This window comes from Rhinatrema bivittatum, chromosome 14, assembly GCF_901001135.1.
Source record: "Rhinatrema bivittatum chromosome 14, aRhiBiv1.1, whole genome shotgun sequence".
NCBI classification, from domain to species: Eukaryota; Metazoa; Chordata; class Amphibia; order Gymnophiona; family Rhinatrematidae; genus Rhinatrema; species Rhinatrema bivittatum.
The window spans coordinates 27,735,183-28,023,540 of record NC_042628.1 but is presented as its reverse complement, the minus strand read 5'-3'; the positions used below and the strand labels follow the sequence as shown (position 1 = coordinate 28,023,540).

Here is a 288,358-nt window from a genome sequence, read left to right as displayed (position 1 = left end):
CTATTGTATTGTGTTTTCTCGTCCTGATAAGGAGTTAAAATTAAACATTAATTTTTAAGATGGACTATTAGATGCCTTATCAGGGCACTGGAGCTGAAAGTGTGAGGGTCAGAGCTGCTGTTTTCAAAGTTCCAGTTTCTCAGTGTATGTGCAAACAATTTTCAAAATTTGCTGCCAAATTTATGTGCAGTTCAAACTTCAAAAAAATTGATCCAGGCTGATAATCTACAATTATAAAGGTACCAGGAGCATTGAAGGTTTTGGGTGAGTTTTAGGGTTGGGATGGAGAAGGAGGGAGGGGGAGCGCAGGAGGGAACATTTTGCTTCACTTTTGGCAGGTCTGGAGAGCACTTGGGGATACAGGGGAAAAGGGAGCTGACACTGGCATTTTCATAAATTAGCTTTATAAAGATGAGTTGGAGGGGTTTGGGGACAAGACTCTGAATTTCAAGTTTCAGTGAGTAGGAGCTATGATAAGGCCACTAGGCCCATAACCTTTAAAAAAAAAAAAAAAATGCAGCTTCACGTAACCGGCTATATTTTTTTAAATATAGTTGGAAAAACCGGTTCAGCTTTTGGTATCTGGCTACATGAGATCAGATAACTTGAAACCTAACCAGCAATATTCAAAAGATATCTTTAAAATTAGTTATCAGCTAAAAGCAGCCAGATAACTTTAGGTGAGGTTATTCAGTGAGACATTTATCCCACTGAATATTAAACTCTGGAATTTGTGGCCAGAGGATGTGGTTAGTGCAGTTAGGGGCGGATTTTAAAAGGGTTACACGCGTAATATACGCGCGTAACCCTTTTAAACCCCTCCTGCGCGCGTCGCCAAGCCTATTTTGCATAGGCTTGGCGACGCACGCAAGCCCCGGGACACGCGTATGTCCCGGGGCTTGAAAAAAGGGGCGGGGTGGGGGCAATCCAGGGAGGGGGCGAGGCCAGAGGCCTCCGAAGGCCTGCTAGGCCGGGGGATCGCGCACCGGCACTCGGCTGGCACGCGAAACCTACTCCTGCCCAGAGGCAGGTGCAACTTAAATAATAAAGGTGTTGGGGGGGGGGGATTTAGTAGGGCTGGGCGACGGGTTAGATAGGGGAAGGTGGGGGAGACGAAAGGAAAGTTCCCTTCGAGGCTACTCCGATTTCGACGTGTCCTCAGAGGAAGAAAGCCATCGGGGCTCCCCTAGGGCTCGGCACACACAAGGTGCACAAGTGTGCACCCCCTTGCACGCGCCGACCCTGGAATTTATAATGTGCACGCGGCTGCGCGCGCATGTTATAAAATCGGGCGTAGATTTGTGCGCGCTGGGTTGCACGCACAAATCTACGCCCGTGCGTAGGTTTGAAAAGCTGGCCCTTAGTATAACTGTGTTTAAAAAAGGATTGGATAAGTTCTTGGAGGAGAAGTCCATTACCTGCTATTAATTAAGTTGACTTAGAAAATAGCCACTGCTATTACTAGCAACAGTAACATGGGATAGACTTAGTTTTTGGGTACTTGCCAGGTTCTTATAGCCTGGATTGGCCACTGTTGGAAACAGGATGCTGGGCTTGATGGACCCTTGGTCTGACTCAGTATGGCATGTTCTTATGTTCTTATTCCGAACAAGTTATTTGGCTAACTTGTATGCTCACTGGCTTACTGACTATTGAGCCCATAATGCATTTGATTGTTTACTTATCTTTTGCTTTTTCTATTGGTTGGTCATTTGATGGATTAGAAAGGTGGTGTATATAAACTCTAGTTCAGATTAAATAGATGTGGAAATAGAAAATTATTCTTTCCATGCAGTGCTATTGGAGAGTAGCAAAATGTTTAAATAACTTTTTTTTAAACTCTGCTTACTGTTACCGGAAAACTTTCAATAGACACTGTGCAAGGCTCCTCATTAAAAAATGGAAGATGGAAAGCCATTAAAATAAGTGAGACTGACTGGAGAGCTACGACTTCCCACCATTTCTAAACAAGCGACGGTACTATATATAGCCGCCTGTAAACAGGGCCACTTTCACATTGGAAGGGAATAACCTTTCATAGTAGTTATTTTGTTGTAGAACAGGTATTTCTCTCATAAAATTCAAGATGTTATAGCAATCTAAAATAGTTCAGGGTAGCGTTGATCTTCATCATTAGGTGCAGTATTAAGCAGAAAAATCAGTTGCCAAAATGTCTCATACTGCAGAAAGATATAACAAAAATAATGCATTTTAGGGTTATTTACTGCCACAGCTCTGTATATAGAGCTGATTATCGTTTCTTTTTTTGCTATAAATATGTTGTACCTTGGAATACTGGATTATCTTAAATATTCCATTGTAGCCTGAATATTTGGTTCTAGAAGAAATCCCACCATTCATCTGTATCCAGTTTTGACAAGAATAAAAAGAATATACTAAAGGTATAATCCATCTTTCCTTACGCTGGTTGAGAGGAATGTTGCTGTAAAGGCATTTCTGCATTAAAGAATTTGCAATATGTTGCTGCCTTTTCATAATATGCTGTTAACTGAGATGTCTATAAAATTAAGTGCCCCAATCATACATGCATGGTTGGATTGCAATAAGCAAGTTTAGTTCCATGCACATCTATTGCTTTGGCATTTCATTTTGATTGATCCCCTGCTTTGCAGTTATTCTGCTCTCCTTATCTATGCTGTTTGGGCATTTTATGACATTGGTGCTCCTGACCTCTGTTTATTTGGCTGAACAGATTAGGAACCAACTGAACAAAACTGTAGAGAATGTTGTATCAAAGAAATGTCTTAACAGTACAAAAGAAGAATTTTGCTAAATGGAGGATTATTCATGATACTGTGTAAACATGAATGATAAACAATAGAGAATTGATTAGAGCAAATATGATGAAACAAAAAATCCAATTTCTGAGATATATATACAAAGAAGTTCAATACTCAAAAGCCATTTAAACAGATAACTCAAAACGTATCCATCTAAATGGTAAGTTTTAGGTAATTCAGCCACTTATCCAGGTAAATTATAGCCAGAGAAGTAATTTATTTCTGGGAGGGGTTTCATTATCCAGATAACTTTGCTGAATTTCAATTATAACAGGTTAAGGGCCTGATTTACTAAGGCTTTTCTCCCATTCTGTGTCAATGGGAAAAATGTTTCGTAAATGAGGTCCTAAGGCCTGGATTTATCAAAATGCACTAAATATCGCATGCGATAGAAAAAGGGGTGTGTTTTATGGTAATAGGCAGTTTATCACAATTTGTGCTAATACCTATGTGAAGCACTAAGTTACTGAGACCCACCCATTTCCCATCAATTTTTTTTTATTTTCAATATCATTTAAGTGGCTCTCTTGGCTACAAGCAAAAGAGGCCTTGTGTCGCTATAGTGCTAAAAATATTTTTTTTTCCTTTTAATAGGAGAGTTTCAGCCTGCCATATTCCAGGGCACACATCATAAAATTTAAGCTGTTATCTAAAGACGTAACCTTTACAGATATGGGCTAGAAATACCTCATAACAAAGAAGTCTTTGATTCCCTTCTATCCTGCATATACCGCCCTGAGGTGCCTTGCCTTAGCCTTCTATCATTTGCTAACAGCCAGTGTTCACCCCACATACCCTGAACATGAACTTGAAAAGAGTAATGACTTGAAATCCCTCCACCCACAGTTTCCATCCCCTCCCCCTTTCTTTGTTCTACCCTCCCCCCACCTTATTCTCCTTCCCTCCCTCAATTACCACCCCCCCCCCCCGTTAAACTTCCACTTCTCTAACCAGAAAAACATCTCACTTATAATTCGTACATCCTCCGATAACTCAAAGCATCATGTTGAGAGATTACCCTTTCCTCCCCCTTTGCTTTAACATCCAAATGAGACAATCTAGTAACTCAAATGTAAGAACGCATTATAAGCTGTGAGTATGATTGTTGTAATTGGAGCCAAACTTTTTGTTGGTAACTGTCCCGGCACCCAGAACCAGGGAAATTGGTGCTTAGTACTGTATTACTAAAAAAAAAATGTTAATAATCCCTACCCCCCAACCGCCCAGACCTCCTCCCATAACTTCAAAATTTTGCTGGGAAGGAGGTACAGTAGTTTCTTGCTTCTGGCACTTTTGTTGCAGGCTTATGACCTAACCTGCTTCCAGCTCAGCTCCTGTCATAAGCTGTGATGGAAGTGCAAGGAGTGAGTAACTACTGTACTGAAATTTTCCAAAAAAGGGGCGGGGCATGGGTGTTCCTGGATTTCACCTTGAAATTAGCAAGTAAATACTTACAGGTACAGGCGAGCGCCAAAGTCCCCTGCCGCGCAACTTTACTTCTGCTATGGATGACCTGTAAATTATAAAATAAAGATAAATGGGCAGATCAGTGGGGTTTTAAGGCTTGGGACTAACAGGAGAGAAGGGAAGCTATTAAACTAGGGGGATTTGGAAGTCTAGTTCCTTACCTCGGTGTACTGGGAAAATTGGTAATGGTGGGGCACATGCCTTTTAAAATCCCTCCACTTACACAGCAGAAGCGACATTTGCACGCACAGGCGTGCATCCACTTAAAATCGCACTATTTTATAGGGATGTGTATCGTTTTTATAATGAATTAAAATATCATATGATATTTCCTAATTCGTTATATATCGGTTAAATCGAAAAACGATCACATTTTCCCTGATTTTTCGTGAAAAATCATTTTTCGACTTAGTGCATGCTAACGAGAGTGAGTTCACGCTAACTCTCGTTAGCACGCATTAACAAAAAACGTTTATTTTTGCTACTTTTTGTTAGTTTTTGTTAGTGCACGCTAACAGGAGTTAGCGCGCACTAAGCCGAAAAACGACTTTTTACTAAAAAAAAAAAAAAAAAAAAGCCAATCTGCAGGAAAACGAGATTTTCCCATGGCCACACGAACCCAAAAGCATAAACGATCGGGCACCCAAGGCACATCCCTACTATTTTATAACATGGGCACATATATGCGTGTATGTTATAAAATGGCCGTATCCCTGGGCATAGGGCAACGAATGTTCACACTTTCTCTTTTGGATTTGGATTTGACATCTGTCTTCTTGATTAATGACCGCTGTCATTGACTGAGCATACACGTCAGCAATGTTGTTGTGTCCATTTTTGCCAGGCACAGCTTTTGGTGTATCCTGAGCTTTCCTTTTTTGTGGGTCCTCAAGCGCTTGAAGCCTCTCCACTTATGCCTTACTAATGACAAATAATTGTAAGCATTTACTCTTGTACTGTTTGCTTTGCCCTTTGGTTCTTCTAAATACTAACTTATTTTTTCTTTACTTAGCTAAAAATGTGACACCGTGGCACTTTTGAACCCCTGATGCAGAGCTGCCGTGCCTCGAAACATGACGTTGTGTCGGGTTAACTACAGCAGTTGAATTGAGGAATCTAACTTTTCAGGAAAGTGCTGTTTTTATTTGCATACTTACAGTACTTTTGTTTTGATTTCATTTTGGACTGATGATTACCAATGACTCATCAAAAAGGTGTAACCCATTTCATCAGTGTGGGTGTTATGATGGTCCTTAATAACTGTTTTTCATCGCATTGTGTGCCACTGTTATAATTTACCAAGGAATTCTAAATATTTGCTTGATTGTACTGGTCCTACAATAGTGCATTCTGCAGTTCGACTCTACCTTTTTGGGCACATTTTCAAATGACATGTTTTTTATCTTTACTTTTATTACAATAGATAAAAATAAATCTGTATTGATATACTGTATGCTGTCTGCAGATTTATTACCTTGGGATCTGGTCCAGTGAAATCTCATAAACTATAGTGAACATTTTCCTTACTACAGCCAATTTAACAAGGTCTGATCATTGGCAATGGGGACATGTTTTTAGCTTTTTGGTCAGATCTCTAGGAATGATCAGGCTGGATTAGTACTCACATGGGAAATGTGTAAAACATCAGCTGCTGGGGCCTCAAAAAGAAGGTCTAATTCAATCCCTCATATAAATGGCATATATGAGATCTGACATTAAAATTAGCACATGTATAGTGGATTTGGAAAACGTCATTGCATGTTTTTCTGCTCTTGAGTTTATGATCTTCATATTATAGACAGAAGGTTATGTTATCTGGTCATCCCATCTTTTTTTTTTACTGATCAGTACTGAAAAGGTTTGGGTATACCCAGCCAGAACCTGAGATTTGAAAATACACTCTCCAACCATCCCCCCGGTATCAGATAACCCCCAGTCAAATTTTGTCTGGGCAAACTCATTACCTGAACCAAATTTTCCTGGGTACAAAGAGATGGCACTTTGGGAGCATTCCCAGGGCATGATTTCACTTTGTTCGAGCAATGCTGTTTCTTTTGAGTTTAAGCAAGATGTTAACCTTGTTTTTAGTTGATATTTCTGCAACATGAAAGAGCTATTTATGGGACAAAAAGTCTGGATGTTTCCAGATTTTTCAAGGACTACTCAAGAATGTTGGAAACTCTTTTTGCTTTACAACAAGATACTTAAGCTATTGGTGTGAGTTTTTCCTTAGATATCTTTGTAAGTGTCTTGTGATTTATGGAAATGTGAATTATGTACTTTTTGAGCTGGAGCCAATATTATGGGTTAAATAGATCACCCAATGCTACTTAGTTGATGGTGTCCTTATGATTGGTTGATCATTGTTGAGTTGGACTAGTATGTGTCTTCTTACAGTATATACGTAGCAGTACTGAATTCAGTCTCTGAATGTTGTATTAAAATATCCAGAAAGGATATTTTGGATGAAACATAAATATTTCATTCATTTAACTACATATGAAAATCCTGAAATTGTTCAAAAGAACAATTCCATATCATAAAAATGTTGTCTATGTAACATTTCCAAAGATAAATGAAAGATGACAATGTTTTTGGCTAATATCTCCATTGTTCATATTTGGCCATGTAAAGGTTGGCCACATCGAGAGCCACTGTGGCTCCCATAGCTATTTCTTTGGTGTATAGACAGAAAGATCCTTCAAAGGAAAAAAAGTACTAAACAAGACTAACTGAGCAACCTTCCTTATATATTCCCCAGCATAGTTACACAATGTTAGGTTCCATATTAGGTGCTACTACCCAAGAAAGAGATCTAGGTGTCATAGGGGATAACACATTGAAATCATCGGTTCAGTGTGCTGCGGCAGTCAAAAAAGCAAACAGAATGTTGGGAATTATTAGAAAGGGAATGGTGAATAAAGCAGAAAATATCATAATGCCTCTGTATCGCTCCTATGAGGAAAGACTAAAGAGGTTAGGACTTTTCAGCTTGGAGAAGAGACGGCTGAGGGGGGATATGATAAAGCTGTTTAAAATCATGAGAGGTCTAGAACGGGTAGATGTGAATCGGTTATTTACGCTTTCGGATAATAGAAAGACTAGGGGGCACTCCATGAAGTTAGCATGTGGCACATTTAAAACTAATCGGAGAAAGTTCTTTTTCACTCAATGCACAATTAAACTCTGGAATTTGTTGCCAGAGGATGTGATTAGTGCAGTTAGTATAGCCTTGTTTAAAAAAGGATTGGATAAGTTCTTGGAGGAGAAGTCCATTACCTGCTATTAATTAAGTTGACTTAGAAATTAGCCACTGCTATTACTAGCAAATAACTAGACTTAGTTTTTGGGTACTTGCCAGGTTCTTATGGCCTAGATTGGCCACTGTTGGAAACAGGATGCTGGGCTTGATGGACCCTTGGTCTGACCCAGTATGGCATGTTCTTAAGTTCTTAGAGTCTTTTAATGTATTGCAAATAATCTCCAAAACCTCTTGCTGGGAAATATTTTATACAGGATTAAATGGGCAGTTTTCTCAGTGGAAGGGAGTGGACAGTGGAGTGCCTCAGGGATCTGTATTGGGACCCATACTGTTCAATATATTTATAAATGATCTGGAAATAAATACGACTAGTGAGATAATCAAATTTGCAGATGACACAAAATTGTTCAGAGTAGTTAAATCACAAGCAGATTGTGATAAATTGCAGGAAGACCTTGTGAGACTGGAAAATTGGGCATCCAAATGGCAGATGAAATTTAATGTGGATAAGTGCAAGGTGATGCATATAGGGAAAAATAACCCATGCTATAATTACACAATCTTGGGTTCCATATTAGGTGCTACAACGCAAGAAAGAGATCTAGGTGTCATAGTGGATAACACATTGAAATCGTCGGTGCAGTGTGCTGCGGCAGTCAAAAAAGCAAACAGAATGTTGGGAATTATTAAAAAAGGAATGGTGAATAAAACGGAAAATGTCATAATGCCTCTGTATCGCTCCATGGTGAGACCGCACCTTGAATACTGTGTACAATTCTGGTTGTCGCATCTCAAAAAAGATATAATTGCGATGGAGAAGGTACAGAGAAGGGCTACCAAAATGATAAGGGGAATGGAACAACTCCCCTATGAGGAAAGACTAAAGAGGTTAGGACTTTTCAGCTTGGAGAAGAGACGACTGAGGGGATATGATAGAGGTGTTTAAAATCATGAGAGGTCTAGAACGGGTAGATGTGAATCGGTTATTTACTCTTTCGGATAGTAGAAAGACTAGGGGGCACTCCATGAAGTTAGCATGGGGCACATTTAAAACTAATCGGAGAAAGTTCTTTTTTACTCAACGCACAATTAAACTCTGGAATTTGTTGCCAGAGGATGTGGTTAGTGCAGTTAGTATAGCTGTGTTTAAAAAAGGATTGGATAAGTTCTTGGAGGAGAAGTCCATTACCTGCTATTAAGTTCACTTAGAGAATAGCCACTGCCATTAGCAATGGTTACATGGAATAGACAGTTTTTGGGTACTTGCCAGGTTCTTATGGCCTGGATTGGCCACTGTTGGAAACAGGATGCTGGGCTTGATGGACCCTTGGTCTGACCCAGTATGGCATTTTCTTATGTTCTTATGTTCATGACCAGAAAATAATTTTTTCACACAGTACAGTAAAATCATTCAATATAATCAATCATATGTAAAGTGTCATGTACATGTGACTCAATCTGAGAAAGATAAGGTTTCAACAAGATGACCATTTATGAATGTTCATTTAGTAATACATTTTAATAATTAAATAAACATAATTTTCACATAATTCTGGTGATTTTATATAATTACTTTACCTTATTGTTAGTAAAATTGTTTTGAAAGTGCAAGCTAAGAAATGCACTCAATACAGTTCTTGGCACATAGGAAGAAGGTGCAATTTTCAAAACTTTTCCCATAGTTTAATAGTTTATTAAGAATGAGCTTTCATTTGAAGCAACATAGACAATGTCAACAACATTGTGCGATATTTCATATTTTTAAAGAGAAAAGATAGTATGAAATGCAATACTTTGTTTTTATTTTCTATCATTTATAGTACGCACTATTTCTAAATAGCATGCACTGTTTACAAATAGCACATACCATTTGCTGAAATATAAAAAAATGAAGACAAACATTGGAAAAAAATCCTCAATGAAATGAAATTCTTGTGACAACACCTCCAAATGAAAGAAACATCATAAAATGATATACTTGGGTATGCATACCCCTACTGTTTTCCTATAGGAAAAGCCCCATTGAAAATTGCTACTTCCCCCTTCTCTCGGCACTGTTCACAGCCCCTAGAGTTGCTTTTGCCTGACTTCATCAAGATGCGGTGAAAGGGCTGGGCTAGGTCAGAGGAAAAAAAGTCCATGCTGGGCCTTCATTTTGAAAGCCGCACATGGATTTTCCACATGTACCTGTTTCAAGGAATCAATCTCCCAAATATCTGGTTTATATGACAGTTGCTATCTGGGGTTTTTTTTTCTCCCAATATTCACCTTCCAAAATTAGGGGGTATAGAGTGCTAGGTGAACTCAAAATAAGACAAACATCAGAATTCTTAATCAGCTGGAGAAGTCTGACAGGTTCAAGGAAGGGCGACTTGACTGGAGGAGAAGACTATAAAAGATTACTGCAATCCATTTTTCAGGAAGACAAACAATAAATATTTAGCAATGGAAAGTTGCCAGAAAAATGTAGTAATACATAAAACACAAAGTTGAAATATATGAGTTTGTTTTGCAATGTCGTTCAACAGAGGAGATTTTATTCCAGATGGTGACAGAAATGTTAACAACAAAATGCTGACTCTGTCTTAAGAAACATGAAGAATAATCAAAAGTAGAACTTCCAAAAAGTAACTCAACACTTAAACTTATTTTGCAGTATTATCTGTTGAGAACCCTGGTAAAGTAAAACAATCTATTTCCCTTCATGAAATAAAGATCAGAAAATGGGTTTTTTTTCCTTATATGAGAATCTCAAAATTGTAAGCATTGCTATTTTTATTTATTTATTTTTTAGGATTCATTTTATCTCGATGTTAAAACCTGGGCTCTGTAGAAGTCCTATTTTTAAGATACAGCATGACAAATGTTTATACCAACTTTTATTTGGAAGTTAATGCCTTATAATGAGGGACACACCATTAGTGCACTGCTTCTTTTTCGATAACTCGTGGCTTCTTTCTTAGTACAGCAATGCAATATGTACACAGATATTGAGCAAAATTCAGCATCTGAAGCAGTGACTAATGGCTCGCATAGAGGATAACTTTTAAACAGCTGCGTGGGCGCACATGTACGCGCGAATGCCGGCTCGCGCCGAAGGACACGTCCATTTTATAATATACGCGGGTATGGGCGCACATGGTATAAGATAGGCTGTACGCGCGTACATGTGCACGCAATTTTATATGGGTGCGCGCAAATACCGCCTCCCCTGCAGAAGAGGGGGGATTTTAAGAGACACGAGTGCTGTCACAATTACCAGTTTCCCCAGTTTGTTCCCAGTTCACCCAGGTAAAGAAAAGGACTTCCTAACCACCACCCCACCCCCCCTCCCCCGCCCCTGGTGAAATAGCCTCCCTTTTTCCTTGTTAGCCCCAACCCTTAAACCCCTGCTAACTAGCCTAGTTTTTTTTTTTGTTTTATGACTTACATGCATCCTTAGCAGAAGTAAAGTTATGTGGTAGGGGACCCCAGCATGCACTTGTGCATGTAAATACTAACGCGCTGGTTTCATTCATAAATCCAGGAACGCCCACGCCGCACCCTGACCATGCCCACTCCCCACCCCTTTTCGGCAAAACATGTTTGTGTGCAAACCGGGAGATTTGCACGTGCTGTGCACATACACTTGTAAAATTAGGAGCATATGTACATGTGCCAGTGCTAGTTTGTAACACGCATGATGCAGCTCAGAAGGAGGACACTTGCAAAACAGAAAGTTTGAGCAGACATGTCCTCTGTGAGGAGGGTGTACTTGCTAGGAAAATCCAACTTACTTTCCTAGATGAACCACATTTCTCAAACAGAATAATATGGCTCTGTATTAAATTGTAATTAACAAGGAAAGCAGTCCTTGTCCCATCAGCCCTAAAAGCAAACTGCAGCCCAGCCAACTTCCCTGGTAAGAACCAAGGTAGAATTAAAAAATAATAATCGCTTTGAAACTGATTTTGCAGTCTAAAAACAAACCTGGCCAATAGCACACAGTGGAAATACCAGCAGTTTACTGTGGGGTTTCGGACATTGCCAATGACAAGGAAGCAGAAAATAGACTACAGTAGATGATTTGGGGTCGTCTTCTTCAAGGTTGGAATCTTCTCTGCTCTGACCTCTGAAGAGAAGTTTCTCATAGCCATGTTGAGCTACTTTAGACTGGACTGCATTACAGTTGGGGAAACAGCAGTAGTAGGAATTTTTGGGAGCCCCTCAAGTTCTGTGTCTCACAGTGAGGTTCTTTCTAGAAATGTTGCGAGCACTCGAGCCGATTCAGTAAAGTCCGCGGGAGAGCGGGCAAACACCCGCTGTCCCGGTGCGCGCACAGGCCACTCGCCTGTGTGCACGATTCAGTATTTAAATTAGGCCCGGCGGTAGAAACGGGCAAAAGGAGGCGCTAGGGACACTAGTGCGTCCCTAGCGCCTCCTTTTGGCCCGCAGCGGCGGCTGTCAGCGGGTTTGACAGCCGACGCTCAATTTTGCCGGCGTCTGTTCTCTAGCCCGCTGACAGCCATGGGCTTGGAAACCGGACGCCAACAAAATTGAGCATCCAGTTTTTGACCAGACAGCCGCCGGCCCATTTTAATTTTTTTTTCTGTTTTTTTTACTTTTTTTACCCTTCGGGACCTCCGACTTAATATCGCCATGATATTAAGTCGGAGGGTGCACAGAAAAGCAGTTTTTACTGCTTTTCTGTGCACTTTCCCGGTGCCCGCAGAAATTAGCGCTTACCTTTGGGTAGGCGCTAATTTCTTAAAGTAAAATGTGTGGCTTGACTGCACATTTTACTTACTGAATCGCGCGGGAATACCTAATAGGGCCAGCGGTTGGACGCGCGTTTTCCTCCCCTTACTGAATAAGGGGTAAGGGAAAACGCGCGTCCAATGGCAGGTTAACAGTGAGCTCTGTCGGAGCGCACTGTTCTGTATCGGCCCGACTGTCCTCTAATAGCTTTTTTTTTTTGACTTCTGAGTTACTTCCATGGTACTAGATGCATTCAGATGATAAAAGGGTACACAAATTCATATAAATGTCACTGGAGTACCTAGTCTGTGAGGAAGGGTCACAGAAAAGATGCGAATGTGATGAGTTCAATTTAGTGGCACACTGCCAACCTTTTAAACTAACTACTGGGGTAATTATTCCTTATATCAGAAAATTACAGTTAACTTTAAGGGACAAACTGTGATTAGTTTCTCACATTAGAGGGTCTAATAATCTTTTCCTCAAGTGAATTAATCAACTGACTAGGAGACAAGTAGGATTTCCAACCTTCCACAGTTGCACTGGAGTCTTGAGAATTAATATGTTCCCTCCAAGATACAGCAAGAAGCTCTGGAGGCTTAAAAGTGGATTTTAAAAGCCCAGCATATGCCAATATGTTGGGCTGGCGCACATCGAGCGGATTGTAAAAGGTGCCTGCGTATGCATGTACTTGCCGCTAAGCGCACAAATGCAAAGTTCTGAAAAAGGGGCAGGGGATGTGGATGTGGTCCTGGGCTGGACATGGGCGATAATGGATTTCACCTTAAAATTTGCATATAAATACTTACATTTACAGGCGTGCACCAGGGTCTCCTACCGCATAACTTCACTTTTGCTATGGTTGGCATGCAAGTAGCAAAACAAAACGATATAGGCAGATCAGTGAGGTTTCAAAGGTAGGGGCTAACAGGGGAGAAGGGAGGCTATTAAACTAGGGGGCTTTGAAAGAACTATCCCTTACTTGAGTGAACTGAGAAACTGGAAATCGTGTTGGTGCGCATGTCTACTAAAATCCCCCCACTTATATGGTAGAAGCAGCATTGGCATGCATAAGAGCGCATTCACTTAATTGTGTGTGCACTGCATCCAGTCAATTTTATAACATGCGAGCTATTTATTAGCATATATGCTACTTTTACGCGCAATAATTCCTTTGAAAATCACCTCCTAAGTTTACATATCTGTCATTGCTGCGTATAAAACATAGAAATCTCTATGAAAATTACCTTCCCAAAGAGCCAAAGCAAAAGGTTCAATTTAAAAATGTAATATGAAGAATAGATGGCCAGTGCCATAGAATTATTCTGCTGAATGAAGAAACATGTCAGCCTGTTTATAAATTAGGAGGGTTTTTTTCAGTATCACACAAAGAACTGGGCATACACCACTTGGGATAACTTGCTGAATGATGTTAGTTGCCTGAGCCAAAATTATCAGTGATTAACACATATCTTTTCTATTCAGTTTATTTTAATTAGACCAGACTTGCATAAGATGAAAACCTAATGTGTTACGTTAACACATGAGACATTGTGTTAATGTGTGTTAATCAGAAGTGTATTTTCCTGTAGGGATAAATGACATACAGTTAGGAAGAGCACTTCACATCTTGTTAACTAGATCAGTATTCCATGGTGTCTGTTCAGTAAATGCAATTTTTTTTTTACTGTAAATACTCTTTCAAAGATTATTTTCTTCTTAATTTGAGTGCGTCAGTGCATTCAACAAAGGCTTAGTTCTATTTGATTTTAAGAACTGACGAAGATATACAGACTCTTTGAAGTCAAATCTGAACCAAGTTGAAAATTGATAGAAATGTCAGATTTTTCTTGATTATGTGGAAAATCTGAGGCAAATCCTCCTAAAAATAAAGGGGCAGATTTCCAAAGCCCTACGAGCGCCGGGCCTATTTTCTGGCAGGCGTAACTTGTACGTGCCGGCCATCTGCCGGCGCGCAAACCCCAACACAGCCGCTGTGCCAGAGGACTCGGGACTGCCCCCGGACCACCGCCCTGCCCCCGGCCTGCCCCTTTTTCAAAGCCCCAGGACATATGCGCATCCCGGGGCTTGCGCGCACCCAGGGGTAGGTTTTAAAGGGTTACATGCGTAACCATTACCTCTCACTAAATTCTTTGCTCCATTGAGAATTATATCTAAAATTGCCTCCTTTCTTGTTGGTTCCTGAACCAATTGCTCCATAAAACTGTCATTTATTCCATCCAGGAACATTATCTCTCTAGCATGCCCTGATGTTTCACTTACCTAGTCAATATTGGGGCAATTGAAATCTCCCATTATTACTACCAGTTTGGTTATCTTCCCTAATTTCTCTTAGCATTTCACTGTCTCACCAGTTTGGCCAAGTGGATGATAGTATACTCCTATCACTATACTCTTCCCCAACATACAAGGGAGGACTACCTATTTAAAACAAAACACACAAACCCCAATGGTTTACTTCTCCCTAATACTCCCACTCAGGGATGTATTCACTCAGGGCTGGGGATTATGGGTCTAGTTTTCCCCTTTAAAAGATAACAGTCCTGGGATTTAGGCTATTGACCTGTGTTGCCATGGATGGGAACATGCAAGGTTCCTGGCTGAGGAACTTTGGAGTAAACTACCATGGGTTTGCTACCCTGTGGTACTCAGTACTGCTGGTCAGTAAATCCTGTGATATTTTTCCATGTGGTAAAATAGTGCAATTTAGTACATCTGCTGATTAGCTGGCTAGCACTGAAAACTATGAGGTTTATTCATGTATTATTTATTTAAAATCATTTATTTACTGCACATTCCAAAGATCATGGCGGTTTACAAAATAATACATAGCTGCAACAAAAGACACAATAGCTGAATAATGCCGCTCTTATGAGGGTTCTTCCTTGAAGAAGTAAGTCTTTTAATCTCATTAGTTTAAATTTTCAAAAGCTTGCTTGAACAGCCAAGATTTTAGATCTTTTTTTAATGTTTTGATATCTGTTGTGCTTCTTAGCTGTTCAGGCACAGAGTTCCAGATCACAGGACAAACCTCTGAAACTGCACAATCTCTCCCAAATGAGCCTGATGCACTGTAAATATTGTTGGGTAGGGATGTGAATCGTTTTTCAACGATTAAAATTATCGTCCGATAATGTTTATATCGTCTTCAATCGTTATAGAACACGATACAATAGAAATTCTAACGATTTATCGTTAAAAATCGTTAAATCGTGTTAGTGCGCACTAACTCGAGTTAGTGCGCACTAACTCCCCGTTAGTGCGCACTAACTCGATTTAGTGCGCACTAACTGAAAATGATACAAATAAACACTTTCCAGGTCACTGAAGGTCAGTTAGGAATGAATATGTGTTCCTATTGGCTGGCTGCCCTCTTATCTATTGATGTTACCAAGGTTACCACTGAGGTGATGGTTGGGGGGATGGGAAATGGAACTGGAAACTAACGAACACCAACAGAAAATGAAACAAAGTGTTCACACTTCCCAGGTCAGTAAAGGTCACTTAGGAATGAATATGTATGTATGTATTCCTATTGGCTGGCTGTGCTCTTATCTATTGATGTTACCAATATGGTTGGGGGGATGTGAAATGGAAACAGTTGGAAGCTTGACAAAAAAAGTAATGTAATGATCAGCACTCACCTGACTAGAACTTGTTTGTTTATTATTTTTGTTAGAAGGCACCTGAAATGCTAGTGCATGTTGAATTTGCCAATCACTGTGCATTTTAGAAAGGTGGTCCTGGCTGGAACTGTACACAGTTCAAATATATGTAATTGATTGTTGGTAAGTGTATTTTTTAAGTAGCCACACTGGCACCAGTATGTTTACTTTTCCTCCTACTTAACTCACTAGCTCAGCTTTGTAAGAAGGGCTTCTCTGCTTGTGTGTTGTTTTTGTTTGGTGTGAGGAGAGCAGAAACATCAGATCTTTATTCAATCTACTACAGTCATCTCTTACAGTGCCCTATCCCTATTAATACCAGGAGTGTTGTGATCTTCCTGCACACAGTGCCCTAACCCTGATACCAGTCTGAGACAGCTCCCTCCCTGCATTACTAGTGAGAGGCTGGCTTCACAGACAGGGGGGAGCTGCCTGACCCTCACTCCTGACTTCCCCCATGTCCCAGCTAGTGAAAGGTGTGTGGGTGGGGGGGGGGAGGATGGTGAAGTCTGAGACAGCTCCCTCCCTGCATTACTAGTGAGAGGCTGGCTTCACAGACAGGGGGGGAGCTGCCTGACCCTCACTCCTGACTTCCCCCATGTCCCAGCTAGTGAATGGTGTGTGGGTGAGGGGGGGGGGGGGGGGATGGTGAAGTCTGAGACAGCTCCCTCCCTGCATTACTAGTGAGAGGCTGGCTTCACAGACAGGGGGGAGCTGCCTGACCCTCACTCCTGACTTCCCCCATGTCCCAGCTAGTGAATGGTGTGTGGGTGAGGGGGGGGGGGAGGATGGTGAAGTCTGAGACAGCTCCCTCCCTGCATTACTAGTGAGAGGCTGGCTTCACAGACAGGGGGGAGCTGCCTGACCCTCACTCCTGACTTCCCCCATGTCCCAGCTAGTGAATGGTGTGTGGGTGAGGGGGGGGGGTGGATGGTGAAGTCTGAGACAGCTCCCTCCCTGCATTACTAGTGAGAGGCTGGCTTCACAGACAGGGGGGAGCTGCCTGACCCTCACTCCTGACTTCCCCCATGTCCCAGCTAGTGAATGGTGTGTGGGTGAGGGGGGAGGGAGGATGGTGAAGTCTGAGACAGCTCCCTCCCTGCATTACTAGTGAGAGGCTGGCTTCACAGACAGGGGGGAGCTGCCTGACCCTCACTCCTGACTTCCCCCATGTCCCAGCTAGTGAATGGTGTGTGGGTGAGGGGGGGGGGGGAGGATGGTGAAGTCTGAGACAGCTCCCTCCCTGCATTACTAGTGAGAGGCTGGCTTCACAGACAGGGGGGAGCTGCCTGACCCTCACTCCTGACTTCCCCCATGTCCCAGCTAGTGAATGGTGTGTGGGTGAGGGGGGGGGGGGGAGGATGGTGAAGTCTGAGACAGCTCCCTCCCTGCATTACTAGTGAGAGGCTGGCTTCACAGACAGGGGGGAGCTGCCTGACCCTCACTCCTGACTTCCCCCATGTCCCAGCTAGTGAATGGTGTGTGGGTGAGGGGGGGGGGGGAGGATGGTGAAGTCTGAGACAGCTCCCTCCCTGCATTACTAGTGAGAGGCTGGCTTCACAGACAGGGGGGAGCTGCCTGACCCTCACTCCTGACTTCCCCCATGTCCCAGCTAGTGAATGGTGTGTGGGTGAGGGGGGGGGAGGATGGTGAAGTCTGAGACAGCTCCCTCCCTGCATTACTAGTGAGAGGCTGGCTTCACAGACAGGGGGGAGCTGCCTGACCCTCACTCCTGACTTCCTCCATGTCCCAGCTAGTGAATGGTGTGTGGGTGAGGGGGGGGGGGGGGGAGGATGGTGAAGTCTGAGACAGCTCCCTCCCTGCATTACTAGTGAGAGGCTGGCTTCACAGACAGGGGGGAGCTGCCTGACCCTCACTCCTCCGGGGTATTGTGATCTTCCTGCACACAGTGCCCTATCCCTGATACCAGGGGTGTTGTGATCTTCTTGCATGCAGTGCCCTATCCCTATTAATACCAGGAGTGTTGTGATCTTCCTGCATGCAGTGCCCTATCCCTGATACCGGGATGTGTGCAAGAAGATCACAACACCCCCGGTATCAGGAATAGGGCACTGTGTGCAGGAAGATCACAACACCCCTGGTATTAGGGATAGGGCACTGTGTGCAGGAAGATCACAACACTCCTGGTATTAATAGGGATAGGGCACTGTGTGCAGGAAGATCACAATACCCCTGGTATCAGGGTTAGGGCACAAGTTCTAGTCACATTGACTGATCACATTACTTGTTTTGTCAAGCTACCAACTGTTTCCATTTCCCATCCCCCATATACTGTCAGTAGGAAACTTGGTAACATGAATAAATAAGAGGGCAGCCAATAGGAATACATATTCATTCCTAAACTGACCTTAACTGACCTGAAAAGTGTCAAATTGTATCATTTTCAGTTAGTGCGCACTAACTCCCAGTTAGTGCGCACTAACTCGAGTTAGTGCGCACTAATCGGAAAAAACGATTTTTAACGATTTTTTAACTAAAAAATCGTGCCTAAGACGATTTTCTTGCCCTGCCACACGATTTCTATCGTTAAGACGATATGGAAAACGATTCACATCCCTAGTTGGTAGCCTTTCATTTGCCTATCTTAATGTCCATCGTGGTGTGTATGTGTACATGAAGTGCTTCCCCTAAACAAAGTGTATTTGCCTTCATAATTATCTTATGCAGAATTACAAGCACCTTATAATATGTTTTTAAATTGTACAGGTAAACAGAGTAGCATAATATGATCAAAATTTTGAAAGCCCATGTATTCCGGAGTAGTTAAAGTGACCTGAAGGTACTTCCGGGAAGGCCTAATTAAAGCAAACTACAGTAATCTGTACTAAAAAAAATATATATATGAGTGTCTGATATTCATTAGGGGTTTGTCTGGATAACTTTTGAATTACCCAGACAAGTCTCAAGTTCTAAATGTATTGTTCCTCTCAGTAGTAAAATTTTCCCTCAATAAATCATGACCTTGCTAAAATTTAGTAAGATGAAGAGAGAGGGCAGGGGGCATTCTGGTGGAATGGCTTAAATTCATTCTGCTGATGATGCCAGCTGGATAAAACTTACCCAAAAGCTGCCCTAAAGTTAGCCAAGTATATCCAGCGGAAGACTTATTTGGCTAAGTTCTGATGAATATCAGGCTAAATTTATCCAGATAAACTAATCGGGACAACATACATGTTTCCCCAGCTTGCTCAATATCATCTAAGCTGTTTCTCTGATCAAACCCCACTCCATTGAATGTCTACAATTTGAGCATCTAAATCTAGGGGTATCAGAAAAACTGGGAGGCTAGATTTAGCCTTTCAAGTTAGCCCACTAGATCCTTTTGAATTATATTAATGGTCACTCCCAAACTATTGTTTCTCCATTGAGCTGTGAGTGGGATGAAAAGGATCTAGCTCTGGCCTAGAATAGCTTAAAAGAGCACTACTCTCTCTTTCTCTCTCAGAATTCTGCCCTTCTTGGCTGTTATGCTTGGTGATCCACGGGCTATCCCCATGGACTGCCGCTCTCACCTCCATGCCGGTCCAAAGCAACGACCCCCAAATGCAGCAGTATGCTGCCATCATATGTGGCAAGACCTTACTGACACACACGGAAGGGATGCCGTCAACAAACCCCTGTGCAGCGCTTCCCTCTTATGGCGTGTGAGCATGTCTCTCCTCAGCACTTAAAGAGACTGCGGCAGGAAATCCCTCAAGGCCCCTCTTGATGACATCAGCGGCAGAGCCCTATATAAGGGCAATGCTCCAGTCACAACACGCCTTAGCAACAGGTCCCACTACCTAGTGTAGAGCATGTTGCTTCAGAGTCTGTCTTCAGCCTTTATTTTTCGGTTCAGCTTGTCTTCAGTGTCTCTCTTCAGCCAGCCTGTCTCCAGTGTCTTGTCTCCAGTTCTTGCATTGCCTTCAGCGTTTCTTGCCTTCTGGCCTCTCCTCACCTGACCTCCCTGCCTATCCATCCCTTCTTCCCTCCAGATGAATTCTTGGATTGACCTTGACCTGCCCTCAGATCTTGCTTGACCACTGCCTACCTCTGCCTGCCTCTCATCATGCTTGACTGCTGCCTGCCACTGACCGCTGACATGCCTCTCAACCCCCCTGATCGCCATCTGCCTATGACCCTGCTATCCAAGGACCTCTTCCCCTGATCCACCTAAGAACATCTGTTCCCAACATCTAAAGGCTCAGTCCGAGGGTATCGAGGGCACGTATAGGTGAAGTTCCAGCTGGGTCTCTACTTCGTCTGGGTCTGCCTGCTGATGGTGGGAACCTGTAGAGTTCCTCCCCGCAGGTTGCACCAATCCCGCCTCACCCTAAAGGTCCACGAGTGTAACATTGGCCTTGTTTTTCACCAACATGACAAAAGAAAAAAAATGATAGACCTTCAAAATTTTGATAAAAATCCTTTAGTGTTTCCTCAGTGTTTTTCAGATTGCTATAAAATTTCTTTGCTTTGGGATATGGGACCAACAGGGGATGCTAATTCTATTTGCTTTACTAGCTAGAAGCTGGAAATTAAGAACCAGTGTGTTCAGGTCGTCAGGTTTTGTTTTTTTTTTTTGTTTTTTTTAATCATCTTTCTCTTTCTTTCTCACCCATCCCTTTTTTCAGGATCAATGTTTTCTTTTAAAGTTCAGCTTCAGAGAATGCAGTCTCAGGAGTTATTTTCAGACTAAATTGACTCCAGTCCTGATCCCTTAGGTGGCCTCAGAGCTCTACAATAAATCCTTCCACTTTTGTCCTTTTACATGTTTATACAGTTGAAAAGAAAAGTAGCTTTATTTGAACAAAAGGGTACGAGGCACACTATTTCTTTTCACTTTTCTTTAGACTCACTTAAGCTTCAATAAACTCTAAGGTGCACTACCGTAATGGAGTCTATTTCTACTACATCATGTGATTGATCAAGGCCTTTAATTTGGTTTGCAACACTGCAATCAAATGCAACACAAATAGACATGACTTGATATAACATAGTCCAAAAGATAATCAGGGGACAATTTTCAAAGCTATTTATGCACGTGAACTGTGATTTGCCTATGTGAACGGGGCTGCCTAAAAATGAACTTCCCTCAGTCCTCCTAAAAGTGTGTGCAGTATTTCATACCTCGCAGACTTTTATAGACAATAGGGGGGAATCATTCCTTGGGGCCTGTTTTGGGCGGCACTGCAAAACAACATGAATAGATTGGATTTAATTACTCATCTTTTTCAAATCCATGCTCAAGAAACAATTCAGTATTGTGTTGATTTCCCTGCCCACAAGAGCTTACAATCTAAGTTTAACCTAAGGCAATAGAGTGGTTTGCCCAAGGTCACAAGGAGTATCTGTGAGAGAAGCGGGATGCAAACTCTGGCTTCTTTTGGGTTTCGGCCTACAGCGCTAACCTCTAGGCTACTCCTGCACTCAGTCTCAAAATCTATGCATACTCTTTTTACTTATTTATTTTTCAATCTACCGGCACTAAAAATTTAATCTTATAAGTTAATCTCATTATTTCCCCGCTGGCTGTATGTTATAATGCATTCAAGCTTTTCAAGTCTGCTGTCAATCCAAGTTTGTTGATTGTTTATGTTTATTTATATTTTGTATATTTATACTTTATAATAATTTAATTTTATTTTAAGTCATTCGCTGCTTTATCTATAAGTTCATACGAAGTTAGATCTATAAGTTCATACGAAGTTAGCCCTGTTATCTGTACCCTCTTGTTTGATGTAATTTCCAACTTTGGTTCTATGCAAACTGACGTGATATGTACCAGTACAGGAACATCGGTATATAAAAGCCTTAAATAAACAAACAAATAAATAAATAAAGGCAAGTTAGTGCCTAGGTCATTTTTCAAAGGGATAAGGATGTGTGAAATCTGGTGCAAATTCATCAGATAAAAGGTACCCCCAGACTTTGCAGCAACGCAAACAATTTGAAAATTGTATCCTCTATAAATTGCTGATTTTTTTTTTTCTTTACAATGTATTTATTAAATTAGTTTGACAAGGGAATCACAACTTTATGAGCAGCTATAAAACGGGAGCCAAAAACATTTCTGACCCAGGACCAATAGTATATGCTGTAGGCCAGATTCATCAAGAGATCAATATTCAAAAGGATTATCCAGGTAACTATTTGAGCAAACCTAGACAAAACCCAAGTTGTGAAAGTTTCTTCCACTCCTAAGCTACATTTTGTCCAGATAACTTGTTACTCATGAAAAGATTAGCTGGCTAAAAAGATGCGGTGAAGGGGGGAGGGGAGGGGGCATGTGTTCTGGGGGCATGGCTAGACTTCAGCCAATAAGCACTGATATTCAGCACTTCCCAGAAAGCTAACTGGGTGAGTCTTGTCAGAAAAATACCTACAGTATCTTAAAATTACTCTGCTAACTTTAGCTAGGTAACCTTAGCTAAGCATATTCATGGCAACACTTACCACAATACAATCCTCTGAATATCCAGGTAAAGTTACCCAGGTCACCTCCCACTCACCAACCTGCTGCTAAGTTTATTTTCTCATAGACACAAAAATGCATTAGTGAATTGGACCCTATAATGACAACATGAAACTTTGTAAAGTTGGGCCTTTATCTGACCAGTGCTTCAGTGTTGAGTTGCATGAAAAATGCATGATATTGCTTTAAATAGTATAAAACTGTAGGGATGAATAGAAAATGTAAACTGAAAAAGGCCATGTTTGCTTTGTTCCAACTGGAATCAACTGAATAGGCAATGCCCTCAATTTGACGAAATATTTTTGTGTCAATCTGTTTCAGAAAATAGCTCGCATTATTTGCAAATAGTACATGCTATTTTCCAAAATGAATTGAAGCACAGACATAAAAAAAATTCCTTGAAATGAAATGTGGGCAAAAAATCACCACATACAATACTAATGAAGCAAACCAAAAATTTAAACTCTGTTTTATACGATTTGAATCCTTTATACCTATGTGCCTTTGTCTACTGACCTTTTCTGTCCTTTTCTGGCACCACTCTTTCAGTCTTGCATGTAACTATCCTGTGGTGACCCTCACCTCTGCATTCCTTTCTGATTGACTCTTAAAATGATTAAAAAAATAAATTATGACTATCTAAATTTCAATATTAAGCATTTATATATTCTTGTCTTAAAAAATTATTTTTGTTGTGTTTAGTGATTATCTGCTTAAGGTTCAATCTAATTGTTACAACGTATCCATGACCTCCGAATACTTGCATAATGAATTCTGTCTTCTCACAAAACAATTTTTATTTAACTGCATCATGAAAGTAGGTGCAACATTAAGAAATACAGCTCCTAAATGTCATCCTGCTGCTGTTAGACTACTTATGGACCTTGATTTTATTCCAGTTTTTCCACTGAGAGATATAGGAAGGGAGGGAGTGTGGGCTAGCCGAGGTTCATTTGCCAAAGCCTCCAAAAATCCTGAATAATCCATATCAATGGGGGTTGAAACTGTCAGGAAATATAGACAGTTTAGTACTTTTAACTGTTCTGTAGCTCAAAGATGTGGAATCACTGATTTATGGCGAGCAGAAAAATCCTCCGGCAATCCATCCGACAATTTAAAGTCTCTTCTGCTTGCTGTTGTACTTCTGTTCCTATCTGGTCCGGTGTCTACCAGCAGCTCCCAGTAGTGAGTATTTTGTCTAGAATAAAAGTACCAATGTTTGTGGGTGCCTGAACCCAAAATGTAAATTACTTATCTTCTTTCTCTTCCATCAAAAGAGCATCATTTTACTTTTGTAATATTTCTAAAGTCATCAAAAGAGCCCTCTGCTTCCTGAAGTAGCTCGGGGGTAAATTCTGTAGGAAGAGAAATTTGTGTCAAAGAATTATAAATTGTGCAGCTAAACTGTGGAACATTTACATAAATTTGCAAAAAAAAAAAAAAAAATCACATTATTTAATATAGAAACTATTTCACATTAATTATACAGTAGTTTGGTCTTTCTGTTTCTGGATATTTTATTTTATTCTTTCTATGGTCCTCTCTCCCCTTCTCCAGGGATAAGAGGTTCTTCCTTTCCTTCCCTTCTGTGGGGGAGCAAAGTTGTGGGTGTGGCATCCTCTTTTATTTCTCCCATGGGAATGAAGGAACCCATCTTCTCTTTGTGGGAGCACTGAACCCAATCGTCTGTCCTCCAGGAAACATGTGATTTGGCCTTCATCTTCCCTTTCTTCTTCCTTCCCCAAAGGGTGTGGGACCTTCTCTTCCCCCCTCCCCCCACATGCTTACCACTCTCTCCCTAGCATCACTCACGCGTGTGCATGTTATAAAATCGGGCGTACATTTGTGGGCGCCGGGTTGCGCGCAGAAATGTCTGCCCGCATGAAGGTATTAAAATCCGGTCCATTACGTTGTATTGTTTTGGTAGCCCCACCCCCAGTAACATGATATTCTGTCGTCAGTGTTTTAAAATAGACCTGTTCTCTCAATTGGAAATCATGGTTCTTTAGGATAGCAGTAAAGATATTAGAACAATCTCACCACAGTAGCTTTGAGCTCAAGTTCTTTAAGTGGTCACATTATTTTGCTAAGTGATGTATCCATTTAAGGAACTGGTGCTAGGCAGTGATTATTGATTATATAGAGAACTCATTTACTACACATTAGTGTAAAAGGCTTTCATCTTGTTCAGCAGAAAATGTAGTACTAGAACCAGAAAACATACAATTACAGATGTGGCTACATTAATACAAGGATGCATTTATGAATATGGATATATTTGATTATGACTATATACACTGGATCACATCAGTATAATGCTATACTGTGAGTCTAAAATAATCTGGCCATGAAGAGGCACTTGAGTTTTTAATCCAGATTGGAACCCAGGTGTTAGCTGTAAATCAAAGTCAGAAAATCCATTTGCAGTTTTTTTTTTTCCAGAGGCCATTTTAGGTGATTGAGCTAGGGTAGCTGAAATCTCACCAATCGCTACCTGAGGATATTGCACTTATTGCTTGTTTTCATCATCCAATTGCATTTGGCAGCCTTAATTATGGTCTTTTAAGTTTGTGACTATATATATATATATCTATCCATGTTTGCACTTAGCAAAATAAGCCAAAAGAAAGACTTGCCAAGCTCCTCAGGCTGTGTCAGGTCTACAGTTCTATCCTTATGGAACAAACTTGATGACTTGAGATGCCTGCGGGACAGAAACTGATTTAAAAAAAAAAAAAATAAAGTCTCAGTACTTGTTCTTACTTGGATAACACAATTGCCTTGTAGAATGGTGGAGCCCCCTGTTTTTTAGGGGTCAATTTTGGAGACTGCAGAGGGTGGTGAGTGACTCCATTGCAGCCCCAGGAGCCATCTCAGTCCACCAGGGATGGCCTAAGGGGAGACTTACCAAATAATCTCCAAGTCCCCACGTGCACATCTCTTGGCCAGGCACCGAAAAGCCCATACTCCTTCCAGACCACGCCCATATCCTGCCCCTTTTTTGGAAACTTTTCAGATGTGCAGGTTACGGGTTTTTCAAGCATATCTGAGTATTTTTTTAAAATGCAGTTGGAGCATGTGAGTCTTTCATTGTCACGCCTCACTTAATTGAAATGTGCACTGGGCTTATAAAATGTACCTTTTAGAGAACAGGAGCTCTCTCAAGAAAACCTTCCCAGTGACCCTAGCCAGGGTTACAATAGTATCTGGGTTTTTCCTTTTGAAGATGATGCAACTTGCCTGACCATATATTATTGTCATAGCATAGCATCTAATTATTTTACATTTCTTTCTCAAATATATATCAGTGAAGTGCATGGAAATATTATTCTTTTGTTGCTGAAAAAATAAAATTGTGAAAATTAAGGCATATAATTTTAGAAATTTAAGGGCCTGCTTTACTAAGCTTTTCTTTCCTAGACATAGAATGGAAGAAAAGCCTTAGCAAATCAAGCTCTGAATCACTCATGACAGATGTTTAATTATTTGCTCACTATTTCAGAACCGTTGCATTATACATACCAATTTATGGTAGTCTTTTTTTTTTTAAGTTAATGATCAAACATGTGACCCTTCTAAGGCATTCTGAAAGATCTTTTATAGGGTAATTTTGTTATAGTCTACATAAAGGGGCGGATTTTAAGAGCCCTGCGCGCCGGTGTGCCTATGTTCAATAGGCCTACCGGCGCGCGCAGAGCCCCGGGACTAGCATAAGTCCCGGGGTTTTCCGAGGGGGGCGTGTCGGGGGCGTGTCGGGGTGGGGCCGAGCGGCGCTCCATTTTCGGGGCAGGACGCGGCGTTTCGGGGGCGGGCCCGGGGGCGTGGTTTCGGCCCGGGGCGGTCCGGGGACGTGGCCGCGCCCTCTGGAACCGCCCCCGGGTTGCGTCTAGGCGCGCCAGCGGCCCGCTGGCGCGCGGGGATTTACTTCTCCCTCTGGGAGGCGTAAATCCCCCCAACAAAGGTAGGGGGGGGTTTAGACAGGGCCGGGGGGTGGGTTAGGTAGAGGAAGGGAGGGGAAGGTGAGGGGAGGGCATTAGCGAATTCCCTCCGAGGCCGCTCCGATTTCGGAGCGGCCTCGGAGGGAATGGTGGCAGGCTGTGCGGCTCGCCGCGCGCCGGCTACACGGAATAGGCAGCCTTGTGCGCGCTGATCCAGTAGCCGCGCGTATCTACTAAAATCCTGCGTACTTTTCTTTTGCGCCTGGAGCGCCAACAAAAGTACACGAACGCGCCGTTTTTTAAAATCTACCCCAAAGTAATTAGCAAGACACAGCAGTTTTCTAAGCAAACATACAAGCATAAGTTCACTTTGAAAATTACCCCACCAAAACTAGCTACACACAATTATACCTGCTGTTATGCGTACAGAAAATTTTCAGGAAATGTTACGTACACAGTTTTGAAAATGCAAATGTATGCACATAATTGCAAACACCTCCCCAACTCTGCTCCTGAAAACACCTCTGCTTAGGCTGGATAAACTTACATACATATAGGACATACCTATATAAGTTTACTCGCATATTGAGCAAGACATTTTATAACAGGCCATATCTGCTGGTAAAACACCATTTTATCCATTGAAATATCTTTGAAAATTACCCTTTTAATAACCATATTCCTAAATGATACATCAGTAGAAATGGGTCAGTCGAAGTATGTGATCCTTAAAATTGTTTTGCAGAGCACAATCATCCAAAATTGTGGTGCTTGTGATCCATGCATCACCCAACTTTCATGTAAGATTTTATTTTGGGTCCATGTGCAGGACTGCATGCTGGTCTGAGGAATCCCTTCTCTATTTCTGGCACGACATTAGAATATGTGTGGCCAAGAAAAAAATTCTATTTATGAAATGAAAACAAAATGATAATTTTCATTAATATAATTTAAAAAAAAATGTCCATCAGTGTCACCACTGACCAAAAAAAAATCCCAAGCCTCCTCTCCAATCCCCTGCTGCTATCCCCCCGAATCCGATTACCATATTTGTCTGTCTTCATGGGGCAACTGCCTCTCCAGTGATATGCTTAGAAATGGTGCTGGCAGACCAAGAGTGGCCCAAAAAGAGCAGGAATTTACTCTGGATCTTGCTGAAATGTATTATATATATGTATCACATAATGGCATGACCTTCATATTATCATAGACGCTGAGTGCACATTATGTGACTGATGACTGTCTCACACGTCAGGCTGTATAATCATTTGTATGCCAAATAAATGTATTTTGGATATGCAAATAAAATCACACTTATCTGTGGAATATTCTTGAGAAGGCTTCCGCTATCATTGCCTTTAAAATCCAAAGCTGGATACTGCTTGCAGTGTTTCAAAGAGCAGCATCTGCATCAGGGGCATACAAACAATGAAAAGAATAGAAAATAAATGTGGAGACCACCTAGGGTTGACCCCATTTTTATGCTGGGTAGAAGTATCCCAAACTGTCTGGGTGGGGGAGACCTTGCTGTCATCATGTCTTGATTGGTTAACAAATGTGTTAAATAGTTATCATGTAGTACCTGGAAATGACCACTGGATGGCATTTAAGAGGAATGAGTTATGATGTGAATTGTTTAATGTGCTTTTTTGGGGAAAAAATGTCTATGTTCCCTTAATAGTTTGGGATTCTCTGTTTGGCTGCAGAAAGAGGAGCGGGCAGTGTAAAGGGGAAAAGGTTTTGGTGGGCTTTTGCTCTTTTCTTCCCTTCCCTCTTCGGTATAGGGTAGAGTTTAGGTATCTCCATCTATTTAATTACCTGGCGTACCACAACTTGAGGGATGGGAGGCCTAGGCACCCTCCAAGGAGAGTGGGACCCTGCAGGAGCTCTTCCCCTCCAGGGGAGAGGTCCGAGGCTAAGAAGAGGTGAAGTGGAGTCATTCCCTTTCATGGTTGGACCAGAGCTGAGGAATATCGGAGTGGCAAGGAGTGAGTTCTTTCCTCCCAGGGGAACTACCTTATGGCTCAAAAGAAGAGGTGCATGAGTAGGGTAAGTTAACCCAAAGGGGAACCGACCCTGAAGTATTATTGATGTGTGGGGTCCATGAAACCTAGAACAGATAGCAAGGAGAGGTTGCCTCCTCTTCCAAAGGAATGAGAGCAATCTTCCTGGATAAATACTTACAGTATTTTCCTGATTTATAATTATTATTATTTGTATACTGCTATCAGGTATACACTGTGCTTTACAGATTAGATCCCTTTGAAAACTGTCCTCATTCTTTCTCATCTGGCTAATCCGGATACTTTTAGGATTATGAAAGCACATTCATCTTCACATATTTCATACTTTTGAAAAATTAAATATAAATGTGCATCTATTTCCATATATTGTGCACCACTAGGAACTGAATCCTTTCTAACATGCAGGCCACTAAAAACCTGCAGATTCCTGTAGAGAATAAGCAAAGGCCCAGCATGAACTCTGTTATGTCAGAGGAGTGCTGCACCGATTGCCCAGAGCAACCTGAAGTTTGCCCACACAAGTATTCTTCAACTCTTCTGCAATGTGGCTGGCCTGCAGTGCTCAGGAAGATGTCGAGAGTGCAAGCTCAGGAACTTTGAAAAAGTACAGACATCAGTATATTATGATCTTAAACTACTGAAGTGAACCAAGAATTTATTGGTGCCCTGAGAGGAAAGAGTTTTAAAGCTAAAAGGAATAAGGACAGAAAAGAATTTTCATTTTCCATGCTACTCATGTCAATTAAAGCTCACACTAAAGGTGAGAAAACAAAAAATGGAGAGGTCCAGTTGTCACCTTGATGGTGGACATGAAAGCAACAACATTGCACAAAGGTAAAGTGGAAAAAATAAAGAATGCTAAAGGCATCTGTAGTTAGTTTTTTTTTACACTGAATAGTGACGGATGAGTGGAATTAAAACTTAATTCTTTTAAGTTTATGAATTTGTATACTTTAACCATGAGGCTGCGTTGCCATGGATGACATTCAAGATTTGGAGTCAGATTGTTCTTCAAAGGTTTTCGGTTAATCTATTGAGATCATCCTGCCTCAACTGGAATGCTTGCTGAAGGTGTTAGAGCATCCTGTTTTGATGAGCATTGCTTTCTCCAGGATAATGCCCTTTCTTTGGGAAGCTTGCTTTCCAAAATGCCCACGAACCCCTGGTGAAAACTATTGAAGCCACTACAAGAGACGTGACTCCCTGACATACTCTGCAGAGATTTCAGAATGATGAGAAGAAGCATGTAAGAGGGTGATTCTATTTAGTTGAACACACAACACATTTATGTAAAGTTGGTATCACCTGAGGAGCAATCTAACGGTTGGATTTTAAATCCCCCGTGCGCGTAAAATCTGGCCTTTCCGGGCGTGGCCGGGCCTTTTTTGAAAATAGGCTCGGTGCGCGCAAGGCCGGAATGCGCATACGTGCCGGCCTTCCTGCACGGGGTGGGCCTGGGGCGTGTTCTGGGTGGGGCAGGGGGGTGGGCTGGGAAAGTGGACAATGCCATTGTCCCTGCTGCCGGTATGCACAACTTACTTCAGCTCAACAAAGGTAAAAACAACAACAACAACAACAACAAAATAGATTTAAGGGTTGGGGAGGAGAGGGAAAGGGGAAGCGGAAGGAGATTAGGGTAGGGGTATAGGGAAGTTCCCTCCCAGTCCGCTCCTTAATTGGCGCGGACTGGGAGGGACTGGGGAAGGCCGGGATGCATCGCCGTGCGAAATTTGCAAAACTGTACCCCCCCCCCCCCAAGCACGCGCATGTTATAAAATCGGCATGTCCCTTTCAGAATCTACCTGTAACTGTCTATTTATGTCTCTTTCACACCCCAAGTAATTATAAGCAACATGTAGGAAAGACAAAGCCACAGTAATGAGCAGAAGCTGCCTGCGCATTATGCTTCCATATTATTTAAGTAGGACATGCTGTGCAGTTCATGGTACTCATACTGTAAGTGATGAGGTACGACATAACATATGGTATTCATTTACTTCCCCACTCCAGCAGTAATATAGTGAACACTATACATTTTCCTGTTTGTTCTCTGACCCACTGTTCTTGGGTTAAGCAGCATGCTTTGTCTGCATTTGTCAGCTGTTGCAAGCTTCTGGTTGCTGTGAATCGGGATATTGACGGATACTGAAAAATGGAGCCTTTAATAATGTATAAGGCATTAAACATGCAACTATTTCACTGGGGGGGAAAAACAAGGGAAAAAAAAAAAAAAGAATGTTATATGTTTTCTCTATGTAGCTCTTTCATTTACAAAACATATTTGTCAAGTCCTGTACGAAGAATAACGCCAGGATGCAGTTTCCCATCACTCTTGTTAATGGGAATGTCTTAGTATTACAGTAAACAACTATAACTCTTGTGTCTCAGTCACTGTGAGTCATGCTCAGCTTTTCCAGCGTCCGGTTGTGGGTGCCTCAGATTTGCATCTTGGAACCACTGGAGCATTTGGCCCTTTCCCCCAGGCTTTGCTGTGTTTTAAGAAAGGAAACACCCGGAAAAGGAAGAAGACAACTGACACATTAATGCTAATGGAAGAGCTGGCAGACTTCTAATGTGCTGGATGGTCAAGTTTCCATAAGCTTACTTTACACAATTACTTTAATAAAAAGGAGACGTCCAGTTGGTTACTCATTTGGCTTAATTTACCCAAACTCAGGACTCTTAAAAAAAAAAAAAAAACAACCACATTACAGTCAAAAGGTTTTTGCCAAATTTGGTGAATAAAAGAACCACAATGCTCAGGATCTCTACGGACCTTGGAAAACACAGATATGCTCCCTTTATGCATCTCTTTCCCCCCTTGACTTTCTCTAATTTCTTAACTGGTTAGCAGCTTCATTTCAGCGTAAGCATGGGACTCACTCATAGGAATTGGCACTCAAAGCAATGTCCCGTCATTCACACACACACACGGGCCACAGAACCCATTTGTCAGCACTAGGCTAGGAAAACCAAGGCTCTCAAATATATGTAACCTCTCAAATTCAAGGTTAGCGATATCGTACTTGACACGTGTCAAAAAAATATTAAAAGCTGCAAGTAAACAAGTAAAGGAATTGTAGAAAATGATGATCAGGGAAAGATGGGATTTGAAAAGAATCTCAAATGATTTGATGGATGTTTTCTTAACGGACCAGTACCTTCTGTTCATTTATTACTTTTTTTTTTTTTTTTTTTGCTCCCAGGTAGGAAAACAATGGGCAAGCGAGGAGCCCACCCTCCTTTGCTGGTGCTTTGATATAAGACCTGAATCGGCAGCAGTTCACAATCTGTAAATGGTGGGGACGTTGCTGCTAGTCCTAAACCCTATACAGAAGAAGCGGACTAGCAGACCTCAGCAATTTATCAATAAGGCCCTATGTAGAAAGCTGAAATTCACCAGGTCCCATGTGGCAGATCGCTATAGTAAATGGGCCCTGTGTGGCAGGTGAGTGGAGACTGGTCCCTGAGCAGCAGGTTGATGAATGATAATGAATACAATGGCAGCAGACGAGTCAACTACCCCTTGCAGTGGTGAGATTAAAATAAAGATAGATGAATTCAGCTTCAGAGTGTAAGGGAAATTGTATGCTATGGTTTCTGTTTACATTGTTCTGATTATAAAGCTGTGGCCCTTTGTTTTGGTTTTTTTTTTTGCTCATGGTCAGATTTAAAGCTTCCCATCTTAAACACTGTTTTTACCAATTGCAATACTTTGCCTTGTGTTTTGTCTGCTGATAAATTAAGATTAGTGGATTCACAGCTGGAATCCTGCAGAGATTTCATGTGGCCAGACTCAGCACTGTAATTTAATTTTGGAATAAAGCTGCTCACTTTCAGAGTTCATTTTGGAGGTTATCCATAAGTTCCTGCACATGATAATGGTAGTAACATCTTCATGTGTATTTGTGTGTGTGTGTGTGTGTGTGTGTGTGTAGCATTAAATTTCACTCACCAGCTGGTTTCCCACCCCTGCAGCTATCTGGGCAGCTCTTTCAGCTTCATTTTTTTACCAAAGCCAGATACCATCAAATTTAGCAAACAGGTGTGCCTCCGATATGTGATTCCAGCATCAAATGCAGTCATTTTGTTCTCAACACAAACCAGACTCGTTTAAGCCTAGTCAGTAGGTATAGCTGCCCTGATTCATCTTCAGAATAGAATTATGGATCTTCTGAAAAAAACAGGGGGAGATGCATAATGCAGGGCATATTCAAGATTCATTTTCAGGAAGATAGAACACTCAGCACATTATATGCTGAGCAGGGTTCTTTGAGCAGTAACAATGCCATCTGTAGCACATTATTAGCAGCAAGACTAAATGCTTTATGGCAAGCAAGTTGGAAACTGCAATAGCCAGGCCATCAGTAATACCGTACAGTAACTTGCCTTTTTTTTTCCCAGTAGATTAAACTATAATGAGTTTTACAGAGAATATACATGAATTGGGAATGACAGTTCATTTCGCACATCACTTTTAACCGATACCAGGTACATACACAATTAACTCCAGTACAGTCAATATATGATACAACTAAACTTCAAGTTAGTATTCATTAAGGGGACAATTTGGAAAGCCATTTATCCAGGTATATAGCAATATAACTGGGTAAAACGGCTTGTCCAAAAATTGCCTTCCCCTGGCCAGCTGAAATTGTGTGGTCTTCCATATGGGCATATTGCTAGCTGGAATGTATGGCATCGTTCCTAGAGGCATGTTTAGGTGAGAAGAGGAGAATAGCGAGCATACCTGACATTTTCTCATGTGCATGTGCTATTTTCTCCCCTCTCGACTGCCTGCATAAAAGAGCAGGAGCAAAGTACACATCCACCCATGGAAAGGGGTAAGTGGAGATTGGTGAGGTAGCCTGGCTCATCTATCTGGGATGAATGAGGGGGGGGAGGTCAGAGGGGCCCAAGCCCAGGCAGGTACATGTTTCGCTTTTGGAAGGGATCAGAGGGGTCTGGGGAAGCCCTGGGGTGGCAGTGCAAGTAGTAGGAGGTGGTAGGTTATATGGATTTTTTTTCGGGGGGGGGGGGGGGGGGGGGGGGGGGGGGGGGGGGGGGGGGGGGGGGGGGGGAGTGTTCTTGGTAAATAGTGCACATTATTTGCTGAAATGAAAAACAAAAATGTTCATGTTTCTAGTTAGGCTTGTGTATTTGTTTTGGGTAAAACAAACAAAATAAATGGCCCTTCATGGTTCAGATTATGCTTTCATTTAAAATGAATGCACATCCCTAGCAAGTGCTGATGCCATCATGTTGGGAAAGGTCTTGACCAAGAAAGGCCCAGACACTCATCTGAATTCTGTTGTTCCACTCTTGAGCTTCAGATTAAGGCAGAATGTTTTGTGGATGTGCATTGCATAGGGCCATGATTCGGAGTTCTAAATCCTACTGTGAAACCATCTTGTATCAGCTGAGTATTATACCTCACTGGGTATCTTATCTTACCATACTCTGTCTTGACCATTGCCCTCCCCTACCTATTATTGCTGAGTCATTTTACCAGAGATAGGACCTTCCTTTCTTGATACAGTTAGAAGCAGGATGGTTGACCGTACATATGAAACGGGCATGTTTGAATTTACAGTCCTAAAAGGAGCATGTGGAACTATTGTACGGCCAGCACACATCATTCAAGGCTACTAGAGCATGGATTGCAGCCCCTGTGCCTGTCGCTGTGCCAGCAGAATAAAAGGACAGCACTTAAGTGTCATTGCCATGGAATTTTCCCCATTATTTTCTTTAACCATAGTTGTATGTCTTATTTTCCCCAGGACATCTGTCTATTCTCTTCTATTTTTTTTTCATCATGATTTAACCACATGCACGAGATACATTTGCATACAGTGGAGGCAGTGCATGCAAATCTATCTCAAATTCATATCCATTGTGGATGTCCTGAAAATCAGGCCTGTTTGGCTTTCGAGGACCAGAGTTGGCCACTCCTGAGCTATGCACTTGTTCTGTGGCCCCTGCATGAAAGCCTGGGAAAGAGACCAGCCCTGACCTGCTTCTTCCTCAATCCAGGTGGCATGTGGCTTAGCAAATAACCATGAAATCGCTCCATAGCATGGAAAGCCATGCAGGATCCCTGTCTCTCCCTCAATGTGCCCAAAGGGCCTTACAAAATATGAAATCACCTAGGGCAAGGTGGGTCCTGAAGAATATGCTCCTCTCTGTGATGTCTGGCATGTCCCTCCCCCATACCATTAATACCCACTAGTTCTTGTTCCTTCAGATATGAACCTTGTGAGTAGACTGTCATTACCCCAGTCCCTGTTTTCTGTTAATACATTCTTGTTCAACTGGCTTTGCTGAACTGGCTTTGCAGGTATAATATTTTCTGGTTTAAGCAATTAATATGCATGATTACATGTCTGTTTCAGCTGGGCATAATGGCTGCCTGTCTTCCATTTTGTATGCTTATTGTTAGTAACATATTATCTCTCTCTTATCCCAACAGGGGAACCAAATATCCTACCATAATGCAAAGAGCGAGCCTCCCTGCTCCCTCTCAGCTTTTTAGTATTGCCTCTAGCCCTCTCTCCTCCTGATGGATTGTAAGGTGTAAGGGTTCATTCTATCTGCCTCCCACCCAGACCATCTCTCTCTCCCCCCTCCCCCTGCATTTTAACTACAGGGATGCAAGCCTGCTGTACTGCTACCGCCAGAGCCTCTCTTTCATCTGACATGGGACCAATCATTCAGCAGGTCTGCTGCCCTGAACTAAGGCTCTCCCGGGTCTCCAGTGATAGTTGCTACTGCTCATGGCTCTGAAACTCTCCCAAACTTTGCAATTGGGTCCATGGAATTTGGCCAGCCTGAAGGAGAAATGGTGAACTCTGTGACCTTCATTCTTTTTTTTTATTATTTGTTATTTATATATTTTCCTATAAATTCCAAGAATTACAATCTTGTTATGGAAAAGGAGGAAGGAAAAAGAAACTATGTTAGATTCTGACAACAAAGGTAAATTATATATATCCCTTCACACCAATGAGTCCACAATAAGGGATCCAATTTAGAAATATATCCAAATAAGACATTTAAAGGAAAATTATAATAGAGCCATTATTAATATAGTGGGGAATGTAATACATCAAATAAGGTACTAAACTAACTAGTGGAGAGATAGGTGAAGCAGAATCAATACCCCCAGATTGGGGCACAAGTTTATCACAAAGAAAAGAAGATAATTGAGAAGGAACAAAAAAGACATATGCCAGACCTTTATATTTAACTAAACATTTACAAGGACGTTTTAAAGTAAACGTTGCCCCAATCTGCAAAACCCTGGGTCACATCAAAAGAAACTGGCACCACTTCTCCTGTGTCTGCCGAGCAACATCTGGGTATAATCTGACAGCTAACTGAAGAAAAGACTCAAGGAGATGTTTGAAGAAAAGTCGCAAAACCCAATCACCGTCAAACTCAAAAGCAAAGGTGACCCCCATAGTGGCTGCTCGGACAAGAGCAGAACCTGAGGTTACCAACAATGATGAAATATCCAGATTAGGAGTCAAAATGTCCATTCCTTGAGCTTCTTCTTGCAAATCCTTCTTCTTATATGGAGGCAAGAAGAACATTTTTGAAATGGGATGAACCGCAGCAATAGGAACCTTAATGTTTAAATAGATCATGCAATCATGTCAAGTTTTCCATTACACTACCAGGGACATCCCTGCTACTGCCAGTGCTTCTGGCAGACCCAGAAATAACAGGCTGTCAAGTCCTCCCTGCTCTGTAGTCTTGCGACTATGTTTCCAAAAGCACTGCATTTCTTTTCTACTGGTCTGCTTTTGTTGCGATTCCACTCGTGGGAGTGCCCCGCAAGTGGCCTGATTCATCTGCCACCTCTGCTTCCTTGCGGTCTTGAAACACCACTGACTCCTAATGCAGCCCATGGCGTGCTGCTGATTCCCACGGAGGAAGAGTTGCCGCTGGTCCTCTGTGCAGATGGGCGCCGTCATCCTACTGGTGCTGCTGCTTCTTGGTGGGATGACTCCTCCGTCTGCTTGTGGCAGAATGCTACTGCCATGGCTCCTGCTCTTGCCGGTGTGCTTAAGCACACATGCACATCTCTTCAGCATTTAAAAGTCCCGCGGCAGAAAAAGCCTGCGGTGTCTTCAGAAGACGTCATCCCTGGCTGCCCTATAAGAGGGCTCTTCATATTCTGCTCTAGACATTGCAATGGGTCTTCTGATCCTGTGGTCTCCTGATTCCTGCATTATCTCTCATCTTGTTCCTAGGCTCCTATCTCATGTGATCATCGTGGTCTTCCTGGTCCTCAGCTGGTTCCTGTGTCTTCCTGGTTACCTGAGTCCAAGTCTTCAGTCCTGCTTCTAAGCCTATTTCCAAGTCTTCAGTTCCTGTTCCTAGTCTATGTACTGCCTGAGTCTTCCACTGAGTCTTAGGAGTCTATCAAGTTCCTGAGTCCCTGAATCCGAGTCCCTGAGTCTGAGTCCTGAGTCCTGTCTCTGGTCTTTGGAGTTCTTATTCCAGCTTCCGTCTTGTTCCAAGTCTTTGAGTTCAGTGCCTGCGCCACTATTGGCGTGGTCCGCGGCCATCTCCAGGGTTGTGTAGGGCGTGCAGCGGCACCAGACTCTCTCACAGCCTCTCTCATGTTTCCAAGTCTTGAGCCTTCATCTTTTTCCAAGATCTGAGCCTTTGTCTTGTTCCAAGCGTTTAGCATCTTGTCCACATCTCCAGAGTCATCTTCACACACAAATCATTTGCAACAGCAGTCTGAAAGGACTGGAGGGCTACCCCAGAGACTAGCATTGTGTTACTAGGTTTCAGGTCCTGGTGTGTGTTGGACACGTCCGAGTATTCCTATTCCAAGCCAAATATTCCTGTTTCAGTCAGCCCATACCAGCGGCAAAGATCATGGCCAGGCCTGGGGTGATATCAGTTCAGTTGCAGCACAGGGGCTCATGCTCTCAAGCACCCATCCCCATTTGCAATAGCTATCCCCCCTTAGTACACCCTGATACATCATATGTCTAGTCTGTTCTATTACTAGGACAGCACCTAGCACCAGCCAGAAAGATTATTGGTGCTGGCATGAAATTATGATTACCACAAGGCTGATACATATCTGGGGCACACAGACCTTGTCTAATGGCCTAGTCATGGTCTAGGGACTTACTGGGGGAAGAAAGGTAGGTGGCTATATTGAGGCATGTACTGCTATAAATCCTGTGATTCTGGCACACACTGGAAAGAGACAAAAAGATGAACACTTTGCCTCTTATTCCTTAGTGACTTCTTCCCCTAACCTTGCTTTTCAGTCCTACAATCCCTAGTGGGGCCTGCCCACTCAAGGATTGTGTTACCATGGAGGATCAGGAATGGGAAGGGAGCAGAAGTGGGGGAAGACTTGCTCATCACCATATAATGGTATCTAGCTAGGTATTTTGTTCCAGATCTTTTTTTAAATATATTCAAAATACTGTTAGTCATTTCTAATGATTGGCCACCCTTCAGTATCTCCTTTGAAAACAGTACTGATGTGATGACTACATATTGCTAAAGTTGATCTCCACAGATTGCTAGCCACTGAAAGTAACTGATACTGTATAAAGACAGAATAAATACTTAAAGATTAATCTTACTTGGAGAGATCTTTTCAGGCACGCTTTGTATAATGTCAATATAGAGAACCCATAGTTTTAAAGTATTTGAACTACACAGAGACATATTACATTTTTTCTGTTACTTGATTGCTAATCGAGCATATTTTTAATGTGTTTCTTGTAGTCTGTGTTTTTGTTAAGGAGTTCTGTCAGGATGAGTATAATTTCTGTTTCATCTTAGACTAGAATACAGAGAGCAGAAAATGAAAAAAAAAAAAAAAAGGCCGCAGTGAGCATGTGCTTGCTAAAGTGATTGCACCCATAGCTCTGCTGCTGCCAGTTCCTAATATGATGATAAGTAAACCTCCAGCACAAGGCTGATAGTAACGACTGCAACTTCAAACAAATATCACATATACATTGTACTCCAGGCACTGGATCTAGTACTTTTTGCATGTACCATAGAAAATAATATCACAAAGCAATCTTATTTATCTATTTCTAAATAATTTATATTCCGCCTTTTTCTTTAAGGTGGGTAAAGGGTGGATTACATAGGAAAGGCTATGGTGAACTTGCTCATGGATTCACTGCAGGAGGAGACAGATCACAGAAGCGTATGGAAAAATTAAGAGGACTAACTGAAATTAGGTGGATCCCAGAAAATAAAAATGAGATAATCTACTGCTATTTTTATGCTAAAATCCTGTATTTAAATTTTATAGGGTATGCAAAGAGAGACTGCCAAAAATGAAAGAAAAAGCAAAAATATCAAAGGAAATCTTACAAAAGGCAACTGGTAGAAAGTTAAATCTTTAATTGAACAAAATGTGCAGAAAGATATAGAAATAGTCCCAGCTGTATAGACATCATCAGCTTGATTAAAAAGAACTCTCAAGTGCCCCATAATAATGTTGCCTTTTGCATGTTACATCTTATGAACTCCAGTATGAGGCTCTCTTTGGCACAATGCAAGTATTGAGAAGACACTGGCAGTCAATTTAAGAGATTGAGATCATTCCAAAATACCCTGGTTTAGGAATGAGGTGAATTCTTGCCAAGATATGCAGAAGCACATAACAAATCAATTTGGCGACACCGCTCTTGAAATAAAAAATATTGACGACATAAGTAATGAATGCATACAGATATGAGGTAAATTGCAAGTGAGATTCTTTGGGTATGAATAAATCATAAAGTGATATAGATAAGAAGTAATTTAAGCACCAGAAAGTGTGAAACATATTAAGAACCAGTTGTACAGCGACAGCCTGGCAGTGGGCGAACCTTGAGAAACATCATCAGCATTAAAATGGTTGTAGTCTAGGGTTGATCCAGTCCTGGTAGCACTCCCAACATATGTAGGAGCCTGTAGTTCTTGCTCCCCCCATTAATTCCTTAAGAAAAGGAACACGAGTCTGCCCACATTACTCCTATCCTTAAAGACCTACATTGGCTCCCCATTCCATCACGTATCCTCTATAAATCTCTCTCCATCATTCATAAATCCATCTTTTGTCACAATTCCAACTGGCTCGACGAACCCCTCTGCCTCACACTCTCTAACCGACCCACCAGAGCAAACAATAAAGGAACCCTCCAGGTACCCTCTCTAAAAATGGCACACCTCTCCTCCACAAGAGATCGTGCCATCTCCATTGCTGGTCCCTCGCGATGGAACTCACTTCCCACCTTTCTTTGACTTGAGCCCTGTACCGCCAAATTCAAAAAGAAATTAAAGACATGGCTCTTTAAGCAGGCATACCCTGATTGGACCCTCACTTCCATCGCCCTCTTGCTATCCTCCATATGAACTGAGCCTGTAAAAAGTTTTTGCTTTTCAATTTGTTACTTGTAGTACATAATATATTATTTGCACTATATTCCTTTTTGCTCTGTCTCCGGCCCCTCTTGGCCTCTTTCTGTTCATTCTCCCCTCCCCATTACCTATTTTTTGTACTTTCCACCTTTTTAGTTCAGATGTAAACCGGTATGATGTTCCCCACTAATGTCGGTATATAAAAACGTTAAATAAATAAATACAAGTCCTTGCATGCAGTGGGGTAAAATCAGGACTGGATTCTGAAAATCTTGAACCAGTCTATAAGCCTATTGTGGTCAGCACTGTGTAGTGGATTTTCTCCTTTAATAAAATGCAAAATGATTTAGATGAAGTCAGCAAGTTGTTTATGAGTGATAGAAAGGAGGAGAAATCAAACCTCCAAAATCCAGATGTTGGCGATACCCTAAAGGAGAGCCAAGTTCCGTGTGAGGTAATATGCTTGGAAGAATTCATATTGTGGGAAGACAGGTGGAAGTGAGTCAAGTAGCAAATTATCTTTGTGTTTTCTTCATGACAGGTTGCCTGTGAGAAGCCTCAGGAGCCTGAATCCCATATAGTATGGGTAACTAATCATGCTTATCTCACAGACAGTTCCCATTTAAAGAAATAAAAACTGGGGGGGGGGGGGGGGAAATGGCTTGAATTAGGTCCAGAGAGTGAAAGTTTGGCCATCCTGGAGAAGAAATGGTAAACTCTGTAACCTTCATGTTTAAATAGACCACACAATCATGGCAAGTTTTCCTTTATACAAGGTGCTCTGATAAACTGTAAAGCATCTGCACTTTGTCTCTCAGCAGTCCTAAGCTCCATTATAATTACTCTTCTTATAACCACACTTTCAGTAAGTCTCAAATGATTGTCTCTCAACAGGCACCTTACAAGATTTAAAAGATAAATTGTTCATAGACGGTGGCTTTTTCCGATTCCCACCTATCTTCTAGCTGCAAGGTAAATCACTTCATGTGAACCAGGTTGGCACTAATGGGATGAGTTCACAATGTTGGATACAAGAGGCAGGTTTTAAATTGCAATTAAATGGAAGAATCTTGGGTTAGCTAGTCATAGGAAATAGACGAGCAGAAGCATTCATTTTCTGCTATGTGCTATGAAACCTAAGTGGCAAACACAGGCTGGCAGCCTAATTCCATGCAAATACAGTATACACTGTATACTTGTAGCCCCCTGTTTAAATTCATAAAATAGAAGGGGTCTGATGCTGGGTTTTAGTGGTCCTGGCACTAGCCTCTATGGGTTCACAAAACTTACTTGCTTGGGTTGGTGGTAGACTGGACTTCAATCAGAGACTATTGTTATATGTATTAATTTAGTCCAATAAAATGGTATCACCTGATGGAGGATAGTATATATATATATCAACCTAATAAACGAAGGTTGACCGACGTGCCGCAAATGCGCAGTAGAGAGCAGCTCTACCGCGCATGCGAGCACGTCGGTCACAGTGTGCCTCTTAAAAATAAAAATGGCGCTGTAGGAGCGGCGGCCCGAAGACCCGGAGCGGCAGGAGCGGCGGCCCGAAGACCCGGAGCGGCGGGAGCGGCGGCGGTGGCACCGGCCCGAAGACCCGGAGCGGCGGCGGTGGCGGCCCGAAGACCCGGAGCGGCGGCTGCACCGGCCCGAAGACCCGGAGTGGCAGGAGCGGCGGCCCGGAGCGGCGGGAGCGGCAGCGGCGGCCCGAAGAGCGGCACCGGCCCGAAGACCCGGGCAGGAGCGGCGGCAGTGGCGGCCCGGAGCGGCAGGAGCGGCGGCCCGAAGACCCGGAGCGGCGGCGGCATGTGCGCGAGGGAGGGACAGACTTCCTTCCGTCCGTCTGTCCCTCCCTCGCGCTCATGCCGCCGCCGCTCCGGGTCTTCGGGCCGCCGCTCTGGGTCTTCGACGGAGATCGACTGAGGGGAGGGAGGAGTGACTCAAGGGAGGGGGGAGAGAGGAGTGACTCAGGGGAGGGGGGAGTGACTGAGGGGAGGGAGGAGTGACTAAGGGGAGGAGGGAGGGGGGAGTGACTGAGGGGAGGAGGGGGGAGTGACTGAGGGGAGGGGGAGATAGGAGTGACTGAGGGAGGGAGGAGGGGGGAGTGACTGAGGGGAGGAGGGGAGAGAGAGGAGTGACTGAGGGGAGAGAGTGGGGGAGGTGGGAGGGAGAATGAGGGGGAAGGAAATGATCCAAAAAAAATGTTAATGTAGCCCGTTTTAAAGGGCTTAACGGCTTGTCAACCTAATAAACGAAGGTTGACCGACGTGCCGCAAATGCGCAGTAGAGAGCAGCTCTACCGCGCATGTGAGCATGTCGGTCACAGTGTGCCTCTTAAAAATAAAAATGGTGCTGTAGGAGCGGCGGCAGCGGCGGCCCGAAGACCCGGAGCGGCAGGAGCGGCGGCCCGAAGACCGGGAGCGGCGGCGGCACTGGCCCGAAGACCCGGAGCGGCGGCGGCCCGAAGACCCGGAGCAGCAGCCCGAAGACCCGGAGAGGCAGGAGCGGCAGCGGCGGCCCGAAGAGCGGCACCGGCCCGAAGATCCGGGCAGGAGCGGCGGCAGCGGCGGCCCGGAGCGGCGGCCCGAAGACCCGGAGCGGCGGCGGCATGCGCGCGAGGGAGGGACAGACGGACGGACGGAAGTCTGTCCCTCCCTTGCGCGCATGCCGCCGCCGCTCCGGGTCTTCGGGCCGCCGCTCTGGGTCTTCGGCGGAGATCGACTGAGGGGAGGGAGGGAGGAGTGACTGAGGGGAGGAGGGAGGAGTGACTCAGGGGAGGAGGGAGGGGGGAGTGACTGAGGGGAGGGAGGAGGGAGGAGTGACTGAGGGGAGGGAGGAGTGACTCAGGGGAGGAGGGAGGGGGGAGTGACTGAGGGGAGGGAGGAGGGGGGGAGTGACTGAGGGGAGAGAGTGGGGGAGGTGGGAGGGAGAATGAGGGGGAAGGAAATGATCCAAAAAAAATGTTAATGTAGCCCGTTTTAACGGGCTTAACGGCTTGTATATATATAAGAGAAAGAGAGATCTATATATTTGTTAATCTTTATTTCTGTGTTTTCAAATGGACCACCATGGCAACTACACTACTTTTTTCAGAGACTAAGAATTATATTCTCTTCTGCTAGACAGGGAAAAAAAATACCAAAATCCCCATTTTCTTCTCTATGACCATCTGACTGCACCCCTGTAGCTAAAATCTTCAATCGTCTCTTTTTGACTAGGCAGACTCACACATCAAATCCATAAACCTGGGATTAAGCAAATGGAATCTCACTCAGTGGGTTATACTACAATATCATAACCTATATTTTTTTTTTTGAGCTATCAGCAGCCAATTCACAATAAAATCACCAAAAAGGATTTTAAATGTTAATCTCCTTCTTCAAACAATCCTCTTACATTAGTCATTATTTTTCCATAATCCTATCAGTACTGATATCCCGTTTCTGAAGGAAATCTCCAGATAATGCCTACAGGATCTCACATGATAAGATTGTGCTCCATAGCACCATGTCTCTTATTTATTTATTTATTTTATTTTAAAAACATTTCTATACCGACTTTCACAGACAGAGTCTGACCAAAACGGTTCACAAATTCAATTTCTTAGCAATGTCAGGAGCCTATCAGCAGCTACCCATCATCCATGGTGGCACAGCCCTACTGGATTGGCTGAACCAGCAGCCCGCAGGGATTGCTCAGATTCTCTCTAACAACAACTGCAGAATCACTATACTGAATGCACTCACAAATCGCATGCAGACTAACTCTATTTCCACTCAGAAATTTTTTATTTTATTTATTTATTTAACACTTTTTTATACCGACCTTCATAGTAATAACCATATCGGATCGGTTTACATTTAACAAGGGTATACCTGCAGCGTGACTAAATTAAATTAAACAAAAGAGGTGAAATAAGGCAAAGTTACATTCAACAAGGGGTAAGAACTTGGAAGCTTACGTAGCTGGAAGAAAGATAAAGGCGGATAATAAACAAGAAAATACAGTAGAGAATACAGGTTAAAGCTACAGGTGCTTTAACCTAGCAGTGCCATAGTCCATCGTTCATGAAGATCAAAGACAATTGTCCAGATAAGATCAGGGCAACTAGTGATTATCTTGGGGATCCCCGAATGCTTGGTGAAAGAGCCACGTCTTGAGTTTTTTTCTGAATGTTAACAGGCATGGTTCCAATCTGAGGTCTGACGGGATGTTATTCCAGATAGAATTATATTGACACAGGCCGCATCCCCCCCCCCCCCCCCCCAGAAGTCTACCTTAAATCCATTCTTAAAAAGAGATAGGCAAACAACAGGGTCATACTCATTTCTAGTAGCACAATTCAAAAAATAACCAGCAGTTAAGTGACAGCATTGGACTAGGATAAAGGACATATTGTGAATGGAAGAGGACCAGAATGTAGGGCCTGGGCCATATACATAGACAAGCCTTCCCGAACTCCACCTAACATGCACCATTAATAAATTCTCTGCTAAGATGCTGTATATTTGAGACACCATATTTATATTGTACACCTGTATATAATTAACCTTCTCTATCTCTCTCTATTTCTTACAATCCCAGTTCATTAGCCCTTGTTAATTGTAACTGCCTCTCTTCATCACGTTATTTTGTTTTTGGTTGTATTATTCGCACCCCTGTTTTCTGTAAACCGACATGATGTGAACAAGTTCATGAATGCCGGTATAAAAAAACCTTAAATAAATAAATAAATAAAATACTGATGCAAATACAGTAGATACAATACTGTTTGTGTTTAATTTTTTCATTAATAAGTTTGGAAATTGGTTATAAGCAGCTCTAAAACCACCAAAAGAGCTTACCTTGATCATTTTTTTCCTCAAGTCCTGACAGACCAGTCTTCAAGGTGGGTTTCTTCCCCCTACCAGCAGATGGCAGCAGAGTTCCAGACCTCTTCCCTGAGGCCCTTTCCTATATAGGCTGATTCAGCAGGGAAGGTGTCAGTAGGTTCTTGCCTAAGCTGGTGCTATTTTTTTTTTTTTCAAATTTGCCTTCCCATCCTTGCTGTTTCCTGAAAGTTGTCCTTCTCTTCCCCCCAGTAACCTAACCAAGAAGGGACAAGTCATGTGGTAGTGGATGGCGGGACCTCCTGGGAAGGCAAGCCATCTGCTCACTTCTTCCCCACACACTAAAAAACGTATCGCTAATACCTTGGCTTCTATGCCCTGGGGTAGCCCCAACAAAAAAATCAAATAGGAAATTAAAGCATAGCCTGATTCTCAGCTGACAAATGAAAGAGACAAGGACGGCCCTAGCCGGCCCTTGCCCCTCACCCTGAGAGAGCCACCCACTTGCTAGGGGGGGGGGGGGGAGCAGCTTCCCCCTGCCACCATTGGTCACCTTGAGGGGATATTATTCCTTGCCCCCTTCTATACAGGTTCTCCTTTTCTTTATATTGTTGTGTTTTTTTTTAACTTTTAAGGGTGGGAATTTCAACTGGTCTGTCAAGGCTTGAGGAAAGAAAATTAGCAAGGTAAGCTCTAACTGTATCTTTGTCTTCATCCTGCTAGACCAGTCTTTATAGTGGGATGTGCCTAAGCTACCATCATCCCGGGAGAGAAAATCCTAGGGCTGCTTCCAAGATCCCCATTGTGAATCTCTTGTCCTTCCTTTCATTGAGATGCAACCTATAATGCTTCGTAAATGTGCGCACTGAGGTCCATGTGGCTGCCCTGCAAATATCAATGGGATTACTCAGGGCCGGTGCAAGGGTAGTAGGCGCCCTAGGTGACAGCCCCCCTCGGGTCATGTTTCCCCTCCCCCCCCCCCAAGTCACGCTGCCCCCACCTTGTCCCTGACTCCTACCTTGTTCGTGCGCTGCTCGCAGCCAGATGAATCTCTACTCCTCTTTGCCGGAAACAGTATCACATGGCTGCTCTTCGGCATCCCCTAAGGGGCAGCACCATAGGCGACCACCTAGTTCGCCTAATGGACGTGCCAGCCCTGGTGTTACTGACCTGTATTCTACCCAGGAGGAAGCTTGTGCCCTCGTTGAGTGTGCCTTGCGGCACTTCCTTACAATTTTTACTATACAAACTGAGGCGATAGCTTCTCTGATCCATCTCGTGATAGAGGTTTTGGATGCTGCCTCTCCTCGCTAAACCCCTGAGTACAGAACAAACACTGAGCCTTAGATGTTTTGTAAACAGCCAGACTTTGTCACCAGGCTGGAATTCTGGAGCCTTGCAATGGTGAGCATCATAGCCTTTCTTTGCTCTTTCTCCTGCTTTTTGGAGCATCTCTTAAGTTTTAGTCCATAGTTGTTGGATATCTTTGGCAGTAGATTGAGCTGCCAGGGACGACACTAAAAGTGGACGTGGTAAGGGTGGTAATGGTAGTCGCCCGTAAACCACTTCAAATGGTGTTGATCCAGTTGATGTTGCTGGATGAGAGTTCATGGCAAATTCAGCCCAGGGCAAGAGTTCAGCCGAGTCATTTTGACGTGCATCAACGTAGGCATGAATGAACTGCTTGAGTGTCCTATTCATTCTCTCCGTTTGCCCGTTCGACTGAGGATGGTATGCAGAGGTGAAGTCGACAGATATTTCAAACGTCATGCACAAAGCTTTCCAGAACTTAGCTATAAATTGAGCTCCTCTGTCAGAGACGATGTACTTTGGCATGCCATGTAGGTGAAAGATGTGGGTGATGAAAAGCTTTGCAAGCTCCATGGCTGAGGGTAAGACAGGGAGATCCACGAAGTGAGCATTCTTCGAGAAATGATCCACTGTAACCCAGATGGTATTGTTACCTCCTGAGAGTGGTAAGTCTATCACAAAGTCTGTAGCAATGTGAGTCTAGGGCTCATCTGGCACTGACAAGGGTTGAAGTAGGCCCCAAGGATGTCCTGTTGGCGGTTTCTGTCTTGCACAATTGGAACAAGAAGCAACATAGGAGAACGTGTCTTCCTTAATGGTGGGACCCAAAAAGCACGAAGGAAGGCGATCTATAATAGCCGTCAGGATGAAAGAAAAGAAATAGATGCCTGTAGTCTTAAAACAATCCTTTATTGCAGTGGAGACACAAGGGTAGCCCGACTCTGGCCGAGTTTCGCCGTTTCAAAACGGCTGCCTCAGGGGCTAAAAACATAAATAAAAAACTTTAAGAATAAGAATAAAATAAGAAATGGCATCATCAATAATTGTATAGTTATTTGAATCAATCAACCACATTTGAGTGAATCAGTCATTTAAAAGTTAAATAAAAAAGCCAAGGTGACATATAGAGGATAAATACACTAAAAAGATGGGTTTGTAACACACCAAGTGAATTTGTACATAGCCTCACGGTAGAATAAATTGCATAAAAACAAAATCCAGAATATTAATAAAAACATCATCATTACCTTACAATAATCTTCTTGAATTCATTAGTTATATAGGAGAACGTGTCTTCCTTAATGGTGGGCCACCAGTAGTACTTCTGTAGTTTAGCCAGAGTTCTGCATTGACCAGGGTGTCCAGCCAGTTTCGAATCATGAGCCCATGCTAACAGCTTTTTCCTTAGGTTCCTGGGTACAATGGTCTTGCCCGCAGGTACTGGGTGAGTAGCAGACAAGATAACTTTTTTTCGGGTCAATGATATGTTGGGGTTCATCAGGTACGTCCTCAGAGAGAAATGAGTGAGATAGGGCATCTGCTGTGACGTTCTGATCTCCAGGGCGGTATTTCAGCACAAAGTCAAATCTATTGAAGAACAGGGACCATCTCACCTGCCTATGGTTTAGGCGCTGAGCGTGACGGAGGTACTCCAGATTTTTGTGATCCATGAAAACAGTGATCTGATGTTGTGCACCTTCAAGCCAGGGGCGCCACTCTTTGAATGCCATCTTTATTGCCAGTAGTTCTTTATCCCCAATGCCGTAGTTCTTCTCCGCTGGTGAGAAGTGTTGGGAGAAAAAAGACATGGATGTAAGGTCTTAGAGTTACCGGACTGGCTTAGCACGGCCCCTATGCCTACGTCTGAGGCATCAACCTCTACGATGAAAGGGTCTGGTCGGATCCGGATGTCGGAGGCATGGCTTACTCGAGAAAACGTCTTTCAGTTTCTGAAATGCTCCATTGGCAGAGGCAGAAGTAGATGGTTACAGGCACCAAGGCAGGGTTCCCGCCATGACGTGGATAAAGACGCGGGTGGCGTGCGCACGCGCACCCTAGGAGGCCCTTAGAAGAAACATGGCATGAGACTTTGCCATAGCTATTTTGGGGATGCCAGAGAGCACAGCTTGCAGACGCGGTGGTAGCCATCCCAAGGCTAGCGGGGAGAGCAGAGAAAAAGGTGAGGCATAAAGGTCGAAGCCATCTGAGACCGACGGACAAAACACATGCCTAGGCTACCGAAGTTGAAATTTTCCTTGCCGTAAGAAACGTAGTGATTTCCCTTGTGGAATATACTCTCTTCTCGAACCTATCCCTCTCAATAGCCATCCTGAAATGCAGAATCCTCAGCACCCAGTTTATTTCCTTGAGGTGCAGCACTGGGTGATAAGACCCATCCTTTTTGGCACTGTGAAGAAGATGGAGTAGATGACCTTTCGCTTTCTTGACTGAGGACTGGGGTAATGTTTTGAAGGCTAGCAGCACTCTGGCAACTGCTTCTTGAATTGTCTGTTTCTTCTCTCCACTGCATGACAATGGGAGATAAACTGTTCTTTCATACTGCTCTTTAGTTCTGGATAGTACCCCTCTCTTATAATGCCTAGTATCCACTGGTCTGTAGTTACTATGGTCCACTCATGATGAAAGCCTCTCAGTCTACCTCCCACCTGTGGAAGCACAGAGTGGACCCTTACATCATCATTGCAATTCTTTGGAGGGCTGCCTTCGACTGCCATGGACTCTAGAGCCGCACCTGGCCCCTCGAAAGGGCTGACTGTGTGATCTGCCCTCCCCACTGGGCTGGAACCTATCCACCTATGCTGCCTGGTGCTCTGGGGCATTGTCTGCCTGCTCTGATCCTCCGGGAGTCTTAGTGGTTTAGTTTCCAAACTCTTCATGAGAGATTCTAGGTCCTCTTCAAAAAACAATTTTCCTTTAAAAGGGAGTTTACTCAGCTTGGCCTTGGGTGCTGAATCTGCTGCCCAGCACTTTAACCATAGGAGGCACCTATCCATCATGCCTGTTGCAGCCTGCTTGGCTGAGAAACTAATCAAATCATAGAGGTCTTTAGCCATATACACTGCTATGGTATCTGCTTGCACCATCTCCTGGTTGCTGGTGCCTTCCGCCTGCCCTGTGGGTGGCTGTAAAGTTCAGAGCAGAGCCCTTGCCTCATATCCCCTGCAGATTGCTTAGCACAGAGCTAGGTTAGACAGTTCAAAGTCTTTCCTGAGAAGTGTCTCAATCCTTCTATCCTGCATGTCCCTAAGGACCACACCTCCCTCATCCAGGATGGTAGTCTTTCTGGAGACCACTGACACAGCTGCATCCACCTTGGGGAGGGCCAGGAGGCTGTATCGCCCCATCTGATCCATTACATACAATATTTCCTTATTCTTTTTGCTCCATAATCTTAAGTCTGGCTTGACCCACTCTGCTGAAATCATATCCTGCATTGCAGAATGTAATGTATGGGGAATGCTTTTGCTGGCTTTTTAATGCCCGTGAAGATAGGGTTACTTCCTGGTTTACTGACTCTGGGATGCTCCTCAGTAAGCCTGAGGACCTGGGAGACCTTGGAAATGAGGGTGCCTAACTCCTCTACCCTAAATAGTCAGACTGCCGAGTCTTCCTGTTCAGGACCCGGGTCCTCTTCCTCCTTGGTCTCCTCCAGGAAATTCCCCTGGGACAAATCGTCCAGCTCATCCGAAAAGAGCTCTGGTATGGGTCTCGGCCTTTCCCTTTCCTTGTGTACGAGCTTCTTCTTCTCATGAGGGGGATGCACTCGGGGGTTCTACCTTTGGGGATCCTTAAGCCCATTGGTTTACCCTTCATTTCCCTGTAGATCTTGTGCATTAAAAGCATGAAATCGGAAGAGAACTCCTCCCCTCCGAGGCTTCCTCCTCCAATGCCACCGGGGTGGAGGCAGGAGTTTGAGCAGAGGCTGGCAGTTGACTTCATTTGCGGGTGCTTTGGGGTTGGCTGGGGAAAAGGAACTCAACGGCCTCCCTCACTGCCCTCTGCTGGGGCCCCCGATGGTGCCCTGTTGCAATTGCGGCAGAATGAGCCTTCCACCATCAGGACGTGCTGTGTGCCGCACTGAAGGCACTTCCTGACTCTCTCCAGCTTACCTGCCGGTGCGAGGGTTCGGGGGACTTCGGGTGGGTCCTGCAGTCTTTGGCTCGAGGCCTACTTACTGCTGCCACCGTTGAACGTTCCTTTCATTTCCAGGGGATGCAAAGCCAGGGGCCTGATTGCCTGCGTGCGGGGAGGGAAAAGTGACCCTAGGAGGGCTGTCATCCTGAGGAACTGTTCCCCAACCTGGCCCAGGTGCTTCCCCAGGATGTGACCTCAGGGAGGCCATCGCCCCTGCCTATTCCTCCTGCCAAATCAGCTACACCAACCATCTGCTAGAGGCAGAAAATTACTGACACCTTCCCTACTGAACCAGCCTATATAGGAAAGGCCTCAGGGAAGAGGTCTGGAACTCTGCCTCCATCTGCTGATAGGGGGGTCAAAACCCACTGTGAAGACTAGTCTGGCAGGATGAAGAGGAATGATCTCTAATCATCTTAAAATGATACTGGAACTGTATTAAAAACAATTTCAAAAGTATTGCAGAGAATGTTAAATTAGGCCGGCAGTATTTATATTCTGTCTTTTGTGAATGGTCAAGCCATTTCAAAGCAGGTTAAATTCAGCTACTGTAGGTATTCCCCTGTCCCCAGAGGGTTTTAATCTAAGAGGCTCATTCACTAAGCCATGTTAGGCCATTTACAGCATGATAAATGCTGGTTTTTTCATGTCATATGTCCTAAAGCATGAATAAAGCAAGGTATTTCAAATACCTTGCATCAATCTGGCCCTGGCACTGCATATTTAAATGAGCTGATTAGCATGCAAATTTTATTTATATTCTTAATAAAATTTATAGATCACTTTCCAGATCAAAAACTAGATCATCCAAAGTGATGTGCAATTGCATGCTAATCAGGTCATAAATACCCTAAACAATGTAAATCAAATAACAGTTTGCTGGAAAAAAAATCACAAACCTCATTATTTGATTTGAAGTTAGCTGCAACCCAAGAGTTGTAGCTAATGTGAACAGGTCCATAAAAGAAATAATAAAAAAAAAGGTTTACCTGCTTTAACACTGAATGTCAGTGCAAGAGAGGCATCCAGCCTTTCTGTTCAGTAAATTAGCAGACCAGCAGAGAGGGAAGAAAAACTAAGATTCCAGAGCAGAGAGACTGTTATCATTTAAGAACATTTTTTGAGTTGAAAGTTCCCTTTGATCATAACTCCCAAGAATGCATTGGGGCATGCATGGGATTCTGGGATAGTGAGAGACTGTTGGGGGCAGGCATGGAAAACCCACAATGGAGTGGCTCCTGGAAAAGTATTTTAAACTATTTGTTTCAGGCAGGAGTGGTAATGGCATTTTCTAGGCATGCCCCCTAATCTGTACCAGGGTGGTTTTGTAAAGTTTTGGTGTCGAGAAAAGTCTCTGAGATAGCACTCCAGATTCAACTGGGATCCGGTCCTGGTTTTGCCTTATAAAGCACTGTGATCCATTACAGCCTTTCCAAACGGCACAGGCTTTCCTGCTGGTCTGTTGGAGGTGAGAAAAGCCAGTGGAGGGTTACCATTAAGGAAGTAATGAGACCAGCCCCTGGGATTTCTGGGCAGCTCTGTTATTTTGAAAAGCAATGTGAATTTAACACAGGTGGCTGGCATATGTGCCATGCTTTGGGAAAGCTGGACAGTGACAACAATGGAGAGGATGAACAGTTTTAAATCTGGGACTCTTTGCTATGATGTCAGGGGTGTGTTGATCTCACTGGGAAGAAAAAAAAAATCTTTGTGGACAGAGTTCAGATGCAGAGACGTGCTGAGCTTCCAGGAGGAGTCTGCAGCCACAGAGGGATCTTTATGGGACACAGATAGGTGTTTGGTGAGAGCATGAAAAGTATACTTTATTCCACATGTTTAAAACAAAGTACAAACTTAAGGTTAAAGCATTGAAGAGTGACAGTTGTAAAAGAACTGCTGAGAGTGTGGAGTTTTAGAACCAGCACAAGAGGAAACAACATATAAATGTGACTGAGATCTACAAGCTGTAACAGCTGGAAGTGAGAATCAATCTAACAATTTTCTACCTGAAAGGGATTAACCATTTTGCTGATCTGTATTGCCAGTATCAAGTTGAATGAGTGAGGGGGACCAGACTGTTGCCTGAGTCCAGGTAAAGTGAAGACATTTGGGACTCAAATACAGTAACATTTCTCCTCAGTGAAAACTGAGACCTTGCCACCCAGCGCTCTGAATTTAAGACTCTTTTCATTGTGCAAGCAGCCCTGACACCGAGAGACCTGTGGCAGTGTCCATGTCATGGTATTGGAGCCGTATTTGAAGGAATAAGAGACTGTGGTTTGTTTCCTTCCAAGATACTCACTGATCCAGTTTTGCTGATCCCTCTGCATGGGTAGAGCTTGCTGCAGCTATTTTTTATTTCCTCCCTTAGATAAGCAAGTTCAATTAAGACAGTGAAGACCCACACTCTGTAAGGTATTGGCACTTGCGGAAGATTGCGGTGACAGTGTAGCCAATTGCAACTCTCTTATTTTATTTAAAGCAAGGGGAAGAATTTTTTCTTTCTTTGGGAGAGGAACAGCATCTGAGGACAGTGTGCTCCAAGGTCACTGAACGCCGGGAGGAAGCAAGAGGCAGTGGAGACAAAGGTCGCGCCCTCAGGTAGTTCAGCAGCACCAGCTTTAACTGCCAGCCAACAGTATCCAAGTCACCGGGAGAAGACCACGCTTCTGTCTGTAACAAATAAGTGAGTGAACTCACTGGGATAAAAAACACAAAGCATGGAGAAAGAGAGGAAAAGGACAGACATTACAGAGGAAGCAAACATAAGTAAACCACTGAAAGAAAGGATAGAGAACAAATTACTTACTGTTTCATGCTTTGAATACTTTCTTTTCATCAGATGAACCTTGATAATACTGATTTCATCTGAAGGAAAATAAGAAGGAAAATATACAAGTAAGATAGTTTACGTACTCTTGCACATGCTACAGTAAACTGTAAAGGATGGTTATTGAGTGAATAATATAGATATTAGATACTTCTCTGAGAGAGTTTAGTGTACTGCTCTTGTTTGATGAGAAGTGAAGATCTGACATTTCATATAAAACCTGCACCATATCGAGAAACTTGTACAGTCAGTATTGACCGAATTGTTACTGGTAAATTGTTTTTTGGTTTTTTTGTGTTGTTACTATTTAACCTCATTTCTTTTATTTTAAACAATGAATCTTGTTAGTCACCAGCGGGGGCCATCCAACCCCGCTTCCCCTCCCAAACTCTGGATGGGTGGGATTTCCCAAATATTCAAAATTACCTGGTCGGGAAGAGAGCAACATGTAGAACCCCTTTGGATTGCAAACTTGACTCCAATACCATCCGCATACCCCAACACCACTCAGAACACTTTAGGCACCGTAGTGGAGAGAGTTGCCTCCTGGGGGCATTGCATTAACTTCCTGTGGGAGAATCGGGACATTAATGCACATGCCAGTGCTCCCAGGGCCCTGTCCTTTATGACAGGGCCCGGGGTAAGCCTCCCTTCTCCCCACCACCACCCCCAGAGGTAGCACATTGTCAAAATATAAAAAAATAAATGTTATACATTTGTGCCAGGCCTTGCCCCAACCCCCCTTTCCCCCCCTCTCTTTAAAGAAAAAATCCAGGCCTTCGAGGCCAGACCCCCTACACCATTGCTCTCCTTACAAAATAAGCCCTGTGGTCCAGTGGAAATGGATCCACCTGGCTTTTGCCCCATAGACTGGGTGGGTAGTGCTGTTTCTCTTGGGGGGAAAATACAATAGTTTAGTGAATGAGCCCCTAAGTTTTACCTGAAGTAATGGAGGGTAAAGTGACTTGCCCAAGGTGCCGTGGGATTAGAACCCCAGCTTTTCTCGTTTGATGTGGTAACCACTGGGCTAGTCCTCCATGCCTAGTAATGATAAGGGGCTTATAGAAAACACGTGTAATAAACCAGTTGTGTAGAATATATATACCGTTTTGTAAACACTGGGGCCTATTTATCAAGTTGTGCTGATGCACAGTAAATGCTTCTTCCAACAGACATTCTTGCCATAGTACAAGATTATTAGCTGGTCATAAAGGCTTTTATATAAAAGATCCACTATGGAGCAGGGGCGTAGTTATCTTATTGCATTGATGAACGTTTTTTTTAGTCAAGAGGTCCCATCTATCTTAATGAGGCCTATTGGCCAGCATAATATGTTAACATGCAATTGTAATTATGAAATATTCTTTTTCCATAGTCTTTTTTTTCCTAGTAAATTTAGTGCTTGTAAAAGGTGCTAGAGCCAAACTTTTTCATTCAGTCATAGAATAAGTGCAGCATCAGCAAAGATGGTGCAGGCTCCTTCACAATGCCCTCAAAATGCTCCTGAAAAGATCACTTCTGAGGGTAAAAGGGCAATTGTCAGCATTCTTGCTCAATATTACTATTGCTGCTTCCGCTTATCTTTTTTAAAGCACTACTGGACATATGCAGTGCTGTACCGGTACACAAAAAAAAAAAAAAAAGACAGTCCCAGGATCATGGAGCTTACATGACAAATGAGAGTCTGGGGAAAGTGCGTATATTATGGAGAAGTGTTTAGAATTTAAAAGCATCCTCAAAAAGGTTTTACAGTAGACTTCAATATGGCCACCGAGGGAACATGATGCCCCGAATAAGAAAGTCTGTTCCATGCACATGGCACAAGAAGGTGGAAAACAGGGAGTTGGATGTGGGGAAGGGCACAGACATGTCCACTGAATGGTGTTCATGAGGTTGAGGTCAATATTCAGTAAAGTGGTGAGTGGACACTGCTAATGTAAGAACATAAGAACATGCCATACTGGGTCAGACCAAGGGTCCATCAAGCCCAGCATCCTGTTTCCAACAGTGGCTAATCTAGGATACAAATACCTGGCAAGTACCCAAAACCTAAGTCTATTCCATGCTACCTTGAGTGCCAGTTACGGTAAATTGTCACTGAAATCCAGCAGGACAAGTGTCCCACTGAATATCCTCACCCGAAGCTGGCCAGCTAATTTTAACTGGATAACTTTAAACCTTACCCACTATATTCTGAATATAGCCGAGTAGGTTTAAAGGTATCTGGGTACATTTAAGCGGCTAAGTTTAACACTTCCTGGCTATATTCAGAATAGAATCTGGGAACTGGGAAAAACAAAAAAAAACAAACCCTGCTGGGTCTTCAGGCCTGAACCCCCAGCACTCCCCCAAAAAAAATATCTCCAAGTAGTTCCCGATTTCCTAACTTTCCTAACCAATAAAGTGTTTTTAAAAAGCGACCCGAGGCCGCCCCCGCCCTCCAGAGTCTGCTCGGGCAGCAGCATCGGGAGTGTATGTTTCTTCTCGGTCGTCAGAGCAATGCTGCAAGTGGCCAAGAGCCATCAAGACTGCCGTGCTCCCAGGAGGGGTTGGGGATTACAGCTGCAGGGGGGGGGGGGGATGGGGTGTAGGAGGGGGCTTGATGGTTTTAAATTCAATATTGTGGCAGGCCTTGCTTCACTAAAGCCTGCTTTGGGGTTATTTTCTTTTTTAGTTTTTTTTATTTTAGGGGTTGGGGGGGCTGAGGGGAATTGGGCATTAACCTACCTCCCCCCCAACCTCTTTGTAGTATTTTGGAAGTGCAGGAATGGGGCATCATACCTGAAGACCAAGAAAAAAAAAATGTAAACTGTGCTTAATCAGCTGTATTTTGAATATTGTCAATTAAGCATCAAGTTATCCTGGTACACATACCTTTAACTTTAACTTTAGGACTGCTCTGAGGCTGGATAAATATTTAGCCAGATAAATCGGGGCCGGTAAAATCGGCAAGGTTTTCAAAGCTTGCTGTTTGTCCAGCTGAGTCCCAAACTTAGCAAGACAAAAACTTTGAATATGGACCACGTTATATTATTATTAGGGATGGAGGATGAGTTCAGATTGTATCCAGATCCCCAACTATTGGACCTGGATAGATTTAGAATACACATAGACAGTAACTTTTCAAAAGGCGAGCGGGCACACGTGTGCACGTTCGTCGGCCTGTGCCCAGGGATGCGGTCATTTTATAACATACGCACATATATGCACGCATGTTATAAAATGGACTGAGTGCACAATTTTAAGTAGACACTTGCTTATGCATGAAAATACTTCTACCACATAAGTGGGGGGATTTTAGTAGACATGCGTGCCAAGACCATTTCCAATTTTCCCAGTTCTCCCAGGTAAGGGATAGGACTTCCAAAGCCCCCTAGTTTAATAGCCTCCCTTCTCCCCTGTCAGCCCCCACCTTTAAAATCCCACTGATCTGTATATATCTTTTTGTTTTACTATCCATAGCAGAAGTGAAGTTACGTGGCGCATAAGTATTTACACGCAAATTTAAGGTGAATTTTAGGAATGCCCATGCCCTGCCCAGACCATTCCCCGCCTCTTTTGTTGGAACTTTTCATTTGTGTGCGAAGTGGCAATTAAGCACGTATGTGGGCACCTTTTAAAATCTGATTGAGAAAGCTGTGATTCAATCATATAAACCTGAGTCATTTGCTGTCACTTCCGTTTTCACCATACAACATGGCTCTTTTTTATGTACAGATTTGTATTTTGAAGTAAATATTTGCCCTGCCTGAATATTTTGAATAATTTAAAATCTGCAAATATGTGCATGAATCCAAATCAATCCCATTGAATCTGGATATTTCTGGAGTCTGGTCAAAGCCGTCTCAGATTAGCCAAGTAAATTTGATTCATATGTTCGAAGAGCCAAACCTAAATTTGGGTTGTTTAAATGAGGTTCACCCATCTCTAATTTAAATGCAATACTTTTGTAAAACACAATTTTCATATCTAACAAAAGCTGCCTGATGGTCAGAAAGCTGTTCTTTTCATGTGATGATGATGTAATGCCTTTCAAGGGTAAGTATCTGGTAACCACTGGTCAGTTGCAGTCATACTCATGGTAGATTTTTTTTTTTCACCAGCTTTACTTTTGTGATCATTAAGGGAGGTGTTTTCAGACTGGGCACATTAGGACCCAGCCCACACATAATTTCTACAACAAGTTTCAAAGAGAAAACACACCTGCGCTTTCACTTTAAAACCTGCTGTGGGTGCAAATTAGCCGTGGATTCTTGCACGTACTTTTTCTGTGGTCACTTTTTTTTTTTTCATTGGGAAATAACGTGGCATGGTTTTAAAAATGTAACCTACACGTGCTATTTTCCTCCTGTAACCATAGAACACCTACAGGAATGCCCTCCTCTAAACATGGCCAAATGGATGTAGGCTGTGGGAAAAAAACCATGCATACTGTTAGCCATATTGAGGGAAGAAAGTTTTTTTTAGACAGCCCAATTACATGCGTGAATCACTGTTTACCCATATCAGTGACTTTGAAAAAATGCCGTCCAAGAAACCTCCCTCTAAAGATAAGCATCTTCCAAAGTTCTACTTTTCTTCAGCTTTCTGCTTGTAAAGATTAAAATCTGAAAACCCCAGGCAAAACTTTATTTTTGAGGAGCCGACCTGCCCCAACCGGCGAGGTGCTCCACCTCTAGAGCCAAGGGAGGGGGCAGGGGCTGGGTCAGCAAACAATTCAAAGGTGAGCTGACCCGTCCGCCAGCCTCTTCTTTTGGCATTTTTTTGTGGGTAAGGAGGTGCTCTTGGCTTCCTTCCCCCCACCTCCCAGGCCCGTGGGTGGCCTACCTTGGCTCCTGGCCTTCGCCATGTTCCAGCATGGTTTTCTGCGGACGGTCTCGCCTCCAGCTCAGGTCTTTCAATTAGCAGTGGGTAGGTGATGGATCAGAGGAGGGTTATGGGATTTTTGTGACCTGCTGCTTGTGCTTGGCATGCCCTGTTTTTGGGGAGCGGGATGCGGTGGGACTTGCATGGCTGGATTCTTCACATCTCTTGGTGCAAGGAAGGCCCCTGACCCCTCGCGTCCCACTCTTTGTGCATGCGGCTCTTTCCTACCTCCTTATTTGGGGTCTGCCCGCTGAGGTGTTAATTTTGCGGTTAAGGATTTAGGGCCTTCTCTTCCCTCCAACTTTACTGCTGTCCCCTTCTGCTGAGCGAGGCCTTGGTTTCCGGGCCGTGGCATCTCATCGGCAGCCTCACGTAGCATGGGCCGTGGCTTCCCTTCAGTGCAGGCTGTAAACAGAGTAAGGCAGGATGTGATCTCCAATCTCCCTCGTTAGCTGTGAAGAGATCCCCGCTGCGGGGATCTCTTCACAGAGACTCTCTGTGACTCCCTATGAGTCAAGGAGGGAATGGTGCTGCGGTGCGTCTGCTCTATAGGCGGTGGCGTCTGGTGGGGGGGTCATGTGGCTTGGTCATGGCAGCTGGCTACACAGAAAGAATAAGAACTGATTACAGCAGTCAGGGTCAAACCACTCGCGCATTGAGGGCTGCATTTGGAGGCGGCAGCAGAGCACCGACCGGTACATGCAGCTGGGAGTGAGGCCACATGTTTTTTTGGGGAGCGGCGCCCCCTCCATGTTTACAGTTGTGGGCCCCCCTCTTCCCCATGGTTTCTACGTGTGCGTTTATTTTCAGCAAACATAGGTTTGTTTAAGTGCCATTGTGGAGCATGGCGGTCAGCTGCCTGGTGTCAGCATGGCGGATGCAGGCCGCTTTGGCTCGACCTAGCCATAGCTCCCACCCCCCCTGCACATAACTGATGTGGGCTGGTGGCCTCCTTGCCTTTTTTTTTTTGAAAGGGAAAAGATAGGCGTTTTTTTCCCCAAGTTGGTGGAAAGGGGGCAGCGAGCCATATACGCGATGCACTGTGGAGGTTTGGCGCAGGAAGATGGGTGTGTCTCTGCCAGCAGACCAGATGTCCACACTGGTGCCTGCCTGACTCAGGCTGTGGAGTGGCTTGTGGTTGGGGTCTCCCAGGAAGGGCAGAGCTGCAATTCAGCTGTGGTAGGTGCTCCTTTGACCTTATGGGGTCTCTGGGCTTGTTTCTGGCTACAGGAGAGGAAGACTTCGGTATCTTTTGTGGCATTTTGTCAGGGCTCAGATGACAGCATGCGTTCAGGAGTTTCAGTCCTCTTAAAAACCGCTGTCACCTCCCATCCAAGTGCAGGTATGTTTTGGCATGGCAGATGCAAGCCCTCATTGGGGGCTGAGAATGAGGCAGGCAGGAGTGAAGGCCAGGACACCCCAGAGGGCAAGTGTCTGAAGCAAGCGTGAGGCCTGCAGACCCTCTTCGCTTGGGCCCTATCGTTAGAGCAGATGGCTGCAATGATAAATGCTTTTGGGCTGCGGGGAATTCAGATATCAAAATGCCTTTGGGCTCCTTTGCGATGGGGTCGTGCTGGATGGGAGTACAGTCAAGGATCCATTAGATCCATCCTTGACTCAGCGTACAACCAAGTGACCACTGCCGCACCTCCTTAAGTTGGCTTTTGGGGTGTTTTCAAGCCCCCATGGATGCAGGAGCACATTGTACCATATGAGGGCATACGAAGGGCTCTGGTAAGGTGACATTTTCCAACACCAGCAAACCTCGATTAGCGTGGCCTGCAAAGGGGCAGGGGTATGACTAGCATGGTGCAGCTTTAGGATTGGTAGCATACTCCTTCATGACCTGGGACCATCTCGTTAGGGATGAATATTCTGTAAAGGAAATGCCTCTGGCTATATGAACCAAGGCCCCCCTGGTCACAAAGCGGACAAAGATGTAGATATCTCTATCCCATTTTATGTAATTTCCTTCATAGGGCTCCTCTGCAAGTGAAGCTGCTCACATTGCTGTGCATCTCAAAGGTGCTGGTCTATCTGGCTAGCAGCATACATGAGGCTTCTCTATTATACATTTATTTTGCATCCAGGCACCTGTTCCCTACAGACATACATTCATAGTAGCATGGGAGTGATGAAAAATGGTGCATTTAAATCTGCCCAGCAAGCTTCTAATGGTAGTAACTGCTGCTCAGTGCAGGTACCCCCAAGCCTTATGTTAAGGGTAGTAATATTCGCATTCAAAACCAAACAACTGTCAAATCCATGACAAATTACTGTTAGTAACAATTTTACTGGGTGAGAAGCCTTCTTGATAATTCAGTAACTGCCACTCCATGCGGATTACCCCCATGGTCTCTGTTAAGGGTAGTAACTGCTCTTCATGTGGGTATCTCTGCTTGGGGATCTATATAGTTGGATTTGCAGTCATTGATTCTATTCACTGGAAGGTTTGTCCTAGCTAAGAGACAAGGGAGGGTGGCTTGCCTCTGTACTTCTGCACTATGCATTTCGAATCTCATACCATTGCAACCCCTGAGAGCATTGTCCAAGCGGTAGCACTGATAAATTGCAGCTTGCGTTTTAGGTTCCAAGGAATGCCAAAGAAGAAATAGACTACAAATTATTTTGCTTGGCCAGGTAATGCTCTCAGTAAAAGGTTCAAGTTAATTAACATTACCAGTGCTGTTGACTCACATTGCAGGATATATTCGGACATCAGATTTGCCCTCCTGAGTCTAAAAGGGTGGAGAGAGGGAATCATTTCTGTACCTTTCTGTCACATTTGCCTGGTCCGCACTGCTGCATACAATTTGAAGCTAGTAGTATATAAAGTATTTTGTGTTTTAACTGTGCTACTTGCCTCCTTCAGGGAGTGTGCCCTAGTCCTTGTGTTTAAGAATATAGATGGCCAATTAACATTTGCCCTTTCTGGTATTTTCATGGTCTTCTAGACTTGTGTCATATCCCCTATCAGCTTATCTGAGCTGGGCCCAGACCTCTTTGGCATTTATTCATGGGGGAGCTGTCCCATGCCCTTTATCATTTTGGTCTTCCTTCTCTGTACCTTTTCCAGTACAACTATATATCTTTTGAGAGGCAGCGATCAAAATGGCATGCAGTGCTCAGAGTGCTGTCTTGTCATGGAGCAAGGCAGATGCGTTGTGGCATTCTTTGTTTTGTTCATTTTTGACCGCTATAGTGCAGAGGGCCAATGGTTGTAGTGCATTGTCCTCTATGTTGCCTAGATCTTTTTCTAGGTGATAATTCTTAGTGTGAAACTGGGTGTCGTGTGACTACAGCATGGGTTGTTTTCCCTGTGTGCATCACCTTCCATTTGTACACATTGGATTTCATCTTCCGTTTGGATGCCCAGCCATCCATACTATTCTTGTTTCCAGTTCTAGGTGCATTAACCAACTACAGTGTATATCCTGATCATCATCCTTTTTTCTTCCTTTAGTGGGTCATTTATGGCACCCAGGCACTCATTACCTTCAGCGATTTCCCCCTTAGCAGGTGGCACATGTGTTCTTGGCCTTAGACAGAACGCATATGGCAGGGTCCCAACTCACCAATGATGTTATGAAATTACGAGCAGCGTTTGGTCCAAAAGTTAATTATTATTCTAGGGCATTGTTTCTTCAGGTGCCCATAAGATTCTTGTTTATAGTGCCATGGTGTTGACCATCTTCGTTGATGATCACATCTGCAAATAAAATTGGTGCTCTCTGTCGAGTCGTAGTTTTGTGCAGATATTTCTATGGATGACAACAGGAGGTACTAGCCTGTCAGGTGTCTCTGCCGATAGCATTCTACTTTTCAAGAACAATACATACAGCATATTGTTGTAGGCATTTTTCTGAGATTGCCCTCCATTGCTTTTCCAGGACCTGCCATCTCAGCTAATGGCTGATAATTTCAAGGCAGAACAGTTCTTCGATGGCTTCATAAGATTTCCAGTTATTGGTTATCTATTCATGCTAGTCAATCTCCTTGTTAATATTCCTTTGGAGTCCTTATGATATGATTGACTTCAGTTATTATTTTATTTTCTCAGTTCCATGGAGAGACCATGGCATGTATTCCAGAACGCAATACACAAAGGGCTACCATTGGCTTCCAGTGATTCATTTATCAGGATTCTTCAATGAATCTTGTAGGATGGATCAGAAGAATGGCCATCCAGCAAAGGTGCTAGTTCCTCGTCATCAGCGTGTGCCCCCCCCCCACCCCCCACACACCTTTAAGAATTTAGGGCCATGGCTGGAGTATGGCAGGAGGAATTGCCTCTGCGAAAGACTGGTTGTTGTCCAAGTAGGATATTTCTAGTGTTCAAGAGGTGACATCATAACTTGCACAGCATTGGGGCTAACTCAAAGTAAATTTCCTCATTGCTGCATGTGAATGGAAGGGTGATTTGTACATGCCTATAATCTAGTCTCTAGCATATACATGATAGCATTGGAAAGACACTGAAAAAGTAATGCTGATATATTATGGGCTAGTAATCGCCCAGTGTTCACTAATACATTAGCTAAGTTTATTTGTTATAAGTTGTTTTGTTTGATTTTCTGGCTCTCGCAACCTTGCACTATAAAATAGTTATTACATTTCTTATGGCAAGGTCTCCAAGTCCACACCAAAAACTAAGCAATTTAGCGCTATTCATCTATGCTCTAGAAATGAGCTTAGTGGACCCCTTGCAGTTGGGGTGATTCAGGACTTACCATATTCCTATTTGATTATTACTGCATACAGTGAATCCCATGTAATAAACCTCATAGTTTTCGGGATGGAGGGCTCAACAGGCACATGGTGATATTCAGTACAGTCCAGAATGGTGGCAATACATAGGTGGGTAATATGCAGTATTCTCCTGTAGACTTTGGAGGGATGGTGCTACCTCCAGAGCAGTAAAAAGGAGTAGAACTATGATTCAAGTTTGTAATACCAAAGAATTTTGATGCCTGTTCATTTGTATATTTGAAATACTGGTTAGATAAAAATGTAGCCATAATCCCTTTTTATAACTATTACTCAGGTAATATGGGTAATATTACTCAGGTAATATGGGTAATATGCAGTATTCTCCTGTAGACTTTGGAGGGATGGTGCTACCTCCAGAGCAATAAAAAGGAGTAGAACTATGATTCAAGTTTGTAATACCAAAGAATTTTGATGCCTGTTCATTTGTATATTTGAAATACTGGTTAGATAAAAATGTAGCCATAATCCCTTTTTATAACTATTACTCAGGTTAGCAAGTGTGCCTTATCTCGGGGAGATCACTATTGCCAAAACCATCTCAGGGGTGACCGCCTCTTCTCGCCTTTCTATAATTAACCCCACCCTTGTCCCATCTTGTCATATTTGTAAGAAACCACTGTCGGTCCATTCTTCGAAAAGAAGATCTTTATTGGATGGATATGGCCACAGCATAGGTCAATGCATACAACAATTAAATTATAAAACAATTACTAACATTCATTCAATTTACAAAACATCAATTACTAAAATGTTCTCAATCCCCAGGGGTGACCATGCCCTCACCTGTTGAATTTCAATTCACTAAACGCTCCAGAGGATCCTGCTACAGCAATGTAGCACCACTGGGGGACACAAGACCACTGAAGTCTTGTCCCTCACGTTATCCTGCATTTGATCCTGATTACAGATGAAGTTCTCAGCAATGCGCTGAAGTCCAGCTCCATAAAAGAGCAGGTGTCACTCATTATGCATACCATCACAATTCTGGGTGATGCACAGGCCAATCCCAGCCGTCAAAGCCGAATACTTGACAGTCAGCTCATATTGAACAAGAGCATTAAGTGTTGTTAAGCTCTAGGCAAAATCAGTGGTTGTAAGATATGGCCACAGCTGGGTTGGTGGGGTACTCACGACAAGTGAGGTGTCACTACTGTGGGCTTGTGGCGGGGGGGGGGGTTTGATCACAACCTGAAGTGCATGGCATGTGCAATTCTTGAAAGCTGGCTGGGTAGAGAATACCAATTAGCATGGTATTCCTGCTCCTACATTGCATTGGTGGATGACAACGAGATGAGCTGACTGTCAAGTATTCGGCTTTGACGGCTGGGATTGGCCTGTGCATCACCCAGAATTGTGATGGTATGCATAATGAGTGACACCTGCTCTTTTATGGAGCTGGACTTCAGCGCATTGCTGAGAACTTCATCTGTAATCAGGATCAAATGCAGGATAACGTGAGGGACAAGACTTCAGTGGTCTTGTGTCCCCCAGTGGTGCTACATTGCTGTAGCAGGATCCTCTGGAGCGTTTAGTGAATTGAAATTCAACAGGTGAGGGTATGGTCACCCCTGGGGATTGAGAACATTTTAGTAATTGATGTTTTGTAAATTGAATGAATGTTAGTAATTGTTTTATAATTTAATTGTTGTATGCATTGACCTATGCTGTGGCCATATCCATCCAATAAAGATCTTCTTTTCGAAGAATGGACCGACAGTGGTTTCTTACAAATATGACAAGATGGGACAAGGGTGGGGTTAATTATAGAAAGGCGAGAAGAGGCGGTCACCCCTGAGATGGTTTTGGCAATAGTGATCTCCCCGAGATAAGGCACACTTGCTAACCTGAGTAATAGTTATAAAAAGGGATTATGGCTACATTTTTATCTAACCAGTATTTCAAATATACAAATGAACAGGCATCAAAATTCTTTGGTATTACAAACTTGAATCCTAGTTCTACTCCTTTTTATTTTCTGTGACAAATATTGCCACTGTAATGTGATAATTTTTGAAACAGAAACAAATGTGCATTATTTCTGCTTGGCGGTATTAATAAGCTAGGATATCCTCCAACTTTGTCATGAAAGTTGAGTGAAAGACTGAAAATAAAAGCAGAGGTCAAAATAGCTGCTGTATATAGCATACTGCAGATCCCTTGTGCGCTGCTAAGGTACATTTTTCATACTCTGCTTCTAGTTGTATTAATAAGGGGTCTGCTGCGCATTATGCATCTCCTGATCCATGCTATGTTATAGGAGTCGTACGCCATGGTAACTTGCTGCCGCTCCTACTGATGAGCATCTACTGCCTCTCTCCATGACCTGCCTTGTCCAGTAGCCAATCAAGCTTGAACAGCTTCAGAGGTGTTAAACTTCACAACGCATTCTGGGACTCAAGGTCTGCCCCCATTGATTTTTTTTTTAAAAGTCAGCTTCCCAGGAATTCATGTCAGATGTCAGCAAGGCTTCAGAGTCCCCCACCGATAACGTGCTGCCTCAGCACATTGTAGCAGAAGAGAGCGTTCATGTTGTTCTGTTCCTGATTGTCTAGTGAATTGGGAAAACATCGTGCAAAGTGTAGCAGCTTCACCGGTGGTAAAAACTGCTGAACAGCACCTGCATAGTAAAACAAGGCCATCTGTTTGCTTTCTCTTTTTCCTTGGTGTTGATCTCCGAGAGATTTTTTTTTTTTTTGTAATTATTGTTTGTTCTTGACAAAATCATACAGTACTTTGCTACAGTTTAAAAAAAAAAATGACATAAAAAAATTGAACAAGTTCTACATTTTTTTTCCCTATTGTTTATAGTTCATTTTAAGAGCATCATCAAGATCCAAGCACATCATTAGTGCATAATATTTATATATACCAATCTGTATTGTAAAACCTTTTGGGGCAGAGATCTACCTACTGTTCCTGAATTGTAACGGTTTTGAAAAGGCAAGTAATTAAATCTAAATATCAAGTAATCTCAAATTATATATATATGCACGCTTCCTAGATAGGTACATAGAGAGTGTGTTTGTGTTTAAGGTTACCTTAATAAGGAAACAATGTCCATAATTCTTGACTTCTAGTTGACTGCCATTCATTCCTGGCAGGAAGATTTTAACCAGGAGCAAAAAAAAAAAAACAAAACAGAGCGCACAGGGGAAAGTCAAGCACAGTTCCCAGCTCCATAAATTATACAGTCAAGTTTCTCACATGTGGTGAAATTGCAGGCGTCAGCTCTGCCAAAGTGTAAGGAAAGAGCTTCACTCTGGGAGGTACCACCTGCAGGTTCCTGGATAATCTTCCCTGCCAGTTAAGTATGAGAGAAGTTCCAACCAGGCCAGGTGGCTCAGGTGATAAGTGCTACGCTGCTTCCATTCGTAGGTGGGCTGGCAGCAGGGCCAGGCTATGGCATAGTAAGAGCCTGCAGCAATCTAGATCATGTTTAAAAAGCCCCTACCCTTATGAAAACAAAAGTGGTTAAATGTGAAGTTTAGTAGGTGCATGCACAGACTTAATTTTCATTTCCTTGAAATGAAAATGAAACAAACACAATTTTAAAAAAGCAAAAGTAAAAAAAAAAAAAAAAAGTAATAATAATAAGTTAGGTCTGCAGCCCCGAACAGCAACTACTCCAGGATCCTTCCTCCTGTTGAAAATCTCTTCAGGAGCTGTCCCCCCAGTCACTCCTGCACAACGGCTGCCGCTGACTCTTGCAATAGCTTCAGCAGATTGAGGGGCAAAGGAGGGCACATCCTGTTGGCCTTGGAGCAGGGGTCCAGGTGAGTTATTTGGAGGGCTGTATATCTCTGCTTGTCGGACACATTCTGGGATCAGGCCTGGTATACTGTCATCAGTCTGCTTTATAAAGTTCGGTACCAGAAGGAGAAATCTGCTTATACACAGAAGCAAAAAAAAAAAGAATCAGGTGAAAGAGAAAAATGCAGTCCCCTACTATCAAAAATTATGAGGTCGCAAGAGGGAAAATCACAGGAATCAGTCTGGCTGCGAGACTGGCCTCGCAGCTGCAGGAGATGCCGTCGGGATAAATGCAGCTCCTGCTGCCTGGGGTTAGGGACGTGTGTTGCCATCGAGTGGATCAGGCAGGGGTTCGGTTTATCCCTGCCCGATCCTATGTTTGACTCTGGAGGCAGGGTGAGGCGGCGGCTGCGGTAGAGGTGTTTTGGAGGGGCACTTTTTGCCGCTCCAAAATTCTGCCGCCTGAGGCCGCTGCCTTGCCCTGCCTCACAATAGAACCACCCCTTGATAGCATGGCCAGGCTCCACATATCTCTGCTTGGCAGCAGCATTTTGGGATCAGGGCTGGAGTCCAGGCACAAGCCTGCATTATAAATCCCACTGCTAGGAAAGCAAAAGAATCAAATAGGAGAAAGCCGAAATACAGTCCCTCCCACAACCTTAGATAGTTTGTATCTAATCTATCACTGCTTTGCTCAAAGGAGTAAAAAGGGGGTGTGCAATATAAGTTTTAAAGTTAATTTAATCCCCATTTCTTTTCTACAACAAAGCCATGGCTGATATTTTCATGAACAGTTTTCATGACTATTATGGGCTTTTACAGGGCAAATAGTCAAATTATAGCCATCTATCTTCAGAAATACCAGTAAGGTTACATAGACACTGAAAGACATGCCAGCAAATGTTGGAACTGGGGTAGAATCAGGAATAAAGCAGGTTCAAACTATGATCATTACAAGAACTATGGTAGAATATACTGCACCAGGATCAGAAGTAGTATTAATTCCACATCTTCATAAGTCCTAAAATATACGTCTAAGATATATTATTTATTTAAAATCATCTACATTCTAGGTGGTATGCAATAGACATTCATAGTAAGTTAAATTATAATTAATCATAATGAAACAGTACATAAAATGTAGATTTTAATTTTATAACATGCGTGCATTTATGCTCAGATGTTATAAAATTGGCTAGCCACACATATATGCATGCATAATTTTATTTCGATGCACAAGTGTGCTCGAATGCTGTCTCAAACACGTAAGGGAGGGGTATTTTAGTAGGTTCATGTGGCGACGCAATAGAGCTAATTACCAGTTCCCTCCCAGTTCACCCCAGTATCCCTGACCTCTAAAACCCCACGGACTACCTTTTTTTTTTCACTACTTACACGCTGTCCATAGCAGAAGCAAGTTACGCGATTGAGGGATCCCAGCATGCGCTACAGCAGGTAAGTGACTTCATGGGTCGCAGTTGCAGCCCACCCATGCCCTGCCCAGACCACGCCCATGCCCCGCCTCGACTCTTTCTTTTTGTCAAATCTTCTTTATCTGCATACCAGGAAATACGCACATGGCCAGGGGCCTGTTAAAATCTGCACTGCCGAGTCACGCGCGTTATCTCCTGGTTTTGCCACGTGTAGGGCTTTTAACATTCGCCCTAAAATCAGAAATAAAAATAAAAATCAATCAATGGAAACCAAAACACAGACTATAATGTAAAAGAGAATAATATCAGTTATAAGAGCACAGCTTTTTATATCCTTTCATCTAGTATTTGTCACCAAAAATACCAGATAAATGTTCCCAGGAACAATATTAAAATAACCCCCTCCCCCCCAAAAAAAAATCTGTCAGGATTAATATTAAGGTACATTGTAAGTTTTTTTTTTTTTTTTTTTTTTTTTTAATAGAATGGTTTTAACTAGCTTCCTAAACTTCATCAAGGAAGTCTTTCTTAGTCTCAATGGGTAGGGTATTCCAAAGCAAGGGACCCTATACCATAGCCATTCCTGTGATTCATCAAGTCTAATATGTTTAAAAGAGGGGCATATAAAAGCAATTGTGAGGATGATCGTAGTGTTCATGTAGGTTGATAAAGCTGTAAGGCTGAGTTAAAAGCAGGGAAATCAAGCCCACGTAAACCTTTAAAGACCAACAGGATTCAAAGCTAAATTCTCCTTTCTATGGGCAAGCAATGGTATCGTACCAATATTAGGGAAATGTGCTCACGTTGAGGGGTCCCTGAGATTATTCTGGCTGCTGAATTTTGAACAAATTGAATAGCTTGTAGGGGACTCTTCGGAAGCCCAATGAACAGCACATTACAATAGTCCAACAGGGTCATTATTAAAGAATGGACTATGGTTTTTTGGTCATGTTCCTTACTATAGAGCCGAACTCTCTGTATCATGTGAAGTTTATAGTATGCATTTCGAACAAGCTAGTTCAAGTGAGGATGCAGTGAGAGAGTAGATCCCTAGATGTTGGACTTGGTGAACTATAGGAATCAATGATCTGTTAATTTGTTAATTATATATGTCTGATTACGCTACATGTACAGAATTTTAAATCCATGAATGAGCAAAAAAAAAAAAAATCAATTTATTGGATACTTACTGAAGACAGTCTCTGGAAAAAACTATCTGCAGTGAAGGGGATAAAAGAGGATGGTGCAATGCTAGCCCCTCCCCTTCCCTTTTCCAAAGAGTCAAAATATCTACAGATTAAGTTTGAATCAATGGAGAAGGTATAGTTGTGAAGCAGGGACAGGGGCTAGAAGATTATGAAGGTGATGCTTCATTGTAGTGAAATCTAGCAACATCTTGTGTAATGAGCATTTTTCTCAGTCTAGCTTACTAGATGATTCATAAATCTATCCAGTGTACAGTAACATTCTGCTTAAACTGAAGACAGCTGCATTGATTTTATTTCATGTTTCACATACTCATGCATGTGGCGCACACACAGACATATCTAAATATTTTTTTCTCCTCAGTCAGGTTGATAGAAAGGGAAGGTTGCAAGGTCATTACAAAGAAAGATTTATTTTTTGTGACTGCTATCATCTTGTCTATTTCTTTGGCCTTAATAAGAGCATCTTTCTTGATGCCAATTATATTCATGTTTTCCATTTAGGCTGATATTTGCTCCCAAAGTCAAGCACCAGCGCTATTCAGGTATTGTGCTGATGCATGCTGTTGACCTCTGGGGAAACAGATGCTGGCCCTCTATGAATTCATTTGCTCCTCACTTCTCTCGTAACTGCTGTTGATTCTTACTGATCTTTTTGGTAGGACTGCAAGCAGAGTACAGCCAGGGAAGAGTTGTTGATTTCTAATATGAGACTAAACTGGCAAAATAAAATACAGTAACAGTTAACCTCTGAGCCCTGGGCTATAAACGTTAGAGAGAGTCTGCTTTAAAGGGTTCTGTTTTCAAAATGGGGGTTCTCCTCTCTCATTTTTCTTTTTGTTAGAAGCAATGCCTAAGCTCAGCAACATATCTTTACATTTATACTGAGGAGTATCATTTGAAAACCAAATTCACAGATGCTAAAATCTGAAACGTACCTACCAATGAGAACAAAAATAAATAGGAAGGGTAGCAATTGGAAAATCTCATGCCCAAGTTATTTTTATGGTAGAATATTTTTGAGGGGCAAGTCCTAGAGGCAACAAAAAGGTCAATATAGAGCAAATAGGGGTCAACACAACATTTTATGTAACAATTCTGAGAAAATATATGTGATAAAAGTAACCCTCTCTTTTCCAGATTCACACTTGAGTTAGGGATCATTTTGGGCACAGTCCTTTCGGCTTCAAGCACTAACCTCCTTACGCCTGTTTCCACACAATTTTTAGAACACTTTTCTGCATTAGTACGGATTTTTCAGTTTAAATCCCATTTTAAAGGCGAATTTTAAAAGTCCATGAGGATATGTCACAATTTTCAAACTGACGGTATTGGACCAAAGACAGCAGATACTTTTACCCATGGCATTTGTACCAATTCTCAAAGCAAAAGTAATATGTACTTTCTCTTTGAAATATGCTATGAGGCACACACATGCCCGTATGTATGTGTATAGGGGCGTGCATGCTCATGTATATATTATGCATCAAATGCACATGTAAAATTTGTGTAAATCTACCTTACAACATTAACATGCATTTAAGAGATATGTTTAATGTATTTTCAATATAGTCAAATAAGTTTTAATTTATCTACCTAGGTGTTGGTTTTGCCTCCAATTAGCTGGATAAGTAAAAAACAAAAAGCACTACTTATCCAACTAAAAAACATTTATTAAGACTTATCCGGCAAAGTAAGATAACTGGATAAATAAAAAAAATTTAAAAAAAGTGATACTTAGCCAATATAAAACAGCTGGATAAGTAGTGTTACATGTGCAACTTTTTGAAAATTCAGCTTTGTATTATCAGGGAAATTAGATATCCATTTATTGCAAAATTCACCAGAGATTTTTAAATACAGAGATTGTTTAAAAGGTGCTACCATCCTCTAAAGTGTTTTAAGGTTTCTAGCAATGTGCCCTATTTACTAAAGCATTTTTCCCATAAGCACAAAATGGGAGAAAACCTTTAGTAAATAGGTCCCAATATTTGTAGAATGCACTTACTGGGAGTTGCTTAAGGGAAAGAAAAACTATATGAAAAGGGTTTAATGTCTTATGTGGAACCTGTGCAGTGGTCTATTTTTCCGAAGTCATCTTCCAACTCCCTAACTTAGATATTGTACTTTATTGCTCACAGGGTGACTCAGACTCTGATCAAAAGAAAAAAATCTAAAACTCTATTAATAATGATAGTTTTGCAAACCAGAGATAGGGACCGTCTCATATGTTATATTTATAAAGGCAAATTTTAAAAGTCCTGCGTGCCAAAGCTGGGAGATATGCAAGTATCTCGAGACGGTGCATGCCGCACAGATTTTAAGAAACACCCGAGTGTGTTCATATCTCCCAGTACATGCACAAATGGAAAGGTGAAAAAAAAGGCTGAACATGGATGGTCCGAGTATGTTACATGAAATGTCCGTAAGTATTTCCACGCTCAAACACGTGCCTGGGTCCCCTGCCAAGTAACATTACTTCTTCTATGGATGCAATGTAAGTAATGAAACAAAAAGAATGAAGCTTAGTAGTGGGCTTTTAAGGGTTGGGGCTAAAAGGGTAAAAGGGAGGTATATTAACTAGGAGGGTTAGGAAGTAGAGATGTGATTTGGCCGAACCTTTCAGTTCAGCCTTCGTTATCAGCCCACCATGGGAAATTTCATTTTTCCCGCGGGTCGGACTGATTTTTTTCGCCGCCCCGAATTTCGGGGTTAGCGCGCACTAACCCCGAAAAACGAATTTTCCCGAAATTTTGGGAAAACCCCTTTTGTTTTTCGGGGTGGCCGAACCAGGATGAATGCACATCCCTATATAGGAAGTCCTATCCTTTACCTGGGTGAACTTGAAATGGACTGGGGAAACTGGTAATTGCATCGGCACGCATATCTAATAAAACCTCCCCATTTACACAGTACAGCCAGAATTTGTGCGCACGTGTGCATCTATGTAAAATTGCACGCACATGTACGTGCATACAGCCGATTTCATATCATATGTGCTTCTCTGGCGTGAGCCAGCATATGCATGTACATGTATTAGGGATGTGAATCGTTTTCCATATCGTCTTAACGATAGAAATCGTGTGGCAGGGCAAGAAAATCGTCTTAGGCACGATTTTTTAGTTAAAAAATCGTTAAAAATCGTTTTTTCCGATTAGTGCGCACTAACTCGAGTTAGTGCACACTAACTCGAGTTAGTGCGCACTAACTGGGAGTTAGTGCGCACTAACTGAAAATGATACAATTTGACACTTTTCAGGTCAGTTAAGGTCAGTTTAGGAATGAATATGTATTCCTATTGGCTGCCCTCTTATTTATTCATGTTACCAAGTTTCCTACTGACAGTATATGGGGGATGGGAAATGGAAACAGTTGGTAGCTTGACAAAAAAAGAAATGTGATCAGTCAATGTGACTAGAACTTGTGCCCTAACCCTGATACCAGGGGTATTGTGATCTTCCTGCACACAGTGCCCTATCCCTATTAATACCAGGAGTGTTGTGATCTTCCTGCACACAGTGCCCTATCCCTAATACCAGGGGTGTTGTGATCTTCCTGCACACAGTGCCCTATTCCTGATACTGGGGGTGTTGTGATCTTCCTGCACACAGTGCCCTATTCCTGATACCGGGGGTGTTGTGATCTTCTTGCACACATCCCGATATCAGGGATAGGGCACTGCGTGCAGGAAGATCACAACACTCCTGGTATTAATAGGGATAGGGCACTGCATGCAGGAAGATCACAACACCCCTGGTATCAGGGATAGGGCACTGTGTGCAGGAAGATCACAATACCCCGGAGGAGTGAGGGTCAGGCAGCTCCCCCCTGTCTGTGAAGCCAGCCTCTCACTAGTAATGCAGGGAGGGAGCTGTCTCAGACTTCACCATCCTCCCCCCCCCCCTTACCCACACACCATTCACTAGCTGGGACATGGGGGAAGTCAGGAGTGAGGGTCAGGCAGCTCCCCCCTGTCTGTGAAGCCAGCCTCTCACTAGTAATGCAGGGAGGGAGCTGTCTCAGACTTCACCATCCACCCCCCCCCCCCCTCACCCACACACCATTCACTAGCTGGGACATGGGGGAAGTCAGGAGTGAGGGACAGGCAGCTCCCCCCTGTCTGTGAAGCCAGCCTCTCACTAGTAATGCAGGGAGGGAGCTGTCTCAGACTTCACCATCCTCCCCCCCCCCCCTCACCCACACACCATTCACTAGCTGGGACATGGGGGAAGTCAGGAGTGAGGGTCAGGCAGCTCCCCCCTGTCTGTGAAGCCAGCCTCTCACTAGTAATGCAGGGAGGGAGCTGTCTCAGACTTCACCATCCTCCCCCCCCCCCCCCTTACCCACACACCATTCACTAGCTGGGACATGGGGGAAGTCAGGAGTGAGGGTCAGGCAGCTCCCCCCTGTCTGTGAAGCCAGCCTCTCACTAGTAATGCAGGGAGGGAGCTGTCTCAGACTTCACCATCCACCCCCCCCCCTCACCCACACACCATTCACTAGCTGGGACATGGGGGAAGTCAGGAGTGAGGGACAGGCAGCTCCCCCCTGTCTGTGAAGCCAGCCTCTCACTAGTAATGCAGGGAGGGAGCTGTCTCAGACTTCACCATCCTCCCCCCCCCCCTCACCCACACACCATTCACTAGCTGGGACATGGGGGAAGTCAGGAGTGAGGGTCAGGCAGCTCCCCCCTGTCTGTGAAGCCAGCCTCTCACTAGTAATGCAGGGAGGGAGCTGTCTCAGACTTCACCATCCTCCCCCCCCCCCTCACCCACACACCATTCACTAGCTGGGACATGGGGGAAGTCAGGAGTGAGGGTCAGGCAGCTCCCCCCTGTCTGTGAAGCCAGCCTCTCACTAGTAATGCAGGGAGGGAGCTGTCTCAGACTTCACCATCCTCCCCCCCCCCCTCACCCACACACCATTCACTAGCTGGGACATGGGGGAAGTCAGGAGTGAGGGTCAGGCAGCTCCCCCCTGTCTGTGAAGCCAGCCTCTCACTAGTAATGCAGGGAGGGAGCTGTCTCAGACTTCACCATCCTCCCCCCCCCCCCCCCTCACCCACACACCATTCACTAGCTGGGACATGGGGGAAGTCAGGAGTGAGGGTCAGGCAGCTCCCCCTGTCTGTGAAGCCAGCCTCTCACTAGTAATGCAGGGAGGGAGCTGTCTCAGACTTCACCATCCTCCCCCCCCCCCCCCTCACCCACACACCATTCACTAGCTGGGACATGGGGGAAGTCAGGAGTGAGGGTCAGGCAGCTCCCCCCTGTCTGTGAAGCCAGCCTCTCACTAGTAATGCAGGGAGGGAGCTGTCTCAGACTTCACCATCCTCCCCCCCCCCCCTCACCCACACACCATTCACTAGCTGGGACATGGGGGAAGTCAGGAGTGAGGGTCAGGCAGCTCCCCCCTGTCTGTGAAGCCAGCCTCTCACTAGTAATGCAGGGAGGGAGCTGTCTCAGACTTCACCATCCTCCCCCCCCCCCCCCTCACCCACACACCATTCACTAGCTGGGACATGGGGGAAGTCAGGAGTGAGGGTCAGGCAGCTCCCCCTGTCTGTGAAGCCAGCCTCTCACTAGTAATGCAGGGAGGGAGCTGTCTCAGACTTCACCATCCTCCCCCCCCCCCCCTCACCCACACACCATTCACTAGCTGGGACATGGGGGAAGTCAGGAGTGAGGGTCAGGCAGCTCCCCCCTGTCTGTGAAGCCAGCCTCTCACTAGTAATGCAGGGAGGGAGCTGTCTCAGACTGGTATCAGGGTTAGGGCACTGTGTGCAGGAAGATCACAACACTCCTGGTATTAATAGGGATAGGGCACTGTAAGAGATGACTGTAGTAGATTGAATAAAGATCTGATGTTTCTGCTCTCCTCACACCAAACAAAAACAACACACAAGCAGAGAAGCCCTTCTTACAAAGCTGAGCTAGTGAGTTAAGTAGGAGGAAAAGTAAACATACTGGTGCCAGTGTGGCTACTTAAAAAATACACTTACCAACAATCAATTACATATATTTGAACTGTGTACAGTTCCAGCCAGGACCACCTTTCTAAAATGCACAGTGATTGGCAAATTCAACATGCACTAGCATTTCAGGTGCCTGCTAACAAAAATAATAAACAAACAAGTTCTAGTCACGTGAGTGCTGATCATTACATTACTTTTTTTGTCAAGCTTCCAACTGTTTCCATTTCACATCCCCCCAACCATATTGGTAACATCAATAGATAAGAGCACAGCCAGCCAATAGGAATACATACATACATATTCATTCCTAAGTGACCTTTACTGACCTGGGAAGTGTGAACACTTTGTTTCATTTTCTGTTGGTGTTCGTTAGTTTCCAGTTCCATTTCCCATCCCCCCAACCATCACCTCAGTGGTAACCTTGATAACATCAATAGATAAGAGGGCAGCCAGCCAATAGGAACACATATTCATTCCTAACTGACCTTCAGTGACCTGGAAAGTGTTTATTTGTATCATTTTCAGTTAGTGCGCACTAAATCGAGTTAGTGCGCACTAAATCGAGTTAGTGCGCACTAACGGGGAGTTAGTGCGCACTAACGGGGAGTTAGTGCGCACTAACTCGAGTTAGTGCGCACTAACACGATTTAACGATTTTTAACGATAAATCGTTAGAATTTCTATTGTATCGTGTTCTATAACGATTTAAGACGATATAAACATTATCGGACGATAATTTTAATCGTTGAAAAACGATTCACATCCCTAACATGTATGCCTGCATGGCTGTTTGAAAGTTACCGTCATAATATGTGTAATGATATAATGAAATTTGTGGTGGTATATGGGAAAGGATTAAGGATATACTGATGTGAGCTTTCCTTTCAAATTATTTTTGGAAATCACACATTTCCTACTTAGTTTGTGAATATAGTTCTTGCTTCCCTCAATCTCTTTTAACTTTTTATGCGACATCTTATTTGCCCAGCCAGCTTACAGGCTATAATCTACTTAGTAATTTTTCCAGAGGGAACTAGATTGATATCACCAGCTCAAATTACATATATTGAAGAACTCTTATGGAAATAAAGTTTGGTAACTGAAAGACTTTACTGTCATCTCTGTGTTGATCCAGTGAACTATTGATTATACATCCCATAAAACATTTAAAAACTAATTTTATCACAAAGATCTACCAACACCCATCCTGCATTAAGCATTCATCAGCATGTGGACATCAATTTGATTAGGGTGAGTAAGTCCACATCAATCTCCTACCACAACTGAAAATCTTAGTTTCAGTCATCTGCAAAGTTAACAGTCCTGAACCTGTTTTTCTGAGCTCTGCATATTTTAATCTGCCTACTCTCACTTTAAAATAGATATTTTATGTCAAAAAGGATTTATCCTAACATTCAATTTTATATTAGCCGATTCTCCTGAGAAAGTACCCCAAGGAGTTTATACCACTTTGCTTATTTTGACATGGCCCATATTTACATATGATAATATCAGACATGTCAACATATGACAGTACTAAGCTGAATGAGAAATGAACTGTTGATGGATATCATACAGAAAAATGTTGCATCAGATAGTGTTTTCTATGCTCTGTGTGGAAAAAAAAAAACTTGAAAATGTTTTAATTGCATACGGATGTCTTTGCCTCTAGCAGTAGCTCTCCTGCTTCTATCATAAATTTTTTATGTTGCCTTATGTGAGCAAAATCTGGAAACTTTACCCTCAAAGTGAAAGTTGATGAGCTTTAAAATCCCAATAGCTCTGCATCCAGGAATATTAATTTAATTAAGATTACTTTAATAAATTCTGTTGAAGAATTCTCTAAGTGCTAAAATTAGCACAGGAAAAGCAATATTAGGTCTATCTGAGGTAAGAAACATTGCATTATTATATCATTTGAAGTGCTATTCTTGTATTAGGATGTGCATTTGTTTAATATTTTTTTGTTTTTTAGTGTGCACTAAAATATTAGTGTGTTAATTTCATTTAGTGTGCACTAAATTGAAATAATGTGCACTAAATCGAAATAGTGCACAGTAATAAAAACAAAAAATGAAACAAAATAAAAAAGTGACCTGAATAAAAAAATGTGAAACAAACTGAAAATCAAAATGAATGTTTTATGCCTGCACATCCCTAATATGTGATGTATATTAAGGTAGCAGTCAAGATGAGATCTTATATTGTACATAGAAGAAAGGCAGTGATAAAAATTGTATCTATCCATAGCTGGCAATGGTGGTTCCATTTAAAGTAATAAAGAATTTGCTGCAGGTTTCCATGATATCTTTTTTTATAAATTTGGAAGTCATAAATATTTTGTTTTAAAGTTGCTATAAAATAAAGCAAAATAAAAAAGCTTTAGAACCTTTAGGCTCAATCACCGAATTCCCCACCTCAGAAAGCATAGCTCTCAACCCACCCAATTAAAATTCAATTGCAGTGGGTGACCTGGAGGTTCAGCCTTATCCTTTCCTATTTTATACAGGAAATCATGGATCCTTTCTTGTCCTCTCACCACTTTCTCCATTCACTTGCAGGAGTCTGGTAATGTCATACCTGTTCTTGACCACATCCAACATTGCTCTGATAGTAATACTGGATGCATACAATAATAATGTTGATGTGAACATTTTTCTTTCCAATATGGCTCAGCTCCACCCAGCTCCTTTTCCCAGTACTAGGCAGAGAAGAATTTATGAAAAGGGCTTTCTTTATAGGTAAATACCTAGTTACCCATGCTAATTTCCCCCTGAAATGGAACAGTGATTTCATGTCACTATTTGTTCTCTCTGTGTTTTGTTTGAAATTCTAGTAAAAGGGGTTTAAAGGTTAGGTTTTTCTTGGGATAAGTCATTGGTTTGGCCTTTTGAAGGCTTGTCAGTACTGCCTGTATTTGAATTAAGTGGGTTCTCCAGTCTATACTGTAGCTCATATTGTTGAGCTACACCACAGCATTGCCATTGTGTGGGTTTAGAAGGTGGTTAACCAGTTGTTGGCATGTTGCTGGAACTCCATGGAATCCAAAGGGCAGGGCCATAATTGGAAGTATCCTCTGGGGTAGAGAATGCTGTTTGATCTTTTGCTGCTGCAGTAAGAGTCACTTCCCAGTATCCCTTTGATAGGTCCAGCATGGATATAAACTGGGCTGTCCCCAGCCCCTTAATAGGCTCACCTACTCAGACAAGATATGCATCCTACTTTGAGACTTTGTTGACTTTTTAGAAATCTATGCAGAATTGATACTCCTATTTGTCTTGGGAATGAGCATGATGGGTAAGTATTAGTCACTACTACATTCTGTTACACCATCTCCTTCATGTCATCCTCTAATGCATGATACATGGCTTCCATAGTAACATAGTTTTGTCAGCAGAAAAAGACCAAATGGTCCATTCAACCTGCCCAATAAGCTTCCTATGGCCGCAACAGTCGCTCCGTGCAGGTTACCCTCAAGTGTTTGCCATGGGCAGGTTATCCCCATGCCTTATGTTAAGGATAGTAATAGTTACAAGCAAAACCAAGCAACCTTCAAACCCATAACAAAATTACTACATTTTTATGTGGTGAGCAGCCTTCCTGATAATTCAGACAATGCTGCTTGAAAGTTCTTTGCTTTTGGACTTGGCCATAGATGTTTATCACTAATGTCAGTGTATCCGTACCCTAGACTGTAAAAGGTGGGGCTCAGTGTTGGCTATCTTTAGAATCCAATACCTTTTTTTTTTAGCTCAGCTCACTGTCAAAGCGGAAAGCGATGTTGCGGTTGTGTCAAAATTATCAAGGGAACTAACTGCCCCTCTGTGCAAGTTATCTCCATGCACCCTTTTCTTCATTATCATCCTCAAGACTAAGAATTCACAGTGTTTGTTCCATGCCATTTTAAATTTGTTTACTGTTTTCATCCTCACCACCTCTTTCAGAAGGGCAATCCAGGCATCCACAACCCTTTCCATGAAAAAAATATTTCTTTTTGTTGGTAGCAGAATCTTCCCTCCTTGATTTTTATTTTGTGACCCCTAATCCTATTGTTTCCTTTCCAATGGAAAAGGTTCAAAATTTTGTACATCATTAAAGCCTATCAGGTACCCGAAGGTCTGTATCATCCTCTAGGATGTACATTTTCAGATCCTTAAGTCTTTTCTCATAAGTATTCTAATACTGACCCCAAACCATTTTGGTCACCCATCTTTAGATCCCCTCCATCCAGTCTCTATCCTTGTTGAGATATGGGCTTCAGTACTGAACGCAGTACTCCTGGTGAGGCATCACCAAGGACCTTTATGCTTCCTGATTCTACTAGTTCTTGCATAGGAGTGCCATTCAGTTCTACTGGAACTAGGAATGTGGTGAATTTCACACATGGAATCACCACAAAGTTGAAAAAAAGTGGGATCATCAGACTGACCTCCTTTCAGTTCATCCCCTGTCCAGTGACAATTGTGGGTGAAGTTGCCCCTCTCTCTCCACAGCTGAAGCAGGGCCTTGGACCTGGGTCCCCTACTCTGGCCTGGTTTCTGCAACATCTTGAGTCCAGTGGTTGTGGACTCTCTGGCAGTCTGGAGTGGTCTGGTATCGACTGAACTTGGTGGAAGGTGTCTGCCATTTCCAGCACAGCTCCAGGGTGAGCTCTCAATATTGACATACCTACTGTTGCATACACCAGTCCAAGTAATCCTAAAACTGCTCCAGTTTGGCCACTTCAGAACCAGTATTTCCTTCAGGCTGTCACCACTTACTGCCCATATTATCTGGTAGAAATGGCTCCATCATCTAATGGTCCAACTGACTCCCTTGTAGGCTTTTTGATTTGAATGTACCTGAAAAATATTTTATTATGAGCGTTTGCTTCCTCAGCAATATTCTTTTCAAATGCTGTCTTTGCCTTCCTTATCAGTGTTTTGCATCTAACTTGCCAGTGCTTATGCTGATTCCTGTTTTCTTCAATCAGATCCCTTTTCCATTTTTTGAAAGATGTTCTTTTGGCTAGAATAGCTTCTTTCACCTCATCTTTTAACCATACTGGCTGTTGTTTATCCTTCCTTCCAGATTTTATAATGCTTGGCCTCCATAGGTTCTGGGCTTCCAAGTTGGTATTTTAATTTCAAGTCAATATCAAACTAATTTTAAGTGTATTCTAAGACATAATATCAGAAAAAATAAACCTTCAAACAGGAGTGCCACAGGGATCAGCCCTATCCGCCATACTATTCAACATATGCATGCTGCCATTATGTCACCTGCTAGCTGGGCTGGGTATCTCACATTACATATTTATTTATTTATTTATTTAGGGTTTTTATATACCGGCATTCGAGAACGCAGTCCCATCATGCTGGTTCACATAGAACAGGGGTGCATCGTAAACATAAACTAAAAACAATGGTGCGGAAAATGCAGTTACATATAACAGGGAGGTTGGAACTTGGCAGAGAAAGAAGAGAAAGGACAGGTTATTAATTCAAACATGTAAACAATAATGGAGATGGTTAATCATGGTATAGTTGGAGATAAGGATTGGCGAGGATGAGATATATCAGTTTGAGTCCGGGAATGCTTGTATGAATATCCATGTCTTTAGTCTTTTTTTGAAGGTTGAGATGCATGTTTCCAGTCTGATGTTAGAGGGGATAGAGTTCCATAACGGTGGAATGGCTGTAGAGAATGCCCGATCTCTTAGCATGATGTGTCTGGTAGATTTGGGCGGTGGTACCTGTAGCGATCCTTTGTATGCATCTCTTGTCGGTCTTGACGAGTTATGTAGTATACATACTACATACTACATAGTTATATAGTATACATACAGTGTACATATACACTGATGATATCCAATTAATACTTCCCATCAATGACACAATTGAAAAAACATTAAACATAGCCAACATGTATCTAGATATCATCAAACAAATACTAAACTAAATGGAATTAGTAATTAATATAGAGAAAACAGATTTCCTACATTTAGAATGTAAAAACATAGAGATCATTCAAAACCCAATCACACTAAAAATAACCAAAAAATAGAATTAGCTGAAAAAGTACGAAATCTTGGAGTGATAATTGATACAGAACTAAGTATGAAACAACACATATCTCTAAAAGTAAGGGAAGGATACACCAAACCTATGACACTTAGAAGACTAAAACCACTGCTAACACCAACAAACATCCGATCAGTGTTACAAGCTTTAATTTTTTCAAGCACTAACCTACTGTAATGCCCTTCTACTGGTTTTACCTTACACCACGATATGACCACTCCAGATACTACAAAACATGGCTGCTAGAATTCTGACTGGTAAAAGTAAAAGACCATATCACCGAAACCCTAACTGAGTTACATTGGCTACCCACTGAGCAAAGAATACAATACAAAACACTATGTACCATACATAAATTAATACATAACAAAAAAGCAGAATGGCTGAACACAGCCCTTTGCATACATGTCCCTCACAGGAACCTGAGATCGGCAAACAAAGCACTGCTAACTATTCCTTCAGTCAAAACAGCAAAACTAACGCAAGTAAGGGAAAGGGCTCTATCCTTAGCAGGACCTACAATATGGAACACCATGCCATTAGAAATCAGACTGCAAAGAGACATCAAAACATTCAGGAAAAGTTTAAAAACATGGCTATCTAAGCAAGCATATCACAAAGAACATGGAGAGTAGAATCCAGGAAAGTGTAGAATGCGGTCAGTAAGACACCCACACATCACCTTAATCAATATGTGTGTATTTTATTTTATTTTATATTCTCGTATCAACACCAAAAGATATGATTTAACCATTAATTCATTTTATAGCTGATAAAGATAGAAATGGACATATTTTATCACACCCAACAATTAGTATTTATTATGAAACTGTGTTACCATACCTTGATGGCACCTGTTTAAGTTGATATAATTTAATACATTTAGTAACATTAGTTTATGTGCCTTATTGTGAACCATTGTGATGGCACCTAGCTTAACGCCGGTATAGAAAAGACTTTAAATCAAATAAATAAATAAATAAAGATGCTGGAGAACCATATGCTTTTAATTTTACACTAGTTTCAAACTCATTTATTAAAAAAAAAAAAAAAGAGAACTCCAGTACATTATTGTACAATGCTAGAACACCTTGTGGTTAAGGACGTGAACTTCAGTTGAGATGTATTTCAACGTGTTTCAGTTCTCAAAGAATACATGGATTTTCTGCATGGCCATGGATCTCAGCAAACTTTACAGTGTATCCATGCAAATTCACCAGAGGTGAACTTTGCTGCAATCTAAAAAGTATTTGGTGTGAATCCATGGTAGCTATTAATCACAACAGCACAAATCATTTTTCTTTTTATGTCTCTTAACTGATTCAAGAAAAGCATGGATTTTGCAATAGCTTCCAACAATATTATAAGAAGCGCACAGGATCTCACTATGTCAGCATACAATGCAATAATAATTGTGAGACTTAAATAATGCCAGAAATACAAATTTATAATGGTGTCATAAAAATAGGTGCTGTATAGTCAATGAACTGAAGTTTCAATGAGCAGTTTTGATACTGACGTGCACTAGCCTAATCATATATAATCAGATTTACTCAAACAGCACTGAGATATAAAAAATGTTTTGTGGATTTCCTTTTGCAAATACGTTTTATGAAAACACTTCTTAATATCAGTCACTAATGTCCATGGCTATTGTGGCTGCCCCTAAATATGTAAAAACCAGTTATCTTCATTGCATTCAAGATGTTTCTGAAAGAGGTTAGATGTATAAGCCTTATATCCCACACACAGGAATAAAGCACAACATTGGTGTTTCGGTGTATGCCTTATTCAGGGTCCAGCTTCTGCAGTTAGAATACAAAAATCATTATCAAATATCCTTAATGTTATTGTAAAGAACCCTCTATTAAAAACCAGCATAAACCATATCAATACTTTTTTTGCATCTCACAAACTACTAAACTAGAGAGCATTTGGACTGCTTCAGATTTTAAACACAACACCCCTTCTAAGCTAGACCATTCATAGCTCTTTCCTTCTGATTGACTACATAGAAAGTCCAATTTTCACTGAATAAAGAAAGGGCTAATCAGAGGATGAGTTCAAATGGCATAGTCTTATGAAACTGCTGCTAAAGTCTACTGCAGCCTTACTATATCACAAATATACTGACCAATCAATTGTCTTCTAATATAGGCCTAGATTTATCAAAATGCGGTAAGTACCGCATGCGATAGCAAAAGGGGCATGGTTTATGCTAATGTAGTGTTTATCGCATTTTGCGAAACTTACCTGTGCGAAGAGCTAAGTTAGTGCACATTGCGATACCAGTTCATATTCTGCGATAAGTGCCAAACCTGTTCAATGCTCCAGGGGGAGGGAGGGGAGGGAGGGGGGGAGAGAGAGAGAGAGAGAGAGAGAGAGAGAGAGAGAGAGAGAGAGAGAGAGAGAGAGAGAGAGAGAGAGAGAGAGAGAGAGAGAGAGAGAGAGAGAGAGAGAGACTGGCCATAATAGCATGTCCTGTAGATAGGTATTTGTATCCCTAGGATAGGCCCACCTAGTAACTCGAGGTGGGGATGAGGTAAGAGTGTAGGGGGTTAGGGGCCGCTTTCACATTGTACATGAGACGTACGAACAGAACAGTGGTCTCTTGTGAAGATTAGCTGGCCTTCGGAGTGAGGAAACTCACTCCAAGATGAGATTTGGGCAAGGGTCTCTCAACCTAGCTTGATGGACTCTCTACCTGGGTAACATCAAGCTAGGTTGAGAGACCCTTGCCCAAATCTCATCTTGGAGTGAGTTTCCTCACTCCGAAGGCCAGCTAATCTTCACAAGAGACCACTGTTCTGTTCGTACGTCTCATGTACAATGTGAAAGCGGCCCCTAACCCCCTACACTCTTACCTCATCCCCACCTCGAGTTACTAGGTGGGCCTATCCTAGGGATACAAATACCTATCTACAGGACATGCTATTATGGCCAGTCTCTCTCTCTCTCTCTCTCTCTCTCTCTCTGTCTCTCTCTCTCTCTCTCTCTCTCTCGACAAAGGTGTAGCTAAATATCTGCGTTATGGCTGTGCAATACTCTTCACAAGGAGCCTAGCCCACTCTCCTCCCATTTTTGGAATTTGCATCGTACCATACGATATGGTGCGATCGCATGCGGTAAACCCGTTTTTGCATGCGTTAAAGGCCTATCGCATGCGAAAACGGGGCTTTTCGCATGCGATAAGCCCTTAACGCATGCGAAAACGCCTTACCGCATTTTGAAAAATGACCCCCATAGTTTGGCTGGGATTCATAATTGGTAACAAGATAATTTGTTAATTCTTTATCAGATTGTAGGACTTCTCTATCAAATCAAATGAACAAAATGACTAATATTCAAAGTAACAGTTGTATATCCTTTATCTTGAGGCAAACTATCTGGAAGTTTAGATCTTACCCCATATGTCCAAAACTCTCTCTTCCATGAAAAAGGAGTTGTCTCAACTTAAAATTGAATTAGCTACAATTTTAAAAAGGATTAGAAACCACCAAGGAATCCTTATCCACTTTACAACATTCAGGAATCTTTTCCCTACCACCATAGAAAATTCAGAAACCCAGAAACAAGTGGGCTCAGGTAAGACCAGACCTGTGACCCAAAGACCCATTCTTCATAAAAGTGCAGCTCCCACTTGCACAGAGCATCCAGAAATCCAAGAATAAAAGGATTACAGTGGGCTCTGGTAGAATAAGACTTGTGATGCAGAGACACCCACTCTTTTAAGTGACACAAGTACAAAATGCCTTCTCTGAATTAAAAAATCAATAAACCCTAGCAATGGAGATTGATGTGGTACCTGAAAGAAAAGAAGAAAAACCCAGTGTGCACAGAAATTCCATAACTCAACCAAGAACCATAAGAAAAAAACTCATTGTGCTGGGTGACTCAGTCATCAGAGGCACTAATTTGGAAATTCTTTTCAAGGGGAGCACTATAGTTATATGCCTTCCAGGATCATCATCTGTTAGAAATGCTAATCAGATAGTCAATGCAATCAATGAAGAAAGTAAGGATTCTGAAGTAGACATTTTTCATCCGTCTGGGAACCAACAACTTTGCTAGGAACAACATCCACGTGTACAGAGAGATTTCCAGACTCTGGGGAAACAGATTAGTCACATTGCAAAGACTATTGTCTTTTTAGAAGGATTACCTGTTCATGGAAAAATGAAGGAGAAGCTAAGCCATATAGATAACTTCAATGCATGGCTCAAAATCTGATGTAAGGAAGAAATTTTTGGATATATTCGGGACTGGATCCATATATGGAACAGTAAAAGCTCTATGTCAAAGATGGCTTACATCTATCTGTATATTTAAAACAAAACCACCTCATGCAATCAATCACAAAACTCACATCCACATCATCATGAGGAAATATATACTTAAAAAATGGGAATCTGTATCAGAATAAATGTGCTCTTATTAATACAATCTCCAGGCTTTTGCTCACAATGGGCTACAACCAGCATCATAGATGAGCACCTCACATTAGTGAAATTAAAGCTAAAAGTTAAGTAACTTAAATAATTCAAACTGTTATAAATAATACAGTTTAGGATTGGGAAGAAGTAAATGACGTGAATTTAGTGCTCATTTATGATGCTGGCTGTAGCCCATTGCGGACAAGAGCCTGGAGATTGTATTTTTACAATACAGACTTCAACAAAATGGGTATGTACTTGGAGAAAAAACTAGAAGACTGAGAGAAAATGGGTGAAGTGGAGCAACTGTCAGCCAAATTAAAAGGAGCTATTAGTAAGACAACACATCTATATGTTAGAAAAGTAAACAAACGTACAAGGAGATGGCTGCAAAAATAAAGGCAAAAAGATCAGCATTCAGGAAGTATAAAAGATCCCAAAAAGAGAAACACAGGGAACAATACCTGGTGCAACTGAGGTAGACAAAGAAAGAAATCAGAAAAGCAAAAGATCAAGCAGAAGAAAAGATTGCCAAAAAGATAAAGAGAGGCGAAAAGACATTTTTCAGATATATAAGAGAAAGAAGGAAAGCCCATAGTAGAATAGTGAAATTGAATGGTGACAAGGAGCAATATGTCGAGACAGAAAAGGAAATGGCGGAAATATTAAACAAATACTTCAGTTCGGTGTTCACTAAAAAAGACCCTGGAGAAAGACCATTGATGATTGACAAAACCATAGAAGGGAATGGGTTAGATACAACTTCTTTTATAGAAGAGAACGTATGGGAAGAGCTAGGAAAACTGAAAGTGGACAAGTCCATGGGGCCACATGAAGTACATCCCAGGATACTACAGGAGCTCAGAGATCTCCTGGCTGGTCAGCTGAATGACCTGTTCAATAGATCCCTGAAAACGAAAGTGGTGCCATGAGATTGGAAAACAGTGGCTGTGATCCCGCTTCATAAGAGTGGTAGCAGAGAGGAGGCTGGAAACTACAGACCGGTTAGCCTCATTTTGGTGGTAGGAAAATGAATGGAGATAATACTGAAAAAAAGGATACTGAACTTTGTACAATCCAGTAAATTGCTGGACCCAAGGCAGCATGGATTCACCAGGGGAATGTCCTATCAGACATTTCTGATTGATCTTTTTGATTGGGTGATTAGAGAATTGGATCGAGGAAGAGAGCTTGATGTGATCTACTTGGATTTCAACAAAGCTTTTGATACGGACCCACATAGGAGGCTTGTGAATAAACTAAGAAGCTTGGGAGTGAGATCCAAGGTGGTGGCATGGATTACAAACTGGTTGACTGATAGCAGACAGCACGTAATGGTAAATGGAACCTATTCTGAAGAAATGGACGATTCTGTTCAATATGTTTGTGAGCGACATTGCGAAAGGGATAGAAGGTAAAGTTGCTATATTTGTGGATGATACTAAGATATGCAACAGAGTGGACATACCTGGAGAGATTGGAAAGTGATTTACGAAAGCTTGAAGAGAGTTCGAAGATTTGGGATTCAGTGCCAAGAAATTCAAAGTAATGTATCTGGAATGCAGTAATCCAAAAGAACTGTATGTGATGGGGTGTGAAAGACTGTGCATGGACCAAGAGAGAGGGATCTTGAGGTGATAGTGTCTAGAGATCTGAAGATGGCAAAGCAATGTAACAAGGCAATAGCTAAAGCCATAAAAATTCTGGGTTACATGGAGAGAGGAATAACCAGTAAGAAAAACAAGGTGATGCTGCCCTTGTACAGAGCCTTGGTGAGGCCTCACCCCAAGTTCAATTCTGGATCCCTTATCCCAAAAGGGATGGAGACAGGGTGGATGCAGTCCAGAGAAGGGCAACCAAACTGGTGTGAGGTCAGTATCGGAAGACCTATGAAGAGAGGCTGAAGTATCTGAATATGTATACCTTGGAAGAAACAAGATGCAGGGGAGATATGATACAGACCTTCAGATACCTGAAAGGTTTTAATGATGTACAAACGCCAAACCATTTGCATTGAAAAGAAATCAGTAGAACTAAGGGTCACGAAATGAAACTTCAGAGGATGACTCAAAACCAATGTCAGGAAATATGTCTTCATGGAAATATTCCAGGGTGGTGGATGCCTGTAATGCCCTTTCAGAGGGGTTTGTGAAGACAAAAACATTCAAAGAATTCAAAGAGGCATGGGCTAAGCACTGTGGATCCCTAAAGGCTAGAAGACAGAAATGAAGAAAAGAATGCATGAGGGTAACCTGCTCAGTGCGATAGTTTATACCTTTATCAGAAGCATGGAGATTGTTACCCTCAACCAATAAGCTGTTATACTTTTGATGCAACTGCAACATTACTCTCCACTTTGATGGCGGGAGAAAAAGGGGGAATTGGATTCAGACGTCAAGCAACTTGGGTCATGACTTTTACACTCTGGAGGTACTGATATGCAGACATAAGGGGGAAAAAAACCACAAGACCCAAGTCCAAAAGGAAAGCAAATCAGCATTGCCAGAATTTTCTGGAAGGTTCCTCAACTAGTAAAAATGTTGCTTGCAGTAATTTTTTATGGGTTTGACAGTTGCTTGATTTTTTATTGTAAATATTTCTACCCTTATCATAAGGATTTGGGGGTAACTGCATGTACTCCCCTTAAGAGAAACCATGGCAATATCTACCACGGCGTGGTAGATATTGCCATGACAAGTTTGCTGAGCAGATGGGATGAACCATTTGGTCCTTTTCTGCTGTCATTGCTAAGTTACTATATATTATTATAATCATTTATGGATATTGTAATCAAAGGACCAACTACAAAACTTATTCTGATACAATTTTTTAACTAAAGTAGGGAGAAATCATATCTTGTTTACAGGTTCACTCCTCATATGAGATTGTCTTTCATAAAAAAATATTTTACACTGAGGTCAGTTCAAACCTTTTCTTTTAATATGTTACGCTTAACTACATAGAGAGGCTTTTCATGCTGGAAAAGAATTATCAAGCAATCTAGTATTATTCTCTGAAAAAGTTTCAAGTTGCTCCTTATAATTTATTTTGTTGTATTTCTGCACTACTTTTATTTTCTCTAGCCCAACAAACCTGTGAAATGCTGAAATAACCAAGAGACATGCACTCTGCAAAACTTGCCTTTTAACAAGACACAATACAATTTATAGAAATTGTAGGAGCGTCCCCAAGGTCTAGAACTCATATTGGCTAATAGATTGATTTTGGTTAGAGGGACAATTCTTATTATTCTCGCTCAATTGTGCCAGTGCTCCAGGACTATTGGCTGTTTGCTGAATCAGCACTGTGGAACACAAATACTGTAAGCATCACCAACTATCTGGGCATTTGCCATTGGGAATAGTTGAGCCTTAGGTCAGGATGAATGACAATTTTCATAAACCGAGCTAAGATGCTGTAATAACTAAAATGAAAAATAGACATACCTTAACTGCACAAGGTAATGAAAAGGTGATCATATTTTGTGGGCCTGATAAAATGAGTAGCCATCACCAACCCAATCCCTACTCTTTCCCATGTCAGAATGCAAAAGCAAATGGACACATTACTGGATAATAATATGCCACAGTTTTATTGATACATATAAACATAATGTTGCAGGTTCATGCCACCAATCAATCTCCCTATCCCAATTTGGCTGGAATTCTCTGGTTACGTAAGAAACTGAACCACTAGTTAAGCCTCTGGGTGGTGCTTTTCCACAGTCCCAGGCGCAGCTTCCATGGTTCTAGCCTTGGAGGCTCCCCAGGCCATGTATTTAAGTCTCTATTGCCTATAATTTACTTCATTCCTTCCAGGCTGTCACGGTTACGGGATCAAATCCCCTCTACCGAGGTGGTGAGCTGGGCTTAAGCCCACATAGTCCCAGGTTATCTCGGTAGTTTAAAGTCTCCATAGCTTTACTTTATCAAAATACATCAATCTCAAACTCATGCGATAAGAAAGCCTGTCACCTTAATCCTCCTGCATGCTGCTCACAGGAGGTTAAAATGTCCTAGAGGTGGAGGAAGGGGAAATGCTGCTGGGAGCATGGCACCATGTTTGGTTTGGCTCCCATGCATCTTGGTCCAGATCCTTCCAAGTAATCAAATGTGGCAAAAAGAGCACATGGATTCCATAGTAAATTGACATTGTGGGTATAAATAGGTGGGGGGGGGGAAGCAACATGTGAACATTGATTTTACAAATGCATGCATACCATTTACGGCCTCTCCCTTTTTCCAATTTCCTAAATAGCAGGTGCAAAATACATGGATGCTTTTAGTGTGTGCACTTTTGCACTTGCTAATTTTCAGTGCAGGTCATTTCTCTTTAGAAATCTGCATAAAGAATGTTCAATAAAACTGTCCACATATTTTGAAACTACATGAAATGTTTCAAAATTGCCCCCCCTCTAAGGTTTTACTGAATATGTACTGTATATAATTCAAAACAGTAGGGATGAACATTCATTTTGAAGCGACTTGAACATTGCAACCAAAAAGGTTGTTTTGTTTTGTGTCATTTCAAAATGAAACAAAAGATAAAATTCAGCAAAATGTATTTTTATTTTATTTCATTTAATTTTACATTTTGTTTCATGGAATTTGCAAGTTGTATGTATAAATTCCAACTAGTGCATGCAGTTTTGTACGTTAGTTGCAAATTGCCTCCACATAAATGGAAAATGAAATGAAAGAAAACAAAACAGCATGAAAATATTATTTTTGTATTATGTTACTTTTGTATGCCACCAAGAGTTGGTTGTGAATAGACAATTTATAAATTTAACAATAAATAGACACAAAATAAAACAGAACCCCAGCCAAAGCAAAATGCAACAAATTAGTTTGTACACCTCTAGCAAACAGTAGGTAGAGCCGTATATTCTAGAGTTCCATAAATTTAGAAGGCATGCTTTTGGGGACAATTGTTGCAATAACCCTACTCATTGTTAGTATTTCCTATTAGTGCAAGCAGTAGTGATGTTACTTGAAAATGTATAATGAAATATTCTAATGGGTTGCCACACTGTACATTGATTTAATGTGATGAGGTCATTGTCCCTTATGAAAACTAAATCTTCAGTTAATACAATTTTACATGATATGCCACAAAACATCTTAGAGAATATTGCATTAAACCATCAATTTATGTATATTGCTCTTGTGCTTGCCAGAATTTGTTGTAGAGATTTTAGTGTCATGCACAGGAAATAATTTGCATGATGGTGCTAGTAAACTCAGAATAATAAATTATCATATGAACCACGTTATGGTTATATCTTTCTCTAAAAATAGGAAAGATTCCTCCATGAGACAATTTCAATTATGTTGGAATCAACATAATTAATGATGTAGAGGTCCATATTCAGTAGACCGGTTAGTAGACAAGTTATCCAGCTAAAGGTAGCCAGATAGCTTGTCCCATATATTCAGCAGGAGAAATGTCCCACTGAATATAACCGTCCTAAAGTTATCCAGATACATTTAGCCAAATAACAAAAAAAAAACCCTAACTGGCTACGTTGAATATAGAAATGACAGCAGAAAAGGGCCAATACTCCATTAACTTTGCCCAGCAAGCTTCCCGAAGTAGTATCTGCCTTGCTGTGCAGGTTACCCCCATGTATTACTCAGTTTTGCTTGATGTGCTTTGCTTATGGACGGCCATAGAAACAGTCCTGTTTTTTTCCTTAATGTCTGAGCATCAGTACCCCACACTATAAAAAAGTCATGGCTCGGGTTGGTTGTCTCTGAATCCAAATTTCTCTTTCCTTTCAGACCCCACCCCCCTCCTTTGAAGCAGAGAGTGATGTTGCAGTTGTATCAAAAACATTACGGGTTATTGGCTAAGGGTATCAATTCCATGCTTTCTGTTAAGAGTAGTAACTACTGCTCTGTGTTGATACCACTATAGGGATGTGAATCGTTTTTCAACGATTAAAATTATCGTCCGATAATGTTTATATCGTCTTAAATCGTTATAGAACACGATACAATAGAAATTCTAACGATTTATCGTTAAAAATCGTTAAATCGTGTTAGTGCGCACTAACTCGAGTTAGTGCGCACTAACTGAAAATGATACAAATAAACACTTTCCAGGTCACTGAAGGTCAGTTAGGAATGAATATGTGTTCCTATTGGCTGGCTGCCCTCTTATCTATTGATATTACCAAGATTACCACTGAGGTGATGGTTGGGGGGATGGGAAATGGAACTGGAAACTAACGAACACCAACAGAAAATGAAACAAAGTGTTCACACTTCCCAGGTCAGTAAAGGTCACTTAGGAATGAATATGTATGTATGTATTCCTATTGGCTGGCTGTGCTCTTATCTATTGATGTTACCAATATGGTTGGGGGGATGTGAAATGGAAACAGTTGGAAGCTTGACAAAAAAAGTAATGTAATGATCAGCACTCACGTGACTAGAACTTGTTTGTTTATTATTTTTGTTAGCAGGCACCTGAAATGCTAGTGCATGTTGAATTTGCCAATCACTGTGCATTTTAGAAAGGTGGTCCTGGCTGGAACTGTACACAGTTCAAATATATGTAATTGATTGTTGGTAAGTGTATTTTTTAAGTAGCCACACTGGCACCAGTATGTTTACTTTTCCTCCTACTTAACTCACTAGCTCAGCTTTGTAAGAAGGGCTTCTCTGCTTGTGTGTTGTTTTTGTTTGGTGTGAGGAGAGCAGAAACATCAGATCTTTATTCAATCTACTACAGTCATCTCTTACAGTGCCCTATCCCTATTAATACCAGGAGTGTTGTGATCTTCCTGCACACAGTGCCCTAACCCTGATACCAGTCTGAGACAGCTCCCTCCCTGCATTACTAGTGAGAGGCTGGCTTCACAGACAGGGGGGAGCTGCCTGACCCTCACTCCTGACTTCCCCCATGTCCCAGCTAGTGAATGGTGTGTGGGTGAGGGGGGGGGGGAGGATGGTGAAGTCTGAGACAGCTCCCTCCCTGCATTACTAGTGAGAGGCTGGCTTCACAGACAGGGGGGAGCTGCCTGACCCTCACTCCTGACTTCCCCCATGTCCCAGCTAGTGAATGGTGTGTGGGTGGGGGGGGGGGGGGGAGGATGGTGAAGTCTGAGACAGCTCCCTCCCTGCATTACTAGTGAGAGGCTGGCTTCACAGACAGGGGGGAGCTGCCTGACCCTCACTCCTGACTTCCCCCATGTCCCAGCTAGTGAATGGTGTGTGGGTGAGGGGGGGGGGGGAGGATGGTGAAGTCTGAGACAGCTCCCTCCCTGCATTACTAGTGAGAGGCTGGCTTCACAGACAGGGGGGAGCTGCCTGACCCTCACTCCTGACTTCCCCCATGTCCCAGCTAGTGAATGGTGTGTGGGTGAGGGGGGGGGGGGAGGATGGTGAAGTCTGAGACAGCTCCCTCCCTGCATTACTAGTGAGAGGCTGGCTTCACAGACAGGGGGGAGCTGCCTGACCCTCACTCCTGACTTCCCCCATGTCCCAGCTAGTGAATGGTGTGTGGGTGAGGGGGGGGGGGAGGATGGTGAAGTCTGAGACAGCTCCCTCCCTGCATTACTAGTGAGAGGCTGGCTTCACAGACAGGGGGGAGCTGCCTGACCCTCACTCCTGACTTCCCCCATGTCCCAGCTAGTGAATGGTGTGTGGGTGAGGGGGGGGGGAAGGATGGTGAAGTCTGAGACAGCTCCCTCCCTGCATTACTAGTGAGAGGCTGGCTTCGCAGACAGGGGGGAGCTGCCTGACCCTCACTCCTGACTTCCCCCATGTCCCAGCTAGTGAATGGTGTGTGGGTGAGGGGGGGGGGGAGGATGGTGAAGTCTGAGACAGCTCCCTCCCTGCATTACTAGTGAGAGGCTGGCTTCACAGACAGGGGGGAGCTGCCTGTCCCTCACTCCTGACTTCCCCCATGTCCCAGCTAGTGAATGGTGTGTGGGTGAGGGGGGGGGGGTGGATGGTGAAGTCTGAGACAGCTCCCTCCCTGCATTACTAGTGAGAGGCTGGCTTCACAGACAGGGGGGAGCTGCCTGACCCTCACTCCTGACTTCCCCCATGTCCCAGCTAGTGAATGGTGTTTGGGTAAGGGGGGGGGGAGGATGGTGAAGTCTGAGACAGCTCCCTCCCTGCATTACTAGTGAGAGGCTGGCTTCACAGACAGGGGGGAGCTGCCTGACCCTCACTCCTCCGGGGTATTGTGATCTTCCTGCACACAGTGCCCTATCCCTGATACCAGGGGTGTTGTGATCTTCCTGCATGCAGTGCCCTATCCCTATTAATACCAGGAGTGTTGTGATCTTCCTGCATGCAGTGCCCTATCCCTGATATCGGGATGTGTGCAAGAAGATCACAACACCCCCGGTATCAGGAATAGGGCACTGTGTGCAGGAAGATCACAACACCCCCAGTATCAGGAATAGGGCACTGTGTGCAGGAAGATCACAACACCCCTGGTATTAGGGATAGGGCACTGTGTGCAGGAAGATCACAACACTCCTGGTATTAATAGGGATAGGGCACTGTGTGCAGGAAGATCACAATACCCCTGGTATCAGGGTTAGGGCACAAGTTCTAGTCACATTGACTGATCACATTACTTGTTTTGTCAAGCTACCAACTGTTTCCATTTCCCATCCCCCATATACTGTCAGTAGGAAACTTGGTAACATGAATAAATAAGAGGGCAGCCAATAGGAATACATATTCATTCCTAAACTGACCTTAACTGACCTGAAAAGTGTCAAATTGTATCATTTTCAGTTAGTGCGCACTAACTCCCAGTTAGTGCGCACTAACTTCGAGTTAGTGCGCACTAATCGGAAAAAACGATTTTTAACGATTTTTTAACTAAAAAATCGTGCCTAAGACGATTTTCTTGCCCTGCCACACGATTTCTATCGTTAAGACGATATGGAAAACGATTCACATCCCTATACCACTATGCTCATCTGTTCCGCAGACCGTAAAAATCTGGGCCCTTGTTGGTTGCTGTCTAAATCCAATTCCACTTTTCCCCTGCCATTGAAACAGAGAGCAATGTTGGAGTTGCATTAAAAGTATCAAGGCTTATTGGTTAAGGGTATTATTATTATTATTTATTATTTAATAACTTTTATATACCGACGAACGTTGGGAACATCTCGCCGGTTTACATATAACAGAACTTAGCAACAGGCTTTACAATTATTGCATAATTAAATAAGGAACATTAAGAACATACAAATAACAGATTAGATTATACAAGTAGAAATTAGCAAAGTGGGATACGAGCAAGAGGTTATCTAAAAAGGGGGGGGGGGGGCGGGGGAGATTCTGGTATATAGGGGGGTATCCACACTTAGAGGAGGTATATATACACATAGTTGGGAACAAATTTTTTATATACAATATGTTTTCCTGATAAAATTCACTTTAAGGGAGGTTTAAGTAGAGGGAGGGGGTAGAAAGGAGGTGGAAAGTAGGTGGGGGGAGAGGGAAGGGGAGAGGAAGGGAGTTGGGGGGGGGGGGTGAGGGTGAATGTGTGAATATTAGGTGTAGGCATGTTTGAAGTAACTGCTGCCTCAGCAAATTACCCCCATGCATGCTTTCTTCGTTTACTTTAGGACTTGGACATAGAAGCAGTCCTGTGCTTTTTTCCCTTATGTCCACCTAACAATATCCCAGACCATGGAAGTCAGGACTGTCAGTTGTTGTCTGAATCCAATTCCTCTTATCCCCCTGCTGTCTAAACAGGGAGCAATGTTGCAGTTGCATTAAAAGCAACAAAGCATATTGGTTAAGAGTAGTACAACAAATTACCCCCCTGCATGCTTATCTCATTTCCATCTTTTAGCTTTTAGAGATCTACAGTGTTTATCCCATGCCCCTTTGAATTCTTTGACTGTTTTCTTCTTCATCACTTCCTCCGGAAGGGCATTCCAGGCCTCCACCATCTTCTCCGTGAAGAAATATTTCCTGACGTAGGTTCTGAGTCATCCCACCTGGAGTTTCATTTACAGACCCATAGTTCTATTGTTTTCTTTTCAATGGAAAAGGTTCAAAGTCCAAACATCATAGAAACCTTATAGGTAACTGAAGGTCTGTATCATATCTTCTGTAAATTAAATTTTATTTTTAATCTTTGTTTTACATTTTCAAGCAAGGAGCTTGAGAATCTCTATCTGACACTCTCTCTCTCTCTTTCTCCAGCCCAAAACATGTAAAAGCCTGCCTGGTCACTGCCTGTGTGTTGTGCATTGTGGCATTGATAGCAAAATAATAAATCTTGGGCTAAGTTTGGGACTTAGCCATACAAATTATACAGGATTTTTTTCAAATGAAAATGTAACAAACTATCATAGCAATTTTCAAAAGACCATTTACCCAAGTTAAGGAGACAACACAGGTGAAAGCTATTGACAATTCAATAGTATACATCATAGCAATTTTCAAAAGCTTTTTTAGTAAACTGCTTTAGAAAATTTTCAGGGCAGTTTATAAAACTGCGGTACAAAATACCACAGTTTAGTAAACCTGTGCGGTATTTTCCACTCTGGGGAAAATGCTGTGGCTTAGTAAATAATGTTTTTATTGGATGTTTTTGTGCTTTGAGCTTTTGAGATAAGTGATATAGGCATTTATTTTTTAAAAATACATAAAAGCAGTGGATAAAACCAGAAGAACTGTCTGGTACAATTTAAAATGTTAAATATAATGTACTTGACTCCAGGAAAAATGAAATCAGTCTAATACCTTTCAAAAATCAAACCATTAGCACATTTGTTAAAATAAAACCAAGGTAAGCAGAAATCTTAATTAAGCTAAAAATATTTTACGATGCAAGCTTTCAGGCGACCTATACTATTTTTAAAAACTTCATGAATGTGTTAAGAAATTGCTTTGCTTTTTTTTTTTCACATGGCGTTAAAGTTCTAAAATTACCACAGCCAGGAAAAAGAAATGTTTATCAAGTCAATTTTCCCCAGGGGAGAAGTAACCAACTGCTTTTGCTATAATTAAGACTTTGCTGTTTAATTAAAGTGTTCGTCTATTTGTGTGCTTGAATTTGGAACTGACCCTGCGTTTATGAAATAATCAGTACAATAGTGCAAACTGGCCATTTCCAAAAAGAGTAATTTCCTCCATTTGCAGCCTTTCAGCAGGAACCCTCATTAATCAAATAAGCCCATGCACATCAAAGTGCTCCATGCTTGCTACAGCAGCATCCATCATTGCACTATTAAATGCACTGTGGCACGGCTTGATAAATATAATGCTTTTGATATGCTGATGATTTTGTATATCGGCATGTCGCCATCTAGAAATCCTGAGTATAGGGCAAGCTTAAAGAAACCCCTACATTTAAAAATATGTATACATATATTGACTCCTTTGCAAGGCCAGTTGTTGCTGACAAATGCAGAGATCAAATGAATTTTCTTTTTCATTCATGGAGTATTCTAAACTAGGACTAAAAAAAAAAAAGATGTAGCACATGAGGTTTTGAGACCTCACAAGCCTCATCTTCACATTTACTCATGTTTTTCTTTCACATGCAGGCAAATTTATAAAATTATCTTTCTTAGATGTCAGTTCAATAAAAGAAAACCACCTAATCTGTTGTATTATTGTCATGTGCATGCTGGCTGCATCTACTACAACTGGCGTTTATTTGATAAACCTCTGTTGGGAGGATTAAAGGTACTGTGTTTAATGGTTTTTGTGCATTCATAAGCAATAATAAACGAAAACTATGCTTGTTAGAGCATGGGGTCCTAATGGCAAACAATACAAATTGTATAAATTAAATATAATTTAAGCATTCTGGATTGCAATCACAAGGGGGAACCTTGCTACACTGAGGTCAATATTTAAAAGCCATTTCGATGGATTACTGAAAAGTTATCCATCTAAAAAGCAAAACAGTGATATTCATTGTCATATGTGTCTATTTTCTAGCCGAATAATGAGTTATGTGGCTAGAATGTAGCTGCATAAATCTGAAGTGGGTGGGAGGCTTTTCTGGGAGGAGCAGAGATAGCAACAAGATATTCGGAATTAACACTCAGGCCTTTTAAAATCCGGCCTTTTTAGTCTATCAGAAAAATGCTTGCTTCAACAAACAATATCACACTAAGGAGAATAATTGGGTGCCAAAAGCTGTTTTATACTGGGGCAGCTGAGTTGCTCAGTCAGATTAAATTTGAGTTTGTTATATTGTTGAAAAAAAAGAAAGCCCATCCTCACTTTGATTACTGCATTTATAGCTAGCAGAAATACTCTTTCTTCACTCACTCATGGCCCGATTTTAAAAGGGCCACGCGTGTAAATATCGGCCACGCACATTTTCGGAAGGGCCCAGCCACGTGCGTAACCCCCCGTTACGCGCCGAAGTGCTGGGCCTCTCCAAAGGGGCGAGACGGGGTCTGGGTGGGGCGGGACAGCGCCATTCGACTCTGTCCCAGGGAAGTGCATGCCGGCAGCAGGCAGGCGCATGCAACTTACTTCTGCTCATCAGAGCAGGTAAGTTGCAGAACAAAACAATAATAGGGTAGGTAGGTAGGGGTTAGGGGTTGGGCTGGAGAGGGGGAAAGGGGAGGAAGGTTAGGTAGGGGTATGGGGAACTGGAAAAAAGGCCGATTGTGTTGTCGCACGTAATTTGAACATTCTCCCTTGCTTGAGCGAGTCACGGGCTGCCGGCACATGCATGCGCGTATATTAAAATCCAGCACACATGTGCGCGCGCAGACATCTGATTTTATAACATGCACGCGTGTCATAAAATCGGCACGTCCATGAGCGTGTGCTGGAAAACGTGCGCACGGTTTTTAAAACCAACCCCATGTGAATGGTTAAAATCCTTCAATATGTAAGTAATATGAATAAAGAGTGCTAGCTTACAATTAGCCTTTTTATTCTATTCAGGAACATAACATTTTTGTGTCATTAAAACCTCTTGGAATACAAAATTAGTGGCCACTAAAGGTCTACCTCCCTCCCCATCCAGCCCAACCAGTCATGAATGAACCATCTCCCTCTTTGTCCCGTCTTGCAGAGTCATGGTTGGTCTGCCTACCTCGCCACCCTGCCCCCAAGGAACTATGGAAAATCTACCTACCTCCGTGTTTGCCTCCAAGGAGCCACACAAAGCCTGCTCCTTTCCCACCTGGCATTGAAAAGCCATGAATGGCCTGCCTGCCTCCCTCCCTGTCCAGCCCATGGGAGTCACCTTCAATCTCTTCATTTTATTCTCTGTTCTAGATGGTTTGAGTTTATCCAGCAGAATGCAACTTTTTCAGATTTGCTTTGCAAAAGAATATTTAAATATTTAAATTTACTACTTATGAGGCCAAAAATTAACTTTGTGCATAAAAAGGGAAAGTTATATACCTAAACCCAACTTTATAAGCACAAAATACCATTTTTATACACATGGACAGAAGCTTTTAAACAGACATGTGGGCGCACATGTATGCATATTCACTGGCTCTCGCAAATGGATGTGGCCATTTTGTTACATGCATAAATAAATATGCATGAATGATATAAAATAGGCTGTATTCACGTAAAGTTGAATACGGATTACGATATGTCTCTGAGTTTGGTACATTGAACTGACGGAACTTTTATGTTTATAGTTATTTATATATATATATATATATATATATATTTTATAGTCTGTAAATCTATCATATTTCTTCCCCTCCCGTGTATTGTTTTCCCTGGTTTTGTTAAGGGCTACGCCCCAAAGTTAATTGTATATATCTGTTCTTTGAAAGGGCTCCGCCCAAAAGTTCTTGTTATCTGTGAGCCGATGCGATGTGCGAACGGACATCGGTATAGAAGAGACGTTAAATAAATAAATAAATAAATGTGTGCACACTTTTATATGGCCATGTGCGCGCAATGCCACCTCCAACTCATAAGTGGGGAGGAGTTTAATAGGCGTGCCAGTTTCCCCAGTTCAGCTATAGTACATCCAGTTAAAGGATAGGACTTCCTAACCCCTCAATAAGCCTTCCTTTTAACTCAGTTAGCCCCAATCCTTAAAACGTCTCTAACCTTTTTAGATTTTATTTTGTTTCAGGACTTAAATGCCATCCATAGCAGAAGTAAGTTACGCGGTAGGGGACCTCAATACATGCTCTTGTATGTAAATACTTACCCGCAGATTTCACTGAGACATCTAGGCATGCCCTTGCCCCAGCCGGACCACACCTATCCCCACCCCTTTTCTGCAAAAAAAAAAATGTTGTGCATGTACCAGGAGAGACCCGTATACTCAAGTGCTTTTTAAAGTTGAACAGCTCATGCTAGCTCAACTTCTGCATGTATCTCACAGCTTTGGCACGTGTAGTGCTTTTTTAAAAATTCCCCTTAAAGTGACCTTGGCTAAATTCACCCCACTTGGGTACAATATCCCCTAGGTTTCCAGAAAAATGGTGGTAGAGGTGCAGCTCGTACAGTGTCTGGTATCTCAATTCGGCAGCATGTTTCTCCAGTCTTGCCAAAGCTTCACTGGCTACCAATCTGTTGGCATGCCAAATTTTAGGTTCTCATGCTGGTTTTTAAGGGTTTTAATGGGCTTGTCCCACCCTGTTTTAATGCTGTACTTGTTTTACTGTCCATCAAGGTCCTTGAGAAGTGCCTCACAGAATCTTCTTGATGTTCTTTCTTTTCATAGTTTTTTTTATGTGCAAGGCCCTGAATTATGGAACCTACTACCACAAGATATAAAGGAAGTGAGCTCACTACAAAAAATCAGGGAATTAGTAAAGTGTTTCTTTCTTTTTTTTTTTTTTTATTATTCATTATATGTATTCAGTTTTCAGAGAATACAATCACAGAAGAAAAGCATGAGCAATTGCCAACTGTCAGTCATAGCAGTTAATGTTAATCAAAGTCCAAAAACAACCAAGACACAAAGAGTATTGACAGTACAGCCAAGGAGACTAGCATTCTCAAATTCCTACCCTAAAACCTACCTACTACATCTCTGTAAAATACACAGGGAAATAGAATCCACACAGTAAATCAGAATAGAAAACAATATTATAAAATAAGAAATGAAGAGACACCATGAGCAAGAATTATCATTAGTACAATCCATACATGCCAAATTTGAAATGAGGAAGTAAAGCAATGATAAGGAGGTACAAAAATCTGATGGCAATTGGTCTAAAAATGGTTGCCATATTAACACTAGCAATTCTTGGTTTGGGTTTGGGTTTTTTTTACGACATTGTTTTCTTAGAAAGGTACTCAAATGTTAGCAATTGTGTCGTTCTAGTTTCCCATTGTATTAGGGCAGGACTGTGTTGCCCAATCCAATTGGAAAGGATAGTTTTCTTAGCAATAAGTCCTGCTTTATCTAGAAACAATTTTTGATGTGTAGCTAGATTAAGGGGAGCACGATCAAAAAGCCCAAACAACCAGAATGTTATTTCATCTGGTAAAAGAAAGCCTAATATCCGGGAACAAAAAGTCTGTAGATCTTTCCAAAACATTTCAATCCTCGCACGCACACGTCCAAAAACAGTGTAGATAATCACAATCATCAGCACCACACTTGCAACAAAGGGAAGAACAACAGAAGATTGCTATGAGGGACATGTTAGGTGCTAAATAAAATTGCCAAATAAACTTGCATTGTATTTCCCTTAATAAGACATTTTCTGAAATCTCCAGAATATGCTTAAAAAATGTAAAGGATGTAAGTATTTCTTTTTTAAACAAGCTTTTAACTAGAAAGAGGCAGGTCACATTTGCATTGGTTATATTCATATTATTTATTCATTTATTATTATTATTAATTTTTTTTGCTCCCTTAAAGTCAGCCAGGTGTATCAAAGTTTGGAAAATTGAATATTATATGGCAGAAACGAAGGTCCTGTCATGCATTTGTGTTAATCTAGCTTTAATTAGGGGCCAGATAGGTGTATCAAAGTCTAGTTATTTGATTATATTATACTAGCTGTTAAGCCCATAACAACGGGCTACATTTAAAAAAAAATTTCGGTCCATTTCCTTCCCACTCATTCTCCTTCCCACTCCCTCCCCCTCATTCTCCTTCCCCATCATTCTCCTTTCCCCTCATTCTCCCTTCCACCTCCCCTCCCACCTCTATTCTCCCTCCCACTCCCTCTCACCTCCCTCCTCTAGTCTCCCTCCCTCTCACCTTCCCCCTCCCTTCCCTCTCTCCTCCCTCCCCCTCCCCCTCAGTCACGCCTCTCACTCTCTCCTCCCTCCCCCTCCCCTCAGTCACTCCCCTCACCTCACTCTCTCCTCCTTCCCCCCTCCCCTCAGTCACTCCCCCTCTCTCAATCCCCTCCCCTTTCAGCTCATCCACAACCCCTTCTCTCGGATGGCGCAGACGGAAGATCTCTGGGGGGGGGTCCCTCCCTCGCACTCGCCGCCACCGCTACTGCTCCTCGCCGCCGTCGCTACTGCTCCTCCCAGCGCCATTTTTTTTTCAGGCACGCTCCGCACTGACTGACGTGCTCGCCCGCACATGCGCGGTAGAGCTGCTCTCTATTGCGCATTTGCGGCACGTCGGACAGGGCTCCTTTATCTAGTAGATGGCAGAGTCTAAAGTCTCATTTTATGTATTTGTTTTTATGAGGCAATGTCTCATATATTTTTGCTACTTTTATGAATCTATGTAGTATTTTCTGTTCTCAGTTATGTATGTTTTTCTGTAAACCGCTTAGGAAGTATGATAAGCGGTCTGTACATTTTCAATAAATTAAAAAAAAAACTAGTGGTTAGAGCCATGAACTATGAACCGCAAGTATTCCTTAGACTCATTAGCTCAATCTCTACCCTCTATGTGAATTTTGATGAATTATTTTATCTCTTTGTATGCTAGTTTTACCCAACTATAATTGGGTAATAATAATGTTTATTTATATTTCCCCTTTATTGTCTGGCATCAAAATTGGTAGCCAGTTTCTCCATCCAGAGATGGGTTTATCTCTTTGAAGCATTAAATAGTACTGTTCAGGGGGAAACCGTTTAGATAAGACATTTTGTAAATCTCAGTTATTAAAAATGTGACTGTCTTCCTCATATTTTGGGTTTCCATTCTTAAGAAACAAAAGAAAAATACTTACTATTGTAATGTTCATGGCTTGGTCCGGACATTTATAAAAGCCTATGAAAAACAATAAAATCAGCACCTTTAAAAGGACACTGGTAAAACAGAAAACTGATGATTGTTAACATGTATGTACAACCATGTTGCAGCAGCAGCAGATCTATGCAAATTGTCATGACATGCTGTACCCATCCTTCAAAGTCGATTCCCATCCAGCTAATGCCGAGTTTCTCTTGCTTCAGGCCGCAATACCACTTCCGTTGCAGTGCAGTTCCAAACAAACCTGCTAGCTTTACCCAGGAACTTTTCCACATTTTTAACAAAAAAGGGAAAACAAATAAAGGAAATCTAAAGGTTCGCAAGACATTCAGAGTGTACCTATAACTAAAAAGGTGGCAGCAAATAATACTGAGATGATAAGATTTACTTTGTAGAGCAGTAGAGCTCTGTCGTTTGCAAAGATACCTCTTGTCTGTTCATTGTGGATATCCGTTTTTGGGATATCAAGTAGGGAAACCCTGTTTTAGAAGTGCTGTTCAAACTTTTGTTCTACCAGTCTGACAGCATTGATTTAACATAAGTTACTGGTCGTTTCCCAGCACTACAAAACATTATATAATAATATAAAATGCACATTCCTTATGTTTATTAGATAAGCCACTAACATAGATGGTAATATATAATACACATCAGAAATAGCTGGTAAACCTTTCAGTGCTATTTGACATCCTGCCTCATGTAGCACATAGTGTAGCTGTGAGTTTTAAAGCATCAATGCACAGTAAAACCATTGAGAATAAGATGGTGGTGAAATGCTCTTCCAATTCATAGGAGTTTTCCCAGTTGTAAGCAAAGCAATTTAGAAAAAGTCTGAGCAGTGGAGAGGTTTTGCTTGTGTAATCTCATCTCGGCTTCTCCCTAGCTTTTTTGTTTATGACCTTCTGCCAAAATAACTGCAGAAACAGATAAGACTGCAATACTGTATATGCCCAATAGTATTAGCTTCTTTTACTTGACACCACAGATAAGTTGAATAATTTTTGTTTCTTAATTTAAACCTAGAAAATAGCAAGCGCTGTGCACATTTTTGGAATAAATATTACATGATTCTGAATGCCATTGCAAAGCCTTCACACGTAGTGTTTTTTAACCTTCATTTTAATGTTTCTTCATCCTTTGGAATCTCAAGTGTTGAGATCATTGCATTTGAACTTAGCAGGTGACTTAAAGAATGTGCAGCTGAAACATAGCCACCGCACTGTGCTATTGTGTCTTTGAAAAACACCCCTAAAAAGTCCACCACCTATACCAAAGTCCAGAGGCAGGGAAGATTATTGATTGGTATTCTGGAATTAAGAGAACCAACAGCTACTTGCATGCTTTGCTACTATGGATTGTTTAGCCTTGAGTTCAAAGAAGCTTGGAAGCAAAAGGGAAGAGGGAGATATGTCGAGGGTGACTGGACCTGGTCACCCAGTGTTGTACAGAAGGAAGAGCCAAGACTTTCAAAATACAACTAAACACAAAGTCGAGCCCCCTAAAGTGATATACAGTGCCATGCAGGCATTACCCAAAATTATAAAGGTACTATATACAAACACACAAACCAAGCACTCATGCAATCACCCAATTGCCCCAGGCCTAACCATACATTCACTGGGCATCCTCCATACTAGAACTAATCCGAGAACTCTCCAAATCCTGAGGGTCACAGCAATGTGCCCAGGCTCACTCAATCAAATACTTGCCCTGCAGCTAGCAGAGAATTCTGCCCGTCGCTGCTAGAGAAACTGTAGCTGGCCATTAACCAGTGCAGTGGAGCTGCCAATGCTCTAGATTATCAAGGAAAACCTAAACAAACGTAAAGTACCAAACAATATCAAATAAAACAGAATTTTCTCTCTGCGGCCAGTATGCTGCAAAATACCCAAACCTCTTGGGGTTCTTTATGTGAAGGAAGGGGGTGTACCGAGATTTCTCAGAAAAATGGGAAACAAATGGTCCTTTTACTCACCAATTGGGGACCCACACTGTGCCCCCCTCCCCCACCTCTTCATGTCCTATATGGGGCGCCAGAAAGTTTGTAGGCTGAAAGAAATGCTTAATACCGAGAAGCTAAAAGAGAAAAACCTTCATTCAGTACAAGATATCCCAGGAGAGTGCAGGATACCATAGCATTAAAAGGCACATGCAGACTCAGAGGTGGGTTATATAGGTCACAGTTTCTAATTTATACATCAGTGAGTTAGGTACTTCATTAACATAACATTTTTTTCTACTGGTTTGTGCTAGTTTCTTATCTGTAATATGCTAAATACGATCTTCTTATAAAAATGACCTGAGAACTGGTTGTATGCAAGCACTGACCTTTGATACAATTCTGTATTCCTTACTACCGACAGTATCAATATTCCTCAGAGAAATGTAGCTCCGGTTAGGTCCAGGAAATTCTGTAATACTGTCTCAGTGCAGTGCTTTATCACTGCACTCAGGTATATTTTCACAGGTATATTATTCCATGCACCCTCACTCTATTTACCCTGATAAATGGCTTTTTCAAATTGCCTTCTCAAAGTTTTGCCTCACATGGAAGAATCAATTGCAGTATCAGTGATTACCAGTGTTGTAGTATGGACATGTCCACTACTAGGGAACTAAGACCACCTACCCTTTTAAAACTAGGTCATCAAACGCAAGCTCGCTTTAGCTGTATGACCAGCTATCCACCTGAAACGGTTATTAGATGTTTTGATTTAAAAAAAAAAAAATGCACAGTGGCACACATTTTCCTCAAGTAACCTTTTCCCCTTCTCCTCTTATTAGAAAGTCTGCGGGATGGGATAGCAGTGGTGTCTGTGGCGGAGTCACCGACAGCTGCCGCTCTTCTTTTCCTGCTCTCCCACTGAATCTGTCATGGGGGTTGGAGGCACGGAGCAGCGGTGGGGGCCACATGGAGTCCTGCTGCTCTGCCTGCTCTTCTGACCACCTTCTGCTTACTGAGATGCAGTGTACACACAGCAACTTCATCAAGGGTCCACGGCCGTGAATGTGCACACACTAATGTGAATAGCAGGACTGAGGGACAAAGCCTCCACAGTCGGTGATCTTGTTACAGTAAAATCTGCTTAAGAAAGCAACAATTGCTGCTTTAAGGATAATTAAGATGTTTCTGAATCGTACTCAAAATATATTGAAATACTGTATTTTGGCTGGCAAATTGTCAATAAGGCGATTAGGTAAAATTAGGCTTTATCTTACACATGTGCTATATCTACAGCTGTAGCCTAGGTCCTTTTGACCTTCCAAGTAGACCTAGTGAACCATTTATCAACTCTCCTAAAGACAGTAATGGGTATATTAAAAGGTATCATTTGTAAAACGCATAACAGTTCAGACAAGATATTCATTTTAACAGAATTAATCCTTCCAGACCAGGATAAGGGGAAGATGTTCTATCAGACCAGCTCATTTTCAACAGATTTTAAAAGCACTAAAATATTTAATCTGCGCACTGTCGATCACTCAGTATAGACAAATCCCAGTGTCCGAGGTACATGAAACCCTGAGGTACCACTTAAAATCCAACCATGCAAAAATTACTTCTTAAATTCAATTAGAAAATGGCAATATGACTGCATTATCCAAATTAACCCGATAACCTAAGAGTTCAGCTGATGTTAGATTCTTTATAAAATGGCAAGCAATAGGGAGATTTGGATGAATAGAATAAAGTGTGTATATGCAGAGGAAAATATCATTTTACCATAATATCATTATTTCTTATGTATTTATTTATTTATTTAATGGCTTTTATATACCGACGAACGTTGGGAACATCTCATCGGTTTACAGATAACAGAAATTTAGCAACAGGTTTTACAATTATTGCATGATTATATGAGGAACAGTTAAACCATTAGTTTTTACATATAACAAATTAGTCTTTACAAGTAACAAATATCTAAGGAGGTTACGTAATTAAGGTTAGCTAAACTTGGAGGAGCAGAGAGTTCTGAAAATTGGTAGGGAAATCTACATTTAGAGGAGGTAAAAATACACGTGTGTGAGATTATAATGTCCTTATGTACACTTATAATGTCCTTATATACACTTATAAAGTCCTTAAATACACTTAGAGGAGTGTAAGGCTCTTGTAAGGCCAAAGAGTTTATAACCAAAGAGAAGAGAGAGGGCACTTGCTCTTACTAAACAGGCTATGATCTTTTTTTTGCACCTGCCCAGACTGTATATACCTTTAAGCTCAGTAACTCTGCTGCAATAGCTTCAATGCAGACTTCAAAAAAGTGAATTGTGGTATATTCTTATAAGATGCCTATCTGAGAAATGTGATGTTGGAAAAACTGTTCAACAAATGTTCACTGTTTTCAGAAAATCAGCATTTGTATGATCCTGCTATTAACATTGCACGGAGGAAAAATAACAAATCAGCAAGTAAATAAGGTAGTCCCACTAACTTATTTAGAGGAATTAGCTCCTTTCACTTCATGGCGAGTATTTGATTTGGGGGTCTGAGAACTGCAAATTCATCTCCTGAGATCCCTAGTTAAGTTAAAGTTAGAGCTGTGGCACCTTGGAATATGAAACTCACACATACGTGTATACTGTGTTATGTAGTGTTAGAACAGAGTGCTGAACCTAACCATGACTAAAGGGTAAGATGAATAAGGTCAGAAAAGTTGTTTTTCTAATTAGAGAAGGACATGTAACAGGTAAAGTAATAAAGAAAGTAACATGAACGATCATGTAAGTCGGGCTCTGTCCTTCTGTGCAATTCTAGTGCACTTAATTTTAGAGTCAGAAAGGTATCAGCTTTCCTGTTAGAAAGCAGATCTCAGTGCTGTAGCAGTTGAGAGGTGTTTATGTATGGTGGCAGTGTAGGATCCTGAAACTGACCTTAGGCAGAAGTAGGTTGAATAAAGTATTAATACTTATGTATTTAAATTTATCTCACAAGTTACATTCAGGAACATTAGGCAATTCCCTGTACCCAGAGGATTTACAATCTAAGGAGTGAATTTTGAAAAGGGCTCCACCCATAAATATATATGTCTAAGTAGCATATACACGTGTATATGCTATTTTATAGAGTATGCAAGTATTTTTGGATTTGTGAATGCATTTTACCAGGAAAATTAGGGTTGTCCAAGGGGCATTTCAGGGCAGGGTTCAGAAGTATATGTGATAGTTGCTATTATGCAAAAGATATACACCTGTATATTACCAAACATATCCGTACACTCTGAAAACTACTATTTCACTTACACAAGTGAATTTGGACTTGCCTGCAGTTTTGGGGTGAGAGGTCTGGGAGAATTGGTGGGAATTCAGGGTGACATGCTAAAGGGCCGGATTTTAAAAGCCCTACGCGCGCTGGGCCTATTTTATAAAGGCCCGGCGATGTGCAAAAAAGCCCCGGGACGCGTCTGTCCGCTCGGCGTGCACAATTGTGCACCCCCTTGCACGCGCCGACCCCCGATTTTATAACTTGTGCATGAGATAGGAATGGTGAGTGGATTCCCCTCCCCAGATCCCCTCTTTCTCTCTCTCTTTCTTTCTCCTTTTTTCCTCCTCCATTCCTTGATCCCTCTTCTCTCACCTCTTCTCCTCTCATTCCCTTTCCCTCTCCAACCTCTGTGTCTCTAACCTCCCTTATCCCTTATATCGCTAACTCTCCTGTCTGAGATTCCTTCTTCATTTCCCTCTAGTTTCTAGTTTATTAGTTTTTTATATACCGTAGTATCAGTAAAAACCTTCACTACGGTTTACAATACAATAAAAGTAAGGAAAATACAATAACTCATTAATAAAATCAAAATAGTAGCAAATATATAGCTATAAGATAATTAAGAACTAGTACAATACTAAAATCATAAAAGCATAAAAACCAACTAAAATATAAATTTCAAACATTAAAAGAAAGGTAAGCAGTAAAGTTAAAAGTTTCTTAATCTAAATAGTAAAAATAAGAGTCATTTTAGTTAGTGTCAGCATATACACAGCCGAAGAGCCATGTCTTAAGCTCAGTCAAATTTCTTAGTGTCTGCTTGTAGTCTTTTCTGGGCTGGTAATGTATTCCAGAATTTAAGGCCGGCTATTGAAACTGCTCGATCTCTCACCTGACTAAGGTGTGCTGACCTTATTTGCTGACCTAAGGTTTCTTTGAGGACTGTGTAAGTGGATGGCCATGTTTAGCCATTCGTTCACCATAAATAATGTTATGTAAAATGCAGGCAGTTCTATATTGGGTATGATATTTAATTGGTAACCAATGCAAAGAGATTAAAACTGGTGTGATGTGGTCACATTTTTACTCCCAGTTAAAACTCTAGCGGCAGCATTCTGTAAAACTTGAAGGGGGTGGGTAGTAGGTTGAGGGAGTCCTAGAAACAATGAATTACAATAGTCGATATTAGAAAAGATCAAAGATTGAAGTACTGTCCTAAAATCATTTTTTTTTCAAGTAATGGTTTAACCTTCGCAAGGTCAGAAGTTTATAATAGCCGTCTCTCGATTTGGGGGATATATATTTTTTAAAACTAAGTTCTGAATCTATAATTATTCCAAGGTCTTTCGCAAAGATGGTCAGTTTTATCTTAGTGTTATTTCAAGTATTAATGGGGGATCTTTCAGGATTCCCTCCTTTCTCCCCATTTCCAGATCCCTTCCTCTTCCCCTCCAGCACTAATAACTATGATCTCTTTTCCTCTAATAAAATACATAAATATACTAGATACAGAACTGTCAGAAAAAATTCTTTAGTTTTAGAAAGTAAAATGAAAATCTACATTACTATGGAAACATATGTTAAATTATGCACATTTGCCACATAATTGCTGCAGAATCTTGAAATGTTTACTGCAGGAAATCAGGGGCACTGAGTATAGCAATTGTCTTCTAAGGGCTTGGGGAAAAACTGTATATTTTCATGCATGTATATTATTGGGTCCAGTTATTGGTACAAATATTTACCTTTGCAAGTAATAATGAGCTCACTAATAATGTAAAATTTATACAAGGCCTTGGTATCAGTAGATTTAAGGTTACATATTATGCATATTTTATAGCCCTGGGATGGAATAGCATTGAAAACTGATTTAACTGTGTATCTATCATTTTATCTTTGTATGGTTAACCCTTTTTGTGTATCTGTAGCCCTAGCTCTTGAAATAATAAAAGCTGAACTGTTGTGCCATGTTGTGTGTCATTGGCTCACAGGAAAAGAAAGTTGGGTGCACTTCTAGACTACTTATTGCAGGGACAACTCTCCTCAGAAGTCTATTCACTGAGGGCGAATCCATCTTTTACCTTTACTTGGGCTATAGATACATAATACAATAATACATCACTATTTCCACCAAGAGGCACAAAATGTATGTACCCAATATCTATGGAGCTCCACCTTCAAGTCATTTAAAGCAAGGTGTACTAATCATTTTTCCATAGATACAAAATGGGGAAAACCCTCTAGTATATTTGGTCCCTTAAGGCTAGATTCATCAATCTATCGCATGCGATAAGAAGAGGGGCGTGTTTTATGGTAATGGTGCACATTGCAATAAATAGGTTATCATAGCGCTTCGCATAGGTATTACAGCAGATTGCGATAACTTTTGCACTTTGCGGTAATGCCAAAATTGTTGCAATTCCTACCTACAACTACTGGATGGAGGGGAGGGGAGAGAGAGAGAGAGAGCGCCTAGCTATAAGGCTCTTCTAGCAGTTAGGTATTTATACCTCTATAAGAGGCCCAACTAGTAACTCAAGGTGAGGTTTAGGTAGTAGTGTAGGGGTTAGGGGCCACTTTGACATGCAGAGTGCGATGTACAAACAGAACAGGACACTCTTGTGAAGACCTGATGTCCTTTGGAGTGAGGAAACTCACATAAAGATGAGATTTGTACAATGTTCTCTCAACCTAGCTTGATGTTACCCAGGTTGAGAGTGCGAAAAGGCCATAATGCGAGTTGGAAAATAACCCCCTTAGTCAGCAAAGTATTCTTATTTATTTATTTGAAATAATTTGTGATAAAAATATTTCTAAGCGATGTTTTTCTGTAACCAGCATCCAGTCATGCAGATGTCACCTTGCTGGGTTTTGAAGATGATATTAATATAATGAATGTTTGCCTTTAATATATATAGTATCATTTAGGCACATAGTATAATGTAATATTTAGAATAATGTCATACTAAGACAAACCTAATGAATGTTTAGTACAAAAATTGCCCAATCCATAGAGCAGAGATAATGCTACAGAAAGTGTTTGCTATTCTACAGTACGTTCCTTTCCATGTTTATCATGAAAATTGGCCTCCCATTCATTTCATTAGTGGCCCCCAGTGGAATTGTTTACATGAGGATGTAGACAACTTGACAACTCTGTCATTGCATCGGGATCAATCCTTAATCTTTCATTTTAAGCTTTGAGCTGCTCATTGCCCGCCAACAGATAAGTGATAAATCATTTCATGTACCATAGTTGCTGGTTCTGCTTTTCTATTTTCACAGTTAACAATATGGTATGTGGCTCTCAGTTTACCTTCCATCCCATTTAAGGATTTCTGCAAGAAAAGCAATCTGTAAAGCTAATGCTGTGTAGCATTTTGGTTCCAGTAGACAAAATCAGCATGCACGACTATTTATTTGAAGTTCTACTCATTAGCGGTTGCTAAATACTATTTTTATTATTGATCCTTCCTGTATATACTGATAGATGTAAAAAAAAAAAAAAGGAAGCATTTCATAAAAGCAGGCTCATGAATGCATGCTTAGACAAGTCAGGCAATTTGAATGCTGGACGGACACGTAAGTGACCCCATGTGCGGTATATAAAAAACTTTTAAATAAATAAATAAATAAAATACTTGTGTAATGACTTTTCATTAGAATAGTCTAAGTGCCCTACTTCTAATCCTTTTTGCACCAGGATAGGAAGAGAATAGTAGAGGGGAATGGTGATCCATTGTGGAACAGTTCCCCCACTGAGGTTGCTGGAATGGGCGTCCCCTTGCTATTTACAATTGCAGCCTGTAGTTTAGCTAAGCATGGCAGTCTTAATTAGAGGCTGAAAGTGAAGGAGTAATTTGTTCCCCTACTTAGGTACTAGGCCTCACAGCCAGGATTAACGTCTTGATTGGGAAGGGGACCCGTCCTTTCTGAGGATGGTCCCAGCAGTTTGGATTTTGGACTTATTTTTGAGATCTCCATCCTGGGGAGAGGAGGTGAAGTGGGATGTTTGTGGAAAGACTCTGGTCCTTTTTACCATCAGTATTTTTGGGAGGCTTTTTCTGCCCAGCTAAGGATATCCTGTCCAATTGGAACCAAGCCCTGGAGGTTGAAAGTTTCCCTGCCCAGTACTGAAAGTCACTTGCACAGATAAAATTAGAAAAATAGTGAATTTCACCTTTTCGTGCCAAGATCTGCTGTGAAAGTGACTCTGGTGTATTTTATTGGGGCACTCATCCCCTCGACCTGAAAGAAGATACCACCCCAGAGCAAGAGTCACCTCTGCCATCTTGGAGGATTTATTCCTCCACGCCATTGAAAGAGAGCCCTGGCCTGGGACTGAGATGTTGTGGGAGAGAGTAGAAGGACTGACTCTGTGACTTGTGTGCCCCTACCCTTCTGGCCCTTAAACCAGAGAGGGAGTTACATTCATATCACCTTGTGATGCTTAATCTACCAGCATTTTCCTTTGGCTTTAAGTAAAACACGCATAATGCTGTTATAATGAACTAGCAGTTTACTGTTTGAGCTAGTTCTTCTATTGAACCAACCAGAAAGCAGATTTCAAGAATGAAATAATAAGAAACTTTGAATAGCTACCTGCTTGTTCTTTCACAATAGAAAACCACCCTGCTTAGTCAATCATCTGCTTGTAAGCTGACTTCAGCAGTTTTGGTGTAAAATGGGATTAATACGACTTCCTACAGGCAAGTTGGGAGCTCACAGTACAGTACCTGAGTTTTGCTTCCTAGTGGAAAGCAGCACACTGTAAGCACCAACACCAGGATAAAATATATAAAATACCAACTGAGCCTGTTTCACAAATCTCCCGTTTCACAAATTGAACCACATCATTTTACTTGTAAACACATTTTAGAGTACAGCAGCAATACACCTCTTTTGCAACTGCCAGTCAATGGCAATTACAAATGGGGATTATTACTCACTGATGGCTTCAAATACTGTAATTGTAATTGCTCAGAAATTATCTTTTTATTGTCCATAGGCATATCAGGTTAAGTAACAGATACAATGGTATATTAGCATGATAAAGATTTTATTAGCAAGTTTGTAAAGTTATTTTTCTCATTAAATTCTTAATTATTTCTGAAGGTTGAGTTCCAGTAGCAGTACTGGTCGTAGAGAAAATTGGAAATCTTGTAGATTGTGAAACCTTTTATTGTATCGACAAAATAAATCAAGATGTTGCAATGCCTCAGCTTTTGAGATCACAGAGGACTTACCTTCAAATTGGAGTATATCGCCATTTAACAAACTGATAGGGTCATTTATCAAAATGCGATGTGGCCTTATCGTACGCAATAACGGCCGCATCGTGGCAGTATTATTGAAATGAGGGGAAGGGGAGGAGTGTAGGTGGGGTCTGGGTGTGTCAGGACCCAGCAGTGTTGCGGGCGAAAATGTTTTCCACATTATCGCTGGCAGCACCGCGGGAAATAACTATACTTTTTCCCGTGGCACTATGGGTGCGAAAGTGTGCTACCCACCCGCAACCGCGGCAGGCAAAAACGCACTGCTGCAACGCGGTCGGCTGCACACATTTTTTAGCATGGCTCATCATTCTGCTATAAATATAGCAGAATAATGAATCTAGCCAAAAGACCACTGAATCAAGACTTTTGGACTCTGGAGTTCACCATGGGGTTCAAATTTATCGAGTCTTTTAACCAATAGTAATCAGCATTACTATCATGGCTACCTATTCTAAAATCATAACAGGCATGCCAGTGAAGGCTAATAAGGTGATTAGACATTTTCCACACATGTACTACAATGCAATAAATGGTGACGTATTTATTGCAGGTTATTTGTCAGGAAAAGACTTGCTACCTAGAGGATGGCAGGAAGTGCAGATGGCAGCATTTATTGATAGGGAATCTCTATTGATGCTCTGGCTCCATGATGTTGTCGGCCTTTGCTTCTTCCTTGCAAGACTATGGCTCCTTCACAGAGTCCTCTCTTCCCTGAAACTGTGCAATAGGAGTATAAGAAGCTATCGTAACTTCAATATGCAGTTGAAAAGATTGTGTCAGTTATTAGCCATATCTAGTTACGACTGGCTTGCAAGTTCCTGTGTGTTTGTTAGTGATGGGAGTTCTGGATTACTGTAATGCCCTCTTAGTGGTGCTGCCAGCTCATTTCATTCGGAAATTGCAGCTAATTCAGAATAGAGCCGGCTGGTTGGAGTCTGGGAAGCCCAGATGGACCTGGGTTTTTCCGTTGTTTACTTCTTTCCATTGGCTGCTTATAGCTGAGAGAGCAAGGTTTAAAATGTTGGCCTTGGCCTTTCCTATATCAGGGCTAATGGGCTGCAATATCTGTCTGACAAGTTGGTTTGGGTATAGATCTGAGCGTCAGCTCAGGTCTTCCCAAGGTTTTTCTTTTGGGCTTCTCTCAGGGGTTTGGGTTTAAAACAAGTCATTGATCAAAATTGGCTTTTGCATCTATTAGCACTGCACCTTTGGAACCTGTTCCTAATTGTCATTAGAGGGGGACATTGATTATTTGAGATTTGGAAATTGATAGAGATACATTTATTTCCCTTTTAAGGATTATAAGTAAGTTGATGGAAGCTTGGCATGTATTAATTTGCAAGGAAACGCTTCTGTCATAGCAGTAAACAGTGTAACACAGGGAAATTTTGCAGAAGACAAAACATCTAGCCTAGACTCTTGTGGCTTCATCTACAGTGGAGTCTGATGATGCTGCTTCACCAGTGCGAGCCACAAAGCTAAGCATTGGGCCTTGAAGAGAGAGACTGCCCTGGAGAATGCTAATCTTATCCCTGTACTCTACCATAATGTTAAGTAAATACAAGATATGAAGGACTATATATTAAACTATGGGTTTTATCATGCAGTATCATGAATGTCATGAGAAATTTTTTGAAGTATGGAAATATTACATTAATTTTCAATGTGATGGTATAAGTGTACTTTTGCTTTAAAAAAATATCCTGAGAAAAATACCTGCACATATTTATAGCTGCTAATGTGTGCGGGTACTTTCCCTGGTAGCATTTCTATGCATGCTTTTTAGAATCTTTTCCTGAAATGCCTATCTGATGTGTGGGTAAAAATATATACATACAAGGTGTACATGCATATTTCTCCCTATTAGGTGAGCAATTTTATAAGGCAGCATTTATGCGTATAAAGCACCAATTTACATTCATTGGTGCCATTTTTAAATTACCCTCCATGTGCACGTAACTTAAAGAAACAGTTTTCATTCCACAGTAGACTGAAGTGGAGGAATAAAGCCAATCTTACGGATCAGTAGTTAGAATTCTGCCAAGTGGGGGAGGCTGGGGATTGGTTTATTGACTCCATCCCTAGCTCCTTGGCCTTGCAAAAGTTAGACGTGTTTCAAATGTAGCGATTTTAATCATAAAAACCAAAGATATCTCACATGGCAATTTATAGTCCTCTAAAAGGCTCCATTAACAGCCAGGTAGGAAAATGCAAACTGCAAGTTGCATGATTCCACTTTTTTTTTTTTTACTTTTTGGCATTGCAGGGATCCCTGTAGAGATGTGCACTTCATACTTTTAGGTATCTGAATTGCTTAATTTATGCATCACAGGGGAGCAACCCTAGCAACCTAAGGAAATGCTGCAGGAGCAACCCGAGGAAATGCTGCAGGCCTGCCCAGTAACAGATGAGTGGGAAGACATACAAACTTGCAGAGGAGAGCAAGAATTGAAAGCGTGAAAACTCATTTAGAACAAGCAAAGCAGCAGGGCATGCCAGAAACGAGCAAAATCAGCCACTAAAGCTGAAACATCTTTTTAGATCTGACTGTTTGGGTTACTTTCGTGTTATTTCATTTTTAAGCTAGGCTTCCTCAACAAACTTCAAGTTTATGCTTTAAAAACTGGATTAGGGAAGCAGAAAAATAAAATTACAACAAAGGTTTAAAAACATATTTGTGAAACCATAGTGATGGATGACTTTCATTTCAACTGAAAAGTATTTGAAGGCAAGAATACCAAGAGCAATATCTACTCCCATTTTCTAATGCAACTTCACTCTTTTTCTCTCTAGATTTATTTTCTACTGTGAAAGATTTGCTAGCAGTAGTTTTCAGAAATTATAGCAAAACACAGAAACTAAGGGGTATATGTACTAATGGGTGTTACTGTTAACATGAGCCATGGAGGTAATTTTCAAAGACTTAAGAGAAAGTTGCACAGGTAAGATTGGCATCTGTGCACACAAGTGGCATGTATGCACGTATATCATATTTTATAAATTTTGAGAGTACACAAAATAATTGTAGCATCAGATGTAAATCTCAATGGGGGGAGGAAGGGGCAGTTTATGGGATCTCCAGGGCAGAGCTCTGATGTACATCCTCAAGTTGCTGTTTTGTTAGTGATAAATGCACATACATTTCCAAACTTGGCAGTACAGTTTTTACCCCCTGCTAATTGACTGGTGCAATTGAAATCACACTTGCCTTTTGTCTATAGTTTTTGGATTGGAGGTCTAATTAAACTGATGGGGGTTCAAGGTGAAGTGCCAGAAGGTCTGGGTAAAGTGATGGGAGGTATCAGTGAACTGGCAATACCAAGCTTGGAGATAATTTTCAAGCGTAAATGTGACATACTATCATAGCAATTTTCAAAAGCCATTTACTGGAGTAAAGTGCACTTACGTGAGTAAATCCTATGGGAAATTCAATGGCATATATTGTAGCAATTTTCAAAAGCCCATTTACTCAAGCAAAGTGCATTTACACGTGTAAAACTCAATTTTAATCATGTAAATGGCTTTTAAAATCAGGCCCTATGTATGCAAGTATTTTTAGAAGCAGAGTATGCAAATATTTTAAAACATATCTGCCTCCACATTTAATTCTGGGTTATTACATGCAAATTGATACTACTTTTAAGCATGTAAATTATACACATGTATTTTTATAAATGTTCCTTACAAATATACATGTTTACTGAAACATATGTGTGTATTTTTAGGGCAGAAATACATAGTATTTTATAAACTGTGTGGCGGGAGGCACTCAACCTCATTTGAATATCAGTGTGCAGATATACAAAATAATGTGCTAAGCAGGTTAAAGCAGACCACTTAAAGCAGGAAAGTTAACTACATCTCAGCAGGTGTATTAATTTTCCTGTGACGGACCCCATTCCTCAAATACAAATATTGGCCCCCAGAATGGCAACTGACCTCTGCACTACCACTGCCCATCCTCTTCTCTCAGAGTCTCCCATAACATCTTCCTCCAAACATAAGGTCAGCCATTCAGAATCCTTCAATCCCTCCACTCCCCCCCAACTACAATGACCCTAGGGGATCACCTAAAGTCTTACCTCTCCATCACCAATCACATCGGCCTTCAAGGTCTCCCTGCCCCTCCAAAATATCAAAGGATTTTCCCAGCATCTTATCCCTCCTCCCAAAAATCTCCGAAGGTGCCTTAGAACTCCTCATCCCTAGAGTCCCACAAATCTCCTGACAGAAAGCAGTTTCCCTCCAGCTGGTTCCCTGTACCACTGACACTCTGACCCCCATATGCTTGCTGAACACTGAAAGGTAAAAAGAGGATTGTGGGGGATGGACCAGGAAAATGCGGGAACACTGAACAAATACTTCTGTTCATTGTTCACTGAAGAAGAAATCGGTGAAAGACTAAATTTCAGGACTACAAACGGTAAAGAATTGGAATTCACACCATTTATAGATCAGACGTTATGAAGAGGCCCGTAAAAGAGGACAAAGAAATGGGGTCAGATGAGGTAGAACCTATTATGTTAAGAGCATTTAAAGAGGTTCGTGTTCATTCATTCCTTAGAGATAAGATATTCCTCTTCAAAAAACTAGTATTACTACTGCCTGTTTGAAATGTGATGGCAGCATTTAGCTGGATAACTTTCCAAATATGGACTCCTTAATGAGCCCAGACACAAATAACCCTCTCCCCCTACCAAAACATTACAAAATAAAACATGTAAAAAAATATTTTTGGGGGGTGGGGGGAGGGATATTATTTGGATTTTGGTTCATTGAGGAGTCCATATTTGGCAACATTTTGCTAACTTGTGAGTTATCTAGCTAGGTGCCAACTTTTAAATAGTTCCACTACTTATCTAGCCAAAGCTTAGCTGGATAACTCATTATCCAGCTAAAATTTAGTCAGCTAATATGGGGCATTCTAAGGACATTTCAGGGTGGAGTCATCTAGATAAGTTATCCGGTTAACTTCTATTTTCAGAGTTAGTTGGATAACTTGTTTGGCTAACTCTGCTTGTGCTGCAGAATAATCCTAAAGTTAGCCAGATAAATGTATATTCATCTTACTTTGCCAGGATATTCAGCATCACAGCCTCCCTATTGAATATACTCGACTATTTTAAAAATTGACTAAATTTATCTGGCTAACTTTGCATGCCAGCCAATGGATGACTATTACTCCCTTAAGCCCTAATTTTCAAAGGGCCACATGTGCAAATACCAGCAGTTACGCACATGGCCGGGCCTTGTCCATGCCGCGCACATTTTTCTAAATGGCCCAGCCACACACGTAACTGCCAATACGTGCACAAGTGTTGGTCCCTGAAAAAGGGGGGGCTGGGGGGGGGGCGGGCTCTGGGTGAAGGGAGTGGGGTGCGATGGAGGCTGGTCGGGATAGAGGTCATTAGCTGCTGACCCGGGGAAGCGTGCACTGGCAGCTAGCAAATGCACAGAAACTGTGTATGCTCCGGAGGAGCAATAAGCAATGAAATTAAAAAATGTGGGGTAGATAGGTAGGGGTTAGGGGTCAGGATGGAGAGGGGAAAGGGAAGGAAGGCTTAATTGGAATGGACTGGGAGGGAACTGGGAGAAGCCCGATTGTTTTGCCACATGTATTTTCCCAAAATTCGCTCCCCTGTGCTCACCGCTTGCACATGCGTGCAGGGATTTTAAAATCCCTGCACGCATGTGTGTGTGACCATCAGATTTTATAACATGTGCGCACATTATAAAATCGGTGCGTCCATGTGGGTGCTGGGAACCGCTCACGTATGAACATGCGTGCGCTCCTTTAAAAATCTACCCCTTTATGTTTATTTTATTTTGTTTCATTTGCTGAACTGAAATAAACATTAAAACCACTTCCCACGGTGGAATTAGAATAGAAAAGACCTTCTGGGGGTCTTAGGATCTTCATTACTAGGCCAGTTCTGCAAAGAGTAATGCTATGGAATAGAAGGAGAACTAATCAATTTGAAGAATTAAGTCATAACTGTCTGAAATCAAGAATTATTTTAAACCCCCACCTGGAGAATTAGATCATAAATGAAACTACAATAGCTCCCCATTTTGTAGGAGATAAACATGTTTTCCAGTTGAAAGAGAGAAAACATCACTTGATACTCCATCTAAGATAGAGAACAAAAGGACATCTTGTCCTTGGATCTAAAATGGTGGATAAGATCTAAAATGGAGGAAAGGTGCATATTATAGCTTACATCATGCTAATTTGGATGAAGGAAGAAACCCTATCTATGATTGTCTCTATGAGGTGATGATATCATGAGAATATGATGCAAGGAAATGGCTAACCAAATAATAATTTATTGATTGGTGTGTATGTGTGTAATGAAAAATGTATAATGAGCTGCCTGTGTAGGATGTGGTGGAGCTAATTGAATTTTAGATTTTACTGTTAGAGTTATTCTTTTTGCAATACACCACATAACAGGAAGTTTTGGTTTCATGTCAGATTTTCTAGGAAAAGGCACTCTGCCACTTTAAGAATTTGCTCTCAGAGACAAAAAGGGACCTGTGATCAGTTTTATTATGATATCAGGATTTTTGGAAAATAAATATGGGACATTTTTTCTGATTTCTCCACCACACCGAACAACAAAAAAATGGTCTTCCTAGCCCCCTGAACAACTCTTATCCCCTCCATTGTAGGCCTTTGATGTAGAAAGGGGCAGGAATGATCCATAGTCACTGGTGCCCCACCAGCTTCTGATATGAAAATGAGGCCAGCACTATTTTGTTTTATAGGCATACAGTCATATGGTGGGGCAGGAATGACTGGATATCGCTCCAGCTCCATGGAAGGAGAAAGCATAGTCTGGAGTGCGAGGGGATTCTTAGGGAAAGTCATGGAGGGGGGAGTGAAATTTCACAACTGTTAGGATTTTCTCATTGAATTTTTTTCAAATGAAAGTCAACAACAACAAAGATAGAATTTGGGGAGGGGGAGGGATTCATTTTGGTTTTAAATGGAACAAAATAAACCACAAGTGTTTTGCCACATTTTCATTAAATTTAAAAATGAATGCACATCCCTATTACTTATCATTTCTATAGTTTGACTCGACTTACACAGGGGAATAGAGCAGAAACTGCAGTGGTTACTTCAGACCAATTAGTTTCACCATAGTGATAGTAAGTTAATAAAGTCACTACTAATGGAGAAACTAGGAGAGTATCTTGAATCCAGCAATTTACAGGATCCAAGGCACCACAGTTTAACAGAGGGAAATTATGTCAAATACATCTAATCAATGTATTTAATTGGGTGACCAATTATTAAGATTGGGGCAGTGCTAGATGTAGTATACTGAAATTTAAACAATGTATTTTACATTGTTTCATATAGGAAACTCATAAATAAGCTGAGCAACCTAGAAGCAAGCTCAAATGTCGCATATTGGATTAAAAATTGGCTCAGTGATGGACAACAGAGGATCATTGCTTATGGAGTTATTTCTAAGGACAGGGGGGCTATCAGTGAAGTGCTTCAGGGATCTTCCTTGATCCTGTTGTGTTCAGTGGGGCTAACAGGAAGTTAATCTTTTTTGCATATGATGCTTTAGAATGGCATGGAAAACATGACTGGTGATCTTAAAAGCTTGAGGAGTGGTCAAAGGTTTGGTAACCGGACTTAAGACCAAAAAGAATAGATTCATGTACTTTGGTCACAAATATCAGTGATAGAGGTGAATGTGCATGAGGGGGATGAGTTTCTGATGTCCTCTAAACAGGTGAAAGATCTTGGGGTGATCATATCCGATGACCTCAAAGTGCCAAAACAGTGCAATGAGGAAGAAGTTATTCATGCTGTTTCTACCGCATTTTATTGCCTGTTAGTTTTGTGTGTTTTATGGTTTGCTTTACGGAATTTATAATAGTAGTGTTGCTTAGATGCAGCTTTGCATTATAATTTATTACAGTGTATTGCTGAATTACAATTTGTACTGTATTGTAAGGTTGCAGTGTATTTAGCACAGTGCGTGAACACAGGGAAATGTGGTTTACAAATAATAAAGTGAAATTGAAAGAGCCAGAGGAATGCTAGGGTGCACAGAGAGAAGTATGGCAGCAGAAAACAAGGAAACGGTAATTCCTTTGTACAAACTATTGGCGAGACCTTATCTGGATTACGACATCCGGCTCTGCAGGGAACACTTCCAAAAGGATGTTGATAAAGTTGAGGCAATCCACAAAAAGGTTACCAAAATAGTGAAGATTTTGCACTATAAATCATTTGAAATGATAGTTAAAGTCCTATGGGGTAGATTTTAAAAGGTGCGCGCAGGAGTAGATTTGTTCGCACAACCCGGCGTGAACAAATCTACCCCCGATTTATAACATTTTATAACATGCGGGACCCGGGGCTTGTCCGCACTGCCGAGCCTATGCAAGATAGGCTCGGTGCGTGCATGGGGTGGAAGAGGCAGCTTTGTGGGGGTTACGCGCGTAACCCTTTGAAAATCTGCCCCTATATGGGGTAAATTTTAAAAGGTGCGTGCGGGAGTAGATTTGTTCTACTGCCGTGTGCATGTTATAAAATACAGGGTTGGCGCACACAAGGCTGGGCAAAATTGGCAGCCTGCGCGTGCCGAGCCGTGCAGCCATTTTCCGTTCCCTCCGAGGCCGCTCCGAAATCGGAGCGGCCTCGGAGGGAACTTTCCTTCCGGCCCCCCCCCCCCACCTTCCCCTATCTAACCCACCCCCCAGCCCTAACTAATTCCCCCCCAACCTTTATTTTACAAGTTACGCCTGCCCGAGGCAGGCATAAGTTGCACGCGCCGGCCGGCTGTCGGTGCGCCATGTTCTGGTCCGGGGGCTGGTATGAAGGCCACGGCCATGCCCCCGGAATGCCCCTGGGCCAGAACCTCACCCCCGGAATGCCCCCGATGACGAGCCGGCCGCGACACGCCCCCGACATGCCCCCCAGGAAAGCCCCGGGACTTACACACGCCGCCGAGCCTATGCAAGATAGGCTTGGCACGTGCAGGGGGTGGAAGGGGCAGTTTTTCGGGGGTTACGCACATAACCCTTTGAAAATCTGCCCCAATGTGTGTATATCCAGGAGGAGTGGAGGGAATGATACAGACATTCAAATACCATGAAGGTGGAAATACTGTGCAAGAGTCAGGCTTCTTAAGAGGACAAAGAAGCCCTGGAACAAGAGATCACAATGTGAGGCTGAAAGAGAAATGGATGCAGGAGTGGCGCAAGGAACTATTTCTTCACAAAAGAAAAAAAAAGGGGGGGGGGGGATGCGTGGATAAGTCTCACAACAGAGGTGGTACAGGCAGCGTCGGTTTCAGAAAGAAAGAGAGCCTGGGACAGGCACAGAGGGGAAAAAGCCATGAGAATGTGAAGGTAAAACAGAAATTCAAGGCGAGCCTGTGGCATTGCAACAGGAAAGGGAACAGCTGGGCCCAACGGTCTTTAACTGCCATCATGTTCTGTGCTGTGAGTTATATGGCAGGCCCATGCAAATGCATACAACTGAGATAAAAGAACTAGCAGAATGCACCTCTATCTTTTCTCATTATATACCCCCCTGTTTACTGTTTCCTTGATTTAATGTACTCTATGCCTTCTCAAGTAATACATACAGCTAATGAGCTTTTCTAAGCTAAACCAAAATGAATTGTCAGCTTTGAAAACCCAGTAACAGGTACAAACTTAATTTCATTATAGGAATAAAATATTTTTAAATAGGCCACTCAGAAAGTTATCTCTGTGTTAGGCCAGTTAAAAATGAAGAATGAGCACTCCAGTGTGATAAATATGAAATGTTTAAACAATAACGGAATTGTTTGTAGCCAACTAAATGAGAAAATGTTAAAATGCCCAATCTCATAAAAAGTGATGTTGGTTTCTTTTTAATCATTGCTTCAGCTAAAATTATGAATGGGCCAGGCTTATGGTTTAAATAGTAAGTACAAAATGCTTTGCGCATAAGCAAAACAACATATTAAAATGTTAAAATGTTTATATTAATAGTTTTGCTGAACATAATTTCTACTAATCTGCTGAGCATAAATGTTTTGTGGTTTGCAATGCATAAATTAATAAAAAGAATATTTTGTTTTACTGCATTTACATTTTTGCTGCCTCTGTTAATGGGAAATATTTCAGGTTCACCTATTCTTTTCATTTTATTTTTTCATTTAGTTTTTATCAGATAATGCAAGGGTAGGGCAAGAAAGGGAAATCTCCCCAGGTGCTTCTTTGAGGGAGGTGCCAAAGGGGGTGGGGATACTTTTTTTTGAAGTCATTGTATAATTATAAAAGTGCCAAATTACCATCTTAAATCATGCAACAAAATGTTTTGCCCTGTCCCTGTACCAAATTCAGTTCCTGAGCAAATACGCTCTTCCTTACATTTGATATTTGTTATATCCAGAACCGCTCACCCTAGCTTGATGGTACCCTGTTATAGATTCCATGAAGCTAGGGTGAGAGAAAATAGTAGAAATTTCATCTTTGTGAGAATTTCCTCAATCCAAATGACGTCAAATCTTCATCAAGGTGTTCTGTGCTGTTTGTATGTCTCACTCTGCATGCGAAACTGGCCCCTAAACTCTAAACCACCACCAACACCTCACCTTGACCTATTAGATTGCCCTCCTATAGAGATACAAATACTTAACTACTATGAGGCCCATGTCGATAGTCTCAGTCTCTCTCTCTCCTAAATTTACTCTACCCATAAACACACCCCTTTTTTCTTAACGTGGGCGTTATCAATGTATTAACACTTTTTGATGAATCTAGAGGATAGTTTGCCTCCAGGCAGGTAACATATATTTGGCAGGTGGTTCTCAAAAGAGCCAGATTGCCAACAACAGGGTGAAACTGCAGCAAGGAAAGAAGTAGGAGCAGGCAAACTTCAAAAATCACTTAAAAACAGACAGTTTGTTTAACCCAAACAGTAATGAGAAAGTTGTACAGCTAAAAATTGGACAGATAAAAACAGACAAATAGCCAAAGCTCTTACGAACCCAACAAGGCCATGCTTTGACAAATTACAGGCACCATGGGATAATTCAAAAAAAGCTTCTTAAAAGCAAACAAGAAAGCACAATAGAAAAGACGGGCAAGATGAAGGTACCAAAAGTCTATAAGAATATTCAGTGCATGAGACCATTCCTTGATTAGCTATAGTCCTCCTAAACAGAAGGCATGGGGGTAACCTGCATGGGGCAGCAGTTTCAACCCTAATCAACTTACAGCCCGATACTGTAAAACCGCGGGAGAGCGGACGAACGCCTGCTCTCCCGGCGCATGCACCGGCCCTTGGCCGGTGCGAGCAATCCAGTATGCAAATTAGGCGACGCGGTGCAAACGAGGGAAAGGAGGCGCTAGGGACACTAGTGCGTCCCTAGCGCCTCCTTTTGGCCTGGAGCGGCGGCTGTCAGCGGGTTTGACAGCCGACGCTCAATTTTGCCGGCGTCGGTTCTCGAGCCCGCTGACAGCCACGGGCTCGGAAACCGGACGCCGGCAAAATTGAGCGTCCGGTTTTCGGCCCGACAGCCGCGGGCCGAATTCAAATTTTATTTTATTTTATTTTTTTACTTTTTTTTACTTTTGGGGACCTCCGACTTAATATCGCTATGATATTAAGTCGGAGGGTGCACAGAAAAGCAGTTTTTACTGCTTTTCTGTGTACTTTCCTGGCGCCAGAAGAAATTAGCGCCGACCTTTGGGTCGGCGCTAATTTCTTAGAGTAAAATGTGCGGCTTGGCTGCACATTTTACTTACTGGATCCCGCGCGCATACCTAATAGGGCCATCAGCATGCATTTGCATGTTGAGGGCGCTATTAGGTGCCGCGGGTGGGCCGCATGTTTTCCTCCCCTTACTGAATAAGGGGTAAGGGAAAACACGCGTCCAGAGCAGGCTGACAGTGCGCTCCGACGGAGCACACTTTACTGTATCAACCTGTGACTGGGCAGACTGGATGGACCATCATTTGCTACATTATTATGTCTTATATCCTTTGGATACCAGGGAGCTGGAAGGTTCATGGGCCTGAAGTTTGAGACAGATCAAAAACAAACGTTCCAGTCTAGGAGCCATAGGAAGGGATTTGGGCTGATTTTGTAATGTTTACTGACTTATTATTATGTTTTATGCTATTTTAAATAGCAAATATCTTCATAAGATAACAGAATATTAATCATGAAGTTGTTATTAGTGTTCGCTGTTTTACAGTTATGTTAAAGAGAGAAATTATATAAAATTGTGTGGGTGGTCTTCAGGATTGAGAGCCCTCTCTGCCCTGGTATCTAATAGGTATAAGCCTGTAAGGAGTCAATTGCAAAAAAAAAAAAAAAAAATCACTTCTTCACTTTCCAAAGTTATAGGGACTTAAATGTAGGTGGATGTTTAGCCACCTAAATTTTGCTTAGGCACCTACATCTAGGGAAATGGGGGTCAACTTTCAAAAAGTGCTTAGCGGTCAATCTTAAAAGGGTTTGGCTTGGTACAGTAACTTTTCCAGTTACTAGGACAAATACCTGAGATTTGAATATGCTTCTCCTTAATCCACCTAAATTTTGTCTGGTTAATGCATTACCGATACAAAAGTTAGCCAGATAAAAAGAAATATTGATGGAGGCACAGTAAAACTGAAATGCTAGCACAATAACCCAGATGACACTTTGTGATATCAGTACAATACTACTTGTTTAGTATCTATTTAAATTTTTGAAATATCCAGGCTTTCAAAATATATTTCCATATGGCAGATATCATAACACAGTGATATTTTTCCTGGGGAAAACTGGATTCTTTGCAAGTGACGGGGCTTTTCATTCATCTAACACAAGAATTATTCAAAAATTAATGTTCTACGTAAACATCTGGGAGCAAAACTTTACATTGTGTGATCTTGAACATTCATGGACAATAACTTCCATGAATACATCTTCTGTTCATTCAAGAAAAGGTTCTGACAGTTTTAAAAAAAATCCTTTATTTTTGAAATAGCATTTAAATAAAGTTCTCTTTGCTTTTTTTTTTCTGTTTTAATGTGATTATAATTGGAAGACTGCTGCAGTTTTCTTTGCCATAATGGAAGATTTCTGTGTGATTTGTTCCCTATTCCCTGGCCATATTCTGAGCATTAGTTATCTGATTATAGAGCAATTAACATTTGCACATATTGGTCTTTCAGCAATTTATTCAGCATATTATGCACGAAGCCCTTGCACCCAAGGAAAACAGATCAATTTCTAAGTTTTCTTGAAAGTCAGAACCTGTATTTCTTTTTGCTAGTTGAAAGCACTTTGTGATAAATTGACTTATTTTAAACTTTAAAGCTTTTAGATCTCTTACATTTTAATTGGGCATTTAAATATTCAATTTAGACACTGAGAAAAATTCCTTTTTTTATTCTTCCTTTCTGAGCAGTTAAATATTAGTGAATTACTGGATGGTTGAATTTGTTTTCCCCTGCTTCTCTGGGCATTAGGTGACATACCATATGGCCTTTAAATCATGTGAAAGTTGATGTAATAAGCCATAGTTTTCTGCAGAAAACTGTTATGAGCTATTGGGCCATTTTAAGAATATGCAAATGACTTAGAGGGCTTTATTTTGGTAATAAATTTCATGCAGCATTGAAGACTTTATTGCAAAAAAAAAAAAAGTTTAATGACCCATCTCTGAAGAATGGTTGAGTTGCAAAAAGTTTCACTTTTGCAAAATATTTGATACAGAATTTTGTTCATGCTGAATTACTAATAAGCTAATTAGCATGATTTTTTAGCTCATTGGTATTTTGCATACATTTTGTGAATTACACAACACAATTATGCAAGATAAAATGGCAAATAGCATGTGTAAAATTTCCCAGACATGATTACGCTTATTATTTGCCCTTTTAATGTAATCCCATTTGCAAAGCAATTCACAGCATCAGCCTCATTGTTTGAAGTACTAGCTTTATATTTAATGAGCTTTTCTTATACCCAACTATTTCTTCCTGTGCTAGAGTAATTTTAATGTATTGTTATATTTTCTGGAGATATGTACTATTCCTATAGCACTATTTTTCCAAGTCTTGTTGCAATACTATATTGTATTTAGCTTTTAAAAGTTGTTTATCACATATTTTTATTCTTTATTAAAGTTCTATTTATAGTAAAAGTTTAACCATGTTTATAATTTTATACACTTTAAAACTCTTTACCGCTTAATGGTTGTGCAGAGAATAATTTCCATTGTATGTGTATGGAAATAAGGTATTAGATGAAAAAGTAGAATGGCTGCATGTTGTTTATATGTAGCACTTCTCATTGAGATGAGAATGGAAGCATAAATAATTCTGAATGTCATACATAATGTTGATATTGATTATTTAGAATTTTACTGATAGTTCTCAGTACAAGAGCTACAACTGATAGACGAGCCATCTATCTGGGGTTGGCTGCATGTTTAGTACAGTCTCTGGTGCTTGGATTTTAATCATGCATATGACTGTCAATAGGTAGATCAGATGGAGAATATATAGTTGTCCATTAGATAATTGATTTTTTTTTCCCAGTAATCAAGAGTGGCGAGAGATGTTTCTATAACTCTCAAGTGGCAAGAATGAATGCATAAATTATATATCTAATGGACAGCCACAATAAATATATATCTTTCTGTCATACAACAAATGCCATTTTGTATAAAATTATATTAAATTAACTACTACCATACTTGTTTCAGGCATTTTTGGTCTAACCATAATTGCTAAAATGTGATGTCATCATCTGCTATGAAAGCACCTGACAGTTATACATGCTAATGATCTAAATAGAACCATATGCTTGTAGATGGCTTAGATCTAATTTAACTTTTTAACCATGGCAACTGTGACACATCCAGGTACTGCATATATTGGATCACACATTCAATGAACACCCAGAGATGATTATTCAAGTGCAATAAAAGCCAACCAAGAACCCTGATAAGGGAGTCTAAGCTGTGTGCTCAAGCACACGTTTTTGGGAATAATTATATCAAGGTAGGCTAAATAAGGAAAAGAAGGGGGGGGGGGTAATAGCCCCTCAGTCCACCCCAGGCAGGCAGAACTGGAGTCTTCCAGTAAGGGAAATAGCTCTGGGCCTTCTGAACAGCCCACTCCATGCAAGCAGGACTGCCAGGCCTCCTTTCCTGTGAAACTGCTGAATCAGGAGTCACTGGCCTGGCACCACACTAAAACCTAGTGTGCATGTGCCAAATGATCCCAGTCATTCTGGTAGGATCCTAGTTGCAGATGACAGAGCTCAACCATATTACCCCCCCCCCCCCCCCCCTTAAGGCTCAGGTAGCTGGGTACTCTTCTAAGGGACCTTGGCAGATCCCGGCACTTTCATGAGCCCTCCCCCTACCCAAAAAAAAACAAACTCTAAGCTACTGTCTTACTGGAGTTTCTTGGCAGTCAAGGTACAATTAGGTGAGTTTTGGTCATCACTTCAACTAGCTTGGCCACAGATAGAGCTGGCAGCTCTGATATTAATGGGCTGTACTGCTATGGTAAGGCCCAAGTATTGACTGCATCTTAATCATGATAGGTCAACCAGGCTGCCACTTTTCTGGGGCCAAACTAATCCATGCGACGGCCAAAATGCACCTAGTTATATCATGACTCCCAAGACACTAAGGCTGGGCTCCAGGCTTCTCCTCTGTCCTTGAGCAGCAAGCTTACTGAGGGTCCTGAGCTCTGCTTTTGTGTGGGGCAGGAGATGGAATAAGGATAAGGAAGCTTCTGAGGGGGCGAATGGGAAAATCTGCTTAATATTATTATATTGTCCTCGCTTCTGTCTGCCAAAATAAACTTTGATATTTACCCAGAAAAATGAATCACATTTTTCCCCCAATTTTCTCCTGTTTTTATTCTTGTCATAATAACCCATGATAAATTCCCAGGCAAAATTAAAAGAATAAAAACAAAAATGAAGATCCCTAGTTATTGTTCAACAATGCAAATCTTTCATGGTTATTAACTGCATGGATGAACATGACTAGATAAGACAACACCCAAGTGGCCATGGTTACCAGGCTGGCAAATGGCCACTCCAAAATGCATCTATTCTGCAGCATCTTCGTGATCCTGCTGGGTGTGTAGTTTCTCCTTGTGTCTTTTTGTCTGATTCCGCACCTCGATTGTTCCTGAGGCAGGGGGGAAGGTATGCGTGTAGTGGTAGCACCTAACACGCAAGCAGGTCTGACTCACTGTCACCTGCACTAATGTACCTGCAGCCAAGGCAGCCACAAAGCCCTCCCTCACCAGAAGTACAATACAGTGCCCAGGGAGGAAAATGACAGAGCCACTGGATCAGTGTTGTTTCCTTAAGGATCACAGAGAACTCAAGCTGGCAAGCAGTCACCCAATCAAACAGGCAAAGTAGCTGAAATGAACAGAGCTCCAATGCACTAGCCTCCTCCCCATACTCTTTTCTCCTTTTTTTATATTACAAGTAATATCAGCTCACTGGGAGTTCTTCCTTTTTTTTTTTTTTAAGTAGGAAGGTAGAGCTTCCATATTCCATTTTAAAAATCCCTTGAAAGGCATAATTCAAGCAACATCTTGCTGAACCCAGGGATGCTTAGGCTGCAAAATCTGTTTCAGTGCTCCCCCCCCGCCAGGCCACGGATGGCCAGATGCAGTTTCCCAGAGCCCAGGGGCTACGCCACTCGTGTGGTTCATGGTGTCACACTACAGAACCCACACACACACACACACTCACCTTGGTGCTCTCTGTTAAATCTTTTTGGATGGGTGTGATTCCAGCAGAACTGATGAGACCCCACCACAGGGATACCGCCACATGATCTGGAGCAGACCCCACTGGGGCTTGGGCAATAGTGTCTGTACCATTCAGCCCCCATCAGTCACAGCCACAATCGGAAGGAAGATGCTAGACTAGCTGCTGTCTGCTGTTCTTATCCCCCACTCCCTCTGGTTCTCTGCCCTTCAGATCCCCAGGCCCAGTGATAGGAGCCAGCTCAGCAGTCACATGATACATGTCACATGGTTGGGTGCCAGACCCAATGGCCCAAACCGGATGAAATCCCACGTGGCCACAATATGTGATCAGTGGCCTATCACCATGTAAGCTGTATAGGCTGATGAAGTAAATATACCCCCCTCCCCCCCAATCCCACGCAGGTATGGCATGGGTACAACGGTTGCATGCGGCACCCGTGCATGTTGATCGGTACTACTCTTAACCGCCTGATCTACATCCGCAGGCAGAAAAGCAGTGTTCTTACAACCATATGATGAGTAGGATAATTTCTGGAATACATAAAAGTTCAGTTTGAAAAATCATTTTTCCTAAAAGAGTGTAGAAGGTTTCAAAAAGGATCTAAACTATTTTTGACATTTAATCAGCATGGGGATACTTTGAGTCTTCCTAGGCCTGATTCATGAAAGAACGTGTTGTGAAGAGGAGACGGAGTTGATCCAGATATTGTGTGCATTATTCATGCTGTAAATTGGGCACACAAGTCAGCTGTATATCAGGATGTTGGCAGATTTATGGCGAACATACACATTTCCCCAGCAGAACAAATCTGCGAATGAGAAAATACTCATCTGTTATATTTTTAAAATTGTATGCAGTCTGTGAGTTTATACTGTAAGAGCTACAACAGTCACAACAATGAATTTGTGCGTATGCTGAAATAAAAGAAAAGTGGGAAAACCCCCAAATGTACTGCTCTATATGCTTTTGATCACACCGCTATGTTATTCCTTGCTAAAAAGTGTCAAGCTGATAACAATCTACATTCTGTAGTTTTCTGCAGACTGGCGAAGTGCGGTCTACAGCTGGCTCCATTAATGTCAGTGGAACCACTGCAACTACCAGCAAAAATCAGCAGGGTAGTCACAAAGGTTTGTAACTTCCAACACTGACAGGGCAATGGTGAACAGGGTTGAGGGACTGGATAAAAGACATGGAGTGGTGGTGGGGGGGAGGGAGGCAGGAAATTGGTGCAAGTTTAAATATAGGAATTTTATTTATATATTGATCTATCCAATAATGTTAGAGAACCAGAGAAGAAGGTTACTGGACAAACTGGTTGGACCAGTTGGTCCTTATCTTCCATCACCTACTATATTGTTGTGCATTATACCATATTTTTGCATGCATAATTTCTTATAGTTTTTAGCCACAATCAATATCTTTTCTTTATTTCTGGAACGTTAGGCAGTGGGCCATTAGCTAATGTAATATATCAGAGTCTTATTAAATCACCACTGTGACAAAGCAGGTTATATTTTCAGAAGCATATTTGGGACGTAGACATATAAAATAAAGACTTATGTTCATAAGATAGCCATGTGTGCACAATGTACATTTTTTAATGCCTTAACTTATGCATATAATTTTAGGAGGAAGATCAGGTTTTAACAAGAATGTTCAAAATGGATTTATGAACATAAATAGATTTGAAAATTTTCAGGTGCAGTTTTGTGCGTGTAATAGTTTTGCATGCTCTTTCAAAAATTGAAAGCATGCTCAAATCATGTCTGGGCCCCAGCTCCCCTCCCAGGCATGCCCTTTATAGTTCATGTACAAGTACATCCAGAATTGCTTTTGCTTGTACTTTTATGCACTCAACCATCAGAGCCATTTTTAAAAGGCCATTTATACTAGGGATGTGAATCGTTTTCCATATCGTCTTAACGATAGAAATCGTGTGGCAGGGCAAGAAAATCGTCTTAGGCACGATTTTTTAGTTAAAAAATCGTTAAAAATCGTTTTTTCCGATTAGTGCGCACTAACGGGAGTTAGTGCGCACTAACTGGGAGTTAGTGCGCACTAACTGAAAATGATACAATTTGACACTTTTCAGGTCAGTTAAGGTCAGTTTAGGAATGAATATGTATTCCTATTGGCTGCCCTCTTATTTATTCATGTTACCAAGTTTCCTACTGACAGTATATGGGGGATGGGAAATGGAAACAGTTGGTAGCTTGACAAAACAAGTAATGTGATCAGTCAATGTGACTAGAACTTGTGCCCTAACCCTGATACCAGGGGTATTGTGATCTTCCTGCACACAGTGCCCTATCCCTATTAATACCAGGAGTGTTGTGATCTTCCTGCACACAGTGCCCTATCCCTAATACCAGGGGTGTTGTGATCTTCCTGCACACAGTGCCCTATTCCTGATACTGGGGGTGTTGTGATCTTCCTGCACACAGTGCCCTATTCCTGATACCGGGGGTGTTGTGATCTTCTTGCACACATCCCGATATCAGGGATAGGGCACTGCATGCAGGAAGATCACAACACTCCTGGTATTAATAGGGATAGGGCACTGCATGCAGGAAGATCACAACACTCCTGGTATTAATAGGGATAGGGCACTGCATGCAGGAAGATCACAACACCCCTGGTATCAGGGATAGGGCACTGTGTGCAGGAAGATCACAATACCCCGGAGGAGTGAGGGTCAGGCAGCTCCCCCCTGTCTGTGAAGCCAGCCTCTCACTAGTAATGCAGGGAGGGAGCTGTCTCAGACTTCACCATCCTCCCCCGCCCCCCTTACCCACACACCATTCACTAGCTGGGACATGGGGGAAGTCAGGAGTGAGGGTCAGGCAGCTCCCCCCTGTCTGTGAAGCCAGCCTCTCACTAGTAATGCAGGGAGGGAGCTGTCTCAGACTTCACCATCCACCCCCCCCCCCCCTCACCCACACACCATTCACTAGCTGGGACATGGGGGAAGTCAGGAGTGAGGGACAGGCAGCTCCCCCCTGTCTGTGAAGCCAGCCTCTCACTAGTAATGCAGGGAGGGAGCTGTCTCAGACTTCACCATCCTCCCCCCCCCCCCTCACCCACACACCATTCACTAGCTGGGACATGGGGGAAGTCAGGAGTGAGGGTCAGGCAGCTCCCCCCTGTCTGCGAAGCCAGCCTCTCACTAGTAATGCAGGGAGGGAGCTGTCTCAGACTTCACCATCCTCCCCCCCCCCCCCTCACCCACATACCATTCACTAGCTGGGACATGGGGGAAGTCAGGAGTGAGGGTCAGGCAGCTCCCCCCTGTCTGTGAAGCCAGCCTCTCACTAGTAATGCAGGGAGGGAGCTGTCTCAGACTGGTATCAGGGTTAGGGCACTGTGTGCAGGAAGATCACAACACTCCTGGTATTAATAGGGATAGGGCACTGTAAGAGATGACTGTAGTAGATTGAATAAAGATCTGATGTTTCTGCTCTCCTCACACCAAACAAAAACAACACACAAGCAGAGAAGCCCTTCTTACAAAGCTGAGCTAGTGAGTTAAGTAGGAGGAAAAGTAAACATAACATACTGGTGCCAGTGTGGCTACTTAAAAAATACACTTACCAACAATCAATTACATATATTTGAACTGTGTACAGTTCCAGCCAGGACCACCTTTCTAAAATGCACAGTGATTGGCAAATTCAACATGCACTAGCATTTCAGGTGCCTGCTAACAAAAATAATAAACAAACAAGTTCTAGTCACGTGAGTGCTGATCTTTACATTACTTTTTTTGTCAAGCTTCCAACTGTTTCCATTTCACATCCCCCCAACCATATTGGTAACATCAATAGATAAGAGCACAGCCAGCCAATAGGAATACATACATACATATTCATTCCTAAGTGACCTTTACTGACCTGGGAAGTGTGAACACTTTGTTTCATTTTCTGTTGGTGTTCGTTAGTTTCCAGTTCCATTTCCCATCCCCCCAACCATCACCTCAGTGGTAACCTTGGTAATATCAATAGATAAGAGGGCAGCCAGCCAATAGGAACACATATTCATTCCTAACTGACCTTCAGTGACCTGGAAAGTGTTTATTTGTATCATTTTCAGTTAGTGCGCACTAAATCGAGTTAGTGCGCACTAACGGGGAGTTAGTGCGCACTAACTCGAGTTAGTGCGCACTAACACGATTTAACGATTTTTAACGATAAATCGTTAGAATTTCTATTGTATCGTGTTCTATAACGATTTAAGACGATATAAACATTATCGGACGATAATTTTAATCGTTGAAAAACGATTCACATCCCTAATTTATACCAGTTTTTGTGCACGACTTGGAAAGCTACTCTACATGTGTAACTTTGCATGAACAGAAAAGGGCTTTTCGGGGAAATGCTTGTGCCTTACATGACAGAAATATTTTAAATGTAATACACATAAGCGGCATGCCAGTTCCTTGTGTACCTTTGTGCTACATATTGAAACGGGTAATTTTGTATGCATTTAGAGTATGTTAGACGCTTAGGGGTCGAATTTAAGACCCGCGCGCATGCACATGGACTCACTGATTTTATAACATGCATGCACCAGCGTGCGCATGTTACAAAATCCGATGGCTGCACACACATGCACGCCAGATTTTAAAATCCACGCACGCAGGCGGTGGAATGTTCAAATTACGTGCACGCAACGCAATCGGCCTGTTTTCCAGTTCCCTATCCTCCTACCTAACCTTTCTCCCCTTTCCACCCCAACCCCTAACCCCTACTTATCTACCCTATTTTTTTTGTTCTGTAACTTACCTGCTCTGATGAGCAGAAGTAAGTTATGTGCGCCGGATTCCTCGAGACAGCATTGAATGGCGCTGTCTTGGCCCAACCCACCACCTCACCCCTTCCCACCTTGACCTCGCCCCTCAGCCCACCCCTTTGGAGAAGCCCCGCACTTTGGCAAGTAACGGGGGTTACATGCGTGGCCAGGCCCTTCCAAAAATGCACATGGCGGGCAAGGCCCAGCCACGTGCGTAACCCTTTTAAAATCAAGCCGTTAGGAGATAATATATAGTTACATAGTAATGATGGCAGAAAAAAACCAAAATGGTCCATCTAGTCTGCCCTGCAAGTCTGCCCTGAACCGGTAGATGTAGTGTACTTGGATTTAAGAAGGTGTTTGATAAAATTCCTCATGAGAGGCTTCTAGGAAAAGTAAGAAGTCATGGTATAGGTGGCGATGTCCTTTCGTGGATTACAAACTGGCTAAAAGACAGGAAACAGAGTAGGATTAAATGGACAATTTTCTCAGTGGAAGGGAGTGGGCAGTGGAGTAGTGGCTGTGCATTCGTTTTCACCGTATTGGCGATCCGCAATGTATACTGCACTATTCGTAGTATTTGTGGGGAATCGAAATGTATAGCAATTCCCCACGAATACACGAATTCGCCGAATTATACGGCCACCTAAATAAAAATTTAAACAAACCCCCCACCCTCCTGAACCCCCCCAAGACTTACCAAAACTCCCTGGTGGTCCAGCGGGGGGTCCAGGAGCCATCCCCTACACTCACACCCTTGGTGCCGGTTTCATCATGGGCCGATAGCCTTTGTCACAGGGGCTACCGGTGCCATTGGTCAGCCCCTGTCACATGGTCATCAGCGCCATCTTGTGCTCCTACCATGTGACAGGGGCTGACCAATGGCACCAGTAGCCCCTGTGACATAGTATGGGCAAAGGTTATCGGCGCCATTTTGAGTTCTGGCATTGGACGGCTGGAGTGCAGGAGGTCGCTCCAGGACCCCCGTTGGACCCCCAGGGACTTTTGGCCAGCTTGGGGGGGGGCCTCCTGACCCCCACAAGACTTGCCAAGGATTCCCTATCCTGTCTACTAGCCTATTTTTCCACTTGGCTCCTTCTAGAGTTCTGCCTCACACAGGCATTGCTTGGTAGCTATAGCAACCAGTCTCGCTGCTGGACTTTTCAATAGGCCATAGAATTGAATCATAAACATATGCAAATGAAACAAAAAGTTTTGTTTATATTTGTGAGCACCCTCCATGAATGGTATGAAAATGGTCTCATTTGTTTCATTTTACCCATTTATTTGAAACGAATGCACATCCCTACTAACAAGATATTTCTTGACTAGCTTTTGGGAGCTATTACTCCCTTTCTAAGGCCAGAAGAGAATGAGCAAAAGATGACATTACCAGAAAATATAACCATACTACTGGATTCATATTGTCATATTCCAGGCATGATATGTGATGTTTTAGCCCCCAAAGGATCCTTTTTCATGGCTTTATTCATCTCTGTCAGAAAGATATCTGCAAGGCATCTTTGTGCAACTGTTTAAAGATTAAAAAGAGAAAGAGATCATGATAAAAGATAAAATTTGAATCCAGAAAAGGGAAAATGAGAGAATTGTTCTTGAAACTAGCTATGTAAGAAAGATGATTAAGCTGCATAAAAGACTAAGAGATGTTTGTATGGTTGATGTCTGAAGAGTGACTGTTTTCAGCAGCACTGGAAAACCTGGATAATAATTGCTGATATTTTATGTACAGGCACATATATATATATTCCATGCATCATATCCAACACTTGACATGGATTCAAAATGATATGTAGATGCCAAAAATCTATTAACAATTGAATTGTGTTGCATTTGGATCCGAAATAGTAATTTCAAAAAGAAGGAAAATGCACTTTTGTTAGTGTTTTTTAAATTTTAAAAAAATCTAACAAGCCACGCTTCTACATTAAATCAAATATACAGTTGTGGTTAGCTATGAAATATATACTGAGACCCCCAGGTTTTATAATATTGAAAGGCCTTATTGGCAACATAGTTGTCAAGAGTAACAAAAAGGAAAGACTATGTTAAATTTTATTGCATTGATGATCACAGAAAGAATCACTGCTATTGCTAGGACAGCGAAGTAAGAGTTGCATTAGTCTTCCTCCTCAACTTTAACTGGAAACATTTGAATTCCTCGTTGCCCTCTGCATAGGGATGCTTTATCACTGTGGGCACCACCTGCCCCATTGTATGTATGTGTAATGAATGGTAGTACTGAGTCAGTGATTGACTAGCTGCCGCCCACGCAATTCCAGCATAAGTACCCTACTTAAATGTAAGTTCAAAGAAAACGAAATGGTTGTCACTTTGGGCAAATAGTCTAATAAGTCACTTTCAGGACTGGGAGTCTTCTTAATGCAGGGGTACAAGTAGACCAGCACACAATAATTGTGTGTAAGTCTCTCTTCCACCACAGTCCTTCTGCTCTCCCCACCCACTTCTCCTTTTTCCCTGATTTAATTTCAAAATGTTTAGAACTGTTCTTTATTTGTTTTGGGTTTTTTTTACCCTTCTCTGTCCCTAATTTCCTCTCGGGACATCCAGAGTAAAAGGCCAATCCAGATCCAGTGACACTGGAACTTAGGAACACGTTCCAGCTGAAACATGTTCATTGAGTCGGTAAAAGAAAATAGTCACATCCTATGTTTAAAAGAACCTAAGGGGTCGATTTTAAAAGGTGCACGCGGACATCCATGTGCACTCTTTTCCTGGCACACACACATGGATGTGGCTGTTTTATAACATGTGTGCGCCAGCGCAATCTGGCACGCATGTGCGGGCAGATCGGGACTCATGCGTGCAGGGGAGGGGGCAATTTCATAAACTATGTGCGGCGATGTGATTGGGCCTCCAATTAAGGAGCAGACTGGGAAGCAACTTTCCTTTATCCCTTTCTACTCTGCCTCCCTTTTCTCTTCTCCCCAACCCCTAAACCTACCGTAACTCATCTCAATTTTTTGTTTTTATACTTACATGCTTTAAGGAGCAGACGTAAGTAGTGTGTGCTGGCAGGTGGCCTAATGGCTGCTGTCCCGTCAGGCCTCCAATCTCACCCCACCCAGACCACGGCCCCTGGTTTGCCCCTTTTTTTTGGCCTGGCACTTCTGCGCGTATCAGGGGTTACGCGTTTGGCTGGGTCCTTTCGAAAATGCTCGCAGGGCCTGGCCACGTGCAAAACCACTGGATTTTATACTAGCAAGGCTTTTAAAAAGGAAAATGAGTTCTTACCTTTTAATTTTCGTTCCTGTAGTACAACAGATCAGTCCAGACCGTGGGTTGAGCCTCCTGTCCAGCAGATGGAGACAGACTAAAACTGAAAAGGGTATCCTATATCAGGACAGAGCCTACCCTGCAGCCCCTTGTCAAAGCAGATAAGAATCCTAGGCCTCCCCTCCACCTCTCTAAAACCACTCCAACTACTGCAGAATGCAATAGCACGAACTATATCCAATGCCCGCAAATATGACCATATCACTCCCATCCTCAAAGACTTGCACTGGCTCCCTATCCCTTCCTGTATCATCTATAAAACCCTCACCATAATCCACAAAGCCATACACATTCACAATTCCAGTTGGCTTGAAGAACCATTCCAACCCAAATGCTCGAAGCGAGTCACTAGAGCCTCCAAGAATGGGACTCTACATGTGCCCACCCTAAAACACGCTCACCTCACATCCACAAGGGAAAGAGCTATTTCCATAGCTGGACCTATTCATTGGAACTCCCTACCCACTAACCTATGGCTCGAAACATGTCCCTCCAAATTCCGAGCTAACCTCAAGACCTAGCAATTCAAACAAGCGAACCCCAATAACCTCAGCTCCGCCTCCCTCTCTTCCTGACATGCCAGCTCTTTGATGTACTTTGTACATTTCTCTATTACAACTTTTTTGTTAGAAACTGGTCTGTGACTGTAGTTGTGATTACAATTACAATTATACTTATTGTTGTGATTGTTATTACAATTATAATTATAGTTGAGTATTTATTTGCCTTATTATTTAGTTGTTGATGTTGTTGACTGGTTCTCATATCTTTCCCTCACTAAGCTTACTGTTCCTATATATCCTATGTAGCCCCCCTTCCTGTTAAATGTAATTTCCTCCTTGCTGTTACAATGTAAACCAATATGATGTCACCACGAATATCGGTATAGAAAAGTTTATAAATAAATAAATAACCAAAAGAACCCAGAAAAGAGATCGAGCAAGTAACCAAGATTCAAATGAGTAACAAACTAAACAAGTATCACCAAGGAATGGACTCTGAAAAATAGCGCTCTTGCATATCCTTGGTCATCAATACAGATGCTTCCGGTGTCCATAAGTCAATGATAGGGGACATTCATCCAGAGACCTATAAGAAAAGCTTTGAGCGTGTGACAGCAAACAAAGAACAAGGGAAGGGTGTCTGGACTGATCTGTGGTACTACAGGAATGAAAATTAACAGGTAAGAACTAATTTTCCTTTCCCTGTTTGTACCCGGATCAGTCCAGACCGTGGGATGTACCAAAGCTTCCCTAAACCAGGTGGGACCAAGATAGTCCCGCTCGAAGCACCTGTCGCCCAAAAGAACCAAAAACTGGGGTGTGCACATCTAAACGGTAGTGTCGAGCAAAGGTATCAGGGATGACCATGTAGCGGCCCTGCAGATCTCTTGCGGAGAGACTGTGAGACTCTCCGCCCACGAAGTAGCCTGAGAACACAAATACTGAGGGGCTGCAGGGTAGGCTCTGTCCTGATATAGGATACTCTTTTCAGTTTTAGTCTGTCTCCATCTGCTGGACAGGAGGCTCAACCCACGGTCTGGGCTGATCCGGGTATGTACAGGGAATTTGGGCTTAAGTCAGGAGAGCTATGTATTTCAGAAAACATGCTTTAACTCTCTTTCCTCTGAATTTTAAATAGGTCCTGTTCAGAATTACATAATACTTTGTTCCTCAAGGTTACAACCAAGTCTGATTTTCATGATTTCTGCACTAAATAGGAAGATTTGCATACAGTGGAGGCAGTGCATTTACATAAATCTCATACATATTCATTGCTGAAATCCTGAAAACCCGTCCATTGGTTGTGGACATCGAGGACTGAGTTTGGGAACATAAAACATTGCTTCACTATAATATGCATGACCTTCATTTTTCCTTTCCTGGTATGCAGTAGAGATGCACACAGGCATTTTTTTTTTAGTTTTGTTTTGCTTTTCATTTCATTTCATTTTTCCCTTCAGTTTGTTTGGCTTTTCATTTCATTTGTTGTTCATTTCATTTCATTTATTTAAAATGAAAGAAAATGAAACAAATCAAATTTTAAAAAATGAAGAAAACAATGTAAAGAAAATCAAAAGAAATACAAGTCAGGCTTCACTGAGAAATAAAAAAAAAAACTCCCTACCAAGTCTCCTCTCCAATATCCCAAAGCTTGCTCTTGCATTAGGCATATTATTATTTTTATTTTTTATTTTTATTTATTTAGATTTATATTCCACTTTTCACACTTTTTTCAGCACTTCAAAGTGGATTACATTCAGGTGCTGTAGGTATTTCCCTATCCCCAGAGGCCTTACAATCTAAGGGGGTCATTTATCAAAGTGCTATATGGCGTTTTCGCATGTGTTAAGGCATTTTCGCATGCATTAAGCACCTTTAACGCTTGTGAAAGCACCATAGCGCATGGTGCAATGCAAATCAGAAAAAGGGGAGGAGTTTGGGGCAGGATTTATAGCCAAGTGGGCTGGCTTCACAATGATGTTACCTAGGTAGAGAGTCCATCAAGCTAGGTTGAGAGAACACTGCACATTTCTGATCTTTGGGTGAGTTTCTTCACTCCGAAGGTTATCAAATCTTCACAAGAGAGCACTGTTCTGTTCATATGTCTCACTCTGAAAATCAAAGTGGCCCCTAACCCCTACACTCCTACCTAAACCTCATCTCGAGTAACTAGGTGGGTCTTATATAGAAGTATAAATACCTACCTAGTATGAGGGTATTATGACTACTCTCTCTCTCTCTCTCTCTCTCTCTCTCTCTCTCTCTCTCTCTCTCTCTCTCTCTCTCTCTCTCTCTCTCTCTCTCCCCCTCCCCCTCCCCCCAGTGGATGTAGGTAGGAATTACAACAATTTTGGCACTTATCACAATTTGCGGTAATACCTATGCGAATCGCACTTTGCGATAAACCGCCTATTACCATAAAACACACCCCTTTTCCTCTTGCATGTGATATTTAGTGTATTTTGATAAATCCAGGCCTAAGTTTGTACCTGAGGCATATTAGATCAGAAGTGACCAACTCCAGTTTTCAGGAGCCACAAATAGGTCTGGTTTTCAGGATATCCATAATGAATATGCATGAGATAGATTTGCCTGTACTGTCTCCATTGATTACAAATATTGGGCTGGATTTTCAAAAGGTTACGCACGTAAATCATCATACACGCACCGGGCCTATTTTCAAAAGGCCCGGCAACGTGCGTAAATCCCCGGGACGTGTGTAAGTCCCGGGGCTTGCAAAAAGGGGCAGTCCAGGGGCAGAGAGGTAGCAGAAGGAATGGTGGGAGGTAGGGAAGTGGGGAAGGCAGTGCGGCTTGGCATGCGCAAGGTGCACAATTCTGCACCCCCTTGCGCGTGCCAATCCCCAATTTTATAACTTGCGTGCACCTGCATACACAAGTTATAAAATCAGGCTTACATGTATGCATGCTGGGTAGCGCGCGCACATGTACGCCTGCGGGCTGTTTTGAAAATCTACCCCATTGTATATTCCCTGCTTATTCATTGCAGATATCCTGAAAATCAGGCCTGTTTGTGGCTCTTCAGGACTGGAATTGGACAACCCTGTACTAGGTGATTGCGTAGTGCACAGCAATTTTAGGGTTAACACCAGGGTCTTATATATGTGAGCCCACAGGGCACTGTTCAAGAAGTCTATTGATCAATGCCCAAATCTCAGGCCACATGAAAGAAGCTGCAGGGAACAGGAAGAGAGAAGGAGAGCTTGGAGCAGAAAGAGCAGATCAAGGAAAAGCCATTTTCTGATCCCTAATCCAGATCTCCCCTTCCTAACATGTAAGAACAGAAGGGAAGGGGGACGAGTTTGGAGTTGACAAGAGTTTATATTTTGTTTTTCAACGTATTTCTGATTAGAATTTGTGGTTGCTTGCTCTGGTGAGAGGGGTTTTGTATGTCTGATCAACATGTGATATTCTGTTAACATGAAGTTTCTGTGTACTCACCATGTACTGCTTTCCCAACAGAAGGTGCATTATAATAAATTTAAAATTTTAGCCCATCTTTCCAAATAATGCTCAAACTGACTTGCAGCATTTTTAGAATTTAGCAACAATAAATCCCTGCCACCAGAAATCTTATAATGAGAGATAAAGCAACTTACTCAAGGTTGCAGGCAGGCATGTCAACAGTAAGTGTTTTCTCTGGTTCTCAGCCACATACTCTAATTAATTGGCCGGTATGGCCACTACTTCTCCTTGCTGTAAAGAATATTAATGTTGCTCTAGGGCCTGGTATAATATTTGCATTGCTGTGTTTTTCATAGGTAGGTTTGTTGCTGTTTGAGTTCTGGGTATTAGTGCTGTTTCAGTATGGAAGGTTTGCTATCTAAGAACATAAGAAATTGCCATGTTGGGTCAGACCAAGGGTCCATCAAGCCCAGCATCCTATTTCCAACAGAGGCCAAACCAGGTCACAACAACCTGGCAATTACCCAAACATCAAGAAGATCCCATGCTACTGATGCAATTAATAGCAGTGGCTATTCCCTAAGTAAACTTGATTAATAGCCGTTAATGGACTTCTCCTCCAAGAACTTATCCAAACCCTTTTTGAACCCAGCTACACTAACTGCACTAACCACATCCTCTGGCAACAAATTCCAGAGCTTTATTGTGTGTTGAGTGAAAAATAATTTTCTCTGATTAGTCTTAAATGTGCTACATGCTAACTTCATGGAATGCCCCCTAGTCCTTCTATTATTCAAAAGTGTAAATAACCGATTCACATCTACTCTTTCAAGACCTCTCATGATCTTAAAGATCTCTATCATATCCCCCCTCAGCCGTCTCTTCTCCAAGCTGAACAGCCCTAACCTCTTCAGCCTTTCCTCATAAGGGAGCTGTTCCATCCCCTTTGTCATCTTGGTTGCCCTTCTCTGTACTTTCTCCATCGCAACTATATCTTTTTGGAGATGCGGCGACCAGAATTGTACACAGTATTCAGGTGCGGTCTCACCATGGAGCGATATAGAGGCATTATGACATTTTCCGTTTTATTAACCATTCCCTTCCTAATAATTCCTAACATTCTGTTTGCTTTTTTGACTGCTGCAGCACTCTGAGCTGACTATTTTAAAGTATTATCCACTATGATGCCTAGATCTTTTTCCTGAGTGGTAGCTCCTAATATGGAACCTAACATCGTGTAACTACAGCAAGGGTTATTTTTTCCTATATGCAACACCTTGCACTTGTCCACATTAAATTTCATCTGCCATTTGAATGCCCAATCTTCCAGTCTTGCAAGGTCCTCCTGTAATGTATCACAATCCATTTGTGATTTAACTACTCTGAATAATTTTGTATCATCTGCAAATTTGATAACCTCACTCATCGTATTCCTTTCCAGATCATTTATATATATTGAAAAGCACCGGTCCAAGTACAGATCCCTGAGGCACTCCACTGTTTACCCTTTTCCACTGAGAAAATTGACCATTTAATCCTACTCTCTGTTTCCTGTCTTTTAACCAGTTTGTAATCAACAAAAGGACATCGCCTCCTATCCCATGACTTTTTAGTTTTCGTATAGGCCTCTCATGAGGGACTTTGTCAAACGCCTTCTGAAAATCCAAATACACTACATCTACCGGTTCGCCTTTATCCACATGTTTATTAACCCCTTCAAAAAAATGAAGCAGATTTGTTAGGCAAGACTTCCCTTGGGTAAATCCATGTTGACTGTGTTCCATTAAACCATGTCTTTCCATATGCTCGACGATTTTGATCTTGAGAATAGTTTCCACTATTTTTCCCGGCACTGAAGTCAGGCTCACTGGTCTATAGTTACCTGGATTGCCCCTGGAGCCTTTTTTAAATATTGGGGTTACATTGGCCACCCTCCAGTCTTCAGCTGGAATGGATGATTTTAACGATAGGTTACAAATTTTAACTAATAGATCAGAAATTTCATTTTTTAGTTCCTTCAGTACCCTAGGATGCATACCATCTGGTCCAGGTGATTTGCTACTCTTTAGTTTGTCAATCTGGCCTACTACATTTTCCAGGTTCACAGTGATTTTGTTCAGTTCATTTGACTCATCACCCCTGAAAACCATCTCTGGAACTGGTATCTCCCCAACATCCTCATTAGTAAACACAGAAGCAAATAATGCATTTAGTCTTTCTGCAATGGCCTTATCTTTCCTAAGAGCCCCTTTAACCCCTCTGTCATTTAATGGTCCAACCGACTCCCTCACAGGTTTCTTGCTTCAGAAATATTTTAAAATCTTTTTATTATGAGTTTTTGCCTCTATGGCCAACTTCAATTCAAATTCTCTCTTTGCCTGTCTTATCAATGTTTTATTTTTTATTTATTTATTTATTTAAGGATTTTTATATACCGCGGTTCGTTAGCAAACATCACCTCGGTTTACAGAGAACATTAAATTAGCAACAGGCTTTACAATCAAAATTAAATTATAGCGAAACAAGTTTATAAACAATAATAATGTAACTAATACATTAGGTTAATATACAATAAAACTCAACAATACTTCCAAGGAGGTGTAGTGTACTGGAGGATCAAGGATATCAGTTTTACACTTAACCTGACAATGCTTATGTTCTATCCTATTTTCTTCAGATGGATCCTTCTTCCAATTTTTGAAGGATTTTTTTTGGCTAAAATAGCCTCTTTCACCTCACCTTTTAACCATGACGGTAATCGTTTTGCCTTCCTTCCACATTTTTTAATGTGTGGAATACATATGGACTGCGCCTCTAGGATTGTATTTTTAAACAATGTCCATGCCTGTTGAACACTTTTAAACTTTGCAGCTGCACCTTTCAGTTTTTTCCTATTTTCCTCATTTTATCAAAGTTTCCCTTTTGAAAGTTTAGTGTTAGAGCTGCAGATTTACTTATTGTCCCCATTCCAGTTATTAGTTTAAATTTCATCATGTTATGATCAGTGTTGCCAAGTGGCCCCACCACCGTTAACTCTCTCACCAAATCCTGACTTCCACTAAGAATTAAATCTAAATTAGCTCCCTCTCTTGTTGGTTTCTGAACCAATTGCTCCATGAAGCAGTAATTTATTACATCCAGGAACTTTATGTCTCTAGCAAGTCCTGATGTTACATTTACCCAGTCAATATTGGGGTAATTGAAATCTGGAACACAATACACAAACTGGGAGTCAATAGATAACCACACTAGGTAATTGAAATCTCCCATTATTATTGCACTGCCAAATTGGTTACCTTCCCTGATTTCTCTAAGTATTTCATCATCTGTCTGACCATTTTGTCCAGGTGGATGATATATACTCCTGTCACTATACTCTTACCCAACACACATGGGATTTCTACCCATATAGATTCTACTGAGCATTTAGTCTCTTGTATGATCTTTATTCTGTTGGACTCTATATCCTCCCGGACATAAAGTGCCACACCCCCACCAAGTTGATCCTCCCTATCATTGCGATATAATTTGTACCCTGATATAGCACTGTCCCATTGGTTATCCTCCTTCCACCAAGACTCTGCGATGCCAATAATGACAATCTCATCAGTTGCTGCTATACACTCTAACTCTCCCATCTTACTTCTTAGACTTCTGGCATTGGCATACAGACATTTCAGACATCTAAGTTCTGAGTAACTTTTTTTTAAATATATTTTGTGTGACATCATCTGTCCGGTAATAGAAAGAGTTTGTGTTGCTGTTACTAAGATTTTTTTTGTATGGTGGGTAGCCAAGGGAAGCATCTTACTTCAGTTCAGCCAGCCAATTATTTCTGAGACTAGAAACATAGAAATATGACAGCATATGGTCCATCTAGTTTACCTATCCATCTCATTTATCTTGCCCTTGCAATTCTCATCATTCCCTAAGAGATCCCCTGTATTTATCCCAAGCTTTCTCAAATTCAGTTACTGTTTTTGCCTCCACTATCTCCACTGGGAGACCATTCTATATATCCACTCCCCTCTCTGTAAAGAAATATTTGCAAAGATTTCTCCTGCCCCTTCACCCTTTTCTATTTCTCCTTTTTCTAGAGCCTCCTTTCCAATGAAAGATGCTCGCCTCCTGTGCATGGAAACCTTTAATTACCTTTATCTAATGTGGAATGACTTTCTTTTAATTGATACATTTTACCTATTTCTTGATTTTTTTTTTATTTTTTTTTTGCAGTCTAGCCCCAGCTATCACAGATGACACATTAATCAGATACTATGATCTGATTTTTCATGCATATTTGTATTATGTATATTTGTACAAAACAAATTTTAATATTTACAGGTATGGGGGCAATTATCAAAATTGCATGCTTTGCTCCAAGTTGCCGAAACTTTTACTCAAGGGCTTTTAGTGGGCAATTTTCAAAAAGCTCTTTTACCCAGGTAAATTGATATTTTCCCATGCCAATGGCTTTTGAAAATGTTCATCTTATGTCCAATTATGTGTTTTTTTATAAAATTGTTCTGGGATGGGGTGGTAGTGGGGTCGTCATGATTGTTCAGTTAAATTATCAAAGTCTCAAAGGAGGGAGTGGCCTATGGATCTGAAAATTAATTTGAGAGGGGACATAATGCTGAAGATTAGCCTAAGGTATCTAAAACCATTGTAACAGTCCTGCAATCCCCATCTAGCCCCATACCTTTTCACCATCTTTTTCCTTCTTTATGGGACAGGAGCAATCCTCGGTCCCTCTTGCTGCACTGAAGGTAGGCTTAGAAATGGCTCTGGTAGGCCGAGGCAAGCAGGATTGTGAATTTTTGTATTAGCCTCCCAGTGGAGTGGGTAGAGGCAAAAGTAGTATCAGAAATCAATAAACATGAGATGAGTACACTAGATCTTTAGTTGTGGGGAAGTGAAGGCAACATTGAAATCAAGTTGTATGAGCAACATTGCAACAGGAAAGGAGGGAATTGGCAGACTGTGTTCTTCAGGGATGTGCACTTGAAAATATATTGCTTCAATTTGATTTTTCATTTAGTTTATTTTTCATCTTGTTTCTTGTTTATTCCACTTTGTTTCATATATACAAAAGGATATAAACAAAAACAAACAAAAAAGAAAAAAAAGCCCAAAGTGAAACATAAAACAAAAGTCTTCCTCCCACCCCAAACCACTTAAGGATAGGCCCCTTCATGCCAGCTTTTACTCCATCATGGGTCTACTGATTTTCCAGATGGAAGAGAGAGCCCCCAGTCTCTCCAGCCCTTCAGATCTGGATTTTCAAAATGGCCACCAGGCAATCTGAGACAGATGCCATTTTGTTGTATGGCAAGGGCAGGATTAATTGGGGATCGCTCCTGCTCTTTTTACATGTGACCACAACTACAGAAGAGGGCAAGAGAAGTGGCAGAGTCAAGGGTGAGAAGGGGAGCCATTTCCTTTTGTTTTATTTTGAGTTTTGTTTTTTTAATGAATTGTTTATTTTGGTCAATTAAATGAACTGAACTGAAATAAACATTCAAAGAACTGAATCTTGAAGGGAAAAATAAAATGAAAATTAATGAACTGAAATGAAATTTTGGCAGTTGCACATCCCTAGATCACTTAGACCTCAAAAAGGGGTAAGATACCTCTTGGGGTGGGGAAGCTTATGGGAAGATACAGGACGAAAGGTTAATTTTCATCTTTTGGCATCATGCAAGGGTTTTGTGGTTTTGTTTTTTTTTACTTTCCATAATGACAGTCAACAAAAATGTTCTCAAATTTCAGGGGAGGGGAGAAGTTTTGTTTTGTTTTAAATGAAAAGAAATCATATTTTTCATTTCATTTAAAAATGAATGCACATCTCTATTGTTAATATGAGATCACAGCAAGGTTTCTTATCAGGTAGACTTGGAAAGTTATAAAAAAAAAAACTAGGAAGGGGAATTAACTTTCAATGTGCTTTCCTTTAGTTACAATGAAGTCTGCCACTTTGGAATCTAGACTGCCTAGGGATAAACTAAAGCATTTGACATCATTACTGGAGGAGGCTTTTTAAGCCAAGAACGCAACATGGAGGCAGATGCTGTCTTTGCTAGACCAGCTGAATTTTGCATGTCATGTTATTTCCCTAGAGCCAAATTTTGTCAAAGATCTGCAGGAGCTCTGCCCACTGCCAAAAGCATGCTGTTTCATTCAGTTGTCTAACAAGGTAAGAGAAGAACGTGTAGAATAGAACATGGTGCTCTTAATATTTTATGTGGGTATTATATTAAGCAGGATATATGGTTCTCTGTTTAATGAAGTCAGAGTGCTTTTTCAGAATCAACATACTGAACCTGACATCGAGAAGTAAAGTCAACATCAGGCAAGGATATCAGGGGTTTTTTTTCTTTATTGAAAGAGAAGAAACCCTGAAGTCTAATTTTTTAGAAAGTTAAAATGTTAAGAAGATAATAGTTTAAAATAGAAGAATGTAGTTTTTCATAGTTAAGACATTTCTAGTTTCTCTTTTGAAGAAGGATTACAGTATATCATTTTTCAAAACAAGAAACAAACTTTATAAGCTCTGTGTATATAATACTGCAAACACAGAATGACCCAAGATTGATCATAGTATAATGCAATATAAGTAAGGATAAACTGACGTAAATTGACCTGGATGCTGGATTGGCTTAGTTTAGTCTGAGCCTGTTTGATTTTTTTTTCTCTGGCTTTATTCTGGCTTTCTCTGGCATATTTTGGTTAAAAAAAATATACTCAAATTTCTTTGCTGTCTTGCAAAGCAATTCATCTAATCTGTTGCATATCCCTAAATGCAGTATATAAATGTTGATTATCTTGCTTAACAGGATCTTGCCTTACAATCTGAAGTACCTGATCTAGCTTGGCTGTCTCTAAAACATTTAAAATTGTTATGTGGACTGACATGGATATTAAGAAAATAATTTTCAAACCCATTTACATGGCTAAATAGTGATTTACAGATCAATTGGGTTGTCTAAAAATTGCCATGCCTCAACACAGCTAAACATAATCACATTATTCTACAATATATATGCTTTTAGCTGTATTTAGTGGAGATATTCCCCGTGATGTGTTTAAGCAAAGCCAGAAAACTACGCAAATACCATTTTCAAGTTTACGTGCATTGTTTTTGGTAGAAAATCTATACACAAAAAAAAAAATGGGTCCAAATGTTTGTGAGATCTATGTAAATTATGTGTACTTTCTCTTTGAAACTTGGTGCAAATTCCAAAGGTAAAAAGCACCCATGGGCTTTGTAAACCTAAAGCAGACAGTCTGAAAATTCCCTCCCCCACCCCCTTTAACATATACCAGTTCTAAATTTTGGGTCAAGTTGATATTCAATAGCTTTTCCAGCTGAGTTAGACGGGAAGGTTCCTCCAAATCTAAGCAGTTCTTCCTTACACACTGTGCAAACGATTAGGCACCCCTGGTCAAATTGTATATTTCAATGAATCTCTAAGTGATCGGAAGGTGACACAACCTCTACATGGAACAAAATTCAACAATTTTTAATGCAAAATTACTATTTCTTTTCTGATTTTAACTGAAAATAATGAAACAATGATTACAGCATGTGCAAAATTTGGTCATCCTTTCTGTTCATTCATTTCTACTTTTTCTAAAAATGTGTTAAGACCCAAAAAGTTGATTGACTCAAACTGGTACACATTTGTACACACATGTTGGCCTGCACCCAGGTATGTGGTCAATTTATAACGTATGTGCACATATGCGCGCATATTATAAAATAGCACATGTGCCAAATTTTAAGTGGGCACATGCATGTGCATTCAAATCATGCTTCGACAACATAGGGGAATTTTAAAAGGGGGCACTTCAATGCCATTTCCAGTCTTATCAGTTCGGCCCCAGTTCACCCTATTGCTAGGTCATCTAACCGCCCCCCCTCCCCCCCCCCTGGTTTGATAGCCTTCATTCCCCCCAGTTATCCCTGACCCTTAAAACCCCACAGATATGCCTAGTTTTTCTTTAAATATTAACTTATACGGCATCCATAGCAGAAGTAAAATTATGCGGCAGAAGAACTTGGTGCACATCATGTCGCGTCAGTATTTACATACACATCTTGGGTTCATGCCCTGAAATGCCTATGTCCTGCCCAGACCATGCCCACACCTTACCCCTTTGTGAAAACTTTCGAGATGTGCATATTCAAACATAGCCAGTTAGGTTTTGTTATCCGGCTGTATGTAGCCAGATAAACTAACCGCTGATTAAATGGGATAAGTTATCTGGCTAACTTTAGCCAGATGACTTGTCCACTAAGTGGTTTACTGAATATGGACCCCGATTTGCTCCTGAAATAGCAAAACTGATTTGTAGCATAGTACATTTTTAAATTTAAGAGGAAATGCATGTGAAACAAGTCAACGCTGGGAGTTGTATGCTACCTCTCAATTTGCAGAAAGGAACTACTTGTGATTTCTCCCAAGAAATCTCAGCCCTGAGGACAAAAGTCTAGCAAGTCAAGGATTTTCAGTGGTGGATGCTATCTTTAAAATAAACAAATATGGAAATAAAAATATCCCAAATGGAGCGTAGCTATTTTATTAGAAAGTTCAGAATGATTATAGGAATTGAAGCCAAGCCGAGTTCTATATTTCTACCTACAGTTTCCACTGACTGGATCCCAACCTGGTCTTTGTCCAAGTATTGTCAGACTGTTCTTTGGAGTCCCCTAGGACTGAGATTTTCTTGCTTGATTACAGGTCTATGAGCTGGTTATGGTCCAAGTCATTTCAGGACTGATAAGTAAAATGCACGTAAAAGTATGTACCTCTTATATGAGACTTAATGTTACCATCATCTAAAATGTGTCTTTGTTTTCTAACTGATAAACGTTAAAGATCAGCCCTGGAGTATAACAATAATTGTTTTGTTGAGAGTAAAACTAAGATAAATGACTTGTAAGATCAGCAACATGCCTTATGGCCTCGATATTAGATTTTAAAACCATTTATCTCCTTGTAAACTCCCCAATAAAGCATTCATCATTTAATAATGCACCACTACACCATTTATAACCAGTCAGAATGCAGAACAGTCATATTATTCCCATAGTTAGTCTTCTGCAAATTGTAGTTTATTGAGCTCCAGTCATGAATCGATAAATGACTTAGCCTGTGGCCTTAGCATTTAATAGTTTCTGAGCAATTTACTATGTTTCTCTGTAAACACTTGGGTACAAAAGTTGTTGTTTAGTTGGAATAATATGTAAAATACCATCAAAAGCACAGTAATTTGAAAAGAAAGCCCTACAATATCTAATATGACGCTATGTTATTAAACATTGTGTTAGAGTATATTATTATTCTGGTAAGGTGCCTGGAACTGAGATGTTTAGCCACAGTTTTACTGCAGTTCTTTTGTTACTAGCATTTGCTTGCTGATAATCAGATGTTGTGTCTAGAAACAAATATGTAAAATGCAATAAGTGGATCGTCCGAAAAATGTTCCTCATCTGTAGGGTAGCAGCCTAATTCACACTCTTCATCAGCTGGCTGAGCCACTCCTGCTTTTCCAAATCCCATGTCAAAGCATTCTTGTAGTCCTGCTCATCCCTTTGAGAATCTGGAATTATATGAATCTGAAACACTTTGGGGAGGAAATAAAAAAAAACAAAACAAAAAAAAACCAGAATATCTCCAAACCAGCCTGCAAATAACCACCATAGCCATTAATCAAGCAGTATGCATTCCACATTATTTTATTTTAATATTAAGCTCTGGAATTTGTTGCCAGACGATGTGGTTAGTGCAGTTAGTGTAGCTGGTTTTAAAAAAAAAAAGGTTTGGATAAGTTCTAGGAGAAGTCCATTAACTGCTATTGATCAAGTTAACTTGGGGCCAGATTTTAAAAGGGTTACGCGTGCCAGGCCTATTTTAAAAAGGCCCGACAACGCGCATAAAGCCCCGGGACACGTGTAAGTCCCAGGGCTTTACAAAAGGGGTGGGGCGGTGTGGGGGCGGGGCCGGAGGCCTCCAACAGAGCAGCCATTGCTGCTGTGTTGGAGGATTGTGTGCTGGCAGCCTGCTGGCAGGCGCAAAAGGTAAGACAAAGGACAGGGTGGGGGTTAGAGTATGGCTAGGGGGGGTAAGGTTAGGGGAAGGGGTGGGAAGGTCAGATTAGGGGGGAGGGAACGGGGGAAGGCAGTGCAGCTCGGCGGCACTGCCTATCAGGTGCGCGCGCCAACCCCCAATTTTATAACACGCGCGCACCTGATATGATGATATGAAATTCCAGGAGGGGATGACTGAGTCAACATCAGGAAATATTTCTTCACAGACAGAGTGTTGGAATCCTATAATGCCCTCCTGGAAGAGTAGTGAAGACTGGATCAGTAATGGAATTCTAAAGGGCATGGGATAAACACTGCGGATCCCTAGAGGCTAGAGGATGGAAATAAAGAAATGGAGTAAACTATGTTAACTTTAGGTGTGACATTTCCACATGGGGGTAACTTGCATGGAGTGGCATGGGGGATAACCTGAGAGTGGCAGTTACTACCATAAGCAACTTACTGGGCTGACCAGATGGAGAACTGAGTCTTTAACTGCAATCATTACATTACTATGTAATTCTCTAGGTACAAGCATTCCTATATTTATGTGCTCTGGCCACATTTTCAAAGGGAATCTTTGCATATAATGTCCCCTTGAAAATGAACTTGCAGTCCTATGTAATACAAAATGAATTGCTTTCATTTTGTATTACATCAGCTTGCTAGACAACATGGGTCTCTTCAAATGTGACTTCAGGGTTGAAGAAGAGAAGCATATATATATATATATATAGATATATATAGATAGATAGAGATATATATCAGGGAAAATTGTGAGGTGTATATTCCAGGAATAGAAGTCATTAGAAGGTGTCAGCTGGAGATTGGATTAGCATCAATTAGTAACAATTAACAGATGCTTAGCCACTAGAGGCGTTAGAAATATTTTGAACAGCAGAAAGTATTAATGGCTTCCACAAGGAGGCATGAATCCAATGTTTTGATTCAGTCTATTTTTTTTAATCTAATAGATTCATACAATTCAGTTTTCATATCCTTTCCTACATATTTAAATAAAAGATGATATTTCAGGTTTTCGAAAGAGAATATAGCTCTAGTTTGCTAAAAGTAAAATAGTAAAATCCATTCAAAGAAAACATATTTGGCATGGATGATAACTTTGTAAGGCCAACAAGAGGACAATTTTCATATTGCCCTCCTTCTTTCAAATGCCACTGCTATTTTCAGGGCTGGTGTTAGGGTTTGCTGGCACTCTAGGCAATGATGTCACTGCATCACGTGGTTGTTTATATTTAAATCTCTCTCTCTCTCTCTCTCTATGCACCACAAACTCACAACAGACACAAATCGAAAATAAAAGCCACATTTTTTATATAGAGAGAGCATCCTGAAAACCTACCATGCATGCTGCAAACCTCTGCGCCGTGTCTCTGTATTTAAAAACTCCGCCCTTTCCTGTGCCCCTCCTGCTTTTGGCACCCTAGGTGATTGCCTAATACATCTAGTCCATCCACCGGCCCTGGTTATTTTTGTACCCACATATTTTGCACTAAATTTCAAAAGGAAAGTATGCATGTAGATTCCCTTCGAAAATTGCCATGGGTACAAAGTACCTGCAGATTTCCGCATAATACGTGGGCAGAATTTTGCTGGAAAACATTAAGGGCTGGATCTTCAAAAGGTTATGTGCGCTGGGCCTATTTTTAAAAGGCCTGGCGATGCGCGTAAAGCCCCGGGATGCGTGTAAGTCCCTGGGCTTTACAAAAGGGGCGGTCCGGGGACGGGGCAGGGGGCGTGGCCAGAGGCCTCCGCATGGCTGCTGGGCTGGGGATCGCGCGCCAGCCAACCCCAGAGCTGAAGTAAGTTTTAAAACAAAAAAAAGAAGTTATCAAAGGTAGGGGGGAAAGGGCGGGGGAGGTAGGGGAAGGTGGGGTAGGGGGTAGGAAAGTTCCCTCTGAGGCCGCTCCAATTTCAGAGCGGCCAGGGAGGGGACAGGGGAAGGCAGCGCGGCTCGGAACAGGCTCGGTGCGCACAAGGTGTACAATTGTGCGCCTCCTTGCTCGCGCCGACCCCAGATTTTATAACTTGCGAGCGCATGTTATAAAATTGGGCGTACAATTGTTCGCGCCGGGTTGCGTGTGCACATGTAAGCCCGCGTGCTCCTTTTAATAATCTACCCCTAAGCATAGCTTTGAAACTTCCATCTAATTGCCAATCTATAATCTCATCGGTAGTACATTGTAGTTATCTTTTTTTATGAAACCGCACCACAAAGATATCTTTGCATGCTGGTTTTTGCTGAATTCAGAGTTAATGAGTTGCTTTGCATGATCTTGCACAGAAGCAGCTCATTAACTCAGAATTTTATATTGAACTTTCACAAGTAACATGCACAAAGTTTTACTACGTACAAGGTGGCCATTTTATCACATTGTTTAGAAAACAAGTCCTAAGCATGATACAAAAAGCAAAACCAAGCAAAACACAAAAGCACCTGTGTTTCCCTGTATGTTGAGCTGTTTCACACATTTTGAATACCTCTGTCTGAGCAACAAATCATAGCTTAGTACATTAGCTGCTACAAATCAACCCAAATCACACTCCTCACCCCCTGTGAAGATATTCCCCTCAATCCAGCTAAAGTAGCACTTGTACAACCCCACATGCACATTTGGCCAGAATGGGGGAGGGCCATGTTCAGATTGCCGATTTACATGGATAACTGGCTTGAAAATTGCCCTCCAAATGTTTTAAAATGCAAGCTTCTGAGACAAATGGCCCTGTTCAGATTTTCTTTTTATTTAAAGCACACAAAATCCTCTATGGGTGAACGCTGCTCCATCAAAACAAATTATTAATTTGTTTGAACTGTTCCTGCTTGACTTATCTAAACTTCCATCACAACCACAGTGACACATTTTTCTAACACTAACAATGTTCTGATGGATGTTTTAGAAAGAAGGCATAGAGTATTCGGGAAATATTTACCACACTGCAATACACTTGGAGACTCCCCCCCACAGCATTTTATCACTGTAAACATCTTGTACCATGGGGATTGGGGAGGGGAAATACAAGGACCTAACGAATAATATAAATATAGCTGAGACATTGATACAGGACATCACTGGCGAGTCTATAAATAAAAAAAAAAAAAAAAATATGGAATGATTTGCTTTTACCTTGCTTGCTATTAGCTTGCTTGTATCTACCAGAGGCATAGAGGTGTGCAGAGCCTCCCATTATTCACCAGGTTTTTAATCTTGATCCCTGGTTCCAGCGATAAGTTATTGCTGGGGATTGGAATTGCTTGGGGAGTGATGCAGGTGCCTAAGGGCTAGCAAGTGGCTCCATTATGAGAAATAGCTCTAATGATTAACGGCCGGATACAGTGCACTGCTGCTGACTTCATTGGTAAATACAAGATGGTTAATTTTATCATTATGAACTCTCAACACGTCAAAAACATGTCTGCTTCAAGGGTGCAGGATTTGATCAGAGAATAGTGATAGTTCCTAAGTTTTCCAAAACCAAAATGTGCCATTTAATCAGTGGTTATTTAACCCGTTGGTCTACATGATGATAGATTAATAATACGTAAAAATAATTGACATTATGGGGCCTTTCTTATAAAACTTGCAGTGTTTATATATTATGTACAGTGTTGTGCATGTGTTGTAGTGCTTTAGGAATTATAGATACTTAAATAGTAGAAATAGTGGTAAATAGGTAAAAATGATTGACCATGTGAGTGAATAAAAATGTAACATGCACCTTAAAACCCCCACATATCCTGGCATGCAATAAGCTTTACTGTGTGCACATTAAATTTTGCCGCACCAGCATGGTCATATACTAGCATGCACAGAAATATTTTGAAAACCTGTTATTTGCAAGCTAACCAACCCAAGATGAAAGGGACAATTAAGCGTGGGGGATTCTCCCTGTCCCCCATCCACCCAGCAGCAAGAACAAAGTGTCTCCAAGCTCTGATCCTTCAGATGCTGAACACAGCCAACGCAAACAGCTTACAGAGAATTTGGGGAGGGGAAGAGGAGGAGAGAGAGAGAGACAGATATCTAGGCTGTATTTCCACCATGATGTGTAGCTACTTCTGCTAGCTGTGTGGAGAAAGCAGGAGGATAAGCAGTGCATTGTTCCTCTACTGTTATGTGCATCACTGAATGACTAATATAAGATGCCACCCTCACAAAATAGCCACCCCATGCTAAAGCACAGTATGCACACCCAATCACACTGGCCTTGCTGATAGACATGCTTGTGCCCCTCTTAACTGCATGATTCTCATTTCTATTAAGCATAAATAGTAATAAGCCTTCAAACCCAACATCCATTATTGTCTCATCCAGTGTATTAGATTCTCCTGTTTGGCAGACCAACCTATGTTTCCTCAGAGACAAGATTATTCCAAATAAATGACTGTCCAATTGGATTTTATAGATGGGCTTAAAGGTTTGCTATTTATCTGTAGTGATGAGTTTTAGTAGCTATATTGGTCCTGGAAAAAAAAATGGAATCTTTGTAGGCTGTGATATCTGACCAACAAAAATGTCAAAGGGGTTGATTTTTGACAACACGTGCGGGCATTCATGTACGTTCGGTTCCCATATGGACGTGGCTATTTTATAATGGCAGCTGTCTCTGTCAGCCCCCGCCCCACTTCTCCCCGCCCAGACCCTGCCTTGTGGCCCCGCCCCTTTTTGATGACCCAGCATGTCTGTGCACACCAGGAGATACACGCATAGCTGGGCTGTTTCTAAAATGCGTTCTATGCGTGTACGGCCCAGCCACACGGGTATCCCCCGGATTTTACACTCACGGGCTATAGTGCATGAATTTTTTGGAGAGTAGGAATCTATTCTTCAGATGTGTCTCTTCTTCACCTGGAAAAGAGGCTTGTGTGGTCTTGAAAGCTGATTTCCTTTTGTTTTACTGTTTCTCTGCATATTATTTCACTTTTAGGCAAACTTGCCGGGCTTCCCAGGTGGATCAACATAAAGTGAACAGAAAATGAAGAATCATTGTCAATTCACAAAGTAAAACTATTCCTACTAGTTTTGAAAAACCGTATCCTAATAAGACTGAAAGAGAAAGTACATATTAAACAAAATACTTGTTATTTTACAATCAGAATTGACATCATAGATGAGTGAAGATACCACATAATAGGTTATCATATTGAAGCAATATCAGCTATTTTTAACCTAAAAAAGTTTCTCCTATTATTAATGCTTGTTTCTAAATTAAAAAAATACTTGTTTTCTGTTATTCTGAATTACTAAGTAGGTGTAATTTTCTTTACAAAAATCAAAATATGAAAAATATAGTAACATACAATGTAGCTAATTGATTGTATCCAAATCCTTGGGGAAAACATCTATTTCTATACAGAGAGATGCAAAAATGTGTTTAATATATTTATTGTATCTTACTATGTAGAAAACATTCAGATGGAAACAAGAACCTCTTTAGACCTTCCAGGTGTGCCCCTGTCACCTCAAGATCCAATAGTCTTGCTCTGCCATTTAAGACTTGCTTGTAATTCTGGGTAGCATATTTGTTTGAGAGTTGTAATGATTTCCAATGGATGAGAGAAATGTCAGGGCACTAACCTGATGGTCAATGACTGTGGAGGTCTCATTTCTTCTTGTGCCTGCCAGCTGCTGCTGCTGTCTGGGTTCCTATCTCTGAAGACAAATAAATGAAATTACATGTTGTAAACAGTACTGTACTGCAACCCAGCATGCAGCTGTTTAATCAGAATTACATCTCAAATACTTATTTTTCATTGGCCCAAACTGCATATAAGTAGAAAATGGCACCATTCTACAGCCATTTTACTTTGCCTCCACAGGGCCAAAGAAGGAAGAGAAAATCAATCAGTTAGAACCAGGATTCATTAAAAAGAGCACACTTAATTTATGACATTCAGAATAAACCAAATTATAATTCATTTCCAGCTCTTGTCTAGTAAAGACAACATATTGAGACAACCATAGTATGGAACAAAATGAAATTGCAAAAGATGGTAACATTTATTTATTTATTATGTGGATTTATTAGCTGCCTTTTTGAATAAGAGATTCAGCCAAGGCAGAGCATAACATAAAAGGCTGGTAGCATATGATCAAAGATCAGTGATAGCAGTTTACAATAGAGGAAGGTGCACTGCACAGTAAGGACTTAACCAACATAGTAAAGATGAAGTAGAGGTAAATTGCTATTAACTGATTGCTTTTCCATTGCAAATATTAAGCATTTTTTTTAACACTGCTTATCTTCTGATTGCTTTTCATCTCAAGTCAGATTGAATCGTTGTGGTAACACAATAAGGCAAACAAAAGTTCAAAAAGGCTGCAAGTTAAGTTGTTTGTATAATTTTGAAATATCAAATCATTTTTCCAACAGTTTGGGAAGGGAACAAATGATGCAAGCAGAAGTGTCTTATGACGGACTATTGACCATTTAACCAATTCTTAAATTTAGTACTTTTTTTTTTTTGGGGGGGGGGGAAATCCCCTGTTGCATTATGTGGAGGTTTCTGCTTGCATGTCATTCAACCAGCCTGCAACTTTGACAAGAACCTTGTAATCAATTACAGTTTGAAAAGCATTTGAAAAGTCAAGGGCAATGGGGCCAAGGGGGGGGGGGGGGGTTCTAAGAGAGAAGTTCTGGCAGCTCCATTGGCTGACTGGTTTTAATGTTTCTTTAGACTTCTTAGTAGTTCTGGAGGACTGGAGACAGGTGAATGTGGTTCCTATTCATAAAAGTGGAAGTAAAGAGGAGGCTGTGCATTTCAGGCCAGTTAGTCTGACCTCTATGCTAAGCAAATTAGTCGATTTTCTGCCAAAAGAGGATCGTGCAATTTCTAGAATACAATGGATTGCAAGATCCATTGAGAGAGTCTTTATGGAAGTGGCGTATGCATAGGTCCATAACCAGGCTAGGGCCAGTGGCAGGCAGCAAGCAAGAGCGGTCAATGTCCAGGCAAGTGTCAGTGATAGGCAGCAAGCGAGGATGGACAAAATTCAGGAAATGGTCAGATCCAGAGGTCAGTCCGAGGGCAAGCTTTGGAAATGAAGAAAAAGACTGATGCAGCAGTTCAAGCAGGAAAGGAAAGGGCTGGATAAGACGAGTCTGGACAAGCTGGAGAGGCAAGACAAAAGAGTATCAGGAACCAGGATGCAGCAGTATACACAACACACAAGGATGCAGGAGAGGCACTGGAGTGCAGTCTGAGGAGCCCTTAAATAGCGAGGGCGGCATGACATCATCAAGGGGCACCATGGAGGCTTTTCTGTCACAGGCCCTTTAAGAGGAGGAGTTGTCTGCGAGCATACGCCTTAGGATGTCCAGGGCAGGAGCAGGCTGGCAGTGAGTCTTCCCACGAGCCGCATACCTAGCAAAATGTTTATCCGTTTCCTGATGATACCAAAATCTGCAACAGGGTAGGCAGCTAGGAAAATGGGAAAAACATGAGGAGTGATCTAGTGAAGCTCAAGGAATGGTCTAGGATCTGGCAGCTGACATTTAATTCTTAAAACTTCACAATAATTCAAATAGGATGTAAAAACCTAAAGTAGAGGTACAGTATTGGGAATGAAATTCTTCTAGGCATGAAGGAAGGGTGGATCTGGGGGTGATTGTATCTGATGATCTTAAGGTGGCCAGGTGTATAGTGTTGGAAAAGCGAGAAAAATGTTTGGCTGCCTAGGGAGAGGAATGGTCAGCAGAAAAAGGGAGGTGATATTGCCCCCTCTAGGTCCCTTGTGAGACCTCATTTGCAATACTGTGTACAATTCTGGAGACTACACCTTTGAAAAGATATAAACCAGTTGGAGACGATCCAGATTATGGCTACTAAAATACTCAGTAGTATTTGTTCTAAAACATATGGGAATAAACTTAATGACCTCAACATGTAAACTCTAGAGGACAAACGAGATAGGGGAGATATGATAGAAACATTTAAATATCTCAAAGATTTACATGCACATGAGGTGTGCCTCTTTCAATGGAAAGCAGGATCTAGAATGAGGGATCATACGATAAGGTGAAAGGGGGCAGACTCAGGAGTGATCTTAAGAAATCTGTATATACAAAGAGGATAGTGGATGCATGGAACAGCTTCCCAGTGGAAGTGATGGAGACAAAAACAGTATCTGAATTCAAGAAAGGATGGGAAAGACACAGGGGATCTCTGAGAGAGTGATGGGAATTGAAAGATAAATTAATTGAGTGAATAGGCAGACTAGATAAGCCATATGAAGGTCCGTATTCAAAAGCATTTAGCTGATTAACTCAGATATTATCAGGCCGAATGAAGATTTGGGAATTTATCCGGATAAATTCTTCCAAGAAGTGGAATATAAAATAAATAAATATACAGCCTTTAGTAAATGATACCCTTGAAGGTCAATTTTAAAAGCTCGGCGTGTGCAAAAACTGGGAGATGCATGAATATGTCGGGCCAGCATGTGCCGAGCAGATTTTAAGAGGCGTCCGCGTGTATCTCCTGCTACGCGCGCAAATGGAAATTTTGAGAAAAGGGTGGGGCATGGCCATTCCTTGATTACAACTTCAGATTTGCATGTAAATACTCATGCACACACGCGTGTGCCATGTACATTTACTTCTTTTTTTTGGTTTAACAGTTTTATTGATGCATAAAATTGCAAAGTACAATATTGGCAAATACAGAAAACAAAAATATAATGCATCACTGTTGTGTTTTTTTTCCCCCTTCAAAGTACGCTTCCCCCCTCCCCCCCCCCCAAAAACAGCAAACAAAGATGTATACATATAATCATATATGGAAAGCAATACCTTCATAGCACCACCGGCAGGACTCCCTCCTGCTGCGCAAAAGAGAACCGTTTGCTGTGGTCGCTTGGCCTTCCCATTTCCTGTCCATTTCCCCCCCCTCCCACCATGCCGCCCCTCCCACATATGTGATCTACAGTCACCACTCCGTAGATCTATTCTCTGGTTACTCCTGGAGGAAGCTTATAACGAACTGGGCTCCCCCCTTCCCATTTATCATGTAAAAATAGTGACAAACCCATTAATAACAACTTTAAACAGGTGTAAAACGAGGAAACCGTAAAGAACACTGAACTTCTTGCGCTTATTGACTCCTCAACTTAGAAACATTAAGCCAATATCAGGAACTGCAATACTATTTCCAGCATATAATAGCTCATAGAGTTCGCCTCAGGTGTTCCCTGTAGCCGGCTTGGTAGCGTCAGAATTCCTCTTCAATCTGCTATTCCTGGCGGTAGCTCGTTGCCATCTTGGATGTTGTCCTTGAGGGTTAACCCGTCTAGTGGATGCATCCGCCTGGATTGTGGGCTGGAATCCTTTGTCCTTCAGAAGTAGCATCGCCTCCGCCACAGTATGCAGCTGTGATGTCTTCCCTTCACACGTAAAAATGAGGCCAAAAGGATGCAGCCAGCGATATTTAATATTCTCCCTTCTGAGGAATTGTGTGATCTCCTTAAACTCAAAGCGGCTCTGTAAAGTTGCTTGGGAAAGATCAGCAAAGACAGATATTTCCTGTTCCTCCCACAGCCATTTCAACTGCTTTCGGGCTGCGCTGGCTATTTTTTCCTTTTGAGAGTAGTTGTGGAAGCATACAATTATGTCTCTGGGAGTATTAGCTCTCTGCGGGCGCAATGCCCTATGCGCTCTGTCAATCTTAATCTCTGTCACCTCCTGTGAATTAGTGAGATCTCCATTTTGGAGCAAATGAGAGCAAAAACGCGCAATCAAAAGCTCACAGTCAGCATTATTGGGAGTCTCCTTAAAACCCCTGAAGCGCAGGTTTCCCCGCCGAGTTCTGTTCTCTAAGTCGGCCATTTTGGCCCTCATGGCAGCATTTTCTCCCTGCAGCTCGGTGCAAATATCTTGGAGTTACCTCGTGTTGGTCCTCCAGTCTCCCCCTCCTGCTCATCGACCCGGCGACCCACAGCATTAAGCTCTTCACGAAAATCCTCCATCATTTCCCGGATCTCTTTTTTTATAACTTTTCAAATCCGCTCTAATGCTACAGAACCATTCACGGAGCTCCGACCGGGTAGGAGCCACATCAGAGGCAGTATTAAATTCATCCTCTCCTTCTGCGGAGTCTGAGAGTGGGTCGGAAGCCGCGCTCCGAGTCTGGGCCTCCGCTCCCCCCCCCCCCCCCCCCGACTTTTGATAGGAAAAGCATTGAAAATCCACAGATTTTCGTTTCGCTGCCATCTCCGGGGCTCACCGAGAGGAAGCGCTGCTATTTTATTATTATTTGCGCTGGGTTTGTCGTGCTAAAAAATAGCTTTTGCAAGGGAAGTACACGGGAGCTCGTGAGTCAGGCAGCCAGCTCGTTCGCTGACCTCACTTCCTCCCCATGTACATTTACTTCTACTATGGATGGAATGTAAGTAATAAAAGAAAAAAAAATTCTAGGCATGTCAGCAGGGTTTTAAGGGTCAAGGCTAACGGGGGGAAAAAAGAAGGCTATTAAATTAGTGGGGTTTGGAAGGTCCTATTCCTTACCTGGGTGAACTGGAAAACCTGGTAATTGCATCAGCGCACGTCTATTAAAATCCCCCCACTTACGTGCTAGCAGCGGTATTTGCGCGCACTTACTCCGGTCCACTTAAAAGTGTGGGCACGGTCAGCCTATTTTATAACATGCACTCGTATATGTGCACGTGTTATAAAATATCAGCATCTCTGGGCGCGAGCCAGCAAACGTGCCCACGTGTACGCCTGCGCTCCCGTTTAAAAGCTACCGTCCCTGATTGTGAGTTCTCTGGGAAGAAGGAAATGCTCTAGTACCTGAATGTAAATCCACTTTGAAGTGCCTGAAAAGCAGAATGTAAATTTAATAAATAGTGATTCTAAAAGATTTATATCACTTTTTCCCTTTTACAGTTTAGTTCCATATTAAATTATGACTCACTGCAAATGCATACCATTGATGTCATTGACACATTCCTCTATTGCTATTAAAGTTTTTGATTTTGCCGATAGCAATGGCCTCCTTGAAAATAGATATATTTGTGTTTGCTTAGGCAGAAAACGAATCAGTATAACAAAAAAAATCATGGTATACTGCCTATCCAATTATGACCTGTAAAAAAAAAAAAAGGATGACGTTTTGTCTTAAATTTGCAGTATGCAAGGTTAGTCTTTGTAAATGATGAAACATCATGAACAACAGAGCGAATCAGACCATCTCTTTTCATTCTTCCTGTTTCTTTTCTGATACTTTCAATGCTTACCACTGAACAATGATTATTTTGCTGAACACTGTATAAGTTTTGACAATACAAATCCCCAAGGAATCCAACTAATTTCTATTCAGTAGAAATCATTTTCACATTAGCCTGCATGAAATGTTATATAGCCCAATTATCACAATATGTAGACAAGTATAATAAATAAGGTATAAAAGATCTAACATAAGAAAAGTATGCCAACAGGGTACATGAAGCATTTTACAGTCAAAAGTTTTAATATAGCAATTAGTACAAATTGAAACAAGGTGTTAAAGTTGCAAAATTCATTCAAGATGAATTTTTAAGTAATTCTGTTGACATATCCAAGCACCATGCAAAAAGATGATCATGCACGTTATTTTACAGATACTTTTTTTAGAAGCTAATCTGCTGATTTGAGTGTTAGCAATCTATTGTACAATTGGAACCCTGGTTAAGGATAGCAATTTAGTTGTGACCTGAAAGGCAGATTTTAAAAGCCTTGCACGTGCAAAAACGACACAACGTTTGGTTTGAAGGCCAGTGCTGTAATCAAAAATTATGGCTAATTTTCTTACCTGAGTGGCAAACATGAATCTTTGGCCTATGATTTCAACTCTTTCAGGAATATCATTTCTAGGACATCTAGCTAACATCAGAATTTCAGTCTTGCTGATGATTATCACAAGCTTGTTGGCTAGTAACCACTTCTCAATATTTCTAATCACTGTACCCTAGAGATGGCACACTCTGTTAAGTCATCGACAGAAATTGTATGGATCCCGACCCGACCCGTCGTCATATGTTTGAGACGTGTATTTTGCGACCCTCTTCCTGTTCTCATTCTGCCCACTAAAAAAGACGTTTCAAATATGTTTTCAGAAAAGTCGGGTTGAGCATTGGGCGTGCGGCATGCCGGGTTGAGTGTCCATTAAGTGATAGTAGGCAGTAAAGTTGGAGGAGTTCAGGTATGTAGTGAAAATATTTAGGAAATCTGTGATCTTTTAGGTAGTGACGGTTAGATAATATTTAATCTGTTTATGTTCATAGATGTTACTGAAAAGTGGTGGTATTTCGGGTCCGGATATGTGGTGATTGTATGGTATATCAAGTAAGTTATAGCATACCCGTTTGCTGGTGTAATGGAGAAAAATGAATAAATGATAGAATTATTGTTATATACGTGTTTCAGATACCCATTTATTATAGAAAGGTGCATGGTCGGAATTAAGAAATTATATAAGGGCCCCCTGAGGAAGCCCAATTAGGGGTGAAACAAGGAGCCTTGTTGGGTGACTTTTAAAAGAATTTCCGGTGAATAATTAGAAGCATCATTGGAACAAAGACATTGAAGAATATATGGGGTGATTTTGTTTAAAGAAATCCCTGTGGAAAATACAGAAGTTTGCGGGAACAAGGAAAGTGGAGCACATATACAGGGTGGAAGTGTTTTGTTAATCAAATTGAGATAAACCATCGGATGATATCTACAGACCATTGAAACAGGTGTGATATTTTATGGGGAGTGTGATTTTTAGAGGAGTGAATGATGAGTGAATGTGATTATATGTTATTAGTGGGTTAGGGTTGTGGGTATGGGTTATTAGTATTGAGGACATGTCCAGATAATGTGCATAGTAAAATCATTATAAAATATATATGTTTTGAAGATATATGTATATGAGGATATGTATTGGTTGACATGTACTGTTTTATATGTACTTTTTGATAATATGCTGCTATAAGATTGTGTATTTAAAATAATTTATGTGTTTGATGTCAAAGGCAATATAATAAAATGTTTACAGTTTTGGAAATTGAGCAATAAATATGATGAAATTTATTAATGATACCATGATATAGTATTATAGCAATAATTAGTGTGATGAGTTATAGGATCCCCTATTGTGTTGGGTATTGTGGTTATTGGGGGGATCTGTGAGTTCTCTCTGAGTCATTGTGCCAGACTAGGTTAACATGCATTTAACCATGCAAAATCTTTTGGATATTGTTTCCCCCCTCCTGAACTACCTATTCATTCATAGATCTATTTCTTTAAGAAGCTTCAATGTAATTTAAATGAAAATCTATCTAATACATATCATAGTAGCTTAATAGCATAGCAGATGATGAAATAAAAAGACCAATTGACCCATCTGGTCTGTCCATTTCATCCTTTCTATATTGCTATTAAGGATACATCCCAGTTGCCAGTCATACAGCATAATCACTTGTAAGATATAAATTCTTATTCAAGGCAGTTTTTCTTGCCTTCATCCTCCATACCCCTCCATCTGGGGCAGATAAGTAGATATGATACTCAATTTAGTCCACACCCAGCAATTTTCCCTCCCCATATCTAACTGTAAAGCTTTGTACACTAAATAGCCATTAGCATCTGCATGCCCAGATATCTGGCTTCCTAGGTCTCTGTGGACTTTCTGGACAGTTCCCTGCCGCTACCAACCTGCTGCACTGACCCAGCTAGTCTCTGGGGACTTGTAGCTTTATACACATAAATGCAAATTTAATAATTGTCAATTGTATTCATGATCATATTTATATATCTAAAAGTCAGGAACCCATTCATTATGGCTGCATGTTCTTGATTCTAAGTCTAGTTGATCGCACTAGTTCTACACTGACCTGACAGTCCTGGCTTACTCCCAGGTTTGGCAGATCTGTCTGTAGTCTGCTAGACCAACCTGGCTACCACCCCTTTTTTTTCATACTTACTCTCAAATTGTAACCTGCTGGTACCATCCTGGCCACGCCTATGGCCTGCAGTGTTGCTAGATCATGCTTCCTCTGTGGCATTCACTTTTTTGCAGCTAACAATCTTCTGGGCTTATCCCATTTCTTCTTGAAGTCTGTTGCTGTTTTAACTTTCACCACTTGCTCTGGGGAGGGCTTTCTATGAATTCACCATGCTCCGTGCTCCATTTCACGATCGCTTATTCTAGAACTTACCTTCCACCGAAAAATTTACTTTTGCAATATTAATACCTTTAGACTCCATAAATCGATCATGACTCCCTCATCTCATCTTTTCTCTAGGATTTCTTTATATTTAGGTCCTTTAGTCTCATCTCATAGGGCTTTAGTAACATTAGGCTTTGGTAGCTTAACAGCTTCTGTAGCTTTAATTATTCCTCAGGACTGCAAATCTAATTTACTTTTGAAAAGAACTTTTAACATTTTTCGTCATATTTCTGTCAGGTCTTTCTTCATAAGCACAAACCTTTTTCTTTACTAGATTCCATTTAAATTAAAAATTCTCAGTACATTGAAAAAAATAGCAAAAACCAAGTCAATGATAGCCTTAGAATTTAGTCCAATTACCTCTGTAGTTGAATTTCTAGTATAACATTTATAGAGGAAAAAGTGATTGATACCAGGAATTGCAGATCAAAAGGAAATTGTAAATCTCATCTGCATTACATAATTTGTGCTTACTGTTTGTCAACATTTCATAAAACCATGATTATAGCCAAAACGTGTATAATGATCAAATGAGTGGTGGATATGCCAATAAATGGCAAACTATGGAAATGCCAATTACCTAATATGCTAGTAATGAAATGGATTTCAGCAAAGGAAGATGGATCTGAAAAGCTGGCAAATTTCCAAAGCATGATGTCCTTACCTTTAAGACTTAAGCATTTATTTCAGGGGCAAAATATCTCCGTGCAAAATATGGATACCATGTTAGTGCACTTGAATGTGTATAAATAAAAGTCAATATTGTAATTATATGCTGTTTTAAACTGAACATTTGCCTATATTCTTTTAGTCATTATGTCATTTGTTTTGTCTATTATTTACGTTGAATTTTCAGGTGTGTACAATTGTAATCCACTGAGATTTTGGGCTCTGCAGAATATACATTTTGTAAATAAATAAGTAATTCTACTACTCACTTTCGTTTGCTTTGAAAAGTGAAATCTGTCCCACTGCATCTTACCTTAAAATCCTCCATCCTCATCCTATTGACCAGGTTTTCAAAGGCTTGGAATGCAGGCTAGAAGGAAACCTCTCTCTCACCTTTGCCTAGATTCCATGACACCTATACATCAAGGCAGGGGGAATAGAGGGATAGTGAGAGAAACCCATAAGGGAGCGTGCCAAGCAAATCACAGGCAATCAGGCATGTTATGCTACACTAGGGAATTCATACATTTTCAAATGCTATTAAAAACAGAAGGAAACAGACTTATTTAAAAAGAAAATTTAAAAAAAATTTCTATTATTTTGTTTTGTTTTTGTGTATACAATTTTCAAATCATGTGCACAAAATGCAAATAGCATGTACAGAGTAGTTTTGTGTGTGCTATTTTTAAACTACATGCACAAATGCCCCTCCCCCAGAAAATATAACAAAATAAAATGTTTTTAAAAAAATGAACGAAAAATAGAAGCCCACAAAATAAAAGAAAATGGGGAAAAATAATCGCTGTGCATTCCCCTATGCCGTACCACTGCTAAAATGTAGGGTATAGCAACTTTACAGAAAATAAAAAATTGAAGGCAGGGATGTCTTTAAGGTGAATGCAACCTTATATAAAACATATTTAGATCTTATGATACCAATCTAGTAAGTATTCATTAATCTGAACCATCTGTCTTATTCAAGAGTTTCCCCTTAAATTTGCAATTTTATTTCAGCCACAATTTCTGAAGAGTTCGACACAGCATTGAGGATTGCTGCCTCATTTGTGTATAAATGGAAAGGATATGTCTGATTTATTACTGCATATATTTCTCAGTTTGAGAATGCAAGCTCATACTATTACTTGTAGATATGTAGAATTGTCATTAATTCTTTAGTAGCCTTGTTTTAATCATAATCTTATCATCCTTAATGCAAGAATAAATGTATCATACCTCAGCTGCTTCGATCAATGGGTCAACACATTTCTCAGGTCCTGTCCCCTTTCTAGATGTGCTCATGAACAGGCACCACTAATTTCAGCCTAGTAGAAAAGCTCTTAAAATGCAAAATATACAATACTGCCATCTCATTTGGGTTTTTCAAGAAATATTCCATGATATTTGCTGTTATGATTGATTTTTTTTCTTCTGCCATATTTAACCAGAAAATTACTAATCTTGGGGATACATATTCAACATGTTTTATTGACAAACTGAAACATTGCTGTCAATAATTAAAACTCTTATAAAACTGCTTGTCTTTCATGTGGGTAAAATTCAGTGTATTGTTCTACAAAGCATGAAGGTTTACCTACATTGTTTACAGTTGTTCTTCTGGGCAGGGTTAAGTCAGATGAGGCAACAACACATGTAGTTTTGGAATTTCAAACTATGCAAGTTGTTTAAGCCAAAAAAATCACCCACAGAGTAAGAAGGAACAAATCTCTGCAAGTACTATTTTGACAGACCATATTCAAAGCGAAACTACCTGTGTAGTTTTTCTTTGATCATTGGTGCAAACCTTGAGGGTGAACACTACCTGTCGGGTGCACACCAGTGAGAGAAATTTCATTATTTTTTTTCCTATAGTCTCCACTGCTGTTGAAACCTGAAGTTGCATACGAAGCTTCTGACCTACATCTAAAATATCTTCTAGGAAATTATAGAATTAAAATTATTTTCTTTCAATGAAAACTTTCCATCACATTATTTATTAACTGGTCTTAATATTATGGGATGGATTCTATCTTTATGTGAAGATAGATTTAGGATTTAATTGATTGAATTGGAAACAATTTATATGTACCTATTTTCTGTTTGTTTGGGGTTTTTTTTTTTATTTATGTGATTTATATTACGCTTTTTGGCACTTAAAAGTCTATTATCCATGGCTGATCCATTATCACACTTTATTGTTTATCATCAGATATCTAGAGCTACAACACGGTCTATATTGGAGGAGAGGGGAAATTGAGGCACTGAGAGTCACAGCAGAGAAGACGACAGCTCATTTAGGCCTGGATTTATCAAAATGCTGTAAGTACCGCATGCGATGGCAAAAGGGGTGTATTTTATGCTAATATAGCATTTATTGCAATTTGCGCTAATTACCTGTGCAAAGGGCTAAGTTAGTGCAAATTGTAATACCATTTCAGAATCTGTGATAAGTGCCAGACCTGTTGTATTTCCTGCATTCAACCACTGGGGGACCATTTTTAATGATCCCAGGAGAGAGAGAGAGAGAGCGAGAGAGAGAGAGCCTGGCCATAATATCATGGCCCATAGGTAGATATTTGTATCCCTATGGTAGGGCCACCTAGTAACTCGAGGTGGGGATTAGGTAAGAGTGTAGGGGGTTAGGGGCCACTTTGACATTCTACGTGATACCTACGAACAGAACAGTGGTCTCTTGTGAAGATTTGCTGGCCTTCGGAGTGAGGAAACTCACTCCAAGATGAGATTTGGGCAAGGTTCTCTCAACCTAGCTTGATGGACTCTCTAACCTGAACCTGAGCCTTTGCCCATGTTCCAAGTCTTTGTCCAAGTTCCTAGCTTTGTGTCTTCATCCACATTCATCGTCATGCCATGTTTTGTCCTCAGTCTTCGTCTTTCCTGATGCACTTGCCATTCCTAGCAGTAGGTCCTAAAGGGCTATCAAGTGGCCGGAGGGCTAACCCAGAGACCATAATTGAGTTGTTGGGTCTCACACTGTGCTTGCAGGTTCAGCAGAGGTCTGAGAACTACATTCCAAGTTCAGGCTATGTTCCAAGACCAGCGAGTGCCTGGATACACTCACCACCCACGGTGCCTAACTTGGAGCCCCTGCCCTGAGGTTGTCCTGTGATTCAAGTGTTCACTCTCTCTCTCGAACAAGCAACCACACTCTCCTGTGCTCGCAACATTCAATATAGAAAAGAAAAGAAAAGAAATCCAATATTTAAATGAGGATTCAAAATCCAAAATGTAAGAGTGGTATCAAACACTTGTGCCAGGATTCAAATCTACAGCCTAGTGTCACGTAAAGGGGTAAATCATAAAAGAAAATGCTTAGTAGAGATGGCAATCTAAGGAGATTTTTTTCCCTGATGAAGACAGACTTCTGTTGCAACATCATCATATTGAGTTTGATGGTTGATTTTCAGTCACATAGCTGCTGCATTGACTTTTGTGATGACGTTTTGAAAGTGATTTTTTAGATTTACTCTAAACTGAGGGTTTGAATTTGAGGTTTAAATAAAGTAGAGTATTTAATGCAGTATGGAAGATTATTTGTCTTATGTCATTTTGAAAACACCTGGATAGCAACCTCGCCATATAAGAAGATGCTCTTGTGGCAATGCTTCATTGATAATTAAACCACAAAACTGCTATAAACTCTTCTTAGAAATACAAATGTGAACTCATATCACAGAACAGTATAAACAATATCACAAATATGCCATGCTTTATTTATATAGCTTTGTTCTTCTAATTTAAATATCTTGCAATATACCGAACTATATCTCTAATTCATCACACATTTATAAAAATACACTTCACTAGGACACATATCATCCTACAAAAATAATCCCTCAATGTCATAAAAGTAAGCATCCATAGAAAGATTGAAATGAGAAAACCAGTCTCTCCATGCCCGAGGAAATCTTCAAAGCATATAATCAAAATGATCTTGCAAAAAAAACTTTAGTAATTTTCTGTTCTCCTGACACTCTTGTTGGGTAGTCCAAGTTGAACTGTCAAATGTATACAGACTTTAATAATGTTTGTTATATCCAATGCTCTCCTTCGATCTTGAGATCAATTCCAAAGAGACTATAACATCCAGAGAAACCATTAAACTCATCTTCACCCAACAAAGGCATTATTGTATCATCACTGGACAAGGATCTGTTTTAGTGTTTTTGAATCACTCCAAATCGCAATGCAGTTGTTACCGCCACACAGGAATCATTCCCAATGATGCAGCATTTTGGCAGGTATTATTTCCCTGATGCAGGCAGTATAACATCAATCTAAAAAAACTCGGGGGCAATATCAAAATATCATTTCTGTTTATTAAACATCTCTACTAGCAAAACCTAAAGCTAGAAACGCCTCATTACCCAGCAACTTCTCCATTTGAACATGGCGGTATCAACCATATCTGTGAATATCCTACTAATATTTGAACATCTACCAATCACAATACACATTTTTCAAATGCAACAACATACCCAGTATAGACCAAATTACAGGTCAATAAAACTTCATTCAAGTTATGTATAAAGTATTAATTTCAATATTGATTCTAAAGTCGAGTATCTTTAAAAACTAAAAAAAATGGTTCCCCACTTCACTTCCATGTTCAGGCTCCTAGGGGGTCACTGTATTCCATTGAAAAATATATCTTTGTTCTCTCTGTAACAAGAATTTGCCAAAGTCCCCACCTTGATGGCACAGCTCTGGTTTCTCCATTACAACAGACATTAGATCCTCAATCAAATAACCCTTATTCTTCCAATGAGAGTTTTGTTTCTTAATCAAGATTTACTTCTCCAAGCACAAGTACGTAGGCCTTTAGACTCATTCATTTGTGTCTTATCTTTTTTAGTAGGTGCAACCTATCAGGGTCATTTATCATTTCACATTAGGCCGTAATGCACGCAACTATACGAATGTGACATTTGCTATGCAAATGGGAGGAGTTTGGAAGGAGTTTGGGTGGAGTTAATGGCAATGAGCTGCTCTTAACGTTGGATGCGATAGAGTAACACTCAGAAATGCGGGTTTTAATTCCAGAAATAACTACACCTTTTTTCTGTGCATATTGCCCGTGTTAGCTGTGCGTTACCAGGGAAAAGTTTTTGTTGCACATGAAGTTAGGTAGAGAGTGCATTGTACAAAGCAACTCCTTTTGTATCTGTCATCGATTCAAACAGCAGAAAATCTTCAGTGATGTCAACTTTGCTGTTCGTACCTCCTACTGTGTTTGTGACCCCCCCCCAAACCTACCCCACCCCGAGTTAAAAGTACACCCTTTTACTGTAGTATAAAAGTAGAGACAGATTGTTCTCTACAAAGTCTTTCTCTCTCTCTCTGTCTCTGTCTCAGGTGTGATAACTATCACACCATGTGGAAATTGCGGGAGCAGGGTAATTACCCTTTCTTAGCATGGATGCTATTTCTGCTATAATTATAGCATTTTGATAAATCTAGGGGTATGTATGAAAAATTATCAATGATCTGTCATATGCTATTTTTCATAAACCACCTATTTTTCCTATCCACAAGCTCCTCCTTTATGCAATCTGCTTGTCCATTTGGACCTTCTGATGAGTAGATCTAGCTCTCCTGTCTGGATAGGGCATTATTCTTGTGGCCGGTGCTTGGTATTTGCTCAGTCATTTTCTGAGTCTAGTTTCCCTGTATAAGAGACTCAGTCTATATCCTTTTTAGTGATTGTTCTTTGTCAGAAGTGATTTATATTATCAAATGTCCCTGCAACCTTTGCTATGTTAGGAAGACTGAAAGCCCCCTTCGAATTTGCTTGATCGAATGCTGGAGTTGCTTCCATAAGGCATCTATACAGGTTCCTTTGATAATCCACTGCACCATAAAGGGAAATAGATTCATTGATCTTATTTTTTCAGTCATTAATGTGATCCCCATGCCTCTACAAAGTGACGATTACCATTGTTCACTTTTGCAGAGTGAATTAAAATGGGTATATAATTTACAGACTGTAGCCCTATGGTGATTGAACAATGGTATGGACTTTACTGTGTGTCTTTGATCTTTTCGCATTGGTGGATTTTATAACCATTGAAAATGTGATATGTATTTACCGCCAATTTCAAGTACTTAAAATGGCATCTTTTCTGTTCCCAGGTAAATTTCTTGGTGGAGAGGTGTTTCCATCCTAACAGGATCATTCTTTATTGTGTGATGGGCCATTATCACATGCGTTAGGGCATTATTGCATATGATAACTCCCTACCGCATGCAATCCCAGCTGCATCACGGTGTTAAAATGCTAATTAGGGGAAGGGGAGGGGTGGTGTTAGGACCTGGTAGCACTGCAGGCGATAATGTTTTACACATTACACACCACAGCGGGCGAAATCACACATCCATGATGCGGCCGGCTGCACACTATCACCCCCTGCCCCTTTTCTGGCTGCAGCTCATCATTCTGCTATATTTATTTATATTTATAGCAGAATGATGAATCTAGGCCTAAGTGAAAGCCATCTGAATTGTTATGAAATCGTGTTGAACTTTCCCCGAAGCAGGCTGAATATGCTGAAACACCAGTATTTGGGACTAGCTGAGTAAGCATTGTTTGGAGAAATGCTTGATCAAGTGACTGTGTTTTTTATCACAGTTTTTTTAGATTATTGGAGCATATAGACTTTTGCCTTACATATTGGTTCAACACAGGATAAGTACTGCATTTTGAATTTATGATTTGTTGATCATTGAAGGACGCTCTAAAGTGTATGATTATAACAAGTGGTGCCTAGTCACTTGAAGTTTAATTTGACAGTGAAAGTTGTTGCACCCAAATATATAACACATTAAAAAAATAAATTTCCATGAATATGGTATACAATCACCAGCTCTATATTTTTTGAAGACTAAAAATTTCCATGCTACTATAGCAGTCTTCCATCTTTAGAGTTTATTTTTTATAATTATTTTTTCTTTAAGGAAAAATATGATTTATGTGAAACTTAATAAAATTGCAAAAATCCAGTTTTTTTCTTGAACTACTGTTTGTTTCACATCAGCTAAAGTTTGCAAATTTATTTTTGTGATTTGTATTGAAGAATAATATTTTTGTAGCGGTGTTGACTCTAAGGAATCAAATGATATTTTGACCCTCTTGGATTAATAAGAACTTAAATGGTCTCAACAGTTCTTGCAAAATATCTTATGTTTCCCAATAAAATATAATCACAGCATATATGGAATCCCGATTTCTTTGGGACCAATACAGCTACTAGAACATATTCCTAATTTACAGCTTTACACAAGATAATTCAGAACAGATGCATGATACAAATTGAAATACTAGGCTTTATTTGTTTGTTTTAAACCCAGACACCTCAAAGCTTGAAATATTTTATGAAAATGGTGATATTCCTTGTATGTTGTTAATAGAAAACAAGGCACATCAGAGACCAATACATTTTTAAGATATAGATAAGAACCTACAACATCAGGGCATGAACCTCTTTCAGCTGAACATGAGTTTTATGACGCCAATAACAAGAAAAGGCCGGCCAGAATATAAAAAAAATTAAGGAGACTATCTGTTGAGCCTTTTTCTTTCTTGAGAGGAAAATAATATCTGTATTAAAACCACTTCTGTTTTTACCTAATTAAGGCCTTGAATCACATAACTGGACTTTTGACAACATTAGAACATCAATGACGATTACCTTTGGGACTTTAACAAATGAAACTTGGGAAAATGCATTTCTTATATTTATCCCTTTAATATGCTCCTTTGCTTTCTTCTGCTTATGAATGTTTCTGCCCTTTGCTGCCTTTGCCTCTTTTCCAAATGTGTGCATATAAAAAAAAAAAATATATATATATATATATATATATATATAATTTTTTTTTTTAATTAAGACTAAATTAAGACAAAGCAAAAAGCCTGGTTTTGCCTGGGAAATGGATTCATACAACTTTACTAAAGTCATGCACATTACACAGTTCATTTCAGGTCCTTAGAAAGAAACTCTCAAGAAACATGCCCACTAGGAAACCACAATGCCATTTAAGATAGAAAAAGGTGGCAATCAAAAAGGAAAAGCAGTGAATAATCAAGGACAGCAGCACCGTGGGGCAGACTGATAATGAGAGAAAAAAGTTAGCTCGGTGAAAAGATCTTAGAGGGATGATAACATTGTAGACGTCAACATACAAATGGCTTGATAACGGATTAAGTTCTTTTCCATTATTTAAAAAAAAAAAAAAAAAAAAAAAGGGTCCTTCTCAGTGTTAGCATCAGTTTGGCCTCAAAATGATTTTTCTCCCTATTATTGCTTATAAAAACTAAAAAAAAAACAAAACCTTTTTGCAAAGATAAATTGCCTGCTGAATTAAGACACTGTTTTTCAACCATATATTGCTTCTGTCAGAGCCGGTCCGCTGTTTGTGCAGATAATAACGCCAAATGCGAAAACAACAATCAGCCGGTATAAATGAACTTAACTGTGTGAAATAAAGCCTCCTCTATCAGATTAGCTTGCCGAATGACTTTCTACTTAAATTAAAGCTTGCTCGGGCATAATAGTAAATCATGTAAATGGTTCTGGGTTTTTCAGGTAATGTCTTCATATATTAATGTAATTTCAATTCGCCAAGGCACGCAGATGGTTTTACTCTCTAGCTGCTTGTCTCCAAAGCTTTTCCTGTGCTGCCATTTTGTAATTACAGCGCAGGCAGGTTGTCTGCATGCTGCTGCTAGATTTCCCATGGTGCACTCGCAGCCCAGGCAATGCATTTTGAAATTATTATTCTTGTGTGGCCCTCATAACATAAATGTAAATCTTTTATGCTAACGCTGTCAGGGGTTTAGCAGAAGGGCTCAGAGGTGCTCTGATGCAGAAATCACCAGCAATCCATCAACTGAATACCATTTGAGATGTGGTAAATGACTCACAATTTGGAACCACTGTAAGCAACACTTTACAGTAAGGTTATATCATAGATACAGCACTGTAGCAATTTTGTTTAATGCTAAACATCTACGGTATCTGTATATTCCAAATCTTATAATAGCTAGTCAATGGCCGTTTGCTATAAAAAGACATAATCAGGCCTTTATTATTATGTCAGGATTAAAAATCCTAAAACTCCATAAAATTCAGTATCCTAGCTGTTACAAGACCCACGACCAGCATGGTATTTAGCCTTTAAACTCAAATGTTAACATTTCAAAATAACTTGGTATTCAAGATAACCATTTTGGGTTTGTTTGGGGAGGGGGCAGATTGCACATGGTTGTGCCGTTATAATTTGCTGTGTAGCCAAGAAAGGAGAAAAGCAAGAGCCTTGGAGTAATCAGTGATGTGCAGTATATCTGTGTTCTGTGCCTAGCAGCAGTGGGGATTTATGGTGCAAGCACCTCGATGGACTGTGCTTGCAATGAGCAACGTTGTGTCTGAGAGTACTGTAGGAAAAACACTATATTGTCTGTCTTGACTGTCTAACAGAGAGGGGAGATGCTTACTGTGGTTCTCCCCGGAAGCAGCAGTATACTGAATTACGTTGACTGCCAATAGCTTATACACTCCTACAGCTGGCTTTTATAGGCATTCTGTGCCATTGGTTTCTGAGAAGAATAATCATTGTAATTTGGCTTTATAATAACATCGGTCACCCAAACAGGATCTTGCCCCTAGAGTCTTAACACAGCAGGTATGCACAGAACAAGCAAGTACCTCTTTAATTTATTTTCATTTTCAGACCTTTCAGTTTCCTCTACTCTTTTGTTGTTAACAAAAAAAAAACACATTATTGGGAAGGTATTTTCTTTTAAGATTCCTGATACATGGAAAACAGAACGCTTAAATAAAGATGCAGCAAGTGATGTAATTTCTCACCTTCAGTCTTACTATTTACAATCTTGAAGGTTATCTATAATGATGATTTGTCATATATCCTTTAATAAACACGATGCTGTCATCGTATGGATATACTGGGTTTAGTATGGTGCACTAATTTCCTTATTCACAGCTAATCTATTTGCATTCATGCTACTGTGTATGCTATGCTAACTGTTAGAATTTTTTTTAAGAATGTAATGTTATTGGGCAGCGTGGGATCAGAATGGGTTTGGCCTAGAACTGGGATGGGCAATCTTTGGCCTGTGAGCCAAAACCAACTCATCCACTCCTTTTTTTTTTTTTTTTTTTTGTGGATCGCCAGCCTCCAAGGTGATCTCTGTTGTCTCTGGGCTGCCGACGCTCTGACCATTATCAGCAGTGGTCCAACATCAGCAGTCAGACACAACTCCATGCCCCACCCCTACCAGTTGTCAATGATACTCACCATGCCTAAAATGTGGATACAGGGCATTTCTAATTGATGTGGGGTAGAAGAAAAGAGCTAATCAAAGGATATGGATCAAGATATAGTTAAAGGACCTGGAGGGATGGAAAGGGAGTGGCAGTCAGTAGAAAGGGATGGATCTGTGAAAGGGACGAGAGAAGGTAGAAATGGGGCTGGAAAAGAGGTGGCTGTGTAGAAGGTAAGAGACAAAAGAAAGGGGTGGGAGACAGGGATGATATGGCAGAAGGAACTGAGCTAGTGAGAGGGCTGAGAGGCAGAGGAAAGTAGTTGAGGACTGGGGATGGGGTAAATTCAGAGGGTAGGAGTGGGGTTCTAGGGAGTAGATGAAAGACAGGAATAGGAAGGCTGGGAAGAGGAGAGAAGGTGGGGATATGGAATAAGGGGATGAGAATGAGATGAAAAGCTAGTAGGTTGGTGAGATAGGAAAAGAGGGGGGGATTGGGTGAAAGATAGGTATGACTAGATAGAGAGGCAGAAAATAGAAATGTAGAAGAGAGATTGAAAGGGGAAGGTCAATGTCCAGTATGTTTTGTTTTTTTAGAATGAGGTATATTGCTGTTCTAGGCCTTATATTAGAATTGCAGTGTTCCCTTTTCATGGGTAGAGTCATTACTGTTTAGGTCCAACAGTTACGGCCAAATTTTTAATCGGCCACACGTGTAAAAAATGGGGGTTATGCGAGTGGCTGGGCCTTGTGCACACCGTGCACATTTTCAAAGGGGCCCAGCCACACGCTTAATGGGAGTTACGCACAGAAATGCTGGGCTGAAGGAAAGGTATGGGGAGAGGCAGGGCAGGGCTGGAGGTGGCCAGTACAGCAGCCATTTGCTGCTGTGCCGGGGCAGGGACTACTGGTGCGAGCAAGTTGCTACTGCTCCAATGGAGCAGTAAGCGACAAAAGTAAAAAAAAAAAAAAAAAGAAGAAGGAGAAAGGGTTTAGGGAAGGGAGGTTAGGTAGGGGGGTAGGGAAGACTGGGAGGGAACTGGCCACGCATATGTTTCTAAGATTATGCCCCCTGCACATGTGGATTATAAAATCCGGCACACAGGTGCGAACGGCCCATGGATTTTATAGCATGCGCGCGCATGTTATAAAATTGGCGTGTCCATCTGTGAGCCAATGCGCTTCTTTTAAAATATACTCCTTAGTGTGTTAAGGTATGGTAGATTTGCTCTATTGTTATTTTGAAGGATTGTTCTCTGAGGGGAGGGAGAAAGGAGCTGCTGATTGTGATTGTTGAGTTGTTGATTAAAAAATCTCAGCGGGAGGGTAAGGGCAAGGTCTTAGAGGTCCGTGCTCTGAATCTTTTAAATACCTGGCAAAACCTCTACCCTGTAGTATCCCGGATGTGCTCTATCGACTGTCCTTCATCCGGGATGTATAAATGGTTACTTTCAGTTCATAGCTACACTATATATACAAACTAAATGATGTTTAGGCCGGAGATTGTTAGTAATTTTATTAGAAGCATTTGTACTGTTCTTAATCCCTTTAATGTTATTAATGGTCTCCTTATCCATGCCTCTCCTCCTTGAAGTTATTCTTTCCCCTGCACAGGTATCCATGTCCAACAATCCTTCCCCTCAAAGGTAGGATATCCCCATTGCATATCCAGCATACAAACTGCTGAGAAAGGTAGAAATTCCCTTATTCTAAGAAACTACTTCTCAGTATCAAAACACATCTAGCAACTCCTACTGGAATGTTCAAAAATCTCTAAACTCTCTTCACCCCTTGCTTCAATCACTTAGCAAAAGCAAAAGGAATCACAGCCAGCCCTTTCAGATGCCAGGCAATATCTCTTCTGTCAGCAACTGGTTCCACTCAAAATTCAAAAGCAAAAAAAGTCCTCAAAACTCCAAGATCTACCCCCTGGGCCTTCTCCACTGCAAAGCAAGTCTTCCCCTCTCCTGGTCAGTCTACCTGAGAAATGGTAAAGACCACATTCTTGATCTATCCTCTTGGGGAGAGGGAATGACCCAAATCACATGTTCTAGAGGATTTTTATGGTCCCCCTAAAGCCTCCCACAAAAAGGTGGGGATAAAACAAGGGGAGGATTAAAAAAAAAATCCTCTCTACTGCCTAGGCTAGAAAAACCTGGGAGAAAACTTAGTGACAGGCAAAGCTGGGTCATACTGCATTCCAGAATTTATAAAAAGCTCTACTTGCTTTCCTGGATAAATATCCTACCTACATTGAATACACTGATCAAAACATGGATTCCCCTTCACGTTAAAGTGCTTCCAAATCAGGGATGATGTTCACAATCTCTTGTCTACATTCTTGAAAGTAGATGCTGGCACTAAAGTTGAGGTTGAGGATGGACCCAGAGGAAAAATGCCAGGAGTATTGTTTATACTTTCTACCTGCACTATCTGTTCTTCCAGGAAGTTTTTCTCAACATTGTCAATATCATCTCTCACCCCATCACCTCACTGGAGACTAAATTGCTACTGACTAAACTTTCCAAATTCTTTTTGGATTACTAGCGCTTCAACATTTTCTGATTCAAAGAATCCAATACAAGATTCTTCCTTTCAATCAGTCGGTAAAAATAGTGCCTTCACTGCCTCAGAAGCAAGAACCATAAAGGAGTGTGCTGCTGGTTTTGGATGTTGCACTTTTTTTTGCCTCTGTCCATGCCTTTGCCCTCCTACTGGAGGTCTTGAAAGACCCACCCATCTGTTCCCTCAGGTTCAAAATAAGAAAGAGAGGAACAGGTGGCATGGAACATGTTCTTCAAATTTCTTTTTCTTCTGCCTTGAGCTACATTCCATTCCTGCTACTCTACAGCTAAAAAAAAAAAAAGTATCTCTTTAATTTTGGAGCAGAACTGCCTATTTTTCACAGCTTCTATGCTGAGCTGCCTCTCTACCAATTCCTCTACCCCTGCCAACACTTCCTACATTCCCTCCTCACACTTTACTTAACACAATAGAATGTGTTCACGTGCCCTGTCTACTGGGGGTTTAGATATTAAAAATGAATGTATTTATTGATCAATAACTGTACTGTACTCACAGTACCACTCACTATATGGAAAACTGTCATTTACACATAGACATATTTACAGTGTATATGGGCTAAGCTCCTCTGAATGATTTTGCACCCAAAAAATTGTTAAACACTAACAGAACCAAAACGAATGGCAGCTTGGAAAGACTCTTTAGTATATGTCTCCACTGCTGCTCACCTCACTGGTCTCCAAACAAATGAGACAAAAAAAATAATTAGCACTGCTATAACTGCAGTCTCTAGACTTTCTCTCACTCTGACCCTCCCGCAGTGATGAGAAAAATCAAAATCAAAGCTATGTACTGCCTTACTCTCTGGCACAGTAGGTGAGACCACTGCTGCTCAGTAAAGATCAGAAACAGCCCTTTACCTGCAACAAATCTAAAACTTTCTAATTTTTGTTTTTAATATGAGAGCTTCTACTAGCATAGGAGTTCTCAATCCAGTCCTTGGTACACCTAGCCAGTCAGGTTTTCAGGATATCCACAATGAACATGCATGAGATACATTTGGATGCACTGTCTCTATTGTATGGAAGTCTATCTCATGCATATTCATTGTGGATATCCTGAAAACCTGACTGTTAGGTATGTTCCGAGAACTGGTTTGAGAACACCTGTACTAGAATATCCTTCTCTGCCAAGAACTAGAGAGGAAATACAGAATACTTCTTACATATGCTCAAACTTTATTGTGGGAGGACATCAGTACCACTTGATCCATAAAGTAGCTATAGGCTTGGTTAGAAAGATGCTTCACTGCAATTTGTCTTCTGTATGGTTTCCTTACAACTTGTCTTGCCTCTTTTCTGACAAGACTGGCAAGGCTGTGAGATTACACAAGTAAGAGTTTGTTGCTACCTGCACTTGTTTATTTACTTAGAGCAGAGCCATAGACTTCAGTAGGCCATAGACTTAAATGGGAAACAAACAAATGAGATGCAGATTTTATGTTTCATATGTGGGACCCCTCCATTCATTTTAGGGGACTAAAAATGAAATAAATATGGGCTCAATCATTGTGTGTTATCCATTTGTTTCATACAAATGTGCATCTCTATGGGCTATCTCTGGTCTGAAGCTGCAAAGTTCCACTGAATCATGATATCATTCTCTCCTAATAATTCCAACAATTACATTACATTCTCATATCTCTTAGTTCTCTGTTGTTCTATTGCTTGACCTTGAAACAACTAAAGGTTATTCCTTAAGGGGTTGTTACTTTACATGTATAAAGTCAAAGCTGTACACTAGTATTGATGTAGAATTTTTGTTGTTCTTGAACTCTAAATTCATTGCCCTCTGTACTTAATTCTGAAGGGAATAATTGCATTTCAAAGTGTTCTTATGCAAAGTTTCTGCAGAATTAAGTGGTGTTCATGTTTTTTATCTTTTTTGACAGTAGATTACAAGCTAGTTTAATTTTTTTTTTTTTTAATCAAATCTGTTTATAGGAGATATTACCTCAAACTGTTGATCTATTCATCTGTTCCAGGTATAGCTAGTATAAAAACATTATGGGGTGAATTTTAAAAGCATTGCTGGCATTAAAAGGTCCACATACACGAATATCTGGGCTGCACATGACCAATTCGTATTTTAAAAGCCACAAATTATGCACATATATCCACGTGCATGAGTAAGAAGTAAGAAAAAAAAAAGGGGGTGAAGATAGGATGTGCCAGAGGTGTTCCAAGGTGGGACCCAAATTTAAACACATAAATCTGATGGCCGCAGTGCACAGCAGGCTGTTAGCTGCTCAAATTTACTTCTGCTCTTGATGAGATATAAGTCTGCATAAATATCTGTTTAGGCTTAAAACAACTGGGTGAGGGTTCTGGGTCAACTGAGGAGAGTGCAGTCTGAAGAACCATAGGGGGGTTTGGATTATCTTGAGATGGGCTGGGCATACTGGTGGACTAATTGGTAAAACTGGGAATGTCCTTCATGCGAGCATGTTTTAAAATCCACTTACCTGCAGAGGTCCGGGGCTGGAGAGAAGCTGAAGAGTAGTCAGGCATGGCAGAGGTCCAAGGCTGGAGAGAAGCTGAAGAGTAGTCAGGCAGAGGTCCGGGACTGGAGAGAAGCTGAAGTCAGGCATAGCGGTGGTCAAATCCAGAGAGTCAATCCAAACACATAGATGAACAGGAACTAGGAGAACAGGAACCGGGAACCAGGAAGACAGGAACACAATGATGAGACGATTCAGGAATAGCAACGAGTACTCGGAGAACTAGGAGACCTGTTGCAAAGGCAACACTAAGGAGCAAGGCCTGACCTTATATACGCTGAAGAGTCTGACATCAGCATCCGGGTCTGCGGCCAGGTTCCCGCCGCTGGCTTTTTAAAAGAAGCAGTGATGCGTGCGCGAGCCAAGGAAGGGGTGTGGCGCTGATGGCAGCGTCTCTCCGCGGGCCACACAGAGAGGCCCTACGAGCAGGGACATCTTGGCTAGCAACACTGGGTAGCGTAGCAGGGCTGGAGGCTCCGAAGGGAACCCTAAGTCGGAGCTGGCAGCCCACTGCCACCAGCGAGGAGGAGCCAGCAGCTGGAGTCTGTCTGGAAAGGTGAGAGGGCTGCACTGCGAGCTTGCCTCAGGTGGCACGCATAACATACACTCTTGCTTTCTTCTTCCTTCCTCTTTCCTACCCCTCTCCTCCAACACCTCTCCCCTTACACTTCTGTTCACTCCTCACATCGCTCTCCATTCCTCTCATGCACATTCCCTCCCTCACCCCTTCTTTACTTCTCTCACACATATACATGCTATCACACACACACAGGCTCACACAGGCTTACTCACACACCCACACTCACCTCCACCGGCCTCTTCTTCATCCACAAGTGGAATGGGATCTGCTAGTGGCTGCCAAGTCCTCCATCTCTCTCTAGCTGCTGTGGTATGGGCCTGTGGTAGCCTACCTAGTCTTTCTTGGTCTATGGATGCTAGCAGAATGGGGTCCACTAGCAGCCGCCTCTCTTTGGCCACCACAGGATGGACTCTGTGGTGTTCTGCTAGGTCATGGCATGAGCAGCATCAGAAGTTGTGTTGAAGAGAACATCATCTCCTGCTGCTGTGGGGCTGGTCTCACAGTAAGCGCTATGAGACCAGCCCCATGGGAGCAGGAGATAACGTTCACTTCAATGATTGCTGCTGGTTGAGGAGAGAAAGGGAGGTTGATTGCCACTGATTAGATCAGGCAGAGGTTTGATTTAGCTCTACTGAAGCAATATAGAAAATTGGGATGGTAAGCCCTTGTCAATCCATAATGACACCTATGCCCTCACTGCCATGAACTTATTTCTTTTGCTTCATGGCTGTGCGAGACCTCTTGTCTTGCTGGTCGAATTTGGGGACCCTACCAGCACTTCCTGCTTCCAGCACCATGCGGGACTTCCTGTCTTACTAGTGGGGGTTTGGGACCCCAACAGCACTTCCTGCTTCCGTCCCCATTTGAGACTTCCTGTCTGTCTAGCAAGGGTTGGACACCCTGTTAGCACTTCCTGCTTCTATTATAGCATGACATTTGCTGTCTTGCTGGTGGGGGTTGAGTACCCTGCCAGAATGTCCACTGCTGAACTTGGTTAAAAACAAAAGAAAAAAATGTAAACCTTGCTCTATGGGCTGATTTGGTCACAGTCAGGGAAGTCTTTGATGGGCCAGGTAAAATTGCCCATCAGGCCAGATGCAGGTCAAAGTTTGGTGACCCCTGTTCTAAAATATATTTTTTTTTTGTTTTAAAGTATGGTTTATCATGTCAGAAACCTAGAATGTTCAAGGTGTGTTTTATGCCTCTGTGAGAAATATGCAAAGCTCACATTCATGGTCTGCTAATAGCTTTGAAATGTATAGTGTAAGGGAAGAGATGAAGTATGTTTTAGTTTCATCGATTTGATAAGCCAGCCTTTTGCTTATGGCAGTTTAAAAAAATTAATTTTGAAATGCTGGAGAAAGATTAACGAAAAATAATTTAGTGTTAAGTTTGTATACATTTCAAATGAATAATACTACTAATGTCCTCAGACTGAGATAGTTTTGCATACCAGTCTATGTTGAGTTCACTTCATGGTCCCCTTGAGTTTAGTAAAAGGTTGATGTTCAAACTGCTGCTGAGCAGCAAAATAAAGCCATTAATTTTAATTGGTTAACCTTACGGATAATTAGTCGCTGCTAACCAGCTAAAATTGCAGTTGAATATCTGGTTAAATCTAACTGCAAAATGGCTGTTAGTCATTTTGTGCGGCCATACTTAGGAGGACAAATTTAGCTAGTTACATAACAACATAAGAACATGCCATACTGGGTCAGACCAAGGGTCCATCAAGCCCAGCATCCTGTTTCCAACAGAGGCCAATCCAGGCCATAAGAACCTGGCAAGCACTGAATATTGCACTAATGATTGATTTGAAAATGCTACTCCATGCACACCCAACCCATTTTGTGTCCAGCTAAATCTGTATGCATAGTGATTTGTGTAGGTAGAAATTAGCAGGCCAAGAGTTGGAGGATGGAGGATTTTTAATGTTTATGTGGTTAAAAGACCATTTTTAACTCCATAAATCATGTGAGTAATTGACCCCTTAAGTTAACACATGGTTTTTCAGTATTCAAAACGATGGAAGAAGGAATATAGCATGTCTTGTGACATTTGCTTACATGTTGAATTGGAACCAGAGTTCCTGAAAATGAAAACAAAGGAATCTTATAGAACCACACCACTCCTTAAGATGATTCATCTTTACTTCTTTAATGATGTGATCTAATCACGATTGGATTCAAGACCCCTATTAATCAAGGTTGATCTCTTGCTTTGGTTTCAGATATTATCTAGTACTGAAAGTAAAGTGCCCTTATCTACATGAAATAAACAAGCAGTCTAAATTTCCAAAACAAGGGGGTATGTTAAATCTCATAGTTCAACCTCTGAGTTTTCATTACCTCTAAAATCTTTACAAAGAGTTCATGAGGTGTACATTTCCCTTCTTTAACCAGACACAAAGAGATTATATTTTTTATTACCATATAGACCTGTTAGTTTTTAATCTAGCTTTTTTTCTATAATTTTTCTCTTATTTTAAATATTTCTCTATGTTGTAGTAATTGGGAAAACTCAGATTTTTATGAGATTTCCCTACCTGCTTAAGAAAGAAAAAAAAATGACATGGTCTAAAAGTTTGAAAATACTGCCATGAGTCAATGAATCTCTTGGGTTTATTATGTTCTATTTCTACCACTGACTTTCCATATGACTTTGAGCAAGCTAGTCTTCCTCACGATTACTTTTCCAAGATGTAATTTTTCTTTAACATCTCTACTTTGGAATCTGTCATGCATTAATGGTGCCAAAATTGGTTCCAAGGATCGTGAAATCTTTTCACAAAAAAATTGCATTGTTGTACAAAGCTTACCAATGTGGCAAAATCTGAAGTGGATTTTACCACAACTCTTTCATTTTCATTTTATAACAGCTAACCTAATTTACTTCTACTTCAGATACGTTTGCACATTTTTCGTAGTAAGGACCTGGCACAAAGACCCAGCAACAGAACTCTTTGTAGCCAGCTGGGAAACCTGCCTTGGATTCACAGATGCATTTTCTGCTCTTTTTTTCTCTGTAGCCTGTTCAGCTCCTGCCAAGCCCATTGTTCAAATTCCCAGTAGGGAGGGAGCACTAATCACTAAACATTGATACATATTAACTGTTTCAAAAGCACATTTGTATCTTTTCAGAAAGTCGACCAAAAAGACACAGAGAGCCTTCAAATCAACATTATTAATCCTCGGGTCTTCCCCATAAGTTCCCTATCAAAAGGTCCCTTATCCCCTTCCTGGGGTCTGCAAAGTTGAAACAGGCAAAAGCAATATGCAGTCACGGCTGTACAGCCATACAATTTTGTTTTATGGCTGTAAGGCCGAACAACATTATGTCCATAAAAAAAAAATAAAAATGGTGCCAGCCAGTGCCATTTTTGTACTGGGATCTGATGGAGCAGGAGTGGCTAGGGATCTTCTCTGCCCCTTTATATATTCCAGACCCCAGGAAGGGAGGTAAGAGATCTCTGGGAAGATCTCAGTGAAAAACAGGGAAACCTCTACACCTTCAAACACAGCTTCCCCAGGCAGATGGGGGTATCCTCCTTGGATCAGGGTTCCTAATCTTCCCAGCCAGCCCCTTAGCCCTTCCCAAAGCGAGCTTCCTTTGCTCACACCAACAAATCGGGAAAACCTGATTCACTCTACTAAGCTAGCCGTCTGAAAATGTCCTGGCTGAAAGTGTGTGAGGAGATCGATAATGCACAAAGTTTTCGCAAGGCTCGGAGGCATGCTCATTTCAGGGAGTTTACCACTTGCAAATTGCATTTTCAAATCTCTTCACATTTTGTAGGGAAAAAAGGGTACAAGCAGGAAAAGGAGGAGTAAATCTCTGTGGATATTTTCTCCCGAGGCAATTTTCAAAGGAAAAGTATGCTCGTATTTGCTCTTTGAAAACCGCTGCAAAACCCCACGGACTTTGCACCTATGCGGGCAGATTTGAAAACTGATTCTTAAAAAAAAATAAATCCCACTTCTATCGCAATTCAATACTAACTTCCATTCTTTGTGTCACAGGAATACTCAAACTCGTCTTGACTGATTGCGTCACCATGAAAAACCTGACCTTTTTTTTAGCCATTTATTAAGGGATAAGTTTAAACCCTGATGGTAGTTTGTAGGTCTATAGATAATTTTGTATCCATGGACCTGCAGGCTAAATTTGGGGTTCTGGGGACTGCGGATAATTTTGCACCCACAAACCGCACCTATAAGTGCAAAGTACATGCAGGCATTTTCCTTCCCTACCCTAACATTGCTGCCGGGATCTGCCCCTTTCATTTGCAGCTAAACGTACGCATCCTGTGAAATAGCATGCATGCTTTTAACTGCGGGGGGGGGGGGGGGAGGGCAGAAACATTTTCAACCCAGGGTATTTACCAATGTAACTACTTAGTTAACATGGACAGATTTGGGCAGATGTCACTTTTAGACACTGATTCAGTGCCAGTGTCATGCTGAACCCAAGGCTGCTGCCCCCTCCCCCCCCCCCCCCCCCCCGATAAACCTTTCACCTCTCCATTTCCCAGGACCTTGGCTCCATTGACACGATGCTCTGGAGCAGTGAGCATGGGGACTAAGCCTGTGCTCACAGGCCCCACCAGTCCCTGCACAGAAACCTAGGTACAGCCTTAACAACATTCAGGCCTATCCTGTAAAGTGCGGCCGCGTTTACCCTGCTCCTAAGTCGCTTTTTACTCACGTTCCGGCCGCGTTAGCCCTTCCTGCGATCCCGAATCCCCTTTAACCTACTCCTACCGCGTCCTAAATTCCCCGGGCAACCCCTTCCGCCCGCGGCATGTATATTGCATGCAAATGAGTGAATTAGCTATTCCCTAGCATCCCGTAACCCGCGCCCCGACTATCGCTAGTTTTCCCTGCCGTTTTGTCGCGCGTTTAACCTGCAAACTTACCGCCTACCCTGACCCCTGCGGTAGAGGCAGGGGTAAGGGTAGGTGGCAAGCTTTCCCCCAGCCCCCTCTCACCTGCCCCGGCCGCGATCGTGGGTGCCGGTCTCCGTGGCAGCCCCAGTCCTCTCCCCTGCTCCCGAAGCCAAAAAAAAAAAGCGAAAGCGAATCTAGGACTGCTTAGTTACATGGGTAAATTTCTTTGAAAATTGTCCTCTCCAAGTCTAGAAATAGCTTGTGTATGTTGAACTGAATAATCAGCATTTATTATAGGTAGAGGAATTTTTTTTTTTTACTAGTCATCTTTTTATCACAATGCATATACGTACTTTATTTTCAATGACATGTATGTCGATAGAAGCTATAGAGAAAGAAATTTGTGTTTAAAATACATCTTTTTTTCTCTTACAAAGCAATCATCAGGTAACAGTATTTTCAAGTAGCAAACTCTGTTATTTTAAATTCCTTTCCCTGCACATTGTTAAAAATATCTTTCAAGCCTAGAAATAATAGCAAAGTAAAAGATTTAGAACTGAAAGTTGTTTATAAGGACTTTTTCGAATATATTTTGAGATTTCTATAATGCCATCCTCTATTATGTGGGAGATGTTACATAGAAGTGCATGATTTTATTGTTAGTGGCTATTCTGGGACCTAGCCTGCTTACAGTCTGACTACCAATAAATATTATTACTAAAGTTAACACAATTTATTAGCCTGCAATGCCTAAGTTATTCTTATTGTAGTCTTGCCATCTGAGATTTGAGACAGTGCAAACATTTTTATATGGTAAAATGAAAGAAAAATATGAAAACTGTAGTAGTGTTAATTCTATATATCTTTTAACGTGTTATTGTGACCCCCTTATTATATTTGCCATTCGATCTGTTGCTTGTGAGTTTATGAAATCAATATTAATGTAGTTTGTCCAGGAGAAAATGGCTGGTAATATTTGTTTGGTGATGTCTGTTTTGACCTTCTAGTTGTTTCATTGCTCTGCCTTGTTTTCTCATGATCACATGTTTATAAACTAAAAATAATCACCTTCAGTGCATAAGGACAAGAGACATGTAAGGAAACAGCCATGTCTTTTAAGTGCAATGAGTTTAATGAACGAATGTCCCATGTGCCTCCGATTAACAAGCTATCCTACTGTTATGATAAGACTCCCTAGGTCTTCTTTCAAACACTAATTCTGCAGGGAAGGAGGTGGGAGGGCTTTGATCTTCTGTATAAGGCAGTTTTCAATATTATAAGTTTCTTTTATTTTTATGCAATATTTACTGAGAATAATTAACAAGCTTGATACACAAACAGCACAGGAGCATTTTCTGTTTTCTTCCTTCCACCAGCTTCCCCCTCCCCTCTCTGGTAATAATAATGTCCAAAGCTTTAGGAAATGTAGCCCCACCTTATGTCATGAGGATCCGTAACCAGTGAGTCAGCTCTCCAAAATCTTTTGCCTGACATTGGCAAAAAAGAGGAAACCCACACCTCAGCAGGCACCCATTTGCTCAGCAAATTTCACATCCTCCACAGTGGTCTTAGAAGCATTGACAATCGAATCTCAGAAGCCAAATCCTTCTCCTGCATATGTAAAATTGTTTTAAAAGTCCAAGGGATTGCCACTGCTCTGTCAATTCTCAAATCAGTAAAGTTGTGCTAATTAAGGCCTGGATTCAGTTCACCATTCTATCGCAGAATGGTGAATCCAGTGAAAAGGGGGGGCGGGCCTGCGAAAGCCGGCATCCATCGCACCACTGCAGTGTTATCACTGCCGGCTTTCGCACCCAATAGCGCCACCTTTCATGGTGGCGCTATTGGGCGCACTACTGGTGACGATAACGTTGCTTACCTTATCGCCGCCAGCGAAGACATCGCGGAGTCCACCCCCCACCCCATCTCTGCCCCAGCTCCGCCCCTAGCAAGCTATTGTACGTGATAAGCCTTTCAAAATGACCCCCTAAGTAACCAATCTCCCATTATCCTCATGGGTGCACTAATGAATGCAGTTGTAAATTTGGGGCTCCCAAACCTCCCTCTTCTCTGGGGGCAGTTATTGTTTTAAAGGAAATTCTGGCCTGTCTACCGTTCCAGAACAAACTCCCAAATAAACAATTCAGCCGCTTATTATCTGTAACCAATAGTGGCATAGGCAACCTTTGAATGAGCTATATCACCTGTGGGGCCAGCATCATTTTGTACAAATAAAGGGCTCTAGGGAAAGAATAGATAAAATTCAGGAAAGTGGAGGTTCCTGACGGGTTCCTCTTTACCAACAAATCTAATCTGTGAGCATTCCATTAACGTTAATCCTGGCACACAAATTTGCATACAAAGACTGTGAATATATTGTAAACTTTCCTCTGTGAAACCAAATGCCCGTAAGCTTTCAAATAAATAAGACCAGGAGATCCTTTCAAAGGCCTTTTCTGCATCTCAACTAACCAGCATTAGATCAAAGACTTTCCCAATGTGATAGCATGCTAAGGCCACATATACTTTACAAATGTTAATAGACAATCTTCTGCCTTATACAAACCCCCCTACTTGATCAATATTAATCAATTTTGGAAAAATAAACTTTTATCTATTCGCCAAAATATCACAAATATTTTAATATCCAGGTTTAATAGAGAGATTGGGTAGTATACTTTTGGAAGCACAACAATGGTCACCTCCTTTAGTGTCGCAGGCATGTGACCGTTAAGACTTAAATAGTGCCCGCATTGGTTCTAAAATCACTTCACTCAGTGATTTATAAAAACAGGCATCTAGACCATCAGGTCCCATAAATTTATGAGAAGGTAAAGAGTTTATGGCCCCAATAACCTCTGAAGCCTAAATAGGTGCATTTAAAAATCCCACATCTCCTTCAGATATTTGCAGCAAAATTGTACCCTTGAAAAATTGTTTACTGAAATCTGTAAGGCCCGATGAATAAAGATTTTGGTAATATGTCACAAAAGCCTGACAAATCTTTGTAGATGTATTACACATAGTCCTGTTATGATCTTTCACAGCACTGATAAACCTTGAAGTGTGGTGTTGTCTAAATAAATTAGCCATCATTTTACCTGCTCTATTGCCATAGCAATGCAATTTATAATTATAATATTGTAGGGATTTACATGCTCTTTAATAGATCATATCATTTAGTTCAGAGCAATTAAGTCAAGTGTATTGTGATAAATTGCAGGAGAAACTTGCAAAAATGGAAATTTAAGTATCCAAATGGCAGATGAAATACAATGTGGACAAGTGCAAGATGTTGCATATAGGGAAAAATAACCCATGCTGAATTTACATGATGTCAGATTCCTTATAAGGAGTTATCACCCAGGAAAAAGATCTGGACGTCATAGTTGATAATGTTACCGTCAGAAAATAGGCCCCAGAAACTGTTCCGTAAAGAAAGACTTTTATTGCATGCAAGACACAGCTGAGAACAATGGCTCAGAAACTGCGTGCCCCTCCCCTTCAGGAGCAGGCTTTTATACATTCTACATTTCTTATCTTACAATATTACATTGAAATCATCAACTCAGTATGCTTTGGCAGTCAAAAAAGCAAACATAATGTTAAGAATCATTAGGAAGGGAATGGCAAATAAAACAGATGATGTCATAATGCCTCTATATTGCTCCATGTTAGATCACACCTTGAATACTGTGTGCAATTCTGGTTGCAGCATTTCAAAAAAATATATAGTTGCACTGGCAAAAGTACAGAGAAGGGTGCCCAAAATGATAAAGGTCATGGAATGGTTCCCCTATGAGGAAAGGCTAAAGAGGTTAGGACTGTTCAGCTTGGAGAAGAGATGGCTGAAGGGAGATATGATAGAGGTCTACAAAATTATGAAAGGACTTGAACGGGTAAATGTGAAATGATTATTTACCATCTTGGATAATAAAAACTAGAGGGCACTCCACAAAGTTAGCAAGTAACACATTTAAAATGAATCAAAGAAAATTATTTTTCACTCAACACACAATTAAGCTCTGGAATTCATTGCCAGAAGATGTAGCTAAGGCAGTTAGTAGAGCCAGGTTTAAAAAGGTTTGAATGAGTTCCTGAAGGAGAAGTCCATACATTTCTACTAAACAGGGAATAGCCATTGCTTGTTTCTGGCATTAGTAGCATGAGATCTACTTAAAGTTTGGGTACTTGCCAATTGTGCTGTTGGAGACTGGATACTGGGCTTGATGGATCCTTGTTCTGACCCAGTATGGCATATTTTATGTTTTTATGCAGTATTTTTTGCAAACATTTATATTCCTTCAGGCTCCATGAAGAAAGATTGTGTAATGTGTATCATATTAGTTTTGCATTGTTTTAGGTGAGAGTCAAGTTGTAATATATTTATTTATTTATTTAACACTTTTTTTTTTATACCGGCATTCGTAGGACACATCATGTCGGTTTACAAGTAACTGAGAAAGGAAATTACAATGAACAAGGGAAGGGCCAACTGGGTAATATGCGAAATACAAAGGAGGAGAGTCAACGAGCAGAATTACAACTTTTTGCATTCAAGTTAGGGTTAAATATGCAAAAGAACTTATAAACAAAGTAAACGAGGCATGTACTCTTGAGGAATTAGCATATGAGGGCTTATTTACAGTATGAGGAGGCAAGTGTACATATGTATAGTTAAATGCTAGTGAGGGGGAGTAAGGAGGGAAAGAGGGGCGAGTGGGGTAGAGTGAAAAAGGGGTACATTAAAGCACGGGTACTTTCAGGGAGGGGTTGCTAGGGGGTGAGAGGGTGGGGTAAGGGGGGCTGAGGATTGCAAGGGAAGTGGGCAGGAGGGGTGGTGGGAAGGGGTGGGGGAGGACAGGGAGGAGCGATAAAGGCTTATACTTATACTAACATTTAACTTTTTGCGTTTCATCTTGAAATAGCTAATAATTTCACCTCTGAGTACAGCCTTCACTGTTTCCTAGTAAAGCATATAATTATTTTCATGCTGTTTATTGGTTTGTGCAAAATACTGCCAATTCACCCTTAAATAATCAGGAAATAGCTTATCCTGGGTCAAATAGGGTAGCTTTCACCATAGTTTCAGCCTATTATCCCTCTGTACCCAATTTATGGAACATGTTCCAGGATAATGATCAAATATTACTAAATTTTCAATTTTAGTATCAGTGATTAAAGGGGAAGATCACCTCTGACACAAGGAAATAATCTATTTGAGTGGAGGTCAAATGTGCCCTAGTATGATGATTATTGGCCTTCTCTAGAGGATGGAGTAGCCTCCAAACAACCAGCAGTCAAAGATGTTTGCACAGAAAAGAGATTCCCTTCTTATCACTCAATTAGGTCCCACAACTTGCTGGGTGTCTTTCACAATTAGAATCCTCAATGCAGTTCAGATCCCCTCCCAGAACAAATGGAAAATTTCCAATATCTAGTTTCTTATATAATAAGTTAGAAAAAAAACATGATCGTAAGTATTTGGTGCATGTAGAGACCAAAATAGTTTTCACTCAGTAAAGTTTCCAGCATGATTGCATATCATCCTTCTATGCACAAGGATCGCTATCCCACAGCTCTTTGATATACCCGATGGATACAATTCTAGTCCTACCCATTTTTTTTTGCATAACTTTGTGTTTCGCATGCCCTAAATAGGTTTCCTGAAGACAGGTAACTTCCCATCTCTGCAAATGCCTCAAAACCTTTTCCCTCTTGATTGGTCCACATTCCACATGATCAACTTAATCTGAAATAGATATACACTGATTTAGTCAAAAAAGATACAGAAATATTTAACATAGAAACATCTGCTTGTCCCATTCCAAGCAGCAGGTCTCCCTGACCTGCATGTCTCAGTTTGAAATTTTAGTTTTCCCAATACCATTATGATCTTCAAAAACCATATTCAAAAACACATCTCAAATGTTATGCGCCAAACACGCTTACGGCACTTCTCCATGGATACAAGACAAGGATACTTAGATTTTGTACAAAGTATAATTTTGTATTGAGCAATATAAGTATTCTTGGGGGATGCTGGATGTCATTCCTATGACAATCTGACCAACCAGCATCTTATCGAAAATATGAACTGATCCTTCTTTTATAGGTAAAATGTAATATAGTACTAAGGCTAAGATAGCAGAGGATTCTGGGTCAGTTGCCGTCTCCATGTTGATCTCAAGCTCAGGCACTCATATCCTCTACTCCTACCCCCCAAAACTCTCCTGCCATCTCACTCCCTTCCTTCTTTTCTTTTCCAGCATTACTCCACCAATATAATTATGGCTCTATCTTGAGGCTAGAGGTCATTGGCAGTTTCTGGTGCTCTCTCCCTCCCCCCCCCCCCCCCCCCCCCCCCCCCACCTTGTATCCACAACAGATTAACTACAGATAAGAAACTGGTTATGAAAAAGTCCAAAAAAGAAAGTATAACCCAGCTAACAATAGGAACCCATATATATCAGTGTACTGAATAATTGTTCCATAGCACTCTCGATCAGAGAAAAAACTCTATTCTTTCAACAATTCAGGGGAGAAATGTTTCAGACACTTGGTCACCCATTCAAAGAGGAAGACTCTGGTAGCTCAGCCAGCACATCCAAATTATGTGCATTGTCCTCTACCCGCACTCTCAAGTGCGTTGGAAATAGCAGAGAAAAATGGATGTTTCTGCGTACTAGATCTGAACAGGCACTCGAGAAAGCTCTATCGTGTGCTACCATTTTAGAAGAGAAATCCTGAAACAATAGGAATTTCCCATTTTTGATATGTAAAGCCCTTCTTCTTATAAGCCTGAAGCAGCCGGCTCCTTTGTGCATAGTTTAAAAATCGCATGAAAACAATTCTTGGCCTATCCTGAGGTGATAATCTCGGACCTATGCGGTATACCTGTTCCACCACAATCTTGCCCACCAAATCTCCGACCCCCAAGGGCCTGCAAGAGCCATGTTTCTAAAATAGAGGCCAAATCCATGTTTGGAATGGACTCAGGCAGTCCAACAAACCTTAAGCTGTTCCGCCTTGTGTGGTTTTTGAAGTCATCAGTCTTTTCTGCCTGAGTCGCTAACATCTTATGGGTCTCTTGTAACTGCGTCATCATCTCAGATTTACTGTCTTCCAAGGTAGACATTCTAGTTTCAGTATTGAATACTCTCTTTCCAATGTCTATGCAAAATTCTCATTAATCTTCTCAAATTGCCTATCTAATGCCAGTACCACCGCTATTGTTAATTCTGTAATCAAGGCATCAGATGTCTCCTTAGAGGCCTCCTTGCTCAAACTGGCCATCTTTTCTTTCATTGGTTTAGCTTTCTCCTTTTCTTTTCTTTTCTTTTGCTTAAATGAGTAGCCATTGCAGGGTTTTGAGATATTACAAATTTGTCCAGGTGTTCCTCCAATTCAGCACTTGATTTTAGTAGCTATTCACTGGGTTAAACTTGTAAAACTATTACAGAGGGAGGGGATGGCACCTGGAGCTCCTGCTTCCCGTGTCCTAAGTGCACCGCATCATGTAGCCTCCATTTTATGTTCTTTAGAAATGTACCAGATATGACTGGTACTCAGTAACCAAACAGGATGATAATTATATTTAACACTAAGTACAACTGGTAAGTTGAAAAATGATCCTTCCTGGCATATTTGATATTAATACTACAAGAAAAAAATGTAAGCAACACTTTGAATATGTCAAAATATCCTCAAAAAAGAGGTGTCAATATACATATGTTACTTAACTTATTTTTAGAATCTCTATGAGAAATATTATCATGCTGAATAGGAGTATTCCACTGCTCAAGCCCATAAGGGACAATTTATTTACCTCCACCAGTTGTGTTCTGCTTTAGAAGAATATAAACCAGGTCAGTGGATATGAGGATGCTCTGTGTCAACTATCATAAAGGCACATAATAAGTGAGCTTGATGAGCCGACTGAACTTAATTGTTATGTCCACAAAAGTCTATGGCACAGATGTGACCCATCTGTATTTTGCACTTTTCTCCTCAGATTGGTCTATATTGCAACTTCATCAAGTATTTAATTAATTGCCTCTATTTGCTTTTTACAGGGAATTTAATATCAGAAACTCCATAGTTCATTCAGAAAATAGAGAATTTTAACGTTCCCATAATATTTCCAATGAAAATGTAGCTGTTACCCATGTGGTAACTGCAGCATATGTGCTCAGCCTTTTAATGGAAATATTTTTACTTTTGACAGTTTATGTAATGAACATCTTATGCTATAGTAGGGATTATACGTCTGATATGGTGCTCTTGCCATTTTTATACATTGGGAAAATGAAGAGAACCCTCAGAACTCGTGTCATTGAACATTGTAGTATTATTTTACATCAGAAGCATGACACACACAATTGGTGGAACATGCCATAGCTGCACAACACACTTCCCAGCATTTTAAGTTTGTGGTTCTAGAGAAACCGCAACCTAGATCTCGAGACAGTAATTATAACCGCCTACTACTACATGAGCAAAGGTGAATCTACAAACTTGGCACTATTCATTCCATGGACTCAATAAAGAAGTGGAATGGGAAGTATTTTTATAAACAACACCCTAAGAATTTGATATTGATAATTTGTGCACATATTTATTCATTTTTATAGCATGTTTTCTGTTTATTTTTTTTACTCAAAAGATACTGAGCGCTCCTTGAGTAGTATGAATAAGGGGTAGTATAAACACCTTCAAGGATTTCAACAATGTTGTTTTTTTGTATATATTTCATAATTTGAATTTCTAGTACCTCTTTTGGCTTCATGTGACTGAAAGGAGTGTCTACAAATATCATAGGTCTTTTGCTGTCTTTTAAGTTTGCCACTATTTTGAAAACTTGAATACATTCTTGTTTGCCAATGAGCAGATGAGACTAGATAGAAAGAGATAGATATGGATATATATACAATATTGTGTTTTGATTTACTCATTTTATATATTCTTTTTACAGTATGAATGCATTTCACCCCTGAAGAAGGCACCAAGGAAAGCTGCTGAAACACTGGTCATGTCAGGTAGGGAGAGCAGGAGCACCTGAGTACTCTCGCTTCATTAAGAAACGAATCGCAAGTCACAAAGATTATTGTTACTAGAGACTCACTTTGTCATTTACATGATTTTATTTTTATAAAAGTAGTGGATCAGTAAATGATTTGAAAAGCGGTGCTGCCGTCAGACATCTGCTTGGAGCACATTGTGGGCAAGAGGCAGTGAATCACTCCAATTCAGCACGATAATATTTCTAATACTGATTCTAAAAGCAAGTTAAGCATCTCATATGTATATTCATACCTCATTTTTGTGGTTATTTTGACATGTTTGATATTAACAAACAGACAGTAATCTTGAGGTTTTTGGAAAGCAGCCTACTTGTTCTTTTGGAAACTTGTTATAATTGACCAGGGAGTTGAGGGTGTGGCACATGCAAACTACTGTGACGCATCTTCTGTTACTTCATACTTAGGGTGACAAAGCAGCACTAGTACTAGTAGTTGTGCGAACTGAGGACCTGATTTATTAAGCATTTTTTTCCCCATTGAGTCACAACCACAAAGACTCTTGACCGTAAGAAATTCAGGACACTTAAGATCAAAAGGAATGAGAGAGCCACATGGCAGCTTATGTAGGAGAACAGAGAGGTCAGTGCTGACTCAGGCAAAAGTCATCTTCTGACAGAATGCAAATTATTCAGAAACCTGCTCAGGAGCAATATAACTGCTCAGTGCCACACAGGAGAAAATACAGTCGGACTTTTCCCCATGGTGATTGCTGCATTTAGTTATAAGAGCGCTTAATTATAACATCTACAGATCAAACAGTGACAGGTAAGATTTATGGCTTGCCATCTTTTACAGTGGCTTTTTCACAAAATGCAAATATAAAATATGTCAAGCCCAATTTTAACTTGGGCACTTAGGTCTCAGTTTATATATCTATATCTATATATATCAATATCTGTGTGTGTATATACACACACACTATCTATCTAGATAATGTTTGCATATAATGGCTGTACATCTGGCCTCATGGTTGGATTTCTAATCAAATTTGACACTTATTGGGAGAGATGAAATCTTGAGGCAGGGAGATGAAGCACAGAGAGTTTTTTTGGGAAGGAGGGTTTATTGCAGGCTTGGGGGGGGGGGGGGTTATTTCTAGTATAGAGGATTTTGAAAGACCAAGTTTCATGCCCCTTTAAGCATTTTCTGGTGGAGGGAGATGACCCAAATAGTTGACTACTGCAGTTTAACATGGCTTGCAAAGTTTATCATGACCCGTATTAATCCATTAAGGATGTGCAGAGGGACCGCATATGTTACATTCAGTATTCATATTCGTGGGGGGCAGATACGTTGCATTCGGCAAGGGGGGTCCTGATCCGTTCATGCGTTCCATTCTTATTCATTTCCCAGCTAAAATTTAATTAACTACAACCCCCCACCCTCCTGACCCCCCCAAGACTTACCAAAACTCCCTGGTGGTCCAGTGGGGGTCCAGGAGCTATCTACTGCACTCACACTGTCGGCTGCCGGTATTCAAAATGGCGCCGATAGCCTTTGACCTTACTATGTCACAGGGGCTACCGGTGCCATTGGTCGGCCCCTGTCACATGGTAGGAGCAGAAAATGGAGCCAGCTGTCCATTGCTCCTACCATGTGACAGGGGCCGACCAATGGCACCAGTAGCCCCTGTGACATAGTAAGGGCAAAGGCTATCGGCGCCATTTTGAATACTGGCAGCCGACGGCCCGAGTGCAGGAGATTGCTTCTGGACCCCCGCTGGACCACCAGGGAGTTTTGGCAAGTCTTGGGGGGTCAGGAGGGTGTGGTTTTGTTTAAATTCACTTCTGTAGATGGCCGAATAATTCGGTGAAGATTCATTGTATTTGTGGGAATTGAGATACGTTTCACTTCCCCACGAATACAATGAATATGGCCCCATACATTGTGGATTGCCGATACGTTACAAACAAATGCACACCCCTATAATCCATTTTTATAATAATGAACTGCTTTGCATGCATTTGCACATATATGGACGTGTGCTCGCTTCTTTAAAAATCTGTTTTCTAAGGAGATTTTGGTTATATTTACAAGTGTGTTTTGATGTTCATTGATTAAAAACTATTGATTTCCCCACATATACCTTGCTGTTAAAGAAAGTGTGATGGATGGTTGTAGGAAGGCAACTTTTTCACTTGTTTTTACCGGTTTTCATTTATTTGAAGTTATTTTTTATACATATATGTAGCCAGCATTTATTTATGGTAATTTTGCAGTTTTGTGAAATTTTGAACCAGGGGACTTCTTTTTTTAATATTATTTTTGTCCTAATCTGGGTTATTACATCCTATATTTTTTTGTGTACGTGATCATACTATGTAAGTACCATTTTGCAGAAAACTTATCAGGATGATATATGCCTAACATTATACTGCGTTCTGTTGCACTGTTTGAATAAAGTTATTCATTTACAACTCTTGCAACTAGGTGCTCAATCCAGCCTTGTTCTGTATTCCATAAAGTCACTTCTCCATTCCGTCCATTTCTGTGTGAGACACATGCACCTCAAAGCCACTGTACTGAAGGTCAGGAAATCCCCATTTTTTCCTTGCAGAAACCTTGTCTGAGAAAACTGTTGATTGAATCAATTCTGCAGGAGGTGACAGAAGAGCTTTGGATTCCACTGGAGCCCTTAGCTTTCAACCCCTACCTAGGCTGGCCTTGAACATGCCTTTAGGAGGATTTTAGAGTATGAATCCCATGATTTCATTATGTTCCCAGAGTTAACAGCAAGCTGAATTAGCTGTGAGGAAAAGCGATGGAGAAATCTTCTGGTTTCGGGTGTTTCAAAACTATGGTATCAGAGACAGCCTGTTAGCTCATGGGGGCATGGAATCAGCCAACATATCACTAGCCAAATGCACTATGTGATGCACTATGTGATGTGTTGACACCTTTCTGGGTCTGGTAGCATCTGACCTCGCTCTAGGTTGGCATCCCCATTATAGTCATTGCATCCTTGATTTGGGGGAAAAATATAGCTTAACAGTGAGAAATTGTGGTGAGAAGGAACTTCCCTGGCACTGATTTCTCCTATAAACATATATAGCTATAGCAAACCAGAGTTTGTTAAGATAAGGGACAATGTAATGGGAAGTGGTTGTGGCTTAGCCTTTTCACTATAAGAGCCTGTAATGAGTCATTGAACAGCTGGAATTTTGGAGGAATGGTATAATTAAGGGATGCATGTTGGTAAGATGAATACAGGTGTCCCTTAGAGAAATACCTATCTATTTTTTGTTACATCCAACTGTATCTCTCATGGGTTCCCACAGACATAAGCTGCATTGACAGCTAAAGTGCATAAGCACTTGACTACGGATGTTCTCAGGTAGTGAGACTCCACCTCCATCTAGCCACGATGTAGATGAGCTTTAAAGGAGGTCACTCAGACAACAAAAGGGGATGAAGAATAGAGAGAGCAATGGTAATATTAGCACTCAGTTGATGAAAGTTTTTTTGCTTAGGGGTGGGGGTTGTTTTTGCAGCAGGAGAGGATGAGATGACCCACACAAAGCAACTTTAAATTCCCCAGGATATTCTTCCTCATAAACCCTCCTCCACCATAGCAGTTATTGCATGCTGAGAACGGTCTAATCTCAGTTGACCCATGCCAGGGAGCCTGATCGGGGTAAGGCAGTAGGCAGTCATTATGAACTAGAAGGGTGGGTTCCGGGCCACATGACAACAGACGCGTTGTATCCTTGACTATGCTAGTGCATAGCAGCTTTGGAGTCTTTATAGTAGGAACAAAGTCAGCATTATAAAGTAAGCACAAGGATTTCAAAATGAATTCACTATCCATTGCTTTTAGGCTTCACCCTACCTCTGCCCCTAGTCCTACTGCTTTGCAGTATGGATAAAAGTACACATACTTTGAAACAGCACTCATACTTTTAATTGCAGAGTGAAAATAATTTTCAACCAACAATTTTACATGGGTAAAATAATTTGAAAATTGTCCTTCTTATGAATCAGAATGAGGGGCCTGTCTAGAAACCTGAATATTCAATATTAATGCAATTTTTTTTTTTACAAGACGCTCAGGGTGTTTGAGATATGCGGATTTTAAATGTAAAATAGAGCATTATATATTTTTTTTGCCAAACTCTTTGAATATCTTTTGACGTTACATTTTTTCCAAGTATTGAATTTGAATCATGCTCTCAAAGCAGAATAGACTTGCCGCCTCCTGAAAAAAATAGACTACATTTGCTCTCGAGTTAAGATCTTTGGACATGTTAAATAACATTCTTGTCAAAACAGAGAGTAATTAAATCGGAACATCTTAGTGAGGATTTCCAGAAAATAAAAGAGCTGAGCTTTTAATGTCTGAATCAAGAAACCAATTTTGTATGCAGCAGTAATGCTGAATGGTGAATCATTAGATCATCCTCCTACGCATTCGGTGTCACTGGAGAATGAAAACACTGTCAGACTACCTGGCATTCTTTGGCAGGTTGGATTTTTTTCTGGACTCAAGTGGAGGCATCTAATCAGAATAGGAAGTTAAAATTAATTATTATGCCAAATACTAAAACTCTTAAAGAAAGGACAGGAAATTATTTTATGTAAGAGCAGGTCAGCGTTTCACCTTGCTATATCTTAAGCAATGGTACCAGCATTTCTTTCTAATTCTGTTTGGCAATTAACATAAAATAGCCAAGATCCTCCTTTTTATTCTGATTTTCTATCCACTTTTTCTCCAAACAGATATTCCTATTTAAAGACATTGAACATTTCTGCACCTTATGGTCTCTCACTCTTCAGAATCTAAGGATATCAGAGTGCCACTGTGTTTATTATTTATAAGAATCCCTTGCAGCTATTGCAATGATATGCATAAAGCATAAAAGTCTTATGAAGAACTATAAGGAGAACTTGAAGAATGAGATTATTAAAAATGGGGGAAACAGAAACATCGAGCATGCTCATAGATAAACATCACAAGATTCATCCAGCCTGCGCATCTCCATCTCCTTTCCCACTCACTGCAGACCCTAAAGGATCATTGGCATTACCATCCTAGAGACCCCACATGCATGTCCCACGCTTTTTGGAAACCTGACCCTTTCCTTGTCTCCACCACCACAAACGGGAGAATGCTTTGTGGATCTATCACTCTTTCCACAAAAACATATTTGCTCAGATTGCTTCTGAGTCTTCTCCCTTTCCACTCTTATTCCATGAACCCCTTGCTCTCTTACTGCAGCAGTCAAAAAAGCAAACAGAATGTTAGGAATTATTAGGAAGGGAATGGTTAATAAAACGGAAAATGTCATAATGCCTCTATATCGCTCCATGGTGAGACCACACCTTGAAAACTGTGTACAATTCTGGTCGCCAAATCTCAAAAAAGATATAGTTATGATGGAGAAGGTACAGAGAAGGGCAACCAAAATGATAAAGGAGATGGAACATCTCCCCGATGAGGAAAGGCTGAAGAGGTTAGGGCTGTTCAGCTTGGAGAAGAGATGGCTGAGGGGGGATATGATAGAGGTCTTTAAGGTCATGAGAGGTCTTGAACGAGTAGATGTGACTCGGTTATTTACACTTTCGAATAATAGAAGAACTAGGGGACATTCCATGAAGTTAGTAAGTAGCACATTTAAGACCAATTGGAGAAAATTCTTTTTCACTCAATGCACAATTAAGCTCTGGAATTTGTTGCCAGAGGATGTGGTTAGTGCAGTTAGTGTAGCTGGGTTCAAAAAGGGTTTGGATAAGTTTTTGGAGGAGAAGTCCATTAACGGCTATTAATAAAGTTTACTTAGGGAATAGCCACTGCTATTAATTGCATCAGTAACATGGGATCTTCTTGGTGTTTGGGTAATTGCCAGGTTCTTGTGGCCTGAATTGGTCACTGTTGGAAACAGGATGCTGGGCTTGATGGACCCTTGGTCTGACCCAGCATGGCAATTTCTTATGTTCTTACATTTAAAAAAGGCCTGCAATAATATACTCTTATATCCCCAGTCATTCCTAAAATAAATTAGGAAAATTAAAAAATTGGCAGCAACATAGGAATAACATCTGAAGTAGAAACAACAGGAGCAGTCAGGGTGATATTATGAAGAATATGACCTGTACTACAGCCTTATACAAATAAAAAAAAATTGAATTTATTGTATATATATATAGTATATCTGTACTGCTTTATTACTCTAAATATGAGCTGGATAAGTACATTGATGAATAGAAACTCTATGATAATGAAACAGTGAGACAGTAAAAATGAAAGACTAATAAGGTTAACTAACTAGCTAACCATCTCGGACAAGTCAGAGGAAAAGATAAATGCATATTACACAGACAGCTGGAGAGAGATGTTATGCAGTATAAAACTACTACTCTGTTAATATATATTTCATTAGCTTGGTATTTGCTGCATTAGAACACAAAGAAAAATTAGAGAAGCAAACCACAGAAATTAGATTCTAATACTAATTCTGAGTAATTTGGGTTTCATTTTTGAAAGGCTGAAATTATGCAGTTTGTATGGGGTGGGGTGGGGGAAGGATTTGCTTCAAAATTGCCTAGGGCATGGCTGAAACCCAAAGCTGGGGCTGTTGCCTATGCCAGAGCATGCTGCTGTACATCTACATGACACTGTCTACTGGGGTGAAAGCACTGGAGTTAATAAACTCTGGTGCAACCCCAGCGAACGGCGTCAGTTGAACAAGAAAAGAAGAAAGCTAATGTCTTAGGATCTGCTCCAAGGCCTGGGCATAACCCTAGGATAAGGCCCATGTTTTGGGACCCAACCTCCGGGCTGAGCTCAAGCATTGGACTTGGGTCTGGGTCTGGGTCAAGGCCCTCAATGATGGTATCGATTGATAAGATTAGTAAGTTTTCAGTACTGAAGTTTTTTTGAAAATCAAATTGAAATTGGTTGATCAGAAAATGGTTGTCTAGAATCTCTTGTCAGTTGCTAAAGGACAATTGATTAAATTAATTTTGCAATAAATGAAAGTGATGAAAATGGTTGATAGTTAAAATTGTCGGGCCAGTATTTGCCTTTAAAGCTGGGTGTACAGATGCCTTTTTTAAAGGCACTGGCAAGGATCCATTTGATAAGGACAAATTGGCTATGTTTGTGATTAAGGTTGAAATCTCCTAAGAGAATTAGGCTAATTTACTGATGTTTCTGAAATGAGATTTAAGGTTTTACAAAATTAAAGCATATCTGCACCAAGAGGTCTATAAATAAGACTAGAGTAACACGTTGTTTTATTAAACTTTGCTAGAAGGGCATCAGTCAGTAATAAACTGGTCTTAAGTTTCTTTTTTTAATTTAAAAAATTCATAATAAATATTTGTGACTTCTTCTTTTCTGACTGACCTGCAATGATTTAAATTTAAATATCCCGGAGGGCAAATATGATTCAGCAATAAGATATCCCCTTCCTGTAACCAGGTTCCAGTAATAAAAAGCATCTGGAGGTTATATTGTAGAATAAGGTTGTGTAAACGCAAAGCTTTAGTTTTCGCAGAACAAACATTCATCAATTCCATATGCAAATTTGTTTCTTGAGATGCCAAATTTATAAATACAAACTCCTGTGGCACAGAAATCAACTGACTCATAACATTTGAAGATAAAATATAAACTTAAGACAACCAGCCAAAGCATTTAATAAATCTCACAAAGGCTTGCCTACGCCCTGACATAATAGAAATAAAACAAAAAGGAGTAGAGTCAGGACACGGAGACATGTTAAACGACTTACTCAAAAGCAATAAATTAACAGCAAGATGTTCCCTTAGATGACCTAGCTCACACTCCGGCTTGCACTGAGGGGGGGGGGGGGGCACAAGGGGGGCATGCCATTTGGCATACCCTTAGGCATGGCCCGCCTGCAGATAGTCTGTTTAATGGAATGACATTGCTGGATTCATGCTTCCTGGGTTAGGGAAGCATCCCTTGAAAGCTCCCTCAATGAAGGTCTCGGCCCCGTGGAGGGGAACAGGGACTGGAATCGGTGTACAGTACAGTTTGTCTCTTTAGGCAAGGCAGTCTCTCTTTAATAGGTTGACATTGCTGGACTCACACATTTATTAGCTGGGGCATGGCTTCCACTGACATCCCTTAGAAACTTCCTCTTATCTGCCAACCTTATCCTTCTTAAATAGATTACCGCCTGGTTTGGCCCAATCCCATTCACTGAGCCATGTCTCTGTGATCACAACTATAACCAGGTCTGTCTCCACCATTAGGGCTTTGTGGATCTGGAATTGTACTGCCTAGATCAGAAGCAGGCAACATATGTCATGGGTGTCAGAGGAAGCATGCAAGATTATTTTGATTAGCTTTCACACTGCTGGTCCAATTTGGCAGCGAGTCAAATGCCCCCCCCCCCCCCCCCCCCCCCCCCCCCCAATGCTGCCTTCAGCAAGTCATAGCATGACCTGACAGGGAGCCATAGTTTGAGCCTGCACTGAACCTGACTCCTCCCAGTGCTGCCATCATTTGTGCCTGGGGGTTGTGACAGCGCCTCTCCCTCTCAGCCCCACTCTGTTGTTATGTGAAGAGTTTCCCCCCCCAAAAAACAGCTCTCAGTTCCTTCTTCCAGTCCTTAAGGTGATATGAACGGCAAGTGCATCATGCTTCTTGGTACTCTGACAACCCCCTCCTCACCCCCCTTTTCCGCTCCTGGAGGTCTGAAGAGCAGGCAATGACTGCTGCTTTTATCAAGAATTCTGCAATACACAGTGAGAATAAAAATAGCCTGGGGAGGCTGACATGCCCATCTAACAGTTTGTTTTCCAAATGCCTGTTGTGATATAAGGAGCAGGCACTTCATTATTTAGTACTAATTACTGCTGGGATATTTTAAGTCCCAATTTCCTGCTTACATCAGCAGAGCACTGTTTAACCATTTTTTTTTTAGTACTAAGTTGACATTTGACAAATGTCAGCTGCTAAAACTGAAAGTTAGATGTCCATTCATTTCAGCCTTCTTGGATAGACAAATTTGGATTTATTCAAAAGGAGGGCCATGCTGTTTGTGCTTTCTCTTGTGAAAGTGTTGTTTGTTGCACATCAAGTATTCAGTGCCATTTTGAAATGAAACATTAGAAAACCTTTCTTGACAAAATGGACAAGACTGAATCGATAGAAAGGGAAGTAGTAGGATACAAGAAGGAAAGCAGTACTTTTCAATGCTTAATTGTAAGTAAAAGAAAAAATGAGCCACAGAAGGAAGTTTCAAAAAATCACAGTGCACTACAAAACATTTACAGAAGGGGATATATAAAAGAAGCTTTCCTCAGCTATTTGAAGGTGTTGTTCAATGATCTACTAAACACAATAACATGATTGTATCCTGAATAAAAGAACTGCCTGTCTCCACCAGAAGAGTTGAAAGATGTGTGAACGAAATGGCAAAAACATTAATGCCTGCATTAAAAGACACATCAACGTATAGTGTGGCTCTTGGATATAAATGGTGATGCACGTTTGGCAATTTTTACAAGGTATTTTTCTGATGAAATCTGAGAAGAAAGTTGTTGCCTAAAACCCCTGCATGGTACAAAAAAGAATAAAGATATTTCAGAAATGTTTGAAACTCACTTTGAAGAATGTGGAGTCAACATCAGAAAAATATTTTGTGGGATGACAGAAAGTGCTTCTGTCATAGTTGGGAAAATCGATCCAGCATAGCTAGGCTTAAAAAAGGTTTCCACAATTCCTGGAGGAAAAGTCCATAAACAGTTATTAGCTAGGTAGACCTGAGGAAAGTCACCTCCTTCCTGTCTTTTCCCCTGCTTCTTCTTGCTTCAGCTCCAGTCAAACAATGACCTCTTTGGTTGTTAATTTATCTTGAAAAAAACGAGGTCAAATCCCAGATTTAGAGGCAGTCAATGAAGAAGCTGATTTAGATATAGCGGCTATGATGGCAACAGAAAACCTTGATTGTGATATAGTTATCTAATACCTATGGACAGAAATACTCTTCTTCATTTTTCCATTTTTCACTCCTATACTTTGAAAACCAATCTACCGATTGGTCAATTTTTACGGCTCCGCCGCTTGTGTTCGAACAAATCTGAATTTTTGTCCCAAGCTCAACTTCTGGCATCCAGACTACTTCATCATGGATATCCATCATATACTATAATAAAAGACATCAAGCATGCATCCAATGCCCAACGTGAATGGCTTCTACTTGATAGTTCTAACAACTCAGAAGAATTCCCTTTGGTATGCACATTAAGATATTCTACCAAATCGTCTGCAATAACGTCTATCATTCGCAAGAACTGGCACATTTTAAAAACCCACACAGTTTTTGCTGAACCTCCTATGATTGCATACAGCCGGGGCAAGAATTTGAGGGATCTACTTACGCATTCATTCCTACGCTCAGATGACTGTTCTCAAACAGAATTCCCCTTAGGACATTGGCCATGCAATTAGTGTTCATTATATGCTAACACTCTCTCTGGTCCGACTTGGACAGATAATACAGGAAAAACCCAATGTGGCAAGAAACCATTCAGACTGTTCTACATCTAATGTCATTTATATCATTGTCTGTCCCTGCAACAAAATCTATGTCAGCAGGACAAAACAGCCAATATGCACCCGGCTCACGGAACATCGGAGTTGCTTATCTACAGAAAAAATTCAAGCACCCACAGTGCAGCATTGTGTACAATACAAACATAAATTTGTGGATCAAAAATGGCAGGTGATTGACAGAATATATATGTCATCTAGGGGGGGAGATCCACAAAATATACTTAATTTTTACGAACAGCTATGGATTTTTCATTTGAACAGCATGCAGCCCAACAGTTTAAATATGTCTATTGAGAGGTATTCTATCATTTAAGAGCTTCTGTTCCATAGCAACCATTGACGCCATCACTGTGTATCTACGTGCTACCCGTCCATTGGTTTATTGTCCCTTTAAAAATGGCGCATGTGCAGAGCCTCTGGTAGAGGAAACTGGAAAAAACGCCACTGAAGCCTCAGAATGTTAGTACCGCCTTGTCAAGTATTGGTTGAAGCTGTTAAAAACTTTTTTGTATCATTATTATTGCTTTAATATTCGCAGATATATTCGGCTCCTTGAAGAAGGCAGATGCCGAAACACGGTCCGTGTCGGGCTCATACAGTTCAAGCCTCTCGATCCTGGACTTAAGGGCGTTTCTTTGTACATATTAAGCTAAGTTACTACTTATTATAACATATTACAAATGCAATGAGAAGTTATGAAATACTTGGAATTTCATATCACAAATGGATGGTGTTTTCGCTGAGCATAAAAAATTCATTCTGGACCTATGATTATATTATCAGCACAAAAGGTCTTTGCTAAATAGCATTGATACCTATGCCCACGTATGAGGTCTACCAAATGAGACAAAAAAAACGTGACTCACGGTGATTTATTTTGATTATATCATTTTGGGACTTTTAGCCTTTCTGCTTATCTGACTGTGATATAGTCATACCAGGCTATAATCTATTCAGGAAGGGTGAAGTAGGAAGGAAGGGAGGAGGTGTGGCATTATATATAAAAAATAATTTTAAAGCAGGCTTATGAGGTAAGGAGGAAGCATTGTGGATTAATTTGGAAAGAGGGAATGGAACATCTATACTGGTGTAATTATACGACACCTCCATCACATACAGCGTAGATAGAGATTTAGTGAAGGATATTCAAAAAATTGCTATGAAAGGGGAGGTAATATTGTTAGGGGATTTCAATCTGCCAGATGTTGATTGGGACATCCCAGATACAGAATCTTCTAGAAGCAGGGAGAATGTAGATTCTCTGCAAGGAAAATTGTTCTGTCAACTGGTAATGGGATCCACATGGGAGGGGGCGATACTGGATTTAGTGATTACCATCAGGGACAGTATCTCTGATTTAGTAGTTAATGATCATCTGGGATCCAGTAATCACCAGATGATGTGGTTCAATATTAGAGCACAAGAGATGACAGTTCATTCCCAGGAAAGTGTTCTAGACTTCAGGAAAACTTTGTTAAAATAGGGGAGTACCTCAAGGAGGTGTTAGCTGGTTGGGAAAATCTAGGGGACGTAGAAGAGTAGTGGGCAAAGCTAAAATGAGATATTATAGGTGAAACTAATCTTTATGTTAGAAAAGTAAATAAAGGAAAGAGGCTGCTATGGTTTTCTAAGGAAGTAACTAAAAAGGTAAAGGAGAAAAGGTTAGTGTTCATACATTAAAAGAGATCACAGCAATATTTGGAATAGCTAAGAGAAGCTGGGAAAACAGGAATGCAAAAATTCAAATGGAAGAAAAATAGCAAATAAAGGGGACAAGACAATTTTAGATATGTTAGTAATAGAAGGAAGTACCAAAGTGTCACTGTGAGACTCAGAGGTAAAGGGAAGGAATATGTAAAGGCTGATGGGGAAAAGGTGAAATAGTTTAACAAATATTTTTGTTTGGTGTTCACTATGCAAGGGCCTGGAGTAGGACCACATAAAACAAACACAAATAAAATTCGAAGTGAGGTAAACCTCAATTGAGTTTTAGAACAGTGTGTTCGTGAGGAGCTAACTAAACTTAAAATAGATAAGGTGATGGGGCCAGATGTGGGGGTATTGAGGGAACGTAGAGATGTCCTGGTAGCTCCACTGGCTGACCTATTCAATGCTTCTTTAGAGTCTGGAGTAGCCCCAGAGGACTGGAGAGGGTTGGATGTGGTTCCTATTAAAAAACAAATGGAAGCAAGGAGGAGGCTGGGAACTACGGGCCAGTTTGTCTGAACTCTGTGGTAAGCAACTGAATGGAATTGCTGCTAAAATTGAGGATAGCACAGTTTCTGGATTCAATGGATTGCATGATTGAGGTAGCATGATTTTACTAGACGTAAATCTTGTCAGGTAAATCTGATTGGGTGACGAGAGAGTTGGATCAAGGGAGAGTTCTAGACGCAGTGAACTTGAATTTCAGGGAGGCCTTTGACATGGTTCCATGCAGGAGATTTATAAATAAATTGTGCACCTTTGGTATGGGATCCTTGAGTGACTGACTGGGTTAGAAAATGGTTGAGTGAGAGGCGACAAAGAGTAGTAATAGATGGAGTTTACTCTGAGAAAGGGGGCATTACTAGTGGTGTGCCTCAAGGTTCAGTCCTGGGACTGGTTCTTTTCAACATTTTTCTGAGCAACATAGCAGTAAGATTGTAAGGAAAGATTTGTCTTTTTGCTGTTGATACTGAAATCTGTAATAGAGTAGACAGCCCGGAATATATGGAAAGCATGAGGATGGATCTAGCAAAGCTCTAGAGACTGGTGTCTAAACTTTAATGCTAACAAATGCAGAGTAATGCATTTAGGATGCAAAAATCCAAAAGAGAGGTACAGTATTGGAGGTGAAATTCCACAAAAGAAGAGTAGTATCTGGGGGTGATTGTATCTAATAATCTTAAGGTGGCTAAACAGGTGGATAAAGTGACAGCAAAAGCCAGAAAGATGCTTGGCTGCATAGGGGAGAGGAATGGTCAGCAGGAAAAGGGAGGTGATATACCCTCTTTATATAGGTCCCTGGCGAGACCTCACTTAGAATACTGTGTACAATTCTGAAGACCGCACCTTCAAAAGGATATAAACAGGATGGAGTTGGTTCCAAGGGTAGCTACTAAAATGATGAGAGGTCTTCATTCTAAAATCATATGGGAATAGACTTAAGGGTCTAAACATTTATACCCTGGAAGAAAGCTGAGATAGGGGAGATATGTTAGAGACATTTCATTATCTCAAAGTTTCCATGCACAGGAGGTGAGCCTGTTTCAACGGAAAGGAAACTCTAGAATGAGGGATCATGGAATGAGGATGAAAGCAGGTAGATTCAGGAGTAATCTTAGGAAATATTTCTTTGCAGAGAGGGTAGTGAATGCATGGAATGGCCTCCCATTCCAGACAAAAACGGTATTTCAATTTAAATACAGGGGATCTCTGAGGCCGTGATGGGAATTGTAAAGCTAGATAAAGTGGACGGATGGGAGACTACACAGTCTTTTTCTGCCATCATGTCTCTGTTTTTCTGTTTCTTAATCTAGGTGTCACTGTTTTACTTTACTTCCCCTAGACTTGAATGGGAAACAAACAAATGAAAGTAATTTTTTGTTTACTTTCATGGGTGGCCTCCATTCATTTGGCGGGACTATGAATGAAATAAAAATGGCCTCATTCATCACATTTTAAACTTTTGGTTTAAATGAATGCACATCCCTAAATGTTCATCATGTATTCTTCTACTCAGTAATTTATATTTGTATCCATCCTCTCCTTTTCAACTGGAAATGCCATTCTGCTGCATTTTAAAGTTTTCTTATGTTTCATTGCTTTAAATAAAAAATAAATCTAATTCTAAAAGAGAGAAGCAAATGCATAAACACTGCTGCAAATCATGTGCATCTTTAGCCAAAAAAGAAGAGTGAAGGGCAGAGGATTGAAAGGGAAATTTATATGCTCAATGATGCTTAATTTTCAATATGTTGTGATAATTTCCTTTTCTGCAGGGTTACAGGGATATTTATCTGTGGTTATAGTCTTTGCACATAAATGGTTCAGACTCAGATGATGTATGGAAATCATTTGCACAGATCAGTACAATTGGGCTCTAAACATAGATCTCTGAAGAATACCATATGTGTGAAAATGGTTTTTGCTCTAGACTGCTTCAGAGAAGCTGACAGATAAGATGCCATTCTGCTGAATTCCCATAAAACCTGCTACTACCAATGCAGATAATATTCAGGGTAATACTAAATTTATTAGACTTCTTCCTGGATAGTTATAAAATGCCAGCTGTTCATTCCTCTGTAGTATTTTATATGTAGGAAGTTAGTGTGCGATGTCAGTTGCTAACTGAGATAAATGTGCCGGGACACAGGTTGGTAGATCAGAGTGCCTATGCATAAGAGAGCATATAATTTATTAATGAGTATAGACCATCACACTTCATTAGATAAAAGGACTGTGATAAGTTTACAAACTTACCTAGAAAATGGAAATAAATCTGTTTGTATCTAAAGAGAGAGGATACAAATGTCTTCACCCACAAACTCAGCCTAATGGGGATCTAAGGCTAGAGTTCTGCAAGCATGTATGTAGTGTTTTGTTTCAACAGTGGTGATGATTCAGAAGTTGAATGAAATTGTAGAACATCTCCATCAATACTCTGTGTGGATAGGTAGGTGGGTTAATGGAGAAGTAGATACCCATATATTGTACATGATTAGAAAGAAGTAACTGAGTTACCAGTCACCCAACAAGTGAAAGTTGCCATGTTCCATCTGTCTCAATTCAGGGGAAAACTAGGCTTCATTTTCAATTTTTCATGATTATTCTAAATTTTACTGATTATATTTATCTATGGGCCACTGAGTGAGTTTGTTTGATAAGTTGGGTGGGCTTCACCAGCATTTATTAACTTTCTGCGAGCCTCGGTTTAGTGCTTTGCAGCATTTTAAAGGCACTCGTAAAACAGCATTTCTCAGGTATGTTAGAGTGGGAGGCATTTTTCACTATCTATATTTTTTTTATAAATAGCATTTGTAGTTTTCTAACATGATGTTAATGTTTGTTTTAGCCTTTGAAGATCTCATTGAAAACAATCTTTCCTATTGAAAATAATCGGCAAATGAACGCTTTAATGCTCCACCATGAATAATCAACTCTTCTTGTTAAACACCATTGATATACCAGAGATTTAATGCTACAATTCAACATATAATGAACATTTTGGAGGATTTCACAAGATTAGTTTGATTTTCCATTTAGCCATAGTCTTGATGAAAGTTTAATCCTTTTTGAAAAACCCACCAATGGTGAAACAGAGGCCATTGCTGGGCTTTCTGGAATTTAGTAATCCAGCATAGTTATTATCTGGGATTAAGCTATTGAACACATTTATTGGGAATTTGCATGTGGTTTTGCCACATGTTTATTTTTCATTTTCACTTTTATGGGGTTTTCTTTAAGCCAGTACTGATTTGAACTTGGCAATTGCACAATTTGCTATGAGCTGGCTTTTTTACCCATTCAAAAAGATTTGAGGTATTTGTATACAGCCAAATATTGTTCAAAGAATTGAAAAATATTGTGTGTTCTCCCTTTTTTGTGTGTGTGTGTTTATATTTTCACTTGGGAACACTTGGTTTGAAACTTTTAGCTACCATTATTAGTTTTAGATCGATCGATAGAGGTGCAGGGCCTCACACAAATATTCTGTCTCTGAGGAGCTGAGGAGCTTTAAAAACGATTCCTTAAGTCTGGTCCCTCAAAACCAAAGTTGCTCCTTCGATGTATTTGCTGTAACTTCTCTGCCACTGTGAACATCAAATGTGCTGCTTTGCTCGCCTCTACTGAACAAAGGAGTTGTCTCCAATAAACATTTGGTGAAAGGGTGGAGAAAGTCTAGCATGGCAATTCTATTCGGAAGAGCAGAATGCTAATGTTCAAGCCACATTCCTGAGGAAAAAATCCAGTCAGAGGTTTTTTATTGCTCTCTTAGGGCTATGGATCATTAAGCTGGTTTGTTACACCTTGTGGCTTATGCTTGCATTTTTTTAATCCATTAATTCTTTACTGTCTCCTCTGTCTACAGTGCGTGTTGGAGACTTATTACAGCAGGCAGATTCATTAACCAAGTTTTCTGCTTTTTTATTCTGAAACTTCACTTTCTGCACATGAAATATATGGTTCTTTGGGTTGTTGTGATGGGTTTCCTCCTTCCACATAAATATTGAAGGGGAGGAGATTTAATTAAGAGGATAAAGAGTTGCATGCTCCAGTGACAATAAACTACACTAAAATACTATTAAACACATCAGTTTGGATATTGTAAAAGTTACTACTTTAATATTTGTTTTAGCAAAAGTTGACTAAGATGGTTTACTGGTATAACATATTAGTTTTAACTGGAATCTCAGATAATGTTAGTTAATACAATATCCTTTAAAAATTTGACTTTTAATCTTCTTTACCAGTTAGTGCATCTTGATCTAATCTGTTTAGTAGCATTATCTTTCAGTAGGATTTCATGTTGTTCTTGGGCATTTCTATTTGGTTTTGCCAAATGATACATGCACCTCTTTTAGTTCTTTATGTAACCCATTTAACCATTTATACCAGGGGACATTTTCAAAGGGGTTAGGTGGGAACTAGTTATCTAATTTGGCCTCTTTGAACATTGACTAGACCTGAGCAGTTAAATTTAGTGGTCTTTTCACTAGGCACCTAAATGTAAGGTACTTAAAAAGTGGGCAACTATGTGGGTGGATTTAATGCAGGGAAAATAGGTACTTACCACTCGTTAGCACTAGACATCGCATTTAGGGGATCATTTTCGTAGTGTATCACATGCGAAAAGGGACTTTTGGCACGCGAAAAGTCCCTTTTCGAGTGCGATAGCTAGATTGGGGCAGAGTTGGCCCCGGAAGAGGAGGAGTCGGGGTATAGTCGGGGCGGACGCAGCAGAAACTTTGCTGGCAGCAGAAACTTTGCTGGCGGCAAAAAGGTAAGAACCCTTTTCGCTGCCAGTAGCACGCCCAATAGCACCACCTTTTATGATGGCGCTATTGGGTGCGAAAGCTGGCAGCGATCGCACCGCGGAGGTGCGATCACTGCCGGCTTTCGCAGGCCCCCCCCTCCGCTTCACCCCCTCCCCCCCCTTCACCCCCTCCCCCCCATTACCACCGGATACTCTAAGGTCTGCGACCTTAGAAAATCCAGGCCTTAGCTCTTTAAATCTAGGCAAATGAATTGCAGACTTAAATTTTGTCACCTAGGGAGCCAATATTCAGCTGCAGATCAGCCAGTTAAGGACATGATCCACTAAGGGCTTTTCCTATAGTCACAGAACATTTAACTGTGATCAGCATATGAGTGTTTGAAACAGTGAACAGATATATTGCACTGTGCACACATCCACTCTTTGGGGTGAATTTTTAAAAGCCCGGCGTGCACCAAAGCCAGGAGATACACAGAAAAGTCAAGCTGATGTGCGCTGCACAAATTTTAAAAGGCACCCGCATCTACGCATATATCCCGATAGGTACACCAAACCTTTTCCCGAAAAGGGGTAGGGCATCAGCTTGGTCTGGGCAGCATATGGGTGCTCTAGGTTTTATGAATGAAACCAGCATGTAAATACTTGCACGCACAAGTACGCACCGAGTTCCAAAACCGTGTAACTTTACTTCTGCTATGCATGACGTGTAAGTCCTAAAACAAAAAACAACTAGGCTAGTCTGTGGGGTTTGAAGGATAGTGGGCTAACAGAGTGAAAGAGAGGTTAATTAACTAGGTGGGTTAGGAAGTCCTATCCTTTACCTAGGTGAACTGGGAACAAACTGGGGAAACTGGTAATCACGTCAGATCACGCGTCTGCTAAACTCCCCCATATAAAATTGTGCGCACATGTATGCACATGCAGCCTATTTTATACCATGGCGCATATCACATGTATGTTATAAAATGGCCATATCCTTTGGCGCAAGCCAGCATACGCACGAACATGTGCACCCACGTGCTGGTATCAAAGTTACTATCCCTATGTACACCTCTGAAGATTTGATGTCATTTGGAGTGAGGAAAGTCTCACAAAGATGAGATTCTAAAATGTTTTCTTGCCCTAGCTTCATGGACTGTATAACAGGGTACTATCAAGCTAGGGCGAGAGAACACGTTAAAATACTTTGTGAGACTTTCCTCACTCCAAATGACATCAAATCTTCACAGAGGTGTCCTGTGCTGTTCATATGCCTCATTCTGCATGTCAAACTGTCCCCAAAACCCTAAACCACCACCAAAACCTCACTTCAAGTTATTAGCTGGCCCTCTTAAAGAGATATAAATAGTTGACTACTATGAAGGTCTTATAAAGAGGCACGCTCACTCTCTCTCTCTCTCCAGGAGTAACTAAACTTACGTCTGTCAGAGAAAGAGCTGTTTCATTAGCTGGACCAAAATTGTGGAACACCTTACCTGTTGAGCTCAGACTCCAGAAGGTTTTGAAAATTTTTAAAAACGTATTGAAAACATGTCATTTTGAACAAGCAACAAGATGTCAGTCTGTTTTACTTTCTTACTCTATTTTATTTCAATGCTATTTAATCTAATTTAATCTACTAATGAATTGATTATTAATTATTTTATCTATTTCATTATTCTTGCTTTTTCTTAATTTAAATGTATTACTTTTATTCCTTTTATCTGTTTAACTATTTTATAATTAATATTATTTTATGATTGTATTTTCTTTCTATTTATTGATTATATACAGAAATTGTGAACCAATGTGAAGGTAAATACCAAGCATCAGTATATAAAACTGAATACATAAATAAACATAAGAAAATGCCTGTCTGAGCACTTCAAAGGCTGCAAAGTGAAAATCTCAGAAGTGCAATAAATCTAACATGCATTGCAATAAAATACCTGTGCACAGTGCAGTAACTCTAAAATTATCATAGCCATGCCCCTTTTCCTTATCGTGGGCATTAAATATTCATGTGAAATTTATAGCATTTTGATGAATCTAGGCCTATGTTAGACCTGCTCAATATCAGGCCTAAACTTAGACAGATAAGATGTATCTGTCTATGCAGCGCTTTCTATAGCTGTACTACTGAATATCTAATCTAACAGGTGACTTGTTCAAGGAGTTACTTATGTAAATGTAACATATTATTGTAGCAGTTTTCAAAAGCCATTTACGTGCATAAAATTACACGAGTACATCCTTTGGACAATTCAATGGCATATATTGTAGCAATTTTCAATAGCCTACTTACATGGATAAAAAGTATTTACACATGTAAAACCCATTTTTAAATCCATGAATGCTTTTGAATATCAGGCCCTAAGTTAGTTGGATATGTCTATCAGGCTAACTTAGGGGGTCATTTACTAAAGGGTTTCTCCCATTCTGTGTCTATGAGTTTATTGATAAATACTCAATTATTGACCAATATCAGTTTGGATTTTGTAAGCTGCATAGCACTGAAATATTAATCAAGTTTTGACACTATTACAGGGGTTTTGATTGTGGCATGGATTATGTTCTGGTTCTTCTTGACAACTCACTGCTTTTGATACCCTTGACCATGAAATTCTGCTGTCATGGCTTGATATCCCTAGGATGGTTTACAATAGGTTTTCTTCATATTTGTCCCACTGCTTTCAGATTAGGTTTGATAGTGTTGTATCTGACTGGTATGCTGTCACCACAGGTGTTCCACAGGGTTCAGCCTCGTCAGCCACCATATTTAATCTTTATCTCTCTCCATTATGTAAGGTTCTGTTTTGTCTCAGCATAAATTATAAAGTTTATGCAGATGACATTCAATTTTTCATTCCATACACGATTCCTCCTGTTCTCATATATTTGTTTGTTTCACTATGCTTAAGTTCTGTTCAACATTGGTTAACACATAATAATTTATTGCTAAATATCTCGGAAACTGAATTAAATATTCTCAGTACATGGGTATCTTTTAATTTTTCCACGTCCTTCCACTTTGTTGATCACAGCCTCCCAGTCAATCAACAAGTATGGAATCTAGGCGTGATAAACTGACCCTGGCTTAACAATGCTCCCATATATCAAAGTCATATATTAAATCTTCTTTTTATAAGTTGCGTTTGCTGAGAAGACTGAGACCATTTCTCAAGTTACAAGATTTATGCACTACTATGCACCTCGTTTTGGTGGGCCTTGACTAATGTAATGGCTTTCCATCAACTGGTGCAGAATGCCACATTGCATATTTTGACAGGCACGTGCATGCAGGATAACATTTGTCCTGTCATAGTATCCCTACAATGGTTTCTGATCAATTATAAAATTTTATTTAAGCTAGCTTCTATAATACATAGGCTGCTGCATGAGGACTCTGATCACTGGATGAATTCTGTTATATGGTTGTATAAATTCTCTAGTTCATTGAAGTCTGCAAACAAGAATTTGCTGGAGGTTCCCTCCGTGAAACTTGCTATTTTTGGGCAGCACAAGAGACAGAGCTTTTTCTGTGGATGGATTGTTTTTTGTAACTCCTTACCTGAGCAAGTTCAGACAATAGAATGTTCATTTTAAAAACACATCTATTTAAGATGGCATTTAATATTGATATGACATCTTAGGTTGGAAAAGAGATTCAGGTTATCAAAATTCAATGGGTTTTAGTTTTGTCTTTTGTTTTAATGTGGTTTTATGAATGTACTGCTCTGTACTCTGCCTCGAACGATTTTGTGATGTGTGTGGATTATATATCATTTAAATAAATAAATATTCCTTCCACCCCACTTGACAACTTAAAATTGACTCTCAATGACACCCCTTGCAAAAAAACCCACAAGAGCTGCAGCCTGAACATCCTTCTAGATGCCAAACATGGAATCCTAAATCACTACAGTCTTGAGGGGTGCCTTCTAACATATCCAGTGACTAAAGCAGGTACCATATTTGAAAAGATAACCTAGACACTCTAAATTATGCCTTTGTTTTATCCTGACCAGACTACTACAATGCACTGTATGTGGATGTACCACAAAACCTTCTACAGCTAGTGCAGTATTCTGCTAAATAGATGTTATCTCACTGCAGCCTCACAGACCACATTACCCAGATCCTTTACTAGCTACCAATTCCTTAAGGGGCCAATTTTAAAGCCCTCTACATTGGAGGAGAAGTCCATTACCTGCTATTAAGTTCACTTAGAGAATAGCCACTGCCATTAGCAATGGTTACATGGAATAGACTTAGTTTTTGGGTACTTGCCAGGTTCTTATGGCCTGGATTGGCCACTGTTGGAAACAGGATGCTGGGCTTGATGGACCCTTGGTCTGACCCAGTATGGCATTTTCTTATGTTCTTATGTTCTTACATTGTCTTTAAATTACAAAGAGGTCAAAATTCATTCTGGGAGATACACGCATAACTCGGCCTGGCATGCACTGCGCAGATTTTAAAACCCACATGGGATGCGCTTATATCTCCCATTATGCGCATAAACATTTTTCTCACCAAAAGGGTCAGGGTATGAGCGTGGTCAGGGTGGGGCAGGACTGCACCATGAAGTTAGCACGTAAGTAGTTATGCGCACAAGCGTGTGCCAAGGTCCCCTACCATGTATCTTTACTTCTGCTTAGGACGGCGTGAAAGTCATGTAACAAAAAACCCGAGGCTAGTCAGTGGGGTTTTAAGGCTCGGAACTAATAGGGTAAAAGGGAGGCAAGTTAGCAAGAGGGTTTAGGAAGTCCTCTCTTTTACTAGGGCAACTGGGAGCAAACTGGGAAAAAGGCCTTTTGCTTCGCCATGCGTATCTACTAAAATTGCCCCCACTTACACAAGCAAGATGGCATTCACGCACACGTGCACATCAATATAAAATCATATGTGCATGTATGGACGAATAGCCAATTTTATAATGCGTGCATATACACGTGTATGTTATAAATTGGCGCATCCATGTGCGCATGCTGGCAAATGCATGCGCATGTGCGCATACGCATGGGTCTTAAATTTTACTTCATTGTATCTGACGTTTTGCCTTTCCTTCTACAAACCCTACTGCGGTCTAAGATCTGAAATAAAGGCTCTCTTACAGCTCCCTGCTCCTAAAGATTCCAGGATGGTCCAAACCTATAAGCGTGCCATTTTCCTTGTTCAGCCCCAGGCTCTGGAACGCTCTCCAAACAGTGGCTAGATCAGCCACCGACATATTAACATTCTGCCACAAAGTAAAAACCTGTGCCAAGTCTAGCCTCCCTAGATAGCGACATCTCCATGGGCACCTGCTGTAAACCATAACACTGCAAGCTGCCTCTAACATCCCTCACCCAAGGCTCTATTGATATCAGTATTGGCTATGTGATGTGATCTGTAAATATAAAGAGAGAAAGAGAGAGCCTAACTTTCAAAGCTATCTGCGGCAAAGCATTTACCTGCATAAATGGACACGCAGACATGTGTGCTATATATCAAAGGTTATATATCAAAGGTTTATGTCAGTCGGTTATGCTGTCATGTAAGTCTATGGCCAGGTAGCTCCCTGGACAGTGGAAGATATTATGCTCTGTCTACAAAGCCCTGGCTCTCAGGTATCTGCACATACAGAAAAGCACACAGGCTTTCACATTCACACAGACAGGCTCTTCTCTTAGAGGCAGATTTTCAAAGGGATACGCGCATACCCCCAAAAACCTGCCCCAAGCACCCCCTGCGCGCACCAAGCCTATGTTGCATAGACTCAATGGCACGCGCAAGCCCCGGGATGCGTGTCGGGGGCGTGTTGCGATGGCGCGTCATCCGGGGCGTTCCGGGGGCGGGGCCGCGGACGTGGTTCTGGCCCGGGGGCGTGACCACGGCCTCTGGACCAACCCCCGGACCGGAACATGGCGTGCCAGCAGCCGGCCCGGCACTCACAAGTTACGCCTGCCTCAGGCAGGCGTAACTTTTGGAATAAAGGTAGGGGGGGGGGGGAAATTAGTTAGGGCCGGGGGGTGGCTTAGGTAGGGGAAGGTGGGGGGAGGCGGAAGGGAGAGAGGCAGGCTGCGCGGCCGATTTTGACCAGCCTTGCGCGTGCCAACCCCGGATTTTAAAGGATATGTGCGGCTACGCACGTATCTATTAAAATCCGGCGTACTCTTGTTTGGGCCTGGTGCGAAAACAAAAGTACGCGCGGACGTACTTTTTTAAAATCTACCCCACAATTTGTTAATACATTACAAGAATTTTTATCTTTTCCACTTTTGTTGGTTTTGAAAATTTATATCAATTGTGAACCAGACAACCCGAGCTACACTAGGTACTTTCCTGCAAAGCCCTGTCTCTCTCAGGCACAGGCAGACACACACACACAGACAGTCACACAGGCTCCCCCAAAAACACATGTACACACACAGGTTCTCACACACATATACATACACAGGTTCCCACTCATGGATACACACAGGCTCCCATTCACACACACATATACATTCTTCAGGCATCATTATATCCCTTCTTCAGCTGCCACAGAACGGGGTCCACAGCATGTCTCTCCTTCTTTGACCGCCACAGGATGGGATCCCGTGGTGGCCCTCTCCTTCTTTGGGATGGGAACCGTGGCAGCCAACCTGCAGGCCTCTTCCTCTGGTGCTGAGCAACCCTGATTGCATGAGCTTGAGACCTAAGTGGAAGTTCAGAGCCCACTCAGTTCCACCCATGGCTATGCCACGTTATAGATTGTAAACTGGTTAAAAGACAGAAAAGAGAGTAAGACTAACTGGTCAGTTCTCTCAGTGGAGGATGCTAAATAATGCAGAGCCCTAGGGATCTATACTCGAACCAGTGCTTTTTAATCTTCCTCTGTAGCAATCGCTATTTAGCACTCTCTACAGTTGAGCAACGAGAGGTGTCTAATATCTTGTCACTAGAGTTTACAGAGAGGTTCCCTAAGGGTCTATATGTTTTCTGTTAATTACTTAGCAAAATAAAGCAATATTTATCATTTTCAGTTTTGTTCACTTTTAAAATTTATAGCTGCTATGTACCAGACAACCTGTGCAACACCGGGCAGTTTTCACTAGTACTTTATAAACTATGTGGTGGTAACTGCACATTTTATAAAATACTACTTAGTTCTTCTCCTAAAGTATGTGCATATATTTCAGTACACACAAATATTTCCAGTGCAAGAAAACACATATTTCTCTACCTATTTTCTAAACTTATGTGTATGATTCTAGGTGCATAAAAAATATATTACATGCAATAATCCCAATTTCTATGTGGAGGCAGGTAATTTATAAATAAATTGATGCGTGTTCACTTGAAATCACTTGAAATCGATACCTCCACCAGGTTATTTATTTAGAAACAATTCTATCCCATTCTATCAATAATTCCAGGTGGGTTACATAAAAACAATAATAAAATCATTTACATACAAACATATAAAAACAGGCTTCAACCACTTGCAATTTTCAGTCCCTAGAAAATAACACTGAGATCTTCCAATCTGCTAGCATATGACTCTGAGAGCAGTCAAAACCACTTCTGACCGATCTCCAAATCACTGTCTGGCTCCTCTAAAGCTATCAACTTTAAATGACACAAGTCAAGATTGTCCTCAGTTCACCTAGACCCTCTAACCTTTTATCCTGAACCCCCACCAGTTCACCCAGACTTTCAACCCAAAATCTCCAGCCAACAGACAAGTCTGATTTGGGATCCTGCCAGGTACTTATGACCTGGCTTGGCCACTGTTGGAAACAGGATACTGGACTTGATGGACTTTTGGGCTGACCCCGTATGACAAATGTTACATTCTTACGATTTGTGCCAGTCAATGTGCAGGTGTAAAAGTGTACAAAGAAGTTTGGTAATGTATACACGTGTATCTCTTACAAAATAGCATGCACTTCTGAACCATGCCCTGGAACACCCCAGGGCACCCTTTTTTCTACCAGTAAAATGTACACATGAAATGGAACATACATATATATTCTTGACATTTATAAAATAGCATATCTGCATTTACATACTACTTATGAGTGGATATGCTATTTTTACACATGAAACCCCTTTGAAAACATATATAGATAGACATATATAAAGTATTCAGTATATATATGCATGCTTATGGATGCTCTGACCATGTACTTCTCAATATATACCTATACTTTGTGTGTAACCCCCAGACTGGGTTCTGGATAGGAGTCCACAGGGCACACACTGAAATTCTTGGGGCTGTGTCCTCCTATCAGTAGTCACTGTCTTCAGCCCCAATCCTATAGGATTCTCCTTACTGAGTGTGTGCATGGGGAGAGAACACTGGATGGGTGCCACCAACTCTACTCTCTCTTCCCTCAGCCACATTCAATGGAGAGTGGATAAATATCCTTACCTCCTTTTACTGATTCATAATCTTGCCACACTATATCACCACAGTTCAGTTAAATCTAAACATCACCCATTTCTAGACTCTTCAGCCCATTTAAACACAGCTGCTTCAAAAAGGTCTACTAAAGAAAAATCCATGTTATGCTAATCTTGATCAGAATCTAAAGCAGGTATCAAATGTGTACATATTTTTAATTAGATTTTTCATTTTCTTGTTTTTTGTTTGTTGTTCTTGTATTTTAAATGTATTGAATATTTTTTATCTTTTTATATTTAATTCATTATGCTATTTTTATTTGTATTTGCATCTGTACTTTGATCTGGTTGTACCTTGCCAGAGGGCCTATTAGTTTATGATGCAAGTAAAAAAAAAAAACCAAAACTAAATAAATAAATATATCAGTATAATACCTATAATTAAAGAGGGAAGGGGAAAAAGAGCTGTTCTAATAAAGCATAAATATATAAGAAACAAATATTTTAGAGCAATAGGGAAGGGTAAGCTAGAAATAAAATAAAAAGAGGATGTAATAGTGCCAAAGAAAATGCAAATTCTTTTGAAGAACCTACTTAGATGTCCACTCTGAAATGGAGAAATATCTAACCTTTATGTTTTGCCTTTAGTGATATGCATTCTTAACAATATTGAATATGAATTTCCATAGTTTGGGCCATTTACCCTGAAGCTATCTGTTCCTCTGTAAGTAGCATGAATAGTGAATCAATTAAACAGCTTGCTATTCCATTAAAATGCACTGAAGAATGTGGGTCTAGGAAATGCATCACCCATAAGATGCATCTTTCGTACTATAATAACTAGCTTCTATTGCAATCTTCTGAACACTTTGCACAATCCTTCAACTTTATAAAATTCTTCAACTTTTCATACAGTATGGCAAGAGTTCCTTGGGGACATGAATAAAATTATGTTAATAATGAAAAAGAAGAACAAGCAATCAATCATTCCTTTTTATATTTTGGCTGATATGATTAGTTATATAACTTTGCAATTTAACTCATATTAAACTAAGGGCACTTACATATATCAAGCATGCATTTAATTGTTGAAACTCATCACAGTCAAAAATGTAAAATCAAAACAAGGAAACACATTTGACACTGGGATTTAAGTTTTGCGAGGTTCAGGTTGATGAGGGATTATAGTGTGTGCTTTTCTCAGCCCTTGGAACACAAAGGTCCAGAAATTAATGGCATCACATATCTTAATTGAAAAAGTACATTTATGCTGCATTGCAGTTTTTCAAAAGTATGTTGAAAAACTTTCCTGCATCTGACTTTTCATAGGATCATGGAGAATACCATATTTGCTTACATTTTGTAGTTTAAAGGGACCTGGTCATTCTAACTTGGACATATTTAGAAAATGCATTTGTTCTTGATGGTCAGTGCCATTGCATTTTTGTCCTATTATGTAATACATCTGTAAAATGACAGTAACTTTGATGCCGGAGCATGGTGCACATGTACACATGTATGCTGGCTCAAGCCAAAGATGGCGGCCATTTTATAACATATTCACATATAGCCGTGCATGCTATAAAATAGGCTGTACATGCGTTCATGTGTGCACAATTTTATATGGACACATGTATGTGCGTGCAAATGCCACTTCTACAGTGGGGGTATTTTAGTAGACACAATTACCAGTTTCCCCAGTTCGCTCCCAGTATGCCCAGGTAAGGGATAGGACTTCCCTACACCCCCATAGTTAAATAGCCTCCCTTTTACCCTGTCAGCACCAAGCTTTAAAACCCCGCGGACTAGTCTAGATATATATTTTTTTATTACTTACACGCCAACCATGTCAGTAGTAAAGTTACATGGCAGGGGACCCCAGCGAGCACTTGTGCAAGTAAATAATTACATGCACATTTCATGTTAAAGCCCTTGAACGCCCATGTCCTGCCCTTGGTCCATCCAGACCATACCCATGCCCCGCCCCTTTTTGGGGCTCCACTTGTACGCATTACTGGGAGGTGACTTGTGTATACGGGCACCTTTTAAAATCCACGTGCACCGGCTGGACGTACTCGCGTATCTTCTGGTTTTGGCACCCACCAGGATTTTAAAATTCACTTAAATATGTGTCAATTTTTCAGCTTCTCTCTTTTGATCCACTCAAAAAAATGCATTCCAAGAATACATTTAGGAAAATATAGTCACACATACTAATTGGCGATAAATTTAGCTGTCAATTTCAAGACTTGACGGCTTGGTGCTGCATACAGTATATGCTGCTTCACTCTCAGCATCAAGGAAAGTTCTTTCCCCTTTATCATGTGTATTAGCTTCCTCTGTACCTTTTTTGGTTTTACTATGTCCTCCTTTAGGTAGAGTGACCAGTACTCAAGGTACAGTCACACCATGGCTCAATACACAGCCAATATAATACTTTCTGTTTAATTTTCCATTCCTTTTTGGATCATTCCTAATATTCTATTTATATTTTTGACTGCTACCATGCACTGAGCTGAGGATGTCCATATATTGTCAACAAGGACTCCAAGGTCCTTTTCCTGGGAAGTGACTCCCAATATAGAACCCATCTTTGTTTACCTATAGTTGGGATTATTTTTCCCTATGTGCAACACTTTGCACTTTTCTACATTAAATTTCATTTGCCATTCACTTACCCAGTTCTTCTGCAGTTCCTCATAATCCAAAGCTGTTTTAACAAATTTGAATAATTTTGTGTCATCTGCATATTTGACCACCTCACTCATCGTTTCCTTTTCCAGATCTTTTAGGAATATATTAAGCAGCAACTCTTAAATCGAGGTATATCTACTCCTTAATCAACCTTTAAGACTTTATCAACTCAACAAATTAAGATGCAGACTGAAGCCCAGAAACAAGATAGTAGCTAGCCAGTCTTTTGCACCAAGCCCTCTGTTTCACAATAGAATACAGTCTGTTATCCCATGACTTTGTAATTTCCTGCAGTCTCTCATAGGGGACTTTGTCAAATACCTTCTGAAAATCCAAATATACTATATCAACAGGCTCACCTTTATCTATATGTTTATTTACACCTTCCAAAAATTCTAAAAGATTGATAAGACAAGACTTCCTCTTGCTTAAAACCATGTTTACTTTTCCCCCATTAAATCACATCTATCTATATGGATGCTGATTTTGTTTTTAAGAATGACTTTTACCCTTTTGTCTGGCACTGATGTCAGGCTCACACATCTATAGTTTCCCAGATCATCCCTGGATCCCTTTTAAAAATCAGTGTGACATTGGCTACCTTCCAGTCTTCAGGATTCATGTCTGTTTTAAATAAAGGTTACAGATTATTAGTAACAATTTCATGTTTTAGTTCTTTTAGAATTTTGGGGTAAATGCCAACTGGCCCCAGTTATTTGTTGGCAAATGACAAAATCAATCAGCACAAAAAAGCAGAAAACGTGCATACAAAGTACAACAAATCAAGGGAAAAAATTGGAAAGCTATGACTACAAATGCTCATAGTTTGGTCAATAAAATCCCAGACCTGCAGGCCCTAATGGTGGAGGCAGACTTGGACATTTTTGCTGTCATGGATTCTCATGATCGGGATATGGCCTTACCAGGCTATAACTTGTTAAGGAAGGACAGAAAAGGGGGAGGAGTAGTTTTTTATGTCAAGAACAATATCCAAGCAACTGAATTGCAAGGAATGTGGGGTAGAGAGAAGCATTTTGGGCCATCCTAAAAAAAGATGATGGTTCATCCATTTTTACTGGCGTGGTTTACAGGCCTCTGACTCAAACGGAAGATCTGGTCAAAGACATCCAAAAGGTGGAAAAGAAAGGAGAAGTGTTTATTGTTAGAAACTTTAATATGCCAGACATAGACTGGAGAATCCCTTCTGTGGAATCTACTAGAAGTAGATAGTGGGTGAACTGCAAGAGGCTCTCTTCAAACAAATGGTAATGGAACCCACCAGGGAGGGTGTTAAACTCGACCTAGTGCTCATTAAAGGGGGGATTATCTCTAATGTCAGGGTGGGTGCCCACCTCAGCACCAGTGATCATCAAACGATATGGTTTGATATCACAAATAAGACAGAGTAGTCACTCAAAGACCCGAATTTTGCATTTCAAAAATACGAACTTTGTCGAAATGGGGACATACCTGGAGGTAGAACTAGAAGACTGGGAGAAAATGAGAGAGGTAAAACAACAGTGGGCCAAACTAAAAGGAGCAATTACAAAAGCAACAAATCTATATGTTAGAAAAGAAGTAAACAATAGTAAGAGAAATAAGAAACCAATCTGGTTCTCAAAGGAGGTGGCTGACATAATAAAAGCAAAAAAAGCAGCATTCAAGAATTATAAAAGATCCCAAAAAGAATAACACAGGGAAGAATATCTGGCAAAACTTAGGAAGATGAAAAAAGTAATCAAGAAAGCAAAAATTCTGACAGAAGAAAGGATTGCCAGAGGTAAAGCGAGGTGACAAAACATTATTCAGATACATCAAAGAAAGGAGAAAGGTCCAAAGAGTTATAGTGAAATTGAAAGGTGAACAGAATGTTAGGAATTATTAGGAATGAAATGGTGAATAAAACAGAAAATGTCATAATGCCTCTGTATTGCTCCATGGTGAGACCACACCTTGAGTACCGTGTACAATTCTGGTCGCCATATCTCAAAACAGATAAAGTTGCACTGGAGACAGAGAAGGGTGACCAAAATGATAAAGGGGATGGAACAGCTCCCCTATGAGGAAAGGCTGAAGAGGTTAGGGCTGTTCAGCTTGGAGAAGAGACGGCTGAGGGGGGATATGATAGAGGTCTTTAAAATCATGAGAGGTCTAGAACAGGTAAATGTGAATCAGTTATTTATTCTTTCAGATAATAGACGGACTAGGGGGCAGTCCATAAAGTTAGCAAGTAGCACATTTAAAACTAATCAGAGAAAATTATTTTTCACTCAACGTATAATTAAGCTCTGGAATTTGCTGCCAGAGGATGTGGTTAGTACAGTTATGGGTACATTTTAAAAAAGAGCACACACGCGTACTTTTGTTTGCGCACCAGGTGCGAACAAAAGTACGCCTGATTTTATAAGATACGCGCGTAGCCGTGCGTATCTTATAAAATCCAGGGTCGGCGCGCGCAAGGGGGTGCACATTTGTGCAACTTGCGCACGCCGAGCCCTGCGCGCGCTGCCTGTTCCCTCCACCCCCCCAACCTTCCACTCCCTTCCCCTACCTAACCCACCCCCCCGGCCCTATCTAGATCCCCCCCTACCTTCATTCAAAAAGTTACTACTGCCTCCAGGCAATAGTAACTTACGCGCGCTGGCGCGGCAGGCCCCAACACTGGCCGCTGTGTCAGGGCACTCGGCCACACCCCTGGACCACCCACATGCCCCCGAGCTGACACCACGCCCCGACTGCCCCTTTTTGCAAGCCCCGGGACTTGCGCACGTCCCGGGGCTTGCACGCACTGCCAAGCCTATGCAAAATAGGCTCGGCGTGCGCAGGGCCATTTTAGAAGGGTTACACGCGTACCTTATGCATGTAACCCTTTTAAAATCTGGTCCTCAGTGTAGCTGGGTTTAAAAAAGGTTTGGATAAGTTCTTGGATGAGAAGTCCATTAACTGCTATTAATCAAGTTGACTTAGGGAATAGTAACTGCTCTTACTAGCATCAACAGCATGGGATCTACTTAGTGTTTGGGTACTTGCCAGGTACTTGAAGCCTGGATTTGCCACTGTTCAAAACAGGATGCTGGGCTTGCTGGACCCTTGGTCTGACCCAGTATGGCACTTTCTTATGTTTTTATGTTCTTATGATGATCCCTCCAACCGCCAATCCATTCCACATATAAAATTTAAAAAAAAGTTCATGTCTTCTTGGCAGCTTCCCCCACCCATTCCCTGGTTAAGCCTGAAGGCCCCCACCTCCTCCATTGATTAGCGAAAAGGCCATTATTTTATTGACAAGTTTATAAAATTAGATGACATGCACTAGTAAGAGAAATTAATAAACGTCAAATATCTGCAAACAGAGGTATGATCTAATGGTTAGAATCTGGGAGAATGATTCTAGATCTCTAGTGTATGAATCCTTTCATTGCCTACCTAAGAACATAAGAAATGCCATACTGGGTTAGACGGTCCATCAAACCCAGTATCAGGTCTCCAACAGAGGCCAATCCAAGTCACAAGTACCTGGCAAGTACCCAAATATTAAATAAATCCCATTCTACTAATGCAGGCAATAAGCAATGACTATTGATTAATAGCAATTTATGGACTTTTCCTCCAGAAACTTATCCAAAACTTTTTTTAAACCCAGCCACATTAACTGCCTTAACACACATTCTCTGGAAACGAATTCCAGAGCTTAATTGTGCATTGAGCAAAAAAGAATTTGATTCATTTTAAATGCGCTACTTGCTAACTTCATGGCGTGCCCCCTAATCCTTGTATTATCCGAAAGAGTAAATAACCATTTCACGCTTACCCATTCCAGTCCTTTCATGATTTTGTAGACGTCTATCATATCCCCCTTAAGTTTTCTCTTCTCCAAGCTGAACAGTTCTAACCTCTTTAGCTTTTCCTCATAGGAGAACCATTCCATGCCCTTTATCATTTTGGCCGCCCTTCTCTTTACTTCCTCCAGTTTTTTGAGATGTAGTGACTAGAATTGCACACAGTATTTAAGGTGCAGAATTGCACCTTAGGAATCCTTTTATCTCCATATATCTCAGTTTATCTAGCAGTGGCAGGCAATGTTTGTGTTCCTGTAATATGTGTTGTTACTTTAACCTCAATGACATGATGCTGTTATATATCAGTCATCTACTGATATTATCTTAACTGCCCTAATAATTTAACAGATAGAACCAAAAATTGTTTCCTATTTCCTTAATGGGATTGGAGAGCCCTTTATTTTCTTTTCAAAGATATTGCTAGCCAGCATTTACACGAGCCGAAAAGACAGGTAGTGACATGTTTGCTTATGTTTTCATGAGATAAGTCATTCTCACATTAGCGTGGCAGTTATCGGTACACTTCAAGTTGTGATTGTGTTCTGTGAAAACCGCTTCTCATTGTCATGGGCTGGAGAGACGAGATATGAACAATCTCAAGTCATCCTGTGCCAGGAACTTATGACGTGTTGCAATAGAGAATATAATGATCTGTCAAAGGACTTGTAGCACGCTGTCATGACACTTGACATGCAGAAGCAGTATAGTCTGATGGATAAGACCACAATTCCAATGTACTATACACTCATCTAAAAATAGCCAGTTTAAATTAATGTTCCTTCTTTTAATGCTCTTGTGCCAGTGCTCTTGTTTTCGTGAAATTCTGTCTAACAGCAGAATTATGACTTATTTATCCATCATTAGTAAACACAATATTCTATGAAATTTAAGACACCATGCACCCTTCATCTGAAAAGCATAAGTTCCAAGGGATATAATTAAATGTATTCTTTTTAGAATGGTAAATGCATTATTTTTTTCTAACAGCAAGATTTAATTTACAGAAGATGTGCTTTTATGCATGTGGATAAACATAAAACTTATTTGGAAACTACATACATATCTTTCAGCTACTAAATATTGCATGTAGTTTTATGAAACTTTGCAAAGGTATGTATACCCTCGAGATTCCTCTAATTACATATTAACTTCTGCAGTCATTCTACTGCTGGATTTTGGTCTATTGCTTCTCTCAATTTTATGAGCAAGTACTATTCATTGTCTCCTGAAAGCAAAAATACTGAGATTTGATGTATATTATAAAAACATTGGCACCACTAATGCAAGAACAAAAACAGAATCTAACTTTAGCAGGTCAGATCTGAAAACAGAATGCAAAGTGAAACTGCTCCCTGGCAATCCAGCTAAACCTATGATATAAAAAAGCCAAATGGCCCTTTGGTTGATGGAAGGATATGAAGATGGGTATAATTTGAAAAGAATAGGTAAGAATGATAAATCTTAAAGACAACTGCCATTAAAAACAGACAGAGATCAGCGCAGTAGGTAAGACAGTCATTACACAGGAAATGGTTCTTTTTCCAGAGTTGCTCCCATGCTTCTAGAATGGAGTTTTGAATTGAGTGCAAAGCAGTTTAAGCGAAGCAGTAAAAAAAAACAAAAAACAACGTAAGTAGCATTGCAAAGAAAACTATTATGGAATTTCAGCCAAATGAACACAGCTGCCAGAAAAGTAGAGTAGTTTTTATTTGAGTGATATGCATAAATGTAGTAGATGAGATTGGAGATATGCAAACTTAAAAGAAAAAAAATCTTGTGAACTAGTTCAACAAACCCATATGAAGCTTGCAGTTTAATTGAATTTATTCAGTGAACCTTTAAAAAAAAAAAAAAGAAGTGAATTCAATAAAAAGCCCTCGAAATGGTGAATCTGTGTCAGAGTTCATAGCAGTCACATTCAATATAGATTCCTGCAAATCTACATCAGATTGGTACATCCTCCAGAGTATAGGATTACAGTACGGTCTTCATTTAACTTTCCCACAAATGAGGTTGAAATTAATTTCCTCAAAGGTTTTAAAGGCATTTAAAGTGGTGCACAATGAGGCAGAAATACATTTCTGCCTTATTTAATTAATCTCAAATTCATGTGAAATTCAACTAGATATGCCTTTCAACCTCATTTGAGGAAAAGAGCTGTTATTTGCGGGGGTCTAACTTTCTCTTTTCTTCGTACCTGAACTTCCAGTTGCAGCCTGCTCAACTCTGCTCACTGTGATGGGGAATCGAGGCTGAGGTGTCATGGAGTTCCATTCATGGACAATATGGTTTTCTGGTTGGCCTCCAGGTTTTAATGTGTATGCTGTACTTCAAAATTCCCAATGTTAACCAGCCAAAGAGAAAGGGCTACTTAGCACAGGAGATTTCATCCTCTAACATTGCCCCCATAGAGATCTGAACCATCTAAGATAGTGCTCCAACTCCCCTCCCCCTAGGAAAGCAGGGAAATGTTGGCATTGAGACATGCAAGTGAGGGAATTTTATAACATGCGCGCGTCCAGAAAATGACCAGTTTAACCAGTTCGCTCACCAGTTTGCCCAGCCTATATCTGGGAGTCTTTTTAGACTCTGACTTATCACTGAAACCCCAGATATGTCATGTAATGAAAACTGCTTTTTATAAACTAAAGCTTGTTCGACCATTGCAAATGTTATTGCCATCTAATTATTTTAGAATTATAGTACAATCATAGGTGCTTAGTCATTTAGACTATTGCAGTACATTGTTTATTGGTCTGCCGAAATCACTGCTGCGAGTGTTACAGTTGGTTCAGAATGCAGTTGTGCGGGTAATAGGTGGAATACAAAAAAGGGATCATGTCTGTCAGGTACTTAAGGAACTACATTGGTTGCCAGTCGAATGGAGAAACAGATTTCGACTTATGACATTTGTTTTTAAATTATTAAATTGCTCATCTTCTTGTGTTCTGAAAGATAATATTGTTCTCTATAATCCAAGTCGATCTTTAAGGTCGGAAGGAACCCAATTATTAGTAGTTCCCCCGATAAAACAGTATAAGAAGGTTTTAACTAGAGGGCGTGTATTTCTTTACTTAGCTCCTAATGAATGGAACAAACTCCCGGTTGATCTGAGTTTGCAGCAAGATTATAAGGTATTTAGGAAACATTTAAAGGCAATTTATTTTTTTGAAAGCTTTTCGGGGTAATGATCAGGTTCAATGATATTAATTAAGGGAATGCAGAATGAGATGATAAAAAAAAAATAAATTATTTTTTATTTTATAAATGTGTGTTGTATGCCATAGAATCTAAATGTCTAGATTGTACTATTTTGTGAATGTATTTATTGTAATCCATGCCGAACTGATCTCTGGAGGCAGCGGAATGTAAGGAATTTTAAATAAAAATAAATACAATTTCAAAACTCCCCTAGTTCTTTAACCTGCACTCCCCCCAGTTGAGCCCTACCCCTCAGGCAGTTCATATATATGGCTAGAAATAGTTTTATTCAGACTTACACCTCATCAGTGGCAGACGTAACTTTGCACTGAAATGGACCTGGACGTGCACCCATGCGGATAGCTACATAACCTGCATATCTCTTGGCTCCACCCTGGAATGCCCGTGCCCCACTCACATTCCACTCCCTTTTTTTACCCTACGTGAGATATTCACGCATTGGTACTTGCGCGTGCATGTGGCAGCTTTATAAAATCGACTAGACGAGCTTAAGCAATACGTGCTCCTGCTGCTCCTGGTTTTGCTGCGTGTATCACTTTTTAAAATTCACCTTAAATGGCGTACACCATTTGCCTAAAGCAAAAAAAATCCAAAAGTTTTCTGAAATGTTCAGAGGAGTTTGGCTGCAGTGACGTGAACCAAAAAGCAACTCATTCTTCACATTTTACCTCTTCCTGTAAAACGAATGCATCTGAAGCATTACGAGATTGTTTCTTTAGAGTGCATATGGATCTGTTTCAAAGAGATCCAAGCATTTAAGAGGGAGTCTAGGGATTTATGGAGGTGGTCCATGTTGGCAACTCAGGTATTAATGGGACGATTGGGGGTTTCATGATGGGGGGGTCCTAACCTTGAGGGGGGGGTGAGGGTGATGAAATCCCACATGCCATCCTGCCTTTTTTTGGGCTGGTTAGTACCACATGACGCTACGATTTTTGCTTTAGCATGCATGCTGTTTTTGTACTTCCACTATAAAGGTTGCTTTAAGGGGGTAATTTTCAAAAGGAGTTACATGCGTAAATGTAGCTACTACTGTAGCAATTTTCAAAAGCCATTTACTCAAGTAAAGTGCACTTATGTGAGTAAATCCTATAGACAAGTCAATGGCATATATTGTAGAAATTTTCAAAAACCCACTTACTCAAGTAAAGTGAATTTACTCCAGTAAACCTGGTTTTTACTCGAGTAAATGCTTTTTAAAATCAGGCCCTTAGTGAATACATGTGTAGAAAAGAATGGCAATTTTCAGCTTTTGATTTTACCTGGGCACCTCCGTATTTCCGCAGGTACATTTGTTTGAAACTTCTCCTGTAGATCAGTGGTTCTCAACATGTTTTCTGTTGTGACTCACCTGAGAGACGAAATTCATGTGCTTGACACAGTACACACTCCACTCCACAGCTGAACTAAAAAAAAAAAAAAAATCCTACTTATAAAACATTCTGTTATTGACATTAAAGTTATTATATTTCATTTTTTCAAAATAAAGTGGGACTGTACTGCACACAGTTTCTCAATATAGAATTGTAGGGTAGCAAAACTCTTCTGCATCTCACTGTCAGTATCAAAATATTTTAACTTATGATGGAATGTATACAGAGCAAAATTTGAATGTTTCCTTTTTCAATCTCACTATACAAAAAAATATATATTCAAATTCTGGTATCACCTTCGTAACAGTAACTCAAATTCCCTCAACTGGCAGACACTTTCAGGCTGATGCAATACAGATGTGCTAAAAACATGCATCCAAACTGGACACACTTTTTTTTTTAACGCACGCACAATCACCTCTCCTGGGAGCTCAATGCAATTGGCAAATGTGCTGCCAGGCTAAATAGGATGCGCTAGGGATAAATTGTGTGTCCCTTGCGTGTCCGCGGCATCGGGCACCCAGGATTAGTGACTGTGCACGGGTTAGGGAAACGGATGATCAATTTTAAAAAGTGTCCATTTTCCTAATCAGTGCACAGCTACCGGTTAGGAAAATGGACGCTCATTAATTCAGCATCCGTTTTCCTAACCTGACCACCAGCAAGACACTGTCATTTATTTATTTATTTATTGTATTGTGGGTTACTCTATTTTTCGATTTCTCTGATTTAATATTGCCACGATATTAAGTCGGAGAACTACAGAAAAGCAGTATTTTCTGCTTTTCTGTTACTTTTGGGGCTCCTCGAGACTTAACGCTGGCGCTGGCTCTGGAATTAATTTTTGAGGGTAAAAATGTGCACATCGGGCACACGTTTATTTTTTTACGTAAGGAGCTAATAGCCTCATCAACATGGCATTTACATGTGATGAGCACTATTATCTAGTACGCGCTAGTTTGGACATGTGTTTTGGATGCACTAATCCCTTTATTGCATAAGGGGTTATGGGCGCGATTCCAAAACGCGCGTCCAATTGCGCGTTAACCTGCGCGCTAGCCTGAGCGCACAGTATTGCATCACCCGATTGTGAAATAACGCCAACACCTGCAAAAAAGACACTCAGAAGCCCCGCTTTCACCTTGTCTCACGCCCTCCCCAGTCCCTGCAGGTCCTTCACAGTTTCACACCCTCTCTTCATCCCATCCCACCTTTACATAACCCTCTCACATACACCTCAGCCCAACTAACGCAGCCTTAAACATAATGCCCAACCAATCACGTGGTGTACCCACTGTCCCCTTAATCCCCTCAATCATTCCCCTGCCCCTATCCAATAACTGATTCCTTCCCATCCCCATATCCCCACCTAATCTCAATCCTATAAGCCATTATTTTTGGGGAAGGGAGACTCCCCTCTCCCTCAATAGCAACACCACGGCATCAGGTTCATCCTCTTGCTTCTCTGTTTCATTTCCCTTTCAATACCCCTCCCCCACCAGTCCCTTTTAAAATTTGCCCTCTCCATGCTATGATCAGAGCCAGCAGGAGGAGGAAAATGGAGGGGGGGGGGCGGGTCCTTAAGTCATCTCCTCCTCCCTTGCAGCTAGCAATGGCGGTGACTGCAGCCACAGGGCAGGGGGCCGGACCCTACACTTCTGAGCCATGCTGTCAGCAGTGGTGATGGCGGCCGGGGAGGGAGAGCAGGATGCAGCATTTCCAGCCTGGGCCGGTGGCGGCAGTGATCTTAGTGGGCGGCACAGGATGTGCCGATGGTAAGCATTGTGGGGGGGGGGGGTGAGACAGCATGAATGACTGCCACATTTCCAGCTTGGGCTATAGTGACCTTGACTACCAGGATGAGATGAAAAACATCAACAGGGAGCAGCGTTTGGCATTTTAAGTACCCGGTTCCCTGCCCTCAGCCAGCTGGCACATGCGGCTGTTGCAGAAAACCTAAGCTTTCTATTTCACATTTTGGTGACACACCAGTGTGTCCTGACACACTGGTTAAAAGCCACTGCCATATATGTATACTGCATTGTAGAGTTGTACAATGTGTATAGATTGGATTCAAATGTTTCAATGTTCATGCCTAGTTATTTCCAAATCTTTGAACAGCTGTGTATGGCAAGCAGTAGAGCTGATATATGGTCTGAGTAATTTATATTTTGCAGCCTCGATTATTTGCCATGTGAGAAGAGAAAAACATGCAAGTTATACTCAAGGCCAGGTTTAGGGTAACTGGTACCCTAGGAGAAATGCGCCCTCCCCTCCCCCAATTCTCTTTTAGGCAGCAGTGGGATGGGATCTGTTGTGGCCATGTGATTGCTCCCTTCGGCCATGGTGGGATGGGATCCGCCGCAACCACGCTGGGCCTTTCCTCTTGCATCACTGCAGCCAGGGGGACAGGTGTGTTTTCGGCAGAGGGACGGCACCTGCCACAGCCCATGCTGGGCCTCTTCTCCTCTGTTCCCGTGATCCTCGAGGCACCACTTAGCTGACAGTGCCCCGGGTGACCCACCCGGCTCGCCCACCCCAAAACCTGGCCCTGGTTATACTAACACTGAAAGATTTGCCATAGATTCTAATAATGAAAACTGAACCCTATTGAGGAGCTTAAAAAGCTGTTCAGCATGCCAAATGCTTTCTCTTATTCTTCTCATCTTTTGCGATATTAAATCATGGGCCAGCTGAAATTCATGAATAAGTCTGGTGGGACAAAGAGCTGTATGAGACACTGAAAGTTTGATAGGGAGGGGATAGGTGGGTCTTTTTAAGAGAGAGAGATGAGAAGAGAGACAGGGCAAATCATTTATTTTGCAGTTTTCATCCTAGCCTGGCTTGGCATCTGCAGGGGTGAATACGATGCAGGTTAAGGGCGAGATCCGTGTTTTGTTTTGCTTTTTTTTTTTTTTTAAACTGCCAAGAACACACAATTGAAATTACTGATTCCTAATTGGGACAAGCGATGTAAACCGAGAGATAATATTAAGTTCAGAGATTAATGAAGTTCTTGCAGTTTCCTAGTAACCTTGTAAAAGAAGCTTTCATAGAAAAGGGACAGTGCAAGGAGTAATGTTGTCTATGCAGCAACATGTGACCTCAGTACCATTTGTGCAGGACTGCTAAAATAGCACGCTGGACAGTAGGTAATTGGGAGGCAGTCTAATTAATGTCAATAATTAATTGGCAATTATAGTACAGGCTCAACATTTCAGGGAAAAAAATGCTGGTTGGGGAGACCTGAGAAATTGACATTAAAGTAGTGGATTTCAAGGTTAACTATCATGGAGCTGCAGGGAGTAATATATGGGAGAGGTTGTACTACCAAAGTGCAAAAAGTAGCTAATCGTGGTTATACTTACCCATGAGGAGTAGGGGAGACGAGGCCATTAAAGGCTTTTCCCACTATGGAGCAGCAAGGTTCTGGCGGTGGATCTTGTAATGTGAAATGCAATATTAATGAGCAAGCTGCCATCGTACCAATGAAAGATGTTATTCCAATACTTTGTTATGCCACATGAAAATATAACTGTTGCCCTCAAATCCAAAGTCATGTCTAGCTCAGTTGGTGGCAGAAGAGGACATGCATTGGAGGGTCACCAATCAATTTGTTTTTTCTTTGTTGAGAGAAAGAATAAGGTTAATTGTTGTATACTATAGATATGTCAACATTAGACAGTTTCATAATGTTTCAGCACATATGCAGTTAAGGAGAAATGTATGCTTTTCAACAAATTAAGCCATTCTCTAATTTAAACAAAAAACCAGTCTATTTTTAAAATACTCGTTCTGAGTGCATAGCAGCCTGCTAATCTGTGATAGAAAGTAAATCTCCATCTTTTTCTGTATTAATAAAACTTGCAATCCATCAACAGGAGATGTTCTGTGTACTTTTTGCCCTAGTGCATCAAGGTAGCCTGATAAACCATCTTTCTAACCAAACTTGTTGGGTGATCATTATGTTGCTTGGAAAAATAAATTATTCAATGCAGTTTTCTGTTACTTGCTTAAGTAGTTCAAGGATGTTTTCCAGTCATCTTTACTTATTCCTTTAATTTATTTGAGGTGTTCTGCAAGCTAGCCAGGAGGGTGGAGGCTTTGGTTTGTCCAAGGTCAACGTTAAACCCATCATCGTTCATCAATCATTGTAGATCAGAGGACAGCAGTCTTAGTTATTAACACTGTGCTAACATAAAACTGATAATACCGGAATTTACTTGGACTGTAACCTTTGCTAGAAGGTGACCAGAAAGGTTCAGTTTTAAGGGTAAAAGCTGAATTGAAATTATTGCGTATCATCTAAGCTGTTTTAGTTAGTCCTGTTTTATTAAACGTTTTAATCACTCAGGGCTAAGTTCATCCAGAATCTTTCTGGCCTCTGGAGAGTAAAGATTGCCAAAATCTTTAAGAGAAACTGTCATATAAACTGATATTTCCAGACAGAGTTGACAAAAAGAAAAAGAATAATTGAAAAAAAAGATATTAGGAGAATGTAAGAAAACAAGCCACCATAGCCACTTCATTAATCCCCTCCATTCCACTATTCATTCTCAGGCATATATGCATACGTTTTATTTATTTCCGGGACCTAAATATAGTTACTCCTGCCAGAAGCTGATATTTCTGACCAACATGATGCAATAGACGAGGGGGTCTCAAGCTCAACTCCTCAAGGGCCGCCAACTGGTCAGGTTGGCGGCCCTTGAGGAATAAATATGCCTATGATTGATTTTCATGCAAATGTATTTCATGCATATTCGTTAGGTGTATCCTGAAATGCAAATGGTTTGAGCCCACAAGGACTGCAGCTTGAAATTCCTGCCATAGACATTCAGCTCCCATTAATTGCTATGGGGATGTTTTTGACACAATACTTTCTTATGCTTGGAGAAAATATCAAACTTTGGCCTGGATTCATCATTCTTTGCAGAATGATGAATCCTGTGAAAACGGGGGGGGGGGAGTGGGCCTGCAAAAGCCTGTAGCCTTCGCACCATGGCGATGTGCCGGCTGATAGCGCCACCGTGAAAGGTGGTGCTATTCGGCGCGCTACTGCCATCGATAATGGTAGTAACATTATCCCCGGCAGCGAAACCACCGCCGACTCTGCCTCCTCCCTGCCCCAACGCCTCCCCTCCCCTCCCCCTAATACGCATTATATCGCATGCGAAAAGGCCCTTTTTGCATGTGATATGGCCTTATCGCGTACGTTAGGGCCTTAAAACACACGATACAGCTTCAGAAAATAACCCCCTTTAACTTTTATCAATTAGCACCCCTGGAAGATTTTCATAATATTACCCTGTATTTGAATAATTCTTAAAAATTCCTATGCCAAAGTCATTTGTAGAGGGCCAGTGCATGTTTTACTGTCTGAGATCATGGTATTTGACTTTTATAAAACATCTTTGGCATACCGCCATGCTTACATTAGCAGATACAACAATCATACCATCTCTTATCATAATCTAAATGTATTTTACCATCTTTTACAACTTTACATTCATATTCATTATCTTGCCTCACACACATGCAAACATTTTTTTTTTATCTATAAACTTATCTTCTCTACCACAAAGAGCATATCTATGGTATTATGTATTTACAGAACCGTAGCCTGCTCTAAAGATGCAGACACTGTTGCCATGGAAAATATAACAATGCTATGTTTTATATTTAGGGCCCATATGGAACCACATACATTTGATCTGTAAACAATAATACACTAATTTAGAAAGAAAATATAGCAAATAAAAAAAAAGAAATCAACCAAAATTAGACCCCCAGACACTTCATTGCTGACCTGGGGATAGTGATGAGCTATGACTAGGTTCCTTTTCTCCCTTTAACCTGCTAGAGTTCGTAGGCTAGGGATCCTTTCGTCCTTCTCGTGTTGTTGTTTCTACAGCTGCAGGAGCAGCAAGTCATTGGATGACTGTAAAAAAAAAAAAAAAAATGTAAATAGCAAAGTAATTACCTAAACTCCTTAAAGTCCTACCTAATCATCCAGAGGTGTCTCAAGGCAATCTGCTGCCTGAGGCAAGAAGTGGGGTGGAGCTCCCCCCCCCCCCCCCCCCCAGCCCCCAGGCATAGTACAGGTCAAATCACGGAGAGGAGGTCCCCCTAGGAGGTCCCTTGGATTCTGGGCCTTTTGATGATTGGACAAGCTAGAGAAGGGGGAGGGGGTGGTCAAGGTTCCCAGTGGAGAGGAGACACTGATAATATTTCTAGAAAACTGCAACCCTACCACACTCCCAGGAACAGCTGCCACCTGCCTCCCACCCTTCCCCAGTATCTGCCCCCTGCCACTCACACCCCCAATACATTCATACTCCCACTCTACTTCCCTCCTTTTTCCCCTCATTCCACTCTTCCACCTCACTCACACTCCCTTCCTTTTTCCTTCCTTCCTCACTCACATACCCCCTCTCCCTTCTTCCAGTTTCATCCACACCTCCCTTCCACTTTTCTTCGCTCTATACTACCCTCTTTCCCTTCCTCCCTTTTCATGTATCCCTTCCCTTTCCCTTCTTCCAGTTTTATCCACACCTGCCTTCCACTTTCCTTCGCGCTATACTACCCTCTTTCCCTTCCTCCCTTTTCATGTATCCCTTCCCTTTCCCTTCTTCCAGTTTTATCCACACCTCCCTTCCACTTTCCTTCGCTCTATACTACCCTCTTTCCCTTCCTCCCTTTTCATGTATCCCTTCCCGTTCCCTTCTTCCAGTTTCATCCACACCTCCCACTTTTTTTCACTCTATACTACCCTCTTTTCCTTCCTCCCCTCCCTTTCCCTTCTTCCAGTTTCATCCACACCTCCCTTCCACTTTCCTTCGCTCTATACTACCCTCTTTCCCTTCCCTTCCTTTTTACCCCACTCCCTTCTCCTTTATTTTTCTCTCACCTACTTACCCCTTTCCCCTTCCTTCTCTCCCATACACTCACCCCCAAAGATCTTTTCTTCCCCTTTCACTCATACCTCACATTGCCTTCCCATTCTCTTCCTCCCTTCTCCCTCATACCCCATTCTGGACCGGTACCAGCATTTTGGCTGCCCTGTGTGAACAATTACTGTGCTGCACCTTCCTCGTTCTGTTGATTTTTATTGACTTTTTTTTTTCTCAATCAGAGCAAAAGCAAGGGTATTAGGTGCCTTAAGCATGTATATTATATTTACATGTACTGCTGAAACCTTGCAAACAAAGCCACTTAGAACCTATATTGTATTAGGCTATTGTAATGCATGTTAGGTGTAAGCTTGGCCTTCAGAAAGCCATGAGTAAACTGAATTACATTTACAATATAGTAAATCTCCCATACCAGCTTGATGGGGTTTAGGGCGAGAGAACATAGTAGAAATCTCATCTTTGTGAGACTTTCCTCACTCCAAATGACATCAAATCTTCACTGAGGTATACTGTGCTTTTAGTACGTCTCACTCTACACGCGAAACTGGCCCCTAAACCACCACCACCTCACCTCGAGGAGTTAGCTGGCCCTCCTATAGTGATATAAATAGTTGACTACAATAAAGAGGATCGATCTCTCTCTCTTTAATGCACCCTGCAATGCACTACCTATGTGAAGCACTAACATGGTGTGGTAATTTTAAAATGATCATAAACACATCCCTTTTTCTTATCACGGGTGCTATCCATGGGATATTATAGCATTTTGATGAATCTAGGGGTACCAAAGCTGGATAGCTTTAAATATTGGTCTCCACGATGGATACATAGAAATGTGCATAGAAAAGCAGAAGTGAAAACCACAAGCTAGACCCTGTCTGCAGTGCAACAATGAAAAAACTTAAATATCATTCCTCATAAAACATTTTTAAAAAATCAAGAAATATAAAACATCAATCGAAATAGTAAAACTATAACAATTAAAAGAAAAAATATTCAAAACAGGTGACAAATTTAATATCCAATAAATATAAAACCATATACACATTTTATAAATTTCACAAACACAAAATATTTCAAAACAGCAGATATATCAAATAGCATCCAATGATTAAAACTAATAAGGATTTAAAAAATCCACTGATTTCCATACCTGAGAACGTTTGGTTTCAAGTCACCCTGAGATTGGTTGTGGACCTGTACGGGAGGAAGGGGGATATATAAACTTTCTTTTCTCTCTCATGTATACATACACACATACACACTCACATAATTACACACACATGCTCCCTCTGTCTCCCTCTCTCTTTCACATACACAAACACATGTACCCTCTTAAAGCTTTATTACCATATGTATAGATAAAGAGATAAAGAAATTACAAACATTGTAACTACTAATATCTGACTTTCTTATTAAGAGGAAAAGAAAATCTAGTAATATTACAGACAACATGAGAGTGAGCATGATAGTAGATGGCTAATTTGCAAATGCTACTGCTTCCCAGGGTTTATTTATGCATTTAATTGTTTGATTAATATTCTGCTTTTTCAGGCACTTCAAAGCTGTAGGTATTTCCTTAACCCCAGAGGGTTTACAGTCTAAATGTACCAAATGTGATGCATACACTAATGGGCAATTAGTGGCAGAATCCAAGTCAGATTGAGTCACGTCAACAAATGGACACAGCAGCCATGCTAAAAGCACACAGCTTATGCATTCACACATGCAACCATGCAAAATATCAAAATGACTAGAAAATAATCGCTCACCTTCTGGCTGAAGGGCATACGCCAGAGTGAAGGCCTGACATGAAGCAACCACCTGGCCCTCCTGAAGTGATAAAAGCACACTTTCATTTACATTCTGTCAGGCTGATGCAATATCGGTATGAGGAAAACAGGCGCTCATGATGGAGTGTCTGCTCTCCCAACGCGCGCCAATCGACCTCTCCGGGGCCCCCGGTTTAATATTTAAATTGGCTGCCGTGGTAAAAAGGAGGCGCCAGGGGAAATTGTGCGCCCCCCCCCCCCCCCCCCTGGAGTCTCTTCGGCAGCAAGCATCCAGGAGAGGTGGCTGTCAGCCGGTTAGGAAAACGGACACTCAGTTTTACGAGCATCCCTTCTCCTAACCTGCCTGCCAGCACACTTTTTAAAAATTATTTATTTTTTTTGTTTTTTTAAATGTTCTCCTTTTTGTTCCTCCGACTTAATATCGCCACGATATTAAGTCAGAGGCGGTAGAGAAAAGCATAGTATTTTCTGCTTTTCTGTACACTTTTTGGGCTGCTCAAAAATTAATGCCTTCTCCAGGGCAGGTGTTAATGTCTGCTTGTGATGAGGCTATGAGCTTTGCGGGGGGTTGGATGCGCTAATCCCCTTATAGCATAAGGGGTTGTGACACGCGTCCAAAACACACGTCCAACTCTGGGTTAAACAGTGCGTTCAGCATATATGCTAGTGACAGGAGTTCCCAGCTAATCTCTGAACCAGGAGGAAAGTTCTGCGAAACAGAAGCAAAGGATAACATGTTGGTAAATAAATCTATATGTAAAAGAAATTTAGAGCACACACTACACACACAATCTTAAACTGTTAAATATGATTACTAGTATTACTAGTATGATTACAGGTAGGGCCCTTTTTTAAATTTTTTTTTAAAGAAAGATGTGATTATTTTTTATTTGTCAAAGTTTGTGGACAACTTTCAGCATTATATATTTTCTAGGACCTGAATTTGGGTAATGACCACCTAAAGGATTTACATATTTAGCTGGACTGATCCATTAGGTCATTTCTACTGCAAAAAAAAAAAACCTTTCATCTTGAGATATTAGACATTTGCACTGTTCAGCAAGTTCACTAAAAACGATTATGAAATTGTCTTATTAAAGAGATGCAACTAAATTTAGCAAATGCTGAATGCTGTTTTCTGCTGGAATTTATATTCATCCTAGGTGTCCCAATGCAATGTGCTTCCAACCTTCTGTTACGTTTTTGGTTGGTAACACCTGAGCATTCCATTTTGGAAGCTCCTTGACCTTAATATCTTGCTTCCTTTCTATTAGCCTTTTTTTTTTTTTTTTTTTTTTTTTTACCATTTTCGTATTTCTCTCACATCTGTCCAGTAACTGTTCCCATTGTCCCTGGCATAAACACATGTATTAAACTATATATTCCTATTACTTTCATCCTCTGTCATTCCTGTCTGAAATTAAATTGAATTTATTCTTACTTTTGTTTGTGGGAATCACACTGTTAAAAAAAAAAAAAAAAAGAATCTCCATGAGTGCAATCACTTTTAATCAGTCGCCTTGCCAACATTTATAAAGATATAGCAACATAATCAACATTTTCTCCCTTGTTTTAAAGGAAAAATATTTACCTTTAAATGAAGATTTAATTTATGAATGAAGTAAACTTCTCCAGTTCCTTTGATGGTTTAAAACCATCAATATATACCTCGGGGAAATCGGAGAAAGTTCTTTTCTACTCAACGCACAATTAAACTCTGGAATTTGTTGCCAGAGGATGTGGTTAGTGCAGTTAGTATAGCTGTGTTTAAAAAAGGATTGGATAAGTTCTTGGAGGAGAAGTCCATTACCTGCTATTAAGTTCACTTAAGGGTAGATTTTCAAACACGGCGCGTTCGTGTACTTTTGCTGGCGCATCAGGCGCAAGCAAAAGTATGCAGGATTTTAGTAGATACGCGCGTAGTCGCGCGTATCCGCTAAAATCCTGGATCGGCGCGCACAAGGCTATCGATTACGTATAGCCGGCGCGCGCCGAGCCATGCAGCCTACCCCCGTTCCCTCCAAGGCCGCTCCGAAATCAGAGCGGCCTTGGAGGGAATCCTCTAACACCCTCCCCTCACCTTCCCCTCCCTTCCCCTACCTAACCCACCCGCCCGGCCCTGTCTAACCCCCCCCCCTTACCTTTGTCGGGGGATTTACGCCTCCCGGAGGGAGACGTAAATCCCCGCGCGCCAGCGGGCCCCTAGCATGCCGGGACGCGACCTGGGGGCGGGTACGGAGGGTGCAGCCACGCCCCCGGACCACCCCGGGCCATAACCATGCCCCCGGACCCGCCCCCAAAACGCTGCCGACACGCCCCGAAAACAGGTTGGCGCTCGGCCCCGCCCCCCGACACGTCCCCCTCCGAAAACCCCGGGACTTACGCAAGTCCCGGGGCTCTGCGCGCGCCGGTAGGCCTATGTAAAATAGGCTCACCGTGCGTGCAGGGCCCTGCTCGCCTAAATCAGCCCGGTTTTGGCCGGATTTAGGCGAGCAGGGCTCTTAAAATCCGCCCCTTAGAGAATAGCCACTGCCATTAGCAATGGTAACATGGAATAGACTTAGTTTTTGGGTACTTGCCAGGTTCTTATGGCCTGGATTGGCCACTGTTGGAAACAGGATGTTGGGCTTAATGGACCCTTGGTCTGACCCAGTATGGCATGTTCTTATGTTCTTAATGTATTTACTAAAGATCTTTTAAAAATATAGTAGTGGTTCTGTCAAATATATTAAACCATCAGTACAATTATGCTACAGTACATTTTTGCTCCACCTAAAATTTAAATAGTGATTCTATAAAGATTGCTGTAGAGTTCCATGATATGTGTTAACTCTTACCATCTAGAAAATGGAATATAGCTCTATTTAAAAATATATATATTTCTATAAGTATTTTATTTTCCTCTAGCACTGATGGTAAATGCAGGCTGGTGTTACATTTCTATCTCTTATCTAATTACTTCTAATCTCCCACATAAGAACAATTTGAATTAATTTGCATAAATTTTAACGTACCATGAAACCTTTTTCGTTATGAACACCGTTTACTGGAGTGGACTGGGAGGGAACTGGGAAAAGGCCCTATCGCATCGCCGCGCATTTCTTAGAAAATTTATTCTCCCCACTTACGCGCGCGGTATAAAATCAGCATGCATGTGCGTGTGGGAAGCAGATTTTAATAACATGCGCATGTCGATGTGTGCATGCTATAAAATCGGCGCATCCATGTGCACGTGCCAGGAACCGCACACACATGGAGACCCGCAGGGGGCTTTAAAAATGTATTTTAATGTGAAGGGGTCGCCTCCATTTTATATCCAATTTCCTTTTCCAAACTTTTTGTCTTAACTTCATTTGAGGACTTTTCTCTTCTGGCCAGTAGTCTCTACGTATGTAATATGGGGCTGCCATATGTGACAAATTTACAACTTGTCTGGCTTATTTCATTAATCTTGCTCACATTAATGAAAATCTGTGGATTTTCCAGTTTCCTACAAAACATCTGATGCAACTATCTTTTACATTGGGATTTGATGGACTTGGACACACCACAGAGGTGGGACACTCAGGCCTGTGGAAGGAGAACAGAAGAGGTTCAGCAAAAACGATAAATGAGATAGAATGGCTCCCTTATGAAGAGAGGTTCTTCAGCATGGAAAACAGATGACTGAGAGAGGACATGATAAAAGGTCATAAAATCATGAGTAAGGTGGAAGCAGTAAATAAAAGACGGTTATTTATAACCTTCAAATAAAATTAAAACAATGGGGATTCTCCATGAAACTATCTGCTTTAAAACAAAGCTTTTTCACTCAATGCACAATCAAGCTGTGGAATCTGTTGCCAGAAGACGTGGTCAAGGCGACTAGCACGGCAGAGTTTAAAAGAGACTTGGATTCGTTCCTGGAGGAAAAGTCCATAACCCTTTAAAAGGCAGGTAGAATAGAGAAAGCCATTGCTATCCCTGGGATGCGGTAACAAGAAATAGATCTGCTTTTTGGAATCTGCCAGGTACTTGTGACCTAGACAGGATGCTGGGCTTGATGGACCTTGATCTGACACAATCTGACATTTCTTATGTTTTATGGGGCCATGGAGGGCCATTTCTACTGCCAGTATCATACACATATTATTGACCATGGTAGGGCTGTGTTTAACTATTTATTTACTGAAAGTTTAACACCCTTAGTGCACTTAGGCTCCTTAAAGAGCAATAGAATTATGCAACATTGGAGTTGGCCATGGCTACAGCACTAGGTCACTCTGAACAAAAAAGAGATCATGCCCTTGTAGAGAAAAAAATTGGGGTTTCATGGTATAATTAGTGGCTAGGAAAGGTTATGAATTAGGGGATATTTTTTTTTTCCACTGAGCACCTTATATTAACGCTACTAAGAAAATCATATGCCATTTGGTCTCAGAAAGACTGCCAAAAATACTTTGCCAAAATTCTGAAAACAATGTAACAGAAGGCTGTTTCATTGGAAGAATAGTTACAGCCTCCGATGCCAGGAGCAATTGGTATCCCACCAACTGAAATCTATAAAATAACCCCAGACCAGCATCACTTGTGCCAGCTGCTGACTTTGCTGCAGCTATGATCTCAACAGGGCCAGCAAAAGAAGGTATTGACAAACGGCTCCGAGAATGATAAACTGCCCCTGTATCTGAATGTTGGGATCCAAATTGGAAGACAGATGCACAAAATTTGTAAGTCTTTGCTACACAGTCAGGGAATCCATTATTTCTCCTGCTGAGCTCATGCCAGCGTTAAGAGAATAGCTCTGACTTTCCTTGAGAGTTTAAACATTCATCATTAATTACAGGATACAATGAAAACATGACAACCATCTGACAAAATCAATGCTGAAAACACTACAACTATTTCTGGTCATTTCTGACTGCCAGCACAGTATTGCATGGCAGGTGCTATATAATTTTCCTTCGCAACAAGGAAATAATGTGGAGAAGAACTGTCTGGATGCTTACACTATCAGGCGAATTTTCAAAAGGTTACGCACTGAAAAATTAGCAGATGCGTGCCTAAATAGCATGTACTCACGTGCATATTATTTGGGAAACATAGGCAGGTAAATAAGTGTTCGCACGCAAACATACGCATGTAAAAAAAAAAAAAAAGGGAACGTCTAGTGGATATTCCAGGGTGAGGTCAACATATATGCATGTACATTGTTATTTTAAGAGAGACATGTATATGTACATTTGGCAACTTACGTGTGTAAATTTACACTTGATAATTATCTTGTGTGATTATACTGTATTATTGCCTGGGTGGGAGATCTAGGTGAACTGGGGTTATTCAGGCGGGTCTTGATGACCTCGTGGAGGAATAAGAAAACTGATTAATTTCCTATACATGTGCATGTTAGAAAATTTGCCAACTTACAATCATAAGTAGGGGCTTATGCAAGCAAGTCCTGCTTAATTTTCACATGTAAATTATCTTTGTGTATAATTTTGAAATAGATTTGAAACATACACACCTTTTTTTTGCCTCGTGTACACATTCAGCATTTCAGCGGCACTTGGCTAGATAAATTCCGACTTAGCCAGCTAAGTGACGGCTGCTAGACACTGCTACTTAGCCAGGTAGGTGTAAAAAACACTAGTTACCCAGCTAAGGCCTGGATTTATCAAAATGCACTAAATATTGCATGTGATAGGAAAAGGGGTGTGTTTTATGGTAATAGGCTGTTTATTGCAATTTGAGAGAGAGAGAGAGTAGCTATAAAACCCTCATACTAGGTAGGTATTTATACCTCTATATGAGGCCCACCTAGTTACTCGAGGTGAGGTTTAGATATTAGTGTAGGGGTTAGGGGCCACTTTGCATTCAAAGTGAGATGTACGAACAGAACAGTGCTCTCTTGTGAAGATTTGATGACCTTAGGAGTAAGGAAACTCAACCAAATATGAGATTTGTGCAATGTTCTCTCAACCTAGCTTGATGTTACCCTGATAGAGAGTCCATCAAGCTAGGATGAGAGAACACTGCACAAATCTCATCTTTGTGTGAGTTTCCTCACTCAGAAGGTCATCAAATCTTCACAAGAGAGCACTGTTCTGTTCATATGTCTCATTTTGAATGTCAAAGTGGCCTCTACACTCCTACCTAAACCTCACTTCGAGTAACTAGGTGGGCCTCATATAGAGGTATAAATACCTACCTAGAATGAGGCTCTTACTGCTAAGTTCTCTCTGTCTCTCTCTCTCTGTCTCTCTCTCTCTCTCTCCTTAAAATACTGAAAACACTATTTGCAAAAACATCATAAAGTGCAATAAAGCCATATCGCAAGGCTTAATGAAAAAGATGTAGTTAAATCTGCATTAAAGCTGTGCAATATGGCTTTGCAATTTGCAAAGCCAGCCCACTTGGCCCCAAACCCCTCCCCTTTTCCTAATTTGCATCACACCATACATTATGGCATGTTTGCATGTGTTAAAGGTGTTTTCGAATGCGAAAACACCATATAGCACTTTGATAAATGACACCCTTAGTGAGATAGATGGATAAGTAGCACTTTTTGAGACTTATCTATCATACTTAGCTGGATAGCAGTAGCATTTTTTTAAAAACATAGCTGGTCAAATTAATGCTATATTTGCTACATACAAACAAACAATAATTTGGCTAGGAAAAGAACTGTATTTATGTTCTCTAGCAACCGTCATACATGGCCACAGTCAGCTGAGTGGCTTATATGTGCAAGCTCGTATAGCTACTGGGCTTGAATAATCATAGGTTGCAGAGAAATTTTCGGAAGCGCTGACACTGTGTGCGAACCAACTACTGTGTAAGCACTTATCTGTTTCCACGTGTGGCAACTTAATGCGTATAATCCTGAAGGACTGCTCCAACACTGCGGTGTTTCGGAGTATTGGACTCCTTCCTCAGGGATCCTCCAGGTGGAATTATACTTAAAATTCTGTGCGGAAACAAGAACAGTTCTTAATTATGCCATCGGGGCTAAGAATAACAATGATACATTATCAGGCTGGTGAGAGAAACTTACGGAGCCTTTTGGTTGCAGTCATTATATGCGCTCGTGCAAAGTCACTGAAAAATGAGAAAAGTAATAGGTATCCAAAAATCCTTCTAATTTTGTGCAATATAATGAACAAGGCACTGTGACTACAAGAAACATCACTCCGAAGGAAGTACTTACGTGCACTATGGTAGTGCAGCCTCACGGCGACTATGCTGCAAACTGACAGGCGAAGCGCTAAGAAAAAACGCCGGTTTTAAAGGAAAATCCTCCGAGTCGAAGTGACAGTGAAAGGAAGTGACGCGAGTGAGCCAATTCCAGGGGCGGGCCTGGAACTCCATATAAGGGCAATGACGTCAAAAAGGAGGCCATTTTGAAAACGGATGGTAATGGGGGAATACTGTGTATTGGTAGACTCACCATATAAGGACAATGACGTAAAAAATACGGCCATTTTGAAAGAGGGGGGGAAATTATTATATGTGGATGAATTCCCTGTATATGGGCAATGGCATGTAGATAAGAGACTCAAAAAGGTGACAGATACGAATTTGAACATAGTTATCTGGGCTAAACCAATCCCACACTGACAGTATGTAAAGTTAGTCTACAGAAGAGGCGTAAAGGTAACTAAGAAGCGGAACCGTATGAGTGAAATCAGATCAGGGAGAACCATTCTACTTTTTCATTAAGACCTCGCGGTTCCGTGGAACGGAGACGGAAGATCCAGCGGTTTTCTTTGTAATTCAATTGTGAAACTCTGTCCCCACCTCTCCAATGTGCGGGAACGTGTTCCAAGATGAGCCACTTTAGATCTTCAAACGTGTGGGTATGTGATAGGCAGTGAGAGACGACCGGAGCTTTAATGTCTTTATTGTTGATTCTGCTGCGGTGTTCTGTGAGACGTGTCCGAATCTTGCGCCTCGTGCGTCCAACGTATATTTTGTTGCAGGGACATAGGAGTGCATAGATGACAAAATCTGTGTTACAATTCATTGCATATTTGTGAGTAACGCGATATCCTGTTTGAGGATCTATCCAGTGTGATCCAACAATGGCTGTGGAACATAAAGAACATCTCCCACATTTTGTAAATCCACCAGGTGGAAACGTGGGACTGGGTTGGGACGCAGCTCTAACCACTCTTTGCTTAATGTTGGTGCCACGGGAATAAGCAAACATTGGAGGGTCGTGAAAAACCGGGTGTGGGCTAAGAACATGCCAGTTGGTAATTATAGCCTGCTTGATATAAGATGTAAGATTTGTGTGTCGGAGAACACAAATTAGACTTGGTGTCTCATTCCGTTGTTTATACTGAAGCAATAAATACAGTTCTTTTCCTAGCCAAATTATTGTTTGTTTGATTGTCGTGTATTTTTGGCTTCTATTAGAGTACCACATTTCTACTGTTAGATTCATCTCTATATTACAATGGCATTATCAGACTGGAAGGACATTTTCAGCTATTCAGCTGAACATGTCTCCCATATAGCGCAAGAAACTTCATTGTTTACAGACTCAGTTTCCTCCACTCCTGGCTCGGACTCCTTTGGAGATTTAGTAACATTGCATAAAAGAAACACTAGAGCCGAGCTACATGGCATCACTATGATTGAATATGTAAAACAACAGATAATTCCCCGGGGATTACGGATCAATAAAGCACCACTCATGTTCACAGACCGGCCAGAATTTCTTTCAAAATGGGCAGCCATCCTGAACAAATGTTCATTGGATTTGATGCTCCTGATCATAGAATACACCAAGATTGTCTCTGAGGAGATACAAGCAGAAATCGTTGTGATTCAGGATGAATATAAAACTTCTGCAGATGCTGAAACCGTTCAGAAATCTATGGATGAGCTCCAAGTTACCATTGACAAATTCAAATCAAACATTAAACGTAATAAAGTCACCAAATTCAAACGGCATAAGGGTGACTATGCCACTGCTAGTATTTACACGTGGCTAAATAAGAAAGATGATAAAGATCATCCATCTAGAAAAGTCACTTTTGCTTCATCTGATGATTCATCTAGTGGAACCGACGATCAACAAACAACCTACGGTCCACGCCCACCGGCTTTTTTAGAAAAACGCAGATATCCATCCCGGCCTCCAAGACCACGCGGAAGGAAAACTTACCAACAACCTCCCATGGACGAGGACGCACAGTGGCACAAACCCTTCACCAGATCCCAGAACATAGACAATCGACGGTGATTAATCTATCAGGACATCATCTCACCACTCATGAAGAACGAGTGCTAAATAGAGGACTTTCCTTCGTCCCTACGAACAGACACGATCCTTTTTCCTGTCGCATAGAATTATATAAATTCTTTCGAACATTGATGATTAAACACTTTTTCTCCAAAAATACGGACATTACTCAAGATTGTTCCATAATTAAGTCCAAATCACGTTGGATCCCACCTGGGATTATAGATGAACAAATAAAGGCATTCCAGACGCTTGTTCTCCAAGAAGTGTCCCATATTGAATCCAGACAGCACCACACATATTTCAATCTATCAGCTGTAGAAAATCAAGCACTAAAGACACTAGCAGACAACACTGACATTGTCATTAAACCAGCTGACAAGGGCGGTGCCATCGTCATATTAGACCATGAAGAATACCGTCATGAAATACTGCGTCAATTAGATGACTGTAGATACTATCAACAATTAGAAGCAGATCCCACCGTCTCTCTGACCATTAAGATCGATGGATTACTCAACATAGCACACCAACAAGGATTTCTCACCTTCAAAGAGTTCAACTTTCTTAAGGTGGTTTCTCCACGGATCCCAGTTATTTATGGGGTTCCCAAGATTCATAAAACTTTGATACACCCTCCTTGTCGCCCTATAGTGTCAGCAAATGGCTCTATTCTGGAACCTTTGGCAAAGTTCATGGATCTCTTTCTTCGTTCCTCTGTGACAAAAGCTGTCTCATATATTCAAGACACTTCTCACATGCTCAATAAGCTTTCTACAATTACAGACACATCCAGCTCACATTTTTTGGTCAGCCTTGACATCGAGGCGCTGTATACAAACGTTCCTCAACTAGATGCTCTTCAGTTGGTACAAAAGGTTGTTGAAAGTAGATTGAGACCACATCGCATTCCATCTGAATTTTTAGTGGCTCTTACTGAGATCATACTGTTTAATAATTACTTCTCCTATGAACAAAAATTTTATTTGCAAACTCATGGGGTCGCAATGGGCTCACCCATAGCCCCTGACGTCGCCAACCTTTATGTCACAAAATTTGAAGAGGAACATGTCTACTGCTCGCCTCATTTTCAATTTGTCTCTCTATGGTCCCGTTACATTGATGACATATTTTTCATTTGGACACAGTCTGAACCACTACTGATCCAGTTTCATCAATGGCTTAATCAGGCTGACCCACATCTTAAATTCAGTTTAACGTACCATCACGATGAACTCTCTTTTTTAGATATTCAAATCCGTAAACATCAGTCAGGATTCACCACCACGCTTTTCAGAAAACCCACGGATCGCAACAACTATCTTCGTTTCGAAAGTCATCATCCTAAGAAATTCAAGGAAGGATTACCCGTCGGCCAATTTTTTCGGCTGCGGAGACTCTGCTCAGACGACAGTGACTTTCACACACAAGCCCATTACCTCTCCAATAGATTCTCCGAAAGAGGTTACCCTTCTTCTGTTATTCGTAAAGCATATAAGAGAGCCACCTTCTCAGATAGAACCCAATTGCTTCAGTATAAACAACGGAATGAGACACCAAGTCTAATTTGTGTTCTCCGACACACAAATCTTACATCTTAGATCAAGCAGGCTATAATTACCAACTGGCATGTTCTTAGCCCACACCCGGTTTTTCACGACCCTCCAATGTTTGCTTATTCCCGTGGCACCAACATTAAGCAAAGAGTGGTTAGAGCTGCATCCCAACCCAGTCCCACGTTTCCACCTGGTGGATTTACAAAATGTGGGAGATGTTCTTTATGTTCCACAGCCATTGTTGGATCACACTGGATAGATCCTCAAACAGGATATCGCGTTACTCACAAATATGCAATGAATTGTAACACAGATTTTGTCATCTATGCACTCCTATGTCCCTGCAACAAAATATACGTTGGACGCACGAGGCGCAAGATTCGGACACGTCTCACAGAACACCGCAGCAGAATCAACAATAAAGACATTAAAGCTCCGGTCGTCTCTCACTGCCTATCACATACCCACACGTTTGAAGATCTAAAGTGGCTCATCTTGGAACACGTTCCCGCACATTGGAGAGGTGGGGACAGAGTTTCACAATTGAATTACAAAGAAAACCGCTGGATCTTCCGTCTCCGTTCCACGGAACCGCGAGGTCTTAATGAAAAAGTAGAATGGTTCTCCCTGATCTGATTTCACTCATACGGTTCCGCTTCTTAGTTACCTTTACGCCTCTTCTGTAGACTAACTTTACATACTGTCAGTGTGGGATTGGTTTAGCCCAGATAACTATGTTCAAATTCGTATCTGTCACCTTTTTGAGTCTCTTATCTACATGCCATTGCCCATATACAGGGAATTCATCCACATATAATAATTCCCCCCCTCTTTCAAAATGGCCGTATTTTTTACGTCATTGTCCTTATATGGTGAGTCTACCAATACACAGTATTCCCCCATTACCATCCGTTTTCAAAATGGCCTCCTTTTTGACGTCATTGCCCTTATATGGAGTTCCAGGCCCGCCCCTGGAATTGGCTCACTCGCGTCACTTCCTTTCACTGTCACTTCGACTCGGAGGATTTTCCTTTAAAACCGGCGTTTTTTCTTAGCGCTTCGCCTGTCAGTTTGCAGCATAGTCGCCGTGAGGCTGCACTACCATAGTGCACGTAAGTACTTCCTTCGGAGTGATGTTTCTTGTAGTCACAGTGCCTTGTTCATTATATTGCACAAAATTAGAAGGATTTTTGGATACCTATTACTTTTCTCATTTTTCAGTGACTTTGCACGAGCGCATATAATGACTGCAACCAAAAGGCTCCGTAAGTTTCTCTCACCAGCCTGATAATGTATCATTATCAGGCTGGTGAGTAATTATTCTTAGCCCCGATGGCATAATTAAGAACTGTTCTTGTTTCCGCACAGAATTTTAAGTATAATTCCACCTGGAGGATCCCTGAGGAAGGAGTCCAATACTCCGAAACACCGCAGTGTTGGAGCAGTCCTTCAGGATTATACGCATTAAGTTGCCACACGTGGAAACAGATAAGTGCTTACACAGTAGTTGGTTCGCACACAGTGTCAGCGCTTCCGAAAATTTCTCTGCAACCTATGATTATTCAAGCCCAGTAGCTATACGAGCTTGCACATATAAGCCACTCAGCTGACTGTGGCCATGTATGACGGTTGCTAGAGAACATAAATACAGTTCTTTTCCTAGCCAAATTATTGTTTGTTTGATTGTCGTGTATTTTTGGCTTCTATTAGAGTACCACATTTCTACTAATATTTGCTACATAAGCATGAATGTTGCAGGGTAGATTTATGCATATTTTATATTCCATGCATATATGATACTTGCAGGTTATAACATGTTAGGATAGATCTGTGCGCAGCCATATACTCACATACATATCTGGGCTTGCGTGCATTTAACTTCGTTGCGGTTTTTAGACTGGGTCTGTACTTCATTTTCTAGGTCTCACAGATAGCTGAAGTATACATTCTTTATTAGATTAAAAGATGTAATATTGAACTTGAATCTGGAACCCCTCTTACCTACCCCATCCCCAGTCCCACAATATCCAACTCAGCATAAATGTGAATTCATGAAATGTCATGAGAACATTTATTTATTTATTGTTTTTTTATGCTGATGTTCATAAACAAATATCACATCGGTGTACAGCTTAATTATAAATGCCTTATTAAAAGCATTTAAAAAACAATCAGTAAAATAAAATACATAAATTCATTAAAATAAAATTTTAACACATCTTAAAATTATAAAATAAACTAAAATTAGCAGTAAAATAAGAATTTTAAAATAGATTTAAAGACTATGGAAAGGCTTGCTGAAATAGCCATGTTTTTAGTGCTCTCTTAAAAGCTTTAATATCTGGCTCAAGTCGTAGATCTTGTGGCAGAGAGTTCCATAATAATGGACCGGTGATGAAAAGTGCTGTCTCTCGTACTGTATTCAAATGTGCAGATTTAGGGGAAGGCACCGGTAAGGAACCATTGTTTGCCGACCTGGTGGACCTCTGTGGAGTGTGAAAGTGTAGTGATGCAGTTAACCATTCCATTTTGTCGTTATAGAGAGTTTTGTGAATCAAAGACAGTGCTTTACATTGGATGCGGTAGGTAATTGGTAACCAGTGTAAATCCGTCAGGATCAGTGTAATATGATCTGTGCTTCTGGTGGTTAGGATTCTGGCTGCTGAGTTCTGGAGAAGTTGGAGTGGTCTGATTGAAGAAGCAGGTAATCCTAGTAACAGAGTGTTGCAATAGTCTGTCTTTGAAAAGATGAGGGCTTGTAAAACTGTTCTAAAATCCTGTTTATATAAAAGTGGCTTTAATCTTTTCAAAACATTTAATTTGAAATAGCCACCTTTAATTGTATTGTTTATCCAGCGTTTTAGACATATTTCGCAATCAAGCATCACTCCTAGGTCTTTAACTTCAAATGTGACTAGATGTCTTTTAGCAATCTTTGATATTTCCCCCTCAATCTTTTCGTTTAATTTATTATAGATTATCAGAAATTCTGTTTTCTTTGGGCTCAGGGTTAAACTCATTTGTGTTAAAACTTGAATTATAGCAGCGAGGTAGATTTCCCAGAGTTTTAATGTGGCTTCAAGTGACTTAGTAATTGGAATTAAAATATTGGAAGAAATCCTCGCATGCATGATGAAATGATTATATCATAATAGAACATGGCAGAAAAAGACCAAATAGCCCAGCAAGTGTGCCTAGTTATATGCCAGCTGCCAACCATAGAGTCAGACTGCCTGTAAGACGTCTCCTTATCTAGGACAGTTGTTATCATTTTCTTCATATGAACTCTACCTTCTTGAGCAGATGTGTATAACACCCCCCCCCCCACACACACACACACACACACTCTCTCTCTTAATCCACCCAGCATTCCTTCCTTCCCATATTCATATATTTTTTTGTTCTCATAAATTGCCTTCCCGACCATGAAACCAGAACCATCCAAAGAATTGTACCATATTAAAAAATACAGTTCAGCTATGTAATAATCTATATAGCTCCCAATACGAGTTTGACTGTTGCCCGAACATCCAGCCTTATAAGTCCCATGCCTAGTTGCCAGATACACCCAGCTATGTGAGTGCCAGAGTTTCCACTAGGACTTCTAGCTATTACCATACTTGTAGCCTTTCAGAGTCCCAGCTGCTAGTTTAAATCTATCATTGCAGCCTAATAGCTAAGAATACTAGCGCAGCTGTTGCCCACTTATTTGGCCTTCTAAGTTCCCTGTGCAGCCTGCCAGACAGACATGACTTTCTGCCACAACTTCTATTAATTACTATACTTGTAACATGTCAGACAAAGCCAGCTGCTAGTTAATTCTAGCATTGTAGTCTACCAGCCTGTCCAGGCTGTGTGTGTTTGCCTGCAATTCTACTAGGACAGTTCGTAGTACCTACTTTACCATTGATTCGGCAGCCCCCATACTTATTTTTTTTCATCATTCGAGTATGGTACATTAAATAGGGATGTGCATTCATCTAGAACGAATTAGGCAATTTCAATGAAATTGCCAAATTTGTCCTGGTTTGGCCACCCCGAAAAATGAAGCGGATTTTCCCAAAATGTCGGGAAAATTCGTTTTTCGGGGTCAGTGCGTGCTCTGAAATTCGGGACTGCCGGAAAAAAATTGGCCCGAACCGCAGGAAAACGAAATTTCCCACAGCGGGCCGATAATGAAGGCCAAACCACATCTCTAAAATGCTACATATAGCTGGATAACTTTAGGCCACTATATATATATATATATATATATATATATATATATATATATATATATATATATATTTATTTATTTATGTTTAACTTTTATATACCGACATTCTTGTATCAAATACAAATCATACCGGTTTACATAAAACAGAATATGCAGGAAATATGTTTCCTTAATCTAATACATTTAGGTAGATGTTTATCCTGTTGACTAACCAGGACAAGTTATCCAGCTAACTTTAGTTGGATAACTTGTCCAGTCACCAGCTTACTGAATATTGGCCTCTATATTTTTATGTTTATATATGGGCACTGATTGACATATTGGATGGTGCAGAATATAAATACCATGAATAAATAACATGTTCATACTGTTGTTCCCACAATGCCATAAATAAAAAAAAATAAATTTGCCTCATAGTAACATAGTTAAAGACATTGGATAAAGACCAAAATGTTCCGTCTGGTCTACCCAGTAAGCCCTGATCAATTGTCTTCCATCCACCACCTCTCGTTTAAACACCTGACAATTCATGATCAGAATGGCTCATCTTGAAGCCTTTTTCCTCTCACAGAAAGATGTAGGCCATCAGTACAGAATGTTCTTTTACTCCATATGCATCTCAAGCTGTATATTTTGAGAAAAGGCATGCAAGTTCTCCATTAACCGACTGTGTATGAAAGTTTGAGTTATTTGGGGGGGGGGGGGGTGTGTTTCACGGTTTTTAAGGTTAGGTTTGGAGAGCAGGCCCAGCTTATTCCTCGACCTAGGCTGTGGAGATTCTGGAATCCCTGTAGCTGCTATTACTGTCAGGGAGAAAAATAGACTCCTTATTTCACGTTCTCACATTGGGATGGACCGGCTGCCATAAAATCTTTAATGCCAGAGGATTATTCCATTTCTTGTGTCAAGATAATGGCACAGGTAAAAGAAGAACATGACAAAAATTAAAATGGAGCTTTTAAAAATGTTTAGAGATACAAGCACGCTCCTGATTTATATTTGATTTACGAGGCTCATTGGAATGACATTTATACTCACTGTTGCCTGCAGTGCTTAGGAGTCTTTGGGGATTCGCCAGCTTATAAGATAAATCCTGTGTATCCTCTTTTGTAGTCTAGCTGTGGCATTTTTGAAAAGGCACATCAAGTCAGTGGGTTACCATGTCCCCCAGGCAACCAGTTTATTAGTCATCAAGTACTGTCCTTCAGTAAAAGCAAGGAAAGTGCTTTGCAGCTATAGTAAAATTACTTAACCAGAATCACAGAGAACCTCATAGCCCATTTAGGATTTAGCTTGCGAAATTAATGTAAAATGTCTTGCATGTATTACTTTTTCTATCCCTGCACTACTATCATTCGGAACCCATTCTGAAATCGGGGATGGTATAGAAGAAGGAATATTATGGAATACAAGTATAACATTTCAAATTGTTACAAAAGTATCTAAACCAAATATGTTTTGCAGGCTTTGCAACATTAATTGTGATTTTTGCACATTGCATATTTATGATTTTGCATTGCAACCAGCAAAACTCTATTGAATAAAAATACATAGAATAGAGATTTATTTTTTTTGTCCAGATTTAGTAATTTTCTCTGTCTGATTGTCCACAGAATTATATTTAATGTTATATAACCTTCTGGGAACATCATATCTTAAATGTTTTGAATACCTAGGATTTTTTTCTTTTCTTTTTAATTCATTCTAAAAGAATACCAGGAACCCAATTATAATAAAGAGGAACACGAGTTTCTCATGTAAGGATCAGAATAATAGTATTTGGCTTCCCCCCCCAGATCCACAGGATCACATGAAATGTGAACTATGAATCACAGCTGTGGTTTGATGTGCATTTCATGCATACTGTGGGTCAAGGAGTGCTGTCTTTCCTGAAAGATGAATAGCACAATGAATCCTGGGATCCTTATGCACATCACTCACCTAATCAGAAGGGGAGAAATATTCCAACTTGCATGTGTTACTCTTCTACTTGACATCATGTATTGAATTCTGGGAAATCCCTCCCATTCCTCACACTAAGAGATACAGGGTAGGGGAACTGTTCCCTCGGCATAGGAGTCAGAACGGGTTGAGCTACGCGGGCACTGACCCGTCCACTTTTGTCCAGGTAATCTGTCCTGGAAGTGCTAACTGCCAGCTCAACATTGTGCAGCTCTCTGCATGTTCATGCTGACCATAAAGCGTGAAATCTCTCATGCAGATCTGCATGTTCATGCTGACCATAAAGCGTGAAATCTCTCATGCAGATCTGCATGTTCATGCTGACCATAAAGCGTGAAATCTCTCATGCAGATCTGCATGTTCATGCTGACCATAAAGCGTGAAATCTCTCATGCAGATCTGCATGTTCATGCTGACCATAAAGCGTGAAATCTCTCATGCAGATCTGCATGTTCATGCTGACCATAAAGCGTGAAATCTCTCATGCAGATCTGCATGTCTTCCAAGACCAGGGGGAGAGCTGCCCTTTGTCGGGCTGGTAGTCAGTACTTCGGGGATGATAGGAGAGACTTCACAGGGTATACTGCTGGGAGTTTGGGCTCTGAGGCTTTTGGGTGGGGGGTTTTAAGCTGGTGATTGGCTGGGGAGGGAGAAGTCCAAAGTTGGGGGCTTGGCTACAAGTCATAATTTTTTAAAATATATAAATAAGCACATAAATGAATGGATGAATAAATAAATAAATAATTAGCTTTGCCTCCCTGTCAGCCTGTCATCAACCATTTCTTCCCCATCAGCTAGCCCGCAAGCCTGAAGGCTAACTCCCTAATCAGCCATTTCCCAAATCCTGACAGCATCTCACAGCTGGCCAGCCTCAGTCAGACTGCAGCTGGAGACTGCCTGAGTCTGGCTGGGGTGGGGGTCTGTGGCTGGAAACTAGCTGGAGACTGGTTGGGGGGGATCTGAAGCCAGACACTGGCCTAGGGGAATGGGTTTAAGTCTGGCTGGGGGTGATTGAGGCTGATTGGCTGGCTGAGGGAGGGAGGGATTCAAGCTGGCTGGCCAGCTGTGAGAGGCTGTCAGGATTTGGGAAATGGCTGATTAGGGAGTTAGCCTTCAGGCTTGCAGGCTAGCTGATGGGGAAGAAATGGTTGATGACAGGCTGACAGGGAGGCAAAGCTAATTATTTATTTATTCATTCATTTATGTGCTTATTTATATATTTTAAAAAATTATGACTTGTATCCTCTTTCATTCAGGGCGAGCTACAATAAAAATATACACAAGCGTTTGTGACATAAAAAAAACAATAATCAAACAACAAAAATCCCACAGTGTGGGCAAAGGAGGATTTGGACACTGTAGATTAGGAGTTGGAGCTTTGTCTTGTTAGGCTAAATGTATTTTCAAAAAGAATAGTCTTTAGTGTTTTCTTAAAAGTCCATGAGTTAGGGGGTTGCACAAACAGAGCAAGGCAGGGAATTGCACAGAATTGGCTCAGCCAAAGAAAACATTTTCTCCCATGTCTCCAAGAGGTGAGCACCTCTAGCTTACCTTGTTGAGATGACCTTAGAGCTCTTGGAGGGTATAAATGCATAGAATCGATATTTATCCAACAATTTATGAATGATCATAGTGATCTTGGAGTCAGTACACCACTGGATTGAAAGTCAATGGATGGCAGGGGTTATATGGTCCCTTCTTCTAGTCCTCCATCAAGAGGCATGCCGCAGAGTTCTGTGCGATGTGCAAGGCCCGTAGCACGGTGCTGGGTGATCCAGCCTACAGAGAATTCCAGTAATCAAAGGATGGAAAAATCAACATTTACAGAAATGTACTGAGATCCTCCAGAATCAGTCAGCAATGGTTTTAAATGATGCAACATCCTAAGCTTATGAAAGGAAGGGGTCACCACTGCAATGAGAGCTGGCAAGCTAGAGTCACCCCTAGATTCCTTACTTGTGTTGCAATAGGCAATTGGGAGAAATGGCATGATGGGGGGCAGGCTTGCAAGCTGGTGGGGAACAGGGGGAGCGGCTGTGTGTGTAAGAGAGAGCATACAGGTGTATAGAGCAATATTGAGCCTCTACTAAATGAGCATTCTTTCCTGAAGGAGCTCTCAGCAAAGGGACCAATATCCTTTCAGAAGCTGAGAGCTGTACTGGCATTCAGGCCGATTCAGTAAAGTCCGCTGGGGAGCGGACGAACGCCCCGGCGCACGCACCGGCCACTCGCCGGTGTGCACAATTCAGTATGCAAATTAGGTGGTGCGGTAGAAACAGGCAAAAGGAGGCGCTAGGGACACTAGCGCGTCCCTAGCGCCTCCTTTTAGCCCGGAACGGCGGCTGTCAGCGGGTTTGACAGCCGACACTCAATTTTGCCGGCGTCGGTTCTCGAGCCCGCTGACAGCCATGGGCTCGGAAACCGGACGCCGGCAAAATTGAGCATCTGATTTTCGGCCCGGCAGCCGCTGCACATTTACTTACTGTATCGCGCGGGCATACCTAATAGGGCCCTCAACATGCATTTGCATGTTGAGGGCGCTATTGGGTGCCGCAGGTTGGACGCGTGTTTTCTGCCACTTACTGAATAAGGGGTAAGGGAAAATGCGTGTCCAAGGGCAGGTTAACAGTGCGCTCAGACTGAGCTCCATGGGAGGCGGTAAGATTCTCAGGGGAGAATTAGAAGCATTACCAAGTTTAACTTTTGGATGTGGGGAGACTGAGGACTGGCTACTGCTTTATTTTGTTAAACTTGGATGAGAGAGAGGGGGGTCTCTGGCTCAGCCCACTCAAGCCTACTGTTGTTTTTTTTTAATTTGGTGAGGGGATGGAAGGGAGAGGGATCACCTTCTCCGATTGGATATATATGTTTTTAAACATGAGTGGGGGATGGAGGGAGGGGGGATCATGCCCCATTCTGCCTGCTCTGCCCTGTCCCATTCCTTTTCTTAAAAATGTACCCATTCAATAGGAAGTTAAAACTTTACTTCACTCCCTGAGTGAAATTTCAACGCTCATTTCTAGCACACCGTTCTGCATTGGAATCAATTCCATATGCAGGTCATTGGCATGAATGGCATGCCAAATATGCTAAAATTAGCTTCCTGTTTAGCGCACTTGTTTGTGTGCTAAAATGTTTCTTTCGTTGGAGGTAATTTGATCACACAAAAAAAAAATCAGCACTAAAAGGGAAGCAATCAGCTGCACTATTGCTTATCACAGCTTATTACATCAGGCCCACAATGAGCTTGTTCTTCACAGGGACCCTTGCATTAATTATTTCTTCTGTTGTATCTCTTCAAATGCCTGGCGCACTTTTCCAGTCATCTGGCCCTTTTTGGTTCTTTAGCATAAGTACTTTGTATGCACCTTTTCTTAATCAAATCTCGGCATGGTGTAGCACCATAGGGGATGGGTGAACTGAATGATGACGATAATGAACGTTGTAACACTGGTTCATGAAAACAGTTCTCGACATTTGCCTCGTCATTTAGTGCTTGGCAATACTAAGTTCTCCGTTATTTTGAATTTAAGAGACGGCTGCCAGTGGGTTTAAGTGTGAAGTGGATTCCCTCCTTACAAAATCCGTTATTACAGAAGGTGGAATTCCTTTAGCTGCTGACTGGTGCCGGCATGGATACCATCAGCAGCTTGAAATACGGCCCAGCAACCGCTCACGGTGTTTGAAATTGCTGCATGCTGAGAGGCGGCAGCTAATCGGATTAAGGAAAAGTCTATCACAGCCCCGCCGTCAATGGATTTCAACAGACTTTTTTTTTTAACCGCTCTTCGTGGGAAGAAAAGTGCAGAGGAAATCCGAAGGGGGAGATTGAATGGTGTTTCTATTTACTAGTTTAATCTGATAACTGCACTTCAGAGTTACAGTACTTGGAAGCGATACACACAAACTTTTGATATGACTCTTCTGACAAAAACAAATCTGGTGCTGCCCTGGGTCTCCTTGAGGGGTATGAAAGATGCGGTGCAGGCCTTAGGTTTCTGCCTTCTCCTTCTCAAATCAAACCTGGTGCTCAAATTAGTGGATTTTTTTTATTTTTTTTATTTTTTTTTTTTTTAAATCAGCTAAGCTCTCCTTAATCTTTGTACAGCCTGAGGGAAAGACACAGGGGGTTCATCACAAAAGGTAAATAAAGATTTTTGGATTGTAGACAATCTTTTCAGATTGTGCGAAAACACTGCTGGGCTAATAAAAGGTTCAATTTAACTCAGGTGCCTTTTTTATTTTTTTATTTTTGCCTTTTCTAGGCAAATAGCAACCAAATGTTCGGTTTTCCCCAGATATCTACTGTTTTAAAAGAGGATATTCAACTACCATTTGCGGTGGTTTCAAACTTTTGGGAAGTTATTTGGAAGGACACAAAAAAAAAAAAAGGTTATTTAGAGCGCACAGGAGATGGAGCTTACCTATGCTCTCGATCAGCAGGCTTTTTTCTGCCTCCACTTCCTCCCAGAAATGGCTGTCCATCCGCCTAGATATGTGGCTCTCATTCACCTCCCCGATGCCTCTACTCAGATTTATTCCGGCTCGGAGCAGAAGTAAGTTCAGCGGGCCTCCCTTTTGCCTGCATAACCCCCATGGCATTGTATGGGAGGAAAAGTACATTCCTTCATTTTTGGCTGTCTTCAGTGGAAGATTATGGAAGCTAAGCCTGGACACACTATTTCTATTTAGTCCACCCAGTTCCGCTGGAATTCAAAATAGCAAAAAGGTTGCCTAAAAAGGTCTTTTTTTTGTGTGTGTCAGTTCTCAATGCATTTAAATAGCACATAAGGACCACAGTATATTTGTCAATGGAAAAGGAGCACTGTCAGTCCCTAGCTACTGAACAAGCATCTTAATGAGCCATAGACCTTTGTTCCCCCACCCCCTGGACCTCATACCTCTGATAAAAGTTTTCCCTTTTTCACGGGACAGGCAGGAAAGAGTGTGTTGGGCGTCTGGAGCCCCCACCGCTTCCAGGGAGGTTCCTCTGCACTCTGCTGTTCCTGGAGACGGAGCATGAGCAGGTCCAGGCAAGGCTAAGCCTCAAAAGAACAGCCACTCAAGTCAAGAGGCCTTGCACCTAAATCAGAAAGTGGTGGGGTGCAAAGCCATAAAGAAGGAAACGAGTACTGCTACACCTCCAAGAAGGAGCAGCTCTTCACTTCCCCAGCAAGCCTCAGAAAATGCATGCAGGTATCTTCTTGGCTTCCTTGCTGGGCAGGCTGGATGACCATGGCATTTACGTCATTTTTTTCTGCTGGCATTTACTATGTTGCTATGCTACTATCAAGCAGTCTCGATTTCTGTAATGCATTCTATACAGCTTCGTCCAATGTGTTATTTGCATGCTTTACAGTTACTTCAGAACCCCTCAATATTTAAAATTCCAGGTGTCAACAAGGAGAACATGTAACTGTATATTGGAAAGAGCTCCACTGGCTTCCTTTAGTTATTAATATCTAAAGGAGCTCCTTCAAATTCACTCTCCATCCCGGGCTCTGAGTTTCATTGCTATGGGCTTATTATTCCCCATTTAAAGAGAGCAGGTTGCAGCTGACACGTAAGCAGCATTTTCGATAATAGGCCCCACTTGCTGGAATGCACTTCTGTTAGACCTTAAAGAAGAGATTGAGCTAAGAATATTTAGAAAAAAAAATGCAGAATAAAGATTGAATAACTGGGGAAAAACAGCAGTAAATTATCATTTAAGCATATGCTGGTTTTGTATGTCAGCAGAACCTTATACACTGTAGCTTATTAAGGAATTGCTCCTTTGTTTTCTGACTGCAATATACATTTATTTTCCTGTATATGTGAGGGCTGGGATTTTCCCCCATTGATTCCTAATGGAGCTGGAGCACATTCATTTTTCAGAATGGATGCAAATGAGTCAGTATGGGCAAACATTGTTGGCTTCTTTGCTCAATATGTTTTCTCCACCTTTCTCTGTAGGGAACTGACATTACCTGACTCACATTTGTATGTTCAAAAAGGGATAATGAGTATCACTCCTAGGTAAACAGAACAGCTAATACATTCAATGACTTGGAGAAGAATGGGTCTGAAAAGCCTCATTACACACCCACTTGTGCCCCCTCTGTACCAACAACTGTGACATAACACAGTAACAGAGTAATGACGGCAGAAAAAGCCACCCTCTCTGTCTGGCCACTCCGTGCAGGTTACCTGCAAGCCTTATGTTAAGGGTAGCAAAGCAATATTTGCAATCCAAACCAAGCAACTGTCAAACTCGTAACGAAATTACTGCCTGGAACATTCTTACGGGGTGAGCAGACCTTCCTGATAATTCAGACAGTGCTGCTTGACTGTGCTTTGCTTTTGGACTTGGCTGTCCAAAATTATCAAGAAGGCTGTAAATGTCAAATATTTTTGTTCACTTGCCTGCCTGCTTATTGTCACCTTATTGTTCACCCGCCTGGTTATTGTCACAGGGACCTGTGGCAGGTTCCTCCTACAAGGATTACTCCATGGGTTGCAAGTTTTAACCTCAAATATCCAAACAGAGGCTCTCAAGCTGAAGTGTCTTCTAAATAAAGGAAGCTTCTGCCCCTGGAACAGTGCTTCCATGATGTTTAATATTGTAAAGTAAATATAAACCTACTGCCTGGCCAGCCACTCAGCTCCCGGCTCATTCAGGAATTGTTTGTCGATGTGCTTAATGCGCATACAACTTGAGGGCTTTTTTTTTGGTACATAAATCACACTTTGAAAATCCACCAAGGGTTGCACTGGTATACACCAAACCCGCTTTTGCTTTTACCCAGACTTGCAAGTCAATTCTGGGGGACGGAATTGGGGCCAGGGAATGATTTGTACTCAGTTTTCGAAAACAGCATAAATGTACATACAGAAAGTTGCACCTACCCTAAGCAGAGTGCAACTTTCTGTACGTATGCCTGCGCTCGTCCCCGGGCAACCTGTGAATTTTCAAAGCGGATTTACGCGCATAAGCCTGCTTCGAAAATGCAGGCTAAAGTCTACGCTACTTTGTACAAAGTTAACTGCAAACTTTATCCCTAGGCTGAAAATCACTCTTTCTAAGCAACACTCCATGGCCGGGCATCATGCACCAGGGATCTTTCTGGAACCCTACCATCATGGTCCCTAACGCTGCCCAGTAGGTGTCACTATCATATGAAAACTGGGAATCTCTCCTCATGGGTTTGCGGATGTTGCCTCCCCAGGATTCCCAGATGACCTAGTAAACAAGGCATACACAAATGCACTTATATACAGACAAGCTACCAAACTATTCTTTTCATAACGAACAGGCAGTTCAACTTTTCTGCCCTTCAAATGGCCAGGCCAGTTTATATATATTGGACCTGTTTCTCCAAGGTGACATGGCTGCAGCATCCTGCTTAGCTACTCCTCTCCCAGATCATATTGGATAGACCGAGTTGTTTTTAAGCTACTCCCCAGCAGGTTTTCAGAAGTCTCTCATTCAGCTGACCTAGGGAATAGCCACTGCTATTATTGGCATTAGTAGCATGGGATTTATTTACTGTTTTGGTACTTGCCAGGTGCTTGTGACTTGGATTGGCCATTGTTGGAAACAGAATGCTGGGCTCGATAGACCCTCGATCTGCCCCAGTATGACAACTTCTTAGAGAGATCCAAGGTCCTTTCAAAGGTCTATCAAAAGAATGGATTATATTCATTTCTGAGGAGGGGAGAAATGTGAAGAAAGGAGAATTGTGGCCTATCCAATGTGGTCCACTGAAATATTATCAGAATATTCTGGTGGAAGTTAAGAGAAGAAGCACAGTCATGATAACTGAATCAAGATATGACAAATGGGACTTTAACTTGTATCATCTAATTTTAGTTACGTGTCCTATTCCACCAGTTCTGGGAGGGAGCTCCAAACCTGCCCCTGCAATTGAGAAGAGAGATGGAAAAAGAAGATTAAAATAAAATATTAGTAAAAAGTCATTGACTTATTGAAATGTAATAGACTGTATTGAACAAGGACTTGCAAATTGTCATTTATCTTCATTTAAAATCAACTATCAGTAAAATTATATTGGAACCGCATTCATCACCCATCATGATTTTTACTGTAAGTTTTAAAGATTGTCACGAAAATGCTCAAGCTGGGGTAGGAGAACATTGTAGAAATCTCATCTTTGTGAGACTTCCCTCACTCCAAATGACGTCAAATCTTCACGAGGTGTACTGTGCTGTTCGTATGTCTCACTCTACATGTAAAATTGGCCCCTAAATCCTAAACCACCACAATACCTCACCTCGAGGTATTAGCTGACCCTCCTATAGTGATATAAATAGATTGAATACTGTGAAGACCTCTCCAGAGTCTCCCTCTCTCTCTCTCTCTCATATAGAAGTATCAAGGGGCATGAAAACTTTACTGCACCCTGCAATACTCTACCTATGTTAGCATATGCACTGTGGTAATTCTAAAGTAAACACACCCCTTTTTCTTATCACAGGCGTTATCCATGCAATATTATAGCATTTGGATGAATCTAGGGGTAAATTTGCTAAGAACGACATGTATGACCCTACTTCACCTGAAGCAATACAGAGAAAGAAAAGACAAAAGAAAAATAGAAATCCTCACAAGACATCTATATTTATAATGAAGTACTAAGGAATGTTACACAAGATAGAAATGTCTCACATTTCTGCTGGAATTAGAAAAAAGGGAAAAAGAGGATCTCATACACTTTTTACACTTTTTACACTTTGTCGGCTTTCCAGTCCCCTCACAAAATATTCTAGCTTTCACTTTGCATTAGACCTCTCCTAGGATAGCATACACTTGAGACTCCATATTATACAATATGAATAGACATCTCCAGCCGGTGTTGTCAACTTTTGCTTTGTGTTACAATCTTTGATACTAAATGGTTTAGACTATTGTAATTCTCTGTGCTTGGGTTTGCCAGACTGTACGATCAGGACAATACAAACAGTCAAAAACTCAGCAGCTGAAATACTATCTGGAGCTAGTCTGCGTGACCACGTTACTCCTATTTTACGTTCTCTTCACTGGCTTCCAATACAATATCGAAACCAATACAAGGTTGCCACAGTGATTCACAAGCTTTTAAGCAATTATTCTCTGATTCAGCTTTCTGCAATCTTATAGCTCTACAAACATACAAGAGCTCTCCACTCAAGAAATAAAGGGACAGATTTTAAGAGGTATTCACGGGCGTACATTTGTGCGTGCAACCCGGCACGCACAAATGTACACCCGATTTTATAAAATGCATTTGCAGCCGCGCGCACGTTATAAAATCCGGGGTCGGCGCGCGCACTTGTGCACCCCCTTGCACGCGCCGAGCCCTAGGGGAGTCCCGACGGCTTTCCCCATTCCGTCCGCCCCCCCCCCCCCACCTTCCCCTCCCTTCCCCTACCTAACCCACCCCCCAGCCCTATCTAAACCCCCCCGTCACCTTTGTTCAATAAGTTGCGCCTGCCTCTGGACAGGTGTAGATTGCGCATGCCGGCCGAGTGCCGGTGCACAATCCCCTGGCACAGCTGCTGTGCTGGAGGCCTCGGTCCCGCCCCCGCCCTGCCCCTTTCACAAAGCCCCGGGACATCCGCACGTCCCGGGGCTTGCGCGCATCACCGGGCTTATACAAAATAGGCTCGGTGCACACAGGAGCGGTTACGCGCGTAAATCCTTGAAAATCTGGCCCAAAATGCTGACGTTCCTTCCCCAAAATTAGCACACTTATCTATTACAAGAATCAGGGCCTTCCAGTAGCTGACCTGTGCATTTGAAACTGTCTCCCAGAATCACTGCATGTTATTTCTTGCCCAATAGCATTTAAGAAGGATTTAAAGATTTATTTGTTTACCCAGGCTTTTGAAGCAACATGATAACCCAATCAGGACATCTGTTTGGATTACTCAGTCATACAACAGTCTGCTCTAGGTTGTTTTTTTTTATTATTATTTATTCTGTTTTTAAATTATGCATGTATACATTTGTAATCCACCTTCCAACATGTAGGGCCGACTTTTAAAAGACCCATATATGCGAGTATGTGGGCCGTGCGTGAGCAACTGCAGATTTCATAAGCTGTTAATTGCACACGCAAGCTAAAAAAAAAAAAAAAAAGTTGGAAAAGGGGCATGGGCAGGGCCAACAGTTACTTGCATAAATCCATATTTTTAAACCGGAGGCCGCGGTGTGCAGCTGTTTGCTCGCCGCGTATACTTACTGTTGTGACACCTCAAGATGCAGAACAAGAATATATTCACCTAGGAATTACTTGTATGCAGATGTACAAGAATTCAGTATATTTCCTAGGGAAAGAGGTACAAAATAAGTAAATTGGATGGATAGAGATGACAACAAAAATTCTAAAAAAAAAAAAAAAAAAAAAGTCAATTTTCTGACTGCCCACATTGAAACAAAATTTGTGGGCAGCTTGCTCTCATGAACTTTGCATCAATTTTCAAAGAGAAAGTATGTGAACACTTTTGCTTTGAAACTTGCCAAGGGTATTATTATTATTAATTAATTTATATTCCACTTTTCAGACATTTCAAAGTAGATTGTATTCGGGCACAGAAGGAATTTCTATCACCAGAGGCCTCACAATCTAAGGGAGACTTACTATACCGCAATATTTTATCATGAGAGGGTTGAAATATCATGGGAGGTGGTCACACGATATTTCACCTCTCCCTGGGAAAATATTGTGGCAGTATCGATGCATTATTTTTTATCACAGAAAAATTCGGTGATAAAAAATAATGCAGCAGAGCCTGAAAGATGCATGATAGTGGCCCACTTCACACAGGGTGGCCATCATTTTAAAGGGCCACATGACCCAAAACCAACCGTCCACCCATGTAAAAAGCCAAAAAAAAAAAAAAATGTTGGACTTGCGAGATCCCTGCCTCTTCTAGAGGTGGTACAGTCTAAGAAATATTTTTTAAAAATTGATCAGACTGTAATGCCCCACCCCACTTCCCAAACCCCTCCCCTTTAATCAAAAATTACCCCATGTATACATTAAATAGAACAGCAGAGACTCCCTGTATTATAAAAAAAACCTTCCCCAAGTAGCAAGCCCCCAGACCCCCACCTCCAAAATTCTCTCCCTCCTATCCTCAGACCCCCCACACCTAAAAGAAGATTCCTGGTAGTCCATGTAATAGGGGTAATGGTGCCATTTTGGAAAATGGTTGACCTGCACTAAGGGGCTCTATGGGCTACTGCTGCACCACCAGGGACTCTTCTTTTAGGTAACGGAGTCTGGGGGCAGGAGAGGGGTCTGAGAGTCCCTAGACCACCATGGTCTTTGGTGTATGTAAGGGGAAGTGGGAGGGGGCCCCACTAGATACCAGGTATTATGGTATATGTTGGGGGGTAGGGGGTCAGCCCTGGGTTGGGCTGTTTTTGATACGTGGGTGCTTGGTTAGGATGGCAGCTCATTTTTTATCAAAGGGGAGGAGTTTGGGAAGGGGACATCACTGTGTGAGTAATTTTTAGATTTATTAAACTATTTTTTAGGCTGCACCATCTCTAAGGGTGGCCGGGGGTCTTGTAAGAGCCACAGGGTGATTATGGCTCATTATGGAAGGGGATTGTTGAGCCATATGGCTCTTTAAAAAGCATTCCAAGGACACTGGAATACACATTAGCATCCCCATGACTCCAGGATCAGATCAACTCCTTGAAATGAGATACAATATCATGGCTGGCTTTTTTTTTTTTTTTAGGTTGGTCAGTTTTTTGTATTTGTATTAGATTGCCTATGCATAGGGACCTTTATTTTTGTTTTTTTATTGTTCTTTATTTTTCCTGGGAATTTATCAAGGGTTTTTTTTATAAGAGAAAAAGCAGGAGAAAATTGGTTGAAAAAAATGACTCATTATTTTTCCGGGTAAATATCAGAGTTTATTTTGGTGGGAAAAAAACAGGATAATAAAACAACATTATCAGATTCACCCACCCACTCACTCACTCAACAGCATCCCCATTTCAACCCCCATTCCCTGCCTAACATGGCCTTCTCCCTCTTCCTCTCCCTCTCTCGCTCTCTCTTTCTCTTTCTCTTCCCAACCCACCAAGAATCTCGTCTCTCCCCCCCCCCCCCCTCGATTTCCCCCCCAACACACATTGCAATATCATTCATCCTTACCAGCAGTGGCTCCAGGCTTCTTCTCTCTCCCTCTGCAGCATGCTTACGGAGGTTCCCTTGCTCTGCAATACTGCACATCTGCTTTTATGCAGGACCAAGGAGCCTGCCGGAAAGTGCTTCTGATGGACAGGGCCTGCTTGAATGCATTCACCACACATCAGGCACTTTGGCTGCTTAGGGGGTGAGGAGGTGGGACAGCCTGCACTTTGGTCCACACTGGCTTCCAGCAGTGACTGGAGACCTTGAAATGTTGCATCTGGAGCTCTGGAGCAGCTTTTTAATCAGCCTAAAATTAGGGTGAATATCGGTTTGGAAAAATCCAGGAATTTATGGGTGAAAAGCAGTTTAAACTGAAAATGAACAACTCTATGTATGTATTAGCTGCATTGCAAGCATTAGTTAATTTTATGTAATCAAATGAATGCAAATCAGCTAATTTCAATGGGGCAGATTTTTTGCAGGTGTTGCATCCATCGCTGTTCGACGCCCTCACTCTGCCCTCTTTACCTCTGTGGCAACTCCCTCCGGGTGTGATGGACGGATGGCTGCCACGGCGTCTCCATGCCATCTCCCTCCGGCGTCCCCGGACCGGCTCCACGTTGCAGAACCGCCATGTTGCCTGATGACCAAGGGCGCGCACGCTCTGATTGAAGTACCAGCAAGGGCGCGAACCTCAGGGTCATCCCCCTGAGATGACGTCATCTGCTTCTAATATTTACAGGTCTCTAATTCACTATCTGAGTTAGCAAGGAGAGGATTCGGATACGGATTTGGCTACGTTTCCTCCAAGCTACTCTGCCTCCTCGGACTTACCAGAGGTACCCGCTCCTCGGGGGCCTCGCTCTTTACTTTCAGATTACAGATAGGAACCAGTACTCGCTCCTCGAGGACCCATGTTCATGGACATTCTAAAGATTCTCTACTGCCTGGAAGCTATCGCTGCTACAAACAATTGTGAGTTACCATCACTCTCTCAGAGCTTTCCCTGGAAACAGGTACTCGCTCCTCGAGGGCCTAAACTTTTCCAGCTCCTGAGCTTCCTTGAGACCTTATGTGAGTTTTGCCATCTACTTCTGTTCATGAACCTTGTCTACACTACCTACTCACTTTCTACAGTTTCTCAACAGCTCAGCCATCCTGGATCGCAGTTCCAGTGCCTGAGGGACTACAGCCCTGCCGGGCATATCAGCTCACTACTGCTACCTCTTGTGGTTTCCAAAACCTGTTTAATAAAAGAACTATGTGTGTCTGTCTCCATACTCAAGCCTAGCCGGTGGTACCCCTCAGGATATCCTCCCGGGGGCGTGGTCATCTGCCACCGGTCCAGGGATTCACCACTACTATCTCAGATTCTTAACAGATATAACAGATTGCTAAACACCAGCTCTAACACAGAGCTTTCACAACAAATTGCTAACTCCATAGAAACATAGAAACATAGAAACATAGAAATGACGGCAGAAGAAGACCGAATGGCCCATCCAGTCTGCCCAGCAAGCCTCACACATTTTTTCTCTCATTCTTATCTGTTACTCTTAGCTCCTTGTTCTATTCCCCTTCCACCCCCACCATTAATGTAGAGAGCAGTGATGGAGCTGCATGCAAGTGAAATATCTAGCTTGATTAGTTAGGGGTAGTAGGGGCAGTAACCGCCGCGATAAGCAAGCTACACCCATGCTTATTTGTTTTACCTAGACTATGTTGTACAGCTCTTGTTGGTTTTTTTTTTTTTTTTTCTTCTCCCCTGCTGTAGAAGCAGAGAGCCATGCTGGATATGCATTGAAAGTGAAGTATCAGGCACATTTGGTTGGGGTAGTAACCGCCGTAACAAGCCAGCTACTCCTCGCTTTGTGATTGCGAATCCTTTTTTTTCTTCACCCCTGTCGTTGAAGCTATGCAGGATATGCGTGAAGCATCAGGTTTTTTGTTTTTTTTTTTTTTTTTCCCCCTGCCCTTGAAGCAGAGAGCTATGCTGGAAATGCGTGATGTATCAGTCTTTCTCCCATGCCGATGCAGGAGAGAACCATGCTGGATATGCATGGAAAGTGAAGTATCAGGCACATTTGGTTTGGGGTAGTAACCGCCGTAACAAGCCAGCTACTCCCCGCGTTTTGAGTGCGAACCCTTTTTCTTCTCCTTTGCCGTTGTAGCAGAGAGCTCTGCTGGATGTGTGAAGTATCAGTTATTCTTCTCCCCTGTCATTGAAGCAGAGAGCTATGCTGTATATGCATTGAAAGTGAAGTATCAGGCATATTTGGTTTGGGGTAGTAACCGCCGTAACAAGCCAGCTACTCCCCTCTTTATGAGTGCAAATCCTTTTTTCCATTACCTCTTGCTGTTGAAGCTTAGAGCGATGTAGGAGTCACAGTAAGCATGTGTATGTTTATTTAGTAAGGGTATTGTGTCAATAGCCATCATTCTGGCGAGTCACCCACTCTTCATTGGTGGCCTCTTGACTTTATGGATCCGCAGTGTTTATCCCACGCCCCTTTGAAGTCTTTCACAGTTCTGGTCTTCACCACTTCCTCCGGAAGGGCATTCCAGGCATCCACCACCCTCTCCGTGAAGAAATACTTCCTGACATTGGTTCTGAATCTTCCTCCCTGGAGCCTCAAATCGTGACCCCTGGTTCTGCTGATTATTTTCCTACGGAAGAGGTTTGTCGTTGTTTTTGGATCATTAAAACCTTTCAAGTATCTGAAAGTCTGTATCATATCACCTCTGCTCCTCCTCTCCTCCAGGGTGTACATATTTAGATTCTTCAATCTCTCCTCGTACGTCATCCTATGAAGATCCTCCACCTTCCTGGTCGCCCTTCTCTGTACCGCTTCCATCTTGTCTTTGTCTTTTTGTAGATACGGTCTCCAGAACTGAACACAGTACTCCAGGTGAGGCCTCACCAAGGACCTGTACAAGGGAATAATCACTTCCCTTTTCTTACTTGATATTCCTCTCTCTATGCAGCCCAGCATTCTTCTGGCTTTTGCTATCGCCTTGTCGCATTGTTTCGCTGTCTTCACATCATTAGACACTATCACCCCAAGGTCCCTCTCCTGCTCCGTGCTCATCAGCCTTTCCCCCCCCATCGAGTACAGTTCATTCGGATTTCCACTCCCCATATGCATGACTTTGCACTTCTTGGCATTGAATCTCAGCTGCCATATCTTCGACCACTCTTCCAGTTTCCTTAGATCCCGTCTCATTCTCTCCACTCCTTCCGGCGTGTCCACTCTGTTGCAGATCTTAGTGTCATCCGCAAAAAGACAAACCTTACCTTCTATCCCGTCTGCAATGTCGCTCACAAAGATATTGAACAGGACAGGTCCCAACACCGATCCTTGCGGCACACCACTTAAAACCGCTCTCTCTTCAGAGAAGGCTCCATTTACCATCACACATTGTTTTCTGTCCGTCAACCAATTTGCAATCCAGGTCACCACATCGGCACTCACTCCCAAGCTTCTCGTTTTATTCACCAGTCTCCTGTGCGGAACCGTATCAAAAGCTTTGCTGAAATCCAAGTAGATGACATCTAGTGCTCTTCCTTGATCCAATTCCTTGGTTACCCAGTCAAAAAAGTCAATCAAATTTGTCTGACAGGATCTTCCCCTGGTGAATCCATGCTGCCCTCTGGTCCATCAATTCTCCAGACTGTAGATAGTTGACTATTCTCTCTTTCAGCAGTGACTCCATTACTTTTCCCACCACCGAAGTGAGGCTAACCGGTCTGTAGTTGCCTGCCTCTTCCCTGTTCCCACTCTTGTGAAGCGGGACCACCACCGCTCTTCTCCAATCACTCGGCACCACTCCCGTTTCTAGGGATCTATTGAACAGGTCACACAGCGGCCCCGCCAGAACATCTCTGAGCTCCCTCAATATCCTTGGATGAATCCATCAGGCCCCATGGCTTTGTCCACTTTCAGGTTCTTTAGTTCTTCCCACACATTTTCTACTGTAAAAGGATTTTCATCTATTCCCCTTCCCTCCAGTTTCTTGTTGTTTAGAGATGGTCCTTCTCCAGGGTCTTCTTTTAGTGAACACAGAGCTGAAGTATTCGTTTAATATTTCTGCCATTTCTTCGTCTCTCTCTACACATTGATCATTACCACCTTTCAATTTCACTATACCACTTTGGACCTTTCTCTTTTCGCTGATGTATCTGAAAAATGTTTTGTCACCATTTTTTATCTCCTTGGCAATCCTCTCTTCCGCTTGACTCTTTGCCAACTTGATTAATTTCTTTGTCTCCCTCAGTTGATACAAATATTCTTCTTGTGCTCCTCCCTTTGGGATCCTTTATATTTCTTGAATGCTGTTCTTTTAGCTTTAATTTTGTCAGCCACCTCCATTGAGAACCAGATAGGTTTCAGTTTTCTTTTGCTTTTCTTTACATTTCTAACATATAGAGCAGTTGCCTTGGTGATTGCTCCTTTTAGATTGGTCCACTGCTGATCCACATCTCTCTCGTTCTCCCATCCTTTATTTTTCTTCCTCCAGGTAGTTCCCCATTTCCTCAAAGTCTGTGTTTTTGAACTGTAAAACTCGGGTCTTTGTGGTTCTTTTCCCTATTATTTTAGTGATATTAAACCATACCGTTTGATGATCACTGCTGCTGAGGTGGGCGCCCACCTGGACATCTGAGACATTATCTGCATTAGTGAGCACTAAGTCGAGTATAGCTCCTTCTCTCGTGGGTTCCAACACCATTTGTTTGAACAAAGATACTTGCATGGCATCCACTATCGCTCTACTATTTTTAGTTTCTGCAGATGGGATTTTCCAGTCTACATCTGGCATATTAAAGTCACCCACGATCACCACTTCTCCCTTCTTACCTATCTTATGGATGTCTTTAACCAGATCTCTGTCCAGCTCTTCCTTTTGGTTTGGAGGCCTGTAAACCACTCCAATATAAATGGATGCTCCGTCATCGTTTTTTAGGTCGACCCATAGAGCTTCTTCAATACCCCAACTTCCTTGTAGCTCAGTTGCTTGGATGTTGTTTCTGACATAAAGAGCCACACCTCCCCCTTTTCTATCCTCTCTGTCCTTCCTTAACAAGTTGTAGCCTGGTATTGTTGTATCCCATTCATGAGATTCTGTGAACCATGTTTCTGTGATAGCAACAATGTCCAATTCTGCCTCAGCCATTAGGGCCTGCAGATCTGGGATTTTATTTCCCAAACTCTGAGCATTTGTGGTCATAGCCTTCCAGGTACTCTCTTTACGGTTATTGCATTTCCTGGACTCCTTGTGAGATAATTGTTGAGATTTGTTATTCACTTCACTATTTCTTTTTGCGGTAGTGCCACTGTTGACAGAGTTTTCCATCTCAATTAGATTTATTACAGCAGATTTATTACAGATTGCTAACTCCTTAGCAAGACAATATCTGAGATATTACAGATTGCTAACTTCTATCTGATTGCTCCTCCCATCAGATAGCAGTTTCATAACAGCTTGCTAACTCCTCCCTCTTTCAGGAGCCCGCAACACAGATTCCTTACAGCAGGAAAACACAGGATATCACAAATATTGCACAATGTCACCACAATATGAGTATATCGCACAATAAATGTTGTTTTATGCATGTTATACCCCTTATCATGGCTTATTAAATCTACTTAAAAGTTGGGGGTTTTTTGTTTGTTTTTTTAATCATTTTTATTAGTCGTAGAGTAAGCAATATTACAATTTAGAAAAATGAGAATGTGATACATGTACATAAGATGAAGCAAATAAAAAGAGCATGATTTTGCATAGCCTACCATAGAAAATAAACAAACTTTAAACTTTATAATCTCTATCACACATTAACAAATATGTATGAAATACATATTAAAGCAATGGGTATTCTTCCGCCGCCCTTTTCAAACTGCTAATAAAGACATACACTGTTCCACCAAAAATGTACATTAAGGGCCAGATTTCAAAAGGTTACATGCGTAAATGGCCTTACGAGTGTCGGGCCTATTTTAAAAAGGCCCAGCAGTGCGAGCAAAGCCCCAGGACGCATGTAAGTCCCAGGGGTTTACAAAAGGGGCGGGGTGTGGGCAGGGCATGGGCGGGGCCAGAGGCCTGCAACACAGCGGCCATTGCCGCTGTGTCGAGGGATCACATGCTGGCAGCCTGCCGGCGCACCCAACTTGCACCTGCCCAGTGGCAGGTGCAAAAGGTAGGATAAAACTTTTGGGGGGGTTAGTGTAGAGCTAGGGGGGGAAAATAATAAAGTGGCTACTTGAGGTTGTTGATTAACCAAATGTAGGTTGAAATGTAAGGCCTTTATGCAATCATATAATTAGATCCAATAAAAATGTTGGGTAATGGGCAAAGGAAAGAAACTTCCCGTTATCAATTAGTTTAGCTAATATCCATAAGCCAATCTGATACCAAAGGGGCCAATTGAGAGATTTCTTATTTATAAAAAATGTAGAATCACCATAAAATCATCCAAGCTGATGATAACCATGGAACCAACAATTGTTTAAGGGTACATTCCAGTTTACCATAAGCAAGATAAGTAGCGAAAAAGAAACATAGAAATGACGGCAGAAGAAGACCAGAAGAAAGAATGTGACCTAAATCGAGACACAGATGGCAAACCTGAAATGGACCAGAGAGGAACAGGCCAGGCTACTGCTTTTTCGATTTTCGGCTAGTTTGGCCGATACTCCGATTCATGTTTATCAGCTAGCCGAGCCAAACCTTGTTATAAAATAATAGCAACATGATAGTTTGCAAAATCTACTTAGAAGTTTGTACCTGAGGCAATAAATGTACGCTCTTTGTGTGGGTACATTTTAATGTAAAATAAGGTGTGTTGAATTTAAAATGCAATCTCCATATGTGCATATGCAAGCTACACATGTACTTTTCCTCCCCTGACCTAAATGTGCTCCCAAAAATGCTTCGTCTAAGGTAATGAGTTGTGGAACAGCATGCATACTTTTAGCTGGGAGGGCAGTTTTCAGTCACTTTACTATTTGCCCATGTGAATGGCTTTGCAAGTTGTTCTCCCCATTATTTTTAAACAATTACAGAGTACACTGTGTGCTGAAGAACAATCTTTTCATCTTTCTGTGTGCACAATATTGTGTGGATGCCCTGCTCTGTGATTATTGTGTCAAGCCATGTGTTTCTATACTTAGTAATAACCTTCAATCATTTTAGAGCACAGTACACTGACCACACAGAATGGCAAAGTTAGCATTCAGGAAACCTTGCATTATAAAATGCCGTAGTTTCCAAATATATTTACCATCATTTTCATCCTCGTCCTCCTCCTCCTCCTCCTTCTCCCCCGCCCTGTATTTGCCTTGCAAGATCTGCGGAAAGGAACTTTTCATTTCTGTACAGTCAAGAAAAATTAGGACTTATTAAACTGACATAATACACCATATAGGCCACCAAACTCTCTCTCTCTCTCTGGACACTTGAACTCACTGTTCAATTTGCTTTCTGTTCCAGAATTGATACCCCACTTGTACTTGCCCATGCTATCTAATGTTCTTCCTCAGAGGACATTAATAAGACTAACCTTTATCCAGTCCACATAATTCTGACTGGTCCCCTCCCCTATGTGCATCAACTTGTTGACAAGTGGAAAGCATTCAACGTTTAGCAATCCTTCAGGGCACAGCTCATGCAATCAGGATGGAACCAATTTAGGTTCCTTGACTCCAGTCCCAATTTCCTCTGCTGACATCCTGATTTGTTGTTCTGACTCCAAAGGTTGCCAAGGAATGACAGTAGCATGCTATAAGAAAACATGAACTGATTTGTTTTTATCGGCTCAGGATGCAGAGGCCTTCCTTCAAAGAAAAAGGAGGTCTCTATCCTAGTCATTAACTAAACAAGGTCTTTACATTCAACTAATGTTCCTTTTCCTTTCAAGAAATTTATGGCTTGGAAGGTATTGCCTCAGTATTACATTACATTTTAAAAATAATTGTAATACCAATTTCTTTTCTAGTATCCATCCTTCTTGTCTGATATGTGTAAAGTATATGCCATCTTGTGTCAACAAGCCTCAAAAGCAGCTTTGTTTTTATTTTTTAATGGATTAATGATGTAGAGCCTTATTTGTCTGTCTTTTTTTTTTTTTTTACCTCATAGGCACATGATAGGAAAAAGTCTTTGATAAATCAGAGCCAGCATCTTCTGTTCATATAACTGCAACAGTCATTTCAGGCTAGCTTGTTGGGAAGTTTCAGTTTTCAAAATATCCTAAGCTTCATTAGTTTGATCAACTTGAGCTGTGAAAAATATGATTCAGCTTAGGAAAGTGCGATTTCAGCATGGTTTGAATTTGCCAGTTTTCTAAGGATGCGGCTGATCAGAATTTTCCCTGCCAATCTCGGAGGATTCCTAATCAGATTCACTGGAAAGCTCAGGATGATCCCAGATCTGCTGAAAATTCATGCCAGATTTTGCTCAGATTTTGCTCAGTAGAATCTGCTTTCCATGTTTCCAGCAATAGCTCTTCATCTTTGAAGAGGCTCCTCAAACTGATCTGACAAACATGTCTTTTTCTTGGGTTCACATCAGAACAGAAGAAATGTCATACTGGTTTAGATTACTGGCCCATCGAACCTACCACCTTTCTCCAATAGTGGCCAATCTGGATAGCTTGGAAGAAGTACCCAACAGATCCTATCCTGGAGATCCATTCCCTGCAATTTGCATCCATGTCTCATTAGCAAGCGGTTTGTTGAATTGGTTTGCAAACCCTTCTAAAAGAGATTTGCACATTTGCATTGCTTTTCCACATTTGGATGGCAATTTTCAAAAGCATTAACCTTGGTAAAATGGCCTGACAAAAATTTCTCTTCTAAAATGCTTCTTCCACAGCATGAATACTTTTAGCTATGGGAGAGAAAAAATGGTGACCTTGTAGGTGTTTACATCAGAGGTGAAAAACATCATGGGCCGGATTTTAAAAAGGTTATGTGCTCCGGGACACGCGTAAGTCCCGGGGCGTGGGCAGGCCGGGGCGGGACGGGGTCAGTCCCAGAGGCAGGCGCAAAAGCTAAAATAAAGGTCGGGGGGTTAGAGTAGGACTAGGGGGGAAATGTTAGGGGAAGGGGCGGGAAGGACAGACTAGGAGGAAGGGAACAGGAGAAGGCAGTGTGGATTTTATAACATGCGTGCGCCAATTTTCAAAATCATGAGCCTTAGTTTTTCACCTCCACTACCCACACAACCAGCAGATGCAAAGTACATGGACACTTTTAGCTTGTGCAATTTAATTTTCCAATTTGAAATAAAAATGACAGAAGTTTTCTTTGAAAATTTGTGTAATATGTGCATGTTTAAACTGCCTGCTTAGTTTTCAGGCAGTTGGAAAATTTCTCCATGATAAAATCTGGTGTGAAACCTTTGATCCTGCATAATTTTCACTGTGATAGTAAAATAAACATTTTTGCAGCTATTATACAATGATAGTGACCCATGATGTCTTTAAAAATGCAAGATAAATATATGATATAACCTTTAGGATTTTGTAATAGATTTTGTGGACAGTTTTAGTATATATTCTGAACATAGCTATTTGCTCATGGTGGCATAATTTAAAATTAAAGATTTTTCTAAGCAACATGATATATTTTGCAGATTTTCTAAACGCAATAGAAAGATAAATTAAATAGCAGGAGAAAATCTCATAAGGTTATTGTGCTATGTGGGGCGGATTTTCAGAGCCCTGCTCGCCTAAATCCGCCCAAATCCGGGCGGATTTAGGCGAGCAGGGCCCTGCGCGCCGGTGAGCCTATTTTACATAGGCCTACCGGCGCGCGCAGAGCCCCGGGACTCGTGTAAGTCCCGGGGTTCTCCGAGGGGGGCGTGTCGGGGGCGGGCCCGAACCGCGTGGCGTTTTCGGGGCGTGTCCGGAGCGTTCCGGGGGCGGGCCCGGGGGCGTGGTTATGGCCCGGGGCGGCCCGGGGGCGTGGCCGCGCCCTCCGGACCCGCCCCCAGGTCGCGTCCCGGCGCGCAGGAGGCCCGCTGGCGCGCGGGGATTTACGCCTCCCTCCGGGAGGCGTAAATCCCCCGACAAAGGTAAGGGGGGGGCTTAGACAGGGCCGGGTGGGTGGGTTAGGTAGGGGAAGGGAGGGGAAGGTGAGGGGAGGGCAAAAGGAAGTAGGAAAAAGGGGATAGGCTGCGCGGCTCGGCGCGCGCCGGCTATACAGAATTCATAGCCTTGCGCGCGCCGATCCAGGATTTTAGTGGATACGCGCGGCTCCGCGCGTATCTACTAAAATCCAGCGTACTTTTGTTTGCGCCTGATGCGCCAGCAAAAGTACGCCTATTCACGTTTTTTGAAAATCTACCCCTGTGTGTTTTGCTATTTTTTTGCATTGCTCATCATGTTAACATGGACACCAAGATGTATATTTTTTGTTCTTTGACAATATTTGGGCTCCCATCAGGGGTATGAAACCAGAAACCTACAATTTTGAGTAAATGCCTTACTGAAGAGCTAAAAGGAAAGTTAAATCTCATACTCACCGACCAAGTTCTAGAATAGTGACTTGCTAAGCTGTCCTCCGATATTCCAAAATGGTATAGTTTTCTAGATATCCATGCATATTTGTGGGACCCAATACATCCTGAGTTTGTGCAGACCTCTTACCACAGTTCCAGGAGCTGATTAGTAAATCGGTTGTCCCATTAACCACTAATAAGCTAGAGGATCTGGTCGTCAGTGCCTCACATTTTTAGACACTGAGATCAACTCTATGCAGTGTTGTCCAGGCTCTCATAGGACTCGTTGGTTAAACTGTCTACTATGGTCTGTGAAACCCAGGTTGCAAAAAAAGCCAACCTTTGCTAGTTGTGATTCTTTATCGGATCCCTTGCATTTGTTTGTAGAGTCGTATCCATAATAACATAGTAATGATGGCAGGTAAAGACCAAATGGTCAATCCAGTCTTCCTAGCATGTTGCTTGTGGTAGTAACTGCCACTCCATTCAGGTTACCCCCATGCTTTCTGTTAAGGATAGTAAATACTGCTCTGTGTAGATTACCCCATGCAGAAATGTTACACAGTGTTTATCCCATGCCCTTTTGAAGACTATTTCTGATCTCATCTTCACCATCTCTTCTGCGAGGGCATTCCAGGCATCCACCACTCTCTCTGTGAAGAAATATTTTCAAATGTTGGTTCTCAGTCTCCCCCACCCCCCTGGATTTTTATAGCATTTACGTACTTGAGTTTTACACATATAAATGCATTTTATCCATGTATGTGGACTTTTGAAAATTGCTTCAATATAATTCATTGAATTGAATTGTCCATAGGTTAGTCATGTTAACATGTGCATAAATGGCTTTTGAAAATTGTTATGATAGTAGGTTGCATTTACATGCATACCTCCTTTGAAAATTCGCTTGTTTGTAAGCAGCTGAGATGGTAAAATAGCACACATGCTTTTGGAAATCCCATGTTTTACTCTCCCTACTAAAATATGCTCCAGGGAACATCCCTTTCTATCCCAGCTAAAAGTTCATGCGCTTTGGAAATCTTGTATACTTTTAGACAGGTGGAGCAGGACAATTTTCAACTGGGGGTAAATCTTGTACTCAGGGAAATTGCTTTGAAAATTTCTCCCCTATGTGATTATGGAGGGGGGGGGGGTATTATAATATCAAATACCAGGAAACTTTATCATTCCTATTGGCATTTCTAACCCCAAAATGTAAAACCTCTCAGCAAAAGAGATATTAGCCTTGAAAAAAAAAATGTTTGATGGAATTATTGTGTTTATTTAGCAGGTCCTCAGGGCACCGAAGTGAACATAATCAAAAAGGGGCTGAAATTGTTTTTCAAGAACATATTTTCAGAATGCAATTATAAAAGAAAATGACATGGTCTGGAAAATGGAAAGTCTTCTGCATTTTACTGCATATTTCATAATTTATCTTAAGGAGTTCTCAAGTGTCTTGGCTTGATAAATTTACAGCATTAATATCCTAGTATATACATTGCTATACATCTTCTTATGTCAGTCTGAAAGAGTTTAGCATATACTTTCCAGTGTCATACAAAGTCCTTAAGACAAAGTAAAGTAATATTCTGTTGGAAAGATCACAAAAGGATCAGTTTATAGATGTGACAGAGGGGGAAGTATTTTTTATTCATTTGTCCATAGTGGGTAATATTGATGGTGTCTCACCATATCAGTAGCTATAATACTAAATAGGGGGCATATCACATTTCATTATTATTTTATTGGAGATTTCAGTAAATTAGTTGGGAAAGGTGATAGATCAAAAGTATTCAGTTCTGATCCTCAAGGCCTGCCAATAGGTTTGGTTTTCAGGATGATCAAAAGACGCTCATTATCCAGGTTCATAGATTCAATGAATCTATCCAAATATAACTGAAGAATATTCATACAGGTCAAATTTCCAAAAGTTGCTGCATATGATAACCATGTACCTTCAGCCATTTATGTTGAGCTGAATTTTCAGCCAAGCCTAACAACCTGAGGTCCTCATTCATTAAAGCTTTTCTCCCATTTTTGTGTCTATGGGAAAAACTTTTAGTGAATCAGGCATGAATTTGCAACTATTTTCTTAAATCCAGCTGGACAAAATTTGTGCGACTGGCATTTTCCAGGTAAATTTAGCTGGTTAGCCTCATGACCAATTAAATCGAGAAACCTACCCTGGGAACACCTCTAGAGTTGACCCGTTTTTAACAAGCTAAGGGCTGGATTCATCATTCTTCACAGAATGATGAATCCCGCGAAAAATGGGGCGGGGCAAAAGGGGGGGTGGGCCTGCGAAAGGCCACAGCCGTTCACACCACGGTGGTGCGATTTCGCCGGCCGCGGTGCAGCCGACTGCAGCCTTTCATGCAAATAGCACCACCATGGAAGGTGAAGCTATTCGCCATGCTCCTGCCAGCGATAATGTTCCTCACATTATCACCGGCAGTGGTGCCGCAGCCGACTCCTCCCCCTCCCCACCCCGACTCCTCCCCTCCAGCTAATTAACATCCTCTCGCGTGCGAAAAGCCCCTTTTCGCGTGCGATAGGGGTTTATCACATGTGATAAGGCCCTAACGCACGCGATAAACGTTTAGAAAATAGCCCCCTACGTTTTTGCACCTTGTCGTTTAATGTAGACCATTAAAGGGGGGAGGCAGATTTTTAGCTGGTTCAATATCTGGTTAACATTGGATATTAGACAGATAAACCTTTTCAAAATACTCTTTTGAAAAACAGAAGAGAATATTACATGCTGAAAATCAAAGATTTTCTTTGATGTTATGAACTATCCCAGGGCAACTTTCCCCACCCTGACCTCTTTCCTGTTCTGAAAAGATTTCTCATAAAAGCACGTTTCTTCTGTTTGGATGATAATAATAATAGGACCTGGGCCTGTACGGCATGCTTGCTCCTGCTAAAAGTCTGGCTGACAGTATGTGTTCCCCTTGCCTTTTCTACCGTCTCTCCTTGTAACTTGATGTTCCCTGACTCTGTAGCCTTGGTGCAGGCAGTAGACTCGCCATGAGCACTACAAGATTTACTCCCACCCCGCCTGATATTACATTTATATCGCTTAATAGCTGCAGATGCTAAGATCGGCTTTATAGAAAACTGAGAATTACTCAGTCCCCACTCCCATTCAATAACTTTACTTCTCTGTCAAAAGGGCTACGTAGCTGATGTAATAACACGCATTCGGCAGAGTGCACAGTTCAACCTGCAGTTCTGATGACGTATTTTTTTTGGGTGCAAACCTTACTGCCAATGCAGCACGGGATTTTTGGTACAACAGTGTGCATGCAGATTTGTGCCCTGTCATGCAAATCACATGTTAACGATGGTGTTTGTTATTAAACTCAAATGCTGAGAAGTGCACTTTTTTCTTAGCTTTGGAATTTTTGCTCCTAGTTAGAGATGGAGAAGAGTTTACAGGGCTAACGTCAGGCTAAGGGCAGAAGCTGGAGTTCCGGTGCACGGTCCTGTTGTCAGGATTTATTTATTTATTTACAGAAAACATGCTTTGTGCATCTCTTCTGTGCGTACAATATGATTTAGGAGCATCAAAAAGTGTGTTCAGCACTGAAAACATTTTTTTGTGATTCTGAATAGTATTTCTTTGCATGACCGGAGGGGACGGTGGCTTTTCTTAAGCTCATTGCTTGCTTTTCCTGCAGTGTTGGATTATGCTCCCTCCCTGGGAACTCCTCCCCCTCTGCTTTCAAGTTAAAATGTATGCTCAGCTTATGCAAAAGACTGAGTACATATTTTAACTTGGATTTGAGCGCTTCTTAAAATCATGATGCATTAGCATACTATTTGCTTACTGCATGAGGAGTTAGGTTTTTCTCCATGTGTATTAAAGCCATGTTCTGAACTTCAGTGCACAGTTTTACCACACCCCTTATTATGTCAGGCCCTGTGCTAGTTATGACACAGTAGACATTTGTTCAACAAGATTTGAATGAGTTATGTGACATTTCCCAAGGCGTTCTTTACCTCCAACCCTTATTATCATGGATAAAATGCACTTTCCATGTAATAACTGGTTTTGAGAACGGGTGTCAGGAGTACATGGTGAATGGATTGCTTCCCTGGTAAGTGCATATACACCACCCAATCCCCCTCTTCTCTCTCTCCATCTCTCCTCCCCTTCCCCACTCCTTTCCCTTCCCTCCCCTCCCCTACCTCCTGCTATTTCATTTTCCCTTTCCTCCCTTCCCCTCCCCAGTCTTCTAAATTCTCCTCCTCTACTCATCCTGCCTTTTGTGTCAGTGGTGTCTCTAATGCAGGCCTGATAGGGGCCAAAGAAGTGGCCTCCTCATGCGACATATTGGCTGGCTTTAGCCCCCCCAGTGTCACATTGGGGTGGCCTGGGCAGAGACTTTCTTTGGCCTCCTGTGGCCACGTGCGATTCACAATGCCAGCTCCTTGTCTCGTCAACATTTGGGGCCTGGGGATCCCCGCTAGCCATGTTGCTTCCAATATTGACTAAATTCTTTCATGCCTGTGGGGGATTTTTAATTTAATTTTTTTTTTGCAATTATCCTGTGCTAAGAAAGTTACAGCATATACTTCCTGCCCGAACATAGTTCAAAAAGGTCATACAGACATCAGTGCCAGACAGTTAAGGGGTTCCTACAATACCTCATCATAAAGAATGCTTAAAAATGAATGTTCCCCTTTCTGAGCTTTACTGACTAAAGATTTTAGATTAATGTCCTCTGGGAACTGAACTGAGACCCCCAATATAGCCCATACACTAGAAGTGTTTAAAAGTATAGGTACTATAAGTGGCTGAAAGGCAGAATATAAATCATAATAAATATTTCAATGTTCTTTTTGTTTGTGTTCATATCTATCCAAACGGATCCAAGCTCCCTTTAGACATTCTCTGATGGAGACCACAACTAATATCACTTAGTTTTATACCTTTGAGTAGCTTTTGAGACTTTGCAGGCTATCAAATAAAGGACGTCATTTTCTAACTCTATCGTATGTGAAAAGTCCCTTTTCAAGTGCGATAGTTAATCGGGGCGGCGTCGGCACCAGAAGAGGAGTATCCTGGGCAGCACCGGGGCAGATGCGGCAGAAACATCGCTGGCTGGAAAAAGGTAAGAACCCTTATCGCTGCCAGTAGCGCACCCAATAGCATCACCTTTTACGATGGCACTATTGGGTGCGAAAGCCGGCAGCGATAACACCACGGTTGTGCGATTGCAACCCGCCCCTCATTTCGCACCCCTGCCCCCATTACTGCATGATTCAAAGAGCTCTGCGCCATAGGAAAATCCAGGCCAAACTTTACCTTATTTTTACTTTCTCTCTCTCTCTCTCTCTCACACACACACACCTATGTAATAAACTTTAGCATGGGCATTTTATACATGCTAAAAATAGCATGCTATGCATGAAGGCCCTATCATTCATGCTAAACAGTCCCACAGCTCATTAATGGGTAGATGCTAACGTTTGTCGCCAGGGATATGGGATGAAATTTGGATTGCCAGCTGGCTCTAGATTTTCAAGACAGGATGATCCGATCCTGATTTTACCCCATGCAGAGATATCTTACTTTTCATAGGGAATGCAATAGGGAAATCAGAACTACAAGTCCCTACATATAGTGGGGTAGAACCAGGATCACATCAACCTATCTTGAAAATCTGAAGCCAGTTGGAAACCTTAGATAAAATAAATAGCCCTTTTTATTTTGACCAGTTAGCATGGAAAATTTTATGGCAGCTAACATAGCAAATGAAAGCAGATAAAGATCTTAATGCCCATCTAGTCTAATCCAATTGATCTCTGCACAGGACTTGCACTGTGAATCATTATCTTACTGTTTCATCATAAATTTATTTAATTTATTTATTTGCTTTTATATACCGACATTCATTGGGCTACATCACATCGGTTTACATGTTAGCATGGAGAAATAGTAGGACGAACGTGTCTTACTATTTTTACATGGAACGGAGGCACATCAACAGTTAATACACATACATTTTAGCAGTGGTGAACATTGAAAGAAAATTGATTCAAACAGCTCAACAGGGCGATTTGATTCAAACAGCTCAACAGGGCAATAACTATAGTTACATAGGGAAGTGGGCAGCTCTCGTTATTTACATGGGGAAATCTGTACATAGGAGGCATAGTGGGGCTTATTGAGGTATGCGGACATGTCTAAAGGTTAGTTAGGATTGTGACGTTTCCATTTTTATTGTGAGGTCGGGATGGGGTGGGGGGAGGGTTAGGCTTGAGGGCTGAAAGGCTTTTTGGAATAACCAGGTTTTTAGGTTTGTTTGTTTTGTTTTTTGTTTTTTTTTGAAAGACTGGGTGGAA

The 288,358-nt window shown here is 41.3% G+C and overlaps 1 long non-coding RNA gene and 1 other non-coding gene across 2 annotated transcripts; one reads left to right on the top strand and one right to left on the bottom strand.

Moving 5' to 3' along the window:
- Nucleotides 1-51,365: 51,365 nt before the first annotated feature.
- On the top strand, nt 51,366-196,668 carry LOC115076000. The gene is made up of 3 exons (XR_003852666.1): nt 51,366-52,989; nt 168,995-169,104; nt 196,602-196,668. It is a non-coding gene; the product is annotated as an uncharacterized LOC115076000 (long non-coding RNA).
- Nucleotides 65,704-65,869, bottom strand: LOC115076371. The gene has a single exon (XR_003852739.1). It is a non-coding gene; the product is annotated as a U1 spliceosomal RNA (small nuclear RNA).
- Nucleotides 196,669-288,358: the final 91,690 nt, after the last annotated feature.